This window comes from Balaenoptera musculus, chromosome 4 (genome assembly GCF_009873245.2).
Source record: "Balaenoptera musculus isolate JJ_BM4_2016_0621 chromosome 4, mBalMus1.pri.v3, whole genome shotgun sequence".
In the NCBI taxonomy this organism is placed as follows: Eukaryota; Metazoa; Chordata; class Mammalia; order Artiodactyla; family Balaenopteridae; genus Balaenoptera; species Balaenoptera musculus.
The window spans coordinates 66,565,057-66,853,414 of NC_045788.1; the positions used below are offsets into that span (position 1 = coordinate 66,565,057).

The 288,358-nt window shown below is 37.3% G+C and overlaps 1 protein-coding gene and 1 pseudogene across 6 annotated transcripts; both read left to right on the plus strand.

Moving 5' to 3' along the window:
- The first annotated feature begins 6,745 nt into the window (after positions 1-6,745).
- TP63 (tumor protein p63) lies at positions 6,746-230,385 on the plus strand. Of its 6 annotated transcripts, none has more exons than XM_036851102.1 (15): positions 6,746-6,965; positions 7,193-7,267; positions 91,969-92,097; positions 92,855-92,987; positions 150,831-151,085; positions 199,732-199,918; positions 201,914-202,029; positions 203,069-203,178; positions 203,824-203,960; positions 205,869-205,951; positions 208,867-209,003; positions 220,361-220,518; positions 222,722-222,866; positions 224,177-224,270; positions 227,226-230,385. In XM_036851102.1, exons 2-15 carry the CDS (start codon positions 7,206-7,208, stop codon positions 227,520-227,522), a joined length of 2,043 nt encoding a protein of 680 aa, XP_036706997.1. In that variant the 5' UTR covers positions 6,746-6,965; positions 7,193-7,205; the 3' UTR covers positions 227,523-230,385. The 6 variants fall into 6 exon arrangements, with proteins under 6 accessions (XP_036706997.1, XP_036706998.1, XP_036706999.1 ...); XM_036851103.1 differs by having other exon boundaries at positions 203,824-203,948; XM_036851104.1 differs by lacking the exon at positions 7,193-7,267.
- Positions 230,386-259,055: 28,670 nt separating this feature from the next.
- LOC118894751 lies at positions 259,056-259,336 on the plus strand (annotated as a pseudogene).
- The last annotated feature ends 29,022 nt before the right edge of the window (positions 259,337-288,358 follow it).

The window sequence follows — 288,358 nt, forward strand, 5'->3', positions numbered from 1 at the left end:
GTCTCCGCACAGCTCCAACTCTCCTCCACTAGTCACGCGTTTTCCATGGCAGTTATTGTTGGGGATATCCATATTGTGATGTGTCCTCCAGCCTGGGTCTTCAGTGACACCATGCCTAGTGTCATGGGCAGGAGGAGTATATACTTGGAACCCATTCCTCTACCAGGATGAGTAGCAATACTTTAACTCTACACAAACCCAGCTACAGACCACATTAATGTATTCCCCCAACCCAAACTAAAAGTATCCTCTATTCAACTTGCCCTTGCCTGGATCTTAGAAATCCTGCGGCCTCTCTATCACCACTCTATGTGAGATGAATGGTGATGAAGGGGAAATTGGAGTAGAAAGAGATGGTAATATTAGATGACTGTATTTAAAATATCTCACATTTGTATATTTTACAGAAACATAATGGCCATGTATACACATTGCTAAGATATTTCCTAGAACCTTAGAAGGGACTATCTATGTAAGTAAGAGGTCTTGACATTCAAACTTTCTTAGGTTCACAGTAAATCTGTGCCTGAGATGAGGCTTGGAGAAAACCCTTCGATGGGCTTTAAAAACTGAGCAATTCCTGATATGATGCACTGAGATGTACACAATATCACAGTATCACAGATGTTTCTGCCAAAAGTAGATAACTCAATCTAATCATGAGGAAACATCAGTCAAACCTAAACTAAGTTACATTCTACAAAATAACTGGCCTGCATGCTTCAAAAATATCTGTCATGCCGTAAAGACTTGTGTTTGCCAGGGAAGGGTGGGAGGAAAGAGAGGGTTGGATTGGGGGTTTGGGATTAGCAGATGCAAATTATTCTATATAGGATGGATAAAGAACAAGGTCCTGGGACTTCCCTGGTGGTGCAGTGGTTAAGAATCTACTTGCCAAAGCAGGGGACACGGTTTCAATCTCTGGTCCGGGAAGATCCTACATGCTGCGGAGCAACTAAGCCCGTGAGCCACAACTACTGAGCCCGTGTGCCACAACTACTGAAGCCCACGTGCCTAGAGCCCGTGCTCCCCAACAAGGGAAGCCACTGCAATGAGAAGCCCACACACCGCAACAAAGAGTAGCCCCCGCTCGCCACAACTAGAGAAAGTCCGTGCGCAGCAATGAAGACCCAATGCAGCCTAAAATAAATAAATAAATAAACAAATAAATGAAAAGATAAATACATTTATTAAAAAAAAAAAAAGAACAAGGTCCTACTGTGTAGCACAGGGAAGTATATTCAATCTCCTGTAATAAACCATAATGGAAAAGAATATGAAAATATATATATATATATTCTTCTTCATATATATGTGTGTATATATATATATATATATATATATATATATCTATATATAACTAAATCACTTTGCTATACACCAGAAACTAACGGAACATTGTAAATCAACTATACTTCAAATAAGAAAAAAAAAATCTGTTATGAAGCACAATGACTGAGGAACTGTTCCTGATTACTAAAGACTAAAGAAACAGAACAATGGAATGCAATGTAGGATCCAGAATTTTCTGTTGCTATAAAAAACGTCATTGGGACAATTGGCAAAATCTGAATAAGGTATGTAGAGAAAGTAATCGTATTTTATCAATGTAAATTTCCTCCTTTTTTAACTGAACTGTGATCATATAAGAGATTGTCTCATTTTAGAAAATATGCACCAAGACACTTAGAGTCAAGGTGCACCATATCTGCATCCGACAAATGGTTCAGGAAAAAAAAATGCAAAGTGCCAAATAAGGACTTCCTGTGTCTCCTTATTTATCTCTCTCTCACGTGGGCACTGAGCAAAGGAGGGGTGGGAGTGAGGAGCAGCCCCCATACAGCTGTTCAGGGATGTCTGGAAAAGAAGCCCACCCACATTGCTCTGGGACACTGGGTGTGACTTGGAGGGTATCGGGTTTGTCTGTTAGGGACACTGCCAACCTCCTCCCTCCCCAATTGGCCTCTGTGTTTCCTTGCATGCCCTCTGATTAGAAAAGTGTCCCTTTCCTCAGACACTTCTCTAAAGCATCTTCTTTCTTCTCAGTAGACTCTGAGACATTAGCTTTATGCACTTTTTTTCTATTTGATGAATTCCTGTGACCTGTAAGAAGGTGGAGGTCAAATTAGAAGAAGCACATGGCTAAGCTTGCAATGCACTTGCTTTTTCATTGATATAAAAAAGCATTTGACCCTAATACAGTACACTTAAATTCTTGGCCCAGCTTTACTCCTACTAGATGTCCTACTTCAGCAAATATTAGATTCATAGAGTATAAAGCTGGGAGGGTCGGTAGGATCCCTCCAAAAACAGAACCTGGTTTCTACTTCTATGAAACAGAGATTGTGGAGTTGAACTGAAGTTATGTCCAGAAAAGTGTTTTAAAACTAAAAATCATCAAACTCTTCAGTCCCTTTGATTTGGGTGACACTCGATGAATTTACTCCGCCACCTCTTACTCTAGAAAGTTCTCTCCTTGTCCCCATATTATAAAAGAGGCACAGGTCAGGATGACTTGGAGAAGAGAGGGCCTGAGGTCCAGTTACCCTGACGAGAAATTCAGCTTCTCCAGTCACACAGCCACAGACAGCCAGAGCTCTAAGGAATGTGAGACATCATCTACTTTAAGCCCCTCGTGGTGGCATCTGTTGTTTTCTGTTGCCCTGAACCTATTGCCCTTTCCTTGCTTAATAGAACCTCTATTTTCTTGCAGAAACTCTCTTTGCCCCAGTCTTGGTAGGGCTATCAATCAAGGCATTCAGATTTCTCCTGGCCTAACATGACATCTTCCTTCTGAGAATTCGAATCTTAAGGTAAGTGACTCAAGTTAAAAAAACCAAAAAACAAAAACCTGTTGGGGCTGACATTGCTATGGTGGCACTACGAAATGACTCTATTCATTCCTGTTACTTAGATCCCTGAAGCTATTCTGGTTCCAGCCTTTTCCCAAATCTTGCTTTTCAACTTTCTCTTCCAGTCTGTGAATTTTCATATTTTGATCTATTTTTATATTTTTAGTTTTACTTAGCAGGAGTTAGTTTCCATTGCTAATGACAAAAGAATCCTCACTGGTACATCCTTCCTCTTAAAGAGCAAGAATGTAAGGCCCAAAGACAGTAGTCAGGGAGGAAGTTGGGACCAGAGCCCAAACCAAACCCAGGTTAGTCAGTTTCTCTCTACACCTGCTGCCTTCTCTAGAGCTATAGCAGCCTTGGAAGGAATGAACTATTCCACATCATTAAGGAACTCAGTGGAATGAGTCATTATTGAGCTCTTAAAAAGTCTATTGGACTTCTGCTTTGGGCCATAATTGAGGATATGAGACCAGAATTTGTTCTTAATAATGAAAAAAAAGGAGCAATCCACATGTTCAACAACCATAAAAAAGAAACAGTTGCTGACATACATAACTATATGGATGTATCTCAAAAACAATATGTTGAATGAAAGAACCTACTAGACACAGAATACATGCCATGTGCCTCCATTTATGTGACATTCTAGCATTGTGAAGTCCAGCATGGTAGCCACTAGCCACATGTGGCTTTTTAAATACAAGTTGATTAAAATTAAATAAAAATTAAAATGCAGTTTCTCAGTCACATTAGCCATATGTGGCTAGTGGCTACCATGCCAGACAGTGCAAATGTAGACTATTTCCTTCATCACAGAAAGGTCTATTGGATAATGTTGTTCTAGAAAACATACATCTGATACATAATGACAAAAAAACCAAGAGAGTGATTGTTTAGGGTCAGTGGTGAAGAAGGATTGAGCACAAAGGGGAGCTTTTAAGGTAATGGAAATGAGGGGATTTGGGGGGTAATGAAATATTCTATGTCTTGTTTGTGGTAAAGACTACATGGTATATAATATGTCAAAATTCCTCAAATGGAATGGTAGAATTAGTGAATTTAGTGAATTTCATTGTATGTAAATTATACCTCAATAAAGTTGATTCTAAAAAGTCAAATGTTTCATGGAATTTCTTTTTTAACCACTTATAATAATTATTAGATGCATTTTTGCAAAGATATAAACATGTTATTTGTCCACTAGACCGTATTTTGCTAGTCCCTGGAGATACAGAGATGAATCAGATAGCAAACCCGCCCTCAAGTTGTTCACGGTCCAGTACAGGAGATGGGTCTTATGCAAAAATAGCTCAAATCCAGGAAGAAAGTAGCAGGTGCCCTTTCACAAGTGAAAATATCATGATTTAAGACATTAGAGGTAGGGTAGCTTCCTTTTACCTAGAGGGATGAGAAAGGCTTCCTGTTCTTTGAAGTATTTGTGAGATATATGCACATGGGGTTTAAAAACATTCTAGATGGAAGACAAAATATGATCCAAGGTGGGGGACAACACAGAAAAGTATGTCACCCAGTGGATAGAGTGCATAAAGGAGAGCAGTGAAGAAGTAATTCACATGGATATAAATGAGAAGGGTTTGTGTTTTGAATACCTGAGTTTGGCAAAGTGCACATTCTTGGCTGCTAGGTGCTGAAAGGAAAAAGTGTACTTTTATTTTACATTGTGTCCAGAGTTCCAGGCCCTCAATGTTACTGTTTCCCTAAGCTCTTTACTTTCTCCTCCTCTTCCTACAAATCAAAAATCTTCACAAACAACATCATTCAAAGATGTAGGTCATGCTCAGAAAGGCAATTACCTTCCCTCAGCCTAATGCGTAACTTATTCTATTACAATCTCTACCTAAAAGACTTAAGGTGTTGGAAAAGCATCTAACTTGCACAGCAAAGAAATAATTTATGCATTTGTATAGTAACCTGAGCCCCCCTGGGTGAAGAGGGATGTAATATAAATGTAAGTGGCAATTATGGTAATTATAGTATAATTGTCACTTATTTTCCCAGGTTCTGGATGGTTGTGTGCCATGGGTGTGCTGTTGAATCCTGGAGAGTTTGCCTTTTGCCCTTGGTCAGGGTAGCTCTCTGCATTTATTTTCACGATGCAATAGGAGCCAGTATGTTTCACAATTATTTACATAAATTTTTACCATTTAGTATCTGTCCCTCTTACCTAATAATTTTAGGATTTTTAAAAATAACAACTATCGATGTCAGGGCATACATTTTAAATGGTCTTTTTTATAAATTAGGCTATAAAACTTTTGAAATTAAAAGCATACTAAGAATGTTTGCAAATTAATCATTTCTTTGGGAGCCTAGAGCCTCTGCTGGTAAGTTAAAATATTTGGAAGAGCGCTGCTTATTTCCTAGAAGTATATAAAAAGCGGGCCTGAAAAGAGCACTAGGTCTTGCTACTCAAAGTGTGATGCAAGGCCCAGCAGCACCAGCAGCAGCTGGGAGCTTGTGAGAAATGCAGAGTCTCAGGCCTCACCCCAGACCCACTGAACTAGAATCTGCATTAACAAAGTTTCCAGGTGGCTCGCAGGTGCATCAACATTTGAGAGGCACTGCATTAGAGATCATTCTTTCACCTCTCATTTTACAAATGGGAAAGGCCGGGCACTTGATGGGACTTGGCCATGCTCAAAGGAAATTGAGTATTTTTAATTTAAGAACTCTATATACTCCGGTCATCTGTATTTGCTAATAGCAGGGAATAAAGCCAAACACTTTAACTCCAATTAACAAATCTATAATTAATTAGTAAAATGATCTTCCCTCAAATTTCCCATTTTGTAGAACAAGCTGTTTGAATTGGCTGGGGCTCAGGCCGGCATATTTGTGAATTTCACAATTCACAGATGTTAGACACCCTCAGGCTAAGTAAGGAAGAGAATGTCGAGTTTTAAATAGCTTCTCCCTTCTATCCTGGCTGAAGCAACAAATAAAATACTTTTATGAAACACATTTTGAACCAAAATTTCTCAAAAGGAGATGTCAAATTGCTCTGGAAATGACTTTAGATTATCTCACAACTTTGACAACTTCTGATGTCACCAATTTACGGGTCACCTATGGTTGGGGGTGAAAGGAGGTTATGAACTTGCCATGTTAGTGACACTTGGGCACGCTGTTGTTTTTTTTTTTTTTTCTGTTGGAGTCTATTTTAATTTAGCTTCTGAAACATATTTCATTCAATATCCAAATCCACAAAACCATGATAGGTTTACAGCCTGTATTCAGAAAGGAAGTGAATTATTCTGTATGTAGATTTTTTGATATTATATTAATTTTTGGATATATGAACAAGTTAACGGTTTTACTCCAAAGTAGCTCGAGCCAAAGCAAAACCAAAACCAGCAAAAACAATGACATAAATAAGAGAGTGGGAGAGACTGAGAGAGATGGAAAGAACTCGAATGTTTTCAGTAACAGGCAATTTGAAATAATTTTGTAAGCTTTAAAATAGTTGAAAATAGTGCATTTTTTTCCATTTTAATATTACTTTAAGAAAATTATGTGTGTGTGTTTGAGGTAGGATATTTGAAAAACTCAATCAAGGTTATTATTTTTTTTTAATTTAGGGAAAGCAAAGCTAAGGGGATATGAATGGGTATCTCTTTTAGTTGAGATGAAGAGTGAGTTCTAGGTTAAATATAATCAAGGAATTTCCCTGTCTTTGCTATTTGAGATTGTGACCACAACAGGCGGTTGGCTGAAAGGGAGAATGAAGGGTGGGGGGAAGGGGGGGTGGAGGTGGAGATGAAGAAAAAAAACAAAACAACTTCCTAAGCAGCTCTGTGAAATATTTAGTTCCAGAAGCAGTTACAGAAGCCCTCAGATCAAATCAGTATGCAGAGACAAGGAAACATTAATTAGCTGGAGCAGGGTGGACACTCATTAGCTCTTGTTCTGTTGTGAAAGTCCAGGCTGCTGAAATTAAACTCTGATGCCATTCATGCCAGCATCCAATCACCAGAGAGACCAGAAGTTCAGAGATGACTCCAAGTTGCCAACAAGTGTGGCCACTATACGACAAGGACTCTAAAGCCGTGGTAGAGGGGGAAGAACAACTTTAGAGAGGATGCCCAGCTGGTAAGATTCGACTGTTTCTGATGTTTTAGTCCCTTGATGAATCTCATTGGCTCAAATCAAGAAACGCTCCGCCTCTTTGCAAATGTGTGTGAAGGGGGGAAGTGTCTACCCTTCTATGTCTGATAGCATTTGACCCTATTGCTTTTAGCCCTCTGGCTTTATATCTATGTATACACAGGTATATGTGTATATGTTATAATACTGTTCTCCATTTGTTGATATCAAAGAGAGTTGAAGGAAATGAATTTTGAAACTTCACGGTGTGCCACCCTACAGTACTGTCCCGACCCTTACATCCAGCGGTGAGTTTAAACGTGACGTAACTTCTATCAAAACTTAACTGGAGTGCCTTGTGTATGATGAGTGTTTCTGCTGTGTACAAAGAGCAGCCTCTCTTTGTTTATGAGCACAGTGATATTATTTTGCACTTTCTGTGGACTTAAAGTGGTCTGTGAGCATCTCTTCTAGTTTTCTTTTTTTAGTTCTTATCTGGATGTACAAAGTAACGAAGTTTGTAGACCATCTTCCCATGGTTTCTTAAAAAATGGTCACACCATTTTAAGATGTTTAAAATCTGTTATTTGCCTAGATCAGCACTCACCAACCCAAGAAGAAGACATTTCATTGGACAGGAATAGAATAGTCTGTGGATGATCTTCAAGTCAAAAGAAACACAGAATAATTTTGATTTATACCTTAAAAATAGATAAATAGCCATTGTTATACCAAACAGACTGTGGCTTGTCATTTTGGCTCTGTGGCATATTTTATTCTTGATTTGTTTTGTAACAAACATCATCTTTTGACAAATCTGACTTTTAAAACTTAACAGTTATACTCAATTTTATTTCTGTTTATAGGAAGGAACGTTTGCCTAGCACTAAGAGGGAATACTAGTGAGCATGCACGATGTGTGTGTGTGTGTGTGTGTGTGTGTGTTTCAAATTAGAGTTTGCTATTTTTAAACTGGTAAATGAAATCTGAACAGTGTTTTTCCAGTCATAAAGTTATGGGAGATATTCAAGCCGTATGTAGCAGTGTGATGTTGTTAATTTAACAGCATGAGATTTGATGTTGGAATTTCATACTTTACTTTCTGAGACTAATGAGGGAGGTCCTCTGATTGCTGAAAACGGTGTGGTTCCACAGGAGTTAACTTGTCATTCACGATGGTGCCTATTAGAGCCTCATCCCAGCAGTCTAGTGGGCTCTCTGGCCAGGACTCACGGTCACATTGCTCAGGCAGTTAAGGAAACTGTGTGATCTTTTTTCATTAATAAGATTTGTCACCATGTAAACATTAATTTGGGCTATATAGACGTAGCTTCTTTTCCTGTGAGATGTTTGGTGGGCTGTGTGAGACAGCAGAAGAGCAAAAGTAAGAGGGAAATGTAAATGGAATGGTTGACAAAGTAAGAAAAGAAAGGAAGAAAAAGGAAAGAGGGAGAGGAAGCAAGTTTGTGGTCCTCCAGGTTGAAATGGGAAATGTGAATGGTGATTTGATTCCTGCCTTGCTGTGTGCCATGAACAATAGTAGCAAAAATGAATGGCTCTGGAGTTCACGTTCTTACATAAGATTTCGTTGGAGTTGGGGAGTGGGTGGGTAAAAAACAAAACACTAAAGATTTTCTATTTCTCAAAGTTTTATCCAGCCTCAAAATTTTCTACTTCAATAAAATCTTTGAAATAATATTTCTAAGAGGATAATTGTGATGAAACATTTGCTGTATAATGCTTCCCTTGATGGCGTCTTTTTTAAAGTAGGTGCATGGATCTCTCAGCTCTGGAAGAAATTTTTTTCTATTGACTAGCAACCCGCATGTCAATCATGTACACCTCTGTCCAGAGGTATTTCTAGTGATTGATGAGGGAAGCCTGTAAATACAAATACATGAGGAAATTGCTTTTCGGAGTGTCCCGGAAACCGGTTAATTCGTGGAGCAAATATCACCTCAGTTTTTGTCAGACTGTAAAATTTAAAATAATAATAGTACTTTAAAAATATTTTAAATTTTCCTGAATCCCTGAACTTTAATCTTGGTGAATGTCACTTTTGGGGAAAGGGGGACATGTTGGGGAGCTGTGAGATGGTGGTACAGGGTGGTCAGGGAATATTTATTTGCCAAATAAATTGTTTTAGGCAAGATTATGTACTTTCCATTTGTAATAGAAACTTAATCCCCAAGTAAACGAAAGAAAAATATTTGTTGCCGAGCATCTACTCTGTTCAAGGCACTGGAAATACAAAAATGAGTAAGATATAGCTGTAATGTTTATTTATTTTATTTTATAGTACTTATATATTTAATAACATATATTTGCCTCATGTATTTTAACTGCTTTGTCAGATATTTCAAGGACTGAATTACTACCATTTTTCTGTCTAGACTACTTAGTGAATAAATGAATGAATGAATAAGTGGGATATCACTATAAGAAATCTATAATACTATATATTGTCGAAGCAAGAATCAAACAATATTCTCTTTGATGCCTAAGGAGTGAATGAGTTTGAGCTGGTTTTTCTAAGCAGACAACCCTTGCAGTTCTCAGTTTACAAAATCTATTTTAAGTAAGACCAAATTTAATCATTCCATAATCATAGTCATCTACATAGTTAAATTTGTCTTTTTCCTGACCTTGTCTTTAGAAAGAAATTATAAAAGAGAATTTTCAAAAAAGGAAAGAACAGGATTTCTTGTTATTTTTAACTCTAAGCTACCTTAATGCATAAATGTCTTTTTATCAAAAAATAGAATAAATGAGAGCTGCTATTATCATTTACTACTGAATGTTAATGCCATTCTCCAAAACCCAATTTTAATATACATTTCAAAGTATGATGGTAATCATTCTCTCAGTCAAAATTGAGATTTCACCCTCTGTTATTTTTTCCTTTGCACCTGAACATATTGACACATTATGTATTTAGTTGTGCTCTGATGTGGATGCTAATTTACTCTAGTCTTTACAAAAACTTTTCTGAAAATCAAAACAGTACTTAAACTATAGAGCTTAGATTTCCCCTTTGATGCTATTGACCATTACAAGAAGAAGAGAAGGTGGACAAATCACAAGTTTTGTAATTTTATTGCTAACTTAATTTTAACAAAAATAGATGAAATTATGCAAAATCAATAAATAAGAGCCAAAGGGTAAGATACAGTTTCCTTATAAATTAAAACCATATACAATGAGTTCTGTTTACTTTTTGTTAGTAAATATTCAAAATGAATCCAAAATTTAGCATTTTACAAGTTAAACTTTTGTTAATTTATGGTTTGGGCTATAATTTTGGGTCTTCTTGCACCCTTTAGTTTTTAGAATTGCCACCTAGTTTTTAACATAAATCTCTTTAACCAAGTAATTCTAAAAGACAGATTAAATTCCTCCAAATATCATCTTGAAAATAAACCAGTTAAAATGATAAAAAGGAATCCAGATTAAATTTTGAAACACTGTGATAGCTGAGGACTAAAAATAAGAGAAAGTAAAACATATTACTATTTGAACCACTTGTAAAATGATTTTGAGTTATTTTTCTCAGTCACCCTCTACTCAAAAGAAGCTTGAACTGTTAAAGTACTGTATGGATGAGTAAGAAGTATTTCCTTTGTAAATTACATATTGATTGTGAATTTTATGCTTTACTAGCTTAAAGGTCAACTTTATTAACTGTATTTTCTAAATATATCCCAAAAAGAGTAGGAGGGGAGTGGGTGACAGTGAACTTACAATGGAGGATCATTTTATTTGTCAAATGCAATCACATAAAGACAGATGTAGTTCTGTGTTGAGTGTCTTCCACTTGCTTCTCCACATCCACCCTACATCCTTCTTGTTCTGAATCCCAGGAAGCTGACTTATGAAGATTGCATTGACAGTTCCTTTCTCCTCTGGTTTCCTCTTGGGTTCAACCAGTGGGCACCTCTAGCAGGAGATCGAAGGGCAGGAGGAGAGTGAATTTGGGGTATATGTTTCCCTGCTGTTCTGCTAGGTTTTCTACTAAAGGCTGCAGGTCCTGTAGGGGCTCTTACCACAGTTCCGGACATCTTGAGTTTGAGTAACTGCTCTCTCCTCTCCTTTTCCTTCGAGCATAGGAGTGGTAACCATTTGTAGACACTGCTAGCTCCAAAAAGCCATACCATATCTCTTCTCCCTTGATCAATAGTCCCTTTATTAAACTATCTCCATCTGCTCTTTTTTCAAATGCTCTTCTTCCTCCCAGGATCATACCCAGTAGAAAAAAACATGAAAAAGTTGCCCATAGTGTTGTTTACGTGCACATGGAAACTTCAAAAATTGATATAACATTTAATAATATAATTGCTGATGCCAATTAAGGATGTATCCATCCATTTCAATGAGCAGACCAGTTTTTAATAAGGCTAAACCATTAATTTTAGCTAGCTCCAGAATCACTAAGTTTCTCTGTCTGACTGAAAGGAATGAGCCGACATGCTGCAGTCTGTGTAGGTTGTTAAGTCAGTACTTGAAAAGAAGCAAGGCAGAGGACAGGAAGAGCTGGTTCATAAAGAAATACAAAGGTACAGTTTATCAGCAGGGACTAATGTAGCCACCAGTTGTAGTCAAGAAAAATCTGCCTCCAACCCTTATAATTTTCACAAGAATACATGTCAAAAGACCTTTATGACCCACTGTAGTTAGCCAAAAGTATGATGTATTATAATTCTGTATGCCGCTCCTGAACTGTGAGTGCATTTAGATGGCAGAGAGGCAGGGAAGTGTGTCAGCTGAGGGCACATAGGACTTGTCAAAAGACTATTATCCAATAGTCATAACTCCACCACTCATTGATTATGTGACCTTCATAAAATCACTTAAGCTATCTAAATCAAAGTTTCCTCATGAGGTAAGTAGGGATAACAACTTCTGGCCAACTGTTCACAACTAAGACATTGAGAATTAAATATTAACCCAATCAAAGTCTGAAATGCATCCCCTTAGGGTATTGCTTAGCTCTACTCTTGTGGGTATGGCACAACAGTGAACTGGAGATTCCTTCCCAGCAACAATTGTGTCCTCATGGAGGCATACCTTAAGTTCCATTTTGCTCTATATCATCTTTAAATTAAGCACAAAGATGATTATCAGTCTTGACATGATCTTGTCTTGTCTCAATTCTTCTGCTTTAGAATTGAGAAATCTAAAACCTTAGAGAGGTTAAGTGATTTGCCCAAAATCACACACACAAAAATAGTAGCAGAACCAAGTCTAGAATTCAAGTCTCTTCCCTGTTCAATGCTATTTCTACCACAGAACATAACATGTTATTAGGTGTGTATAGAACTTTATGATTAACAAAGTGTTATTCAACACATTACATAGCTGATCCACTGGGGCAGGTGTGGTAAGCAAAATAATGGCCTCCAGAGATAGCCACGTCCTAATGCCCAAAACCTGTGAATATGTTAACTTACACAGCAAAGGGGTATTAGGTTGCAGATGGAATGAAAGCTGCTAATCAGCCGACCTTAAAATAGGTAGATTATCTTGGACTATCCATGTGGAACCCAGTGTAATCGCAAGAGTCCTTAAGTGGAAGTGGGAGGTAGAGAAAGAATAAAAGTGATGTGAGGTGAGAAAAGACTCAACAGATTTTGAACATAGAAGAGGATCAGGAGCCAAGGAAGGCTGGCTGTCTCTCGAAGCTGGAAAAGGCAAGGAAGCACATTTTCCTTTACAGCCACCAGGAGGAACACAGTCCTGCCAACACCTTGATTTCAGCCCGGTGAGATCTGTATCAGGCTTCCAACCTACAGAACTGTGAGATAATACATCTGGGTTGGTTTAAGCCACAAGTTTGTGGTAACTTGTTACAGTAGCAATAGGAAACGAATTCACCACGTAACGGATTTTTATCCTCAAATTGTAGGTATGGAAACTAAAACTTTGTTTTGATTTGTTTGTTTAACTAAAGTATTCCATGAGCTTATTTATTTTCTTGGTGCTGAGTGGGGAAGATAGAAGGTATGAGTAAGATACCATCCTAGACCTCAGGGAATCCAAAGAAGAACTTCACACATAGAAATACTACAGTGAAATGTCTATTTAGGTCTTCTGCCCATTTTTTGATTGGGTTGTTTGTTTTTTTGATTTTGAGCTGCATGAGCTGTTTGTAAATTTTGGAGATTAATCCTTTGTCAGTTGCTTCATTTGCAAATATTTTCTCCCATTCTGAGGGTTGTCTTTTTGTCTTGTTTATGGTTTCCTTTGCTGTGCAAAAGTTTTTAAGTTTCATTAGGTCCCACTTGTTTATTTTTGTTTTTATTTCCATTTCTCTAGGAGGTGGGTCAAAAAGGATCTTGCTGTGATTTATGTCATAGAGTGTTCTGCCTTTGTTTACCTCTAAGGGTCTTATAGTGTCTGGCCTTACATTAAGGTCTTTAATCCATTTTGAGTTTATTTTGGTGTATGGTGTTAGAGAGTGTTCTAATTTCATTCTTTTACATGTAACTGTCCAGTTTTCCCAGCACCACTTATTGAAGAGGCTGTCTTTTCTCCATTGTACATTCTTGCCTCCTTTATCAAAGATAAGGTGACCATATGTGCGTGGGTTTATGTCTGGGCTTTCTATCCTGTTCCATTGATCTATATTTCTGTTTTTGTGCCAGCACCATACTGTCTTGATTACTGTAGCTTTGTAGTATAGTCTAAAGTCAGGGAGCCTGATTCCTCCAGCTCCGTTTTTCTTTCTCAAGATGGTTTTGGCTATTCGAGGTCTTTTGTGTTTCCATACACATTGTGAAATTTTTTGTTCTAGTTCTGTGAAAAATGCCATTGATAGTTTGATAGGGATTGCATTGAATCTGTAGATTGCTTTGGGTAGTATAGTCATTTTCACAATGTTGATTCTTCCAATCCAAGAACATGGTATATCTCTCCACCTATTTGTATCATCTTTAATTTCTCTCATCAGTGTCTTATAATTTTCTGCATACAGGTCTTTTGTCTCCTTAGCTAGGTTTATTCCTAGGTATAGATTGCCAACAAACACATGAAAGAATGCTCAACATCATTAATTATTAGAGAAATGCAAATCAAAACTACAATGAGGTATCACCTCACACCGGTCAGAATGGCCATCATCAAAAAGTCTACAAACAATAAATGCTGGAGAGGGTGTGGAGAAAAGGGAACCCTCTTGCACTGTTGGTGGGAATGTAAATTGATACAGCCACTATGGAGAACATTATGAAGGTTCCTTAAAAAACTAAAAATAGAACCACCATATGACCCAGTAATCCCACTACTGGGCATTTACCCAGAGAAAACCATAATTAAAAAAGAGTCATGTACCACAATGTTCATTGCAAGTCTATTTACAATAGCCAGGACATGGAAGCAACGTAAGTGTCCATCGACAGATGAATGGATAAAGAAGATGTGGCACATATATACAATGGAATATTACTTCGCCATAAAAAAGAAACGAAACTGAGTTACTTGTAGTGAGGTGGATGGAACTAGAGTCTGTCATACAGAGTGAAGTAAGTCAGAAAGAGAGAAACAAATATCATATGCTAACACATATATATAGAATCAAAAAAAAAAATGGTCATGAACCTAGGGGCAAGACAGGAATAAAGACACAGACCTACTAGAGAATGCACTTGAGGACACGGGGAGGGGGAAGGGTAAGCTGGGACAAAGTGAGAGAGTGGCATGGACATATATACACTACCAAATGTAAAATAGACAGCTAGTGGGAAGCAGCCGCATAGCACAGGGAGATCAGCTAGGTGCTTTGTGACCACCTAGAGGGGTGGGATAGGGAGTGTGGGAGGGAGGGAGACACAAGAGGGAAGAGATATGGGGATATATGTATATGTATAACTGATTCACTTTGTTATAAAGCAGAAACTAACACACCGTTGTAAAGCAATTATACTCCAATAAAGATGTTAAAAAAAAAAAAAAAGAAGAAACACTACAGTGAGGTGCAAGGAAGGGTAGAAGGCCCTGGATGTGCAGACCGCGGACTGCAAGTGCAAAGCACCCACTCTGAAGGCAGCAAGTTTGAAGGGTGACTTTGGTTAGTAGCATCTGTTAAGGTTTCTCAAAATGCTTCATAGGGAAATACATTTGACTCTTAGGAGGTAACTGAAACTGTGATGCTCAATTTCAGATTCAGGAAAATACAGTAATATACACATTCACTTCTGATGCTGTCAGGAATTCAGAGAGCTGTTACATGGATACCCTGAGACTATGACTTGATAAGTCCAGGTGGAGCCTCGGAATTGCATTGTAAACAAAAACAAACAATTTTGATTCATGTACGTCTCAGACCACTCTTGGGAAAAAACAGCTGTAGGCCTTCTGGTGGTATAAGTTTCCCAGTTAATTTTAGGTTTAAATTACACTGATGCCTCCCTCTGAGAAATTGAGGGTGAGGGGAAGGAATGCAAAAGCAGCATTTTTATCAAGCACACCAGATGATTTGTTTGTATGCACACCCAGTTTTGAGACAGTGAGACAACTTGGACCCAATGTCCCAGTTGAAGCTCGTAAAAAGGTACCCCCAGTGGTATGAACAGCAGAGACCACATGCCTTTCCAAAGACAGACTTCATGTTTTCACTTTACTTAAAAGCCAAATGGATTGTGAGATTAAAGTGGCAATTTTCAATCTGTTTCAAGTCAAGAGAGCCAAGTTTTTGATTAGCTGTTTTGTAGCTCAAATTTGTCCTGACAGGGTTTCTATCTCCTTTAAAGAACTCACCAAGGAATACTCCTCAAGCAACAAATGATGGATGGATAAAGCACTATAATTATGATCAAAGTCCAAAGACTCCAGCCTATGTAATTATGCACTTCCCAGACTCTGAAAGTCACTTTGTTCCATTTAAAATAGGATGAGACATGGACATGGGGTGGTGTGTACTTTTTGGTTTGTCAAGTTTTGGGAAATGACAGTTATTAACATTTCTGTTTTACCTTAAGCCATAATATTTGGGGGATAATTTAGAGGGAGAGAATTTTCACTCTATTCTTATCGTTTGCCTTCCATTCTCCACTTACATCTGACTCTTTTTATTATGAATTAGACTCTTTCAAGTTCAGAATGAAATAATTAAGTTTAGAAGAAGAATTACGAGGGCTGAAAATCTCCTTGCCACTTTAAAATTTCTCGCATCTTTTTTTGTTTCAAATGAACAAACTTAATTTGTCAAGTTGAACAGCACCCATTTGCACTTTCCATGAACTCGTGCAGCTCTCTCATAATTGAGGGCAATACCAGCATTATAATAATAAGACTGATAAAGCATTTTGAGCCAAGAAGTACAAAATTGGGGACTTCCTTGGTGGCGCAGTGATTGGGAGTCCGCCTGCCAATGCAGGGGACACGGGTTCAAGCCCTGGTCCGGGAGGATCCCACATGCCGTGGAGCAGCTAGGCCCGTGAGCCACAGCTGCTGAGGCTGCACTCTGGAGCCCGCGAGCCATGGCTGCTGAGCCCACAAGCCACAACTACTGGGGCCCGCACGCCTGGAGCCCATGCTCCACAACAGGAGAAGCCACCACAATGAGAAGCCTGCACACTGCAACAAAGAGTAGCCCCTGCTCGCCACAGCTAGAGAAAGCCCGCGCGCAGCAATGAAGACCCAACGCAGCCAAAAATAAATAAATAAATAAAATTTTAAAAAAAAAGAAGTACAAAATTGGAAGCTAGTGTGATAATTTAATCAGCCACATGGTTACCTAGAGTAGATTTTTTTTTTTTAATTTATTTACTTTCGGCTGCATTGGCTCTTCGCTGCTGCACACGGGCTTTCTCTAGTTGTGGTGAGTGGGGGCTACTCTTTGTTGCAGTTCACAGGCTTCTCATTGCGGTGGCTTCTCTTGCTGAAGAGCACAGGCCCTAGGCACGTGGGCTTCAGTAGTTGTGGCACGCGGGCTCAGTAGTTGTGGCTCACGGGCTCTAGAGAGCAGGCTCAGTAGTTGTGGTGCACGGGCTTAGTTGCTCAGCAGCATGTGGCATCTTCCCGGACCAGGGCTCGAACCCGTGTCCCCTGCATTGGCAGGCGGACTCTCAACCACTGCACCACCAGGGAAGCCCTAGAGTAGATTTTTAATGTAAGCTATTTTTACAGATGGTGATGTAGATTGAAATAAATAATAGAATGCATACAAATTTATGATAGGGGTAACACTGCAATAGAGACTTTTGTCTCTAAAGTTAAGTGTGTCATGTCTTAAGTTTGTTGATTGTATTTAACTTATCCCCCATGTTGATTGTATTTAACTTATCCCCCAGTCATATCCTGACATTTCATCAGGGTGGTCAATTTTTAGAGCTTCCTTAAAAATATCAAGCTTTAGATATTTTATTTGAAATTCAGCATTAGCTTTTCTTTTTCTTTTCTGACTCAGTGTTTCCAATTTTGTGCTTGAAGTTAATAGTGTCATTTACTTCTTAACTACCTAAATAATTTATTGAAGCTTTCCATGGGAAAACTCACTTTCTTCCAACTTTTTTCATTGCAACCTCCCTTAAGTAAAAAGTGCTAATAAGATGTATGTTTCCATTTTATTTTTCTTTTGAACACTTTTATCTCAGGCAATGAATGAAAAACTTTCTTCTTGACAGGATTTTCAAACTAAATTATGAGCAATCAAAAGTCAGCATCTCAATCTAATGCGATATATCTATGCACCTGCATAAGCTATTTTTTAGTATCCTGTAGAGGCTGATGTGGCTTTAATGACTATTTCAAGCTTAGTGAAGAGATCTCACTGGATGACTTCTCTTCACATTAGCACTGGTGTGAATGTGGCGCACTTTATAGAATCTTATGTTGAATCATGTCTTCACTGAGTGAAAGGCTTGTCTATGAAAGCACTACTTGCCCTTCTATCTGACATTTGAGGACCCACCTTATCTTCCTACATAAAATGTATATACAGTTTTACCTCTAAATCTTGAATATTTTCCCTCTCTACTTTTCTCCTCCCTTTCTTCTTTCTCTCTTTCATAGAAGCTCTGTATATCTTTGCTTCTTGGGAATATAGAATATTCCTGAAAAAGCTAAAAATATCACAAAACAGTTTGTTAAAAACTAGTTCAAGCTTTGCTCTGCAAAAGTAAAATTGGGACATTTTGTGAGAGAAAATATGACAGCCACGTATCAAAAATAAAAACACCAAAAAACTGACAAAATATATAACTTCTGGATTTTATTTAAAAATGTTTTTTAGTATTGATATCTAGTTTATCTGAGTGGCTAAGCAAATTTTAAAGGAGTTTTGTAAGTTAGCAAATATTTAAATAAACTGATAGATATTGTTTGTTGGGGTGACAAGGAGGAATAGAAAAAAGGAAATGATAAAGGCTTAAATAGTCCAAGCTTATTGGAAACTACAAAATTATTCAATAATGTTCAATAAATATTTATTAAATGAATATATGATAAGAAATTTAAAAATTCAAAGTTTTTAAGTACTGGTTTTTGCTATAGCAGATCTTCTAACAACATCTGAATTAAGTGCAAGTTAAAGAAAGATCTTTGAAGCTCAGGTCGAAACATAAATGTCAGAGCACTTTAGATATTCTCAGATGAAATATTCAGATAAAAGGATTTGTGACTTGATATTAATGATATCAAAAATTATTAGAGAAATGACATGTTCTCAACAATAGTAGAAGCCAAAAATCAAATCTAGTAAAACCGTTGTTTTCCATGTCGTCTTCTAGCTCCATAATTTTTATAAATTGTAATCATAAAATAATTTCAATATTCTATTAAATAAATTACATAAGACCTTTCCATTTGTCATATATTATGTATTTATGATAAGTAACCGCATAAGGATTTCATCATATCAATGCAACTTAATACATTTATTTCCCTTATTGAATATTTAGGTTGGTTATTATAAATTAAAAATAGTATATAGCCACCTTTTTTGAGTTATTTTCTTGGGTTCATTTCATGAACCAAATATTTAAGGAAAGCAACTAATACATGTTCAATCTATATAAATTGCTGTGTAATTTACCCTTGTTATTTCATGTAATCTGTTTTTTCTTAGCTACGTAATATGCCCAGTTTGCAGATGAGAAAATGATGCTCAGAGAAATGACTAGCTGAACCAAGATGACTTAACTAGTATGTGGAAGGAACTCTTTGTATTTTCATTTTTACCTGAGTCAGAATTTGAAACAAGGACAACCTGATCTAAAGTCTTTTCTGTTTCCTCCAGAATATGCTGCCAGCTAAGAAGTAGGAGGGTTAGCAAATAAAAGTGTATATACTTTTTCAAGTTTCTGGAAAACATTGTTCATTAAAAGGGTATGCCAATAAATTTTGCCTAAGAGTTCCAGTTTTAGATATTACTTTAAAATTTTGCTAATTTAGTAGATGACATATGGTTTTAATTAGCACTTTTTTTTATTATTAACCAGGATAACTACAGAAACCACGATTACTAATTTTCTAAGATCTCAACTTCTGATCCTGTATTTTTAGGAAATGAGGATGAGACATAAGCCACTAAATATCTAGCATTTATTGAATTCTTATTATGTTTCAGAAACTGTTCTATGCACTTTACATATTTAATTTTACACATTTAATTCTCAAATCACCTTAAGAGGTATTTACTAGTATTATCTATTACTAACCAAGAGACAGTAGTATAATGTTTAAGAGACTGGTTTTTGTGACCAGGGTGCCTTGGTTCAAATTCTCTGCCAGTTGTTAGATCTTCTAACTTAATCTCTGTGTTTGTTTTCTCATGCATGATGATAGTCCACCTACCTGTGTGAGTGGCTTTGAGAATTAAATGAGTTAATTATACAAAGGACTTAAAGACAGCAACTGGCACATAGTAAGTGCTGTATAGGCAGTAGCTCTTATCCTTATTCTACAGATGAAGACATTGAGGTACAGAGAGGCTGTGTAATCTGCCCAGGTTAAAATAGCTGGACACTGGTGGAGATGAGTAGGATCCTGATTTCTATAACATGATTTTTTATGGTCATACCTTAATTAACTCTCAGTAGATTCTATGTAGGGATGATTTTTGTCCTTAGTTTTTATTTCTTTGTTTTTGTTTTTATTTGTTTGTTTGTTTTAATGCTTAGAGACCCTAAAAATTAATTATTTAACATTCTAGAAAAATGGTTTGAATCTAAAGAGAAGAAATGTTATGAAGGATAATTTTTACCATTAAAACAACCCAGGAAAAATTTTGAAAACAATCTATTCTGTCTCTGGATATAAATGAGTTTCAGCCATCCTAACTAGGATGTTATACACAAGGATTCAACTTTGAAAACTTGGAATTGCCCACTTTGGAAGCTCGGGACCTCTTACTTCAAAAACTCACTTTTAATTGTTTTCTAACTGTTGTTGTTTATTTTGAATCACTACTTTTGCTCCCCCATTGCTGTTAATAATTCACAAATCCCTCATTCCCTAATTTCTGTTATGAAATTTGGTGACGTAAATAGAATCCTCTTCCACATTCTCTCAACTCTATCCAAATTAATTCAGCTTTTATCCCATTTCCACTACCCATGTGACATTTTTTCCAGTGTGGTATTTTGACTTGCCACCACCTTGACCTTTTGTTCCTTGTACTCCTCTGCTAGCTCGTCTTAACTGAAAGCTGTTCTTTCTCTGAAAATGCCCATATTACCCATTGTTCTTCAGTAGAAGCAAAGCCTTTTTATTCAGAGGGCCAAGAGATGGACCTAACATATTTCATGTTCAGCACTGCTGTTTTCAGATCATTGTTTACCCACCATCACTCATTAATTTCATGTCTTCTGAAACCTCTTCCGTCAAAGTGATTTACTGAACTTCATGACAATGCACTGACTGACTTTAGGAGCTTCTCCTCGGTAACTTGGCTCCATTTTCTTCTTTACTTCTGCCAGCTCTTTGGGAACTTCAGTATCCTTTTGATGTCCTTCCTATAATGTAGTCTCACATTTCCTTGGCTTCCTTAACTCAAGGAGCTCCCATTTCTGCTCTGTTCCAGTTACTTCCCATATAACCATGTCCTGGACTTCCTCATTACTGGAAGTTATTCCAGTCCCAAATCATACCACCTCACACTTCCATTTCTGATCAAAATCGATTGTCCCTTTCCCTCTCTCACACCCCCAGCCTGCCCTGAACCTGTTCTGTGTGCACACTCTCACAGGCTCCCTGCAAAAACCCCATCCCTTCTTCAAGGTTTGTCTTAATTACTGTTTATTTCATGAGTCTTTTGTGCATATTTCCTTACAAGTTTCTGTCCACCTACTAAACCCTCACTACTCAAAGCGAAGTACATGGAATATTACAGAATCTGGGGTCCTGCATCAGTCCTACTAAATGAGAATTTACATCTTAACAAGAACTCAAAGGGATTCATGGACACTAAATTTGAGAAGCACTGCTCTAGCCCAGTAGTCCTCCAGGTATAATCCTGAGATCACAGTAATAGCAGCACCCAAGAACAAGGTAGAAATGCTGATTCTCAGGCCCCATCTGAGCCCTACTGAATCAAAAAAAAACCTGGAGTTGTGGTCCAGCAATCTGTATTTTAACACACTCTTTAGGGGATTCTGATCACACTGAATTTTGAGAACCTACTTATACAACTTTCAAGTGGTGAGACTGTCTTGTTTATTTTGATATTCCTTGAGTGTATATAGCAGGTGCTTTACAAATGCATAATAAACGAAGAAGTGAATGGCTGAGTGAATAATGCTTTTGCTTATCATTGCAAATAATGTGTTATATTTCTTTTCTCATATGCCATAGAACTTTATTTATATTTCTGTAAAGGTATTTCTATGTATTTACTTAAAAAACTAAGCTCTTAACTATTTCTGAATAGATACCGTGTCTAATATTGAGTCCTGAACATAGTAGGTATTCAATAATTGTTTAATTCAGTTAGAATGTTTTTGTTCTACATTTTTATGTTTTTGTTCTCTCTCCCTCACTCTTTATCTACCTTTCCCTTACTTGATACATTGTTTCAGATCAAGTAAAGGACCAAATAGGAGATACAAGGCAGGCAGGGACCTGACCTATTGGAATTCATATCCATATAACAACAGAAATAAATCTTAGGGAAAAAAAAGTTGAAAAAAGTGAAGAAGGCAAATGAATTGGGTTTGAGACTAGAGGTGGTGGCTGGCCACACCTATAATCTATTCCCTGACAAAATGGCTTTGGTTGTCATGTCAAACCATATGAGAACGTGTGCAGTGCAAACACTACTAGAAACCAGAGGCAACTTGGGTCTGAAACAAGCTTCGCTAGTCATAAGGGAGGGCTATGGTTTTCATTGCCTAAAGAACTCTGTTCAGTCTCAACCAACGAGAACCCTGAAATGAAATTGTCAGGCTGGGTAACTAATGCTGCTCTTGGCAGCAGCAGCCCATGGATTCTTTTCATTGAACAGGGACAGACTATAAATAATAGCATTTGTGTCACACTTTGTCACTTCCAAGAACTCCAGAAGCACCAACAAATAGACACCAATGTTCTATGCCAGGTTGCAGGTGGATATACAGGTTTTTTATACTCAGGGAGGAGGGTCGCTGTAACCAGATAGGAACCCAAATCATGATGTGGTTCTTCAGTTTAAGATTTTAGGCTAAAAATGACTATTCTGTCATTTTGGACTTTTTCTTAATTAGTCATGCCCTAAAATTTAGGTCTTTATTGGGGCATTAAAAATTTCTAACATAGTGAATATCTGTGCTAAAACAATGACTGCTTCGTATGTCTCAGTTCTGTGATGAACAGTTCACCAAGGTCATTAAATATGACCCATAAACTAGTTCCAACTATCTCCCTCTTAGAGTGCCCAACTCAACAGGTCTTCCTCTGGTGGCTTTTCTAGTCACACACTACAATCCAGAGGGCTGATGGAGGGGATCAATTGTTTGTGTTTGCCTAGAAAGCCATTTCAAACTCTACATGGTTGTTCTCAGGAAGCCGACTATCCCTTTTGCCATTTTCCTGATCCTACGAGGTATGGCTGTCTGGTCATTGTGCACGCAGCCCTCCTAGGAAGGCAAAACCCAAAGGATGGGACATTGTCTTATATACATAAAAAAAGCCTCTGCCTTTCTACCTTTCCTCCACTCACCCCCTTGCTTTAGCAGTTTTCAAGAATAGAAAAGTTAGCACTAAAATTCATTAGTTTCAAAACAAGTGGACTAAAGAATATGCATGAGTTTTAAAGATATTACTATTTATTTCATTTGCAATGAAAATTTTGCTTCTTTTAAAGAAATCGTATTAAGAAACCCTATGAGATCAACTGCATTTTGTAAGAAGCTTACAGATTTCTGCATGAAAAGATTAACTAACTAATTTCAAACGTTTTTACAATAATATTTCTTCAAAGGTTTATTATGATAATCTGCTACTTCAGTGGGAGTACATATTTTCTATAATTTTAAGCAAAATATATTTATAGTATCAAATTTTTGAGCAAAAAAATAAAAGAGGAAGGAGGAGGAGGAGAGAAAGTCTTTCAATGGCAGTGCGTGCTCAGATGTCATGGCCTCTTATTTAACTGCAACCTCACCCCCTTCCCCTTCCACTTTTCCAATCCCCAGTTCCTTACTATGTTATTTTGTCCGTATAATACACATCACCTTCCAAAATACTACTTCATTTACTTATGTTTATTGTTTCTTACCTGTCTCTCCACAGTGGAAGGTAAGCTCCATGCAGATATTTGTCTGCTTTATACCCTGATTTATCCCAAACGCCTAGAAAAGAGCCTGGCACATATGGATGCTCAGTGAATAACTTGTTAGTTGAATAAATTATGGAGAAGCAGTTAATTAAAAAATCCTTAGTCACTGATGCTTTCCCTGATGACTAAGGTACAACTTCTTTAAAATGACTGAAAAAATCTGATTGAAAAAAAGAGTTTTTTCTTTCATCAGGGATATGAGGCTTAAAAGGGTGGTGACCCAAAGTCACAGAGCTGGTGAATGGGAGAGTTGGGACTTAGTCAGCACTTCACGTTCAGAATTCAGTGTGCTTCTCACTAAACTTTGCCGCTTATCCTGTTTGTAAGCCTGGATATCTTGTTTGTCCAAATCTCTCATAATTTTTCAGGGTTTTATTATGTAAAACCCTTTCACATATAGTATTTGAGCCACAGAGCTATTATTAGTTACATTTTATAGATAAAGAAGCTGAAGATAGGGAGCCAGTGACTTGTCAAATATCACACAGAAGTCTAATTGAGGGCAAAGGCAGGACTAGATTCCTGGAAGCTAATCTAATAGCCTTTGTTATTACACATTTCTCTTGCAACTGTTGACTTAAAAAATGTACTGGGTACCATCTATGCACCAAGCCCTATTCCAGGCACTAGTGAGCAAAAACTCATCCCCGCTGTCATGGAACTGATACTTTCAGTTCACAAATAAGCACATGATGTGCTGGGTAGTGCTAAGTCTCTGCATAAAAGTGAGGCAGGATAAGGGCTATGTAGAGAGAATGACAGGTTTGGAAGGAATCCTATATGAAATGGGATGTCATCTAATAAGTCCTCTCAGATGAGGTGAACTTTGAGTAGAGATCTGAAGAGAATAAGGAAGAAATCTGGGGAAGAGAGAATTCCAGGATGCGAGGAGATTGGAGTGGCTGAAACAGCGTGGGCAAGAATGGAGAGATGAGATGAGATCAGTTGTTAGGGAGCAGGGCTGCACATCTAGATGTAAAAAAGGGTTGACTTTTCTCTCATAAGAATTTTATTGTCTTACATTTTAAAGCATTACTTTGGCTGTGTGCTATGTGGGAAACAGACTGTAGAGACCAGATGTAGGGGCTATTGCTCTAGATGAGAATTGATGATTCTTTGTACTAAGGTGATAAAGAGTGGTAGTATCAAGGATACATTTCAAAAGATGACCAATAGAATTGTTGAAGATTATAGAGAAGGACCTTATTTGGGGCTTGGGTGTCATCCATAGAGAGCATCTGGTTTCCACAGCATGGTATTACCTTAGTGAATACATGTCAATTCAAAGCTAACTCTCAAACTTGAAAGCTTAGAGGCCTGATGCTTCAGCACAAGATCATTTCTTTGTTAACACTCAGACTGATATATGAAAATGAGAAAACCAATGTATTATCTCTTACAATGGGAATAAGCTTCCTTTGGCTGATAAGCATATTCTTTTTTTTTAATTTTTTATTTATTTATTTATTTTTTGGCTGTGTTGGGTCCTCGTTTCTGTGTGAGGGCTTCCCCCAGCTGCGGCAAGCGGGGGCCACTCCTCATCGCGGTGCGCGGGCCTCTCACCGTCGTGGCCTCTCTTGTTGCGGAGCACAGGCTCCAGACGCGCAGGCTCAGTAGCTGTGGCTCACGGGCCTAGCTGCTCCGCGGCACGTGGGATCTTCCCAGACCAGGGCACGAACCCGTGTCCCCTGCATTGGCAGGCAGACTCTCAACCACTGCGCCACCAGGGAAGCCCCATATTCTTTTCTTGTAGACATATTGTAGGGGATAGCAAATTGGATTCAGGATGTTGCTAGATGAATATGACATGGCAGAAAAATGGAGGTCAATGGATAATTTGATAGCCTGATAAATCCATCTCCATATAGCTAACTCCATAAAGATATACACACTGAGAGAACCATATAGATACTCATGTTCTTGAGCCAGAATATACATGTGTCAGGACAAAGCTGGAGACCCAATAAAATGTACCTCTCTTCTTGTTCCTCAACCCTGACAATAACCCACAAATTCTCTATCCCTGACTACACATTTTTCCTTTAGATATGTTAATATATTTGATCAGATTTCACTCTATTTTTGGCCTAAGATCATTTCTGTCTCTTGACTTTGCCAATGAGATCCAGTATGTTTCTGTTTTACTCACAAAAGGCAATTAATCTTATTTCTCAGTTTCTGAGTTGTCCCCATTATTTGTCACTATTATAAACTATCTTATATAATTCTCCTAAAACTCTGCTCAATAATTATCTGCTAAATTTAGACAAATTGAATCAAAACAAATACAGTTTTCTTTTCAAATCATGGTACCTGCTGGTTGTCGTGGTGGTGGTGTTCTTATTATAATAATAAAATAACCTAATTTCCAGATGTCTCAGTTCAGTCTACCTAAAACTAGACCTTTTTGGATATATGGTATGTTAGTTTTTATGAGCTGTAATTATTAAGCAAAAATTCCTTTAATTTTCTTAAAGATTTTGCCCTAAACCATGTTTTATTTATAATAAGATGCTTGTCTATAACCTTTATATATTTAATGATTAAATATAAAGAGATTCTTAGTCTTTGTTATTTTAAACCCAAAAGAGTATGTTAGAAAGAAACATCTCAAGTCTTTCATGTGGTTCTTTGTACTTGGGGGAGAAATGGTTAAATTTCAGCCCACCCTCCACTAGGGCTGAAGAGATTAAATAATCAAATGATGATTAGATTTTCTCTTTATGCGTGTTTGTTATTCATAGAACATTCTATATACCTAATCTCCCATTTATTTGTGAGACAACTTTGTGCTTATTACCTAAACCTGGGAAAGCATAAGACCCGTTTGCCAGCAGTGTGTCTTACAGTACAAAACCAGTTGAAGTATCCCACTAAACATATGAAATATTTACTTAAGTAAAAGAGTGTTAACATGAAGGTTTTGAATTTTTAAATTTATAACCATTCTAAAGAAGCAAATGACAAGGGATTATTCATGACAAAGTGAAAATATAGATTATTAAAATGGAAATGTATATTAAAGAAGATGAGTTAGTTATATTTTCTTTTACATGCTATAGGACAATAAAATCATTTTAATCTTAAAATCAAAACATGATTATTTTGTTTACTGGCTTTGATATTAGAACATAAAAGTATCTGAGGTTACTAGATACTCATATCCTTTAGGATATTTACTAAAGGGTAAAAAGTGTACAAATTGTTGGTATGTATATAATTATTTTTGAATAAAGTAATTTTAAGAAGTATTTTTCAGCTGAATCTTTGTGGGAGAGATATATTACTAATGTTTACCTTGAAAGAGACTAGAGTTCTCAGATATACCAATGTTGTAATGGCTTTTTTCCAAAAACATCTATCTAAAAAAAATCCTAAAGAAATGATCAATAGAATAAGTTGGAAAATAGAGAAATCATAAAGCCCTTTCATATTTGCATTAATGACCTACATATTTAGAAATCTCATGTACTGAGATACCTCACACCCAGGTTTCAACATAAAATTTCCTGGCCCAACTCTTTTGTGTCATGTCCTCTTATTTTCCATTGTCACATGCCCTCAACGTACTTTTTTGTTCAGCTTGATAAGCTAGAAGGGATCTTAATTGAGTTAGTGGAGAGAAGCCAAAGTTTTGCTTTTGCATTCCACTGAGAACACCTGAATGGGAAGGTCATGGGACAGTTCTTGAAATGTAGCACCCTGCAATGAATTTTATAGTAATATCAAGCCTTGATCATCAGTTAGCACGAAATGCCATAGCTAACCTTCTCATAGACTCACAGAATTTGTGGAAGTGAAAGGAACATTTGTCATAATTTTTAAAGCTATCTTTAGTTTACTGGAACACAATTAAATGGAAGTTGAGATATCTGCTTCTGTAAAATCTTTAAAAATTAGAGAGACTTATGGTTTAATTTAACTCCAATATGCAAGGATCTCAGAGACTGTAACTTCTCTTACAACAAGAAAAAGTTGGACTGAAAAATCAACAACTTTTCTTGTACCTATTAGAAAAGTGAGGTTGCAAGACAAATAGCCACCATAAAATCTGAAGAGATAGGTTCATCCAGAGAGAGACACAGTAGAGATCTGCCTAGCTGCAGCAGAAGCCGTAAAGTGGTGGGATCATTTAACTGATTAATTGCTGGAGGTTGTGTCCACTAGCTTAAAGCAAGAGACCCTTTGAACTGCAGTCTTGGAAGAGACCCACGCTTTCCTGGGCTTCTACTGGGAACCCCACCAGGTTCTTACTATGATTATCTGAGTAAGATCCCCCATGGAAGGGAAGGGAAAGAGAAACCAATGTGAAATAAAGTGTTCTCTATAACATCACAAAAGGACTATTATCTAGAGGGAAAGACTGCTGGAGGCTCATCAGTTGGTAATCTTCCCTCTCAGGTCCCATCCACCCTTAATATCTTAGTAAGGAGGAAAAATAACATCATTGAGAGGGGCCAGGGTTTCAAGAAAATAGATTGGGAATACTGGAGTCAGAAAAGGGAATAGAGGTCAGGAGGAATAAAGCTATTCTAGTGGAGAAACACTTGTGAAGATCACATCCCTATGTTACAGATCCACTAAAAGACTGAGGTTTAATTAGAATCAAATAGAACCTTTTTCCTCCCCAACACCTTATCACTATACCAAGTGCACTCCAGTATAACATCAGTAGATTACACCTGAAAGATCTGTGAGTAAGAGACTTTCACAAAGGAATGCCCAAAATCAAAGGAAGAGCTAAAAATAAGGACACTGGAGAAATTTGAAGCCTCTTACACCTATACCTACAGAAACTTTAATCACAGTCTGACTTCTAACAATATTAACATAAATCATTAAACTAAAGGAAAATTTACTTTTACATGTCCAGCTTTTGACAAAAATTTCAAAGCATGTAAAAGGTAGGAAAGTCACAGTTTGAAGAACAAAACAATCATAACCTCAGATATGACACAAGTGTTGAAGTTATCCAAGGGGAGATTAATGAGTTAAGGGCTCTAAGGGAAAAAGTCAAAAACATGCAAGAGCAGATGAATAATATAAGGGAAATGGAAAATTTAAGAATGAAAAGGAAATGATAGAAATCAAAACAATGTAACATTATGATTTATTTCAGGTATACAAGTCTGGTTCAACATTCAAAAATCAGTTTATGTAATCAATCACATTAACAGGCTAAACAAGAAAAATCACATGATTATATCAATAGATGCAGAAAAAGCATTTGACAAAATCCAACATGTATTCATGATTAAAAACTCTCAGCAAACGGTGAATTAATGGAACTTCCTCAAGTTGATAAAAAATATATTTTATATATATTTTTTGTATGTATCTATGCAAACAACCTACAGCTAACATCATACTCAATGGTGAGAAAATAAAAGCCTTCCTGCTAAGATCAGGAACAGGCAAGGATGTTCCCTTTCACCATTGCTTTCAACATAATATTTGAAGTCCTAACTAATACAGTAAGTGAAAAAAAAAAAAAAAAAAGGAAATAAAAGCGTACAATTTGGGAAGGAAGAAATAAAACACTTTGTGTGCAGATGATATGATTATCTATGTAGGAAATCCAAAAGAATCAACCAAAAAAAAAAAAAAAAAAAAAAACACCCTCCTGGAACTCATAAGCAATTATAAGGAAGGCTGCAGGATATAAGTTTAATATACAAAAGTAAATTGCTTTCCTGTATACCAGCAGTGAACAAGTGGAATTTGAAGTGAAAAACAATGCTATTGACATTAGCACATAAAAAAGGAAATACTTAAGTATAAATCTATCAAAATAAGTACAATATCTATACAAGAAAATCTATAAAACATTGATGAAAGAAATTTTAAAAAATGGAGAGATAACCCATGTTCACAGATAGAAAGATTTAATATTGTGTCCTTCCCAACCTGATCTATACATTTGATCCTTGAACAATGTGAGGGTTAGGGACTCCAACCCTCCACACAGTCAAAAATCCGTGTATAACTTTACAGTTGGTCCTCCATATCGGTGGTCCTGCATCTGTAGATTAATTAAACAAACTATGGATCATGTATTATACTACTTATTTATTTTAAAAAATCTGCATGTAAGTGGACTCAAGCAGTTCAAACCTTTGTTGTTCAAGAGCCAACTGTATATTCAATACAATCCATATCAAAATCCCAGGAAGTTACCTTGTTGATATTGACAAACTGATTCTAAATATTATATGGAGAGGCAAAAGACCCAGAATAGTAAACATATTATTGAAGAAAAACAAAGTTGGAGAACTTATATTACCCAAGCTTAAGACTTAAAGTAATCAAGACAGTGTGGTATTTGGTGAAACAATAGATAAATCAATGGAACAAAATAGCCCAGAAATAGACCCACCTAAATATAGTCAACTGATCTTTGACAAAGGAGCAAGGTAAGTACAATAGAGTAAAAATAGTCTTTCAACAAATGGTGCTAAAATAAGCAGACATCCACATGCACAAGAAAAAAAAATAATTCTAGACACAGACCTTATACCCTTCATAAAAATTAACTCAAAATGCATCATAGACCTAAATGTAAAACTTAAAACTGTAAAACTCCTAAAAAATAACAGGAGAAAATCTCGATGACCTTGGTATGGCAATGAATTCTTAGATATAACACCAAAGGTGTGATCCATGAAATAATTGATAAGCTGGACTTCATTAAAATTATAACTTCCACTCTGTGAAAGACAATGTCAAAACAATGAGAAGACATGCCACAGACTGGGAGAAAATATTTGCAGAAGACATATCTGATAAAGGACTATTACCTAATATATACAAATGACTCTTAAAGCTCAATAATAAAATGAATAACCTGATTAAAAAGTGGGCAAAAAACCTGAACAGACACCTCACCAAGGAAGATATACAGATGGCAAATAAACATATGAGAAGTTGCTCAACATTATATGTCATTATGGAGTTGCAAATTAAAACAATGTGATACCACTGCACATGTACTAGAATGGCCAAAAAACAAAACACAACACCAAATGCTGGCAAAAATGTGGAGCAGCATGAACTCTCATTCATTGCTGATGGAAATAAAAAATGGCACAGCCTCTTTGGAAGACAGTTTGGCAGTTTCTTACAAATCTAAACATACTCATAAAACACAATCCAGCAATTGTGCTCATTTGTATTTTCCCAAATGAGTTGAAAATGTATATGCACACAAAAACCTGCATATGGATGTTTATAGCAGTTTTATATCAGTCTTATTCATAATTGTCAAAGGCTGAAAACAACCAAGATGTCCTTCAGTAAGTGAATTGATAAACTGTGGTACATCCAGGCAATGGAATATTATTAAATGCTAAAGAGAAATGAGCTATCAAGACATGAAAAGACATGAAAGGACCTTAAATGTATATTACCAAGTGAAATTAGCCAATCTGAAAAGGTGGCATAATGTATGATTTCAACTATATGACATTATGGAAAAGGCAAACCTATGGAAATAGGAAAAGGATCAGTGGTGACCAGGATTTTTGAGGAGCGAGGGTTGAAGAGGCAGAACACAGAGGATTTTTAGAGGAATGAGAGTATTCTGTATGGTTCTATAATTGTGGATACTTATCATTATATATTTGTCCAAAGCTACAGGATGTACAATGCCAAAAGTGAACCCTAATATAAACTACGGACTTTGAGTGATAATTTGCCAAGTTAAGTTCATCATGTCACAAATGTTCTACTCTGGTTGATGATGGGGGAGACTATGAATATATAGGAATAGGTAATATATGGGAAACTTCTGTACTTTCTGCTTAATTTTGCTATGTACCCGAAACTGCTTTAAGAAATAAAGTCTTAAAAACAAACAAAAAATGAACATAGATGCAAAAATCCTCAACAAAATACTAGCAAACAGAATCCAACAGCACATTAAAAGGATCATACACCATGATCAAGTGGGGTTTATCCCAGGAATGCAAGGATTCTTCAATATACGCAAATCAATCAATGTGATACACCATATTAACAAATTGAAGGAGAAAAACCATATGATCATCTCAATAGATGCAGAGAAAGCTTTCGACAAAATTCAACACCCATTTATGATAAAAGCCCTGCAGAAAGTAGGCATAGAGGGAACTTTCCTCAACATAATAAAGGCCATATATGACAAACCCACAGCCAACATTGTCCTCAATGGTGAAAAACTGAAACCATTTCCACTAAGATCAGGAACAAGACAAGGTTGCCCACTCTCACCACTATTATTCAACATAGTTTTGGAAGTGTTAGCCACAGCAATCAGAGAAGACAAAGAAATAAAAGGAATCCAAATTGGAAAAGAAGAAGTAAAGCTGTCACTATTTGCAGATGACATGATACTATACATAGAGAATCCTAAAGATGCTACCAGAAAACTCCTAGAGCTAATCAATGAATTTGGTAAAGTAGCAGGATACAAAATTAATGCACAGAAATCGCTTGCATTTCTATACACTAATGACGAAAAATCTGAAAGTGAAATTAAGAAAACACTCCCGTTTACCATTGCAACAAAAAGAATAAGATATCTAGGAATAAACCTACCTAAGGAGACAAAAGACCTGTATGCAGAAAATTATAAGACACTGATGAAAGAAATTAAAGATGATACAAATAGATGGAGAGATATACCATGTTCCTGGATTGGAAGAATCAACATTGTGAAAATGACTCTACTACCCAAAGCAATCTACAGATTCAATGCAATCCCTATCAAACTACCACTGGCATTTTTCACAGAACTGGAACAAAAAATTTCACAATTTGTATGGAAACACAAAAGACCCCGAATAGCCAAAGCAATCTTGAGAACGAAAAATGGAGCTGGGGGAATCAGGCTCCCTGACTTCAGACTATACTACAAAGCTTCAGTAATCAAGACAGTTTGGTACTGGCACAAAAACAGAAATATAGATCAATGGAACAGGATAGAAAGCCCAGAGATAAACCCACACACATATGGTCACCTTATCTTTGATAAAGGAGGCAAGCATATACAGTGGAGAAAAGACAGCCTCTTCAATAAGTGGTGCTGGGAAAATTGGACAGGTACATGTAAAAGTATGAAATTAGAACACTCCCTGACACCATGCACAAAAATAAACTCCAAATGGATTAAAGACCTAAGTGTAAGGCCAGACACTATCAAACTCTTAGAGGAAAACATAGGCAGAACACTCTATGACATACATCACAGCAAGATTCTTTTTGACCCAGCTCCCAGAGAAATGGAAATAAGAACACAAATAAACAAATGGGACCTAATGAAACTTAAAAGCTTTTGCACAGCAAAGGAAACCATAAACAAGACCAAAAGACAGCCATCAGAATGGGAGAAAATATTTGCAAATGAAGCAACTGACAAAGGATTAATCTCCAAGATTTACAAGCAGCTCATGCAGCTCAATAACAAAAAAACGAACAACCCAATCCAAAAATGGGCAGAAGACCTAAATAGACATTTCTCCAAAGAAGATATACAGATGGCCTACAGACACATGAAAGAATGCTCAACATCATTAATCATTAGAGAAATGCAAATAAAAACTACAATGAGATATCATCTCACACCGGTCAGAATGGCCATCATCAAAAAATCTAGAAACAATAAATGCTGGAGAGGGTGTGGAGGAAAGGGAACACTCTTGCACTGTTGGTGGGAATGTAAATTGATACAGCCACTATGGAGAACAGTATGGAAGTTCCTTAAAAAACTACAAATAGAACTACCATACGACCCAGCAATCCCACTACTGGGCATATACCCTGAGAAAACCATAGGTCAAAAAGTGTCATGTACCACAATGTTCATTGCAGCTCTATTTACAATAGCCAGGACCTGGAAGCAACCTAAATGTCCATCGACAGATGAATGGATAAAGAAGATGTGGCACATATATACAATGGAATATTACTCAGCCATAAAAAGAAATGAAATGGAGGTATTTGTAATGAGGTGGATGGAGTTAGAGTCTGTCATACAGAGTGAAGTAAGTCAGAAAGAGAAAAACAAATACAGTATGCTAACACATATATACGGAATCTAAGGAAAAAAAAAAAAAAGGCCATGAAGAACCTAGTGGCAAGATGGGAATAAAGACACAGACCTACTAGAGAATGGACTTGAGGATATGGGGAGGGGGTGGGGTGAGATGTGACAGGGTAAGAGAGTGTCATGGACATATATACACTACCAAATGTAAAATAGATAGCTAGTGGGAAGCAGCCGCATAGCACAGGGAGATCAGCTCGGTGCTTTGTGACCACCTAGAGGGGTGGGATGGGGAGGGTGGGAGGGAGGGAGATTCAAGAGGGAAGAGAAATGGGAACATATTGTATATGTATAACTGATTCACTTTGTTATAAAGCAGAAGCTAACACACTATTGTAAGGCAATTATACTTCAATAAAGATGTTTAAAAAAAAAAAAAAAAAAAAAAAAAGAATGAAACTAGTGCATTTTTCTTATACCATATACAAAAATAAACCCAAAATGAATTAAAGACTTAAATGTAAGACCTGAAACCATAAAATTCCCAAAAGAAAACATAGGCAGTAAGATGTTTGACAAAGGTCTTAGCAATATATTTTTGGGTTTGTTTCCTTAGGCAAGGGAAATAAAACCAAAAATACACAAATAGGACTACACCATACACAGGGAAAGAAACCAAGAGCAAAATGAAAAGGCAATCTACTGAATGGGAGCAGATATTTGCAATTGATATGTCTGATAAGGGGTTAATATCCAAAAACAGTCCAATTAAAAAATGGGCAGAAGAACCTGAATTGACATTTTTCCAAAGAAGACATACAGATGGCCAATGGGCAATGAAAAGATGCTCATCAATAACCAGCAGGAAAATGCAAATCAAAAACAAAAAACAATATCACCTTATGACAGTCAGAATGACTGTTATCAAAAAGACAAGAAATAACAAGTGTTGGCGAGGATGTGGAGGGTACACTGTTGCTGGCAATGTAAATTGATACAACTACTACATAAAAAGAGTACAGAGTTTCCTAAAGAAATTAAAAGTAGAACTACCATATGATCCAGTAATCCCAATATTGGGTATTTATCTGAAGAAAATAAAAACACTTGTTTGAAAAGATATATGAACCCCAGTGTTCATTACAGCATTATTTACTATAGACAAAATATGAAAGCAAACTAAGTATACATCAAATGGATGAAGAAGTGAATGGATGAAGAAGATGTGGTGTGCTTAGACAATGTAATATTACCCAGCCATAAAAAAGAATGAAATGTTGCCATTTACAACAACATGGATGGATCTAGAGGGTATCATATTAAGATAAAGACAAATACTGTATGTTTTCACTTATATGTAGAATCTAAAAAACAAAACAAACTTGTTAGATAAGTTATTTATCTTATTCTGACACTGAAAGAAAAAGGAAAGAATTATTTTTAAGCAAATGTCTTACTTTCCATTTCAACTTATCTTTTTGGGGATGGGGGGTTAGGATGGTTCTTTACTTCAGTTTTTTAAACATATGTGGATTTAGGATATAGTTTAAAGAGAATAGTACTGAAAATGAGGAAATATAGTTGGAATCCAAATTTGACCTCCAAGGGATTTCTGGGGCTCATTTTTTTCCTGTGTAAAATTGAGTGATTTTACCTTAATCTGTGGCTTCTGTATGGCCTCTGAAATTGCAGATTGAGCTATTGTAAAATGGACATTTTTCTAGGGTGTAAATTTATGGTTTTGACCAAATCACTACGTGTCTGTTACTCATAAAATGGCTAAAGCTCTCTGACCCTGCTGATTTCTGTAGCTTGAACATTCATTCTGTGGAAACCTGGAAGATGGTATTCTTGACTATGTTTATAAATGTCAGTAGGTACCAAAATGATTTTTAAAATACAATTTGAGTTCTTTACAATAGTGATTATAGTTAAAAGTATAGAATAGAGTATGGAAGGACTTCAGAGTCGGCAAGCACCATAGAATCCAGGTCTTTTAAGCCCTGTTACATCAGTGGAGGAAATTTAGATTCAGAAGAATGGATTTACAGAAATACCAAAAGATCTCAACTTAAAGCTTCTACCCTATTCTTCACAGTCCACAGAGATGAGCGGCTACAGATCTAAAAGGATGTAAGGGCCAGTTCTAGGCAAGATGAATTAACTATCTAATTCATAGTTTGAATATTTCATTTCATTCATTCTTTCATTCACTTATGCATTTAGCAAACAGTAAGTTTCTAATATGGGCCAAGCACAATTTTACATGCTTTGGATACAGGGGAAAAAAAAAAAAATGTATATATATATATATATATATATATATATATATATATATATGTATATACATATATATATATATTATACCATTTGGTGTATATATATATACCATTTCTTGAATACCTACTAAAATGCTTTAGCTCACTTAATTCTCAAAACATTTTAAAGACCTAACAACATGGAGACTAAGAGACATTACTTGGACATTAGTTGTCCAAGGCTAAAGAGATAGTATGCTACAGATTTGGCCTTCAAACTCAGATCCGACTGCCCCTCTAAGAGTATATTCTTTCACCTTCCCTGTCTCTCTCTCTTAAAATCTGCCCTTAACAAACTTAAAGTCTTGGGGTGGGGGGAAATAGACACATAAAACAATAATATACATGTCAGCAACAACAGTAGCATAATATCTAGCAAAATTACTTAACATAAATTCAACAAATCATTTACTGAGGGTCTATCTCATTACTCACATCTTTTTTGTAAGCTGGAAATAGGAAGTTCAAAAGAGCTATACTCAAAGACATACAGAAAGATTTTTTTTTTAAATCACAGTGGCAAAGTTTAAAACTAGATGAGACCTTCCACTTTACCTGTTATTGCTTCCCTATTTTCTGAGAAAAACCTGTTCCTGCAGTGCAATATGTCTTGACCAGAACACACAAGAATCAGAGGTAGTTTGAGGAATGTTGACTCAGAATTCAAGATTTCTGGCTCTAAAGTTTATTCAAGATGTCATTTTTCAGTTTTCTTTTCTTTTTTTTTTTAATTAATTAATTTATTTTTGGTTGTGTTGGGTCTTCATTGCTGCACGCGGACTTTCTCTAGTTGCGGCAAGCGGGGGCTACTCTTCGTTGAGGTACGTGGGCTTCTCACTGCGGTGGCTTCTCTTGTTGTGGAGCACAGGCTCTAGGCGTGCAGGCTTCAGTAGTCATGGCATGCGGGCTCAGTAGTTGTGGCTCGTGGGCTCTAGAGCACAGGCTCAGTAGTTGTGGTGCATGGGCTTAGTTGCTCCATGGCATGTGGGATCTTCCTGCACCAGGGATCGAACTGGGGTTCCCTGCCAATGCAATTTTCTGCCTTGGATAATAAATATAATAAAGTTTCATCTACTTTCATAATGAATGAAATAATAATATTTCTTTTTGTATAATTTAAATAAAATCCTTACCCTTTTATGTGTGCATGTGGTAGAAGGTTATAATTTTAACAAAGGCAGAAAGGAGATGGCTGATGGGGAGAGAGTGGCATGCTGGAGCTAGCTCATACCTGTTCAGAAGAGCTGGTTATTAAATTTTCAGGAATTTTGTAAGTCAGTTGTTAAACACAGCCATTATTTAAAAGTAAAGCTTATTAACTTATAACTAAGTAAATAATATTAAAAATAAAGGCAAATTAAAGATGTTTAAAAAAAATAAAAAATAAATAAAGGCAATTAATAATCAAAACTCATTACTTTTTTTTTTTATAGTGAATACAGAGAGATGTCAGAGGAGCTAGTTAGAGTAGCAAGTATTAAATTTATTTATTTATTTATTTATGGCTGTATTGGGTCTTCGTTTCTGTGCGAGGGCTTTCTCTAGCTGCGGCAAGCGGGGGCCACTCTTCATCGCCGTGCGCGGGCCTCTCACTATTGCGGCCTCTCTTGTTGCGGAGCACAGGCTCCAGACGCGCAGGCTCAGTAATTGTGGCTCACGGGCCCAGTTGCTCCGCGGCATGTGGGATCTTCCCAGACCAGGGCTCGAACCCCTGTCCCCTGCATTGGCAGGCAGACTCTCAACCACTGCGCCACCAGGGAAGCCCCAAAACTCATTACTTTTTAATTATTTTACTACATTTTACTATTATCTATATTCTTTAGGTTTATATTAATTGCATTTGTGTGGTGAAACTACTCCCTTTTAAGAGTGTGTTACTACCCATCTCTTCTCAACTCTGCATTCAATGGCATCATTTTTATAGCTTAAAACTGGCCACAATGGGCGTATTTACACTATGGAAATTGGCATATGCTACAATTCAGGGATATTGTTCCTCAGAGATTCAGTTGATAGATATGTATCAGCATGCCACTGGGAATAGGGGAATATCACAAATACTGATCAACCACTGCTAGCCACAAAGTCAAGCCTAGTCTGGTATTATAATCTTGTGTTTATACCTATTAAACTGCTTTGGTACTGGATCAGGTCCCAGTTTGATATGTTCTGTGTAAAAAATCCCAAATAGGTTGGAGTCTAAGCAACTTGAGGATGAGGTAAATGTGATACTTGCTGCCATTGCATCTTCAAACTGTGAGGGGACATGTCTAAGGGCATAAGCCAATGTGTTGAGGGCAGCAAAGCAGGAAGAAGGGAAGAACTCCAATCCTTGATAATGTTATTGACTCACTGAATCAATTAATTCTAGAATCACACTTCAGACATCTTGTTATGTGAAAAATATATTATTTTAAAGCCACTGTTGATTGGGGTGTCTATTACTTGCAGCAGAGTGTAATCTAACTAATATACCAATTACCCTTTTTACAGATAAATGTCAGCTAATTTCTACAGCCGAGACAGTTAAGAAAGTTCACTTAAGGTCTTATTAGCACTTCTATTTTAAAGGCTTGTCTTTTTTATTTTTAATTTTAAGTACAACTTTGACTTAATTATAGCCTCCAGTATATGAAAATGTTATTTGAACCTAGGTTCTTTATGTGAAATGTAACCAGAAGGAAACCTTTAAAAGTATGAACACTCCAAATATATGTTTATATAATTATGACCACTAATGACTATGATGAATATCTGATATCCAACTTAAACTAATTTTCCTTAGCAAAGAAAGTGACAGCAGAAGCCAGTTATTCCAAGATTTACTAAGCCTTTCTCATTTTTGGAGGTTATTTATAGCTGTAACGTACTTATTGAAAAAATTATCAGTAAGCAAGAATCCAATTATAAACTGATCAGTAGCACTTAATTAAACATCATTTTTTCAGTTCCTTGGAAATTCTAATAGTTATAGAAACAACATCTAGTGATCCAATTTTATACTATGAAAAATGTGACCCTATAACAGATAAAGTCCATTTTGGCTGAATAAAGAAGAAGTAAGCACTTTACTGTAACCCAAAAACCCCCGAGGAGTGTTACACAAAAGTAAGACCAACTAGTATGAAAAGACTGATTACAGGAGATCATTATTTCTATGCAGTGGAGAGACAGAGTATAGAGAAATAAATTTCTATGATAAGCATTATGCTGCATATTCTACCAAAAACAATAAAATTGGAAATGTTCAAAGTAAACCTACAGTCTGAATTCCAATACTGCAGTGAAGGGAGAAAAAGAGGGAACTAGAGGAAGAGAGAGAGAGATGAATATTAATAAATGATTTGGAACAGGCAAACAGAGTAAAGTAATAATAGATGATACAATATAGGTTAATATACTATTTGATTTACCCTGTGGGATGTCAAGGATCTGGAGGGCAGCTGAAGAAATTCTTTGCAGCTTCTAAGGAGAAGAGTAGAATGATGTAATACCCTAAATTCAAGTTTATTCTATATGGGTAGTTCTCTAATAACATAGCTTGAATATAATCTTCTAACTGGCTCCAGGTCTATTAAAAGATAAAATGTTTTCATGTGTTTATTCAGTCATATGCATTTGCAAAAAAAAAAATGTATTTGGTATATTAAAGTGACAGTAGAGGAACTTATGCTTGTGACCATATATAACACTTTAACATTGGACAAAACATATGAGAAAACTCTTTTTAGATATTGGACAACAAATAGTGCAAGCCTGCAATTCTTGAAAGAAGGAAAACTTATGAAGTATGTTCCGTGACTGTTCTGGCTCTCTACCAGGGAACAATTTCCTTAACTGTGACAGAGGGAGCTGAAGCCTAAGCAGACTTCAGGTGTCCAACTGAAGTTAGAGCAGAAATCAGAATTAAGAGTTGCCGCAGCAGTTGGAATCTGTAGGACAGGGCACCAGGGAGGGAGGAGTTGAGCTGAGTGGGGATCCCAGAGATTACATGGGTGCTTCTATCAATTCTCTGGCTAAGAGCTGAGCTTACCAAGCTCAGGAAGACACTATGGGAAGCTTACAAGGAAGCAAGTACTAAAGAGATGACAGCAGAACAGAGAGACTGAAGTTTGCACACTTTTGGAAGACATTGATGCTCCAAAGCCAGTCAGAGTGGACAAATCTTATTCATATCCTAAGCATTCAGCTGAGACATCAGAAAGACCATGCCTTAAGAGTATGGATCATGTCTTAGGGCAGACATCATCGAAGATTTTCTGTAAAGAGCCAGAGAGCAAATATTTTAGGGTCTCTGGTCCATATGGTCTCTGTTGCAACTACAATACTTAACTCTTTTTGTGGTATGAAAGCTTCTATAGATAATACATAAATGAATGGGTGTGACTATGTTTCAATAAACCTTTATTTACAAAATAACTAAGTGTTGAGCCAGGTTTGACCCACAAGCCATAGTTTGCTGATTCCTGTCTAAGTAAGTCTACTCTATATTGACATTTTAAAGCCTAAAACTAAGCTTTGATAATATCCACAGAAGATATAGAACTTAAAGGTAAAGTCTCACCAAGTTAGCAGGGCTTGAGGGACACATTTAGGCATTATACAGATATTTTCTAACAAAGCATAAAACTAAGCTAATAAAGTTCAAGATAAATAGTCAGTAATTAAGCTGCTTGCTTGAACAAACACCCATAATCTTAAGAGAAAAATAACAAAATCCAGTATATCTAAATCCTATCATCCAAATTTCTGAATATAAAATAACACAATTACAAAACAAGAAAAAAAATGAAGTCAATATAAACAGACTTTGAGATAGCTTTGAGTTTTGATTTAGCAAATAAAAACTTTAAGGGAACTACTATGAATAATCTCAAGAGCTAAAAGCAAAATATAGTGTTACTGATAGACAGATGAAAAATCTAAGCAGAGAAGTGGAAAATATAAAAGAAAACAAAATAGAAAACTTACAATTAAAATGTACAATAACTGAACTTTTAAAAATCTAACGTATGAGCTTTACAGAAGACTGGAGATGGGAGAAGAAAGTTCAATGAGCTTGAAGCAAATAGGGATGATCTAATATAAAGAAAGAGAAAGACTGAAGAAATGTTAAGAGCACCGCAAGAGTATATGGGACAATATTAAGGGATATTGTAAATGTTTAATTAAAATCCTAGAAGGAAAAGAAAATGAGAATGAGTGAAAAAAAAAAATTCTAATAAGTAACAGCTGAAATTTCCTTAAATTTTATGAAAAACATTGACTTTCAAATTCTCAAGAAACTCAGAAAATGCCAAGCAGAAAACAATACAAAGAAAACCACACCTAAGCATATCATAAATACATTTATAAAAGCCAGAAATAAAAAACCCTGAAAGCCAACAAAGAAAATGGAAAAACTTTATTTAGTGAACAAACAATACAAATGATGACTGACTTCTCATTAGAAAAAATAGAAGCCAAAAGACAATGGAAACGCATCTTTTAGACAGCCAAAAAATAAACAAAACTAACTAAAAGCAAAACAAAACCCTGTTAAAGCAGGATTCTATATCCAATGAAAATATCTTTGAAAAACAATGGCGAAATGAAGATATCTTCAGCAAAACAAAAAGTGGACATATTTGTTGTTAGCAAGCCTGAACTACCAAAAATAAATAAATAACTAAAAGTTAAAGAAAATTCTTCAAGCCAAAGGAAATTATACCAGGTAGAAACTCAGATATATAGGAAATAATAAAGGGCACCAGCAATGACGAATAATTGGGATGTAGTCAAAGTAGTACAGAGGGAAATTTATAGCTTTAAATATCTATATTAGAAAAAAAGATAGGTTTAAAATAAATGACATATGTCTAATTAAGATGGTAGAAAAAGAAGAGCAAATTAAAGCCTAAACAGGTAAAAGGAAAGAATTAAGATATGAACAGAAATCTACATTAGAGAAATTTTAAAAAGTCAACAGTTGGTTCTTTATATACAATTAATAAAAATTGTTAAACCACTAGTAAGACTAATCAAGAAAAATCACAAAAGCTGATATCAAGGATAAAAGAAGGGATGTCACAACAGATCCTAAAGATAGCAAAAGGATAATATGGAAATATTATAAACACCTCTATCCCAATAAATTCAACATAGATGAAATTGACATATTCTTCAAAAAATATAGTTTACCAAAATTGATTCATAGAGAAATAAAAATTTTGAATAGCCCTGAATTAATAAATAACTTGAATTTGTTATCAAAGACCTTCCCACACAGAAGACTCGAGGTCAGATAGTGGTGACTCCAGTCAACAGTTAAGCAAGACATAATACCAATCTTACATAAATTCTTTCAGAGTATAGAGTAGGAAAGAACTCTCCTCAAATCATTGTAAGAAGCCAGCAATGTGGTACAAACATTACAAAAAAAAGAAAGAAAATTTCACACCTATCTTTCTCAGGAACATAGATGCAACATCCTAACAAAAATATTAGCATATCAAATCTCTCACTATATAAACTAACAACATACAATGACTAAGTTATTCTACCCCAGAAATTCAAGGTTTGTCCAAAATTTGAAAAATCAAGCAATTTAATTCACCACCTTAACAGAATAAAAGAAAAAAAATAACGTTCTCGTCTGCATAGATGTTGAAAAACTATGACAGAATTTAATAACGTTTTATGGTAATAATTCAAGGAACTAGGAAGGAAGAGATCTTTCCTAGTCTTATAAAAGGCATCTACAAAACAAATTTCAGCTAACATTCCACTTAAATGAAACTTGAATCATTTCCTCTTAAGTGAGAAAAAGGAAAGTTTGCTCTTGCCAATCGTGTTCAATATTATTCTAGAGGCTCCAATCAGGACAGTAAATCCAAACAAACAAATAAAAAAAATTATAAAGATTAGAAACATATAAATTAAAATAAAGAAATCCCTAAAGAATTTATAAAACCAAGTAACATATTAGAATGAGTAAGTAAATTTATCAAGGTCACACAATATAAATTCCAAAAAAATCCATTTTATTTCTGTACACCACTAATAAACCATTGGAAAACAATGTTATTTATAGTTGTATAAAAATAAAACCATAAAATATTGATACTTAGAAATAAATTTAATAAAAGATGGACAAGGCAACTGTATTGAAACATTGATGAAAGTTAATCATGTGTTTTAGAGTCTGACATTCCTAAGTTTAAAAAAAAATCACCACAGTTTTGTTATCTACAGCTAGCTCTTTCTTTCACTCCTGCAATTTACTTAACTTAGCTTAAATTCAGTTTTATTACTAAAATTCACTTTGCACATGGGTTGTTAAAAGAATTAGAAATATAATATATAAGGTAATTGGCATAGAACTTGTATTAGACAGAAGCTCAGCAAATGGAAATAATTTTATTGTTATTATTATGAGTAAGATACAAACTGAGATGCTTATGGTTATTACTTTAGTGATAAAGGAATTATAGGCAAAACTCTGAATAAAGTCAACGATATATAATTGATTTCATGAGTGAAGATTTATTTTTATAATGGTGAGAAAACCAGGCTTCTTTAGCTCTGTATTTACTAATAAATTCTGAAGACAAGAAAGACACCATAAAAGAATGAGGGATTCTTTTCCTAAGAAAATGAGAAAACATGTTCCAGGACTTCTAATTGTGACCCGCTGGATCCTGGACCACACCACATAAATCTGCACGTCTCAAAAAAATGCAATTGCCGTTGTTGTTTGGAAAGACGACCTCAAGTATCTTCATTCAAGTTCTGTCAAAAGCAGAGACTGAGACAAAGATTTGAGGGCTGGTAGTTTATTTAGGTAATGATCCCAGGAAGTAAGAACGAAGAAGCAGAGCACGGAAGAATCAATAGAAAGTGATTTATCAAGGTTACCGCTGTGGACAATGGGGGTTTGTTTCCACCATGATCTCCTGAGAAACATACAGAATGCCTCCCAGAATTTTCTACCAACAGAACAGAAAGCTAGAGTATTTATTTATTCACAGGCTCCATTAACTGAAGATTATTTGGGGGGCATCAACTCCCCTAATACTCTGCTTAGCCAGGCTGTGCTTGCTCTAGGCTGAGCATATTCTTGGAGCATCAGAGAAGGCCTTGAAGTAGAAAGCAGGCAAAGACATATAATGAGTTTGAGACTCCATTAATGTGTGGTGGATCTGAACTGGCATGGAACTGCCCTCTGTAGCTGGGGCTGAAATCAGAGATGAGATGAGGTGATAATGATGTTAAGTTGAAGAACCCATCTATGACACCAGTTTGAAAACCCTGGTTAGGTTTTGTTTACTAATACTGGGAAGTAGCATTAATAAATTTTCACCGGGAAAGATTTTCATCAAGGGACAGTTATCAAATTAGAATATTTGACTGTTATACTGTATAGAAAAGTTACTATGTCCATAGTTCATTATTCAAAAGTGTATAAAAACATAGGGAGCTTGAAAAAATGTAGAGATCAGGAATGTAATCTAACTTTATATTCTATTAAAGTCCAGATTGCCAGTGCTATTTGACCCAGGTTACATAACTCATTTAGAGATCAGAAACATTCCCCATATTCTCAACCCATAGATTTTTCCACAACTCTACACAGTCTGTATCCATATCATCTCCTAGTTGTCTGAATCAATCTTGACTTGCAAACAGGTTAAATGGAAGGATTCCATGGCACAGCTGTGTCCTTCCTCTCCCACCACGGGGTTGGGTGGGCTGCATCAGAGGAAATAAAACCAATTACAGCCTGAAGATGCAATGCCACTTCAGTCTGTCTTCTGATCCTGAGTGTTGCCCCATTTAAGAGAATGAATTCAGAGATTTAAGTTTTTGTGCAAAAAGCTCTTCTTGCTTGTTAATTAGTTCTTCTGAAGAACAGAATAGGTAAGTCTTCTCACAGCTCCCTTTCTCTAATGGAGTCAGAAACTTTTCTGTGGCTATCAGCACTCACCAAAAAGAACTTTGCATGACTTGAAAACCATTAATATAAATTTTAAAGTTTGTAATTAGGTAGGTTAAAAAATAATATTCAAATATTTAAATCTTAAAAGCTTTCCCATGTATCAACAAAATCATGTCAAAATTTTAATGGCAAATATCTTACTTAGAAAAATAGCAAAAATTAAAATACTTGGAGATGACTTAACAAAGAAAGTGCCAGATGTATATGAGGAAGACTACAAAACTTCAGTGAGAAATATTGAAGACCTGAATAAAAATAGAAAAAGCAGTATCTTGATGGAAATACACAATAAGGTAAAGATGTCAGTTCTCCTCCCCAAATAAAGGTATAAATGCATTGGAATTCCAATCACAATCCTAGCAACTTTATTTTTTCATTAGAATTTGACAAAATGATCTGGAGAAGTAAATGGCCAAGAAATAATTGGAAAAAGAAGTCAGATTTCCATTACCAGATATTAAAACATATTCCAGGATTATAATACTAAAATTGCATGATAAATAAGAGTACAAGAGTAGACAAACAATCAATCAAACAGAATAGAAATCCAAAGAGTAGATTCTGTTCCTTAGTGTTATAAATCAGATTATTAGTGCTCATGTGAGGGAGAGAAATAGAACGATTAAACAGTTATGCACCAAAACAACAAAAATGAGTGTTTATCAGAATTTGAAGACCTCTCTAAATGTAAAAACAAAGGTAGAAACCATAAAGGAAAAGAGCAATTGATTTCATTATATAAAATTCTAATTGTCTACATTGAAATAATACTACCATATATAAATTTAAAAGGAAAACTAGGGAAAATATTGCAGTACATGGCAAAGTGTTGATATTCTTAACATGTATATTTATACATTAATGCAAAATAGAAAATCCAAAAGAAAATTAGCAAAGGACATGAGTAAGCAATTCCTCAAAGAAAAACTGCAAATGGCCAATGTGTATGAGAAAAATACTCAACTTTACCAGAATCTAAAGAATGGCAAATTAAGGATGAGCTGCCATTTTTGCTGAATAAATTGACACTTTTCTTTTCTTTTCTAAATTTAATATTCAGTGTCATAGAGGTTCTTAGGAAGTAGGTACCTTCCTATATTGCTAAAGATGTTACAACATCATGGGGGAAAATAGGATAATATTTGCCAAAGCCTTAAGAACGTTCACCATTTGACCTACCAGTTTCATTTCTGGGAATTGCTCATAAGGGGAATAAAACAGATATAGACTGTGTACAAAGTTGTTCACTGAAGTATTATTTATAATAGCAGAAAACAACCCAAAGAAAATCAATACCGAAATGTCCTCTATGGCTTTAGCTAATTGATTTTGCCTGGGAAGCCTTTCACCCTTGTTCTTCTCTGAAAATTCCTACTCAGAAGTAACACAGGCATCAGTCCTGCCTCTGTGAACTTATGGTGTTCCCTACATACTGCGAGGGTTCCACTTACCCCGCTGCACCAAGACCATCCTTCCACTTCCCACACTAGACTGGGATTCTTAGAGACGATGGGTCTTTTTATCCATGGAGGCTCAGTTACTGAATGATACATAGAGAGTATTATAAATGTTACTAATGAGCACTGGGACTCATGCCAGGCACTTCCATATGCTATTTCGTTTAATTTTCATAAAAATCTTATCCTTTAGGTGCTTTTATCATTTCCATTGTACAGATGAGAACATTCAGGATTATCAATTAATTAATTTACCAAGTCCATGTAGCTATTAAGTGGTAAAGTTGAGATACAAGCCTAGGTTGATCTTAATCCACAGCTCTAATTCTTAATGATTATAAAGATATTACCTAAAAGAATAATAGTATCTAACTTATAATAGATAACCACGTTTCATGTATTAAGTGCTTTATATGTATCTATTTACTTCATGTATGTGCTTAACAACTTCACGGGATAGGTATTACCATTATGCCCATTTCACAGATGAGAAATGGGGCATAGAACAATTATATAAGTTGCCCAAGGCCCGAGCTAGTGAGTGACAGAGCTAGAATGAAGCGGCATCCATTACCCTTTGCTGTCTTGTAAAGTTCTTACCATTTGTGTGATGCTTTAATAACAATTTATAGCACATTGTCAACTCATTCGCTTCCTTTAGAGACAAATCTTTCTTTGAAGACCCAGTCACTGAAATATAAAATGTCAGGGCAGCAGACACAGTAGGAACCATGAGAAATGCCACTTCTGAAACGTGAAGGGCTATATTTCTTCCTTAGCATCTGGTGAATCAGTTCCATTCCCTATCATATTTAGCATATTGAATATCCCACCATATAGTGGGACAACTTCAGTTCCCAAACACAGCCAAAAATGATGACTTCATCTTCTGTTCCTTCACTGGGAACATGGTCTCCTCTTTATACTTGAACATGAAGTCATCGCAGTAGCCCGCCAGTCGTACCCCCATCTCACTACTTCTGAATTTGTAGAATCTCTGTTTTGCATGACCTGGAATAGCAACATCTCAGCACCTGCTCTCAAAGTGTTAAAGTGCCCAATGTTCTCATCAGAAGGAAATCTGCAGAATTCAGACATGTCACCTAGGATGAAAAATAGGTTCACTAAGGTTTTACATTCAAAGTTTTAGGGACTAACAAGATTTGATTACATCCTAGACATCTGCAGTTTCAACAACTGCAGGACAGCAGTTGGTGAAATATTCTGCCTGCAGTACGGGGTGTGAGTGGGTGAAAGAGAACCCATAGAATGACATGGTCTTCCTCTAGAAATGTGACAACCTCAAGACAATACAGCCATATTGCCCCCCAAAAATTCTTTCATCCTTTATCTTCCATTTAGGAATTCAACATTTATTTGGTGCCTATGATGTGCCAGGTACTTTGCTAGGCGCCAGGAATACAAAGCTGAGAAAGATACACTCTGTCTTCAAAAACCTAACATCCTGTAGGGAAGAGAGAGTGTTAATCAAACAATTGCCCTACACATTATAAATGTTGTGGTGGACAGCTAGACAGGGGGCTTTGAAGGTAATATGGACAGAGCGACCAATTCCCCTTTAGGAAGTCAGAATTGTAGAAAAGGGAATTTCAGAAAGCAGGAACTGCATGTAAGTCAGCATAAAAGTGAGAATATGGCTATATTTTGAAGATTGTGGGTAGTTTATTTTGTCCAAGGCTGATGGCAGGAAATGGGAATAGGGCAGAAAGGAAATATGCCATCTTGTGGGTAATGTTAAGGAGTTTAGACTTAATCTGTGTAGCCATAGGGCATTACATAATTATTTACTCTCAGGAAATGGAAGTATAAAGAAATGCAGAGTAGAAGTAAAAATGGAAAACTGTTAGTTAATAATGTTCTGTGAGGAGAGGAATGGTAGTGAGTTAATGGGAGTCTCTCATGTCTTATTCTGTAATCTATATTTTTTTAACTTCTGTGGTGAGAATGTACTAACGTATTATGTCTGTAATGAAGACAATAAAACAAATAAATACAGAGAAAAAAAGGAAGAGAACAAAGAAGACCATAAGTATGATAGGCCCTAAGAAACCTAGAAATGAGGAGAGCCGAACAGAATGTGGAGAAAATAAGACTTTCCTAAAAATCTATGAGATTATTTTCAACATAACCAAAGATAGGAACCAGTGAATAGGTTGCCATAGCACAGAAAAGACCTCAGAAAGGGCAGGAGATTGCATAGTGGGGGAGTGGGTAGTGGGGAAGGAGAAAAGGGCATGAAGAGGATGTTTAGAGACTTGCATAAGTATGTTTGTAAAGACCAAACACCAAATGGACTGGAGATGTTGTTTTTTTGTCTCTTCTTCCACTTACTTCCCTGCTTTTGTCCTCTGCATGTGTTCCTTCCTCTGGCTCACTTTGTTTTGACTACTTCCAGCAGTTTCTTTCTTGGTCTTCAGTGCTACTCCCTTTTCACTTCTCCTGCCTTTGTTCTTCTCACTTGGCTTCTTCTATACTCTAAGGCCCAACCAGATGAAGTTTTCTAGAGCCCACTTCTTTTAGGTCTTCTTCCTCTGAATAACTGTAGCACCTTTGTTGAACTTCTCTTGTAGTACATGGCTTCCTATATGCTTCATAAAAGCATAAAAGTCTTACATAACAACCAACATGGGGCTTATTTCTAGGACTGTTTCATAGTTCATCTTCTGTAAGTTTGTGTTCAGTGGAAGAAAGAGAGAAGGATAGGAAAGAGGAAAGAAGGAAAAGAAAGCTCTTCCTCTCTCAGCTGCTTTTTCTATAGAATTAGAATTGTGATAACAATGCTTATCAAATGCATTTTTCTCTTCCCAGTGGTCTTACCTTGAAAGGGTTGAGGGGTGAATGAGAAGTCATATATTTCTTCTTCAAAGAACAACCACCGTGAGACAATATGATCTCAAAAAAGATGAGAGCAGCTAAAAAACAAATGAACAGGGAGAAGGAGAAGGGAGCAGTGAGAAGAGCCTTGTTTTGGGAATTGGAAACTCCATATTCTAGCCTGACCTTGTACCAAATAGCTCTGCAGCCTAGAACATTGCACTTCACATTTCTGAGTCACAATTTTTCCCCTGTAAAATGAGTTTGACTATTGAGTCTCTAAACTGTTTGATCTTTGTGGTAGAAGGACAGGGAGGGAGGATGCAAAGCTGTGACTAGTCCTTCCAGGAGAGGAAAATAAGTCAAGTAGGTATGTGTGCTTGAGTGTCCAGGTCCAGATCCACTCCAGGCACTGATTTCTGATTTTTCCCCTTGAAGCAGTATTTGTAGCTTCTTCTCCTCAACATAGGCTGGGAATGGAAGAGAGTGAGTGAGTAAGAAGTAATCTAAACAAGACTGACTGGAAAGGGAACTCTCTTAGAGGCAGGGTGGTAATGCCTGGCAAAGAAACTGAGATGAGGTGTAGCAGAATGTTCTCGACTCTTTGGGACCATAAACCCTCACATCTCGGCTTTCAGAGAGTGATTGGCAGCTGGCTTTCACTGTGGCTCCCTCAGAAACAGATTCATGGACCACTAGAGCTAAGTAGGATTTTAGAGTCCACCTGATTGAAAATAAACAAATCAAAAAAACACTCAAGAACTGAAAAATAATTACAAATTTCACTAACTTTCCAGGTAAGGGAGCATACCGCTACTGAAAAATATCACTGAAAAGTTATTAAAGGGGAGTTCAGGATTTTTAAGTGCTAGAAAGAGAAGTTTCATGGTGATTGGGCTACTGAAAGAGTGGAAATTTGCTCTCTGGGTAAGGGAGAAGTAGCCTATAGGTCTGTACACAGTTGGGCAAAATAAGCCTCATCATTCATTGGTCAGGAAAGCGTCTTCAGTCAGGTTTAATAGAGTCTGGAGAAGCAAGATCACTCAAAGTCCATGGCCCCTTACTGGCTCACTGGGTTTGAATTAGTTGTGATGAAATAGAACTGTTTTGATACTTCCTAAACTAATGTTCATGTAAATGCAAAGCTTTCCGTTTACAAAAACCAACCCCTTCATTCTAGAGTGGGGAAAACCAAGACAAGAAATGGGAAAGCACTTGCCGGGTTTGAAGGGGCTTAGCTCTGTGTCAGGAGCCCCTTTGTCTTTTACCCTGGATGGCAGCCTGCTGCAGAATTTTGATGGCCCCTTCCCAGCTCTTTCTTCATTGACGTCTTTACTTCCTTTGAACACTGGGAACCTAGTTTGTGCTCTTCTTTTATAATTTCAAAGGAATTTGGAATTAGGCATGAAAATGAAGTGGGCTGCTACAAGAAATAGTGAGACTGTCAGTGATCTGAGTTGCCCACGGGATAACAAAACAATGGCAGGGCCACTGTAAAGAAATATTAACCTTCGAATGTGTGATTTACTAGATGCCCATTAAGGTGACTTCAAATTCTAAAACTCTGTATTAGAGGGTCTGTGAGCATTGTATTTCCATTATCCCATGAGTATGGGATACTTGGCTACCATGAGTATGTTGAAAGTAGAAATGGTGTCTTATTCACAATGCTCTGGAATGTAGCAGGTGTCCAAAAAAATGTCTGTTAAATAACTGAGTGAACATGTAAACTGTGGAGCAGATGACTGGAGAGCTCTTTGGAAGGACATCTATCAGTATTAGAGTATGTTATTGCTCTTTATTTTCTTTTCATTTCAGAGAAACTTTCAATGCTGTGTGGTCTCTGCAATTTTATTAGAGGCAAAGTGAAGCAATGATTATATCAAAAAGTCCAAAAATATGATCCAGTGTCTGGTTCCTTACAAGGAATTGGGGGTTGGGGGTATTAAGTTTAAAGAAATATTTTCATTTTGAGAGAAATACACTGTAAAATGCCTTAGAGGTAGTCTTGTCTATCCTCCCCATGTCCCCCACCCTCCTGCCCCCTGCCATTGTAGAGATGAGTAACTTGAGAACTAGGAAGAGATATAATTTAACTAAAGTCTTCAGATCTCCAGGTCTCAAATATTTAGAAATGTTACCAGTGAGTGTGAGTATAGGGTGTGATCTTTCCTAAGATAAGAAAGATTTATTCTGATGCTTTTGTGCCTGGGGAAGGCTCCTTGATTGCAAACACTTGGTTGCTTAAGAAGATGGAGTTTACATTCATTTCTGACACTGAAAGTATTGGCTATAACACTCCTACATCCAAGAAACAGCTGTTTGGTTTCCTCTTGTTCTGAAGTTATTTCCTGACCCATTCTCTCACTAAACCCAATTGAGTCCTTATCACTGTGTTCTTTAACAAATGAAGATATGACTGCTGATAGGGTTCAATCCTCTGGGGGTTTATGGCCCCAAAGCTTGGCAAGGGAGGTGATCAAAAAACTGATATCCACTACTAGCAACCCTACTCAACTGTCACACCCTAGGACCTAGCCAGGAGCAAACATGATGTCTTGTCTATATAAGTGGTGACTTGAGAGGTCCAGCAGGATTTCTGTTTAGAGCAGGTGAATCTAGCTCAAAATGCTTATTAGAGAGATAAAGCTGTTTCCAGCCCCACATTTCTCCTTCTCGAATTAAGAATCTCAAAACATTAGAGCTGAAAAGTACCTTCCAGGTCATCATGTATTAATTCCTCACTCTAAAATTGACAGAGACTAAGCCCCAGAGAGGGAAAATAAACCTCCTTGAATCACACATCTCCAATGGCAAATGGGGTTTCCTGACTCCTAGAATACCTTCCACTGTACCCTGCTGCATCCATCAGCGACATAGAATGATAGATTGGCCAACATGTATATCTTCCTTCTTATAGGTGGAGAAACTGAGACACTGAAGTACATTTAACTTGTTCAAGGTCATACATCTACCTAATGGCAGAACTTGTTCTTAAAAATTCTTTACCTAAAAATTTTAAGTCCATTGATGGGCTTCTGGGGATTCCATGGACTGTTCACATGTGAAAGTGTGTCAGAACTGTGTGCAAATGTATGCGTTTTTCTGAGAACACTGATAACTTTCATCAGATTTTCAAAAGGGTCATGACCCCAGAAAGGATAAATATGTCCTAGATTACCATACACTTTTTGTGGCAGTTAAGGTTTTTTAAAAATGTCTTACGGCCATACATAGGAAAGAGTTTCTGTCTTGAATTTTTGGAAAACTCTTGCCAGTAGTTTATCTCCTTGTTAAAGTGATATTTATACTGAATGGTCCACTTGAGATATTATCAGGTACTTTATGGGCCGAGGAATTGAAGGAGAATATGGTGGATATCGAAAACAGGTAAGGCTGGTTTCTTTTCTAAACTCATATATTGTGTCTTTATATTTTTGTCAGGGAAAGTCCTTGGTTTTTTCATCTGGTAATGGTAATCCTTGCCTTCTTTCCTCTACCTTGCAACTCCCCCTGACACAATGAGTCACCCAACCAGTTAAATATCTTGCACTTGGAATGAGACGGCATGGGTTTTAAATTCAGGCTCTGCCACTTGATAGTTCTGTGACCTTGGGAAACTTGTTTTTCTTTTCAGACTTCCAATCTCCTGGAAAACCTTTCAGTCAAATGAAGTCAAATGCTTTCTACTATGTGGGTAAAATCAAATACATATACAAAACCCAATGAAGACTGTGTAGAGTAGGTAGAGTACCTATTAACTTAATCTGCACATCTACCATCCATCTAATGAAGGTCAGGTTATCCATGAGAACAGGATTCTAGCTCTGCCATAACTTGTTGCTTGTCATTGGACCAGTCACTCTCTTCCATCCCCCATCTCAGGACATCTGTTTCCTTGTCTGAAAATTAGGGTCATTAAAACAAATAATCTCTCCTTTATTTCTAGCTCTAACATTCTGTGGTCTCCCCAGCTGTCAATGAAGTCTCGTTGGATCTGTGAAAATTATTGTCATTCCATGATTTCCCCAAGGCCACACCTCGCATAACTTCCTACAGACACCTTTCTTTGAATTGATCTTGGGTGATACCCTCAGAATCCAAGAACTAAGTTCTTCAAGAAGGAACCCAAACCTGGCTGGAATAAGGGGGGGTGAGGTGAGGAATGAGGCCTTAGGACTGTTACTGGCATCCTTAACTGTTCTATTATATTCTTCTTTGCGTAGGTCTAGACCAACTCGTTGTATTATCCATTTTTATAGAATCCCTCTATTAATGTAGTTTCCAATAATTAAAGAACTATTTTTAGAGGCATATTTAATTCTTCTGTATGATCTCTTGTGCTTTCAACTAGAGTTGAAACACATTTCCACGTGTTTGAAGTTTGTCCTGATAATGTTTGTTTGACCAGACTCTTGAACCCAGTGTGTTATATAATAGAAAGCTAACTGGAGTAGGCAGTGTCATGAATTTTCAGTCTCTGGTCCATCATGACAAGCAAAATACAAAGTGATTTAAATTATTCACAGTATATTTATTCCTATAACCTCTGACACATGAAAAGGCAACTAGCTGTGTGTTGGAACTCTGGGTCTCTCAACCTTCACACTATTGCCATTTGGGGCTGGATAGTTCTTTGCTGTGGGGAGCTCTTCTGTGAATTAAAGGATGTTTAGCAACATCCTTGGCCTCCTTCCACTAGATGCCAATAGTATGCCTATTCTCCAAGCTGTAACAGCCAAAAATGTCTCCAGACATTTCCAAACATTCCCTGGGGGACAAAATCACACCTGGTTAAGTACCATTGCTTTAAATGATCCCTTTCTCTGTTTAAGCTTCAGGGTTCCCATCTGTAAAAGGAAAGCAGCCTCCCATTCAAGGAGTCTAAGAGTCTATATCACTGTCCTCTGGAGTCTACAGCACCAAAATGTTCTCTTGTTCTCTTGCTATCATACCTTGGGTTTCTATTGTTATTTACTATATAAACAACACAGTTTTGTTTTAATTGGGTGGCTAACAGAAATGCAGAACTACAGAGCTAGAACCACTTAAGTAGATCATCTTGCCCAAGACACTCATGTTTGGGTGTGAAAATCAAGACCAGAGATAGAAAGTGAGCTGCTCAAGGTCAAGTTTGTTAATGCCAGGACTGGAACACAGATTTCTTACCCTTTCTTTCTGCCATAATTCAATTTTTTTTTTTTTTATGGTCTTGGGTTGTCATCTTCAGAAGCATCTTTAATCTTACCATAAGGGTGTTATTTTTACATCTCTATTATTTCATTGATAAACACCAGCTATAATTTGATACTGAGATGACTATTTAACAAACTTATTGAGTTCATCTCTACATACTAGTATTATCTTTTTTCCAGCTTTATTAAGATATAATTGGCATATAACATTGTATAAGTTCAAGGTGTACAATATAATGATTTAATATAAGTATATATTGTTAAATGATTACCACAATAAGTTAACATTCATCACCTCACATAATTAGAAAAAATTTTTTCCTTGTGGTGAGAAATTTTAAGATCTTCTCTCTTAGCAACTTTCAAATATGCAAAACTGTATTGTTAGCTATAGTCATCATGTTGTACATTACATCCCCAGAATTTATTTACTTTATAATCGGATGTTTGTTTCTTTTGACCACCTTCACCCAGTTCCTCACCCCTACCCTCCACCTCTGGCAACCACAAATCTGGTCTCTTTTTCTATGAGTTTTTTTTTTTTTTTTAATTTGTTTCCTTAGGGACTTGGCATTCGCTTCAACAAATATAAAATACTTTTGAAAGTTTGGACATATTCTTCCTATTTTGTGTTGGGGTGGGAAAGAAAGCTTGAGACTGCATTTCAGTGACTCTAAAACATTGAGTTTGAATGCAAGTACCATCAATTAATTATCCACTTGTCTGTTGTTTTTTCCAAGGCAATGATGTAAAAATTCCAGAATGACTAAATGTTGGCTAAGTAGAACACAGCTATACTTAATCAACATAGATTTGATCTTTGAGTTAAAAAAAGTATTATTAAATAAATGAAAAATTCTAGAGTTTGCAAAAACATAAATCTAGGTATTTTGATATAGCTTTATGCATAACACATTGATTTTGTTGAAAGTCGCCTCTGTTATTATAGAGAGAATTTAAATTTCTTTCCTTGGCCTGAAAGAAAAAGGGAAAAAGAAACTAGTCTTCACATTTAAAATTTTGGTGTTAAGTGGGTTAATTAAGCTTGAGTTATGATACCTTACACAAATGTTTACCAATTCGGATTCTAGCTACTAAAGGAATGTATTTTAAGTCATCCCAGTTTAGGCAGTATCTGATTTTAGATACAGAAGAGTTATGTGTGCTGATGCTGTTTGGTGACTAGGGAACACTTGTCTGACTGCAGTGCTGAGAAGATAAATCCCCTTGTACCTTTCAGAAGACTTAGTAGCTTAATCTGCATGGACATTTGAAGTGTCTGGAGTGAGACCTGATAAAAGGTGGATCAACAGGTTGTGCAATAACTTGAGGTTAAATGCCTGCCCAGAGGCTCCTAAAGATGATTCTTTTGGTTTTTCTAATTGAGGTTGTTAAACAGCAGCTGTAGGAGCAGCACTGTGGTGAGCGAAAACTAGCAGGATGGTTTTCTGATATGTCTCCATTTTAAGTAATATAGTCTTTATGAAAAAAATGGTGCCATCCTTCACAGATTCTGTTTCAATAAGTGCTTACTGAACACCTTACTCTGGGGTGGGCTCAGTGTTTGGCGCTCCCCTACACTGTTTCATTTGGTTCTCGCTACAGTGTGGCTGCTTAAGCATTATTATTATTTCCAAATTACAGATAAAAAAATGGAAGCCCCACATGGTGAAGACCAATAAATAACATGGCAATTTTCTACTTGCAAATGCAGAAACTCCAGTATGGGGTATAGAGTTAGATAGGTATCACCATTCGGGATCAGAGGTTCTTAGGAATTATTGACTGGGCAGCTACGACACAATAACATGTCTTATGCCCCTTGAGGTGGTCAGGGTAAGACCATTTTCATCTTTATGCTGATGCACGCTGATGAAAAGAGTTGACACACAGAGAACAGGACCATCTAGTAGCACTGACTTCTTCACTTCTTGAAGTTAAGATAGTGAGTTCTATTACACCCTCTAAATCTTTCAGGGATAACGATTATGGTGATGATAATAATCACATTATTCCATTCTAGGAACCTAAGAAGGCTTGGGTCATATTAACTCATTCCAAATATTTTTGACAGTTAATATATATAGTACAGAAGTGATGTTATAAATTGTGGTTAGGCAGATTACCAAGGTCCATCCAAATCAGAACATCTGTGATTTGTGATTTCACAAAGCGTAGTTAATCTCGGTTTCCAAGTGCCTAAAAAGAGCAATAGAGTTTGAAATTAGAGATTGGAATTAGGTTTACGAATAATGGGAAGATGATATATGGGGTTATTGTCTTTCCATGGCTTATGATAAAGTGGATTAAATAAGACTCTAGAGATAAGTCTAGTTTAAAACGACTTGTTACCTCCTGCTGTTAGCTTATTAGCTACTTAGAGTAAGTTATTACTCCAGGACTCAGTTTCTTTGATTGTAAAAAAGATAAAATAAATTGTACCTGTCTTAGATGGTTAGTGTGAAGATTAAATGAGCAAATGTATATAAAAGTGTTTAGAGTCTAGCACAGAATAAGTCTCAGTAAATATTATTTATAAGTAGTAGTATTAGTATTGTATTGTACTTCAAAAAAGCCCTTGTATTACAGGCAGATGACTCTAGTAATTGCTCCTAAAGGGTTATATGTGTCAAAACAGAATTAAGAATTTGTCTATTTCTATGAGGAGATGAAGCTATGAAAATTCCTCTCTTGACATTTCTAAAAATCACAATAAATGATAAAACAGAAATTTAAGTGAGGCAGACCCAACATGAATGAGAGATCAGGGAAGGCCAACTGATTACGGAAAACCATCTTTCAAGAAGTCAGAGGTAAGTGTGTATGGGAACAGACTTGCAGTAACATGAGGATATGTATAATTTTTAAGCTGAGCAGGGAGTGTGGGAGAAATACAAAACAGTAATTATTTGGATAATATTTACTCCTATGGAGAATAAAAATGAAAAAAAAAAAAAAAAAGATTCACAAGTTCACAAGGCTCAGTGGCAAAAAAGCCTGGACTTGAGCTTGCTGATAGGGAGCCCAATCCCTTTTCTGTCACTTACTAGATAATGAACTTGGTTGGGTTGCTCAGGGTGTCTACAATCATTTTCCTCTTTTGCAAAGCAGGGGTGAAAATGCCTGGCATAGAGTCATTTTCAGTAATATTAGTTGAACGCATTCTTTGAGTCTGAACTACCTCTCTTGATTTAGTACTAGGTTTTTTTCCTTTTCCTTCTTCTTTTCCCCAATCAACACCACATTCAGGATTTACCCTTAATAAACTGAGTAAGTGGGTAACTTCTCTGCAGGTTTGAAATTCCTGACTGTGATGCCTTATTTTATGGCGCATCCCTCCTAGTATAGGGTTGGCCAAAGAACTCTCCTTGAATTAGCCCTGGGGGACCTGTGCTTGAGAATTTGTCCTGCTGAATTGGCCTTTGGGGGTTCCTTGGATCTGAAGCTACATTAGTGGGTTAGTTACTAAGCTTCCAATGGACCGCTTGTTGTTTTAGTAGCTTCCCTGGAAGAATTAAAGGTTTTAACTGAATGTGAAACATCAGACAGAAACTGTAGGGAAGATTTATTGACAATGAATCTTAACTTTCCAAAAGTTCACTTGAAACCAACTTCCTTCTTATTCAAAATGATTCAGATTTGAAACCCTCCAGGGGCCTCTCCCGGACTTTAGAGCATTAGGGAGCTTTTTACCTGCTCTCATAGATTATCTCTCCATTGTTTCTTGACTTGTTGAGGGGGAGATTTGATTGGTAAGTCGCCTCTTCCCTAGGGCCTGAAATTCTTTACTCATTCAGAAGATAAGTAGGACTCCAACAATACATTCCACAAAGCTTTCTCCCCTGCATGGATCCCAAGGCAACCAGCCCGAGCCATGCCAAGGGTATAAGGAGCAGGGCAGATGCCACAGGGAACGAACAAAAGGAGAAAGATGAGGTTGAGTGATGCTGGGGGTTGCTACGCCTGCTACTCTGTTTTTAACTAAGTACAGAATCAGGATTGAGTAGAGCAAAAAGCACAGACTTGAATTTGAATCTTTGCTCTGTCATTGGAAATGTGATCTTGGGAAACTCAGTAAACTTCTTTCATGTTCCTTTTCCTCTTCTGTAAAGTGCAGTGAATAATTTCTATCTTGAAGTGTTACTGATATTATTAGAAATAACATATGTATAAAGAATAGTAGGAAATTAACAAATCACATCATTAACAACAGGTGTTGAGCACTGACTCAGGCAATGTGTGCCAGGCACCATCTATGTCCTCCATATGTATTTTCACATTTCAGCCCCTTGAAATCTACAAAGTAAGTGTCATTGTCATTTTTACTTTGCAGATGAGAAACACTAGAATTGGTGAGTTTCAGTAACTTTTTTCCAACCAGCTGGTGAGTGGTGTTGCCAGAACTGGAACCAGGACTGACTCAAAAGCCTATATCATATCCATAAGCCCCTTTCACTGCTTCTGTTTTCATGGGGCCCAATTCAAAGTTCTGTCTGTACGAAAAGGAAAAGAATAGGCACGTGGCTCCCTGTCTGAGTAGGGTTTGCATGTGATGGGATTGAAAGAAGTGGTAGAGAGCAGGGTTGTTTAGGGCTTTAAATAAAAGTAGTTTTCAAAATCCACTTCCTTAAATCCTAAGCAGAGAAGAAGCAGGAAGTGCGTCAACGCTCTATATTTTGGTCACACAGTCATCGGTGATCCATAGGAGAATTTAGAGCTCTGCTACTTGTATTTCTTTCTCAAAAGAAAAAGAAACAGAGGCTCAGAAAGTGATCATGACTTATCCAGAGTGAGGTAAGTCAGTTGGGAGAACAGTTTACCACACCTTGTGCACCCTCATTCAGGCCTCTAATGAAGGAACCACAATTAATGAGATAACCTCAAGATCCCCGACACTGATAGGAACCTGCTAGCTATCACTCACACTTTAGTGTGAATTAAAGGCACCTTGTTGTTACCTGTCCCAGAGAACATTTCTCTGGGTTCATATTTGGGCAACCAAGCCACATGTTCTCTTTCTACTTACCAACCAGATTTTACTTATAGGTTAGGCTAGTCCTGTGCAATAGGCTGGAAGAGAGAAGAGCTACAGTGGGGGCAGGAAAGTAGGAAGGATGCAGGAGTGTATGTGATGGGTGGATGCATGTGTGTGGGTTTCTGTCCTGCTCTGACTTAAAAGGTTAAGTGGTGAGGTCATGTGGACTCATGCTCTTTTTCTTTCCAGAATATTCATTTTCTGGTTCTCTATGTGGCAATATTGAATTAACTTTTTAAACCCCAGTTCCCATTACTTCCCACGTGAAGCTACCCACAGCTCGTAAAGTAGTTTTTTCGGCTTTCTTAGACAGCCCAACATTTATAACATCTCCCCAGTGTTCAGATCCCAGTTTAATTGTCCCCATCTCAGGGAAATGCCTTGATATTAGGCTCAGGCAGCCCTAATACATGCTTTTTCTGTGCCCTCTATTCCTTTCTTCATGCACTTGTCAGAGTTTTATGAGTGTTACTAGATTGATTGACGTCCATCTCCCTCACTAGACTCTAAGTTTAAGGAGGGACAGGTCTGTTGGGTCCAGTGCTCTAATTCCTCAGGACCTAGTATAGTGCTCAGCATGGAATCACTCAATAAATATTTCTTGACTGAATGAGTAGTTTGTGTCCCTTTGCGTTGTATATAACTTTCGCATTTCTGGCACTACCATTGAATTTTGTTTCCTTAGGGTTTAGCACAGTGTTGGCACTTAGAAAATGTTAAAAAAAACATTTTTTAAACATTTTTGAAAGAGTAAAATGGATAAAATAGGTTAAAATCCCTCCCCCATGGAAGTTTTGTAAATTTCGATAAATTCAGGCAGCTACAAAAATTCCTAGGAGTGACGTTTTCCTCTGAGAGGAAAAATATAAAAATCATAGAAATCTAGTGTCCCAAATATTTGTAAATTGTTATGATTTTTAGATTTACATTTATCCAGCTGTATGACTTCCCTCAAGTGTTGTCCATGCCGGTATAATGTTTTTATATATAACATGAGGTCATTAAAAATCTGATTTCGTGATTGACAGCCCAGGTTTTTCTATCCCCATGCTGTCTGGGAAGGTATATAGTAAAGGCTCAAGGGCTTGGACTTTGGTATAAAGAATGTGTTATGGTCTCAGCTCTGCCACTTTCTGGGTGTGCTCTTCAGGATAATTGTCTAAGCACGCTGAACCTCAGTTTCCTCATATGTAAAATAGGGATGGTAATAATAGCACCCATCTCATGGGTTTGGTATAAGGGTTAATTGGTAATAAGGGTTAATAATGCATAGTGTCTAACATATAGTAATAAGTTCAGCGAACAAGTTTAAATTTAAAAAAAAAGGTATCTAGCTATCTCAGTTTCTCAAAAACTGTTCTCCAAATAATAGAATTTTTATTTTTTAAAAGAATTTGAGTAACTATTGTTTTTAGGACTTTGTGGCCAGAAAAGAGGGGACCATGGAATCAAAAGGTGTAAGTTACATGTCTCAATAAGTGTACCATATATATGTCCTCAAATAATCAATATTACATCAAAAATGAGTCATCCATAAAATGATTCCATATGGTGACATCTTAATTTGTAATAGGAATACCAATACCACAAGAGTGGTATCATCATTTCTAGGTAATTGGATTTATGAATTTCTGCATATTTCCACTGAAGCAGAGGAGTTACAGCAAGGCACTGCTGGGGAGTAGAAAAAACCCTATGCCCTGGGAATAAAGAAACTGGATTTGCTCTTACCTAAATCGCTGCAAACTTGAGCAAGGAAATGTCCCTCTGTGGGGTCTCAGTTTCATTGTTGATGAAAAGAGAGGGTTAGTTGGTCTAGGTTTTTTTTAATCTTCCTTCCTCCTTACTTCTGAACTAATTTTTTTTCAAATGAAATTTTACTAGAAAACAAAGACAACTTAAACGAATGCAAGCTGAACTGCTGTTCTTGATAAAAGTGGAGAAAGAAACAGCTATTTATTTATATATATAATAAATACATAATATATAATATGTATAATATGTATTATAATAAATACATATTTTATATACATATATACATATATTTATATATTTATATAAACACATATGTATTTTTTCACTTCAGCATTCTGGTTCTGTTCTTCATTCTTAGTTTGTTGTTGGTGTTACCTAACGCATATCATTACTATAACTGGAGTTTCACCTTAGCACAGAACTGCTGTTCTCACCTGGAGGGATAATGCCTTCCACCCTCAAGTTAAATCAGAACCTCTAGTGGGCCTGGAGAGCATGTTGAGTTCATGAAACAGATTTAATATAATATAGAATTTCATATTTGGAAAATTGAAAAGGAACCTATTGCTTTCAAGACGTTGAGTAACGGAAAATCCTCTTGGGGGTACACTGGATTCTCCAGGTGTGTGAAAGATTTTTTGTATGTCAAGAGGTGCAAAGGAACACTGGTTTAGACCTGGAAGAAGATCATTTGCCACTTTAAGTTGCTCATATTCTGGAGAACGTATCAGTCTGCTATGGATTAACCATGCCAACAGCCCTTTCACGGTAGCTGTGACACTGCTGGGCCTGGGAGATCTGAAAAGAAGGCAAGATCGACTGACTTGCAGAGCTAAAGAAGTGATTAATTCCATATTGCCCATTCGGACACCATGTCTACCAGACATGGACTACTTGCACCTTGTTCTGAAACGTGCTTTTTAAATATGGAGAAAATCTCTCTATCACATTGTAATATGTCACAATTGCCCCCAAATATCATCTCCACCCTCCCCCTTCACACACAAGATGACAATTATGGCAAACATCTTGGCAAGAAAATAGGTCAGTTTGCCACTATGACCTTAATCCTTAATCCTAGTTTTTGCCCTAGAGACTCCTCCTATCTTCTGCCTGTGAGCCCTCAGCTTCTGTGACATCCAGCCATACACCTGATGCTGGTATACTTCTCATCCATCCAACACCTATAAATCAGATCCAGGATTACCTAGATCCTACATATCAGCCAGGTGAAGGGTAAAGCTCTCTAAAACCACGGAACATAGGTTATCACCAGCTTTGATTAATAAATAAGGTAGGGCCCGAGAGAGGGCTTGAAACATTGCCTAAAGCAGTAGCAGTTCTGACCCCAGAGCCCTGCTGCTAAAATGGAAAACCCAAATAGGCCACCCAAACCCAGAAGGAATAACCCTCCATATACTGCATAATCTCTTCTACACACAAAAAGATCTTCCAACTGTATGTAATAAGTCTCATTTCATTTTGTTTCCTTTTGGTTCCTTGAAAGCACTCTCTCGCTAGCTCGCTTTCATTAGATTTTAGCAGTATATATGTGGATGAAGCATTTCAGCTTTGTTGATAATTGTTGTCAACACTGATCGCATTTTAGAACCATACTATGATAATTTTTAATAGCACAGTTTTATAACATCAGCTAAAAACAGAATTTTAAAAAATGCCTCTGTGTTTTATCACTCCAGCAAATTAAACATTTTTATTTTCCTGTTCCCTTCCAATATCTAGCTAGATGCTTGCATAATATTTGAATAGCTGTAATCACAGCACAGACAAAATTGTATTACTTAAATGTATCATGTATGCATTTTTCTGAATTTGCCTCAGAGTGATCATTTTAAGGACTGCATATCATTGTGCTGTGTAGATTTGCCAGCATACACTAAAAACCAGTCTGTCATGTTGATTTTAGGTGAGTTGTATACTTTTTGCTATTATTAACAATTCTGTAGTCATCATCTATATACATTCATGTATTTTCTTTGTTTTGAAATTTTTTTTTTTTGGAAATAGCCTCAGGTGTAGGTTTGTTGTTTCAGAGGGTAAGGATATATTTATGGTTGTAGCATATACAAATTTTTGGTCTTTTACATATTTCATAGTAAAACCTTATTAGGCAGAATGCCACTAATTTGAAATTTAGATTACTACCCTGGAAGATGATTACTCTTTAAAAGACATAATAATATTATAAATATGAATATATCATAATATTATAATTTCTAATATTATAAATTCAAAATTCAAAATGTAAATCAAAACCATGAGATATTACCTCACACCTGTTAGGATGGCTATTATCAGAAAGTTACCAGGCAACAAGTATTAGTGAGCTTGTGGAGAAAAGGGAACCCTTGTGCACTGTTGGTGGAAATGTAAATTGGTGCAGCCATATGGAAAACAGTACAGACACTCCTCAAAAACTAAAAATAGAGCTAACCTATGATCCAACAATCCTACTTCTGTATATTATTCAAAGAAAATGAAGACAGTAACTTGAAAAGATGCTTCACTCCCATGTTCATTGCAGTATTATTTAAAATAGCCAAGATATGGAAACAATTGAAGTGTCCATTGGTGGATGGATGGATGGATGTATAAAGAACACATGCACAGGGGCTTCGCTGGTGGTGCAGTGGTTGAGAATCTGCCTGCCAATGCCGGGGACACGGGTTCGAGCACTGGTCTGGGAGGATCCCACATGCCGCGGAGCAACTGGGCCCGTGAGCCACAATTACTGAGCCTGCGCGTCTGGAGCCTGTGCTCCGCAACAAGAGAGGCCGTGATAGTGAGAGGCCCGCGCACCGTGATGAAGAGTGGCCCCTGCTTGACACAACTAGAGAAAGCCCTCGCACAGAAACGAAGACCCAACACAGCCATAAATAAAATAAATAAAAAAAAAAAAAAAAAAAAAAAAGAACACACGCACACAAAATGGAATGTTACTCAACCATAAAAAAGAGTGGAATCTTGCTATTTGTGACAATATGGATGGACCTTGAGCATATTATGCTAAGTGAAATAAGTCAGACAGAGAAGTACAAATACTGTATGATCTAAAACATGCAAACAAACAAAAACAAACTCTCAGATACATAGAACAGATTTGGGTGGAGACAGTCAAAATGTACAAACTTCCAGTTAAAAATAAAGAGTTATACAATAAATAAATAGGTCATGGGGTTGTAATGTATAGCTTGGCAACTATAGTTAATAATACTGTATCGTATATTTGAAAGTTGCTGACAGAGTACATCTTAAAAGTTCTCTTCACATGCAAAAAAAATTCCCTAACTATGTGTGGTGATAGATGATAACTAGAACTATTGTGGTGATCATTTTACAACATATACAAGTATCAAATCATTGTTTTACACCTGAAACTAATTCATCTTGTATGCCAATTATATCTCAATCAAAAATTAAATTGAAAAAAAATCAGTAAAGCAAATTTAAAGTCTGTAACTGGATAAAGTATATATGGGATCCTTTCTGTATTATTTCTTAAAACTGTATGGGAATCTATAATTAATTCAAAGAAAAAATATTTTTAATTTTAAAAAATAAATAAAAACTTTCAAAAATTATACTGTACTTATATAACCAGAAATTTATTGCTAATTAAAAATGGATCTTAACTATTCTTTAGAGTGGCTTTCCAATATTTTTGATCAGTAGCCATAATAAATACATGCTGTTTAGGTAGCATATGTGTACTGTGCACACACACACAAACACATAAATATCTATAAGGTGAACCACAAAATTTCATAAAACAATACTTACCCATACTACATGCAGTGGGATCTGATATATTCCATTTGTTCCATTGTGATTTATTTCATTCCAGAGTCATCTATTACATGATCTCATTCTCCCTCTCTCTCTTCCCCCGCCCCTTTCTTTCCTTAAGCTAGCTGTAGCCCACCAAATTGGTTTCATGATCTTGATCAGTAGATTAATAAATACTCTTTGGAAGCAGCTTTGCCAATATGCAATATGTAGAACTTAAAAATGATTTACTAACATTGAATTCAAATATCTATATGTACTATCTTTCAACTTCAAATTTGGAACCAGCAAATAATCCCTCGCCAGTGGTAGCAGTCATAAGAAATATATTCAGTAAAGGAAACCAACTTGTTCTGTGAACAAAAGTATAAAAGAAACCACAATCTATCTTTCTGTTTCCTCTTTCATTCATTAGCTAGAATCTGATTTTTATTTCTGTTGCTTGCACATTTTATACCAAAATCTAAACTCTGACTCATGGCATATAACAGCATTCAGTTTGGTTCCTTAATTTCTTCTCTGGCATGAATAAATCTGAGGAAAAACTCAAGTGACATATGCTTACTGAGATATGGTATGCCAAAGTAGCTAGTAATATCTGACATAAAGGAGACCTTTAAAACGTGTCTGCTGACCACAAATGGACAGATTATAAAAGGGAGTGTATGCAAGAATATTTAGAGTAGGCTGGCCAGGGGCTTAAATCTCCAAGACCACCTGGTACTCAGAGATTTAGTCATTGATTCTTTCATTATCCTCTACTTCACTAGCCTACAATGACATTGCTTAAACTGCTAGAAAGTAGCATAACATGCAAGGGATAACATTCACTTATTAGAATATTTAAAAATATAATTACTGCTAATAGACTTCTTTTTACCCACAAATTGCTCTATGGCTTAAAGATATGGACAGAAGAGTAGTTACAAACCTTTCCATTGTTCAAGAAATTGTAGAGTGCCAGCTAATTTTTTCCCATGTTCCTACAAAAGGCAATCATCTCATGTATGTAGAATGTAAGTTATTATAGTATGTCTTATTACATTCTTCCATGTAGTTACACGTACCCATGTAGTTATTTAGTGTTCAGCCCTGTTTTTTCTTTTTTCCTTTATGTCATTTTTAATCCATTATAATATAGTACATTATTTATCTTGTACATCATTTAAATTTAAAATTCAGCTACAATATAGATTTTTTTCCCCACATGATTAAGTTAGTAATTACTATCTGGCTTTATTGAAAACAAGGAAGATACAATATTAAATAAAATACTACTTGCCCCCTTTTGGTAGGATTTAAATTTGCTTTTATAACAAATTGTTATGATATTTTCCTACTTTAAAACTAAACAGCCTTTTTTTATTCCAAAATAATTGAATTCATGAATTAGTTATAGCTTTGCTTCAAAAGACATTAGCAAACATCAAGATTATATTTCTCTCTAAACCTTTCATCATTTTGTCTTAATTTTTTCTGTTCTTTTTCCATTATAGGGACAAAATCTAAAACTGAAGTATAATGTTAAAACTTTGTCTTTATGTTAAATTAGTCCTTACTTAATATAGCTTTATTTTATTAACTCTTAATGGAAAACGTAGTAAAGAGAACATTGATTTTTGTTGTTGGTGGTGCTTTATTTAAGAATTACAGTTGCAGATTTTTGTTGTTGTTGCTTCATTTAAGAATTACAGTTGCTTTTTTATTTACAATATCTTTACTAAATATTTCTGTAGATCATTGGCCTTGTCTTCGATTTATAACCCCAAAGAGGATACTTTGAGACAATGTAATAAGGGGAAAGCTATAGTAAGGAATTATAAAACAAAGGGATTGTGGTTCTTCTTTAAAGAGTTGGGCCATACAACTTAACCTTTGTTCCCATATTTTTTATCCACATAATAGATACCTGTGACCTTGCTTATACTTCATAGAAATATTTGGAAATGAATAAATATATATGTTAATAAGTGCTTCAAAATCTTGAAATAAAGACACCTCATTTATTTAGTAATAGCAAGAAGAATGTGTTGTGTAACACCCGGATATCAAATACTTATTTAAATCTATTATGTTTTTAAAAGTGTCTATTTTTCACTGGACTTACACTGTACTATTAAGTCATGGAGATCTGTGTATGTGTTGGGGGAAACTGATGAAGGAGGAAAGGAAAAGAGAAAATGCACTAACTTGTCTTTATGTGCCAGACCTTGTAAATATACTTTCTCAGGTAATTCTCCTAACAACCCCGCTGGGTATATACTATTACCCCCATGTTGTACAGGAGGAAAATATAGCTCAACGAGAGCAAATAACGTGCCCATGTCTCCCGATCAATGAGTTCCTAAGCTACAATTTGAACCCAACTATAAAACTCAGCTCTACAGGACACCACAAGGTTTCTCAACTTTCGAATTGCTGCTCTGGAAACTTCTGTTTACAGCTAAAATAGGAAAGGGCAGGGCTAATTTAATTAAAAGAAATAATTTATAATATTACCCAAAGCAATTTCTTTTTTAGCTTCTCTCAATGTTTCCATGACAGTTGTAGCTGAAGATTTGGATCATTTCTTATTTTATCTTGCTGGTTTGCCCAACTCTAGTTCCTGGACTTACAAAAATATACTTGCTAAACACGAGGGAAAGGACAGGACTTATACTGCAATTTCTCTGCTTGGTTATTTATGTAATTAACATGGTCATTTCAGAGAGGGACTGGAGATTGATGAAAGGAGGGGAGGCTTGACGGAGTTAGGGAAATTCCAGATGACAGGGATTGCCAGATTTCCTGCTGACCCATTATTACCAAACTCTACCTCCTACTCTTCTTGCACAGCTGTGTGCTTCATTAAATAGTGATTCCTACAAATCACAGCAGGGTTAAAGTGCAGAGCAGGGGGAATTCCTGTACACTGGCCGCTGCCAAGTTCCTAGAGTTTTAACAGCATACTCACCAAACTGCTTCCCTCCCCTCCAAAAACTAGAGATAGGTTCAATATCGAGTGTATTCATCAAGGATAGCACCTCTCTGTTCTCTTGGAGAGTTTGAAACATCTTGTAGATACATTGGTAAATGTGCCGCTGTCTAACGCAACATGGTATGGGTCTTGTGTTGTCAGATATAAGACTTTTGACCTCGATGTTGCCATTAGTCTTCCAGTTGAGTCAGGGACCATTACCTAATCATTTCAAACAGATTTTCCCATTCACAGTTTGGGTGTAGTGCTTGTCAGAAACCTGCCTTATGGGATTTAGGGCTAAGAACCCTGTTGCTACTGCTCAGGGGAGGGATAAAGGGATGTGACTTAATTCAACAATGTATATTGAAAGTGGATGTGTGCAAGGCACTGTGCTGACTGAAGTAGAGGATGACAACATAAATAGGAATGGGCTAATATACACTAATAGGGCTAGTGCAAGGGAAGCTCTGATGAGTGGTATGCTGGAGTTTTTAAAAAGGCACAATGGGCATATGGGGGGAAAATGCAAATTTCACTTGGATGGATTGGAAAGTTTCAAGGGAGAGGTAACACTGGCTCAAGACTTTGAAGGATAGATAAAGATGGAGGCACTTACAGTGGAGAAAAAAAAAAGTATAAACAAAGGTATGGAGAGTGGAGTTTAGTGGATTATTAGAATGGTCTGTTGCCTTGTGTTAAGTAGTAGCATTATATAACTGCATTATAATACAAACAGTATTGTTTGTCTGGCAATTAAAAAATAATGTAGTTGTCTTCATATGGGCATTTTTGTCTCCAATCAGGCCCATCTTCATCTTATCTTACACGAGGTGTATTCTTGTATTTATGCTATGTTCATTGCACATACAGGCATTTAAATTTGTGACACTTGGGACTTGAATAAAGAATATGAGAGAAATAGGCAGATTGATGGAGCTTCTGTAATGGGAGGCTATTTGTATGGTTGTTGATGGATGGACAGAGGATGAACAGGAATGTGAAGGATCAAAGTGAAGGGTCTGGAGGTCCCTGGAAGAAAATTAGTAGCTAGCTGGTAGGCAGAATTTAAGTCTACCTTCATCTGGAGAGTTTCAGTACCCAATCCAGACAAGGAAAACAGAGTAATTCAAGTTAATTGCATTTGTTGAGCACATACTTACACAAACACTACAATAGGCACAACGTGGATATTGACATACGGCAATATATTGTCCTGTCTCCAACTACAAGAAACAGAGACAGACATGTAAGCAACTGTTGCACAAGATAGAATTCAGTAAGTGCTAGTAGTTTGCCATGGAAGTATGGAGGAAGACATTTATTTTGACTGGGGAGGGATAAGAAACATTTAAGAAGAATTATATTTGAGGTGAGATGTAAAGATTAGCTGGGTTGTTGATTATTAAACAAATGTGGAAAGGTATTTATGATTGAAAGAAAGAGTAGGCCATAAAATGCAAGTGCTATTTCAGAATTTAGACTAGGATATCAATTATATTTTATCATGAGATGAGATTAGTGTCAGATCATCAAGTGTCTTCAAAGCCATTCCATTGAGTTTGGACTTAAAACTTGATCATTGAAGATATCTGAGAGGTGAAGTGAAGCAGTCAGGTCTATGTATAAACTCAGGGGTGCTGGGGGGCTCCATTATTGCCACAGCTTATAGCTCTAAGAAAGAGCTAGGCTTGTCTGAGAATTCCCCAGACAACCATAGCCTAGGGAGATAGGACTGGATTGTAATTATTGATTATTTGGCTTAAGGGTCAGACATATATTGAGATGCACAAACTTAGCTCTTAATATGAGTTTGATGGCCACTCCTTCTCCAACCCCACCTGCTTCTGTGGGCTCTTATAGCATTTTATTTATTCTCTCCTATTCCTATTACTTAACACACTGCCTGGTAAGTAATAAGACTCAATAAATGTTTGCTGAATGAACAAACTACTGATTTATTTTAACAAGTGAGGAAGAGCCTAGCGATCAGAGCCTGAGTAAACAATCTGTACATGAGCATCTGGTATTGAGCAGGACAGAAGACTAGCCTTTGATTCTTTTCATTTTGTCCTTGAGTACTTGGATAAATCACTCATTTCCTGAGGTGAGTCTCCTTTGTTTGAAATCATTAGGGAACACTCTTCACTGTGCTTTACCCCCAATGGACTGATCCAGTTGCAGCTTCAGAAAGTCAAGCTTCACATCTCCCCAATTTATTTCCTCTTTGAATTTTGAAAGGGTCAGAGTTTGAAGGCTGCCATAAAACAACTAAAAATTTTCCAAAAAAATACTATCTTATAAATACCAACGTTGAACAGATAAATTACAATTTCCTACCTAGAACAAATTGTCTGAGATAATTATTAAATTCTTAATACTATATTAGGTATATATTACCTGGAAAATTTTTATACTCCTTTTTATAATTGCAGTTTATGCTTTCATAACATTTATAATTGCATATTATATTAATAAACAAGTCTAATATTATAATAAGTGCAAATCAATTTCTAAGTCTTTTAAGAGACATTACAAATCACTAATTAGGAAATATTTGATCAGTGAAAAGTTTTTGTCCACTATGGAAAGAGTGGTTAAAGTCTAGTCTTTGTTCTCTACAAAGTATGTTTTTAATATTTCCCATTTTTGCTTGACACATCTGAAATCAAAAAGCAATTTGGGCAAAGTTTGGTTTCCAACTCTCCAGTTTATATGGGGCATTCACTGATACTCAGTGATATATTGTTATTATCTAGAGGCATATTAAAGACACCATGTAAATGAAATTGTCTCTGTGTGTGTGTGTGTGTGTGTGTGTGTGTGTGTGTGTGAGAGAGAGAGAGAGAGAGAGAGAAAGAGAGAGAAAAGGAGAGAGAGAAATGCATGACAACACAGGACCAGACCCTCATAAGTTGGAATGTGGAAGAGGCACTATTAAATTTCTAAGTGTTCTCCCTTCAAGTTCTGGGCTCATCTCTTCCCTGCCATGTCACTGTGAAAGATGGTCATGTTTCCAGCATTCTCTCCTAACCCTGGTGCTCTGCTTGTCCTGAAAGCTTGCAGAGACACATGCAAAGAGATTAGGACTCAGCTCTGGTCCCTTCAAATAGTGTAGGCTCATTGCTCAAGCCATAGAATATATCACAGAATAATGTAGATATATCAACAATCAAAGGATGAGTATAGAAAAAATCTTGCTTTGGCACAGGTTTGATAAAGTGTGCATTTGTAGTCAAGGGCCTGGAAATTCTATATACTTTAGTGCTGTTTAAGTGACTTCTTCTGTTTCTTAGAGACCTCTCTTTTAAGACTTTCTCTCTCCTGGGTGTACACCACAGTCTTTGGTAGATTCCCGTTGCTTGGGGATCATCCTTACACCTTTCCAAAGTACTCTCAAAAATGGGAGGTCACTGGTTTCTTAGGAGAGAGTATGAGAGAAAGGAGTAAATAGATGCCAAAGATTTCCTTCAGCATGATTCTTAGAATTAATGAGTCAATTTTACACACACACACACACACACACACACACACACACTCCTCCATTTATATAAAAGGCATTTTTTAAAGTGCTGTCTAGACTGACATATATACACTAATATGTATAAAATAGATAACTAATAAGAACCTGCTGTATAAAAATAAAATTCAAAAAACAAAAAATAAAGTGCTGTCTAAAAACCAAAACCAAAAAAATAAAATAAAATAAATCCAAGAGAGATTTTTTTGGTGTGTGTTCACCAAACCATTTTATTTTCCTTTGGGGCATAGTTAAATATATGTTCCAGCTTCCCTTAAACTTAGATGTGGCCATGTGACTTGTTTCTAACCAGTACAACATGAGCAGGAGTGCTGCATGCTACTTCCAGTCTTCCTAAGGTTACAATAAGATCCTTTGCTTGCTCCCTATCTTCTCCTCCCTTTCCCTGCCCTCCCTCCCTCCTCTCCCCTCCCCTTCATTTTTTTCCCTTCTCCTCCTCTCTTCACTTCCAGGTTGGATAGATAGGACCCAGAGGAAGTTTTTGAGCCCTAGAGGATAGCCTGGCTACTAGATGGAAGAATTCAAGATCTCTGTCTAGAACTTGTAGGAAAACTGCACAGGAGAGTAGCCTGAAAGGAAATATCCTCCTAAGACTGTGTAGTGAGAACTAAACTTTGATTGTATCATTTGTTTTGAGACTATGGCATTTAATTTTCACTGTAGTTAGCTTTTACTCTAAAACAAGGATCATGTAGAGTATGTTCCGCTCAGCCAAAAGATGAAGTTCTCAGGGAGAGTACATTTGATGTCTCTATGAATGTGCTACCTTTGTTCTTCTAGGGAATATGCCTTGATCAACATGAAGACCTGCTAGATATGTAAAGTCAGCAGGAGATTATTACAATTTCCTACTGCCATTGATGGTAAATGACTCTATACCTTTAATAAGGTCACAAGTACTGAGTCTGACACCATCCCTGTGGTGGTTTGGGGTCCAGCCACCATGGTATATAAATCTGGCACTAAAATTAGAGCAGTTAGCCATGTGAAGAATTTGGGTTCTGTACCTAAACCACAATGAACCTTAATGCAGAATAGTAAAGATTTATCACTGTATACATTTCTGTGCAGTGATTTGGTTTGTTTGTTTTTCTTTTGTTAAAAAAATCAAGAGACCATAAAATTGTCTGAGAAATAACTCTGTGTCTCCGTGAATACTGAGGCTCCTGGGAACTGAACCATGCCCCTCAGTATAACCCCTGTGACTCATCATTCTCAAGGGGATGAGGATTTAACTTTAGACCACAGTATAGAACAGGGATAACCATTACCTCCCTTTTATTGAGTACCTGCCAGGTACTGAACTAAACACTTTCCTCTTACAGCAACATAACACGTTAGGTGTTTGTATCTCTGTTCTCCAAATGAGGAAACTGAGGTTTAGGAAGCATAAGGAACTTGCTCAAGGTCAACCATCTGTAGTGTGGCAAACCCAGAATTCCAAAATTCCTGTTTCTACTAGTGCCCCAGGCTCCTGTTATGGACCTATGGACCTTTCGATTGTTTACCTTTAATTGTATTCAATACCTCCCTTTTATGTATAATGCTCCCTTTCATGAATATATTTTTTGTCACTTTTATTTTATTTTATTTTTGAAGTATAATTGATTTACAATGTTGTGTTAGTTTCAGATGTACAGCAAAGTGATTCAGTTATACATGTTTATATATCTATTCTTTTTCAGATTCTTTTCCCTTATAGGTTATTACAAAATATTGAGTATAGTTCACTGTGCTATACAGTAGGTCCTTGTTGGTTAACTATTTTATATATAGTAGTGTGTATGTTAATCCCAAACTCCTAATTTATCCTCCACCCACCTTTGGTAACCATAAGTTTCTTTTCTATGTCTGTAGATCTATTTCTGTTTTGTAAGTAAGTTCATTTGTATCATTTTTTTAGATTCCACATATAAGTGATATCATTAGATATTTATCTTTCTCTGTCTGACTTGCTTCGCTTAGTATGATAATCTCTAGGTCCATCCATGTTGCTGCAAATGGCGTTATTTCATTCTTTTTATGGCTGGGTAATATCCCATTGTATGTATATACCACATCTTATTGATCCATTCATCTGTTGATGGACATTTAGGTTGCTTCCATGTCTTGGCTATTGTAAATAGTGCTGCAATGAACATTTTGTTGTAATAAGTTCACACTGTAAAAGTTTTCTCAGATTCTCAGTCACTGGACTTTGGATACATCATGGAAACAGCGTGATCATTTGCACATTTTATGTTCTCCTTCAAATATTTTGAATTTGAATCTCGAAAGATCATGGAAATGTTACTCCTGATCACTTCCCTTTTAAAAAGATAGAATTTACTGCTCTTTTTTGTTTTTCACTCAATGCCAACATTGGAATGGTCCTATTAGAAAAGGAACGTTTCAGCTTTCACATCACTAAACACAGTGGAGATACAAGAAATCTATGGCTCTTATTGTGACTAGACTGAGTAATGTTATGATAACCTGAATTTTGCAGAGAAACCTTTGAAAATGACCCAAAATAAAATAACAATTATCTCATTCACATTCTTTTCCCATTGTGGCATTAATCTATTTTTTTGAAAATTTTTTACCTATCATTCCACTTGTCTCCTCCCGAAAACATTTGCCAGAATCTCCAAGTATCATTACATGTAATTCAAACCACGGATTGCAGTAACCTCTGAAACATGATCTCACACTTGTACAAACCAACAGATGTGGATACACACACACAATGTTTTCTGCCCTAAAGCTACTCCTATGTTTCAGCATCTCTAAAATTAAATAGTTGCTACTACTATTCGATAACCTTCCTAACACACAAATACCTACTATTATTTGGACCAATTATAGGTCATCTCATAATAAGCAGTGTACTAAATGTTATCTTTCACATGGATAAAATCATGTATTCATCTGAGACAGGGTGTCATGTAATACTTGTGACTAGGTAGTAACTTTGAAAAATAAATAAATGAATAAAGTTTTTTTGAAAACAAAGATGTGGAGAACATAACTACAGATAGCAGTTGACTGCTCCTAGAAGGATCTGGATGGAATGGGAATTGAAAAGAGATACACTGTTTTCATACAGCTGTAGTTGTAGTTTTTTAAATATAAATATGCTGAATTTAAATTTTCCTAAACTCAATACACTAATAACATGACCTCACAAGCCTACAGGTCATAGAGAATATCTGAAATTAGGGTGACAAATATCCTGTTTAAATGAGGCTGGTCTCATTAATCTAAAGTAATCATGCTTGTCCAATCCCTAAAGCTGTTTATTGCTTCCATAAAATCTGGGAATTAGGCCTGAGGATATATGTTCTGCACCGGATAAGCACCTTCCTTTAGAGGAGTTTTCTCTGTTTTTGTTCTTGTTTTCCTGTTAACTTGAAATTGGATCCAGCCTCCAAAAGTCAGTTTTGCCCTAAGCTTGGAAAGGGAAGACAGAATTAGTAGCAAAAGCCAACAGGTTATATGCAAGGGATAGAATTAAAGAATGTGTTAATGTGGAAAAGGAGAAAGCTCTTTGTCATCTGCTGTTTCCCTCAGGCTCCAGGAAGCTAAAATCAAAAATTGTTAAAGGCAGATAACAACACAAGGGGATCATCCGATGGACAGGGCATGCATGTTGGAAAAACAGTGCTAATCTGTAACGAATAAACTACAAGAATCTGTCATGAGCAGATCTAGAAATGGACTTCAAAAACATTGATTTCCAAGCATCTGGAGGGAATTCCCAGAGACAGCTTTGCAGTGACCAGAGAGCCAAGGTTGAAGAAGACACAAACTCCTGGAATAGGAGTGATTTTATGTTTATTTTTGAATAAAATGTTTACAGGGAAAAATAAACCTGAGAATACTGCATAAATGACATTAAACAGGCTAAGAATGAAGACCCTTGCTATATTATTTAGAAATCTAATGGTTACTAGAGAAGATAATCATATGGTTAAAGAAACACATAACATTTTGAAGTTAGCCAACTAACAGTGATTTGGTTTTCCATGGGGACAGAGAATCTATGAATGTGAGACTGAATGTGGAAATGCTTTTGTACCTTGAATCACTTACCTTAGGGGGGAAAAAAGCAGCTGTTGCAAACCCCTGGGAAAGGGGCATATTTAACATAAATAGGAATATAGGGAGGATTTAGATGAACAGATGTCTCTTGTTTAAATGTTCCATGTGAGGAACTTGGATGTCTCTCAGCCACAGACATGACTGAGTGAGAAAAGGAAGATTACTCAATTGCCACAATCGAAGAGGATGGTCAGGAGAAAACAGTGGCAAAGACAAAACCCGTAGATGCAAGAGGGAGAAAACAGTCCATAGAGAGCAGTGTTTCGATGATTAACATATACATATTACCATGTATAAAATAGATGAACAACCAGGACCTACTGTATAGCACAGGGAACTATATTCAATGTCTTGTAATAAGCTATAATGGAAAAGAATCAGAAAAAGAATATATATATATATATGTGTGTGTATATATATATATATAAAACTGAATCACTTTGCTTTACACTGGAAGCTAACATAACATTGTAATTTATATTTCAAAAAAATGGTCATTGAAAAAATTTTTAAAATAATAAATAAATATGTAAATAAAATAAAACAGTGTTCTGAATTGGTTTGGTGGCAGTGAAAGGACTTGTTCCTAGGGAAGCTGTGCTCCTCCTGGTAATCACAACTTTCTTTTATATGTGCTCATACATCTTCTAATTTAAAATGAATCTGTAGCTTTTGGGTCGGGGGGGACTTATCTTGTTCTGAGTCCTCAGCTTCCTAATCTGTTTGTGGAGCCCCCATCAGGCTCGTCTGTTCCCCCTTGATTGCACAGCCATACTTCACACATTCATATGTGCTCTTTCACATCTAATTTATCAGAAATCCTGTTATACCCTCATATCATTTTTATAAACATTCCACCTGACTGACTCACTTACCCAGTCTCTTCTTTATAACTTGAAGTATTGAGGATTATGCAGTTAAAATTTTATTTTGTAGGTCAGGGTCAGCAAATTTTTCTTGTAAAAGGTCAGATAGATAGTAAATATTTGCAGCCTTGCAGGCCTCATGGCCTCTGTCACCACTTCTCAACTCTGGCACTGTGGTGTGACATTGTCCATAGATGGCACTTAAGCAGAGCTGTGCTCCAAAAACCTTCATTTACAGAAACAGTCGATGGTAGTTTTTGTGGATAGTAGTTTATAGACCTCTCTTGTAGATGAGAATCTTCTATTTTTCTTGAGTAAAATTTCCTTTGAGAGTCTTTTTCTATGGAATTATGGCCTCTCCTTTTCTTACTGTTTTTGAAATATCCTTTCCTGAAATGTAGATAAATGTTTTTAATATGATCATTTTTCATATACCTTTGAATCTATGACCAACCTGGGTTTGTTCTCTAAGTGGGATGCCATTTAAGAAGCACAGAGCCATCAAATCGAACTTAAAAGAATTTTCTTTCATTTCATTTCATTTTTTAAAAATTCTCATTTATTCTTTTTCTCTGGAAGGATATTAAAAAAGACCCAGTCCATAACTTTGAGTGATAAGTTCCTTTCTTCTTTACTCTTACCCCATTTTCATACACATTACACTCTATTCATCTCTTCTCCAACAAACCCTATCCCAAATCCCCCCACCCCTGCAAGCTCAACCCACAAAATTTTCAGTTTTTACCCTGTCACCTCTTTGTTCTTCCCTTTTTCTCCTTCCTCCATTCAGAAGTCAAAGAACTAGGGCAAAGAGGGAGAATCTAGGCTACTGGAGGCCAGGTCAAAACCCATGAACATTCCTGATTTTAATTTTTTTTATCCTGTCAAATATTACCTTTTTGATTTTCATGATCATTATTAGCGTAAGTATCAATATATTTCAATTACTTGTAAAACACACACACTTATACACAGTACCCAGAAAGAGTATCATTGTAAGCAGCCTCAGAAGCCACTCTACCCTCAACCCCTTTAGAGAGTGCATCTCTTCATTAAAGACTGGAAGCTGGCAGGGAGGGGAAAGGGAGAGACTCCAGCTACCACTTCTCTACTACACATTCACCAGCCAGCACCTCCTGACAGACTTGGCCATCTCACACTAAGACAAAGCAGGCAAACAAACACAAAAGGCTCACAGGACCACACTGCCACCACTCTGTAGCCAATGTTGGCATTGTTATTTTTACTCCAACTTCCCAAATATTTCCTTCAATATGAGCATCATTGGACAGCTGGAGGGGGAAGAGCAAAGAGCCTGTCCATAGACAAGTTTGCTCTCTCCAAGCAATGTTCATAAAGGCAGGCTGCCTGCAGGAGGTGGGATACCCAGAAGCGAAGGAGACAATTGCCATCAGATGGGGTTGCTATAAGAGTGCATCGAGAGGGAAGATCTTTGTGGAGATTCAGAGGCCTGAACTGAAGTTGGGGCAGCGGTAGTTCTTTCTATAGTTAGGAAATTTTAAGAAAGAAGTCTTTGCAGTCGTGGTGTTGGCTTGCAATGGGCAGTCTTCCCTAGGGGTCAGGAATAGCTTTGTGTAGATGCATTGTCTTGTGTCAGCTGAATGTAGCAAAACTGGGGCCGATTGTGTAATAGTTGAGGGTCAATAGGTTTGGGGCCTTAAAATAGTAGAATAGCAAAATGGGAAGGAAGCTTAGTGATCATCTAGTATTCCAATAACCTTCTTTTACACATAGGGGGAAATCAAGCCTTGAGAGGAAAAGGGATTTCCCCCAAAGTTACCTACCCAGTTAGTCTGCACAGAGAAAAAGAATATGGACCTTACCATCAAGTGTGTTTTCCTCTGGATTGCTCTTCATGATTAGAAATATTAACATGGTGTGGAATGCAATAGGATCCTTGAGTTATTCTGTGAAGATGGGTAACCGGAAAAGGTAGTGAGCCATCTTGCTTTAGAAGTTCAGCTAGAACTTTGTTTCATAAAGGGGTTTCTCCAAACCTCCTGGAAGATGTCTCCATGTTTGCTTCACATGCCCAGACTTCCCTCCCTGGGAGTAAGGATCAGCCAGCAACCCAGGTGATTCTGATTTGCTTATTTTCCCCACTTGAGAATCACCAGAGCTAGACACCAATGGTTCTTAACCATGCCACACATTAGCAGCTCTTGTGGAACTTCTGAATTTTTAAATAATACTCCTGCCCAGATTCTACTCTTCAAAACTCTTATTTAATTGGTTTGCAGTCGTGCCCATCCATCTATATTTTAAGCATCTCATGTCTTCTAATGTGTAGCCAGGTTTGAGAAATAGGAGACTAAAGGAAGCCTGAACGTTTTGGCCTGGGTTGGGATAATAGCACACAAGTGGAGAGGTAAGAGGAGCAGTTTGGAGAGACGTTACTGAGGATGAATTAGACCAGAAGAGGGCCATTGCTCAAGAGGAGAGGAGGAAAGCAGGGCAAGAGGCTGGGAGACCTATTTGGGAGAGTAATGAGGTTCATATAGACTCAGGTGGAAGCACTCTGCAAGCCTGATTAAACAAAGACGTCAGGGCTTGGAAGGAAACTGTGAGGACAGAACTACCGGCTCTGAGCTGAAATATATTTGGTTTCCTCAGCAAGAAGGAACGGCAAAGGACAGATGACTCAGAAGGAAGTTTTCTGAATTGGCAGGTAAAGAAAAGATAATAATGGGGCAGTTCTAGAAGTGAGAGTGTGTTTTACTGTCACAAATTCTAAGGCCTTTGTCCATCAGATAACAAGTTCAAAAGTCTCCTGTAAAATGAATAATAGACTCTTGGGAACAAAGGGCCTTGGAGATCATCAGAGCCAGCCTCGTCACTTCACAGGGGAGGAACTTGAATCCCAGAGAAGGTCAGGGACTTGCCTAAGATCACCAGGAAGCCGGGGCTCTGACCTCTGTCTGTTCTGGTAGAGTCAGCACAGTGTAAATGGTTAATAGCACAGCCTGCTGGGTTTGCTGCCCTCACTAAGTGTGTATCTTTGGGGAAGTTACTTGTGCTCTGTGTACCTCAGTTCCCTCATCTATAAAATGAGGATTATGATAGTCTACTTTATCATGGGTTGTTGGGTAGATTATAAGAGTTGATATCCATAAAACATTTAGAACAATGCATAGCATGTAGTATGTGTTCTATGATAGTAATTATAATCATTACACTGTACTGTTTTACTCAAGTGATAAAAAGCCATCTTAGTGAACAAGACTGTGATAATACCTTGCCTATTTAAGGATACAGATTTGGAGAAAATGCAGATTTATCAAAGTATTCTATTTTTGATAACAACTCCAAAGGGATAGATTTCAGGTGAATTCCAAAGCTGTGTGTTCTCATGTGCGGTTTTGTTAAAGTGCAGATTCCTGGGCCTCATTCCAGGCCATCTGAAACAGAATCTCTTGGAGTCCGGGAAAGGAACTCTGTATTTTCCAAATGTGGACCAGGTGATTCTGTTGAATGTTAAAGTGTGACACCTACTGCCCCTTGCTGGGGAAGTGGAATAACCTCCTATGGTCAGGATCCAAGGCCTTCCCTCTCCATGAGAGATGGGTACTATTCTCTTTTCACTGTGACAGATATGGAAATTGAGGCTCAGGGAGGCTGAATAACTTGCCTAAATTGACTGACTTTGTAAATAACAGACTAGAGACTCTGAGGCCAGATCCTTAAGACCCCAGAGTTGCCATCCTCCCAGTTATCATGTGATCTTGAGGAAGTAAAAGTACCACTAGGCTTCAGTTTTCTTATCTATAAAATGGGGTAATGCTGGTATCTACATCATAGATGTTGTGAAAAATGAATGCACGCCAGGCATGTTGCAGAGTACCTTGCCCATAGAAGCAATCAAATATTAACTGTTATTTCTGCTATAGATGTTGGCATTGTTATTTTTACTCCAGCTTCCCAAATATTTCCTTCAATAAGCATTTGCTTGACACCCCCTTGGTACCAGATACTCTGCTAGACTGTGAAGCCACAAAAGCCAGAAACTGAAATAAATGAGGTTCCTATCTCATAGAACCAACCACTCAGTAGAAACTGTAAATAAGAAACTATACTGTAAGAGAAGATGTGATCCTGATCAGAAAAAAACTATGAAGTGCCTTAATGATTTAGCAAAAACAAAACTTATCTACCAGGCTCTCTTAGGAAATATGTCATTCTGGGTGGGTGAGTTTTTTAGATAAACCCTTTAAAGAGCATTTTCTTTTTCTTTTTATATTGGAATATAGATATTTCTGAAAATAAGACATACATACTTTGCTGTCCTTCTAAACCAAGAATAGTGTGTTCCATGAAAACTGTTGATGACTCAAGGGTACCACTGGAAACTTTATTCATTGGGTTGTATCATCACACCAAAGTCCTCAGGGGCTTCTGGGGTGTACCTGTCTCTTTGTTTCTGTTCTTGGTTTTAAATTTTTTCTCTTTTATTGTTACAAAACAGCCAATTCCTTCCTTACAGAGGTTATTGTGATCTATCAGAAAGAATAAAACTTCAGAGTTAATCCAACCTGTATTTGTATACTAACCATGCTAGTCTGCATGAACGAAGGCCATTCATTCATTCATCAAATGTTTCTAAATGCCCTATTATTATGTCAAGAATTGTTATTTATAGGGATACAAAGATATATTCGTGTAAGTTTTTGTTCTTGAGAGGCTATAATGTGGAAGTTTCTTAATCATTCATAATTATAATTTCCTCACATCTCTCAAGTAGAGCTAAGGCAATAGCCAACATTGAAATGTCAGGAATTTGGGGGTGTGGTAGGAGAGGGGTACAAAATACCTATATTAGTATGGTAATGGCTTTTTTCTTAAAAGCAAAAATCTTCAGATTTCTTTCAGTTCATGAAAACAGACACTAATGTAGTTCTTTAGTGAGAGCGAAGTGACATAACAAGAACTTTCAGAAAGCAGGGGATACTCTTTGCTTTATGCCAGTTCGACTTATGAAAGGTTTCATAGGAATGAGATACTTTCAGAAAGCAGGGGAAACCTGTATTTCCAGGTGCAGTTCTAGGTCCTGGGATGCAGCAGTGAACAAGGAAATCTGCTCCCACTGACTTTGCATTCTGATGGAGGACTGACAATAGCCAATAAATACATTATACAATTGCAGATAAGTGATCTAAAAAATATATAGAAGAAGTGTATAGAGAATGAAGCATTTTCTTGGGTTCATTTATTTGTCTAAATTCAATCCGGCACATTCCTCAATCCTAAGAAAACTCCTCTGATTTCCATTTCCCCATAGTCCTTCCAGAACTCTGTGCTCATATGTCTGAGCCATGGATGCTACATGAACTTCCCATCTGGACTTCACATTAGTGCAAAACCGTAACATATCCAAAACCTGATGTCATGGTTATTGCATCTATTCAAATATCTCCTAAATTCTAATTTGGGCGCAGTTTATAGGTAAATGCCTGTGTGTAAGCGTGCATGTGTCTATATTTGCATGCTATAATGTTAAAAATGATATTATAAGTAAGGTGGATCCAAGTCTCCCTTATCATGATCTTCTACCAGATGCCAGATTTCAGGTTGAATTGATCAGAGTATTAAGGGATAAATTTATTATAGGAGAGTGATGTATGACAATAATATTTTTTTAAGTTCATGGATTTAGAGAGACAGCTCAGCTGGTGAAAAATTTTAAATGTACACTTTCTTTCTGTGGAGCATTGCAGTGGGATCCAGGAAGGCTGGGCCTTAGCACTAAAGCCCTATGGACTTCCTATGGGACTATCAATAAAACCCCTGTGAGTCCTCATTTATAAAGTATACATGCTGAGAAGAAAAGTCCTTTCCTATTCTGTTGTTGTTGTTGTAAGAACCAGGAAATTAAAAATATCATTCTTGACTTCCACTTCCTCACTTGTTAGTTGGGGCAAAACCATTTCAACATGAGTAAATTACAATAGAATTGACTAAGGACAAAAAAAAGAGTGCCAAATTGAGGAAATGAACCCAAACAAAAAACAAAAAATTGTAGCTCTATGAATCCATTTGGGCTGCTAAAACAAAATACCACCAACTGAGTGGCTTATCAACAACAGAAATTTATTTCTCACAGTTCTGGAAGCTGGGAAGTCCAAGATCAAGGCACCAGCAGATTCAGTGTCTGATGAGGTCTCACTTCCTAGATCATAGATGGCTGTCATGTCTCTGAAAATTAACATGGTGAAAGGGGCAGGAGAAGTCTCTGGAGCCCCTTTTATAAGAATACTAATCCCATTCACGACGACTCTACCATCATTACCTAATCACCTCTCAATGACCCCACCTCCAAATACCATCACATTGGGGATTAAGTTTCAACATATGAATTTTGGGATGGGCACAGACATTCAGTCTATTGCAGTAGCCCTTCTGAGCTGAGTTTTGTACTGGGTGTTGGCAAATGTAAATAATAAAGCTTGGGGGGATATAGTGGAGTATAAGAGGTTGTAATTTGAAAAGGCTCCTGGCTGAAAACTAACATGTAGGATACCGCTGGATGAATGATTTGCAAAAGAGGGTCAGGCCAAAGGAATAAAGGAGATGAGGGGCAAAGTCTGATAAGGTTTTGTTCGGGGCACAAAGATGAGAGACTATAAATTCTGAGTTAGGGAAGCGTAACCTGATGAAAATGCTGTTTGTCTAGACAGATGATCATACATAGGTTAGGAGAGAATTCTGACAAAAGAAATGAAGGCAGGAAGAAGGTTCAGTAGGAATTGGGACTGTGAGAGAAGGGGGCTGTAAGTCAGAGAAATCTTACCTTTAAGGCAGCAAATGCTTAGGACAAAGAGTGGGGCACAAAATATGCATCTTAGAGGATGTGGTACTTAAGAGAGGAAAAAATCACCTCAGAATTAAAAACTGGTGATTGACACTAGATATACAGACTTTGATGAGAGAATTTGGGGCCTGGGGTGCTCAGTAAAGAATTATAAGGAAAACAAGCTGTAGGCAATCAGGTCTTCAGACAGGTAGCGATGAGAAGAGAAAAGTCTTCTGAAGATGAAAGGGTGGTTAATTAACTATGGTAGAAAGGAGAAAAAATGAATGTTGAAAAATACAAAAGAGAGTTTCTTAAGAATTAAGTTTATCAGTTCAGTAATATGATATAAAAAGGAATTCCTTGGTTATGTTACTTTGTTGTTCAAATTGTGACAAATCAAAAATGTTAAAGCATAAGATATGCTCTAAATGCAATTTACCCATTGAATTTTTTTTGTTAGGTTTTTTTTCTTTTTTTTTAATTGATCTACAATATTGTGTTTCAGGTGTACTGCAAAATGATTCAGATATATATATAGTATATTCTTTTTCAGAGTCTTTTCGCTTATAGAATAATACAAGATATTGAGTAGAGTTCTCTGTGCTATACAGGAGGTCCTTGTTGGTTATCTGTTTTATATTTAGTAGTGTGTATATGTTAATCCCAAACTCCTAAATTACCCCCCTCCCCACTTTCTCCTTACTCATTTAAATGTTGTTTGCCAAAAGTGAAGCTGGGATATAGGTTTGACTTTGGGGTGAATAGAGAAGGAAGGGACCAATCATTTTTCAACATGAATTTGAAAAGAAAAGATTTCCATGCAACAAAAAAAAAGTTCTTAATGGGCCTGATTTAGATTATGTGAGTGACTTCCTGAAGGTGGATTCATCTCAAGTATTTGAATAAATTTACTCCTCCAGGGCTCTTGGGCACTGCTGGGTACAATAAAGAGGCAGTTTACTAAAAGACATCTAGGTGCTCTTCAGCATCCTTAAAATTAAGCATGACAATTAATAATGATAATGATAATAATAGCAGAGTAAACTGAAAATATGGGAATGTTTCTGAACTAAAAATATAAAATAAATTGTGTGAATTTTAGAAGTTATACAATCCTAAATTTAGAATGCTGTTGAGGCCAACCAGAAGACTTGCTCTGGAAAAGATCCAGAGAGGCTGGTAATACAAACTTAAGACATAATTTGATGGGTTGATAGATTGGATGGATGGATAGAAATAAGGTTGGAAGAAAGAATGAGAAGCCATGTTCGGAGGTTTTTTTAAATTAATTTTTATTGTAGTATAGTTGATTTACAATGTTGTGTTAGTTTCTGCTGTACAGCAAAGTGAATCAGTTATACATATATATATATCCACTCTTTTTTAGATTCTTTTGCCATATAGGTCATTACAGAGTATTGAGTAGAGTTTCCTGTGCTATACAATAGGTTCTTATTAGTTATCTATTTTATGTATAGTAGTGTGTATATGTCAATCCCAATCTCCCAATTTATCCCTCCTCCCCCTTTCCCCCTGTTCAGAGTTTTTAACAACATTTATCTGAGAACTGGGGACATTCCCAGAGTATCCGAGTACTCTAGTCCCCATGACGGGCAACAGAGACCTCAGCTGTCTTTTCTTACACTACATTTGTCAGCTACTCCTGGCAAGATGGAAAATCTGCAGAAAGGCCAGATATTCTATAATATCACTCACAGATTAGTACTAATTTTCCCACACCATTTCTTGCTTATTTTGAGTGCCAAGGATAATTATTGTGATGAAACAAAATTAGTAGGCTATTTTGTTCTTTTATAGAAAAGAAAAATTCTAACTGTGGGAAAAAACTTCATATTGTGAATGAAAATTAGAAGTCATATATGTAATTTATTTAAAAATGAGCTTTGAAGTTATACAATCCTAAATTTAAATTCCAGCTCTATCACTAGCTGAGTGACCTTGAACAACTTCCTTATCCTCTCTGAGCCTAAAGATGGTCATATGTAAACTGGAAAAGCAGGGCCTATGAAGTGAAATCCTGGCACAACCAATGGTAGTTCTTTCCTGCCAATCACCAAGCAAGTAGAGCACAAGCCAAAATGAATGACCTATTCTGGCTTTCCTATCCTTAGGAAGGCTGTAGTCCAGTGGGAAATGAGGAGTTGGAGCACAAAAGGTAAAAATTAGACAAACATTGAAGGTGTTTTATTTCCAACACTAAACTATGAAAAACGTTCAAAAAAGTAACGTCTCATTCATTCCCTACATTAATAGATACTCAATATATATATTGTTGAATCATTTGCACATAAACCTTTACTTGAGATACAGTATTAAAGAAGAGCAGCAACACATTTTTACAGAAAATTTTATTATTTTTTAAAAATCTGAGCAATTTCACTACATTATTTTTTAAATGTATTCCAGGAACAGAGATAATGGTAAAATAATTAGGAAGTGATCAGTTTTGAGTAATTATTATCTTTGTTTTCCTAAATTATTTAAGTTTAATATTTTATAATAAATTATAATAATAATTGTGTTTAACAACTAGCTAGGAAAATTCCAGAAAATTTAGCAGTCTGCTTTCATTAGCCAATACTCCAGCACAACAGTGGATCCTAGGGTAAGTTCTTCAGGTCTAGACCTCAGTTTCCTTATGAAATAAGGGAGCAAGACTAGACAGACTCTAAGATCACAGCCAACATTGACATTCTATGAGGTCCTCGAAGATTTAAACTCATGTGTGACCCCATCTTCCCAACTGTGAGAGCAGTTGGTGAGGCGGCCCCTCCAGATCTGTTCTCATGGAGATTTCTGGTGCCAGATTCTCTCTCTAGCAGAACAACTGACACCCAGTCAAGGGGACCTTTGAGTCAGGAAATCTAGGAACAGCCCATGTTCTTCTCATCTGCATCACTACTAACTGCTGTTTTATTTTGTTAAGTGAATTAGGGGATGTTTGTCTAGAATCAAGTATATTTCCTAGTTTTATAACTTTAAGTTTGGATGATCTAAAGGGAACTAAGGAGGCTTTAAATATTCAGAAAATTAATGGGAACTGCTGCAAGAGGCTGAGTTGGGTAATTCATGATGAGAATTAACATCTGATGCATAAATTTATTCTTACTGGACTGTGAATAAAGACCGATGTTGAGTATAATATAGCAGAATGAACTGATTTCAGATGTCAGCTTTTCCATATATTATATAAATACATATATGATGTATTTATTATATATATATGTATTTTCATATATATATGAAAAACTGCGCTGGATGGTCTTTGAGATCTATTCATTCTAAAATCCATCTATAACACTAAGGTTGTTTTGAACTTTGAAATTTTAGAGATTTGGAGACTTTTCAGGAGAGCTGAAAGAACCTAAATGTTAGACAGACTCCAGTGATGACTTTTAGGGAAGAACAGGAAAAGTGAGAGGCAATACAGGCTGTTATCAGATACCCCTTGGTGTTTTCAGGTCATTTCTACAGAGTAGGACATTTCTTTCTTTCTTTTCTTTTCTTTTCTTTTCTTTTCTTTTCTTTTCTTTTCTTTTCTTTTCTTTTCTTTTCTTTTCTTTCTCCCTCCTCCCTCCCTCCCTCCCTCCCTCCCTCCCTCCCTTCCTTCCTTCCTTCCTCTTTCTTTTCCAGGAAAAACAAGCTTAAAAGAAAAAAAAAAAAAAAGACTTAATGCTTGCTGTCTTTGGGTGTGACTTTTTTTTTTTTTAACATCTTTATTGGAGTATAATTGCTTTACAATGGTGTGTTAATTTCTGCTTTATAACAAAGTGAATCAACTATACATATACATATATCCCCATATCTCCTTCCTCTTGTGTCTCCCTCCCACCCTCCCTATCCCACCCCTCTAGGTGGTCACAAAGCACCTAGCTGATTTCCCTGTGCTATGCAGCTGGTTTAATAAAACCACTTGAACAGAGTGATTGTTCTATGAGTGAATTGATACTGAGATTCACCCAAAGGCAAAATGTTGGAAGATAGGTAGGACTTAACCTCATTCTTCCTGTCCTATGACACCAACTGATCACTTTCCTTCCTTTCTCTCAAAAATGTTTTACATATTTATTCAGAAATGGAAATCAATAATGGGTTTGCAAAGAAGAGACCTTGAAGATCCTCAAGCCTACACCACTGATTTTTTCTTTTTAACAGAACGCTTTCTTCAAATGAAATCTTGCTCAGAGCCCTAATACATGTAAGACAGGCAAAAGACAAACTTCATGGTGTTAAGGAGAGAGGAGATCTACCAGTATGGCCATTTCTTTACGTCTGGTGAATACACCGAGGCACCTAGGGTTTCATGAAACACAATTTGATAACCACCAATCTATCCCACAGCCCACCCCTATCTTTTGTTATAAAGCCCTCTTGATTCTTGAGGCCCTGGGGGAGGAAGTTGCCCAGGTTAATGTAGCAAGCCTGAGACAAAGGTGATCTAGGAGAAACTGAGAGGTGATGAGGACATTGTTTTGGTCCAAGGACTCAGATACAGGATGAAAGGTTTGAACTGGATTGAAATGAGGGATAATTCTGGTTTAATGTAATTACTTCTGTGTGACACTTTTGCAAGTTTAGCAGACTTTTCAAATACACTATTTAATTAGCTCAATTCAGTAAGTATTACCTGGATACAAATTATATAGTATTTGACCTAATAGAACCAATGTATTGATTGTGTAAATGTGAAAATGTATAATACATTTTCTATAAGTAAACCTTTCAAGTAAGGCTTTCAACCACCCTATGAAGGAAGCATAGTTGAAAAAAGTAAGGTACAAATACGTTAAATAACTTGGGAATGGCCTCATAGAATGCCAACGGTTACCTGAGATTTGAATCCAAGTCTGTCTCCCTCCAAAACCCATGTTCCTTCCACTCTAACCTCAAGGAACTATCAAACTGCAAGAAATACAAAGATGGGAGATACAGGCTTAGCCTTGAATTACTTAAAATCCTCTATAGTAATTGTTACACAAGCAAAAAGCTAGCATTGACTAGATCCAACAAGAGGCCAAGAAAATTTAAAGAAAAAAGATTATATTTCAAATAAGCAACCAGGAAATACATTGTGGGCAGGAGAGCACTGAGGATTGGGTAGGCATTTGAAAGGCAGTGGAGCAGAGATGATGATCCTTATGTCACATTCAAGGAAACTGAAGCTCACGGAGCTGAGGGGCATTTCCAAGGTGTTGGAGCTGGTTAGTGGTGACATCAGAGATACAGGGAAGGTCTTTTAGAAGTCAAAGAGAAACTAGAGGGAAAATATGAAACAAAGGAATAGCAGAGTAAGCACAAAAAGAAACCAGAACTTCCATGTAGAAATAGTGAAAGACGTAGAAATACTAAGTGACTATGGAGCCCACAGTATTTTTCTCTCTTTTGCTTTAGAGGAAAGTGACAGTGTCTAACTTCCATCTAAGATCCTTCTTTCTTTTTGAATCAGCCCCATACTGTCTGTTACTTAAGATCTAGGTTATGTTAACTGTCAATCTCTTAGAAACTACACCTATGTTTCTGCCAACTTTAAGAAAAAATTCTCCTTTTTTGTATTGAATGTCACATACTGAACATCACTATTACTGAGAATCTACATCATGTTGCTGAGTTCACCTTCTAGTGCTCACCTGGCTGTCAGGCTACAGGTCATAGTGTTAAGGTCTTTGGATATTAGGGACATGCTTATGGGTCCATGTACATGACAATCCATGACAGTTTGTTTACTTTTTGGAGTTTGAATAATTCATATATTTGTTCATCTCCATTTTTGTCACTGGTTAGGAATTGTTTTTACTTTTATTCTCCCCACTTCCTTCTCCTATTTTATTTGAAGAAAAATTTTAATGTAAATCAAACATATTCAAAAGTGCCATCTATGGGAGAAATCTTCTTAACTGTCAGTCAGTATTAGATCTATTAAATTTTATTTCCTTTCTACTCACTAGTTGGGAGTGTATAAACCATGTCTGGGTTCCAACTCCAAAAAAGAAATGAAGAAAATTAATTTACCCTTTCAACTTAAAGATATTGGATTTTCAGATGCTCTTCTAATTATAGACAGATTTTCTAGATGTGCCCATCAGGGACTTCATAAACTCTGATAGCCCACTCTTGTTTCCAACTCCACAAGGTTAACTTTCTCACTCCTCATTGCACCTGCTCTGCAAAGGTCATTGTATTCACTCTCATGGATTTATTTTCACCCTATGATGAGGATTTCTGTTTCTAAATATCTAGCCCATTCCTCTCCCCAGAGTTTAAAGTTTATTCAACTGCCTGCTTCACTTCTTGTATATCCCATTGGTTCTTCAAACTTAACATGCTAAGATGGATCTCATTGTCTCTCCTTTCTTTCCAAGCTGGATCTTCCAACTGTGTTTACTGATTTAGTTAGTGGAATCATCAGCCACTCAGTCCAAGAAAGCTGGAAACTTGAAGTCATCCTTGACTCTACTCTTCCTTCTTCTTCTGTCAGTAACATAAACAATATCTGACTTAACCTTTTCACTAATAATTAAAATTTTCTCCATCTTTTCCATCCCCACTTCTATCATCCTATTGTCTTACCTGGACTTGTGCAACAATCTCCTAAATAACTTTGCCCATAAACCAATAAGCTATAAATCCTTCCTCTATACAACTTCTGGATTTATCAATGAAAGACATATTGTTTCAATCTAATGCTTCAAATCTTTTAATACTGTAAGGATGGATACGCTAACCTACATATGTGATAAAAAATTATATAGAAATCACTCACACATAGACACACACATAGTAAAGTACAGTAAACCTGGGAATTTCTGAAAAATATCAATAGGTTATATCAATGTTAATATTCTGGTTCTGATATTATATGATAGTTTTGCAAGATGTTACTTCCAATTGGGGAAAACTGAATAACTGGGGCATGGATAATCTCTACATTTTTTATTACAACTGCATGTGAAGCTACAATTATTTCAAAATAGAAAGTTCGTTTAAAATATCTTACAAAAAATTCTTCAATACTCACTAGGAGTATTGAAATATTTAAGCTTTTTAAAAAACATATCACATAAATTTCTACTTCCCTCTCCAGCTTTATCTCCTGGCATTCTCTGCCCCAAATTTTTACACTGTGCTAACAATGCCATAGACTGCTCACTCTGCACCATTAGTCCTTATCTGGCCTGACTGATTTCTTCTCATTATTTAGGGCTCTTTCCTTGATCCATCAGATGAGATGATATATTTCATCATTGTGCTTTTATAATATTATGCACACTTTTAATACATTTATTAGAGATTTGTTTTCCTGCTTTACCTTCTCTACCAGGACCTTCTAGAGGGTTACATAGTCTAATTCACTTTTTATCTCCAGTGCCCATTATCTTCCTGGCAAATAATAGATGTTCTCTATACATCTGACTTTAGTAAATGAATGTGCATCTCCATATAGCTTGAAAATCATCAACAATAAATCCAATGCTATTATCTTCTATTATGTAACTAGACCAGATCATTCATTTGCAAATTTAAGGTGATTGACTATCCTAGTACACTATTTATTTAACTCTTTATAATACTAGCAGTAACGGTTAAAAGCTTAGCTAATTTCATCCTGGAGTAAAATTAGTCTACTGATAATCACAATGATCACATACTAAGATGAGATATGCAGATAAAATGCAGATTTGGAGAAGACATCACCTGAGAAAGCTGATGTTTTCCTTCACATGTATAGGGAGCAAGGTTAATTTTTTATTTTAAATAAAGGCAAACTTGAGGACCCTACAACAAAATGAAACAAACAGAAATACCTTTCATTTGCAATCTATTCAGATGTTCGCTTATCCCTTGGTCTGACATGGAATTCTATACTCCGGTTAAAAACCACTCCCACACACATTAAGATGTGTAACAGGTGATTTTAAAAAAAAAATCTGGATCTAGAGGTTTGAGTTTATTGTCCCTGGGCCTGATGCTAAGATGGTAGTCATGAAGGGGGTGATTATGCTGAGGGTGAAATTTTTTTTATCTTGTTTTTTTGTTATTATTCACACTTTAACATTAATATTGTTAATAGTGATAACAACACCATTATCTACACAACCCTTTTACAGTTTACAAACTAAGTTTATATACATTATATCTCTTCTGTATCTGAGGGTGAAATTTAAATTTTCTGAACTCATTTTCATTTTCTGATTTTACTTTTTACCTGCTGGAGGCTGAATGGGCAGATAATCAGTTGAGACATTTATGAAATGGATTTAATAATAGGTCAGACTTGCTGTCAGACTTAATGAGGGAATGTTTATTTTCTTTTTGAAATCGGAAGAAAGTAGAGGTGCAGAGTGTAACAACATTATTATTTAAGAATGAAGAGCTTTGATAGAAGACTTGATTGCCTGATTTTATGGCAAAATGGGATCCTTGCCACTGCCTAAAGAAACACCATTTGTGTAACTTGTAAAATTTGCTGTGTATCCCTGAATGATTTTGAAGATTCACTTGATTTTTTTGATTGACTATGCTTTAATTTTAATATCCAGTATCATAAGTACAGAAACTATAATCCTAGTTTCATTTTTGTCCTTTTAAGGTTCGTAGAAACCCCAGCCCATTTCTCTTGGAAAGAAAGTTATTACCGATCCACTATGTCCCAGAGCACACAGACAAGCGAATTCCTCAGTCCAGAGGTTTTCCAGCACATCTGGGATTTTCTGGAACAGTAAGTATCAGATAAGCAAAACTGTTGAACTATTATAAACAAGTAATTGTGGATGGTCAAAGTATTGCTTACTAGGGCATGTTTCTAGAATCAATAAAAACCAGTTAATGTTGTTGGGAAAAAATTATTCTCTGCAATAGTATCTCTGTGTTCAAAATTCAGTGGAGATTTATTCAATTTCCAGCACCAAAAGATCATTATTTTTCTAAGGTGGTATAATTTTGGAGGATCAGAAGCCTCTCCTACCTAACCCAAAATAACTTCCCCAATGACTCTCTGATACTCAAATTTGTTCCTTTGGTTTAAAGACTCATTTACCGTTACATTGCAAATACCCTCTGAGAAAGTAAAACACTAAATTTTGTTGGTCTGTATGCCTTGCTAGGAAAAGATCTCCTTCTTAAGATCAGGTTTGGATATGTGAGTAAATTAAGGGAAAGATGAAACAATATCAGCACTGGGGACCCAGAAGTTTAGGGTATATCCCTGATACTTTCCTTCTATTCTGTGTTCCACCTAGCAGTTCTTTGATGAGGGCAAGGATCATGACTCCCATTTTACAAATAGGGCTTAGATTTGGAATGCCAGAGATTTCACATCTGGTAATTGGTTGAGCCAGGATTCAATCCTAGGCTTTTTGACTCCAATCAACAAGCCTTGCCAACTTTAAAGCAAATAGAGCTCGTTGTTACCGACTGAATGAGTGTGTTTTAGTCCCTTTCCACACTTAACACACTTTTGTTTTCCTTTACGGTAGGCCCATCTGTTCAGTTCAGCCCATTGACTTGAACTTTGTGGATGAACCATCAGAAAATGGTGCAACAAACAAGATCGAGATTAGCATGGACTGTATTCGCATGCAAGACTCAGACCTCAGTGACCCCATGTGGGTGAGTGGCATGGGCTTCCCCTTTAAATCTGTGGGCCATGCTATCCACATCTCTGTTATACCCGTCTCTTTCATGGCACATGAAAAGGCAGGTGGCTGTGAATGGGCAAGGCCATTGGAAAGCTAGTCAATGTGGTGAGCAGAAAAATAATTAGGATCTGTGGGATCTGGGTCTGCCTCAACTTTTCATGATGCATACGTTTCCACTGGTATGGGGAAGGGGGTTGGAGATAATTCCTTGCATTCTTTATCTAAATTGCTCCTCATGTCTATCCCAACTTAGAGCAGATGGTGCCAGCCCAATGTTTTACAGCTGGTGGAGACAGTCAGAACCAAAGCCAAGATCTGAATTGTATACAAAGTACTTTCCACTATGGCAAACTGCCTCTCTCATAGAATTATCCTTCTTTAATGACGGAGGATGAGGTAAATTCTACGCAAACACACAGATTCAAGTACTGGAGTAAGAGGAAAGAAGCTAACTAATATATAAAATAGGCTCTTTTTTTGGCTTTACCACTGAGTCCCTCATGACCTTAGACCTCAGTTTTTCCCCTATAAAGTGGCAAAATCTTACATGCACACACCTCCCAGGCAGCTAAGGAGTGTACGGGTTAAGGATAGTAAAACATTTTTCTGAGGTGTTTAGATGAAATTTCTTGTATTTGTGCAGTCCATCATGCTAACTGGTGGGTTTTCTTTTCTTTTTTTTTAATCATTCATGCACCACACAAGCCCTATTGCGTTTTCTATAAAAAACAAATAAAAATTTGTAGAAAAATGGAAACGAAAGGAGCTAGAAAAAGGGTGGGGTGTCATAGAGTGTCTGCTGATGTGATTAAAGAGAGCACTTTATAAAGTGCCATGACTTTCTTTTTTGGGGGGAGGGGGTGGTTACCAAATTACTTTATTTGAAAGATAGTACAGATGAAAGATGTTTTGGTATGCCTTGCCTCTCTGGTCTGATGTAAGATTTTCCTGGAATTCTCACTATATACCCTTTAATATAGATTGTACTTTTTAATACTGGGAGAAGGGGAAGTGGGGGAAGAGGACAGGAAACAACCAAAAATAGAAAATTGTAACTTTTCAAATACACTAATATTTTGTCACCAAATTGATAAGTGAAAATACATTTCTTCGTTGGCCCCTTCCATCTTAATATGGATACTAGTCTCAATTATCCTTGAGCTAGTAGAAGGAAGCTGACAGATAAATCCAAGGGACAGGTAATTCAAGGCCTTGGAATGTGTGATAATTAAATATAAATATTTATAAATATATAAATTCTGATTTGACAGTGACTTAGAAATTAGGATGTCCCCAATTCATTTAATACTATCACCTCTTAAGCTAACAGGTTTGCCTAGGCTGCTGCTACCTATCTTTTTATAGTCTCTCCAGGCAGGGATTTTCTGTTTCTCATAAAAGCAAACCAAGTTATTTAGTTTAAAATGCAGAATCAAGCCTTTTTATTTACAGTTCCTATTATTATTATCTTTTCACATACTGAAACATGTGGTTTCTTAATGTTCCATGTTGTTTCTTCTTTGTTTTATTAGACATTTTCTCCTTGAGAACATCCCTTTTTTTTTCTCCTGTCTAGCCAATCCCTATCCATCTCTCAACACCATGCTTGCCTTACCTTCTCTAGAAAAAGATTCCATATCATTGTTCTCTACCAGTCTAAATTAGAGACTATTCCTCTGAAGAAACCTAGGTATATTTTTAATCATATTACTTATGACACAATATTATAGTTGTTTCTTTCTCTATCTCTAAAGGGGACAGGAACCATATTTTGTCATGCCCAGTATTTGTTACCATGTTTGGCCCATAGTAGGACCTCAGGAATTTTTTAAAATTAATTAATTAATTTATTTATTTTGGCTGCACTGGGTCTTCGTTGCAGCTTGCGGGCTCTTCGTTGTGGCTCACAGGCTTTTCTAGTTGTGGCGCACGGGCTCTAGAACACGCGGGCTCAGTAGTTGTGGCACGCAGGCTTAGTTGTGGTATGCGGGATCTTAGCTCCCTGACCAGCGATTGAACCCGGACCCCCTGTATTGGGAGCGCAGAGTCTTAACCACTGCACCACCCGGGAAGTCCAGGAATTTGAAGTCATAAGAAATGAGACTTGGGAGTTATCTAAAAAGTCAAAATGTTCTCTTTAAAATAGTCCTATTCAAAATAATTTTTTTTTCAACAGTGGAAATGTCCTATATTCCTACGTTCAACACATTAGCCACTAGCCACATGGCTCCATTGGACATCTGAAATGTGGCTAGTGCAAATGAGGGACTTAACTGTAACTTTAGTTAATTTAAATTTAAATTGTTTCATGCAGCTAGTTGGTAGTGTATTGGGTAGCACAGCTCTAGAATATCACCAATCAGGGGACCATCCTCTGCTTCAACATTCACAGCAGCAAAACTTCCTGTCCTTTCCTCCTCGTGTATTCCTTCCCTTTTGATTATAGTGGGTCAGTATAAAAAGTGTTATGCTTTTTCTTTACCTCCATTGTTTCCCCAGTTCTGCTTGAAAGTACCCTGATTTGCCATTTGAGTTCTAAAACTTCAGTCATTTAAAGTTCATTTTGGTGCTTTTACAAAATAGCTAAAGGAATCTTTGGAGAAAACCTAGTGGAGTATCTGAGAAAGTGTCAGCTAAGTTAAACAATGATCTTAGAAGAGGGTAAGAATGAAAGAGAGAAAGCCAAGAAAGTTCACAGATATAATTGTTCTTGTGATAAGTATCTTGTTTAGCTAAGAATGCACTGCCTTGTGTTTTTTTAGGTTATTATTATTTAAGAAATATTTAAGATGATTATTCATAGGTGTTCAAATTTTTTTCCTGAGCATCAGCTATGAATATATACACTTGATGTTGATTCTTTTGGAATTGATTTTTACTTATGCTCATAAGAGCAGTGGCCTGATTGAAACTGAGAGTATTCAATTTGAAATTGATCTAAATTTTCCTCTTGGATGTCTGAATTACAAATTTTCGAAGCTACGGCTTTCTTAGGCTTCAATATCGGATGATGATTAACACATCTGATATTTTATTTAATCTTTCCCAGAACTTTGTGAGGTAACAATTATTATCCTTGTTTTATAAATTAATAAATAAAAAAAGGGGGTTAAAAAACTTTTCTAGGCTGACATATGTAGTCAGCAGCAGTGTCAGTATTTTGCCCACCTTACTGGGCACAATCTTTTTTCTTCTCAATCTTTCTCTAAGGTATTGTATTTGAGAGGAACTTGACCTCTATTTCTTCTTGAGTACCTCTTTTTCTATGAAATTGAGGTTCATCTGTGTGGGTAAACCTCCACTCCTCCATCATGAGGTAGTCATACCTTAGAGAGTCACCACACCTTTCCCTCCTCTGGAGAGGCACAGGACTCCACTGCTAACTAGGAATGATGGAACAGAGTTCTACCATCTCTTACTAGCAACTTAGAACTTGAAATTGTATGTCAGATTGAGGGTAACAAGAAATCAGGAAATAAGAGCAGGATAGAAATGTTTGCAAGGAGCAAGGGATTGAAGTGATTCAGGAAAAGCTGGAAAACAAAATGAAATGGGGTTTTGCCAGTAGGGGAAACAAAATACGTCACTTGGGAATAACTGCATTGAAAGGAGTGTACAAGTGGAGTGAGACTGCACTTAAAAAATAAACTTGCCTGTCTGTGGCTGGTCTGGAGTTTCATCTCCATAGAACTGAGACATTGCTGTTAAAGTATAATTCTATATGAATCCTGGGTTTTCCCTTGTCTTAGGACCATTCCAACATCCGCATAGATGTCCATGTGAGGAGGCCAAATGGGTGAGACTAGATAACAATGATAGTCCTCAGCAACAGGAATGGCAAAATAGTGGTCTAGCTCAGGGTGTAATAAGTGGTGTTCTGGTTTGGAAAATAAGAACTAGGAACCTCTGAGATTCCTAGTCCTTCTAAACTGAGATCTGCTGCAACTGGTATGAGGTTCTTTTCTTCCATTACTTGGTAGCATATTTTCACTTTTCTGTGTATAGGTTAATGGCTAAATAGTTCCAAATCTCTGCACATAAATTACCTTCCTCTTGCATATAATAAAAAAAATTTGGGATCCCTGCCAAGCATTCTTTCACTATGCAAGAAATATGAATCTGTGGACATGAAATGACTTGTCAGATTACTAAGGACAAAAATCTTAAAATTGAGAATGTCATCCCATTTTTATTGATTTTTGAAACAACTTTCACCTTAAGAACTAGTCATGAAGTGAAGTCCTAATGTTTTGCTCTGATTATGAACAAAGGGAATATGAATTGCAAAGAATGTGTGTGCCTCCATCATTAGGATGATTTTAGTGTCACTGAAGAATAAACTACATTGGATTAGCAAATGAAGGTGAACAAGATTTCTCAAAAAATGTTATAATTTAGGCTATGTTTCCAAGATCCTTACTGTTTCTTGATCCTGTTGTCTAATGTATTACTTTATATCTCAGCTTTGCCTTATTTATAAGCTGTCTAAGCATGCCTGTCATGTCCTTAAGAGGCGGATGATGGTATTAACACTTAAATGTTTTCCTGGAATGATGGATGGAAACTATATAACACTTACTTTTGTATTTCTTTATTCTTTGTACTTTGAAGGAAGCCCTATTTAGTTGAATTGGGTTTTTCCCTAGGGATTTTAGTGGTAATTATCTAAAACCATCCATTTTTGTAAATTATTATTGTAGCATCCAGTTATAAATGAAGGGTCTTCAGCTGTACATACCAAAAAACAGTGTTTTTGTATTTGGAAAGACTTAGGTCACAGCATCTAGCATGATACCCTGTATCTTCTATGACCCAAGATTATATAAGATTTCAAGTAGACTGTATAGACGAGATCTAGCCACAGGCATCTCTTTAGAATTTACTTTCCTGTATGCTATGTTCTTTGTGATACAGATGAACAAATCATGGTCTCTAGCCTTGAGAAGACCATAATATAGCAGAAAGTCAAGTGTGTATAATATTACTTTTGAAAAGTACTCAAATGTATGTATTTTTTTTAAGACACATAAAAAAGAAATGGTCTATTGTGCCTGAGTAAAACTGGCAATATGTTACAGAGAAGGTGCTTTTCATTTAGGCTTTGAAATATGAGTCAAATTGATCAAAAGGAGGAAAGCAAAGAGTAGTTTAAGTTTAGGTAACCATTATGAAAGTAATTTATTTAAAAAACTATAATGTGAAGCTCACAAGTTTTAAAAGATAACACTGAAAATTTTGGGTAAGGGGAAATTTATATAGAAAAGAAAGACAGAATATAAATTTAAAAAATTATAACACATGACAAAGGTTTAATTGCCCAAATAAACTAAGCACTTAAAAACTGGGAATTCCCTGGCAATCCAGTGGTTAGGACTCCATGTTTCCACTGCAGGGGGCGTGGTTTCAATCCCTTGTCAGGGAACTAAGATCCTGCAAGCTGCTCAGCCCAGCCAAAAAAAATAAAATAAAATAATAAGAGAAAGATGAATCTCCCCCTTTGGCAAAGAGTATAAGTAATTCACAGATGTTTAACATATATAAAATGTTCAGCTTCTCTAATAATAAAAAATTGTGAATTGAAACAATAAAATTATTTATCATCTATTTGATGAGCAAAGATTTAAATTATTGATAATATCCAGTACTGGTCAGAGTGTTGGGAAACAGTCAATCTTTTTACTTCTGCAGGAGTATAAATTGGTATATGTGGTGGGCAGTTTGCCCATTCTCATTTATTTAATGTTAAATGTACTTACCCTTTGGTTTATAAGTGCCCTTTTTAGAAATTTTTTCCACAAAACAAAAATATATAAATAAGTATACATACAAACACACACACACAAACATATACGGAAATGAAGCCTTCATTGCAGCATTGTTTATAATATCCATATATATTATAACATATAATATTTTTATAATATCCATATATATATATAATTATCCATATATAATATAATATAATATAATATATATATTATCCATATATATTATATTATATTTTATATTATATTATAATATCATATATATATGACATTATATCTGTCATATCAATGACCAGATAGACTTCTATAGACTTTAAAGTTTTTGGGGACTTCTCTGGTGGTCCAATAGTTAAGACTCCGCACTTCCACTGCTGGGGTCTTGGGTTTGATCCCTGGTCAGAGAACTAATATCCCACATGCTGTGTAGCATGGCCAAAAAAAAGTTTCTGGACTGTGATAGAGAGGAAACTACAGTTTAAAGCAAATGAAGGTTAAGCCCACCATTGAGAGATGGTATTAGTAATTATGATGTGTGGTCTTTCTCATCTTGGCAATCCTATTGTTCATGAACCTCAGTGTGATTTCTGTATTTGTGCTTTATGTGAGACATCCTTTATATTCTGATAAAGATTATGTAGAATTGATCTTATTTCTTGTTAAATGTTTGGTAGACTTGGCTAGTGAAACCATCTGGGCCTGAATATTTCTTTCTGGGGAGTTCTTTAATTATAAATTTAGTGTCTTTAATAGTTACAGGACTATTGAGATGATCTATTTAATCTTGGGTAAGTTTATATAAATTGTGGGTTTTGGGGAACTGGTTAAATTTATCAAAGTTTTTGAATTTATGTATGTCGAATTGTTTGGTGTAGTCCCTTATTACCCTTTTAATGTCTGTGGGATCTGTAATATCCTCTTGTTTCATTTCTAATATTAGTAACTTGTGTCCTCTCTTTCTCTGTCGGTCTTGCTAGAGATTTATCAGTTGCATCAATCTTTCAAAGAACCAGTTCAGCTTTTGAATTTTACAGTTATTTTGTATTGTCTTTCTGTTTTTATCTTCATTATTTCTGGTCTTACTTTATTTCCTTTCTTCTGCTTCTTTGGGTTTATTTTGCTCTTCTTTTTTAAGTTGTTTCAATTGAGTGTTTATATTACTGAGTTGAGATCTTTCTTCTCTTCTAATGTTAGTATTTACATTTATAAAATTTCCATTAAACACTGCTTTAGCTGCATCCCATAAATTTTGATATGTTGCATTTTCACTTTTGTTCACTTTAAAATATTTTCTAATTTCCCTTAAGATTTTTTCTTTGACCTATGTGTATTTACAAGCATGTTGCTTAGTATCCAAATGCTTAGATATTTTGTTATCTCTCCATTACTGACTTCTACTTTAATTTCATTATGATTAGAAAACATAATTTCAAATTTTTTCAATTTGTTATGCTTTGTTTCATGAGTCAAAATATCGTTTATTTTGGTGAATGTTCCATGGGGACTTGAGAAGACTGTGTATTCTGTTTTCACTGGGTGCAATGTTCTATAAATGTCGATTATATTCAGTTGGTTTATGATATTATGCAGTTCTTCTATATTCTTGCTTATTTTCTGTCTACTAATTCTATCGATTACTAGCACTCAATTACTTCTATTGAGAGAAGAGTGTTGAAGTCTTCAACTCTACTTATGGATCTGTCTCTCCTTTCAAATCTGTCAGTTATTGCTTCATGTTTTTGAAAGTTTTGTTTTTAGGTGCATCATATTTAAGTTTGTTACCTCTTCTTTCTATCATTGTATAATATTTGTCTTTATTCTCAGTAGTGTGCTCTGCTCTGAAGTCTACTTTGTATTTATTTATATTAATATAGCCATTTTAACTTTCTTTTGATTAATGTTTGCATGGTAAATTTTCTTCTCTATCCTTTTACTTTTAACCTGTATTTATCATTATATTTGAACTGAGTTTCTTCTAAACAGTAAATAGTTGTATCATTTTTTATCCATTCTGACAATCTCTTTCAATTGGTTTATTTACATCATTTACATTTAATGTAGTTATTGATATGGATTTTTTTGACCTAACACTTATTTTTTAACTTATTTTGTCCTTTGTTCTTCTGTTTCCCTTTTTTTGCTGCCATTTAGATTATTTGACCTATTTTTAGTATTTGATTTTAATTGTTCTATTTTGGTTCTGGCTATATGTCTTTGAATAGTTTTTAGTGATTGCTCTAGAGACTGAAATATTCATAATTTTTCACAGTCTATTGAGAATTAATATTTTACCACTTCAAACGGAATGCAGAAAACTTACCACAATATTGATATTATAACCCTTCCCATGATGTTGTAGTTGTCATATGTATTACATCTATGTACATTGAACGTTACCTCAGACAGTGGTAAAATTTTTACTTTCAACTGTCAAAAGCATTTTAAAGAACTTACGAGAATAGTCTATTTTATTGAACATGATATTTATCATTGATATTGTTCTTCCTTTGTAACAAAGTTACAGTTCTGACTGGATATTATCAGAAAAAAATAGGGAATTCCACGTACCCTTTTGTTCATCAGAATGAATTTTTTTCAAAGAAAAAGAGATGCTTTTATTTTCTAAGCAGGATCATAAACCACGTCAAAGCTTTAATTTGCTGAATTTTTATTGATCAAAAGGTTATAAACATTCCCTCCATGCCTCCCTCCTTGTTTCCTCTCTCCTTGTCTCTACACACACACACACATGCACACACACACACGTGCACGCACACACACGCACATACACGCACACACATGCACATACACGTGCACACACACACACATTGACTCACATATAACTCAATTTGAACACCTATAGATATTTTCTAACATTATAGAATTATGTATATATATGTATATATATGGCACATACTCTGTGAAAAAAGTGTGTTTAAGTAAGTCACTCCAGTCAAGTTGCAAGGGACTGGGTAAGAGCATTGCTACCTGAGTCACACAAACATTCTAAATCTTCCTTCCTGCATGTCTTCCCTTGGCTCAAAAAGTGGAAAGGCTATGTCATACAAGTAGCAATAATTTTCTAAGTGTCTTGGTCTCTTAGGCACCAGAAATGCACGATGTTACCCAACTCTAAGTCTGACACTAATTTCAAGAACTCACATCAAGCTCTCCATTTTCCTTCTATTCACTTCCTACTTTGATCTCCTTTAGGCTTCCAGAGCCATCCTCACCACCACTACTGTCCTCCTTTTGTTACTTCTATACATTCTCTTGCTCCTTTCCATGTTTCTTGCTTCTTCCCATCTCCACCTCCCCCTTTTTTGGTCTTCCAGAAAACCACTAGAGTTTAATGCAGGCAGATTTGATCAACAACTTTTTTTTTTTCACTTTGATGACTGACTACCTGCTATTTAATATAGGGCTTTACAATTTATTACTTACTTTAGAATTACAGCATGAGATTTATAGTCAGACATACTAGAGTTGGAATTCTGTCTTTACCAATTTTAGCTGTGTGAACTTGATAATCTCTATGAGTCTCTCCTTCCTCTTTTGTATGGATGGACATAATATCTATCATCAACCTCGAGGACTGTGATTTTTTTTTTCATTACCTGATTTGTTTTCATTCAAAGTTCCTGGCGTATAAATATACAGTCAATTAAAAATTAGTATCTTTGTTATTACTTGTCTATGCTGATTTTCATAACAACTCTTGTGAAATAGGTGAATACACATTACATTTTATAATAAAATACAAATTGCTCTGATTATTAAAGCAATGCACACTCATTAAAAAGAATTTTAGATGTAAGTATCAAAAGTGTATAGAATTCCTACCTAATGATAATAATTATGAAAATTTTAGGTTTTTTCCAGTTGTTTTCTTAGAAGAAATAGATTTTATAAGACATATTTGGACCATGTCATATATAAATTTTGTAACCTGCTTCTTTTTCTTTGCATTCTATGGTGAACATTTTTCTCTTATTCACTAATCTTCAAAACAACATTAATCACTGTATTATATATCACTACATAGGTATGTAATGATTTATTTATCTGTTTTTCTACTCATAGATTTTTTTTTTTTTTTTTTTTTTTTTTGGTGTATAATTGCTCTACAGTGTTGTGTTAGCCTCCGCTGCACAACAAAGGGAACCGGCCACATACATTCCCTGCCTCTTGGACACCCCGCCCAATCCCACCCATCTAGGTCATCACAGAGTACTGAGCTGAGCTCCCTGTGCTGTACAGCAGGTTCCCACTAGCTGTATATTTTATACATAATAGTGTATTTACGTCAAACCTAAAGAAGAATATGTACATACAAAACCCTTATTGTGCTAGCTGCTTAGAAGTATAATTATTAAGTAAAATGTATGAACACCAGTGTTATGGATACATATTATCAAATTTCTTTTCATGAGTTTTAATTTTTTTCCAATTTACACTCACACGAACTGTGCAAAAGTGTCTATAAAGTGGAAATCAATTTTGGTTATACAATCTCTTTTCTAAATAATGCAAATATGTCTAAGTGACTAAAGGAGTTTCCAGTCATTTGCCAATGAAGATGAAATAATCCCTCTGGATACATTTTTAAGTGCAAAAGGGATAGTAGTTTTTGCCTGGAGATGAGTAAGACATCTTAGAGAATAGAGCGTCTATGAGTAGGGTGTGTAGACCTAATTAGGATACAAAACATGTGAGGAAAGAGATGGTAAAAGAGGGATATACAAAGTATATTTCCAAGCTTTACCTTAGGATTAGCGCAGAACACGGGACTGGGCGTATTTTCTCCTTTGCCATCCAGCACTTCTTAACCCTTGCTTTTAGTATCCCTAGCATTCTTACCCCTTGGCTAGTACCATTAAAACAATCATCAACCATAATTTGTGCCATATAAGCTTTTATGTATTAGTTCTATGGACACAAATGAAACAAACAAGAACATATATTCTGTATAGCAAAAGCACTCTAATTTTTGGAAGATGGGTTTGCAGTTACTTATGTTGCTTATGAGGTGGCTCAAAATCCACTCCATTTAGATTAAGTTCAGGTGTCCCCAGAAGAGACTGTTTTTCTGTTCTCTTCTTTGTACAGTGTAACCAATCGGAAGGCACCACTTTGTTCAAGAGTGCCAAGCCAGGGACTTTACCTTAAACCCAAGTATGCATTTCAAACCTTGAACAAACAGTCTGCTTAATAAAATAAGGGAAAGGGTTTTCTTTTTCTCTCTTCTCTAGAAATTCACAAACATCACTTGACAGGTGACAACTCCTCCCTTACAAAAGGGGCTGTTTGCTTTTTGCTTTGGTGTTTGGGTAAACTGCAGCACGCACTGGCAGAGAATTTATTGCCTAGGGGAAGGTGTTTGCAGTCGCTGTGTTTAATCTGAAAAGAAACCCTTTTCCTGCTATCCCCTCCCTTGGTTTTGGAGGAGGGAGAGTTGGAAATGATAGCCGGGGGGGAAATAGTTCCCCTAACACCTGTCTTTGGTGTAACCTCAGCAATGTTACTTAAGACACTGTGTTCAGTGTGTATGCATTCAGAATGACAAAGTTGAAGAGGGCAGATAAACAAAAAGGGATTTCAGCAGAAACACTGGAGCTGATTCTGACCTTGCATCCTCTTAAAAACCAATCAGGTTGAAATCCTAGCATGCTGGCTTAAAGAGAATCTGATTTGTTTGAAATAATACTCATACTATTAGTCACCTGTCCTTCCTTTGGTCACCAGTTTATTTAATATAGTTTTAATCTATAAAGCCTGAAACAATCTAGAATATTAGACTTAGAAACTATAGACATGATCTACTCCTAGTCCAGCCTTCCTTTAATAGATGGGAAAACTAAGATCCAAGTTGATTACTGCTGGCTCCTCCAACATTTCCAGTAAAGTTTGTGGGAGAGAGTCAGGGCTGACTCAGTTTTCTGGTTTTTCTAAACCTGCCTCTACATCTACTATTAGAGATACGTGAAGAGCTCAAACTCTGGAGGTAGATGGCTGCCTGCATTTGAATCCAGTTCTGTCATTCACTATTTGGATGATCTTGGTATGTTTCTGATTCTGGTATGTTTCTGAGCCTCGATTTCCCCACCTGCAAAATGAAGATGATGCTGTTGGTGACAGACCATAGAAAAGCTGTTTAGAGAATTGAGAGAAGACATGTACAGCAGTCAGCACAATACATTGCATGTGGTCAGTTTTCAGTGGTGATGGTTGTTGCTGTTACTGTTTAGAACGTGATAATCTGGAAACCAGAAATTATTCATCTTAAGTAGAGCAATTCCTGATGCAGGAAAAAAATGAAATTTGCTTAGATTTGTATTTTTGTATTTCCATAAAAAGAAAGTAATATTTGAAGATATGCTAGCATGCTGTAAGAATCTGTCTAGCCCATCCTTTCCCATTTGAAACTAGATAGAGTTGAGTTTTCTTCAAGTTAGAGTAAAATTTTGAAGCATATTTCTTTTAAAAGCTGCAGGTCTCATAGAATTCAAAGAAAACATTTTCACTTTAATTATTAAATATTATTATTTTTTCAGTTATTTGGCTGTCATTCAGTAATCTTAAAATAGTAAAATATTACCTTTTCCCATCTACTAGTTAAGAGCACACACTTTGGGTATACCTGGGTTTAAATCTTAGTGGGATAATGAAGTCGGAGCTGCAGGGATTCCTAGACATGTTAGTTCAGTGGTTCTCAGTGTGGTCTCAGGCCAGCAGCATCAACATTACTTAAGAACTTGTTAAGAAATGCAAATTCTTGGGTTCCACTCCAGATGTGCTAAATCAGAAACTAGGAGAGAGAGGGCAACAATCTTTCAATAAGCCCTCCAGTTGATCCTGCTATTTGAGAAACACTGGTGCAATCCATTGTTTTAACATACGTATTTTAATAGGTGGGGAAACTTAGGCTCTGAGTGGAGAGTGACTTGCCCAAGGGGACACAGCCATAATGACAGAGAAAAAACTTCTATGTCAGTCTTTACTTTAAAATAGATATTTCTATCTGTGATTCATCTTAAAACATGTAGAAAGCTCTGCTGGGTTACGTCATTTCAAAAATAAAAAGGCAGACTGTAACACTTTAGAAGAAGTAATTAAACATATTTATTAACTGGTTGGCTACATGTCTTTATCAGTAAGATGTTGTTAAACAAGATCGCACACCTAGTCTGTTTTCTAATTGTGAAGATCGTTCATAAGAATATTTTCCCTGGCAAAATGACAAAAATTTCAAGTTTGTATTCTTGTCAATTCAACAAGATATTACTGATTATTTACTAAGTTCAGGATATTCTGCTATGGGCACAAGTTTAATAAAAGAGCTGAAAAAAAAAAAGAGCTGAGTATACCACTACCTATAATATAGAGTTGGTGGGGGAGACAGATATGAAATTAATGAACTAGATTATAAATGATCTAAATGATCATACCTACTGAGGGATAAATAGAAAAGACATTGAACACCAGACCAGAGTTTAGTCATCAGCAACGATTGCTGCACTGTATAAGTTCAGTGGCAATATTCACATCACGCTCTTTATGAAGGGTAGCTCTCAGGCATTAAGCAGCTCAGTGGTTCTGCCATCTAGTTAACATTTGATGCTTGCTATACTTGAGAAAATCTGGGGAATTAACAAATAAACAAAGAGCACATTCTTATCCCCCAAACTTACCAGTTTATTATGGGACAGGAGACACATACAAACAAATCTTATCAAGATAGAAAATAAGTACCAGAGGAGAGTATAGATAAACTTCAGCAGGAATTCTGATGATCATTTCTATTTGAAAGCTCAGGAAATATATTGGCCATGTGAAAAAGCAGGGAAAGAAATTATTCTAGGCAAAGAGAACCATTCAAGTTAGTTAGGTTAAAGGCTTAAGCATGTGAAACATTCAATGGAAGAAAATAGGAAATTCTAATGCTTAGAATACTTGTCTCATTTGGAGTAATGCAAATTATTATTTTTTAAAATTTCCTGGACCCACAGAACATATATATCCACTCTCAGTTTGAGACCCCTTGACTTAAGTGTAGACATGAATTTGGTAAATTGTAGCATGGGAGGAGGGTCAGTTTGGTTTGGCTAAAACCCAACAAGTAAGAGGAGTATGGGAATAGACAAAGAGTTGAGTTGGGTTCACTTCAAGGAAAACAGTAGTACATTCTAACCTGGTGACCTTGCTGAGCTGATTATAAGGTACAGAATGTGGGTGACGAGAGGATGGGTGGTTGGAGGCGTCGAGGCGCCCGCACGCTCATGTGACGTCAGACTCTGCCATGCCGTGTGCTGATTGTCAAGAGAAGTGAGGTGTTGGGACTATGATTAAGTCTCTCTGGATGACTGTTCTTTTCACATAAGGACTTGTTCACTGTCTAGTTTTTCCTCCCCAACATTTACTCAGAATATATCAAGGGCCAGTTCTTGGAGTAGGAATAGTGAGTCCCTTCACTTTACAGCCTAATGAGAGATAAAGGTGCATATCCCACTAATTAGAAAACAAGAACCATGTTGACAAAATGTTGGACTAGGGATATAAAGCAAGGCTGATAAAACCTTACCTGAATTAATTATTTCTAATTAGAAAGATTATCGGACTCTTCCTCTGGTAAAAGGTAAAATGTAAAAAGTGTGTGTGTGTGTGTGTGTGTATGTGTGTGTGTGTGTGAGAGAGAGAGAGACAGAGAGACTCTTATTTTGTGCAGTATGACCCTCTCACTTCCTTTGTGCATATAGGTTAGCTGAGTTGGGTGCCTATCAGAAGTATATTGTCTGCAGTGATATGAGCTTACTTTTGGTCCCTTTTGTCTATCCAAGTTATCCTTTGTGTTTAGGAAAGACATATAATTCACCTATAGATTAAAAAAACAGTTACTTCATTGTGTTTACTTATCCTCCCAAGAAGCTGAGAGCTCTTATGGATATTATTCAAGCCATTTCCCACCACACCCTCTTAAAGAGGTAGAAAAAGAGCAAGTATTTTTACCATCTCAATTTTGTACCTCCATAGCACAGGGTGTGAATCAGAAACTAATTTAGAAATAAAACCCATATGATTTGTCTTGGAATTAGGTATGGTTTGTTCTGATGGATATTACTACCTGCTTTCTTTCAAATGAGAGCTAGATGGTTCTATAAAATATGGCTTTTAAAAGTAGCCCTCTCTTCAGTGGTTAGGTAGAGTATCAAGATGATTTTTCTATAACCTCAACTTTAGTGGAGGCTTACGGATTTAGTGATGTCAGCTTCTCTAGATGAAGGGAATCAGCACAAACCATCTCTGCTATTGAATTAAATAGATGTGGCCCAGAGATATTTTATTTGACTTCCAGTAAGGGTCTGTTAGAAAAAGAGACAACTCAGCTGCAGGAAATTGATCAGATAGAAGGAAAACTAAGGAGGATGTAGAAGAAGAAAAACAAAATCTATTTTGTGAATAACTGATACTGGGAAACAAATGTATTCCAAAATGTTGTCTCTTTTTCTTGAGGTTTAAGAATTAACACATCACATGTAAAATTAAGCTCTCTGGAGGACCTTTGGCATAGGAAAGAAATTTAGGGTTTTAAATATGGGGCTTTAAAAATTTACTCTTCTTTGTATGTTGAAAGGCACTCAGACATATAGCAGTCATGAGTTTTAGTGACAAAACACTGGCCTGAGAGTCGAGAGCCTTGGCTGCTGCCTGGCACTGCCGTCCCTAACTGGCTTTCTGTTGATGGACAAATAACTTCCCCTTCTTGGGTCTTAGTTTTCTTATGCCTAAAAATCTGGAACCAGACTAGCTGCTTACTCAACCCTTTCATCCTCTGTAATAGATAAATCACCAATCCCTTGCTTCTGAATTCGGCTTTGCTAGGACTCCTCTTGTGTCTTAATGTGGGTACATAGCACAGGCAAGCACATTTTCCAGAGCCATTCCTGAAAGGACCTGTAAACCAGTGTGTTCTGTCTGAAATGTGGAACAAAACCTGTTCTACACAGTAGCTCTGCGGCATGGAATCTAAAGACTTTGTTACGATCTTTCTTTTCTTTTGGTTCTCTAAGGGCAAGGAGGTTGGGGGGATTTGGTAAAAAACAGAACACAAAAGCAACACTTTTATATCTGAGAAAATGAATACTTCCTAGTCATTGTTTTTTGTGGAGGCGAGGTGGGCGGTGAGGGATTGCACTCATAAGATTAGTCATAAATGTGAATACTGTCTGGAGCTGGTGAAAGGAGAAGTAACTCACTCCTTCTGTTATTCTCTCACTCCCTCTAATGTGCTACCTCTATCTTCCTCACAAGTCCCGGAGGCAGTGTTCCTTCCAAACAACTACCTGCCTAACCAGTTCATTGGAATGTCTTTCTGCAGACTGTCTGCTCATTCAGATTTCTTCTGAAAATGAACCTCTCTAAAAGCATAAATCACATTGAAAAAAAAAGTGGTAAATGTTGCACACAAAATCTCTCCTTTGGTTTTAAAAAATGCACAGATCCACCTACCTACCCCTCCTTGAAATAGCAAAAGCAAAAGCATTTAGGATGATAGTCACCTTACTCTTTTTAAAGAGAAGACTTTTTTCTTGGTTGCATTTGTTCTTTGGGGTGACAGGAATTAAGCTCTTTTGATGCAGTCTTTCCTCTTTATCACATGCACGCCTCGTGATCCCTCATCCTGCAGCCTAGGGGTGATTTTATGAAAATATTAACTCATGTTATCTTTGCTGGCATTTTAAAATTAACAAACACTAAAATTTGAAGCAAAAATTATAAACTACGGATGAACACAAATCTTGCCTTATAACAAGTTTTGCCTTTATATGCATATAAAAAGGTCTTAATCTATGAGAGAAATTTAATAATTACTGAGTACGTACTGCAAAACTTTTCTTCTTTGTATAATAGCATCTTAGGCAATAACCAAGGTGTCAGTGAATTTCTTTTTCCTTTTTCTTTCTTTTTTTTTCCTGATCCAACTGCCTATCTAGTTCTACCAAAAAACCCTGAGTGGGAAGGAGTCACATAACATTTTCTTATTCTGATTGTGTACAGTTCCTAACTAAATAGGGATCGTTTGTAACTTAAATTCATGAAAAAAAAAAAAGAGTAAAAGTGTGCCAATCTCTCAATTTGTGTAGTGAAAATAGGATGCTATTCATAGTGTCCTAGAAGTTGAATTACTTGCTGTATCTGATGAAAGTATGAAGGGTGAAGGATAAAATAGGCATTTTCTTTGCTGCTTTTGTTTTTGAAGGAATTCTCAGAATCATTTGAGGTTTGGCAAATTTGAAGTGTAGTTTTGATTTCTAGTTCCACTCCTGTAACAAAGTAATGAAACTATCCTATTCATCTATCAAGAAGTTCATCTAAAGAGTAGCTCGTGGTTGGAAAAACCACGAGTCTCAGTTTTTACCATGAAGAGTGTAGGGTGCTAAATTATCTGATAGGCAATAGAAACAAGCCACTATCTTATGACTGAATTATAAGAAGAAAGAGACTCTTGGTTCAAATATCCCTGTAGACTGTGCAGTCTATACAAAAAAAGACTATTGTACAGAGAAGAGGATGCTACCTTAGAAGTTTGGAAACCTAATTCTGGTCATGAATTCTATACTATTTAGCTGAGTGATCTGACACATGTCACTAACCCTCTCTAGTTTCAGTTTCTTCATGTATAAATAATCTAGATAACTGATATTCAAATCTAGATAAGTTGATATCTAGATTTAGATATCAAGGGTTTCTCAGAATAACCCATAAAACTGAACTCTCATGCTAGCACATACAACAAATCAAATAATATTTTATTATTAGAGATTTATTTCAAGGGCTAAATACTTTGGGCTCTGGGTTCAAATATCCTGGGCATATGAATAACTAACCTCTCTAAGCTTTAGGGTTTTTGCTGTTGTTATTTTTTGTTTTCTTTTGTAATATGGGATTAATATGACTACTGTGAAAACAATGAGATAGTAAATATAAAGAGATCATCACAACAGCATTGCTCAATAAATGTTGGCTTTTTTTAATATTTACTTTTTATTGGGTCAGTCATGGAACACAAAGGATTGTTTTAAATAAGCACAATTTAAGGGATAGTTTTGTACAGAAATTATAATGCTTTACCAGCCTCAAGATCCATTTTTTTATTTTGGTATAGGTGTTATTATTGTGTAATTCTTTTTAAAAAAAATATTGAATCTCAAAGATAATAAGTAGTTGCAAATTATTATTTTAAACTCTCTTTACAATTTCTGGATAATTGTTCATCAAATTGCTCCAAAATCCTGAAAGATCTATATATGTATGAATGTATGTATGTAGGTATGTATCTATCTGTCCATATCATTCTCTAAAATTTTGATCCTATGTAATGATCAAGTTAAATAGCAGAATAGAAGTTTATTCTGGGTGAAAAGAAAAGTAAAATTTTATTTTATTAAATGTTATCTATAGTCAGTCCCTTTGAGAATATTGGGCATAAAAAAAATTATGGATGTTTTTATATATGTGTGTATTTTTGTTGCAATTCATGTCTGAAAAACCAGCTCTTCTATCTATTTGGATTAGAGATTGTGTGCCCAGTGGATGCAAGAGCTATATTTGATCTTTCCTTGGTATTCTCCCACTTAGTTGGTATTCATTTGAAGCATAATCATTTGTTTAGTTTTAATCCAATAGATAGAATAATATGGTCTCTGAGTAAAAATGTGATTATAATAAATATATACTATAGATAGTTGATGTACTCTCTCTGAGATGCATCAAAAGAGAAATAAAACTTTTTTAAAAAGACTGTACCCATTTAGACCTTCAAACATGCTCCACTTCAAAGTGGCCACCTTGGGCAATTCTGTTCCTGGACCTTCTCCTTTGTTACTCATCTTCAATGAAAGCTTAGCAGGAGCATAAGAAAATGTGTCCTTATCTAATGCTAACTTTTTTCTGAATTAGAATCATCTTATCCAATTTGATCACTCATTTTATACACTAAATTTGGCAGTGCTGAATACATTTTTGGTTCATTTTTTTAAAGGCTGGAAATTTGTCACCACTGATTACGTTCCAATAATGAGTCACAAACTGATTCATAAATGACAACAGATTGTTCACCAGGCTCAAAGTTCCATAAAAGCAGGAACCATTACTTTCTTTTCTTTAAAAAACATTACAAAGCCTGGCACCATTTAGTTTTTGGCCAATTCTTTTTGAATGGTTTGGAGATACAGTGGGCTCACCTCTTTAAATTGTGAGCGCCTTAAGGAAGTTATATGACCTGAGTCTTCCGTATGCCACATAGAACCTGATGAAGACGCTATACGAAGTAGCCCTTAATCTGTTAATTTAAAATCAGGTCAGTCCTACTTTCTCATTGTCTTGATGTAGCTTTTGAAAACTAGATACAATCCCTCTAACAATTTCTTGTCTATCCTTTTTGGAAGTTTGCCATCCCCCTATGTTTTCTATGGCTTTTTTTTGTTCATCTGGAACGTGTACATATTAATTTAAAATGCTTCTTTGACATCTATTAAACGGCTTGCAATAGATTTAAGCAACAGAAGTTTGGGCATTTGGGCAATTGTCAAAAAGTTTTGTGCCTAGAAGGCTGTTCTTTTTTTCTTTGAACAACATTTTTCGCTGACTTTATGCAAATTTGAAGAGGCTAATCCAAGTCATCATTAAAGATTATTAGGCAGGACAAAACATTTAATGTTGCAAGTTTTCTCTTGAAATTAATCAGTCACTTCCACTGTATAAATTTTGTTCTATGCCAGAGGTTTTAGTTTGAATGAATCAAAACTAATTGCAGCAAGGATTTAGAAAATGGTACATATTCATCAAAAACAAACAAATAAATAAAATATCTTATGTTTGAATAACCTTCTGCAATTTAAAAAAGTTATTTCACGTCCATTATCACTCTTGATCTTTACAACTACATGAAATGTGTATCTCGTGCCATTCTAAGTACATTAACTCTTCGGATTTGGGTGTAATTAAGTGTTATTAAAAGCCATTTAACTTCATTAATGTACAGGTTAGTATGTATGACTAAATAAAAGGCATCCATAATATTTTATACTGTTAAACAAGTGAAACTATGGCTCTTGTTCTGGAGCTCCAAGTTAAAAAGAATAGGATCTCAAAGACACATTTTCTTTAACATTGTTTCATAGTCTACCTGCAGATGACATTTATAATATTATATGTTATAATATATATAATATAACCATGAAAGATATTTTCAGCACTGACCACCTAATTGGTCCTGAAGAAACCATCACTTTATTACTCATGATTGCCTTCTTTTCGATAATATTACAAACTCTTTCTTAGACCTCCTGAGTTAAATATTTGGGCATACTCAATTGTATCAGTACTACTTAAGAATGAATAAGGGTTTGCTTGGTTGATTGCTGGTTATCAGAGAGTGAGATCTTGGCTGTCATTCAACTAAATCAGAAAACGTCTGGGCAACATCTGTTAATGTTGATCAATAGGTCAGTTCTCATCAACGTTCAGCAAATTCATTGATTCACTTAAAATATGTTGAAAATTTTCTCTGTACAAGACCCAGTTTAGTATTTGTATGCCCAACCTAATGGTTTTAGTCGGGATATTTTCCTCAGTAGGATTTGATAGTGTATTGAAAACCTTGTTTGTAGAGCATAGTGAAGTGATAAATTGTGCTTTTGTTTACATGGCTAATTGTAAGGGTTTGGAAACACTCGTTTGATGTACTAAGAGCAGTTAATGAAGACAGTTAAATAAACAATCCTTTCTAATGAATCTAGGAGTTCATAGAGACACACACTCTGCTAATTTGCTTCTTGTACCTGGCCCAGACTTTTATGTATCTCTTCCCAGGAGGAACACCTATTTTGAATTTAATGGAAAACCAGATTGTTTAACATCATAACCTAACACTATACTCACTTACTTAGAATGTCAGTGCTAGAACTGGCTTTTGAGATCATCTATTAGTTAATGCTTTTTTTTTTTTTTTTTTTTATGAATAAGAAAACCGAAGCTCAGAAAAGTGAAGTGACAAGCCCTAGATTACACAGCCAGTTGGTGAAGGAGCCAGCCTAGAATCCAGGTTTTCTGATTGTTCCCACCACACTATGGTGCTTGCCTTTAATTTTTAAATTATATATAATATATCTTGAACCTAACTCTGTATTTCACCAATTAATATGTACCAACTTGAGACTATCAAACTTTTTTTGGATACTGTTAAACAGTTGCTCTCACATTGTCAATTTTGCCTAACTGCAACTCATATTTACTTGGAGAAAGTATTGAGACTTTTCCTCTAATGTGTTTGGTGTTCACTCAGTGTCAAGTTTAGTGCCTAGACCGTCATGTTTGATGGAAAGGTAGATTGAATTTCTGCCACATTGTCAGGAACTGTGCTCTAAGAGCATGCCACCCCCAGTCCCCAGATAATCCCATCCTGCAGCCTTGGTGGTGTAATGAATTCGTCTTGCACGAGTCTGCTGCTTCTGGAGGGCTAAGCAGGGGATCAAATCCTCCCTTTGTAGTGAGACAAGCTGCCGGAGAAGTGATTGATATTGCAGACAGAAGTAGGACTTCAAGGAAGGAATAAGCAGATAAGTGGGGGTAATAAGTAGATAATACTACTACTTTGCACTTAGTGTCTTTTATCTGAGCATCTGAAGGCAGCTGTATCTTCAAACATCAAGGCCCCTCAGTGTAAAGAGAGAGTAGGGTCTCTCCATTTACTCAGCGGGCGCCTCCATGATCAATAAATCAGTGAAAAGATTTCCAAGGGAAGACCAGTGGTAATTTTTTTTTTTCTTTCTCTGGGAAGCTAAGTCACCAGGATATGAAGCAATCTCTCTAAATGTTATCTTGATCTTGGTGCAGTGTTCTGTATGCACTTTCCCCTACAATGTTTGTATCTGAAAAAAGAAACTTCTACTGTATCAACTAAGACATTTACTGTATTTTTTAATCCCTTCTGATCATGTCAGACTATACTCCCTTTGAGTTTCATTCTTGCATTTATTTTACTCCTGAAAAATTTCCCTTGTGAATCTTATTTTAGGTCTAAGTCCTTATATCGTAAATCTTTCAGACAGCTTCAAGCCATTATGTCTCCAAGAAACCATTGTGAAGTGAAGCTGTGTTTAATAAGGTGGATGGACTCAGATCTCTTGGAGTATGCCTTCATTAATTTTGTACACATCTTGTTAATTCAGACAAAGAGGGTGAGCTGTCAACCAAAATTGTTTCCTTTTAGCAGACCATAACTCAAAATTCAGAAGCCAGTCCTTAGGAGAGCTGAAGAACAATACTGGCTGCCACATGTGTTTTGTAAGTTAGGTAACTTCGTTCCTTATTAAGTAGAGACTAGAATAATTTTCAAGATGTTAAACCACCATGCATATATACTAAGGGACATTGAAAATACTGTTGAATCATCTTCTCCATCTTATTTTTTTTTTGTTCTTTTTTTCTCTGTTTTGTTTGCTAGTTGACTGTGTTGTGTGAAAAGGAGATTTTTGTTGTTGTTTTTCTTTAATTATAGAAAACTCAGGGTTAGGGAAGGTCTCAAATGTTATCAGATCTAACCACGAAAGTAGTCTGGCCTTCAGCTCCATAATTACAGTATGAAAGTAACCGGCCTAATTTTAGGTGGAAAGGAGGACACAGATTCATCCAGTCTGTGTCCCCTGAAGATCAGAAAAATATCACTTGATATGGAAAACAAACAAACAAACAAACAAAACAAAAAAACAAACAAAAAAACCCAACCACTTAATTCATGGCTAGATGTTTCATGTTTTGTCTAAAGACAAATTTGTTTTCTTTTAGCAAACAACATTTCCTTTAAAATAAATTTCATACTTGGCAGAAGATAAAAAAGAACTATATATATTCAGCAGTGCCTCTGCAGACATCTTTCATTGTGGCCAAATTCTTTTGTGAGCTCATGGGTTGAGACAATGAAAGATAAAATGTGAAAGCAGTTGTATTCATCTGTGTGCTTGGGGGAAAGAGTGTGATGAGGAGAACCCACAGATGATCGTATGTATCACTTATTTGGCAATCTCAATCTACTGTTGGTTATTCTCATCTCTTTTCTTTTTCCCTTCCACTTTAAAGTTTATAAAACACATTGTCTCATTTGACAATTCTCACTGTTACCTTGTAACTGAGGTGATGTAAGTGGTGGTATCCCCATTAATAAATGTGAAAATGGAGTTTCAGGTCTCTGCCAAGCCCACAGACTTAGCAAGTATCAGGACCAGGACTTTAAGGCAGGCCTTTTGACTTAGAGCTGCTGCTCTTCCAGCCAGGGTTCAAAAATATTCAGGAAAAAAAATTCCAGAAAGTTCCAAAAAGCAGAACTTGAATTTGCCACAGCAGCAACTATGTACACAGTGGTTACATTCTATTAGCTATTATAAGTAACCTAGAGATGATTTAATGTATGTGGGAGGAAGTGCGTAGCTTATATGCAAATGCTATGCCATTTTGTATAAGGGACTTGAGCATCTGGGGTTTTGGTGTCCCTGAGTTTCCTGGAATCAATCCCCTGCAGATACCGAGGAACAACGACATAGCAAATCAGTCTGTTAATATGAAGGGCTGTACAAATGTTAGTAAATACTGTCTTCAAATATATCCTCAAGACCCATGTCCTCAATTGGCCTTTTTGGGAGCAAGTCTTTCTACAGAATGGAAATAAAGTTTAAAACTATGTATAAATAAGTCATTTGCCATGAGCTGAATTCACTTGCTTTAGCTTAATAGGTAGATAAGCTTTTCATAACCCCAAACTCTCTTCTCCCTCAAGTCAGTCTTACTTCCTTTTTTAGTTTTCAGCCCAAACCCAGGGAATGTTGCTCCTCTTGCTAGATGCCAGGTTTTGTCCTTTCAGTGTAAAGTGAAAGCTACCTTCTACACAACTACCTGATGTCACTTTTTCCTCTCCTTGTTTCCGCTTAGTTTTGTGTTTCTATTTGCTTGAGCGTGCTCTTTTCTTCCAAGCTTTCGTGAGGTAACTTTTCAATATACATGAGTACCCATTACACTTCTTGGAGTATCTGAAGCATCATGTCAGCAGTTTTTACAGATATCTAACTTGCCTTTTTTCACTTAATTCATATTTCTTTTACCTTTTAGGAGGCTCAAACTTAAAACTGAAAAACTTTTCACCAGAGAGAAACAGAGATTAACGGAGATTAACATTTACTAATACTTTCATGTGTTTATTAGAAAACCCATCATAGTGACCAAAAGTTAACAGATTTCAAAGCAGAACTTGAGGCAGCTGAATGGGGTCCATGAGATGCAATTCTGGTACCCTTAGAATGCAAGCCATAGCACATATGTAAACACATATTTCTCTTAGTTAAATGCAATGGGTAATGTAATCCTTTCAAATGATGCAATACTAAGAATGAGGAGTGCCATTTCATATTCACAAAGTAGTTGCAAAGCTTAGGAAGCTTATTTTCCATCTTTGGGTTTCATATCATCTGTCTCTAAAATGAAAACTTTTGGCTATATGATTTCTAAAGTTTCTTAATAATGTAATATTTTTCAGTTCTATTTTTACCAGTGCTTAGAATGACTGCTCCTGTTGCCATCACTAAAAGTAAGGCATTGTCTTTCATCCCTTATCTTTAGAATACCACATTTCTCTCCAGAGAAAGTGATGGGACCCTTTGTCCTTTCCCTGCTCTTCTTGCTGGGGCAAGAGAAGAGAAAGTGTGTCTACCTATAGTCCTAGGAAATAATGGGAAAAGGAATTATGAGCAAATTCTTAATTGCTTGCTAACTACTGAGACCCATAGTCTTATAGAAGAATAATGATGAAGAAATGGGTCCTTGTGTTTGAATCCCTAAACCATCTTGAGAACAAACTCGAATATCCCTTCTAGGCCAGCCCTGGCTGGGTTAGTTTCCTCCAAGCCTGTGGATCTGTTGGAGGACTGGTTTTGCTTTACCGTTCTAAATTTAAGTGTTAGCCCCAGATAGGCAGAGCACTGAACTCTCTAATTAGCCTTGCAGGTCAGTCTTTAAAGAAGTAAGGGTACAGCATCTAGTAGTTTAAAATGGCATTCTGTGCATTGTTTGCTGAAGGTCAGAGGGCAAATGCTGTTGTGACAGTTGGGTGAACTTGGCAGGCACACTTCTCTGGAGGGGATGAGAGAGGGAAGAATAGTTGATGTTGATCTTTGGTGATAGCAGTGGCAGAAGACTGTCCCTTAAACTCTAGAGTCTCTTTGATATCCTTTCAATTCATGTGGAGATTTTCCATTTTTAATCTAAGGAATTAGAGAGATAGAGTCACAGGAAATAAGCAATGATCTAGCCCAAACCTTTATCTTCAGGGAAGATTTTTGCTTCTTTGTTTTTGCTTTTTAAATGTAAAAGCCAAATTTATTGAACCATAATTTATGTACAAAAAGGCATCCAAGTATGTGAATGAATCTTGACAAATGTATACACCTCTGTAACCGTTCCTTTTTTTTTTTATTATTTAAAGCCAAATTGATTGAACTATAATTTCAGGGACATTTTAACTCATAAATCATAAAGGCCTAGTTCCCTTAAGTATGAGAAAGATAAAGATAACTGGAGTCCACCACGATCGTATTTCAACATATCTCTCCTATACCACCTTCCATCTCCCATGTCCCGCCAAGCTCACCTAAATCCATCTTATTCTTCTGAATACATAATTTCATGTTTTTGTCTTTTGGCCCATGCTTTTGTGTTCATTCAGAAATGTCTCCTTTCTCTTCCTCCCAAACCCTTCTCAACCTTAAAGACTCAACTCCTTATCTTCAAATGGGGAATTAATCAGTCCTCCTGTGTTTCCATAGAACTGCTACTTGTAACTTATCACTTAGTATTTATTTTAGTTACTAGTTTACATACATTTGTAAACATATTAATTTTTTTTACATATATCTCTTCCACTGGATCAGGAAGTCTGAGGACAGATAATCTTATTCTTTTTTGAGTCTTATTGCAAGACCATGCACAATAAAGGATTTTGTTAATGTTAGACATGAAAAGTATATGTGTGTATGTGTGAAAGAAATAATATGGTCTCTAAATTATGGTCTCAAATATCCCTTCTAGCATTAGTGTACTCCCAATGGATCTATTATTTCACCTTAAGATAATAACAAATCAACTAATTTTTAAGCAGCTACTATCTATGTTAGCCTTGACTTTTGTTTTTCTATCTAGATTGCCTATTTAGAAAGAGAGAGGAAGTAATACTCAAATCTGACCATTTTCCCAGTGAGGTGTACCAACATGCATGTTTGACCTATTCCTCTCTAGAGTAACAGTGGAGATAAAAGGGGAGGTGATCTGATATTTGAGGATCATGCATGAGTTTTAGTTTACCTAAATAGTCTTCTAGCTATTGACCATGACTAAAATGTATTATGGTTGCTGAATAAAAATTGTAAGAATATGAACCATTTGAGGAATGAGTTGGGAGAGAAGAAGATGAATGTTATCTTTTAAAGAGATGCTCAGACTGAAGTATGGGTATCCTGGTTCGGTCATAATCCTACTCACAGATTCAGGACACACCACATATACTGTCATTGACTCAGCCCTTTGACACTGTTACTTAAACTCCTCACCTCACAGAGAATCTATCTGAATTACAAAATCTAGTGCATAAAAAGGAATAATTTTAAAAGAGGAGCATAAGTAGTTGATTAAGGTGGGAGTAGTATATACGCATTTCATTCACTGAGCAACTGAGTTACAGGTAATGACTCAGTTTTATTTTCATTTTGTTGGGGCAGCTGCTCCTTCTACTCCATAGCATGTTTGTGTGTGTGTGTGTGTGTGTGTGTGTGTTTTCAGATTATGTATAATGACGTCTGACTTTGCACGTTTCTTTCTGTGATTTGAACACAACAACTGCACTGGGTTCCATTTGAAGAAATGATTTCTTTATTATTAGGAAGCTATTATACTGAGTTTCTCTTTACTTTTAAGCAACGTATAGTTGAATCCTAAAGTCAGTGTCAGTCTTTGTTGGAAATTACCTAGAGTTTTTAGATGCAGCTCTCCTCTTGAGTCTTTTTTTTCTTTTTTTTCTTTAATCTCTTTGAGACAGCTGTTGCAGAATTATCCAGTTAATGATCAATGCAGATAATGTTTTCTTACAAAATCAAACCAGTGGCCTCCTCAGGCCAGAAGATCTGGCTTAACCACTCAGGTCACAGAGGCACACCTACTTGGTTGCACCCCTTTTTAATCAAGCTGTGAATCAAGCTTGGGAAGCTGGAATTAAGTCAATTCATTGTGTCTGTAATAGTAGGAAGCTCAGGAGATCAACATGAAGGGGAAAAAGCTGCTAAAGGGGAGAGAATATCTTTGAGAGTCATTTGTGGCAACAGGACCACTCGTTTTTCCTGCCTAGCATGCAAACAAATTGATTTACTCTGAGGCTGAATTCATCCCCATTGTTAAGACCTGTGTGTGACAGGGTAATCTCTTCTGTGAAAGGCAACTTGTATGGCACAGGAGCACATGCAGCCTTAAGCATAGTTTATGTGTGAATTTGAATGTAACTTTTAACCCCTCTGTAACCTGATTTCTTTATCTGAGAAGTGGGAGTAATAATTCCAGGCCTGCTTCACAGATGTGTCTGATGGATCAAACTAGAATAGTCATCTGGTAAACAGAACTTGAGTGCCTATTCTGTACACTTCCCAAGCTTCAGAAGTGCAGAACTAAATCTGGCATCACCCTTGTCCTCATATTTTAGTGTGGGACTCATGAAAACAGAATTAAAAAGCAATGAGATGAGATCTATAATAATATAGGTATCCATAGAATTGGGTAAAAATTAAGAGGCCAAAGTAACTGGCTGCTTAGAGAAGACAAGAAATGATCCAAAGGTGCTAGCACCATGCTGGGTACATAACAGACACTCAAATGTTGAGTAAAATAGAGGAAACACGTTATATGGGAGTTGAAAAATGCATTTGAGTTTGCCTGTCTGAGAGGATGGAGGAGCCAGGGTGTACAAAGCTGCAGCATTGGGAAATATAAGATCTATTTGCTCTTAAACTGCAATGTATGATATACATCCTAAGTCTCTTATTATAAATCCCCTAAACTTCTGCATCCTTCTTTGTCCATTAATAGGACTTTTTAAATAGAGGCACTCCTAGACAGAAACATAGACTACTTTAAAGCTAGAATTGATCATGGGATCCATACCACCACATTGTCATGTATGTACTCTTGATGTTAGATTTGGTTTTCCTTTTTGATAAGCAATCCCCAGGGTTTACCTCCAAACCTTACCTATGAGACTTCTAACTCCATATATGCTTTACTTTCTTCTGTATTCAGAGTCTCTGGGACAAAAACAACACCAAGAAGCCAATTTTTTTTATGTTTTTATTATTTTTTTGGACCAAGGCTTATTGCACCCCACACTTAGAGTGAGCGGTACTTTTACTCTCATGGCCTGTTGTCACAGAGTGAAGATTACAGCAGCCTGGTGACATCTCTGTCTGAGAGAACAGCCAGTGCATGCTGCTTTCCCAGTTCTGAGAAAACACCACAGTTTGTCATTCCTAAATTACTTTTACCCCTCTGCTGAAGGTGGTTAGGGACATCAGTTATACTGGGTCCAGCTAGGGCTTCAGTCTTTCTTTTTTTCCTGATCATTTTGACTTCTTTTTAAAATGTAACTTTCCTTGTTTTATGTAGCATTTTTCTGCCCAAACAGACATTATCACAACAGTTGCATGGTAAGAGTATAGTTAGTGTCCCTTAGAAGTGTATGGAGACCATAAGTGTGTGGGTTTATTTCTGGGCTCTCTATCTTGTTGCATTGATCTATGAGTGTGTTTTGGTGCCAGTACCATACTGTTTTGATTACTATAGCTTTGTAGTATAGTCTGAAGTCAGGGTGTATGATCTTCTTCTTTGGCTATTTGGGGTCTTCTGTGTTTCCATACAAATTTTAAAATTATTTGTTCTAGTTCTGTGAAAAGTGCCATTGATATTTTGATAGGGATTGCATTGACAGAAGAATGGATAAAGATGTGAGATATATTTTATATATATATATATATATACAGACACACACACACATATATACATACAGTGGAATATTACTCGGACATAAAAAATAATAAAATTTTGCCATTTGCAGCAACATGGATGGACTTGGAGGGCATTATGCTAAGTGAAATAAGTTAGACAGAGAAAGACAAATAATGTATGATATCACTTGTATGTAGAATCTAAAAAATACAACAAAGTAGTGAATAAAACACAAAAGAAGCAGACTCATAGATATAGAAATACAAATTAGTGGTTACCAGTGGGGAGACAGAAGGGGAACAGGGCAATATAGGGGTAGGGAGAGAAAAAGGGTTATTATGGGATTTTATGGAATCATGTGTGTGAAACTTTTGAAAATTGTAAAGCACTATAGAATCTAAAGAATCTTTTATTCAATTAAAAAAAAAGTATGGAAAATCTGAGACTGTCAGGCTGACATAGGACTTTAGAAATCCCATAGGAATTGGCTATCCCTTTGCTGTACCTGTAGGGGGCTAAGAAACAGAGAGGCTAGATAACTACTTCAAGGTCAGATAGGGAGTCACAGGGTACATAAAGTGGAACTTGAAATATATATATATTTTATACACACACACCATGTTCATGTACACCACTTTTTCATACTTAGGATCTAGATGTAGTGCAAGTATGAATAGTGCAGCAGAGAGGATGAGTGAAAACAGGGCTCCAAGAATGGCTCAGTTCAACCCCCATGGTCCCTGATACAAAGCTAGTGTGCACACTGGGGAGATTCACAGATGAGATCATTGAAGTTTTCCCAAAGTTACAAACCAGTGACTTCTCCATTCTGTTGCCTGGTGCTATACCGTGTTTAACAGTGAGAGACATTTCCTATAACTGAAGATGAGTGCAGAAATAAGAGAAAGACTTTAGAACTCGCTTTCTCTGAGAGTCTGAATTAAAAGAGACAAAATGTGATATTTCCCTGGAGTTCATCCAGGACTCCAGAGTAAATGCACCTCCTTTTTATTTTGCCTTTGGATTTTTTTTTTTTTTTTCCTGGAAAGGGTGGAGAGGACTTATGTAAGAAAGAAAGCTGAGTTGCCTCAAAATACAGCCTCCAGGAAGAATGAGGCATCCCCTGACCAACCTATATTCCTGCTGAGGAGAGAAAAAATGAGGAACTAAAAGTGAAGCCTAAAATCTCCACCTTGATAGAAAGATTGAAAGCTTGATAGAAATCAACTGGTATAAATCAACTGATATAAAATCCACTGCTTTCACCAGCTCTTTAGAAAGGAAATACTGCAAGGAAAAGATGTGATGTATAAAGTTGATAGAGAAGTTGTCTGTCTTCATCAATAGTAAAATTTAGAACATGGTTAAACAGAAAAACGTGAACACCAAGGAGACTAGAATCACAGTAATACAGGATGCGAAATATGTAACAAACCTAAATCCAATTAACAGATTAGAAAACTGCAAGATAGATGGGGAAATGTCCTGCTTCAGGTAACATAATCAATTTACTGGCAGAGCCAGAACTTAACCCAAAGTCCATGACTCTTGGAACAATATCCTTTCATGCATGATCCTTAAAGACAAGATGGGTTGATTTCCCTGTAGTTATTAGGTAGGGTAAATTATTTCAAACCTAGTATCATATTGAAATATATCCCAGTATGGAAACAAGGAAAGGTGATGTGTTATGCAATTAGCTTGAGTGAATATTTGTTGATTATCCATCCACTTAATGAAAAGGACTAACTCGAAATGAGAGTTGAGACCTGGACCCCACGTTTCTGCTGTTGATTCCAGTGCTCTTTCCACTCCTCCAAGCTGGCAATTGACTATATTGTCTATGACCACTTACTGCAGCAGCAGCTGTTTGGAGGGTATGGCAGTAAGCAGAAAGGAAAGGAATGAAATATAGTTTTAATCAGATTATCTATTGAAATACTAGAAAATCTAGTGTTTAAAAAATAAGAAATTTTGGAGGTATTTAGTAGCATGTCCAGACTACAGATATGAATAAATAAAAGGATAAAAGGGTTCTGAAATCCATTTAGAACCTATTATAAACTAATCACTCCTATAGGTTGGTTAGGAAGTTAAATGTTATAAGGTGATATTTTGATTATATAGATGAAGGTTCAAAGAAGATAAGTAAACAGACCAATATTCAAATACAAGTTGGTGTAATTTAAAGATCTGCACTTTCCAAAGGTGACCAACTAATGGCGATGGAGATCAGTATGTTCATTTTAATAAATAATGTATAATAGCAGTAGGAGAAAGTTAATTTTGTTTGTGCATTTTTACTCTAAAATATTAAAAATATATAAAATAATTATAGTTGCTAATGATGTTGTGGCAGGGTGAGCTCTGTTTTATATTGACAGTCTAAAGAGAAACGGGTATAATATCCGGAAATCAATTTAGTAGTATCTATTGGCCTTTAAAATATTAAAATATCTCATAATCAAATAATGCAGCTTCTAATAATATATTTTAATTAATAGCATAGTACAGTTTTGCTTTAAGATTATAGTGTTAAAGAAAAATAGAAACAAATCAAATGCCCAATTAGTGGGAAATGGCTAAATTAATTCAATAGCCCTATATAGCAATTTAAAAACATAGGGTTTACTTAAAATACCTGAGTAATGACCTGAGTATGCAATCATATTAACAGGTTAATTTTTAAAATAACTATATGCATACATTTATACAGACACATATACACACTTTTCACAAAATATATCTTTAATATGTTCTATTATATGTTCACTTTGTAAAGCACACAGAATTATATGGAATATATATCTTTGGTAGAGAAAATACCAAAATTTTAACAGTGGTTACCTCTAGGTTCTGGGATAAATGGCTAAGAAGTCATTTTTATGTAATAAAGTAATAAGAATTTCTATTTCAATATATATAATACTAAACAGCAAAGAAACTTGGAAAATATATGACAAATATGTCAATGAGTTAATATCTTTATTAATAAAGAAAACACTACTACTCCAATGAGGTAGGGATTGGAGGGGAAAGCAAAGGACATTACTAGATCATCTAAAGAAGGAATGCAAAGGGCTAAGAAACATATTGAAATACATTTAACTTTGCTCACAATCAAGGGGATTCATATTAAAATAAGAAAATATTTTTTTTCATTTGTATAGTTGGAAAAGATCATTCTAATACTGTGGTTCTTAACCTCATACAAATGCAATTTGATTCAGCCCTTTGGAAAATAACTTGATTCTGTACCTATCAAGTGACTTAAGTTCATAAACTTTGACCCAGTACTTTTACATGTAGGAATATTTAACATGGGAAAATGCTCATAATACCATAATAACTAAAAAAAAAAAAAAAAAGTTGAATATAATCCAATTTTACTTACAGAATATATATATAAACATAGAGAAAAGACCAAGGAAACTTTTAGCAATAGTTCTCTATGAGTGTTATGCTTATAGATAGCATCTATTTTTTATTTTTATTTTTCAGTTTTGGGCTCTAAATATCACATTATTTTTATAATCTAAAAGTCTTAAGTGCAAATTAAAGACAGTATGAGAGATGATCTTATCTCTTTGCATATGGATACCTATTTACTTGGACTGTTTTGGATCCCTTCAAATCTTGATTTCACCATTTAGTATTTATTTGCATATCAGTATCTTCATTTTCATCTGTAAGGCAGGAATAATAACAGCACATACATCACAAATTTTTATGAGAATTAAATGAGTTTGATATATATAAAGTGCTCTGAAGAGTATCTGACCCACAAAATATACAAAGAAAGAGAGAAACTAAACCCTGTCCACTATGTTACCTTCTACTTGAAGGTTTACAGAAAAAACAACAAACAAACAACAATAACTATATATATATATATATATATATATATATATATATATATATAGCTTGAATACATCTATAAGATTTAAGACAGAACTTGTCTCCCCTTCTGTACCTATGAGGCTTACTCATCTTTCAGAGCCTCACTAGGGACCCTAAAATGGATGTGATTTTTTATCTTGCTTTGGAATTTAGCTTTAGACTTAAGAGAAAATTGATTTGATGAATTAATTTAGTGACCTTCAATGGTGTCTACAAATGCTAATTCTTCTTACCTGTCTGGAGCAGGAAAGGAAGGAAATCACTTAACTTGAGAAAGATTAGAGCTGTGAAAGTTACTCACTGTGTCTTGCTGGTCATCCTTTGACTTTATGGTGGCTGTTATTAAAATGATCTGATTGATTTTGTTCTGGAGCAGCTTGGAAAGTCCCAACATTTCTTAGCTTTCACACAAGCTCTATAAAACCCCAATCTTTTTGCCTGTTGCTGGTTTATCATGCTGACAATTTTCCTTCTTGACAAATAATTATTGAAGATTTGACGTACTATCCTTGGATTAAAAACATAATTTCTCTCTTCTATTGTAATTAGGTGCTGTTTATTGATTCATATAGGAAAGGCATCCATGTCATAATAAATACTTTGGGTAAAGAATCCATTTTCAACTTTCTGTTTTTTTCTTATAGAGTTAAATTGTTCAATTGGACTTATATTCATCAAGCTTTTAGACATGAAATGTGATATGATGACCAGTAGTGTACTCTGACCTCAAAAGTTCATAGCCTCATAGGGGAGACAAACAATTATACAATTTTTTTCATTGTAAGGTAACATTTTATTATTATTTTAATTAATTAATTAATTTATTTATTTTTGGCTGTGTTGGGTCTTCGTTTCTGTGTGAGGGCTTTCTCTAGTTGTGGCAAGCGGGGGCCACTCTTCATTGCAGTGTGCGGGTCTCTCACTATTGCGGCCTCTCTTGTTGCAGAGCACAGGCTCCAGACGCGCAGGCTCAGTAGTTGTGGCTCACGGGCCTAGTTGCTCCGCGGCATGTGGGATCTTCCCAGACCAGGGCTCGAACCCCTGTCCCCTGCATTGGCAGGAGGATTCTCAACCACTGCGCCACCAGGGAAGCCCTATTATTATTTTATACACATTCATATAAAATAAGAGAAGACTGAACTTCAACTAGGGAATTGGAGAACTCAGATTCATTTGAAGAATTTGGAAATGTTTCAATTTATCAGGTAAAGAGAATGAAGGCATTTCAAACTGAGGGACCAGATTGAGCAGAGGGACAGAAATGGTCAGCTGGGGCCAGCATGTAGCAAGCAGAGTGGAAAATAGGGGTGATGAGGCTGAGAGGGTAGCTTGGGACCAGCCTGTGAAGAAGGATCTTGAGTGCCTACAAAAATAATTGGTTCTGTCCCAATGGCATGGACTCATCCTGAGGAGTAACATGATCATAGTTGTTCTTTAGGAAAGATAAAGTGATGGTGAGGGGCCTCTAGAGGGAGGGGAGAATGTAGAGATATTGCTAGATATTCATTTTCCTACCTCATTCAGGTAAATTTTTGGTGAAAGCATAGAGGGTTGATAAATTTAGAACCAGGCACATATTCTTTCTTGGAATCTCAACTACTAATATAAAAACAAGTCACCAGTCTTTTTTTACTTTAATAAATGACTAACTAAGCCTCTTCTAACTTCTCTGTTCTCTCAATTCAATAGAACTAGAGTCTTCATGAGGAGAACCCACTAAAACACTTATCTCCATTTTTATGGCTTCATGAAACCTAAACATTTCCTTGTTCTCTATACTTACCCCAAGCCACAGGGGGCAAGCATAGATCTGAGAGACAAAATTGCTTCCATTTTTTACTTCCTAGAATTTTATAGGTACCCTGTTGTTCCCTACCCAAACTTACATAGCGTGGATTAAGAACTTCAGACAAGTATTTTCTGTGTGCTGAAGATTTATATACTTGCTTAACTTTCTAACATAGAGATATAAAATGGAGACATTGATATTTGGTATATTATAAAGATTGCATGTCAAATTGGAGAGAAAGAATTATTCAATAAAGTGATGAAGATAAGTTATATATTTTGAGTGGAAGTGTATCTTCATTTATTTCTCATACCAATACAAATTCTAGAGAGTGAAAAGATTTGCATATGAAACAATTCAAAAACCGATAATAATGTGAAATGATAATATGGCTGAAGGATTTTATAATGTTGGGCTGGCAAAGGCCTTTCAAACTATTTTTGAAAATTAATAAATCATAAGAGAAAAATGATATGATAAATTCAGTTATGGAAAAAATAAAATGCTTCTACACCAAAAAGCAAACCATAAATCCATATACGAGTTGAAACACCAGAAACACAGACACAGGAATACACACAGTGGAAAAATATTTGCAGCACTTATGATAAGGGTTAATATCTTTAATATACAAAGAGCTCTTACATGAGTATCTGTTAAGAAGGATATTCAACACAATTTTAACAGTATTATTTCAGGAAAACATACATGTTAATCTTACGTCTTGAATGACTTCTCCTTCTAATGCGCTAGATTTACAGCAGTGGCATTTTCATTCAAGGGATAGTGCTGACCCCTGATTCTGAGGCCATGAAGCTTTGAGGAATTTGAGGGGAATGTCTGGGAATGAAAAACTATGAGCTGTGAGTAAAGTTAAATAAAGTTGTTCTGACTCCTGAGGACTTGGGAAACCTACTTACAGTCTTTGAGTTTGTTTATTTACCTGTAAAATGGGGATAATAATACTTACCTACATCATTAGGTTATTAGGAAAATTAATGCATATTAATAAACCTTTGAGGTCCAAGATAAGCATTGTTGCATGGTGAATACAGAGAATGGTTGCTTCTCTGTAACCTTTTGCTTAAATAAATGCATGATGTTTACATCAGGTATTCACACTAATTCTGAAATCAAACATTATCAGATGTACTTTGATTCACTCTTTTATGAAAATGTTTGTGCTAAATTCAAATTTAAATGGATTAGTAGCTATTAGTGAATTTAATATGAGGATATCCTAGAGCAAAAAACATGGATTTTCCCCCTAGTACATTGTACCTTTTTCTTTATGTCATTTAAGCATCTTAGTATCTGTGCAACTCAACTGCTTCATTGTACAGTTCAAAGATGAGCAAACTGAGGTACAAATATCCCAGCAAAATAAGAAAAATGTAAATAATCCTCTAAATCACTTCCATGAATTCTGGACAGAGACTCTTATCTTTATAATGGTCTTTAGAAATCATTTAGTTCTGCCTCTCATTTCACAAATGAGGAACCTGAATCCAGAGTGGTTAAGTAACCTGCCCCAAGGGCACAGAATTGGTAATAGTTCCTGTATCTCCTAGTTACTCCTGTAACCCCCAGTCCAGTGCTCCTTCCCCTCATGTACCCAAAACACACAAGTAGCTCAGCAGATTTATCATATCTTACATGTAAGATACACACATTTTAGATCTTGGTAGTTATGTAGATAGAGATCATAGTCTGACTGGCATGTGCTGAAGGCTAAGGTGGTAGATAGAAGGAATTTGATCTTTTTCATCCATCAAATCTTGCTGGGAATCTTTTGACTTTGCGAAAGATGAAATTTGTTTACATTTGATAGAATATCATCAGCATCTGAAACTGTGGACCTTAGATTTAGGGGTTCAAGTGGTTGCACTACTCTATTCGTGTAAAAAAGAATCCAGTAATGACTTTCTGGGCAGTTGTGCTAATGGCATTTACTCCAGATTAATTTCCAAACCTGACTCATTCAGAACTTCCTACTGGGCTGAAGAAAATACAGATGTAGGGGTCGTATCCCTGGAGAGTCTTATTCAGTAGATACGGGGCCGGGTCAAGAAATCTGTTTTTAAAAAGCACCCTGGATGATTCTCAGGGTCATCCAAGTTTTTGAACCACTTAACTAAGCACAGCTTTAAGGAAACAGCTAACTGCTTTCTACTATTGACCCAGAAGCTGTCAGTGGGTATATAATTTAAAATCATGGTACAAATAATGAAATTGCATTTTTCAAGTCATTTCTTTTTTACTTTCTTTCTCTCTCTCTCTCTCTCTCTCTCTTTTTTTTTTTTTTTTTTTTTTGCCTTGTAGCTACAGCTTATTTGGTTAATTACATATAGTAAGAGGTCATCTTTCCAATATTTCAGTGAAGAAATGAACATTTTGCCTGATATAAATTTGTAGCATTAGTGTTGTCATATTCTTGGACACTTGAGATCAAATGATATTACTGAAAAATTTTTGCAGAAAAAGAAACATTCTTACCAGTAACTTAGGGGCTAAAAAGTAAATATCACCCCGTGATCATATTATCCTTTATGTGCATGCATTTTATGGATGCAAAAAGTGAAGTAAAGAGGAGGCAAATCCAAGGTCATGAATGTATTTGCACACTTTATTTTTAAAGTTTATATACTAACTTATTCTGGCTTCTAATTTTCGTCTAAATTTTAGAATAAATCTAAATATTAACTTACTGTACAGATATCTTGTCCAGTTATAACTTTCATGCAGGACAGGGAATTTGGCTTCCCAAGTGTGGGGAGAGGAGTGATGTTTAGATGTAAATCTAACTGAATTATGTAGAATACTCGACAGCAATGAGCATATTTTAGTGGATCGCACAATAACTGTCAGGGTGCATTTCATCTTCACTAAATCATGGTAAGCAAGGCCAGATTCTACATGAATGTTATCATGTATTTATGTAAATATATTTTTAAGGCAAAAGGTAATTGGTCTTTCAGACTTTAAGATTTATTCTTTTTATTAATAATTACCTGTTTAATCTTTGAGCATTAATAAAAACTAGATACGGTAGAGAAAATAAATATTCAAATAGATTAGCTATTGTATTGATTCCATGTTTCAAGAAATATGATAGAAAGAAGCAGGTTATTTTTTTAAAGGGCTTTAAAAAAATGGGCACTTTCCCCAGGATTTCTATTTCCTGTACATAATGTGGATGTTTGTTTGTTTTTACAAGTTAACGGGACCAATGGTTTAAATTGTTATTGAAACATGCTCTGGACGATCAAGTGGCTTATGTTAGCATAGCTTTGCATGAAACCACTGGCGTTTCTCTTGGGAGAAGAAGTTGAAAACCCTTTGCCTATCAGGCAGTGGATTTTAATTTTTATATTAAGGGCATATAAGCATGGTTTCCCCAAATTTCTAACTGTGTAATCATTCTTGAAACTCCACATCTAGGTTTAAAAAGCGAAAACAACAAAACAAAACTTTCAAAAGCTTTCCCTGAAGTTTTACTTTTCAGTTGCAAAGTGTAAAACAACTTTCTGAAGTGCCTTCTGTAAGTCCTGGTGGTGGTACGGTTTGTGGTTTGTTTGGGAAGATTTTGTTTTCAGGAAAGAGTGTACTTTCTTATGAAAGAGACAAGGGAAAGTTTTACCTGTCTCTCTCCTGTTTTTTTTTTTTTTCCCCTCTCTTTCTTTCTTTTTCTTTTAAAGATTGGTGATAAGGAATTCTAACTACTTAATGAGATGGGAGAGGCCTCACTCCATTGGAGTGGAGGAGTCCAGGTGGAAGTTGATGGATTGGACAGGTAAAGAGAAGAGTCCCGCCCCCTCATGCCTATAGTTGGGTATATATTAGGGAACCTAGAATTATGTACAGAGAGAGAAAGACAGAGAGGGACTTGAGGTCTGTTATCTTCTTAGTAGATTCCTACTGTAAGGGTCTCAGAGGGGGTGGGGGGTTGGCAAAATCCTGGAGCCAGAAGAGAGGACAGCGGCATTGATCAATCTTACAGCTAACATGTTGTACCTGGAAAACAATGCCCAGGCTCAATTTAGTGAGGTAAGGCTTTTAGATTTTAGCACTCCATTTAGAGATGCTATTTCATTTCTATTTTTTTAATAAAAGCTTACATATTGGTGGTTCTTGGTCACCCAATGTAATGTTTTTGCAAACTGTGTATAGGAATCTCTTTTCTTGGTTAATATTTTCTGTGGTGACTGTAAGATTCTTTCTTAAGTAAAAGATGAAACAGTAGGAGAAAAGGGAAAAGAAAAATTTCTGGGTGATGGTGTGTATTTGAGGAAGCCCAATATTCAGGAGTTTATAAAATCACTTTGTATAAGAACAGACTGAGAGAGCAGATCACATTCTGCCAGATACACTGAACTGACTCCTCTGTTGGGTATTCATGTATCAGTAAGACAAATTAGTTGATTGTGTCTCAACTCAGTTAAGTTCTCAGTTCTATCTTCAAACTTCATCCTAAAAGAAAATGATGCTTTTTTTTTTTTTTAAAGTAATCAGGTGAGATTTTTTTAAGCCATCTTCATTTTGAATTCTGTCAATCCAGAGACCCACCTAAATCCTGAGGGGACTTCATTCAAGTCCCTATTGTCTGGTGATTGACTTCGACTTTCACTGTATGATGACAAAGTTATTTTGGAGCGATGCATTATTAAATATTTATACATGCTTACATGTAAATGTATATTATAGCACATAGGATTTTATTTAAGGAATTGATGTTTGCCTCCCTGATCTCTCCTCAACACGTTTGTCTCAGGGATTTAAATCTCTGAAGGGATAAGAAAAAAATCCTAAAGAGACTGTAAGGCTTTGAGGAAGTTTCCTAAGGTTGAGGGAGGTCTAACAACAATATTAGTTTACATTCCTCAGAATAGGGCAGCTGTGTTGACACTAATCAGATGAGGGGGGGAATGCAGTGTGGAGAGAGCTAGTTCAGTGTTTCGGATGAAAATGCTTGCAGGTGAATGCTTGGAAAAGTAGACTGTAGTACTCAAATAGAGCTCCTTAAGAATCAAAACAAAGTGTATAGTACTCGGACAGACAGCACAAGGAAGCGTCCCCAACAGACAACAAAGCAAGGCCAGCGCTATCACATATTGACCACACTATTGTCTAGACACCTGAACTATGTAAATATAGCAGGGGAAATATCAAGTTATCTAAAGAAGGAAAAGGAAGTGCCTATTTTCCTTTAAAACATTCAAGTAGGCTTGCTTGTCCTCAGTGGAGAAACTTGAGTTTCTTGTTTTTGCTTTAATATTGAAAGTTAGCTTAAAATGTTACTAAGCAATATTTTTTTTTTTAAATGGAGGTAACTTCTGTGATTATCTTGTTTCTATTTGATCCAATGTTGTCCAGTTTTGAACATTAAAAAAAAAGATCTGTTGGTCATATCATATCTGACTTTGTGTTCATGAGATATATCACGCGCAGTCATTTACAAACAGGCTGGAATCTCTGTGTGTGTAAGTAAAAAAAGGTAGAAGCAAAAGTTGATTTAGAAGTAACTGTAAGAAAAGTATGAAGTTGATGTAAAGTGGAAAGAAATGATTATTTCTCATAAAAGAAAAAAAAATTGCATGAATACTGTGATGAGAAGGTATTTGTAGGAATGACTGCCTTTTATGGAGGTAAAAGAGTCATGCTGTATGTGAGAGTACAGCATACTCACAGTGAAAGAAAATACCTTTACATGAGTCCGTTTTTCAAAACTTTAAGGGATGTGTGATCAAGAGGCAGCAGCTGTCTGTTTTCTCTTGAAATTCTGCTAATGTACATAGAGGTTACTGATGAAGAAACATGGCGGCATTTCTCTATCCTCCTGTGTCGTTTCGTGTATTTCTGTCATGATTTTTATATCCATCTGCTAGTGTGTGTAATATGCGTTATCTTCATGGCTTCATTTCCGTTCTATTGCTTAGACCAGTTTTCTTTTCTGCATAGGGTTATCTTTTAATAACTAGCCCTTTGTAGAAATGCAGTTCTACATGTAGGTATATGAAATGCCTGGGACCACAGGGCCCTGAGAATCCAGAAATTTCATACACAAGTTATAATGCTTTAGCATTCACCTTCTGGTAACATTTATTAATAACTGTCAATATGGAATCAGCCATTTATGATTATCACATAAGAATTGTTAAAAGATGGTCAGATTAAGAATAAAAGGGCATGTCATTCCCCGTGAGAGTGAAAATTATTTGAAAACCATAGCCTGTTCTCTGACTTCAAATAATTTTTGAATTTAATTTGCTTGCAAAGTTCTTGGATTGGTAACTCAAAAACAATATAAGAACATTGTTCCTCCCCTTTCCCCTTTTCCACAATTTTCCAGTTCTTTCCCCCCAAGCAGAGCTGGATTTGGGGAAGCTGTTACTGAACAGGAAAAGGTCCAGAAGGGAGGGGAAGGTGAGCAGGATATAACAGGCAGGGCTTAAGTTTCCACCCTTGGGTTGCAATGAAGAGGCCTCAAGCAAGCACCTTTCCAATGCGCCAGGCTGGAATGATACAGCCTCTGGGATTGGTCTCATACTTGGAGAGCGAGGCACTAAAGAAAGGAAATTGTTCATAGATTAAGTTTTAGTTCCATTTTCTTGCCAGAAAACCTGGGTTCTCTGTGTGTGTGTGTGTGTGTGTGTGTGTGTGTGTGTGTGTGTATGTGTGTGACAGACAGACAAAGAGACACAGAGAGAGAGAGAGAGAGAGTGTTTGAGAGCCCTCAAACTCCTCCTTAGAAGAATGACATTTTATTAAAAAATCCCCATCTGGGTTTCTGTATGAAGATGGAAAGGTACTTTGGTGAATGGGTTACAACATTCAGGACTTCAAATCATATACTGAATCACCTCATTTTACAAATCAAGGTTAATGATTTCTCTTTTTGTACTTGAGAGATAGATATAGATATAAAAATGAGTCCCTGTTTACTTAACTTTTTCTCTTTAGACAGAAATACACTCTAAAAAGGGCCACTGTGATTCATGGTAAGTGCTCCAAAATAAAGTTTCCGTAAAGAACTGGTATGCAAATCTAGTTGAGAGTAAGAAGAAAAGTGCTGAGGCAGCAGTATAAGCTCTGAGTGTTCAGGTCATTGCCAATTAATTGACCTCTGGGCCTGCATTGGCAAGGAAAATAGTCTTTCATGTTCCAATACTGTTTCCAAAGGCTGACTCACATTTTTTCCCATGGGAGTGGTTTTTCTCTTTATAGTTAATAAATGTATTCTTTTTAGCTTTCCCAAGTTGCGCCACTGAGATATTTAGCACCATAGGTAAAATCACAGTAGGTAAGAAGCAGAAGCAGCAGACTTAATTCGGTGTCAGCCAGGCTAGTTCCTCACTCCATGCTGTGGTCTTAGATTGCACTACTTGTTTTACAATTGGTTGCCCTCAAGCCCAGAGGGGACTGGGAGAAAGAGATCTTAAATCACAGATCATAGATCATACTTTCCTTCACTGCTATTGGAAAAATGAGTGGTGATAATAAATCACTTATCCTTTACCTAGATAAGGAAAAAGCATGTTTGGTTTGTTTTGTTTTCTAGAAGAGCAGTGATCCTCAACGGGGGTGTGGAGAGTACAGTAGGAAGTATGAATGAATGGCTGGTTAACTATAGCAATCAAAAAAATATTGGTTGTTCTTTCATCATACCACATATATTTTCTGAATACAAAGTTTGCTAAAATTTTCTTAGACAATAAGCATATACAGAATTTGGTTTCTTTTTGCATTATCAATTGTTTCATGTATTTTATTTTTTTCCACTTTGAAAATTTTTTTTGAATTTTATTGTATTTTTTTTATACAGCAGGTTCTTATTAGTTATCTATTTTATACATATTAGTGTATATATGTCAGTCCCAATCTCCCAGTTCATCCCACCACCACCACCACCACCCCCCCCCCAATTACAGAATTTAGATTCTATATTCTTCCTATTAAGGGAGGGAGTATATATTTGAGGTCATGAGATTTTATGTTTATCAAGGAAAGATATGGGTCAAACAGTTGAGAACTGTTACCACAGTGTACCCAAGCTTTCTTTGAGGTGCATGTAATTGCGTTGGGAGGGACTTGTGCTTGTGAGATAGAGAGGAATGGGTAAAAATCCTCCCTTCACAGTAACAGTGTGAAATTAAACTTTTCCTCTGTTGAATACATTTTAAACTTCTAATTGTTTTATGTCAGTCAATAAGGAAGAGCGAACACAGATACCCAAAAGACACCTCAGTGAAAAATGACTTGGTTATTTCCATAAACGTCTTACTGTCTTGAAAATGAAAGATTTTCCAAGTCCAATGGACTCAGAATTTTCTTTTAAATATATGATGAGCAAAAAGTCAGACGACTGATACAGCGTTATTGTTCCGTGTCAGTTCAGGGAATGAGTTGCCTGTGAAGGATATCCAGTAGGGTGGTGGATTTTGGTTCTAGAAGAGAATGGATTGAAATGTCAAGGTAAAACAGTTGATATAAGAGTTAACCTATAAATCTTATCCCAGATCTTCTCATAAGAACACAATTTGGAGGCACAAGAAAATAGGGACCTGTGGCTTATTAATGTGTTATCTCTATAAACATTTTCTAATTTTCACTTATACCTTTTAATTAAGTTGAAATTTGTTAATATTCATGAGGAGTAGTATTGAGGAAGAGAAACTTAGGTTAGAAAAAGGACTATAGACTTACTCTTTGTAAATAAATGTTTACTGAGCATCAGTTACGTATAAGATGGTACATAGGATACAAAAATGAGTAAGAAACAGTTCCTACATTGATAAGTTACAGTTCATAGGGGGAATGAATACATACAGTTATAATTAATACAGGAGAGATCTTAAGTGTCATATGAGAAATGTGAGCAAGATAATATAAAGGATCAAAGAGAAAGAGAGTATTTCAAAGCAGGAGGATCACAGAAGTCTACATGTATATGTGTGATGCAGATTCACTTGGAAGAACAAGTAGAACTTTCTAAAGTTTTAGAAATAAAAGAGGGAAGGGGGATTTCAGGCGAAGAAACAAGCATCAGCAGAGGCACAGAAGTAGGGTGAATACTGGGGTACTCAGAAATGTCAGATAGTTCTGATGGAACTGAAAGTATGAAAGAATTAGAAAGTAAAGGTAGAATTGCAAGGTAGAGTGGCTCACGGAGCACCATAACACATTTAATATAGTGGCAATGATAAACCATGGAAGGGTTTTAAACAGAGGAATGGTGTAATTGGGGCTGTACTAAGGTGCACTTGGGGGGGATAAATGGCTTTGTTCAAGGCTGCCTAGAAGTATAAAAATGCATTTCTCTGAATTGCACATTGGGTGCTCGTTTTGTAAGAATATCCATCACTTCTCTGGAACCTTTTGAAAGGGTAGAAATGGATTGTTTCTAAAGTCTCATGAAACTTGTGTTTTCCCTGCCCATAGATCTCGTTAATAGCTATGGTTCCTGCCATAGAGAAGTTGGGAACTATTGGTCTTGGATTGTCCCTATTTACTACTGCTATTTAAGTGTAATTATTAATAGCACCCCTTTTATTTTCCAAAAGTGTTCCACTTAGAAGATAAAATGTATAGTCATCCTGTAAGTAAAGACCCACTGTTTATTTTATTATTTCTCTCCACTCCCCACCCCAAAATTAAAAAGTAGTATATATTTGGTTATAAACTAGATACAGTGTCTTTGATATCCCAGCCACAAATCATTTAGATTATTTCCCTTACAAAAAGGAGCATTTCCTTACAACTCAACACTTACTGAGAGCTAGTTACGTGCAGTCATGGTGCTTGTGCCAGGCACTGGAAGGAAAGCAGAAATAAGTAAGTTGCAAGCCACTGGCCTCTGAGAATTCACAATCCTAGTGTGTACATAAGGTATTCATAAGTGACTCCAGTTTAAAACAGAATGTGGTAAGAGACACCAAAGGCTCTCAAAGACAGTGAAATGGGTCAAACCTGCTCATGACGAAGGTAATATTTCACATAGTTTGAGAACTAGAATTTAGCCACAGGGGGAGGAAGGAAGGTCATTCTGGGTAGAAGGTAGAAAAATTAATAAAAATACAAAGAATAACTGCACAGGACCAAATGAAAGAGCATGCTATATTGACTTGAAAAGAGAATGTTGATTTAAACACTGATCTATATTTAATATGTATGTCAAAATGGAAAGCTTTTATAAGAAACAGCAAAAATAGATGGCAAGGGCTTTTATCTCACTAAGAGCTAGAACCCATGAATATTCTGAAAGCATGGGCAGTGTTCAGAATTAGAGATTCAAAACTTTTTCTACATGCTCTAGGAGTGACAAGTGTCATCCTGCAGGGAGGGAGAAAAATTAGTCCAAACGATTGCTTGGTCTGGGCAAAGTTAATTGTTTCCTGTTCCCATTCCTTTAGACCTCTATAGAGACAGATAAGGTGTCCCATTCTTACAGGGACTTGGTAATTACATTCTTAAAGTAATCAAAGCTAGGAACAAACTCTAGACTGATTTTCTATGTTAATTAGGATTAACTTTACTTATTAAATAGTCATCTTAGAATCAGGATGAGAAAACTATCTTCCCTGATCACTGCTCTAAAAGTAGATAGTGATCCTGGAGCTAAATGTGACACAATATGCCAAGTATGACTTTTGTTCAAGATGAGAATCCTAATTGGGAAATAATAGAGCAGACCTAAATATGAATGTATCATTTAAGAAACAACCCCCCAAATTTACCCCAAAACAATAACAATACAAAATCAAGATCTTGGTATCACAAATTTAAAAATCTTTGCCATAAATTTGTCAAATTTCACTTTGGACAAGGATATACATTTTCATTTAAGATTTGAACAGAAATATTGGGGGAAGGCATGTCTTTACTTCTCTTCATATCATCGCCTCTCACAATCTCCTTCATCACTTCCATTTCACCCAGGAAGAAAATGTAAGCAATTTAAAAGATAATGGTGGGGTAGGCAAGGGTAGGTTCTTGGGGAAGATAACTCAGTCACTTGATTTAAAGGCAAAGGGAGTGGGTAGGAGGGAGAATGATGCTCTATGATAAATGGGGGGATGTCCAAGCTTGTATCCCATTCCTTTCTCGTCCTTACCAAACTTAATCCTCTTCTAACGCAAAGTGAATTTTGTTGAAATGTGTTTTGTTCTGCCTTTAACTCTGCAAATATTAGGGGAAGCAGTGAAGTTCCACAGGTGACCGTGTTGCTATACAACCTCCTTTGCAGAAAAAATTAGTTAACTGAAATGTCTGTAAAGTCTTTTCAGAAACAGTACTTTATGCTTCCCCACACTTGATTTTTTTATTTGGTCTGATATTGTAGCACCCCTATCCTATCTCCAAAGCATTCCTTTCCATTTTCTGCCGAAAAAAATTCTTAGGAAGTTCTTCTTTCTAAATTTATTTCATGTTTGAAATAATGACTAACTTTATTCTGTTTCAGTCTCTTTTCCAAAGACACAGTAAAATTGAACTGTCCTGTAAATTCTGAGATAGCTCCCCCAGATAGTATTTACCTGTCAATGTAAAATTCAGTAATGAGGAGTGTTAAGATAAAGCACATGTTGATTCTAGCTAAGGGAATAACTGGCAACAATAAAATATTTTTGGAATGTCAGTGGATATGTGTAGAGTGTAAACTGATATCTTATGCAGAACTTGTGATCTGAATTGCATCTTGTCTGTGTTTCTTAAATGGGACAAAAAAAAAAAAAAAGAAAAAAAAGATTTCCTTATAAAAGCTGAAAGAGGGAATTTTGAGTCAAGCTGTGGTGTGCTGCCAGGGGCGGAAATTTATGATACACTCTCGTCAGCTCTTCTGGAAACACTACAAAAGAAATAGTTCTACTTTCTTATTGCTGCTAAAGCCACTAATAGGTGCAGTTTAGTATAATACCCCTATGAGCATTACCACCCCCATAGTGAGCTTGCCTTGGAAAGAACTCTGTACAGGCATTTTCTTTTTCCTTTTAAGCTTGCGCAAAACACCCAAAGGGGCCATTTCCAATCCAGGCAGTGATCTTTCTCAAGTTCATTCTTTCTCAGATCACAGAGACAATGGGGAATATGCCCTGTTTACTCAAATCAGTCTGGATTAGTGTCACTCTATTGATGGAATCAGAATTAAAAGGAAAACCATTACTCTCTCAAAGGGCAACATCAGATGTTTTGGGAATGGCTTGATTACTTTTAAATAGACCATTTGAGACTCTGTCACCAGACTAAAGTTGAGGACTGCACAAGATCTACACAGAGAGAAACGGTAACACTGGATAAAGTAGAAAGCCCATAATAAGCCTTAGGCCTGGGAAATTATTTCAGTAGATAATCCCAAAGTGCTTGAAAGCCTGAAAATCAGAATAGTGAGAATTCAGAGAAGTTACTTTTCCTGCCTTCTTTCTATACGCCAACTCTACCCCTCAAATATTTACCTTCAGGTCAGATCCTTTCCAGTTTTTAAAGCCTTGCTAGGGGCCTACTTCACTCTTAAAAATGTCTCAGATTCCACCGCCCCCCCCCATTCAGAATCACCCGACTTCCTCTGAACTCTTTGTACTTCTCTGTTCCTCCCTTATTGCTCTCCCAGTCTCTGGACTGGAAACTGTTGGAGGGTAGAGAATATGTGGTATTTATCTCTGTATCCTCCCTGGGGTCACCAAATAATGTTCCTGAATGTGACGGAAGCATGCGTCTGTTGCTGCTGCTTGGAGGGCTATCTTCAGATAAAAATATGGCATAAATACCTACAGAAATGGCTGTTTGTAACTGATCTGTGCAGAAAGCAAAGCAATTGCACACATTGTACAAGCCTGGTCTCCACCTGGATGTTCTGAATCATATGGTTTTCTCTGACATCTTGTAAGTCTTTTTTTTTTTTTTTTTTTAATGAGTCCAGATATTTCTTTCCATTATACTTCAAGTGGCAAGAAAGTTTTTGAAAGACAGGGCAGTTTCCTGAGTAAGGAATGACTTGTTCTCTAACAGAGGTAAACAGTGTAAAGTGTACTGCTTTCACTTAATTGATTACCCGGGAGGACAGAGAATGTGTTTGATTTTTCTACAAAACGGAACCGATTAGATTTTTATCTTGCTTTGCAGTCACTTTTTAAATGTGTTTACTTGCTTCCACACCATTCCCTTCATTCATTTTGTCTCCTGATGTCTCTCAATCATCACCAGGGATGTGGGTGGTTTGCTCTGGGTGAATAAGCTTGATGATTTGCAAACACTTTCACATTTTATTTTCTATGGTGTTATTACTAAAGGATGCCTGAGAAAACTTTAAGTCATTTTGTTCTTAAACGTGGTGCTCCAGGTTTTTTCTTTTTTCTGTCCAAATAAGACACTAATGAGCTGTTGTAATTATTAAACTGATTGATTGATTGTTACTTTCATAATGGGGTAAATAGAATGAAATGAATAGATGAGTGTCTTTTCAAAGTAAGGCATGTCTTTGGCATAGCTGGAAACTTTGGTTTTATTTTGCAGTTAAAAGTGAATCTTAAAGGAACACTTCAATGTTACATAAGTCACCATGTCTAATTACAAAGCATAGTAAGTCACTGAAAACTTTATCTCAAATAAAATGAAAAGTGTAGCAATCTGCAAAGAACTTGACAAGCAAAAGCAAATTAGAACTTAAAAAACAGTGTTCCTCATTTGAATATGTACAGAATAGTAAGATTGAGTAGTATAGTCCGTATTTTATGTTTTAGTTTTCCATTTGCAAATGAAGGCTAGTGTTTCAACCTGTGTGTGTGTGTGTGTGTGTGTGTTATACAGTCTGGGAAATGAAGTCATGAATTTAGACCATTTACAAGAAATGCTTTGTAAGTCTGATAAACTACAATCTCAGTTCCTCAAAACATACTTTTGCAAGCCCTTAATTATGGCATTATTCTAAACTGAATTCTAGCTAACTGGGCAGAAAATCATGGAAATTAGAGAAGGAGGGACCAATTTTGTGGCCTCTCTATCAGCAACTAACATCTTACTCGAGGCTTGTGTCTGGGTGGTTTCTCTATCTGCAGGAAGTAAATCATTATATGACCACAAAGATTTGGGTTCTTATTGCTGACCTAGATGCATGAGAAACAAAATCTAGACCATCAGGTAAGAAACACTGCCTTGGCACAAAAATGTGTATGTGTTTGTTTCAAGGAAGTAGAAGCTCATTAATAAACTTCCCAGCTAGGTGTGAACTACCAAGTATTACTCATGGCCTTGTGAGTGACAGGACTGGCTATTCTGCTACTAGTTCCCATAACAGCTGAAGCTAAAAGCACAATTCCCACCTACCAGAACAAATCAAAACACAAAGTAAAGGTCACTGAGATTATTTGGAGATGCACTGTAACATTCAAGGGCAGTAGTATGTAAAGAGGTGACTCTGATTTGGAGACAGACTTACTTCAGAGTAAAAAAGCAATACTTGTTTGGGTTATAGTTGAGTTAGAATAAAATATACTTTCCGAAGGTGATTATTATTTTGAAATGTTTTGCATTTATTCTTTAATATTTGCTGAACACCTACTATGTCCCAGCCATGGTTCCGGATATGATACTCAGCACTAAACAGATATCATGTCTCATAATTGTTTAGCAGTGAAGACCAACATTAAAAAGTACTTATACAGATCATTAATTTTCAATTATAATTATGTGATGCAAAGGGGAAAGTTACTGTGCCGTGACCATGTGAAACAAAGAATACCTATCTGGGCCCTCCAGGAAGGCTTTGACTTGGAAATGACATTGAAACTAAAACTGAAAGATGAGTTGGGAAACAGGCTGCAGGTGCAAAAGGCTTGAGGATTGAAGAAGTTTGCCTTTGTAAAACTGAAGGAATGCCATTCTTTAGTGAGCAAAGAGGAGGGTTTCAAATAGTGTGGTGTAGGGCAGTTTAGAGATTTGAGGCTTGTGTTCTAAGAGATTAGAAACTTGCTCAAAGTGTTCAAGCATGAGGGTGGCATGATCAGATCTTCAGGGAGTTTCTGGTGGTAGCTCCAAGGAGCTAGGTCTCCAAAAGAATGGCTAAAGTTTTATATCCTGTCTTTAATGAGTGGAAAATATTTTCTTTAGATATAAAATAAGTACGCTTTCGTTGAGTGTAACTCTTATTTATCTTTTTTTTGAATTTTATTTTATTTTTTTATACAGCAGGTTCTTATTAGTTATCCATTTTATACATATTAGTGTATACATGTCAGTCCCAATCTCCCAATTTATCACACCACCACCACCACACACCACCCCCCCCCGCTTTCCCCCCTTGGTGTCCATACGTTTGTTCTCTACATCTATGTCTCTATTTCTACCTTGCATATGGTTCATCTGTACCATTTTTCTAGATTCCACATATATGCATTAATACACGATATTTGTTTTTCTCTTTCTGAATTACTTCACTCTGTATGACAGTCTCTAGGTCCATCCATGTCTCTACAAATGACCCAATTTCATTCCTTTTTATGGCTGAGTAATATTCCATTGTATATATGTACCACATCTTCTTTATCCATTCGTCTGTCAATGGACACTTAGGTTGCTTCCATGTCCTGGCTATTGTAAATAGTGCCACAATGAACATTGGGGTGCATGTGTTTTTTGAATTATGGTTTTCTCTGGGTATATGCCCAGTAGTGGGATTTCTGGGTCATATGGTAATTCTAGTTTTCGTTTTTTAAGGAACCTCCATACTGTTCTAGTGGCTGTATCAATTTACATTCCCACCAACAGTGCAAGAGGGTTCCCTTTTCTCCACACCCTCTCCAGCATTTATTGTTTATAGACTTTTTGATGATGGCCATTCTGACAGGTGTGAGGTGATACCTCATTGTAGTTTTGATTTGCATTTCTCTAATAATTAGTGATGTTGAGCAGCTTTTCATGTGCCTCTTGGCCATCTGTATGTCTTCTTTGGAGAAATGTCTATTGAGGTCTTCTGTCCATTTTTTGATTTCGTTGTTTGTTTCCTTGCTGTTGAGCTGCATGAGCTGTTTATATATTTTGGATATTAATCCTTTGTCTGTTGATTCATTTGCAAATATTTTCTCCCATTCTGAGGGTTGTCTTTTCATCTTGTTTATAGTTTCCTTTGCTGTGCAAAAGCTTTTAAGTTTCATTAGGTCCCATTTGTTTATTTTTATTTCCATTACTCTAGGAGGTGGGTCAAAAAAGATCTTGCTGTGATTTATGTCAAAGAGAGTTCTTCCTGTGTTTTCCTGTAAGAATTTTATAGCGTCCCATCTTACATTTAGGTCTTTAATCCATTTTGAGTTTATTTTTGTGTATTATGTTAGGGAGTGTTCTAATTTCATTCTTTTATGTGTAGCTGTCCAGTTTTCCCAGCACCACTTATTGAAGAGACTGTCTTTTCTCCATTGTATATCCTTGACTCCTTTGTCATAGATTAGTTGACCATACGTACATGGGTTTATCTCTGGGAGTGTAACTCTTACATAAATAATCCAAGCAGAAATCTGAGTGACTCTGAGTGAAGGATACTTAAGAAAGTGGGTAAATCTCAAGACAGATTTACTGGTTTCACATCTGAGCTCTGTCACTTACTACCCTGAGCACTTAATCTTGTGGAGCTTCAGTTTCCTCATCTGTAAAATAAGTATAAAACATGGGATAATAATTCCACTTAACTCATGAGAATTAATTGAGTAAATATGTGCAAAGCACTTAAACACTATGAGGAACATAGTAAGACTCAGAGAGAACTTAGTGGTAGTAGCAGAGGAGGAGGAGTGATAGTAGTAGTAGTAATAACTAAGATTCTTCTCACAGAGGATTAAAATATGGATGCTAAATAGGGTTCAGACTTTTTTAATCTTGATGGTCACCATTATTTTATTGAAATTGATATGTCTTCAGTTTCATATCACAGTGAGCAAAACTACCTCCTGTGATAAAACGTTAATCACATTTAATCACCCCAGTGTTTTAAGTCGTAATTTCTGATATGGTTTAGACAGATACATTATCAAAGTTATTTTTAAATATTTTAAACTCACTTTAAAAACCAGCAAAGCATTATTGATGAGCTTCTAATGTTACCATGGTATGCTTTCCATATAGATGGTATAACCCATCACTAAAGATCTCCATTACTGTGTACTTTCTTCTCTTAGCATTACATGTCTGCTTAAAAAACTATTAAGACAGGGATTGTTATAGATTGAAACTTTCCTCAAACACATTTTTGACCCAACTTTAATAAATAACTCCTGGTTCACTTTAAAGAAACTGAAACTCTGTATACTTTTCCCTATTATTTTGATCAAGAATTACTGAATATTAAAATTATACCTTTCTGCTAAGTCCAGTGCTTCCTTGGTATGTAATGGTGATGTCAGGCTTTTTTAGAATTGAGATGCTCTTGATTATAATTTTATTTATTTGTCATTATTACTAAAAGGGAGTACTTAATGAAATCATAGACTTTAAAGATTATTTTTCCTTAATTGAGCTCTACACAGTGTAATTTAGCTAAATTTGGATTGAGTTCTAGTTTCACTATGTTTCACACTTCCTAGCTTTTCAAGTACTATGGCTAATATTTGTTGACACTGTTGTCTACCTGATTAGCCAACTTTGTATTTATTTGTCTCACCTGTCCTTGTCAGCCTTGGCTGGAGCTTTTAGGGAGCTCTCTCCTAAGTTATGGAATCTTGGACCTCAGAGGAATCTTGACACTTTGTGTCAGAACATAACACATTCTAGTAAACTTTTTGCAGGCTGTCTTTCTAGGTTTGTGGGTTTTAATGCTTTATTTTTACATTTTGTTCATTATAAGGTATGAGTATATTTTACCTCCACTCACTTTCTAGGATCATTTGGAAGACAAAAGAAGTGAAATATTTTATATCTAACAAAACCTGGTTTTGAGAAAAACGTGATGCTGAATACATTCTTAAGGTGAAAAGATGGTGTTTTAATTTAACATAGAATACAAATATCTTCTTGACCTCAAATAGAGCACATTCAATCAATTGTGTTTAATTCTAGCATAAAACAAACCATCATTCTTTGAGGTGAGGCAGGTGGTAGAAGACTAAAAAATGACAAGCATTTCTCCCTCAGGCCGTGCTTGTTTAAAAGCCACTATTCTGCCAATATTTGGGGATAAAAATGTAGTACTGTCTGCTAGAGCATAATCCAATGGATGCTTTGCAAAGCCAAGGTCATGAAGAAAGCTGTTTTCTTTTCCCAGGAGGGGCTTTAGAGTGTTCAGAAAGCTCCTCCATGAAGCCTGAGGTGAAAGGTTATATTAGCTGAGGAAACTATATATGCTGCCTGAAATAATTTGGATTTGTAGGTTTGGTCTGGCAAATCTGTATGAAGAAAAAAAAAAAAAACAGTTATCTCATTTTTTGAAAGCAATCTCATGGCATTATTTTTACATAGTATTGTAGATGAGAATGGTCATCCCTAGAAAAATGTTAGAACTGGTGTACCATTTATGTTTGATCATCAGATTCAGTCTCCTCAATTTTATACAGATTTTACTTTATAGCAAACTAAAGTCCAGGTTGTTTGCCCAGGGGTAGATGGCAAATTAGTGGCAGTGTTGGGCCTTAAACCCCATGTTACCCAAGTCTAAGTTCAGAGTTCTTCTGCATTACTAGAATCCATTCACGAATAAAAGGAGCACTGAAGAATGTTTAATTCCTTAGCCTCCTCTAACAGTCAGTCAAGGATTATAAATATAATTTTTTTCAAATGAAATTTGGGCAAGTTATTGTTTCCTGTGACAAGGATCCATTTGAATTTAGGTAAATAAATTGATTATATGTTTCCAAAGTAACCTCTCCTATGCCTGATATGGTCTGCATTCCCATTTTTTATTAATCTCTTGCCATATATTATTGACTATCGTTGCCATAAATTAGCTATTACAGATAGTAATATCTAGGAAAGGCGAGAAAAAGAACTTATAAAATTCTCTTACACAGATACATTGGACGAGAGATTTTCAGAAATGCAAATTATATCTATGTTCCTGTTTCATTGCACTGGTCATATGACTTGATTGGAATTCTTTTTTGATGTTAAATTATTTTACAGGAAAGTAATTACAGAGTCAACTTTAAGTAGGTATAAACCCAGGTATTCAATATTAAGTTTTGTTTACAGTGATATATACTGATATACATTATTGCTGAGCTGATGAGAAGAAAATTCAGGCCCACAATATATTTAGAATTTAAGATCATTAAACAATGTAATCCAGGAAGGAAAAATAAAATGAAACTAAAAGAACTGCATTTATATAGGACGCTTCTAAAACAATGACCAGTCAGGAGAAATCTCTATTCTTTACTGCCATTTTAATTCTAATCATCAAAACTGAAGAAATAAATCAGTCTGTAGATGACTATGGGAATGCGAAAGAACTTACGGGAGGAGATAAACAACAAGGAAACCCTCTTTCTATATTTGGGCATGGTAGTTATACTTGCTCTTTCCTAATGGTGAAAGCAGGCAGTTTGAGATTCAGCCCCTGGGTATCCCTACACTTACTATACCAGCTCCATGTTTTAAAACACCCCCAGGGTGTTCTGTGATTACCCGGAGTATATGAAGTTTCTGTGACCAAGGTGTGTTTTATCCTTTCTGTGGGCATATCAGCTAGTTTGTGGTGAAGCTGTAGCTTTCAGCTACAGATGTTGGTAATTTTCTAGGGTCCAGGCAGTGTCTTCTATTTCAAAGTTATTTTATAGGAAATGAAGCATCTGTTCAAATTCAAAGGAAATCCACTGTTTTACTTTATCAGGCTTATAATAGACATCAGGCAAATCGTGTCCATTTTCACCTTTTATACGTTGTGGAGAAAAGACTGTCTCCTCTTTCAGACATGATAGGGTACATATTCAACACTGTTCATTCATTCACTGAGTCCCTATAGAGTATGTTAAGGTTATTTGAACATCAAGATACCTTGTTAGAAAGGGACAATCTACTTCCTATTACATTTCAAATGTTCTAATAGCTTTTGTTGCATAAGAAACACATGGGTCACAGAGGACCCCACAGAGTTCTTCTCAGGGCACTTTTTGGTACTCATACGAGTGTCATGTTCTAACTTCGGAGACTATTTTACTTGTCATCATAAATAGGCATCTCATTAGCATCCCAGCATAACACAAATTTCTCCCTTCTGTGTTTATGGAATTACTGAAGTAAACAAAGGGTCCAGTTACTGCTTCCGTCATCCCGCCAGCTTCACTTTGGTGGAAAAGAAGAAATAAATATTATTCACATTAACCTGGCACAGAGCTAGCTTCATAGGCTGCAAAGTGTGCAGTCATGAAAGGGCCCCGTGCTTTGTTTAATGTTCTGCTGTCACCATTATGAAACTCTTAATAATTTATGAACAAGAGGCCCTGTGTTTTCATTTTGCGATGGGTGCTGTGAATTATTTTGCTGGTCCTACCTACCTAACACTTGTTCTTCTTGGCTATGCTGGTCTGCCCTCTGCCTCTAATTGTACTTTGTCAACACGTCCACTCTCTTCAAATCAAAGAAATAAGCAAAGAAGAAACTTTTTTGGTCGTTGTCAACTAAATCCTTTTAAAATTAGCTTCAAAAGTACTAATTCCTATGGCAGGTTTATGATATAAATTTTTAATAAGGCCATGGAAAGTCTCCAAGGAGATTTCTAATCATACAATTCTACTTTGGTGGGTTTGTTGCTGTGTGTTTCAGGCTAGTTAATTCAAAGTTAGTGTTGGTTTTATGCTTTTTTTTTTAAAGACAATTGAGTATACTACTTAGCTTTTGCTTCTTTAAAGTAAAATTTGAGGGAAGCTTAAATTGAAATATGTTTTCCCATTTTTATCTTGAATAGTAAGCAGCTCTTTGCCCAAACCTGAGAAATCTAGTTTTACATTATATAAATTGAGGCGTCAGTACTGGAAGCAAATCCTATTGTGAAGTAAAATATTTCACCCGAACTTTTTGGGATTAAAAATTATGGCATGTAAAAGCATAGCCATCAACACCTATTAATGGCTTGAAATACAGTTTCTGCTTCTTTGGTGCCACCCCATACGTTCAGTCTCACTGCTGTCCCAGGGACGTCGTCTTTGTACCCCTGAGGTAAATGGAGTTTCCATTTCTCTTATGTCCTTCAAGCAGCACTGAGTGTTTACTCACTGGCTTTTAAAGCTGGGTCTCCAAACTTTTCTCTTTACATTTATTGGAAAAAAAAAATTCAAAGGGCCATGTTTCTTTGTTCTCCTCCAAGCGCACAATTAGCTGAAGTTCCATTCTGTGTAGCTCGAAGGAGGAGGAAAGTGTTGGCCCAACAGGCTTTTTACCGCCTGTGAGAAAGTGCTTGGCGAATTTCTTTGTCCCCTTTGTCAGGGGCGGCTACCTCCCTAATTGTACTGCTCTAGGGAAGCACGTGCCTCTGGGAGCATTATCTGATTCCTACAGGACGCTCAGGAGTGCTTTGTATACTGACCCTTAACTTGAACACAAATAATAATTTCAATCCCCTTTCTAGGCTGTTGCCGCAGGCTTGGACGCCTAAGAGCTTTCATTCAGCCAGGGGTGTGGACGCCTTCGTCCGGGCCTCAGGTTTTAGTTCTGTCTCTCATAGCTGTCTCACCTGCAGTTTGCCTCACCTGTCAAGAGGGGAAGCTAAAGATGGAGGACAGGAGAACTAGGAGCTGTGGAAGTCAGAGGGGAGAGAAGGCGAGACTAACAGCTGCTCTTGTCAGCAGCGGGATAAGTGTAAAGAGATTAATAGTTATTTGAAGAGCAAATGGGGACATGGCATTCGGCAGTGGAATGTGAATGTATAAATGTAATGGAATGGGCATGCAACCGTTAACATTTAGACAGATGCTCTCTGGACTGAATGGAATGACAGAGTCCTTTCTCCTCCCCGTGTGAAATACTTAAAGTTTAGTAAAATAATTTTCGTATGCTTAAAGTTGAATTAAAATTGTTTTCAAGCATCCGTTTCTTTGTGAGTTTGTTCTTCTCTGTAGTTTGACTTAATCTGGGACTCTGTTATATTTCAGTTGAAGATCCAGACTCCTCATTTCCTTTATAAAATATGTACCCACAGGACTGCCTTCTTCTTTTTGCTTTTGATTTGTTTTCCTTTTGCTAACTTGAAGAAACAGTGAGGTTTCCACATGTCAGAAGATTTCACAAAGGGAAAATGGTACACAGGCTGGTGGCCCCTTCTGGAAATCTGTCCAATTTGACTCAGGAATGACTTGAATTATCTTATCAGGCTGACAGATGGAATGGTGTTGGCAGAGCCCTGGACTTGGAAGATTTGGTTTCAAAATCCCTACTCTTTGCTTATTAGCCGATGATTGAGCAAATCACTTCCCCTCTCTGATAGTAATACAGTAAGGATTTTTTGCCGATGAAATGAGAAGTTAAATCATTCTTCCCATAAACATCTTATTGAATACCTACTTGGTGCCGGTTTTCCTAGAAGAAATAAAACACCTGGCAGAGAAGCTATATGAATTAATGTACTTCTGAATTATTTCAAACATAGACTTTTAATCATAACTAGATGATATTTCTCTTACACATGTTCTACTTTAGAAAATAGTAAACTGCTACAAAGAAAATGAAAAAACAGATGAAAAATTAGGCTGTTTGGATGGTCTGCTAGCATGTAACCTGTTAAAATATATAGTTGCCTCTCCCTGTCCCTGCTACTCATTTCCCTCCAGTCTTCATGAACCCAGTCCCTGGGGGCAAGTCGGTACCCTGAGACAGAATTTAGAATGATGACTAAAAGGAAATTTGGAGGACAACTGATTTTTCTCAGTAAACAACAATTTGATGCTTAAGTGTCCTCTAGAACATATCTATCCAGTGGTCTTTTTCATTCTGAATACCAGGACAGAAGAAGAAAAAGAATAGCAGGCAGTATTTATTTATTTTAAAGAATTCATAAGCAGCTACGGAGCATGGGCACTTCTTGCCCAGTTTGCAAATGAGCACATAATCCACTTTCAAATGCTCTCGGGGAGACCACAGTCTCCAAAGGTTGCCCATGAAGCCGTGTGAACTGTGCAGGTCATTACAAAACATACACACGCCTGGGGTTCCTCTTGGTGTTTCGAACTATGCATGACACATTGGTCATTTTCCCTTGAGTGCGAAGTGTTGCAGACGTGAGGTGGAACTCTGTAGAAGGCACTCGCCAAATGATGCCTTTTTGGCAGCAAGGATCTGCAGCTTAAATGGCTAACATGGGGGGTTTCTGGGTGTCCCACAGCCACAGTACACGAACCTGGGGCTCCTGAACAGCATGGACCAGCAGATCCAGAACGGCTCCTCGTCCACCAGTCCCTACAACACAGACCACGCGCAGAACAGCGTCACGGCACCCTCGCCCTACGCACAGCCCAGCTCCACCTTCGACGCCCTCTCGCCTTCGCCCGCCATCCCCTCCAACACCGACTACCCGGGCCCACACAGCTTTGACGTGTCCTTCCAGCAGTCCAGCACCGCCAAGTCCGCCACCTGGACGGTAAGAGCACCGGGCGCCCATGTGTCCTTGAACCTGATCCCCAAGTACAAGGGTCTTCTCCATCACCTCTCCCCCCACCCCGCCCCCGGCTCTCTCTCCCATCAAAGCTTAGAGCTCCATATTGAATGGTGCAAAATTTCTCCCTGTCCTCTAAGGACATTTTGGTTTGAAATATTCGACACTGAACCAGAGAGAGAGATAAAGTGCCATTTAGTAGGAACAGCCCTGATCTGGTAACCAAACTCCTGCATTCTGGCTGGCTCCTAGCAATTTCAGTTGATGCGTTCTCGCCTGCCTCACGCTGTTGGGAGGTTCTTTGTGTGAAAGATTTTTTTTTGGAAAAACGTAAAGCATTACGCCAATGGAAAATACCGTAAACGTAGGATATGTGTTTGCAGTCTGCAGAATGTAGGCGTTACCAGTCTCATTATTTTGAAAAAATAAATGTCCCAGTAAGGTGCGATTTAAAAAAAAAAATGAATAAAATCACAAACACAGTGTAAAAAGAAATTAAGATCTCATCTATTAAGGAAGGGTTAAATTTGTGCATGTGGGTTCTATAGCATGAATCATAATTTATTGATACATATATATCTATTACATGTAGAAGCAAGTTTCCCTCCCAAAAATCCTCCTAAACTACACATTAGAGGCCTAAATTAGCTTCAAAGAGATTCTGATGAAAAATGTTGAAAAAAATCTTATATAGAACTTTTCTAAGAAAACATGGACATACTTTTAAAAGTTAAAAAAGCTACAAGAATGTTGATTCTGTTTCAGAGTTTATTTTATTATAACATGAATAAAGCTTAAATATAAGGGAGGAAACCTATAAGACTGGTTTTAACTGGTTGATCAAAGAATGCCCAAGACCAAAGTGACGCACATTTTGTCAAAGAATTTAATGTTTGCCGAGATTATAGAAATGCTTCCAAATGTCATCGTCTTGTTGAGAAGTAGCTTTCAAATTGTTTTAACAGATTTTTCCCTCTTTGGCAAATAGGTTTCTTTGGAAATCATTTCTCTTTGTATGTCACAGTATCCAGGCTTTTCTCCAGTTGTACAGAGTTTATAAAATAATCTGCATTAGTAACACTAAATTCCAACATAATTTCACACGTGTCCCCTCATTTTGACCTCACTTTTTTGTGAGCTAGGTAGGGCACATTTCACAACTCCCATTTTACTAGTGAGGAAAGCTGAAAAAACATCGGGATTCAGTGGCATCCCTAAAGTTACAGAGACTTTTGTGTAGCTGGTCCTATTTCTGATTCTGCCACCCTCCTCCCACTAGATTATGTCCTTTCTTTTTCTTTTCACCATTTCACATCAGGATGTCCCATAATTGTCTAAAAATTTATCTTAGCGCTTTTCTTTCATGGTTTGAGAAGCGGTTCTGTCATGGTTCGTATTTCAACCATAAAGTAGAAGTGTTAGCTTAAAACTTGATCTCTCTTCCATGTGCTTTTTTTAATCAATCGTGTCATACTGTTTAGTCTCTTTTATATGAATAATTGTGGAAGTGGACACTCCAGGTGAGTAAACTTAGAGTAAACTTAAAGATATATTGGTTGATTGATCTAAGTAATATCTTGCTGAAGAACCACTAAAATAACCATTTTATAAATGGAGCACTGATGTGTTTTTGAATAGGGGTCACACCAATTGGATGTTTACAGCCACTGAACTTCAAAGCTAACAGTTTTTCATCTGACATTTGCAGAGCTCTACTATATTAAGAGTAAGAACATCTGAGGGATAATGGGCATATTGGGGCCACTAAATGAAGAATCACCACCCTCCTAAAATGGCTTAAGAACCTTGGGGATGGAGCATGATGGAACATCAATCTTTCTTCCTCCTCCCTCCCTCCCCACCTCCTCATACAGAAGTCTTAATGCTTTTTTTCAGTTTTAGTGCAATTCTGAACCATCTTCCATCAAATCCCCTCTCTCAGAGAGGTACACTGTCTCAAAAAAAAAAAAGGTTGGGGATATATACATAAGTGGTAGGTTAAAAGTAAAGAAAATGGGGCTTCCCTGGTGGCACAGTGGTTAGGAAGCCGCCTGCCAGTGCAGGGAACACGGGTTCAAGCCCTGGTCCAGGAAGATCCCACATACCACAGGGCAACTAAGCCGTGTGCCACAACTACTGAGCCTGTGCTCTAGGGCCTGCGAGCCACAACTACTGAGCCTGCGAGCCACAACTACTGAGCCTGTATGCCACAACTACTGAAGCCCATGCCTAGAGCCCATTCTCCACAACAAGAGAAGCCACCAAAATGAGAAGCCCGTGCACCGCAACGAAGAGTAGCCCCCGCTCGCCACAATTAGAGAAAGCCAGCACGAAGCAACAAAGATCCAACACAGCCAAAAATAAATAAATAAATAAATAAATTAATTAATTAATTAATTATTTAAAAAAGTAAAGAAAATGTTTTGTAGAGTACCCTAGTAAAATTTCCTTACATGTGACAGCAGTGGTATCAGGACCCTGAAAGAGGGGTAAGCACTGTGGTGATGGGAAAGAGCATCTCTTGGGAGCCAGAAAACCTGGATTCTCACTGTGATCATCCTCGTGACCTTAGCCAAGTCACTTCATCTTTCTAGAATTCAGTCTGTGCCTCTGATGAGGATGAATGGGATGAAAACTACTTCTTTTCCTTAAGATGAGATAGTGTTATTAATCAAGATAGGTTTTAGAAGAACTTAGCTTCTAATCAGTTCATTTGCCTGCCATTAATAAGTGACCTTGGTTAAGCTGGTTTGCCTTTCTTGGGTTTCTGTTCAGTTGTCTACAGTGTATGCTATAGATATTACAGAATAAAATGATTGAATTAGATGCCCATTCCATCCTACTAGCATATCACATGGTATTTATATTTTTATTCATGATCTTTCTTGTTTGCAATTAGGCTTATTTTAGGCCCAGCTACATTTCATCTAAATCCAGCACATTTGAACCCTTGTTTGAGTAACTCCTGAGATCACCTAAAAATATGTAAATTCTTAACCATGGACACCAGTGTCTTATACATAGCAGCACCTAACTCTTTGAGCCAAATTATATACCCTCACACTTATACACAGATCTCACATTTTTAAGTGTTCTTTCATGCGACTTGGAGGCTCAGAACCGAGGCTGTTGTCCCATTTTAGAAATGAGGAAACTTTGAGAAGTAAAGGTTACATGGCTGATCACCAGCCAAAGAAATAGAGGAACCCAGGCCTCCCTCCCTCCCAGTTCAAGTCTCTCCACCATCTTATCTAGACTGTCTTTCTCTTGATTGACAGAAGGCAGGGAGATACAGGCACTCGCAGGCCCTGTGTAGCATGGAGTGAAGCCACCTGACAAAGGACATTTTTTATGCTACATTATACAACACCTATTTCTTAGGCATCTGTGCATTTTAAAGCAATTTTTCAAAATAAAAACACTATATTTTAAAAACTGCCCACAAACTGGAAGCAGCAAAAGCAGCTGTCATTAGGAAGGGTCACATGTACCTCATAGTCTTCTGGTAATTCTTTAGTAAAAATCTTGTTAGTACCATTTAATCACTTGTCATCCTTTCGTGTTGTTTTCTCTTTTAATTTCTGGTTTTACTAAGAGTCACTGCCAAAATATAATTAATGTATTTAAAGTATATACACATATTTCCTTTGCTTTCTCTGTTTCCAATAACGAATGTGTTCCCAGTTCCATAAAAATATGGTATCTATTTTAAAATTCTTCCAATGAAATAAAGTGAAGAGCAATGACATTCTTCCATATTCTCTCTTTCACACACACACACACACACACACACACAGAGTCACACCCAAACCAACACAGAATTTAGGACTTGGGTTTCAGACTTTCTTCTTATTTCCACAGTGTAATTGTTACTTACTGATAGAGGCCTACCATTTAATATAATATAGTGCTGGTCTAGCATTATAGCTGGAACTCATCAGCCACAGGCCAGTAGACAGTATGGTAATTTGGAAATGACAAGAAACTTAGGTGCAGATTTCAACCCTGAAATTTACTAGCAGCATCTGGGACCTGCTCAGAGAGTTCAATCTCTTTGAACTTGACTTTTTCCACCTACACTTAGGGATGTTCATACTTTCCTTATCATGAGGATTACATGCCACATGTAAGTGCACCTATCAGCACCTAACTAGTCATAGGCATACATGTGTTTACTGAGTCCGAATTTGAATCCCTTTGCTTCACGAGCTTATTATAGTTTTGTTGAGGGTTCCGTTGTGCCGCAAGTAATAATTTGAGAGAATGCAAAGCAAAATGTCTTCTACTTTTTTTTTTTTTAAATTATTTATTCATTCATTTATTTATTTATTTATGGCTGTGTTGGGTCTTCGTTTCTGTGCGAGGGCTTTCTCCAGTTGCGGCGAGCGGGGGCCACTCTTCATCGCGGTGCGCAGGCCCTCACTATTGTGGCCTCTCTTGTTGCAGAGCACAGGCTCCAGACGCGCAGGCTCAGTAGTTGTGGCTCACGGGCCTAGTTGCTCCGCGGCATGTGGGATCTTCCCAGTCCAGGGCTCGAACCCGTGTCCCCTGCATTGGCAGGCGGATTCTCAACCACTGCGCCACCAGGGAAGCCCTACTTTTTTTTTTTTTTTTCTTAGTGCTTTTGGGCTATTAGCATGCATACTCCAGCACCACAGGACTGTAATATTATCCACTACTCAAATATGTGAATAGATGGCATAGGATGATATCAGGCCCTCCCATATGCAGACTGGCCGAGCTGCTTTCCTAAGTCTGTCCAAGAAGATGTAGGCTCTCCTTGCCGGCACTAGGAAAGGTCTTTTCCAGCTTTAAGAACCTGTTGAATTCCAGCATTTATTTCTCATTTATGGGGATGTCCTTTTTTTTTTTTTTTTTTTTAATTTCTCCGTGTTAAATAAAAAATAGCAGTGCTTTTGTGGTGGCAAAAGTATTGGAGGCAACCTACACACTCACCAGTTGGGAACTGGTTCCATAAATTGTGGCATATCCACATGACAGAATACTCGATGGCCATTCAGAAGAATCATAGGTACCGATCTGGAATGCTTTTGGAGTTGCTGGTGAGGATGAGATAAGCCTTCTACGGCACCTACTTGAGCTTTGAGAGGACTGGTAAGGACACTACTTCTGGGGGCAGAGTACTTTCTTTTGCTGAACTCCAGGGACAAGGGTTTTTCTGTGTGTGAATATAGATCAATCTGTCTTGAGTATCAGCCTCACGCACCATTGACAGTTTGAGAGCTGTTTTCCCCACAACCCAGGACACACAGTATAATCTGTGTGCAGATACTGGGAAAATCCTCAGGTTAGTGTTTTTCTGTTGTGCTCTCCGTCTGAGATAATGACCCTGGACTTTGGACATACATCCCTTTTTGCTCTTGTGATTTTTTTTCCCTTCATAGATGTCAAGGTCTTGTAGGGCAGGCACCTGGACCTAGTGCTCAGAGCCATGTCCAGCATATAGTAGGCCCTTAGTAAATATGAAAAAACTTTGTTTTCTCCTCGTGACCAAAGGAAATAATTACAGTCCCAAGCAGTATCCCTCCATTCTGACCTTGACTGTTAACTGTCCATTAATTCGATGCCATTTGCCTCCACCCGTGATTTAGAGAGCCCTCTTCCTTTGCCTTTCCTAATCATGCCAGCCTCACGTCGTGTTCAGAGCTTTGAAGACTCTGATTTGAGCAAGTGGAGAGATTAGGGAGGTGGCATTTGAAAGGGGAACAGCTAGTTCCCCGGAGAGTTTCATTGATCCCAGCATATCGGGTCTTGCAAGCTCGCTCCCCTTGGCTCCTCCACAGGCGAGCTGAGATGCATGCCTGTGGCCCACCCTCCCTGTCATCAGGTTACCTGTAATGTAAGACTTCCAGAAGAAGGCTGCCAGCTCTGCAGAAATCTAATGCAAGCCGGCCCATTGCGTGGCCCTCTGGAATCTTGGGACTCTTAAGAATAGCCCATCAAAGGACATGATGTACAGACAAACTTTTCCATGGTGAATATGATTTATCAGCTTCCTTGCACAAAGGAAACGCTTCTCTCACCAACGCTTGAGCCTTTACTGGGGCTGGTCTTAACTGAGTGGCTGTTAGATTTCATTGCTGAGGGACAGAAGTCAATAGACTTGTCTTTTGCCAGTGGTACGTTTGTTAATCATAACAAAGTTATTTTCACTTCTTGCCAGAGCTATCCTATAAATCTCCAGAGATACATAACGAAGTGTCTTTGTGTGCTCCTCCCATGATAAAGAAAATAATAACATTGAGCATTGTCACCTGTTATCCAAGCTATTTCTTAGTTGATGAGAGTATTGAGGAAGAATGTCCTAAATAAAGGGTTTGGAGATTCTTGGGGATGGTTCATGTTACTTATTTAACTCTAGGTTTTGGACTTTAAAGTGAATTTCAATTGTAAGCCATGCTATAGGGGAGTTGTCCCCACATCCAGAGCAGAATAACTTAGCAAGTTTGCCCTAATTTGTTTAAATTAACTCTAGGTTAATGTATTCGTGATAAGCCAGTTTCACCTAATCTGATGTTTAGGGCCCTCCCAGACTGTGCTCAGTGATTTCCTGAATCCACGGTAGAGTTTCTACTTAAAGGAAAAAAATTTTATATTTATTTATTTATTGCATCTAATGTTACGAGAACTGACCACTGATTAAGAAGAAATAAATAGCAAATTTAAATAAACTTGCCTTTCTTTTTCTACTACAAAAAGAATAACAGCAACCCCCCTTTTTTTCCCTTCTTATTCTTTGTCCTGTTCCTCTTCCTCTTCCTCCTTCTCCTTCACTTATATTATTATTCATAGTAGTCAATTTGGTTTTGTAGATATTACCAGCCACTTGGTATTTTGTTTTTCCACTGTGGCTTTGGTTTCCCAGAAGTGTGGATTATTTTGAGGAGGATTGTGATATAAATAAATTACCATGGAAATTTCCATCAAGAGCAGGGATCCGATCCTCAGGCCCATTTCCCTAAAAAATCACTTCCACTAATAATGGACTACCTTGAAGGTGGCAAACCGAAATATCTGGCACTAGGGGGTAGTGGAAATGAGTCAAATGGTGGGGATGGGAACAGTGGCAAGATGAGCTTACACACCTTGTCTGCAAGGGAATCTGCTTTGCAACTCCACCCTGGTGTCATGGGGGAAGGTAGGGCTGGAGTTAAAAGATGAATTTTTCAAGAGCATCTGGAAACCTGGATTTGCATGTAATATCTCCAGATCTTTAAGTGATATATTCATTTAAAAAAAAAAGTTGTAAAAACCACAGACCAAACAAAACAATAGTCAGACTGAAGGCTGTCTTTGCAGTATATTTAACAGTGACAAGGGACAGTTACTTAAAATTTAAATAAAATAACTGGAAACTAGAGCAAGCATCTAAGGGGAAAGTTACAAATAAATATATTCCATTTGGAAATAATAATTCTCTGCTCCTTTCAAAAGTCCTATAGATTAACCGCCCCCTCCCACCCCCCTGCAATAAACTAAGCAATACATTATCAACGTAGATCTTTCTCAGTTTGTTTTCGTGCAGTTAATGACCTTCCTACCTTCATATTCCTATAAGATTTTATTTTATAAAATATAATGATCTGCAGCATTGGGTCCTTGGCATAAAGAAAGAATCTTCTTTGTTTTGTTTTATCTATTTATTTATTTTAAAATTTTTTATTTATTTATTTACTTACTTATTTATGGCTGTGTTGGGTCTTCGTTGCTGTGCGCGGGCTTTCTCTAGTTGGGGCGAACAGGGGCTACTCTTCATTGTGATGCGCGGGCTTCTCTTTGCGGTGGATTCTCTTGTTGCAGAGCACGGGGTCTAGGCACGCGGGCTTCAGTAGTTGTGGTGCACGGGCTCAGTAGTTGTGGCTCGTGGGCCCTAGAGCACAGGCTTAGTAGTTGTGGCGCATGGGCTTAGTTGCCCCACCACATGTGGGATCTTCCCGGACCAGGGCTCAAACCACATCCTCTGCATTGGCAGGCGGATTCTAACACTGCCACCAGGGAAGCCCTGTTTTGTTTTAATACTTAGAGAATTAATACTTAATACTTAGAGAATTTATGGGACTCCATAACTTAACTAAAATTGGCCAAAGCTGTACCCAGAAAAGGCAGTGCGATTGAAAGTGCTTCCAATCAGTTTTCTCAGCTCACTAAACAATGGCTCATTTGTAATTAGCACATGGAGGGTGTGGCAGAACAAAAATCACCAGAAAACTGAGGTGTAGACAGAGAATAATGTCATTGTATTTTTCTTGAGCCATTAAAAAAATTACTGTATATCATTCAGTTTGACAGAGATTTCTTCAAGTCAGCCCTGAATAATAATAATAATTAATTATTATTTCCAAATGGAATATATTTATTTGTAACTTTCCCCTTTATTGCTCTCAGTGTCTTCCCATATGTGAGCTTTACACCTTCTCCTGTTTGCGTTCCCTGATATTAACCATTTCCATAGTGTGATCAAGTCTTGTAACTGTCCCCACCCCCTCTTGGTGGAGAAGGGAATATGTATTTTTCTCATGAGAGGTATTTAGCAATCAGCTGTCATGTCATGGGTAAAAGCAGCTACATATGAAATAAATCCTCATGGTTTTATATCAGCAGCAATTAGTATGTCTATTGGGTCACTGGAGCCTGAAGGAGGCATGAGATAACATAGCTTTCTGCCCAACAGCTTCTAATTTTTTGAAATTAAAGAAAAGTTTATTGTAGAACAGAAAGGAAAATCTTAGACTCTTTGAAGCCCTGCAGATGTTTTGTAGACGTAGAATGGTTTTTAGAACAAGGGGTCCTGTAATTAGGCACACAGGGGCCTAAAGGTACTGATCTTAGCAGCCATCTCTCCTGTGGTTTTTAATAAAGATTACGACCCCATCATCAGGCTGCCCTCAGCTGAAATTTAAAGGAAATTGAGAGTAGCCAGAGACCCTAGGTCTAATTTACTGTGAGGTGAATTAGGGAGGGATTCTCACTTTACAAATAGAATCAGCCTTCTCATTTCACTTTGAATCTAATAATGAAGACTCATGATTTCTTAGTTAAAAAAGTAAAACAGTATAATTTGCCACCTTGTTATTTTATTAGAAGGGTCTGAAGAATTGGAATGTAATTTCTAATTGTTTTATGCAGAGTTAATTCTGTGTCTTCAAGTTCATCAAACAGGTGTTCTTTTGTGGGTTACTCATTTAGTTTGCATTTTTGTTTTCCTCTTCATGCTGTTTTACCAGTATCATCTGCACTAAATCTTGTGGAAAATATAACAAATAAGATGAGGACACTATTTCAAAAGACTTTTCTTTTACTTGGAGTGGTTTCCAAGTTGTATTAAGTCGAAAGAATAATGATTGCTTACTTAAGGATCCTCATTTGAATTTGAGAAGTCATCTGACAGGCTCCTGAAGAGTGTGGCTCATTAAGTAGAACACAGAACTCAGAAGGACAACTTGTGGGCACTAAAAAACTCTGTGATCTGGGGCAAGTGACTCTGTTTGTGCTCATCTGTTAAATGGGTATTGTAATATTTACTTGGTAGGATTGCTGTAAGACTTAATTAAAATTTACACAGTACTTTGGGAGCCTGAGAGGTGAAGCTCTAAAAACACAGTATGTTATTATCTTAGGATCCTGCATTTTTGTTTTTAGATTTACCTGCGTGAATAGTACATCATATCCATGCTTTCAATTCAGGCAGTTTTTCAAGGTTTTCCATTTATAAGCAGACATGAAATGAAACAATATAGATCTATAAGTCCCTAGAAATAAATGTAGGATAAATATATATGTTTGCATATGTGTATTTTTTTTCTAATGTAAAATAATTTCTTCTTAAAACATGTTTAATTAGATCCTGTAGTTGTTCATCAGATAATTTTTTTCTTAGAGTCTCAGTGTTTTATTGGTAATATTTCAGCAAACCAGTAACAGAATTTTAAATTGTGATCATTTTGACTAGGTCATTAGAAGAAAAATTTAGTTTTTATTAAAAATGCAAAAATAAATACACGTATTTATATAAATACAAATATCTGAAGCTTGTTGAGTAACAAAGGAGTTAATTTACGATAATTATAATTTGGGCTTCAAAGATACTCCTTCTTTCTCTCTCCCCCTTTGCTTACTTTTTTCCTTCTACTCTGTCTGTTAATCTGAGATTTTATGAATCTAGAGCCCTAACATTAAACGTTATAAATTGCCTCTCTCTCTCTCTTTTTTTTTTTTTTTTTTTTTTTTTTACTACTTTGTATTCTTGGAAAAGCAAATTTCATTTTCCCATAAGAACAATGTTATAATTATGGATTACGTTTCTGAACAAGAAATTGTCATCAAGTAAGTCATAGATATGATTAACTGTATGTCATAAAAGCAAAGTTCTATAAGCTACGGTAATTGTTTATAACAGCAAAATGATTCTCATAGTTCTATAAAATTTGCTTAAATATCTTGTATGCCTTGACATATGTGTGTTAAGTGTGTGTTAAGTTTACTTATAAAATCCTAACAGTTCTTTTTATAAACTTGACTTATCTGAAACTGATATGCTATTGTAATAAGCATTTAAATTAACATTTGACCGACAAGAATTTTGATGCATTTGATATGTAACGATTTGAGAAGCCTGTGTTTCTCAAAATAGGGGAGTTAGAATGAATAGTTACAAAATGTATTCCTTTTGCTAAGAATTATATTCAAAAAATTTCTGTAGTGTAGACCATTATTTATTTTAAGACAGTGAATCAATTTTAAAAGATATTATTACCGATTTTGCGTGTAAGAAAATAAAAGAAAAACTGGATCCTTTTGAATTTGAAAATAGAGTTTTGGTGTGTGTTTACTATCCCTGCCTGCCACCACACTCTCCAGAGTGGAATGGTCTTGAGAGGAAAAATTGTCCCCCAAAGCAGCTGGTTATGAGAAAGGCTAGGAGCGCTATTGGAGAGAGTTCCGTTCCCTTGCATTGGTGATTGATAGTGGAGGTGTTTGAGGACACAAATTGCGTATTAGACCCAGGGTTTGGTGTTTCCCTCTAAACACTATCTATTCAAGTTTATCACCTACCCTCACTCTTCCAACCTTTCTGTATGAAACAATGGAATTAGTGGGGAAGGCCTTTGGGAAATGGTGTTTAGTTGGTAATTAGATAAAGCAGATTGCCAAACATGTAAAATGCAAAGCATTTTCATAATAGAAATTTGGAATAACTTTTTTGTACTTCCACAGTTAGAATGGATTCATAGGAAATGTCTCCTGTTGTGATTATTAATAATTCCTTTTTTGAACTAATCCACATAGATAAGTAACCTCTTTTTCCTTTACTTATTCTCACACCTAGCATGTGTTGAAGTTATGCATGTATAAATAAATGCACACTCTTTTTAAATGCTTTAGTCTAACTTTATTCCCTTTGAGTTTAGGAAGACACTTGGCAAATAACTATTTTAATTAGTCTTTCAAGAGAAAATCATCAACCTCTAAAAGTTACCATGGATAACTCATTCTTTAGGCTTACATTGTCCTTTCATAATATTCACTGGTAATGGATTATGTTTTATGTTTATCTTCAAAGACTACAGCTTACACTTTTGTATATAATTGTAACAAAGGCATATCTTGCAGGTATTTATGTTTTATCTCTGAGAATCATCATATAATTTAACAAATAATAACTCATTCATGAACTTTTTGGTGTAAAAATTGGAATGACAAGAGATGAGGAACTTGAGATCTAGGGAAAAAAAGATGTCTCATTCAGCAGCAGAACCAGAAGGAAATATAGACTTCTTCCTGTCTAGTTTCCTACTCATGAAGCAATTAAATATATAGCTATTTGTATAAGTTTCTGTAATGTATTCATATTTCAGAATTGATTTCTTGCCTAGCACTCCACAGTTCTCAGCTATAATGCTTTTCTTTGCATAAAAATTTTAGACATAGGTGTTAAAAGGTGTAAGAATTGTGCTGGGAACAGTCTTTTTGTTAAGTTTTCATAGAATCTTCTCTCAGCCTCCACCCAAGTGTAATTATCCTCTTAGATACTTTGGGATTAAGAGTGGGAATAGAGAGAGGATACTCAAAAGAAAGAACAGGAGAGAGAGGAAGTGAAATGGTTTCTAAGAAAGTAGTGAGTGGATCCTTCTTTAAAGGAAAATGTGTACACTTTGAATTTGTAAGTTCAATGTTTTCTAAGACACTTTTGTAGTCCTGGTAGTGTATTTTCATGATATGGACTTCTACTTTGAGGAAAAGAGCCAAACCAATTCAAATGGAATGTTCAAATTCAGTCTAAAATCTTCACTTCATTGATTACTGCATTCGATAGTCTACTGGATGTTTTTCTTTGATGTATAAGAAAATACCTCTTATTTCCTTTAGTTGTCTTTTTAGGAGAGCTGACTAAGCTGTGTCAGAAAAGGAGAGGAAAGGGGACTTGTTACTTACTTTTACCTAGCAAGTCTTATTCCTTTTTGAGAACTGGGCACTTACTTTAAAATGTACACAATACTAGATGGTCTTAGTCAATAAATATATGGTAAGTAAGTATAATTCTATATACTTTTCTAAAATGCTTTGAAATTTCCTGGAAAGAAAATCTCTGTAATTATCTGCTTGTGTTTTAGTAAAATAAAATTAAGCAATAAAATTTTAAGGCCCTTTTCCCGTGATAGTAATGATGGTTTTATTTTGACAGATGTGAGGTTTAACTCGTTAGTTGGTACCATAATGTAATAATTGAAACCGTATCTTCATGTAGAAGCATTTTTAAATTTTATACATTATTTCTACCTATTAGAAGTATTCTTTTATTGCAGTTACTTTTGAATATAAGTTTTCCTTCTGACTAACTCAGAACACAACCTAACTTCAAAGAACTTAGGTTGGATTCTGACATTCATACTGTTTGCCTTTGAGGATCCTAGTAGATATCTACATATATATAGAAATGACCAGAGCTACTTGGATATCTTTTGTCGTTGGTCTCAATAAAAGCGTCAGCCATGCTCAGCACATGGAGAATGCTTCAAGACAAGTTAATCAGAAGCAAGGGAATTAGCATGGATATTTTACACCTGGGTACGGCCCACACTGTTACGTGAACAGTGAGAATGGTTATATCCTTCCGAGACTTGCTCACAAGCGTTCCCAAACTAACAGATTTTTCTTTTTTTAACTGGTTAGAAAATTTGTTTTGAAGCTGTCACTTGGGCATATGCTTGTAGGGCATAGATTTGTTCTTAATGTATTGCTTTCTTAATTTGTTTGGCATTAGAATTTAAGCTTCAGAAACCAAAAATAATAGTAATACTTTGAAACATTTAAGCAGAAGAGGGAATGATCTTTTCCCCATAAATTCCTGATTTAAAATGAAAATATTATTTCAACTGCTAAATTACAATGAGATGTGATATAAGATATATAACCCTGTAAAATATGAGAGATATTTACAAGTGTATCTGTTTTAGTTACCTTGCAAGACTGAAAGTTACAAATATTGTGACCTATCTTAGTGCTTACCCATCCAACAAAGCTTTGCGTTTTTCTGAAAGCGGGGACTGTGGTTCTTTTATTAAAGAACGAGCAAAAGTGCCTAAGGAGGCAGAGTGGTGAGTGGAAAGAATTCAGGATTGGTGGTCAGATAGACCTGGGGTTGAATTCCACCTCTTTCTATCTATGTTGCCTTGGGCAGGACACTGTCTCCAGGGCAGTTTCTTCAACCCTAAAATGGGGATAATACATCTTTAGGTAGCAGGGTTATTGATAGGATTAGACATAGTGAATGTAGAGTGCATAACACTGCCTGGTAAATGGTGATTTTTATTAGGATGAATCATGAATTTAGGATTAGAATTTGGACTAAACCTGCCCTTCTCACAGATGCATCAGGAACTGCAATAGGGAATCCAGTCTATGGAGTACCTCTAGCTTCTGATGCCTTCCACGATGTGGAAGAGATGATATATTAGAACAGTCCTTTAAAACTTTTACCCCAATTAGGAGCAGGGGAAAATGAATGTCTGCCTTGGGCATCCTGAGGCTATAATCTGAAGGGTTCCATAGAAAAAATATAATTTGTTTATTTTTTTGTAAAACTTGTTTCAATTTTGCATTTTAATACAAATATACATTTAAATATATTTATCTCCCTCTTTTAAAAAACATCTTTAAAATTAAAGTTCCAGGAAGATGAGTAATATTTATCTTGTGAGTTTGAGTTACACTCAGGCACACTGCCATTTATATTTCTGACGTACAAGTACCTTAACCATTTAAGCGGCACCATTTTGAGACACATTGATTTGCTCTGGGAGAGAGCCCTGGGGGTTAGTTATTTTTGCAGCTTCAACCTGGAAAGAACAAGGACCCATGCTCTGAAAGGGTGATATTGTTAATCAGTGAGCAGAGCTCCTTTTTTAGTGCTAGCTTTTCCGAAACCAGCCACATTCTAGACTTGTTGGGATGGCCCCAGAGGGCGCAATTAGCACAAAAGGGAGGAAGTTCCTGGGTGGCAGATTCCAGCTCAGAAGGAAGAATGGCCAGGGTTCTACAGGGCTGGAATGCACCACCTCCAGTGATAGTGAGTGCTCAGCCCCTGGAGCAAGTCAAGATAGAAATGAGACCCTTGGCTCAAGTTTTAGGTGAGAGAATGGATCAAGTGGCCTCTGAAGTTCCCTTTGAATGAAAAATTCTGTGCATCCAGATTAGAAGGCTTTTGTGGCTGGAAAGATAGAAGAGGACAGCAGTTGACCCAGCGGTTGGTTAAGTGGGGAAAAGAGTACACTTTCCAGGGAGGCAGTGGGAACAGCTGAAGTAAAAACACAGAGGCCAGCCTGCTTTGCTCACCTGGAGACAGGACTCTGCTATTCTGCCTGAAGCTGTGGTCACGGATAGGAAACAGCAGAAGTCAAGGCTCGAAAGGTAGGATGGGGCCAGCCTACGTAGGTTAAGGCATTTGGACTATATCCCACGGGCAGTGGGCTGACACTGAATACTTTTTGAGCACAGGAATTATCATGCTCGGGACTGTAGATAAAACCCATTAATCCGGCAATGTATGGAGGTTGGTTGGAGGGGGCCTGGAGGAAGGGAAGCAATTTGGAAAATGCCACTGTAGTGTAGATACAAGATGGTGGGCTCGCTCCCTCAGTGACACGGTGCACTGACGTGGGGAGGACAGAAATGAGAGAGGGCCAGAGGCAGCTGCTGAAGTCATTGCTTCCAGAGGCTACACAGGAAGGCAGGGAGGAGGAATGGAGAGCCAGGCAAGGAGCTGAAGTGATTAACTCTCTTACTAGCGGAGATCTGAAGGCTGCCATTTTCTAGCTGGGGCCTTTGAAAATCTCTTAACCTCCGTGGTGTCTCTTATCTCTAAAACAAGGCTAATGACACCTACGCTCCAGGGTTGTTGTGAGGATCCAGGGAGATAATAAAGTGAAAGTGGTTCGTAAACTCAGAAGTCTGTCCTCATGCAAACTGCTCCTGCTGCCTTGGGATAGAGGCGGCAGGAAAGGCTTGCAGCTTCCTGTCTTGCAAAATGAATGAACGTTCGGCGTTTTTTCACCCTGAGCTCTAAGCTAAAGGTATTGGCTGAATGAGATGATTCTTATCCAGTCGATTTCAAAACTTCCTAGATGTTCTCTCTCACCCCCAGTAATAAAAGCTGAAAGCCTGTTAGCTCCCGAACACTTGGCCTTTCTGCCTTTCTTCTCTCCCCGAGGAGAAACCCAAGTAGTCTGTAGACTAGAATTCACACTCTTCTCCTGGACTGATGGAAAGGGCTGGTTGCAGGAGATAAGGACCTTTTTGTAAGGCTCTTCTAACTGGGTGTACTGCAGAGGCCTCCCTATGGAGACGGTTCTTTTCTATTAAGTTGGCTGCTGTCACAGACAACACTGCCCGTTTCCCTCAGTGCTTGATAACAGACGCAGTAACATCCGTGCCTCGGTCATAAGCCATCCCTTCCAGGGACTGATTTCCCCCTTGAAGCATCAGTGAGGGGAGAGGCCCTTGTCTGTCAGAATTCTCATGACTTAATCATTGCCATGAGCTAATGTCTCCAGCTTTGTGAGTCAGCGCTGGCCCAGCCTCAGTGTTGTAGGCAAGAAAAATGAAGACACAGGTTAGACTTCCCTCCCGTCATTTAGCTTGCATAGGGGGAAAGCAAACTGAGCAGTCGTCAGAAAGTGGTACTTTGGAAATCAGGTGTTTGGTTCTTCTCCTCTGTAAGGATGTCAAATAAGTGTAAGAGTCTCTTTGAGCGTTAGCAATAATATTTTTACAAATCCTGTGATTTTGTGTGAGCACTTTGTTTTGCTTCAGGCAAAGTAGGTGAAATGATGTGCTTGGAAGATGAATGTTCTTGTAATAGGCAAGATGTAGCTTGCAGGAAAACATCTGTAACCAACCCATTCTGCATGCGATAGGGCCAAGACTTGTTTGTGTTTTATTGCCTGTTCAAACATGTCTAATTTTTAAAAGATGTATAAACTTTTTAGAGGATTCCTCTTAAAATGTTATTCCTTCATATAGCAAGTATATGTGTTAATAGCCTGGTGGTTAAAATACATACCCTCATGGTATGTGGGCAGTGCTAACATTGAGCTAAGTGTTATAAAAATAGTTGTCAATATGAAGTAGATGTAAAAAGTATTAAGACTGTCAGGAATAGTTCATAAAGCTACCTATTAATCCAGTAGGCAGAAAGAAATTATGGTTTCCAGTTTTTTTACTCTTCGTGATAGAGATTTTGTGCAAAGAAGCATGAGAGGAGCACCTGGATATTTGTTCCCAAATACTCAGAGATATTGCTCAACACTTGATCAAAAAGAAAATAACAGAAAGGGGGAAGAAATCAGTGATGGGGGGAATAAGCTTAAATACTATCAATATCAATCCAACAACAGTATTTTTAATTGTCTTGACCCCTCTCTGTCCTTTATCATATGTAGATCATATATATAATTATATATATATATAAAATTATGTGTAATAAAAAATATCCTGTGGGATAGGGAGAAGCCTACTTGTTTTGTTGTTTTAGTAGATGTTACATGTGTACCTTCTTAAATCTGTGTACTTTAAGAAGTAGTAGGGTTTTATGGCCGTGATCTCATTCTTGCCACCCTTTGGGGAAGAAGGTTGAGGGTATGTGCTGGAATTTATAACTTCAGAGTCCACAAGATGGATTGCTATTCCCCACTACTTCTGCAGCCCCTCCTGTTTTCCCTTCTCTTCCCCATTCTTCTTTTTTTCATTCTGTCAAAGACATGAGTTACAGTGGTGAAAAGGGCAAAGAAAGCAAAAAAAGGATAGGAAATGGTAAGAAAAATAGGAAGGAAACTTCCAAAACTTAAAGGTTAGTGGCTCTTTTTAGTAGAATGAATCCTTTGAGCTTCTAAAAGGGAAGTTAGTATAATAAAAGTTTTCTTCTCCATAAAACCAAATCTTTTCAAACTTTCTGAGGCTTCTGTGAGTATTGTGTGTGGCAAGGACAAGCGTTGTTCTCTATCTTAGAAAATTCAGAAATATTTTGTCACTTAAAGTGAATCTGCGTTGATTATATTTGATCGGTTTCTTAGAAAAGGCATTATTTCACATTCAGAAGCTTAATTTCCCTTTTGTTAAATTTTTTTCTTGGAATATTTAAAATTTTACCTTCTCTGAAGCTTCAGAATTACTACCGACCCAAACAGGTATGACCAAGTATACACTTATCATAGCTGTCATAGAATTTCCCCATTTGGTGCTTTATATGTTTTGTATCATATGCTTATGTACACATGTCCCCAGGTGCCTTTGTTGAAGCTAAGTTGATGACCCCGTTCATTAAGTCTCAGTTGTTACAATTCACTGAAACACACCTTTAGTTTCAAAGTGCATTTCTTGAGCACCAGAAGGTGCACTTTGGAGAAAAACACACGTAACTCCACAGTTTACGCGTAAGCAAGGGACCAGACCCCTCTGAGACTCAATTTCCTCCTCTTTAAGGAGTAAATAATCTCCCTTGCAGGTTGTTGAGAATGCAGTGTGGAAGCCTTCAGTCCAATGCTGGCCACTGAGCAGTCCCTTCCTAAATCATGCTAGTTACTATTAGAGCTCGAGGCTTTAGGGTAATCCTGTTCATAGGTAAGTTAGCCCAGCTTCAAAAAGCTCACAATCCATCAGGGCAAACTGATAAACCTCACCGTAATTCAGTGTGACAGGTGCTATAATCTGTCTGGAATGTCCCCCTACCCACCACCTTCCTTGTCTGCCAGGCAGACTCCTATTCAGCCTTTAAAACTCACTGAAAGCCTTAATTGTAGATGAAGCCTTCCCTTGCCACCACTCACTCAGGAGTTCCTTTTCTTATGTTCATGACACTTTGTACATATATTCAGAAGCACGGTGTACCGCCTGTCTGTCTCTCCATTACCGTGTGAACTCAGAGGCAGTAGCTTTGTCTTTTCATCTCTGTATCTTAGTGCTGGCACATATAATGGGTCTCAACAAATATTTGTCAGATGGTATCCTTGTCTGAACAAAGCGTGATACAGCACAGAAAACAAACTGATTTGTTCAGCTTCACAGAGGACTTCACATTTACAGTTGGCTCTCCAAAGATGAGCAGGGTCTTGCAATGGGGAAAAAGAGAAAGGACATTCCAAGTTGAGGACCCAGGTAAGTGAAGGCATGGAGACATAGCCATGTTGTGTAAGTCTAGGAGTAGGAAAGAGTCTGGCATACCCGGACTGTGCAATGTTTGGAGGAATTGGAGAGCAGCAGGAAATGAGGCTGGAGAGAAGTTCACAGAGCCAGATGGAGAGGGCCTCTGAATCCTCCTAAGGAGTTTGGCTTCAATCTTGAAGGCATTGAGGAGACACGGAAGGACTTTGAGTAGGGGGACGACATCATATTCTATCGGAGGAAAATAACTGGCAGCAGGGTGGAGGTGGGGAGACTAAAGGCAGGGAGGCTATTGCAATAATTCAGAAACTAGATTAGGCAAGGGGAAACGAAGGTGAGTGGGGGGTTGGGAGCGGATTTGCAGTGTGCATTTCAGAGACGGAAACCTACTTCCCATAACTGGGGTTGTTTTGACTCCTAACATTGTAGCATTTCCTGCACAGTTGTTTTAGAGCTACTTCTTATCAGGACTGCAGTAATAAACAAGTCAAAGAATATATTCCTCAAGTGTTGGGGGAGTTTCTGGTGTTATGCTTTTACTTTCTTCTTAGGATTCATCTTGGTTATTTATCCTACCGCTTTGTCTATGAGAGGACACACATGTCTGTAGCTGGCCAGATCAAGAAACACCTTCTGTTCTTTCTGGTTCTGCCTTGCATGGAAAGGATCTGGAAGGAAGTTTTATTGATTGAAGAAGGAAGAGCCCTGGCCAAGGAGCCAGTGACTGGTTTGATGGCTTTGGCCCAGGTCCTTTTGCTGCTTTGGGCTTCAGTTTCTTTATCTATGAAAAAAACATATTGAAGGAGAACATTAATCCTTCTTCTGATTTCTTATCCTAAATATAAGAATGAACACTTTTGGCCTTTTACTGGATTAAAAATAATGTATCTAACAGTAGCTCACAGAAAATGGAAATATCTTTCACTTCAGTTTTGGGTATAATGCAGAAGAAAAACAAGAATGCTATGAAAAAAAATAGCAATGCTATTTTACAAAAATCAGTAACTGCACAAATATGCTTTGACCCAGGGCTGGCCCTCAATTCAGTTCAGTAAATTGAATTATAAAATCTCTCCATTCCTTTTTGCTGAATGTTAGAGGTGAATTTGTTACAAAGGATATTAACTGGTAAAAAACAAACAAACAAACAAAAACTACTTTAATTTTTACCTGTACCCAAAGAAAGATTCAACATTTACTTGACAGATACCATATTTCTAAACCTAGTTGTAGGAATTGGACCAAGAGGGAAGACTTTGTAAATCACCTGCCTAGAGATCCAAGCATCTGAAAAGAGGAATCAGGAAATCAGTGTCTCTTCCTGCTTTAGTACCTGGAACATACTGTTCTGAGAAGTACAATACAGGGAGTGTGCTAATTGGTACTAAATATAATATGATTAAGAGCTTTAAGCATTCTGAAAGCTAGATCCATGCAAACAAGTTAGAAGCTGACTGTCAACTTTTAGAGAATCCAAGTCCCCTTCTCCTTTACCTAATTTTTTGACCCAGATATTAAGGGAGCGAATGGAAGAGCTAAAGAAGAGTGCATGTGTTATTTTAAAATTATAACTAGACAGTGTTTGGAACAACTTCCTTGAAAATTAGTTCATTGCCTTTCTTAACTAAATTCAGTGTCAACGATCTCTATACTTTTCTGACAGTTTTCTTCAAATATTTGCCCTTTTAATTCTTTCATTAGCAAACCAAAATGTAGCCTTAACTTTTTTCAACCAAGATAAACTATTTTTCGGGGGTAAATTTGTACTCACTACACAGGCACATCTCACCTGATATATAAAAATCTCTCTTTATACAATCTGGGAAGTATTAACACTGATTAAATATTAGCTACACTGTCAGTCTTCATTTTCTTGGACTTAGGAAAGAGTGGCCAGTGGCCATTTGCTGGGATTAGAATAGGATGGGGGAGGAGGGCTTTGGCAAGAGAGCATTAAACTGTTGACACAAAGACAGTTCAGCATATCTGGAGTTCAGATTTTAAATCTGACAAAGAGAATCTAATTGGTGAATAAAGCTAGACCTTTATAAATTGTAGTTAAGAGTTACCCTTTTATCAGTCTATCATAGTTCCTGATACAAAGGATAGATAATTCGTGGGTTTGAAAAACAAAACTAAATATTTTTTTTAAAATCTACCTTTCAATTTGATTTATTATAACTCCCATTTTCATGGCAAAGGTTAAGGATAAAGTTCATTTTATCAAATTAAAAAAAATTCTGAAACTATCTGGAAATTATATATGAACATTAATTTTATTGGAGTGAGAAACTTCTAGTTTAGTGACAGGAGTTGAACTCATTAGCATCTTTTCTTTCCTAATGGTGAGTTTGTATCACAGACTTCAATGATATATTTATTAATCTCAAATATATTTTTCATTTGCCTGCTTGTATCAGTGTCGTTTCCCTTTACAAAGCATGCAAGATTATTCTTGTTTTATTATGCTTACCACTTGAGTGAAAGATGGATAAGGTAAAGTCTCCATCTAGAATTCATAGCCTTTTGGCTCGGAAGACAATTGAAGATCTATAATTATAATAAAAGAACCAAATTAATATGTGTCACAAGAAAAAAATAAAGTTTTTCTGGGCATTGAAGGAGTAAGAGAGCACGTTCAGTAAATATTATTGGAATAAAGGAATGAATGTGTAAAAGTGGAGTGAACATCACTTATAAGGTCTGGAGCAATTGAAACACAGCATCATGTAAGACTCTGTAAGATTTAAACCATTGTGTAAAATTGTTGTAATACAGTACTAGGGAAATGCGAAAGACAAACCCCAAAGTTCCTGTACCAGCTTTTTCTGGATGAGATAGTCCCAAAGTGCTAACTCAGAGGAACGGCCTGGCCTTCTGTTGTCTGTGTGGTTTCTCTTTCCAGTGCCAATGCTGCCAGCTTCCCCTGAAAGGAAAACTGATAGGGGTTCAGAGTCTAGTGAGGTTTTCTATCTCTGACAACAACAACAGAAATCCTTGTAGTTTTGATGTGGAAGATAGTTATTTATCTACTTGAGGTTTCTTAGCCTATTCTTTCTGTGCCTATTAAATATTTCTACTCGAATTGATTAGTTATCTGCATTATTAGTTTTCCACCCAGTCGATTGGCTTAAATATCAATCTGTTGCAGAGCATAGTTTAAGTAGGCAGAAAATTGTGCAGTTCTCTTTGAGGGTATTTCCTACATTATTTTGTAAGCCATGATTGTATTTGTCCATTTATAACGTACAGATGATTTTCACTTCCACTATGTGAGCTTCACAGCAGCACTCCAAGTTCAGTGTGCTATCCTCATCTTCCAGTGTAGGAGGAGGGCACGGAAGCTCACAGCTGAAGTGAGGAGGCTGAGTTCTCTAGGCTGCTAGATGGTGGAGGTAGGACTCTGTTTTCTGGTCATGCGCTCATGTTACAGAAGTGGTGCAAGTCCGTTCCTCATCTGCCCTGATTGAGCCCCCTCCCCCTTCCTAATTTTATTCCTCTGTTACAGGAGCACTGTAATTAAAGAAGTGGGCATTCGGCTGATAAGTAGTAATTTTAAATTTACAATCCATAGTGCTTGCATTTTATTTGTTTTTATTACTTTTTTAAAATCCAACACGATCAAATGAGGTTTATTTTTTTCCTATTCTTTTTCAAATTCTTTTCCCATTTAGGTTATTACAGAATATTGAGCAGAGTTCCTCGTGCTGTACAGTAGGTCCTTGTCGGTTATTTATTTTAAATATAGCAGTGTGTACGTGTGTGTACAAGGGCTTGCATTTTAATTTTTGGCGTGGAACGTGGTGTGCCGTGAAATCTATCATGTCCTCATTAGAAGAAATGAATCTTCAGACCATGTGATCGTTCTAATTGCTTTTTCTCAGCGGGTTTTACTAAGTGACTGGCAAATGGAAAATATGAAAGTTAGCTTTGTATTCTCTGCACAGGGCTTGATGGGCTTTACCGTTCTTCTTATAGTGAGCCCCAGGGACTGGCAGATGGGCGGCTGTTAGAGCCAGTGTCCTGATTCCAAGGAGGTTGCTCAGGACCAACTGTCCTGAGTAGATAGCTCAGGTACAGTGGCTCAGATACAATAGCTGGAGCTAGAGACAGCTTACCAGCTAAAACCAAAAGTTACAGTAGTGACCTAGTAAGGGAGGGTAAAGCAAAAACCTGTTTGCTTCTTCTATCCTTTTCTAATAAAACATACTATTGGACTTAAAATTTTACCTCTAGCAGTATAGTGAGTTATGCTTGTTCTCCTGAATATGGTGTTATGGTGTCAGGAGTTGGAGACAGATGGCCAGCTCCAAAATGTAGGTGGTGGAGATGAAATTGCTAGTTACCATTTACTGAGCATCAGGCCAAGAGCTCCGTGAGGTACTTAACATTATGGTAACGGATTTATACAAGAATTCTGCAAGGTAAGTGAGTAATAGTCACATTTCACAGATGCAGAGTTACATACCCTTTCAGGTCTAAAGTCATCTAGCAAATATATAACAAAGCGATGGAGATCCTATCAATCCAGGAATGAATGACCCTTTTTTTTTTTTTTTGATGTGGACCATTTTTAAAGTCTCTGTTGAATTTGTTGCAACATTGCTTCTGTTTTATGTTTTGTTTTTTTGGCCGTGAGGCATGTGGGATCTTAGCTCCCCGACCAGGGATCGAACCCACACCCCCTGCATTGGAAAGCAAAGTCTTAACCACTGGACGGCCAGGGAAGTCCCAAGGAATGAATGACCCTTGAATGAAGTGTCCTTCCTGTTTTTATCTTGGCTTTCACTATTTTATGTCTGTTACTATCTTATAGCTGTCTTTTGCCTACCCAAATTTAAACACTCCTAATGAGATAAAGAGAGCAAGGGCAAAGGCAGGCTGGATCTTCCCTTATTCCCTATTGGTAAACAGTAAATGGGATTAGATTTGCTAAAGCCCTCCCTCCTCCATTCTTGGTTCCTTTACTTTGCTCCCATCTCCCTGCCCCTGGGGTAGGGAAATAATATGAACTTCCACTCAGTTTAAGCCCTGTATAGTTATTTAATTTCCTTTCCATTTCCCTGTTCTACCTAAAGCAAAGAAAGTATGGTGGGAGAAAGCAGGAGTGATGACAGTAATGACATCAAGAAGAAAACAGGGTGAATGAACAGGAGCGAATAAGAACTTCAGAGCAGTATGCAAATAAGTTCATCTCTAAGTATAAAAAAACATTGTGCCTTTGGCTTGAAAACTACCTTCCCAATTTGTGAGCATGTTTAGGATTATGTAAGTGCAGTGTCTTCATAACAAGTCCAACACCTCTCACCCAAAGAATGCAAAGTGCTTTGCAAACAGTAGAACTCACAATACCCCTGTGATCTAGAGAGATTTTTTTTTAATGATCTATTTTATAGACTGGGAAGTCAACTCAAGATCTACTGATCTGTCCACATCGACAAACTAGATCTAGGACTAAACTGTAACTCTAACTTCCTGTCTCAGATATAAACCAATCTAGAGTATTAACCTCACCTCAAAGACAGCAATTTTCTCCAACTTCTTTTTCTTTTTTTAAGAAGGAAAACACAAACTACATAGTAGATACATTTGCATAGAAGGTAGATCTTGAAAACATTTGTTTAAGATAATAGTACCTGTTTTCCTAAAAAAAAAAAAACAAAATCAAAAAGTTAGGTCTCTGCTCCACTGGATTTCAAAATCAGAGCAGTTTTAGCAGTCGGAAAAGAATTGTCCTTTTGCACTCTGCCATTTGTCTTCACATGAAGAACCCATGAATTCAAGTGGAAAATATTTTATTTTGCAAGATGCACGGGAAATAAAGAATCGTCCCGAAGAAGTTTTGTTCAGAATGTACAAATATATTAATGCAGGTAAAAGGAAGAAAACAAGTGGGATGTGTGTGCGCATGTGTATATGTGTGTTGCAGATAAAACAGATTTTGAAGGTTAGGAGACATGACGATACTTGTAAGGAATGAGGGAGACAAGACCGGAGGCGCCGGGAAGCTCGACTACTGTGGAGTGCTCAGTTGAGACTTGTTCTTGCCCATGGCCTGCGGCGTTTATGTAGAAACTGGGGACGCTTTTACTCGTTCCAAAGCCTTACCTGATCAGACCTGCCCAGGTTTGAGTTTGGGAAAAAAAGTGTTTGAAGTAAACAGGAAAATTACTCACCTTAATGATGTGTTTTACTGGCACTGACAATGCTTTGATAGTCTGACAGATTCCTTTTTTTTTTTTAAGTTTTGGAGAGTAGTGACTTGGGGGGACTTTATTCATATTCCATTTGGAAAACAGAGTCTTACGCTTACCCGCTTGGTCCTATGAAGGCCGGGGGAGTGGGCTTTGTGCCGTTCACATTTATGGGATTGCTTCTGTTCCTCTTAGTCTAAATCAGGAATTTTTCATTAGAGATTTCTACTGAAAAGCAACAAAAATAAAAGACCATTCATTCTGTGTACATTCCGTGCATGTGTCTCCCCGACTGTACCGTCGTTGTTGCCACAGAAGAGATTCTTCCTAGCACTTGGGCTGCGGGTTCCTGAACTTGTAGGTTGCTTTCATTTACGATAGTGATTAAGACCATAATCCAACTGGTCTGATGAGAGAGTTTGGTGCACCAAACAGAGCAAGCACACCCTTTCTTTCATCGGAAACATAATTCTCTGCTTAGGATGGGTCATTTTTTTTGGAAAAAAATATCATGTGTAGTTTGATATTTTGTTCAAACATGATAATTAGATGTTGATTTCTTACATTCGTTTTTCCTTTCTTTTTTTGCTAAACTTGTTAAAGGATACATGGCTTTCAACTTTGAGAACTGAATCATGCATTTTAAAATATTTTCATCTTGATTGGGATAGAGATGGGTGGTCTGGTCCCATGAAAGGAGTCCCGTGACAAAGAAAACCTGAGTTCTTAATCTGATATGTCCCTGATTCACTGTGATCTTGGTGGAGTACAGTCTTGTGCCCAGATTGGGATCCCACACACATAGAGTTATAGGGTTTACGAATTAAAATTCCTTTGAGCTCAGATTCTGCATAGTTTAGGAAGCTATGACTTGTATAGTTTGACAGAATACAGATGGATGGTTAAATTTGATAAACTTCAACTCCTAATACTAACAGACTAAAAGAGGGAAGAATAAATTGTAGGTTATGAAGGCCTTTAAAACAAGCAATCTTCGCCTGCTCTCTCCCCTTAGTCCTCGGATTGGGAATACCTTGAGCATTTTTTTTGTTTTTTTGGCTAAGTCCCAACTGGAAATGAATCAGGTGGCCAATAAGATAAAATGAGTGGAAATATTGACTGTAGTGTGTGTATACCAGCCACCTGGTGTCTCAGATATAATGAGTATAACGAAAGCATTGCAACACGTTCTTACTACATGCTTAGTCCCCATTCTGTTAGCAGCTATTTGCTTGTAAGATGTTTCATAGAAGTGGGTTAGGAAAGATTTGGCTTATTAGTCAGACGTTACTGTCAGCAGATCTATCTTTGAAGGAAGTACTCAGAATGCACACTTCTTTGATTGATTGTATAGTGATTTATTTCCATGAGTATTTGCTGTTTTCAACAGATTTCACTCTTGGTTCTATCCACATTCCACATTCAAGAAAATGTCAATTTTGGAAGAAGAGATTTTTTTTTTTTTAATTTGGTTCTTCTGAGGAGATAAATCAAATGTATGTGAGCAACTTAGAATGTCAGGAATCCCTCTTTGAAGAGTAGATTTTCTGATTTCAGTTGGCGTATAATATGAAACTGAATGTGTGCAAAGCGTTAGAGGTTTGCAAGAGTCATCAGCATTTATTAATGGCAATTTCACCTAGGGGAGATGGACTTGTTCAGAAAACACCTTTTAGCACTGGGGATAGTAGGCGATTGGAAAGTATTGGGTTGGACGAACCAAAATGTTTTGCACTGTGACCTGTAGAAATAATGACATCAAGCAGCCAATGTGTGCCACCATTTCTCATCTCACTTCCCCTAGAGTCTTAGAGTCAATGGCATCTTGCTGATAATGGTTTTGGCAGTATCTCTCATACCTATTCCCAATGTCTCTATCCCGCAGCAAGCCCGTAGGCCTCTGGTTCAGCTAGTACACTTGGCCCCAACTCTGCTCCTCCCAACTCTTCCTCTTCAGGGTCAGCAGAGGGATCTTTCCAACACACAGCTTAGATCAAAGACTGTGGATGGCCCATTGTTGGTGACTGCACACTGACCTCTAAGCATGTCGTGCTCTGATCAAAGTGTTCCTTTTTGGCCCAATCTACCACTAATAACAATAATCCCTTTCTGTTTGTAAAATGATTTATGTTTTTCAACACACACACGTATATATTATCACATTTAATCCTTCTAACAAACCTGTCAAGTTGGCAGGTATTATCCTCACTTCTCAACTGAAGAGTTATGTAACTTTTCTTGAGATTACACACTAATCTGTACACAGGAGAGCAAGCCTTCTGCCTCTGTGAAGATTGTGTTCCTCACAGTATGCTGTGATTCCAGATCTACACTCTGACCCACAGTCAGGCATCAGAAGATGATTTTTGTTTTGTTTTCTGACCCCCATGCCTGGTCTCCTGCTGTTCCCTCTGTCCAAGATATTCCTCTCTTTCTTCCCTCATTCCTGCCTGTCAAATTCCCTCCATCCTGAAATAAGATTGGCAAAATGTTAATAACTGTGGAAGATAGGTGATGGATAATGGGGTTCAATAAATTTGAAAATTTCAATAATAAAAACTTAAGAAAACTTCTATAGATTTCTGCCAGCTAGGGTTGCCAGATTTAATAAAACAAAACAAAACAAACAAACAAAATCCAAGATGTCCAGTTAAATATGAATTTCAGATAAAATTTTTTTGGGCATGAGTACACTCCATGCCATATTTGGGATGTACTTATGCTAAAAAAAATGATTTATTGGTTTTGAAATTAAATTGTAACTGGGTGTGCTGGATTGTATCTGGCAATCCTATTCCCAGTTCAAACGACAACTCTTTAAGCAGAAGTGAGGTTTTCATCCCTCTTACTCTACTGAGTTCAGCATTAGTGGGATGATAAAAGTTTGCACATCAGTTTAAATATAAACTAAGCTATCACACTGTCCTCCACAGCCTCTTGGGCCTCCTTTCCTCTCTCCATCCTCCCTCCATTTTTCCCTTCTTTCCTGCCTTCCTTTCTTCCTTATTTTCTCTTTGTAAGTGTCGTATCTGTTTCCTTCCTCTCTTTTCCTTCCTGGTAATGTTTCAAATTTGTTGGCGAGGGCAGCTGCTCTTAACAGGTTTGTTTTATTATTTTTCCTGCTATTTCTAAAACATTTTAATAGATACACTCTGTAAATCCAAGGCGTAACTGAGACAGTTAGGTTGCATTCTTTTCCCCATTGGAGCTAACGAGAATATTAAGTTTATGAAGAATGCAGAAAAAGTGAGCAAGATGAAGCATGTTTCCATCTTCAGCAAATGAACTCTAAAGAAATAGGAAGTAACATTATGATAAGCTTTTAAGAGGTGTTGCAAGTAGAGGTAAAGGTTTGTTTAAATCTCTCCCTACTCACCACCTCCTATCCCCACCCCGGGCAAACACACACACACGTACATATTCGTGGCTCCCACAGTCCCTAATTATCCAGCATGGAAATAGACATCTCAAAATTATTTTAGTTCTTATGGATTTATTTAAAAAGGGAGAGGAGAGCAAAAGTTCAAGACTTGAACTAAAGGTATTAAAGAGCAAATCTGATCTAATTTATTAAGTTTCACCTTTCCTTTTTGGCAGTGTCTTAACAATACTCCTAGGATCTCAGTATTTCAGCATGCTGACTTCCTGTATTTATGTGGAATAAAGAAACTCAGCAATTTGTCTATAAGATGGTGTAGCCTTGAATGAAATTCATCTTATTGTTGTTCACTTGGAACCTTAGGGACAGCTGTAGTTGAAGGAACCCTAAAGTCTCTTAAACTTTTCTCAAGTTCATTGTAGCACACTTAAAAGTTGTAATAAAAACACAGAAAGTCGAAGGAGATCAGCAAGCATGGCCTCTGTTTATGTTTTGAAATCCGTTTGCTACGCATTTCCCTCATTTTTAAATCCTATTATATTTACACCTGGGCATCCATTTCTCTGAGATGAAAGGAATGAAGGATATAAAATATCAGAGTAACAATGATTCTCAACATTTATTGTTGGTCCTGTTTTATGGAGTGATTTAAAACTCTTTGCTAATGTGACTTAGTTCCTGTCAGAAGGACAGGACAGTAGGATTGCAGTTTAAATATTGTAGATAGAAGCACAAGAAGAGACGCTGCTCCCACCACACAGAAGCAACAATAAAACATGGTGCATTATTAGGAACCTCAGAAATAGAATGAAGAATCCAGTTTCATTGATTTCAGTTACAGTGATAAAACTGCTTTCCAATTTTTTGTCTTTCCTTCTCTACTTTCTTTATTTCTTGATTCACCCCAGAAACATATCTTCCCATACATTAGCTAGGACTTGAGTCAAAGATTAGTCTTCAGAAGTATGTTTTGAAGTCTTTGTGTCACTAAAATAATTTTGCTGGTCGCTGATCTAGCAATAGAGCTGCACAGTGGCAATAACTGCTGAGAGCTGCTATTCGTCAAGCATTTGCCCGGCACCCAGCCCTGGGCTGTAGACGCTGCAGGGTTTCCCCCATTTAACCCTCACAACAAGCTTATGGTGGGTGGCGGCATCATCTCTGTTTTAGAGAGGAGGAGCCAGAGGCTCCGGCAGGTTGCACCACTCGGCTGACCACACAGGGGTTTGCAGGGGGTCAGACTCTTGCTTCCCTAGTACCCTGAGCTGTCGCTGTACAGGTTAGGAGCAAGGGTGCTGCCATCAGGGGGCCCTGGAATTGAACCTGGCCCTGCGACTTAGTAGATCTGAAAGATTGGGCAAATTATTTAACCGTTCTGAGTCTCGATTCACTTATCTGGCAAGTGAGAGCAATAATATCTACTTCACAGGTTACCGTGAAGATGATATCAGACATAAGAAACTTAGCGAAGTGCCTAGACTTAATGTCAATAAGTGTTAGCTTGTTTTTTAACAGACGTCAAACGTGGGTCCTATTCCTGCAGCTATATCACCAGTGCTCAGGACTCAGAACATTTTAGCATTAGGGATGGCGAATGTTGTGGTTCACTGAAAGATACAGATCTCAAAATTTTCTTTTCCATGTAGTAATCCTCAAAACTGTAGATGTCTAGTCATAATTCAGTCTACTAATTGAAACCTGAAATTGGAAGCTGTACCATCGTTTTAGGAATGGATTGAGTTGTTTATCTTTTCTTCTCAAAATAAAAAGCTGTTAAACTCTTGATGTTCTAAAAACAGTTTAGCTGTGTGTGTGTGTGTGTGTGTGTGAGAAAGAGAAGGAAGGGAGAAATGGGGGAGGGGAAGCACATACAGTAAGGGTTTAGAGGGTATTTGTTGCAATGTTCATCAGCCTACATCCCAATAACCTGGGATTTTGAAGCCAGAAAGCGCTTTGGTATTTTTGTTGTTTCATTATTTTTGTGTCTTAAGTTTATATTCTTTTTGTGCCAGCTATATATATATATATATATTTATAAAGATATAAATATATATATATATTGATAAAGATATAAAGATATATATTTATAAAGATATAAAGATATATATATATTTTTATAAAGATATAAAGATATATATATAAAGATATATATATCTTTCCCAAGTGGTAAGTTTCTGGAGGGTAGGGACTCGCCGCCCTCCTCCTGTCCTTGCATATAGTACAGTGACATGAACATAGCATGGGTTCTGTAAATGCACAGGGAGACATCATTCAATGCACCATATGATGTATGTACAAGTACAGTAGGTGCCCTGGATTTGACGTTAAAACCTAGACTAGAGGCTTCACTCTGTCTTCTACCCTTGTTTTGTTGTGAGCAAACTAGTTTACCTACTTGAGCCTCTTTCTTCATCGACAGAAAGGGGATAAAGGTGATTTTCTCAGAGTTAGCTGAGAATTAAATGAATAGCATTTATGAAAATGTTCTATAAACTCTGAAGGACTCCACGGATGGGTGAGCAATGGTGTCATTTATGGAGATCAGTAGATGCTATCACCCTCCATACTCTCTGGATATATTCTCCCATCTCTTCTCATAAGACTGGTCCCTCTAGCCTTCCAGTAAAAAGAGTCTCTCACAAATCCAAACACATTAAAATGATTGGAATAGAGGGCTCACTTTTAGGGTTAATTTGCAAGTGAGACTCCAAAATGAGCAATGAGTCTAACAAGAGACCAGATATGATGGGTATCATCTTGCAAAGGGTGCCTGGGCCATGATGTAGGGTAGGACTATAAGTGCCTCTAGCAGTCAGTGGGTTCTAAACGTGTTTCTGTTCACTGCAAAGACACAGTCTTCAGCAGGGAATAGAGGTTTAGGAACTCTGCACTGTGAGTCTTTTAAAAAGAGAACACCAGACCATGCGTGTGGACGTATAGACAATAACCTTCAACGCTAGTGTCCAGGGGTTGAAGAAGGACAGCCATTGAGGAGGAACTCCTGCTAGTTTGGGATCCACAGTGTGAGGCAGTGTCCTGGACCAGGGACTAGGACACATTCCTGTTGGCAGTGGCCTGAGCTCTGGGCAGGACTGGTGCCTTTACAACCCAGAGGCTGCCTTGTTGATAAGCGAAGGTGAGAGCTGAGGAAGGAGTGGGGGCATCAGGTTTGGGCCCCAAGGGGAGAGGAGTGACAGATGTAGAAGCGCAGGGCTTTGCAGGCTATTGGGAACAATGAGTCACCCTGAGGGGGAAGGAAGACACTTTCTCTCCCTTAAGGGTAAGTGATGGCTGAAACTCAGAGCTGTGCCCTGGAGGGTGGCGTGGTCAGCCAGGCATGCCACTGCGGCAGTGGAAAGGAAGCTGGTGGTTGGCATTATCGTCTCTCGCCTACAGGGTGTATGTGCCCAGAAAGCTCTCCGATGAGCCTGGATCACACCTTCTTAGAGAGAAGAGGTATAGGAATGAATGTTTTACAGTGAAAAGATCACAGGGTTGGAAGTTAGGAGTCACAGGCTCTAATTCTGTCCCATTGCTGACTTCTGGTGTGACCTTTCCTCTGAGTCTGTTCTCTCATCTGTCTGTTGGAGAATTAAACTAGGTTTGTCCAGTGGGGCGAGGGGTAAGAATTCTCTGCCCACCATGGTTGTTGCTAGAAGCATTTTCACTTCCCAGATAATTGTATCTTCCTGTATCACTGGGGGACGTCCAGGTTTGTTTTATTGAGGGACACGGAGTATGACAGGAAGTCAGGAGACTTGTTTGCAGGTGTTTAATCAGCACTGAGAAGAGGACGAAATCCCTGAAGTTCATCCTCAGTTCTGTCGTTTATTGGAGTGTCACTTTAAATATTTGAGCCCCAGTTTCTACACATGTGAAAAAGGAGAGCATTCTCACTACAGGAGTCTCCTCATGGTTGTTGTGACTTCAGGAAACACTAAAGGTCAGCTGACATTTATTGAGCACCTGCTGTATACCAGTCACTCTGACAAATGCCTTCCAGTGTCTGCTTTGTGAAGGTCACTGTGAATGGGATTACGAGTCAGGCAGGGTTGGCAGGGGGTGGCACTGACAAGAGACACTAAATGAAAGGTGAGTTTACCCTCCTGGGGAGATAAAGTTGCAAAATTACCAATCAGGACTGTCAAATCTTTTTCAACTGGCTGTCCAAAGTCATACCCTCAGGCAGCTAGGATGAGGCTGGCGGGCTCCAACCCCACCCCTTTCCAAGGTCGGTGCCAACATGCTGCCCTCCAGCAGGGAGGCTGCAGCTGCCTTTGGGCCAGGCTGGTGTCCAGGGCTGGCCACAGAGCTGCCTGTGGCGTCCTGGAGAGGTCCCAGGGCACGTTTCTCTCTGCCAAGATATAGCTGCTTTGTGGTGCAGTCTGAGTGTCCCCTCTCAGCCCCACCTGCCAGACCCTGTGGGCTCCCGGCTGGTCTTCACGGTAAGTGGGTAGTAGACAGCCCACCTGCTTGATGTCAACATCTGTGGGCGCGGCCCCAGGAAGAATGTGCCTCTCCCAGCCTCGGCTCAGGTAATTAATCCCCACAACTGACAGGTGGCAACAGGCGGCCCTTTGGCTGGGGCCATCAAGAAAAGTGCTTGGAGGAAGGATTCTTTTCTCTTAAACTATTAAGAGCACAATTCGTACATGTCTGGCAGCTAGACGACTGTGGCAGGAAGGGAGACGGGGAGAAGAAGTGAATACCATGCCAGACGACTCTGGGGCCAATTTGGGGATCTCCACCTGCCTGATCAGTAGGATAGATCCAATAGGATATGGTGGCCCGCGTCCTGTTTGCAAGCTCGCTTTGCAGAGTTCCCTTCCTTTGAAGTAGATGTAGCCCGAAGTGGAATACCGTAGTTGCTAATGAAGAAGTTGAAGCCCGAGAGGGGAGATGATTTGCCTCAGACGCTGCAGGAAATCGTGCAGGTGGAGGACCAGAGCCCTGTCCTCTTGACTTCCTGTCCGCAGTTCTCTAGGCAATATTTACTGCCCCACATGCAGTTCAGAAATGAGGGGATAAAATTGTGGTCTAGTCACAGGAGGGGAATTACTTGGCTCTTGAATGCTATTTTGGTTTTCCAGTGAACCTTTTAAAGTTGGCTTTTCAAGAGGACACCCCCAACCCAGCCCCAAACCATACACCCACATTCACTCCCTCTTTTCATTTTTGGTGTTTCCGTATGCCATCCATCATAGAACATTAGCCTGATATTTGTTTAGAGTGTATTTACTTCACTAAAACCTTTGAAGTGGCTACTTTTTAATTATTAATTTTTTTTAAAGCCTCTCTTCCTAGATGTGAAGTTTATGAAGTTTCTCAAGTGAGTTTATTTGTAGAGAACAAATCTGGAATATAGCGTATAATTAGCTCATACAGTTATATAAGGTTATTCAATATATATACAGTATATATGCAATTATATAAGGTTATTCGGTATATTTCAAGCAGTTCATACTGAAGCTGTGTCTAGCTCTTTCTAGCTAAGACTCTTTTTCCATTTTAGTGAATTGGTTATTTATCATTAATTTTCCAAAGCCTCTTGATCAAAAATCAGGTTTTGACCCTTATATTTTTATTTTCAAGTATCTCATCTCTCCCCCTTATTAATCTTTCCCCTGCCAAATCAATTGCCATAACTTAATTGTGTCCTCTCTGAATACCCCGTCTGCTTTGTATGATTTTCTTTCCTGACTATTCCAATTATTGATTTCATCACCCTCTTACCCTTATAAAAGGGCCTTTTAAATTTGGCATTTCCCAAGAATACAGTTTAGAAAAGAAAAAAAATTTAAGTCCCTGAATGTTTTAGGATTGCTCTGTCTAAATTAAGGCAGGCTTTGTACTTGATGATTGCTGAGCGTGGATGAACGTTGTTGTGACAGCTTTTGAGCTTGCCTTTTTCTTTTCCCCTGCCAAATATTTCACATTATTTAAGGTAGTACAGACCCACACCTTTCACCTCTTGTATTCTTTGAACTCTCTGAAAAAAAGAATTAAAAACTAGAAGTGCATCTAGCATTTCCTGTTAGTGAATGGTAGCTGTCTTTTAGATTATTTGTAAGTCTCATTATTTTTCAGTTAATTTTAATCAACCCAAATTCTTGCAGAAGGCCAGAAATGTCACTGATGTTTTTAAGCATTAGCTTAGGTTTTACTCTCTTTTTACGACCCAGCCATCTTCAGAGTAGGTAATTTGCCCTAAGTCTTAATGGACCTCAGCTGCATCTGGTTTTATATGCTAAGGTTAATTCTGTGGGCTAATGGCCAGTAGTAGGTCATAATGTGCATAGTATTACATTAGAAAAAATTTAAAACATTTTCTTTTAGCATGCCAGCATGCCAGATGTGGATGTATCTGGAAGCTGGCACTGTAGCATCAGGATGGCATTGATGCTACCCTACATAATTGCTTCCCTTGAGTAGTAAGGTGGATTATATAATTATTGACTTGTTTATACTATCCATATTCTTGGAAAATTGTGGGTCAAGGCAGCCTTGCAATTGGGATTTTCATATAGTATGGCATTTCTTCTGGAACAGGTTGAAAGAGTAAAGTTGTTTTTTGTTTTGTTTGATGGAGTGGGGAGGAAGGGTCTTTGTTCCACCTTTAGGAGAGAGAGCTGTTAAAAAATTATGCAGGTGTGTGCTGATATTAGCTGGCATCTCTATGCATTGTGATACTGAATTACCAGTCTGGCAGCCAAGAGCGTGTAATATAGTATGTCGATTGAGGCAGGTGGTGACGGTGGGTCATAGTTAGTGGAATGCTTTTTTCCCCCCTTCTCTTTACTCTTCCCCCCTTTACTCTTGTTTTCCAAAATCCCCAGAGTTATTTTATTTGAACATGATATTTGGCTTTGAGCAGCTCACTCACTCCTCAATACACCAAACCTCTTCTCTTCCCTTCCAAAACAAAACAAAACTTAGGCAAAGCTTGCTTTTGCATTTTGTCAGGGATATTGTAGAGCAACAAAGAGTTTAATTCATGTGTTAGTTTTGAGGCACCTCTGTTCCATACCACTGTAGAAATACTTTGCTCCTGTGGATGTTCAAGACTGTGTAAGAGGAAATTTGGTTGAGGCCCACCCCAAAATTTGACTCTTCATTCTTGCTTGTAGGCTAGTACTTCCTAGGAATAAACACACTCTCGAATGTTCATACATACACGTAAGTACATACATTGACTCCTACTCTTTTATATATCTCCTATCTGGAATCAGAAAGATTATCAATACTTTGTTTTCCACAGTCTTTATAAAGAGTTACCTTGCCAGTGTGAACCTGGTAACTGGTGTCTGTAACAGATTTGTACCAGATCATAAAATATTCAAAATAGAAGAAACATTATAGATCATCTGACAGAGCTTCCTCATTTTCACCCTGTGGATTATTGGCTCAGGGTTCAGGGAGATCCTATGCATTGCCTGAAATTCCTCAGTGAGTGAGTGTCAGAAGTCCATGACTCCTTTGGAGAGGTCAAATACTTCTATCTTTGGAAGAAAATTCTTTCACATGTGCTTTCTTTTCTCTTTTCTTCTCAGCACAGTATTTCATCTTCTAATTTCACATTAAGATTTGCATAATTTAAGCAGCCACAAGTTCACGTGCAGTCTTAACCTAACTAGGTACAAAGATTAGTACAGTCCACTGCTGACTTATCAAACCTAGGATCAGCTGGAGTAGAATTGGTTCTTAAAGAAACTGGTGGGCATTTCATGTTATTCTTTTGTTCAAGATCCCATTCTGAGAATATAGTTACAAAATAGGGAAGAAAAATCTCACTTTCTAGAGAAACATATTTACTAAACTAAAAAGAATGTGATACTGGGTCAAAAAAGCACTATGGAATATTGTAAGCCTGTAGGAAATTGGTGGTCATATTTTATTTTTTAGATGACCTCTGAGCTTTGTACCTGTTTTTCTAATCATATTGCATTTATGTAAATTCACTCTGCTACCAAATACACCAGTTCCCTTTTGGCCCCATACAATGAGCACCAACTGCATGGTGCATGGCGAGGAACATTGCTCTTTATGTCAAGATGGTCCTTTTTGCTGAATGGATTTAAGCAAGTCTCATTTCCTCTCTGGAATCAATTCCTCTTGGGCTCCTCCTCTGTAACTGTAGTGGCTGGACCAAATGATTTCTAAGCTTTTCCTGATCTAACCTTCTAAGAAAAGCTTAGCAAATGTATCTTACGCTAAAAATTCCTTGAAACAGGTGAGTCAATAAAAGAAGCATAGAACCAAGTCCTTGGTTTAAAATGTCAGTTTGGTTTTTTGTGGAAACTCAATCATTAGAGTATGTTAAAGCTGTAAAAATATACGCTTTCCAGAAGTAGGGAAATCTGAGTTTATTCCCATGTTGCCTAGATTTAGTTGAGCAACCAGTAGAAATCATTTTGTCAAGGATGCCCTCCTGACCCTCTGAACTAGGTAGAGCCCCATGTTTTGCCCTGTTTCCCTCTGCTTTTTCAGAACATATGTCACAATTTTAGACATAATTTATTTAATGTCTGTGCTTCCTTTAAACCAACTCCCTTAGGGTAAGGAATACTGCTAGTTCCCTGGAACCTAGGACAGAGCCTGGCATGAAGCAGGTGCTTAATAAATACTTGTTGAATTAATGAACTAACTTCACCTCTCTAAACCTAAGTTTTGTATCTGAAAATCAAGAGAAGGAGGTTTAGACAAGATGTGCTGTAATGTTTCTTCTGGGTTCTAATATCTTATCTCTATATTCTGTGTCTTCTAAAATCATAAGTCTGCAATGATTTTACAGGTTGGTGTTGCCCATGCTAAATTCATTTAAGAAAAATTTTAATTAGGAAATATTTCAAGCATATAAAAAACAATAAGCAAATTTAGACATCCGAGTATCTACCAAAATGTTAAAAATGTTTCCATATTGCTTCAAATCTTTTCTTTAAATAAAATATCACAGATAAAGCAAAAGATGTCCCTCCATTCCACTTCAATCCCTTCTTTCCTTCCAACTATTAAGATGAAAGAAATACATCTGTATGTAAGAACATGAATAAGTCTTAAAAACATGAGAAATAGAAATGCCAGACCACTGAGATTAAATTTTGAGCAGTGTAGTGTAAGTAAATATTAAGTTCACATAAAATTATATTACATGTACCTATGGATATATGCATGCATATTTTACAAATGTGTGGAAGCAGATCAACAAAAATCCATTAGTTTTTTAAACAAATGAATCTAGTAACTTGAATCCAGTTTAGAACCCAGTGATTACTAGCAGATAAATATGAACTGTGTGATTCATTGCAAATGGTTAATCTTCAAACTTTAGCAGACTTTTATTACCTGGCAACAACCAGTTCCTGAAAGGTTGAAATAATAATGTTTCCACAGTGTTCCCAAGATTACTTAAGCTACACTAAGCACTTTATGTGGGCGATCTTAGAAATAGGAGGCTTCAGTAATAATCATAATACATACATACCTTTTATGTTGGTCTTTGCAGTTGACTAAGGCTTCTCATATCTGTGATTTTTTTCCTCCACTCTAAGAGATGTATATTGCATATTATAAGTTTTTTCTATTTTATGTTTGTGAAAGGTGAAGTAACTGCATAAAGACTCAGGGAATAAATAGAAGAGACAGAGTTTAAATCTTGTCTTTTGACCCCTAGTCCAGTAAATGTTGCTTCCCATTATTGGTTTTGGATAAGAGTCCTTTTCCAAAGCTCTTGGCTTTAAGAATTAAGCCCTTTCCTCTTCTACAACAAAATTGGCCTGTTAATTCCAGTGTTACCTCATGGTATTTTATTTTCTTTGTCCAGAATTAGAACAAATTATTTTTTTCTTTTCTCTATCTGTTGATGAGTCCAATGACTAAGCCCTGTCTCATTTTGCTCCTGAATATTGGGAGCCCTGTGTTAAAACTAACTCTCATTCATTCTGCTTTGACTTTAGAAAAGAGATAAGAAAATGACATATTATTTTTGCAAGCATCTTTAGTTCTAATGAATAATAGTTCTTGGCCTGTTTTGGTACTTCCATGCGTATCTTTCATGATGAAAACTAGAAGACTGAGTTTTAGTAATTCCAAAACATTTTTTCCATTTCTTCACCTTTTCTTCATTTGTACTGCTCTAGTTTAGGCTCTCCTCATTACTTGTCTGAATGGGTCCTAATGAGTCTCCCTTCTCCCTACTTTGCCTCAGTCTTGATCCTATCAGCTTTGTTTTACTTACTACATAGAAACTGATTAGGTCTTTCCCCTGCTTTGCAATCATCAGTGACTCTACTTTGCCTGCTGGTAGAGTCCACCTCTTTCTTGTGACATCCAAGTCTCCTATGAATCTGGTAGCTGCCTTTTTCGCTTAGCCTCATTGCTTTCTGCTCTGCCTCTCCTCCTTCTTCCCCCAGCACATCTCTATTTCAACCATACTAACATCTCTTTGCTTGTACTCATGATGTTCTCTCTTCATAGAGAGCCTGCCCTCTGCCTCTTGACTCTTCCTTCCTCCTGTTTTTGGGTGCACCATCTAGTTGGTGAATAACTTGTCTTTTTTAAGGCCTAGTTTAAATATCACTACCTCTATAAAACCTTTCTTCTCTGCTTTAGTGGATTATATTTACTTTTCTCTTTCTCTCTTATTCCAACCAATCCATCAGCGAATCTGGTTAAAATATATCCGGAAACCAGCTGCTCTTCACCAGCTCCCCTGCTGGTCTAAGCCACTCTCATATATTTTTCACTTGGATTATTTGCAGTAGCTTCCTTGTTGGTCTCTCTGCTTCCATCTTTGGTCAACAGAGTTTATTCTTCACATAACAGCCAGAATCTTGTTAAAATGCAAATCAGATCATGTCATCTTCTCAAACCTCTCCAGTGGCTTCCTATCTCACATCAAGGAAAACTGAAATCCTTGCTCTGGCCAAAAAAACCTTGCATGATCTGGGCCCCAACGTCTCTCTAAATTCGGATCATATCCCCTATCACTGTATCCTTTGTTCACTGCTCTCCAGTGACACTGGCCTTCATGACAGACATACTCACCCCAGGACCTTAGCACTTGCTGTCTTCAGTAATTGGAACATAATTTCCCTAGGAGTATGAATGGCTCATTCCAATGCTTCCTTCAGATCTTTCTTTGAATATCAACTTACCAAAGTATTCTTCTCTGACAACTCTAGATAAAATAATATCCTCCTCATATAACGGTCTCTAACTCCTGGCTCTTGACTCTCTACTGCCTTTAAATTTACTCTGGTTTTCTTTATAACACTTACCACTATCTGACATAGTATTCACTTGTTTATTCTAGAATGTTAGCACCATTAGAGCCTTTGCTTTTGTTCACTTCTGAATTTCCAAACCTAAAACAGACTCTTGAATATAGTACTTTCTCAATAAATATCAAATTTATTAATTAGTAGTTAATTGCTCTCTCCTCTGTAATTCCATAACACTTTACATACCTATAGCATTGTTTGTATTTCACTCTACTTCTAAACTGTGAGCAACTTGAGGGTAAGGACTGAGTAATTTTTTCTTACAATTTATTTTACGTTTTAAAGACTATCCTACACAGTGAGGATACATAAGTTTCTCCATTTGAGGGATTTTAAGTCTTATTTCTGTCTGTTCCTAGTACAGAATAGAGTACCTGGCATCATATAGTATGTGCTCAAGTAAATGTTTGTTACATAATTATTGAATGATGAGCAAATGGGGAGATAAATAGATTTAATTTCTAATTTGCAATGGCAACTGCTTAGCAGATTCTAAGGTAGTCAACGTTTTATTTTCCACTAAAATATTATGAATTCCAGAAAAATGCCTAACTAAATTAGACACTCAAGCTATTGACAGTCTCCTGTAGCAAATTTATTACTTAAAAAGTATGGAACTGAATTGAAAAATGTCAAAGGATGCCAATACTAGCTCTGGCTATAGCTTGCTATATTCATGGAAAACTACAAAAACAAATTAAGGGCGTGTATTTAAAAAAAATAAGCATAAGGGAACTTGATTTTAATGAACCAAAGAAAGCAAAAGCATCCAAATAACTGAAAAAAAAAAAAGGTTTAAAATGTTGCTTCAGTACAAAGTAATAAAACATAAGCACTGCAAAGTTGGAGAAGAAAATAATAAACCTAGAATAGCAGGCTCTGATGAAAAGATGACTGGATAAGGTAAAAAGGGAGATAGATGAGATAAGCAAGTTCAATTGAAATGCAATAGAAGAATTTCAATTCTTTGTAGTAGAATGGAACAGAATTAACTCTAGAAAGCCATACTTATGGTAGAGAAAACAAATTTGAGAAGCTTTCCCAGAATGCAAACAAAAGAAAAAGATGTCAACAATTAGTGTTTGAGTATATAAAATGTATGGTAGATAGAGAGGGATATCCAGAGTAAGACTTATATGTTTCTAGAAATTAATAAGAGCAGAAGGAACAAAAACACAGGTAAAAAAAAAAAAGGAAAAAATAAGAAATTTACAGAGTTGAGTTCAAGCATGTAAGTTGAAAGAGCTCACCAATTTCCAAGTTATTTTGAGAAAAAAAAGGACATATTTAGAAACATTCTCACTTAAAACAAAAACAAAAACAGAATAAAGAAGGAAACAAAATCCTGAAAGTATCTAGGGAGAAATAAGCAGCTTGCTTAATTTAAAGGAAAAAAATTCAAATTGACCTCAGACTTCTACAATGCTAAAATATACATTGACTCAATTATCCAGTTTGAAGAGATTCAGTTAAAATTAATTTATGTACTAAAGATTTGTATACTAAAATGTGCTCTTCAGTGTTATGTTTAATATTTTTACAATGGAGTAAAATTTATACTATAAAAGAAAACATGCTTAAATAAATCATAATATATCCCTTTTTAATACTATAAAAATAACCACATAAAATTATATTTTAAAATTAGAATAGGCTCATGATATGTTAAATAAAAAAAGATACCAAACTTTTTATGATATGCCCCAGTTTGTGTATATGTGTGTGTGTGTGTGTGTGTGTGTGTGCACACGCATAGGAAAAAGTCTAAAATGTTAGAGGTATGTATCTCTGGGTAGGGGGAATATGTCATATATTTTCTTTTTTCCATAATTTTTTTTATGTATACATGTTGTTATAACTATGAAAACAGACAGATTTATTAAAAAAAAAAAAAAAGGAGAGAAGTTGGATAAGTTTTTAATCCCCATAACTGCTTCTAATAGTAACAGCACTACAGGGAGAGAAACTTCATAATTTCAAATGTAAAATTTGGAATGTTTAATATCCACCCAAAAAGCTGCTGGAAATTCAATGCAGTGGACTTGCATCACCAAAGAAATTCTTAAGTTATAGTAGATTCCTTTTTCAGGTATAAAATCAACTGGGTTCTTGATTTGATACCTGTCAGTAGGAAAAACCTAGCTAGAGATAAATATAACCTTGGAAGAACAATGAAAAAAAAAAAATCTGTTTAGAATGGTAAGAAAATGTGCAAAGGGGAAATAAGTTCAAACTAGAAGTGGAATCCATGAAACAAACCAAAAACCTAGAGAAAGAATTATTTTTCTCAAGAATGTTGTATAGTCCCTTATTGCATTGGATACAAAGTATAATAGAACCCAACCCCCCCCAAAAGAAATGCTTCATGTGTTCCTCAATGTTAAAAATTAGATACATCAGAATGTTGTAGATATAGCTAAAGGAGTGCTTAAAGTGAACTTTGTAGAATTAAATGCTTATATTAGGAAAATATGAAAATCTAAAATCAATGATCTAAGATACCAATTTAAAGAAGAAAAACAAAACAATAGCAAATTGAATGATAGTTCAATTAATGTAGTTAGACAAGAATAAAAAATTAAAAGTCATGCATGTTAAAAAAGAAGAAATGAAACTGGCTTTACTTGCAGTTGACATCATCATCTATGTAGAAAATTGTACCTACAAAAAAATACTAGAACTAATAAGTTTAGAAAGATTTTGTATATTGACAGGATATATGGTCAATATACAAAAATCAATTATCTTTTATGTACTAGAAAAATACAATTAGAAATGTAAAGTATTATTTACAATTAAAAATTATTAAAGACGTAATCTAACAAATTTGTGCAAGATTTGTACACTGAAGACTATAAAATATTCCTGAGAGAAATTAAAGATGTTCTAATTAAATGGAGATATATACCATGTTCATGGATTAGAAGATACAATATTGCTAAGATATTAATTCTCTTCAAGATGACCTATATATTCAACACAGTCTCATCCAAAATTCTACCAGGCATTTTTGTGGGAATTGACAAATTTCTTGTAAATATTATATGGACATTCAAAGGACCTAGAATAGCTAAAACAATTTTGAAAAAGAAGAACAAAATTGGAAGAATCAGATTACCTGATTTTAAGACTTGCTATAAAGTTAGAGTAATCCAGACAGTGTGATACTGATGTATGAATAGATCAATAGAAAAGAAGGCAGGTCCAGATAAAGACCTGAACACATACGGTCAATTAATTTTCACAAAAGTTGCCAAAGATATTCAATGGGAGGAAAATATAATCTTTTCAACAAACTGTGCTGCAACAATTGAATATCCATTAAAAAAAGAAGAGAAAGAGGAAGAAAAGGGAGAGAAAGAGGAGACTGAAATTAGATATAGGACTAAATGCAGGAGCTAAGATTATAAATCTTCTACAGGAAAACATAGAAAATCCTTCTAACTTTGGATTAGACCAAAACTTCTTAGGACACAAAATGCATGAGCCTTAAGGGCAAAATATTGATAATTTCTTAAAATTAACTGTTTTGGAAAAGCACACAAAGTGGGGTAAAAAAGGCAATCTATAGCCTGGGAGAAAATATATAAGTTTTTAACTTATATTACATAAAGGACTTGTATCCAGAATACATAAAGAACTCTTTATGTATTAAAACCCAATTAAAAACCCAATTAAAAAATGAAAACCCAAATTAAAAAATGAAAAATTAAAAGGTATAAAAGATTTGAACAGACACTTCAGAAAAGAATAGCAAATAAGTATATAAAAATAATATAAAGTAAATATAAATATATTTATATTTTAAACTTTTCATTATATAAAATATAAATATAAACGAAGTATATATGTATATGAAAAGATACTCAAGATCATTAAACATCAGGGAGATGCTAATTTAAACCACAATGAGAACCACTACATACCTGCTAGGATGGCATTGAAATTGACAATACTAAGTGCTGACAAGGATATGAAGCCCTCATACGCTGCTGGTGGTGATGTAAAATGGCACAACGTCTTTGTAAAACAGTTTGGAAGTTTCTTATGAAGTTAAGCATACACTTAATCAGCAATCACGCTTTCAGTACTTATCCAAAATAATGTAAACATATGTCCTAAGATTTGTATATAAATGTTCATAATGCAGTTGTCCCTCCATATCCATGGGAGATTGGTTCCAGGACCCCCAGTGAATACCAAAATCCACAGATGCTCAAGTCCCTTATATAAAATGGTGTAGCATTTACATTTAACACACATACGTCCTCTTTTATACTTTAAATCATCTCTAGATTTCTTATAATGCTTAATACAATGTGAATGCTATGTAAATAGTTGCTGGCATGGCAAATCCAAGTTTTGCTTTTTGGAACTTTCTGGAAAAATTTTCCTCCATATATTTTCAATCCATGCTTGGTTGAATCTGTGGATGTGGAACCCACAGATATGGAAACCAACTGTAGTTTTATTCATAGTAAATAAAAACTGGAGATAATTGGTGACTTGATAAATAATGGAATTCCATTCAATAATAAAATAGAACGCTGATACATGCAAAAACGTCAGTGAATCTCAGAAGCGTTATGCTAAGTGAGAGAATCCAGGCACATAATGTACAGTATTATTCCAGTTCTATAAAAATTTAGAAAGGCAAAAGTGTAACGAGAGAAAGCAGGTACAGATTGCCTGAGAATGGGTTGGGGCAAAGATTAACTGCAAAGGGGAAAAAGATAATTTTGATGAGGGGTGGGCACTCGGAGAAGGCTGGGGAGGGGATGGAAATAGTGTGTATCTTACTCATGATAGTGGTTACATAAGAGTGTACACGTGTCAAAAGTCACCAACACGTACTCTTAAAAATTGGTGTATTTTATAGTAAATTACACTTCAAAGCTGATTAAAGGAAAACAAAGCATACATACCCAAAAGAAATTGGTCTTTAGATTTACAGAATCTCAGGTCAATGTTTGGGAGCATTTTAGAGGTAAATTTTAGAAGTCCCAGAGAGGAAGAGAGACATTAAAAGAATCCAGATGTATTCCAATTTGTAGTCTCTGCTGACTTGAATCACCAGGGTATTTTAAAATCTTGGCATAAATTAGATTCCCGTTTTTAGTGATCTTGCAGAAGCATGGAAAATTGGTAAAGATGATAGTGGCTATTTGGTGGGGGAAGTGGGCAAGTCTAAGGAATTATGAATACACTGTAGGCCAGGGAGACTGAATTTAGTACTGGAAAAATATTAAATGTCATCACAGAACCAATTTGCAAATAATGAAGGAAATAGAGTAGCAGAAACTTGGCTTTGTCAAGAAGGACCCATGCCAGACCACTTCAGCCTCTCTGATTACTGAACAACAGTTCTGGAAGTTTAACTGGAAGCAACAATTGGAACGTATCCTGGTCCTGGTCAGACATTTAGATTTAGTCAATAGTAAACCCTCATCACTAAAATTGGAAAATATGGTTTACAGCCGCAGATGCAGCCCTAGCTGAAGAGTAATATCTAAATTTTCCTGGCACGGTGTGGAGAACAGAAGGAAAATATGTTTGAATTGTGGGTGATGAATGTATGGTGTGTTTGAGGCATGATGAGGTTTGCATGGGTAGAACATGGGAGTGGGAAGTGTGTGTGTTTGGGGGGTGAGGGGAGGGAATGAGAGAAAGATGAAGCCAGAACACAAAGGGCCTTCATACACCATGTGAAAGAGCAGGACCTCTTTCATGAATTCCCCAGAGCCGTAATAGAATTACTGACAGACAGCTGGTCCTAGACTCTAGGTCGGCTTCCCCCTAGTCCAGGATTATTTCACTTCTATCACTTGCTGCTTCTCCCTGCACTGAAATGAGCAAACATTATTATACTGAGAAATAAATAAAGAGGAATTATTGATGGTAAGTAGATCATTTTTGAGCTCCATTTTAATGTTAGAGAAGATTGTATACCTCTTAGGTTGATTTGGCAAATAGCCACACGTTTGAGAATTAGAAAAAAATAAAAGTACAGAAATATGCACTGCAGAGCCAAGAGAATGAGAGATGAGGAATTATTGTTCCAGGACTATGGATGATTCTTATATACTGGTTGTTAACCAGATCTTCTCTGTGACCTCAGGCAAGTCCTCTGCCTTCTTCTTATCTATAAAATGGGGATAATAATACTGATCCATTATCTGTTATCTGAAATTCTGAAATTCAAAGAACTCTGAAAAACAAAAGTTTCTTTGGTTTTGTTTTAATTTCATAAGTTCGTGGCAAACTCAGGTGGTGGTGAAACCTGGCCTGAACATTGAGGGTTTATGGTCATTTCCTACTTAGTGTGAATCTTCATGAATTCTGAAGAAATATTAAGATTTGATTATAGGGTGGCCCACTAAATCCTGCTGGAGGTGTTTATAACATATGCTATATGAACTCTACTCCCTTTCTAAAATCTAAACAATTCTGGATTCTGAAACATCTGGCCCCAAGGGTTTCAGATAAGAGATTGTAGATCCGTAATACCTTCCTATTAGGCTTCTGTGAAGATTAAATTTCTTACACCATAACTCAGAAAATGGTGAAGTTATTATTGCATATCATTACTGAAACGCAGAAATTAGATCCCCCCCTCCCACCTCTTAAGGATGAGTGAAGATTTAACCTGATGATGCCTAAGATTATTCTTAGTACTTTTACATTTTAGTCTGTCAAGTGTGATTTACAGTATATCAGCTATTGAAACAGAACGTTTCTCTTAACTGTCTTACTCTGAACACTTATCCTTCTTTTCTTGCAATCTTTACACACATGGATGGGTGCCTTATTTGCCTTTAGGTGTTAGCTGACAAACTTTTTTTGCAGTCATCTTTCCTAAGGTGCATTTTATGAAACTCATGTTTAGATTATACATCTCCTAGTTTAGTTAAAACACAAACAGATATGCTTATTTTCTGAGAGTTCTCAATAAAAATGAGTTCATAACATGCTTTAAGACGATGTCTTTATTTGTAAAGTCATTGGTTAAAAACACTAGAGGAAAAATATCCACCTAGATTCCATTCAGTGTTTCCCAAGTAGAATTTTATTTTTGTGGTTGATTTATGGCATGCTTCCTATTTCTTCACGCTATATAAAACCCTTTTGCTGTGTTTAATCCTTGACCTGTGGGCATGGAGAAACGATTATGTAATACACATCTAGTATTAGGAAATTTTTAACTGAAAATTTCATATAATGAAATGCTTGGGAGAAAAAGATTATTTAAATAAATATTATATTTCAAAAGGAAGAGATAAAGCAATTATTTTTAAATGTGCTTTTCCATGGGACATTTGCCTCTATTCAGAGGTGGGTTGGAACATAGCAACAATGAATCCCTTTGCCACTCTGGCTCCTGCTCCCCAGTGTCTTTTCCCTGGAAGGATGTTGCTGCCAATTTAGGATTGTAACCTGTGTGTGTCTGTTTACCTTTGTTTGGGTAAGTGTTACTAGGTACCCTGCTCTTGGCCATCAATTCCACTACCTGGGTGGTTTCACTCAACATCAGAATGAGGAGGAATGCAGTGATGAGGCATTGACCCAGATAACAGGGGTGATAAGGTTTAAGATAGTATAAGGATTAGAATGTAGACTTTCTATACTGTTTCAGAGGTGGGAAGAGGAAACAACAAGGATGGAACTTTTTCTTCAAGGTCTCATGCTTTCTCCACCCTATTTTCAAATTTTACAGTCAACCAACCACTGAACTTCCTCTCCCTACAGAAGGTAATGTGGGGAGGAAAAATTTCAGTCACTTGCAAGTGAAAAGATAATCTTTTTGCTGCCATGATTTGCTGTGTTGTAGTAGAGCAGTCCTTCTTTCATGAGAACGTATGACCAAGTGGCCCCTTCCAGATCCCTCATTCTTTTAGGCTATGACCTTAGAAGATAAGTGCAGTCATTTGCGGGAAATTTTGCTTTGCAGTTTTCTAGTTGGTTGACCTCAGGTAAAATCTCTTCACTATCTGCCAGATATTCTATCTTAAAACATTTTTTTCTATAAACCCTAATTCCTATGAGTATTATAAGGGGGGGGGGATTAATTATAGTCTGCTTAATATCACTCAGTACATGAGAACATTGTTTTTCCATTTAGTTTCTGGTACTCTGTAAAGCTGTTCATAGTGTTAATCATTGAAATATTTCTGAGACTCTCTTTCTTCATCCTAAAGAGAAGATAACAGGAAATAATGACATAAATGTGTTTTGATAAATGTGAAATAGTTTGTAGACATAGGATTTTATTTAAAGTGGAAAAAATGATTAATTTGATCAATGAATGTAATTCCCTCGAATAAGATTGCTAGATGTCATGCATATAGTAGCCAACGGTGAACGTGATGCCGAAAGCTCAGCCTCTGTACACCAGTGCCGAATCAAATCCCAGAGATAGAGTTTTGGGTGAAGTAGAAGAGAATAGCTTTATTGCTTTGCCAGGCAAAGGGGAGCAGAGCGGGCTCCTGCCCTCAATAACTGTGTGACCCCACCCTGGAGGATTTGGTGAGGAGTTTTATAGTGATGGTTCAAGGGCAGAGTTGATGATAAGATTAGGGTGTGTGCAGAGCCTGCACTCCTTTAATCTGGTCTCAGGTAGTCTGATGAGTTTTTCTGGTTGCTTTAATCTGGCCTCAGGTGGTCTTCTCTGGAATGAAGAATGCTAACTCCATTTGTTGGGGGTTTTGGTTCTGTAAGGAGCTCAAAGATATTGTTCTGTGTATCCCTTGAGGCAGAACCAGGACCCTGCCCCAAGGCTGCACTATTGTTTTCTGGCTGCTCCTCATTTGTCTCTGCATCCTCTCCCTTCCCTGATTAGCAAATGTTTGAAACTGCCCTTTGGGGCTCAGGGAAGGTCATGGAGGCTAGAGTCTGTTCCCTACAAACAAGGAATGGGGGACCTGGAAAGGCTTCTCTACCCAGGAGCCCCACAGGGTCCTGCTCGGTTTCATACAGGCAGCTATAAAGGTATGTGTTTACAGAAAGTAGATATATGTTCCTTGTTCTGATTTTGAACAGGTATTTTGAACAACAGTATCTCCTATTGTTTCTTTTCTTTCCTCCACCATTGGCCCATCTCTAAGCAGTATTCCACTGAACTGAAGAAACTGTACTGCCAGATTGCAAAGACATGCCCCATCCAGATCAAGGTGATGACCCCACCTCCTCAGGGCGCTGTCATCCGTGCCATGCCTGTCTACAAGAAGGCCGAGCATGTCACTGAAGTGGTGAAAAGGTGCCCCAACCATGAGCTGAGCCGTGAATTCAACGAGGGTAAGGAGAATGGGGATCTGTGTCCATTCAACTAAGTTCCTTGAAATAGAGCTCCTGTGGAGACTTTTGTTTGGTGCCCACTTACCTGGTTTCAACCTCTGCTGTCTGATGGCAGCTCAGGCTACCTTTCTGGCTGACAAGACTGTCTGAGAATAATGATGAGTAAATTTCAGGCTTTCACAATGATTGAACTGTTTATTTTAATATTGGTAATTGCTCAGTGACCTGGACTTGCCTCTCCACTCCCTACTGCTTCCTTCCTTCTTCTTCTTTTTTTTTTTTTTTTTTTAATGGGAGGGTTTAAGGAGAACATGTGGCCTCTGCTCTGTTGGGCCCTGGCTAGGGGCTTCAGTGCCTCTCCCAGGGTGATTGTCAAGGCCAGACCAATTAGGGTCTAGAAGGGGGAAGAGATAGGAGCATAAAAGATGAGAAATATTAAAAAAAAAAAAATAGAAGAAGAAAGTAGGAACTAAGAAAAAGAAATGAAGACAAATAATGGATAAGAAGAGTTAATAGAAGATCTAGAATGTAAGCTGGGGATGGGAAACAGTAAAGTGAAGGACTGGGAGTCAAAGAGCAGGTATCTTGGGGCTACCTTTAAGTGCTGTATCCATAGGTAAGTTAGGCCTCAGCCTCTGAGCCTCAGATCCAGTAATAGTTTTACAGAAGTGGTCATTATTTCCAAGGGTCCCCTTACATCTGCTGTTCTAAAGTTCTTTGAAGGCAGGCTAAGTCAAGAAGACAGAAAAATGGAAAGGAAGGACAGAAGAAAGCATAAAGATTCATCAAAGAGTGATGAGGGTGCAGGAGGGTTGGGAGTTAGGATACTTTTTATAGAAATTATATGAAAAATAGAAAGATTGGTAGGTAGCCAGAATGTGTATATGTAGAGAATATAATAGATGTTAGAGAAAAAAGAAAATGGAGAAAGAAAATAGATAGAAATTTAAAAAGAGAAAGTTAAAATCCTCCCAGCTTAATACAACTATTTTTTACACATTAATTTCTAGTCCTTGTTTATATGATCTCATTATCCATACCTTTGCATCTTGCTTTTCACTTAACAATATGCTATAAAGGTTATCCCCTATAGCTAGGCTTCATTATAGGTTTCCATAATTGCCCTCCATCCCTCAAGGTGACATAACCATTTCTTATTGTTTTTTTTTCTCACTGTTTGACATAATAGTTGTTTTTAGTTTTTGCCATAATAGATGATGCTTCAGAGAGCAGAGAGCATCTTGATACACATAGCTTTTTACTTTTATTGAATATCCGATTTGTAGAATGAGAATGTGCAGCCAAAGGTTAAAAAACACCTTCACGTCATTAACTCTTGGAGCAGCTTCTTTCTTTTCGAGTTCCACCAGGTATCACATTTTGTGAAACTTTGCCTATAGTCTTTTAAAACTTGCTTGCCTTTTCTTACCCTCTAACCTGGGGCTCTTGCAGCGCAATAAAAACAGTAAGTTTCCCATCTTTATGACCAAAGTAAGATGGAGACTTCATGATGAAAAAAAGAATAGGCAAAGTGAAAGTTATATCCTTGCCATCCATAGCTTCCTATTTAGTATTTTTAATGGTCAATTTGGGGTCAGTATTTTCTCTCAAGCTAATATTTTTTTTTTATTAACTTGCTCCTTTTTCTTCCATTTTCCAGAGAAGCTAGAAAAATCGCCTGTAGGGATCAGGTCAGAGATGTAGTCATAGAGTTCTCTACCACTTGAATTGTTTACCCTGAGCACCAGAAACATGGGACTGTTCCCTTAAATACAGATGAACATTCCTGTCCTTTCTGTGGCTGTATGGGTGGTGATACTTTCATGTGTTAGATCTCTGGCAACAGGATCTATTCCTCTTTTCAAGGATATATATTTCCTCTATTACACAAACCATTTCTTTGGCCACCAATGTTCTGTCCATACAGTTTCATTTTGTTTTCTTTGTTTTGAGAGTGAAGAACTAAGAATTTTTTTTTCTGTCTCTGTTCTGCAGGACAGATCGCCCCTCCTAGTCATTTGATTCGAGTAGAAGGGAACAGCCATGCCCAGTACGTAGAAGACCCCATCACAGGAAGACAGAGTGTGCTCGTACCTTATGAGCCACCTCAGGTAAGCAGATAAGGACTGGGAAAACTTGAGAGTATTAGTTTTGGTGATAGGGGGTGTTTCAAGCATCAATTTCTATTTTAGTCCTTGTTATAAAACAAGTAACCTTTGTTGTGTTTCTTCTCTCCCTCTTCTCCACAGGCCACTTCTCTATCCCCCTTCAAAACTCCTAAATTTGTGCTAAATTTGTACTTGGTAACGTGGCTCTGTGCCCATGTTCCCATCTTAACGGCAGACGATAATTGAATCTACAGTTGAGTTTATACGTGGCATTATTATCCAGAGATCTTAACTGGCAATTCAGCTAGTAGTGGATGTACATGAGTACTGGATACAAGTATTTTTCCACTGGCCTGAAAATAGGAGAACCTAAGATGGAACTCTTAGCTGAAGTTTGAATGTACAGGTTCGCAGGTTAGAAAAGCAGAGTGGTGTGGCAGAAAGAACACTGGGGTAGTGAGAACAGAGACTCTTCATTTGCTGACTCACTCTGAGAACCTTTAGCTTATAACTCTCCATCTCTGGGCTTCAGATTGCCTCACCCATAAATCCATTTTCTGGACTAGATGATTTAATTCTGAGGACCTTTTAAGCTCCAGAATGTTCTTTATAGAAGTGTACATTCACATATATGTTGTACTGTTTTATCCACCTCGGGAAAATATCCCTGGAGCATTACTGCTATAGTTAGTAATTTTTGCATCTCTCTCTTTTCGTATATGTGATGAACCCTATTTGAATTACGTGATATGATCAGCTTGCGAATCAATATGTAGGGTCAAAGATCGTTATTTTTTAAAAGCCTATCTCACCTTGGGTAGGGTCCAATGTTACAGATATTAGCTTTAAGCTTCCCAAGATCCAAGGCAAAGAAGAAGCTACTGTGGATTTTACAGTTTGCCTTTGTAGAAGAAAGCACATCGCTTCCTCGGAAGTGGAGTTGTTTAAATAAGTGAGAACTAAGAAGGAAGAACTGAGAAGAAAGGACATCAGTTCAAACCATGGTTAACACCGACTGTTTTTTCCCCCTCTCCGTGTTAAGGTTGGCACTGAATTCACGACAGTCTTGTACAATTTCATGTGTAACAGCAGTTGTGTTGGAGGGATGAACCGCCGTCCAATTTTAATCATCGTTACTCTGGAAACCAGAGAGTAAGTGGCATTTGCAGAACTGTCATTCTATAGAAACTCTGGGCAGAGGGCAAAGTGAAATTGTGTTTGCTTTATCATTACCTTTGCATGTGCAGCAGAGAGCTACCCTTGATTTTGTCCTTTGTGCTTTAAATCCTTGCTGCAAACACTTACATAAAAGATCTAAGAAAGTGGAGACAGAATGGGGTGGGTAAAGGTAGAAGAGAAAAAAAAAAGAATTGGGAAGGTGTTCAAGTCGCTTCATACCTGAATTCTTGACATTTGACTGGAATAGTTTCTGATTAGACAGTGTTTGTTTTCATGTGGCCCCCGAGGCATTTAACAGTTTCTTTGAATAAGTCTGAGCTGCCTATGGGGATTTTATCTGGAGACATCCACTGGCTTAACTCAAGTTTCCTTCAAAATATGTAGCTAAATACAGCTGTTCAGCTAATGGCTTGGAGGTTCTTTGCAGAACAAATGGATGCTATTTACTAATATTGCTCATGGCGTGTAAGCACTTTTGTGTTCTGCCAGATGCTTTGGGGCCCATCCTCAAACCAGCCATAACCGAGCTGGTAGTGGTGGTGCACTGGGGATGGCCAGCAGGGGACTTTTCAAATTCTTTTAATTTAACCCTTTCTTCTCCTCTTCTCTAATTCCTAGTGGGCAAGTCCTGGGCCGCCGCTGTTTTGAGGCCCGGATCTGTGCTTGCCCAGGGAGAGATAGGAAGGCAGACGAAGACAGCATCAGAAAGCAGCAAGTCTCGGACAGCACAAAGAACGGTGATGGTACGAAGCGCCGTAAGTAGCTGTAGTGGCCAAATGGGGTAGGGTTAAGTCTTCTCCAGAGAAGGGGGCTGGGGAGTGATCTTTGAGAAGCTGCAGAATAAGACCTAAGGGCTTTAGAGGCAAGTATGACCCGAGGCCCCAGAGCTGATGGGAGCAGCTCTCGCTGAAATGGACTCCAGGTGTACACACTAGCATTTCAAAAGCAAATCATCACGGTGAGGATTTCTTAGTCAGCAATGCTCCAGATATGACTGCCAAACCAGTAACGTCAGCATCATATGGAAACTGGGTAGAAATGCAAATTCTTAGTTCCCAGACTTGCTGAATCAGAAATTCTGGGTGTGAGGTCCAGGAACCTATGTTGTGTAAGACCTGCAGGTGATTCTGTTGCCAGCTAAAGTTTGAGAAGCAGTATCTCAGCCTATTGGTATCCATTTATTTTTCTATTATTGAGCATGAGGGTTGAAAATGCCACCTGCCCTCCTCTTGAATCTGGGGGAATAGCGAGACTTAAGAACACATTTTATAAAGCGCAGTCTGGGAAATATGCAGATCTGGGTTTCATTGAATCTTGATGTGTAGGACCCACTTGGGGCCTTAGTTACATCATTTATAGTGAGGCTAATGATTTAGGTCAGTTGTTTTCCAACTGGTCTTTTTAAGCAGTAAAAGCTTTTATTAAAGAAGTATTTCAAAGAATGCAAAATAGATGAAAGCAGAGCTGCTGTAGCTGAAGAAGCAGGAGTCGGGGTGAGCTGTGGTTTCACGCTCCACTCACACCACCCCTTGCCCGTGAGGTACACGTCCCCAGAGGCCTTCAGGTAACAGAGGTTCTTCAGGTAACAAGCGTTTGAAAACCATTGATCCACACGAGCTACTAAAGCGTGAGACATAATTCTAGAAGGTGGCTTGTGTAAGCCTGATACCACGACAGCAAGTATTGTAAAGAACATCACGCTATGAATTGTATCATGAAAAAGGTTTTAATCTTTTTACTGATTATTCTGCAAAAGAAATAAAAATTTTTGTTGCATTTTACAGAACAACAGTGTTATAACAACTGACCTCCATTAACTTCTGGCTGTTCAGTGTGATTTGCTTTTCCAGTTAGTCTCTTTTTCTCCCTGATTATTCCTCAAAAAATCATATACGTAGGATTTATATTATATATACAATATCAATAGTACATATAATATCCATAATTATATCTCTACCCTTATTTTCCTCTCGGGTCTGTCTGTTGGCCTAGCTCCGTACACTTCCCCGAGCACCTCAGTTACCAATAAATCAGTAACTTTCAGTAAGAACGATTATTTGAACTTTGGTAGGAGAATCCTCTCTATACCCTGGATCCTGGGTGTAGTTTCTACATTGTGGAAACCTTAGGGATTTATGAGATTAATTCACTCATTTTACCAAAGAGAAAACTGAGGTCCTGGAAAGAGAGACTGCTTATCAAAAGTTATGCGATGTACATACTGACATCGGAAGGGTAAACTCACAAGGCGGAATGCACTGGCAAGACAACCTCTATAGCATGCATTTACCTCCTTGGAAGATAAATGACCTGAAAAATAAAACACAAAACCAATGTATCTTCCTTTCCTGAACAGCTGTTCACAGACCCATGCCAGGAAGACACAAGGATTCCTGCAGCACTACTTAAGCCAGAGGCCATTTCCCAGCCTCCCCGACCTCCCCCAGGGTTTTCTTTCATTTGTTTTCCCTCACCTTCCCTCCTCCCCACCTCATTATTGCTAGGTTTACACCTAAGGTAAAAGCAATCATCACCAATTACTGGCTGCTTAGAACTAGAAATTCTAATCTCATAAGTGTTACTGGTGCTACTGTCTGTGTAATAAATGTATTTATTGCTTCAGAAATGTTCCCAGGATGAAACTTGCATTTTTCCTCCACCAGCTTTTCGTCAAAATACACACGGCATCCAGATGACATCCATCAAGAAACGAAGATCCCCAGATGATGAACTGCTATACTTACCAGTGAGTCTCCCTTGGGTATTCATGATCGCTTCATTTTCACCTTCTTTGAATGAGCTTTTACTCTGGGGTCATCTTTCGATTATCTGTGACAATGAGAAGAGGGTGATGGAGACTAGTGAGATAAAACAGAGAATTTATTTTTTGCAAAATTAGGAAATTACTCCTTCCCTCTACAGTTCTGGAACATATTAACAGTGTGGGCTCTTCTACTTACTGCTCACCCAGTCAAAGCTACCTTCCTAATAAAATTTTTCTTATGCAAATATTTAAAATTAATTTGTACTTCATTATTTAAGAGTGATAACATGATTTTAGACAGCATGGTCATACCAATTTAGGACTAAAATTTTGTCAGAAGGCATTCACAAAGTTGATAATACATAATGAATTGCCTGGGATTTCTTTTAGGGAGTGCTATAAAGAAAGCCAAGCCAGGCAGAATCCTCAATTATATGGGAATGGCCAGAGACTTGGCCTAGTTATTGTGTAGGAGCATTTTTCATTCCTACAAGGAATATAAGCCCTCTCAAGGTCACCAAGGTGCCCCTTTTTAGGCTATGGTTGTAGTTCATCGAATTCTTATTACCTTAGGTCTTTGCTATCTAGAGTGGCAGCAGAGTTTGGGTAGCCAGTATATCTCTTGATGCCATCTACACTGACTTGCGACACAGACAAGCTAGGCCAGGAGATCTGACTGGGATTAAAACTAAGCCACAGGTTTGGGTGTGCCGTGCTTGCTGCCCTTCCTTCCTCGGGCCCTGAAGGTCAGGTAAGGGAATTAGACTGCTTGCTGGCAGAATAATTAGACAGTGAGTTAGCTAAGATTCTCAGTGTCTTGTTTCTCAGGCTACATATGGAAACTGACGTGTGAACTCTTAAGTTAAACATTTTCCTGCTATACTAGATGTTCTGAAAGACCTAATATGTTTTCAGCTGATGAGATAGAAACCACTGGAAGAGCTGTTTTTTTTCATGAAATTTCAGTTTGTACTAATGGAGGAGATATCCTGTATTCTGTTACATCTTATTTTTAGTGACGAATTAGCCAAACTGAAATGTGTAAAGAAAAAAAATAACTCTTAACTTACCATGAATTTGGTTGGTATTTGTTGAGTGGCAGTAATGCAAGACCCTGAGCACTTAGAGATCAGTAGGATACAATTCTTACCTTCCAAGATCTTGCCTTCTAGTGAGGAGACAAATAGGCATAATGCAAAGAAATCAATGCTTCAGCAAAGCTAGGCATGACACTGTGGGAGCACATAGGAAGGATGGAAGAATCAGCCTAAAAGACAGGTCAGGAAAAACTTCTCAAAGAGCATGATCCCAGAGCTGGGATTAGTAGGAGTTAACCCAACAAAAGGTAGAGAAAATCTTTCCATTTCTGAATTCTGACAAACTCTGCCTCTCATGCTCAGGGAGGAGACAAGTGATGTGCTAGGGTGCACAGGGTAAACAGACACTCACTCTCGGGGTCAGGCAAGTGCCCTTTGTTCTCCACTTGCCTGTCTCTAGTCCTGGTCCTGCTCAGACTTTTTTTTTTTTAACATTTTTATTGGAGTATAATTGCTTTACAATGGTGTGTTAGTTTCTGCTCTATAACAAAGTGAATCAGTTATACATATACATATGTTCCCATATCTCTTCCCTGTTGCATCTCCCTCCCTCCCACCCCTGCATCCCACCCTTCTAGCTGGTCACAAAGCACTGAGCTGATCTCCCTGTGCTATGCAGCTGCTTCCCACTAGCTATCTATTTTACATTTGGTAGTGTATATATGTCCATGCCACTCTCTCACTTTGTCCCAGCTTACCCTTCCCCCTCCCCGTGTCCTCAAGTCCATTCTCTAGTAGGTCTGCGTCTTTATTCCCGTCTTGCCCCTAGGTTCTTCATGATCATCTTTTTTTTTTTTTTAGATTCCATATATATGTGTTAGCATACGATATTTGTTTTTCTCTTTCTGACTTACTTCACTCTGTATGACAGACTCTAGGTCCATCCACGTCACTACAAATAACTCAATTTTGTTTCTTTTTATGGCTGAGTAATATTCCATTGTATATATGTGCCACATCTTCTTTATCCATTCATCTGTCAATGGACACTTAGGTTGCTTCCATGTCCTGGCTATTGTAAATATCTGCTCAGACTTTTTAAAGCTTTTAAGAGACTCTCTTAAAGAAGGAAGCACATTTTACCTCTGCTGAAAACATGTGTCATTCTAGAGGTAATTACAGTTAATTCTAGTTATTTGTGGTACTTATGCTTTATAAAGTCACTGTGAACACTGTACTAGCAAATACTGAATCATTGCTCCTAGAGGAAATACAGGATTAGGTTCCTGTGAGCCTCTGGTCGTGTATTTAGTAACTGATCAATGCATTACCTTGTTTCATGTGTGTTTCTTATTTAATATATGCTGTTGATTCATTAACATTGAACTCACTGCCCATAGCACTATAACTCATGGCTGACCTAAGCTTATCTAGCACATATTATCTCCATAAGGCACGTCACAGCCTTCTTGCACTTAGGAACATGAGATAGCATGGCAGCTGCCCTTGGGAACTATTTTAAATGGAAAAATCACCCACAAAAAGTGAAAAATGTGGCCCTAACTAGACTAGAGAAGGACATCTGTTTCCAGCATGAGATCTGAAACAAAAAGGTGGAGCATCGCCTTCTTCCCCCTCAGCTGGGAACTTGCACAATGGTTGAATCAGCTTTTCATCACTCTGCGCATGTCTGTGAATGACTGCAAAGCCTGCCAGTGTTGTTTTTCCTGTTACAAATAAATGTTAACAAGTAGGCGAATTCGTCCATGCAGAATCCACAAATAATGAGCATTGACTGTACTTCTGATAGTTCTACAGCTCTTCATTTTTTCTTCACTTTTCTTCTGCTCTTTGACATAGGTGAGGGGTCGTGAGACTTACGAAATGCTGCTGAAGATCAAAGAATCCCTGGAACTCATGCAGTACCTTCCTCAGCACACGATTGAAACATACAGGCAGCAGCAACAACAGCAACACCAACATTTACTTCAGAAACAGTGAGTGTGTCCCTGTGTCCTTTTAGGAGACGTGAGTAAGATGACTGTTTATTCAGATCAGCAACAGGGTGATTGTCGGGTGATGTAAAAGATGAGGTTGTGAGCAGAATATGGTAGGTTCAGATGGGCTGGTGTGGGGCACCTTTTTTCACTTCAACAATCTTCTGGGTTTCTTATAACCTTCCCTTTGAGAAGTTCCACCTACATTTTGCAATTGAATACAAACCATTTCAAGTGAATTACAAAAAAGACTCACACTAACAGAATTAGTTCTCTTCTCTATGCCTCTGATCCAAACACGTCTATCAATAGTAGAACTTTGAGTACACACTCTATTCTAGTAATGATGTGTCTGTTTTAAAACATGTTGTCTTCCTTGTCTCGATAGATTATCTTGTCCCTCTCCTGGGACGCACACAATCCACTTTTGGGAAAACTGTTATAGAGACAGCACATAGGTTTTACTATAAGTGACTTGAGTGCTGTGTTGAGGATTCAGAGTCCCAGTGCGTGCTCATTTGGCAAACATCTAGATGCAGAAGGGCAAAGTGGCATCATATTGCCGTGTTTTAACATCCCCATTCTAGGTCTTCTTCCAGCGATACATGTTTACATCAATGAGGTCAGATTTTGCAACCATATTAGAATATACATACAACCTATTTACATGTTAAGTTTTACCTAGATTCTTGTATCTTTGATTATGTTAATTGTTTTATGACTAACCAGAATAAAATAGCTCTTGTAAAAGGAAGAGAAGTTGGTGAATCAGGACTCCACTTATACTTACCCTTCTGTGGTTAAGAATAATCACTTGTTAGCTTAAAAACTATTGTGTCTGTACTGGAAGTATTGCCAGAGTCTCTGTAGATAGATGTAAAATATAGACATTTGGGGGTCATTTTAGTAATTCAAGCATTTGACTTTATTCTTCAGGCAAAAATAAATAAATAAAACCAAAACCATCTTGCCTAAGTCAAAGATTGTCTTTTACAATAGAAATGTAAATGAGCAATAAATAGTGGATCTTTTCTCATATATTATTAGCTACTCTAGAGAGATACCTATGGAAAGTGTAATAAAAAGAGATTGTTTTTCTTTTTTAAATCAAAATAAATGTAGGTGAGAAGGTTGGACTGTATTTCTGATAGTCAGAAGGCATCCTCTGAGCCCATACCTACTGACTATGAGGTATGGGGTGGGCAGCAGGGGAATAGAAAATAAGTGTGCTCTCTCTTTAAAGGACTTCAGGCTCTTTGAGCATTTAAGACCTTTTTTGCCTGGAAGAGATCTCACCATTCACTTCTGGCACAAAAGTTTGCAAATCATAATTATAAGGTTTTAGAGTAAGGCTGACTGGAAATTTGAATCAGGCGGTTCCTTGGGGACACAGGGTACTCCAAAGGAGAATTAGAATTCAAGGTTACAGAATTCCCATTGCCAATCCTATGTAGTCTTTAGGATATCAGATAGAAATATATATTAAAACATTCAAGTGCAAAACTGATTTAGTTCTTATAAACTCATACAAGAGGAATCAAAGAAATAGACTTGTAACATCATTTACAAACCAAAAGGGGATAAATGCCTTCTCCAAGATATGCATGTCATGCTATTAAGACATACTCTCAGATCGTCACCAGTTCACTCTGGAAGTGTTTGGCTTAGCCAAAATGACCTCAGAAGAACTAATCCATAGCAGATCATGCTGAACTAGTTGCTCCGTGATTTCCTGCCTTTTTTTAACAGGAAAAGTTCTGTCAGTATTAAATGGTGTGGTTTGAAAGGTCTGACCCTCTAGCACAGGGGTTGGCAAACTTTATTTTCTGTAAAGCACCAGTAGTAAATATCTTAGGCTTTCTGGTCCATATATATGGTCTCTTGTAGCTCCCCAGTTCAGAAGCACAGCAGCAAACCACAGACAATATGTAAACAAATGAGAGCAGCTATTGCAATAAAGTTTTATTTTATGGACACTGAAGTTTGAATTTCATATAATTTTTACTTGTCATGAAACATTCTTCTTCTTTTGAATTTTTCCTACCTTGTAAAAATGTAAAAACTGTTCTTAGTTTATGGGCCAGGTTTGGCCCATTCACTATAGTTTGCCAATCCTTCTTCTAGATAAAAGAGTGGCTCCTTCATGGCTTCTTGAGGTTCATATTTTTTGATAGGAGTATCTGGAAGCTAATCTATATATTCTAAAGTAGAGAGGTATTAAAAGATTTTAGTAAGTCTTTTAAGGTGTCATTTCAGTATCTAACAAAACAACAGCAGCCTTTAACAGAGGCTTCTCTTGTCTTTCTTCTGGCTGAAAAAGACATGCCCATCTAGACACAAAATATGGTTCATCATCAGCTAAGACTGGAATAGTTGACGTGACTCGTGTAATAAGCTTTTTACCGAAGATCTGCTACGTGAAAGCAGTAAAAATAGAGATGAGATAGTTGAGGTTCCCGCCTTCCTATAGTTTACAGTTTGGTGGTGAATTCCTAACCAGAACACCTTTTGAATCTTAAGAAAGCTCTGGAAGTTTATTCTCAGTATCATGTAAGTTCATAGGACAATTTTAAACAACCTGTCTAGATTATACAGTAGAAGGAATAGTTTTGTCATAATTTTAGAGATTTTACAGGCCAAGATGATCTGTTTCAGTTGGGGGCAGGTGCATTTGTTTGTTTTACATGGAGTACACAAGGATATATAGTCCCATGTCCCTGGATGATGAGTTATCCAGGGCTTATAACTTATCTAGCCTAATTGGCTTGCATTGCTCTAAAGGGAAATTGTTTTATTTATAATTAATATTCCATAAAACAATCTATTTCATCAAAGAAGAAACTATATCTTAAAATTATTATTTTAAGAAGCTCAAAAGATTTTAGAGACATATTTTCACTTTTTTGCATGTGTGGTCACAGATAACTAGCGAGGAATTTGTAGCCCCATAGTTTCCTGTGGTGTCCATTTATATGTATCATTGCATGTTTTTGAGTGCTTGTCTCACAGTGTATAAGAGCTAACTTCAGCTGTGATAACTTGTGCATGGAAATATAACAGACTACAAAATGAAATCTTTGCAAAATATAGACATTTGGTCTAATTATGTCTTTGTTACATTATATATACATGGGTCTCCCTCCAATGATTGATATACATTTATATAAATTCTCCCGTTGCTGTATTCTTCAGCTCAGTTTTTTTCAGCTCTTTTATTTTTATACAAAGCTTCAAGAAAGAGCACGAATGATTAGACAAAGAAAACTGGAAATCTAATTCCTGGCAATCATTTGAAAAGAATACATCAGCTTGGAAAATGCCTATGATAGCCTGTGATTTCCTTTGCAAAAACTTAGTACCAATATGTTATGCTGGTAAGGAATCAATTTTATGCTTTTCTTTATAGTAGAGTGAAAATTAGTGGGAGGAGAATACACTCTGTATGAGGTAGCAATAAAATATTTTCAGTTTAATTGCTTCTATTAGTTCCTCACTATATGTTTTCTCGCTGCTTGCTTTTCATTTGTGCATGGTTTTCCTTTTTCAAAAATTCCTTCACAATTACCTTCATGATCATAGGCTTTCTGGAGGATAAATATTACACCGAGTTTTTGTGAATCGAGTTGTTATAGCTGTAAGTAGGCTTTATTCCATTTATAAGGAAATTTGATTTTAGTTGAATGGCTCACATTGGAATAAACATAGGGAGTTATGTTCATAGGAGCCAGAATCTAGTGAGAGGACAAATTGGACCCATTCTTGCCACCAGACTCCTTACCGTCATATTTTCAAGGGACATTAACTCTTAAGACAGTTTTGCAGAAGCCACTTGAGACCATTTTAGCAATCTTTATGACATGTGTACTTTTGACCAATACTATCTCTTGTTCATTTTTTTTCTTCTGTAATTTACCCTCCTTCTTGGGTAAGATCTGATCTGAGAGCAGCATTACTTTGTTAAAATTTTACTTAGCCCAACTCTGGAGAATTATTTTTAAGTTTCTACAGAATAGATGTACTTTGATTTTAATACAAATGTATGACATCCTGAGGAGCTCTTAGTGTTTCCTTCTCCTTTATGATCACTTGATGATCGCGGCTTATTAGTATCAATGATATAGGTCAGAGAATATTGGAGCAGAACAGGATCTTCAAGACTATAGTTCTAACCCCTTTGTGCTAGAGCTGGGGAAACTGAGGCCCAATGAACTACACCTGTGATTTCATAGCCAGTTCATAATAAATCTGAGACTAGAATCAGATCTGGAAGACATAGCTCTTTACAATATTCTGGACTGCTTCATTAGTTAAGAAAGTCATAATAAGAAAACACAAAGCAAGCATTCATTCCCATTTTTCTGTCCCTGTATCAGGTAGTTGGTATTTACCCTTGTGGTTTCAGTGTAAAGTCCTATTTCTTTAAGCTCATCTGGCTACGATTTTCTTCAAGAATGTTGATAATTCTTCCTCAGATTCATGTATCTGAGAAAGAAGCAAGTAATATTTTCAGAATTATCAATGTAGAAGAAAGCAGAAGACACAAATCTTTCTCTCTCTCACTGACAGATATGACTAATACCATATTTCTAAGTCTGACTTAGAAATTCTCCACACTTCCAGAATATTTGTTTGAAATTGCTAGTTTCATAGATAAAAAAAAGGTAAATATGGGCAGTTTCATGTGGTTCAACCTTATAGGTCATGGCACTGCACAAGCCTTTACAGTTTACACAGTTAGTTTAGAACTTCACGAAAATGTTAGGAAGTTGTCAGGACAGAGATTTATTAGCTCTGAAGTGGTAATGCAGAAAAACACCCTCAGATTAATTAAATTCAGATAGATTAAATCACTTTTCTAAGGTCTCACGTCTCATTGCAGAACTTGTCTCAGTTCTAGTCTCAGTGTGTAATTCTCTGGTCCAGACATTTTTTTCATAAGTGAAAGATGATTTCTGCATGTTGTCTTATTCAACCCTTGGTCCAAGAGAAGCCCCAAGATGTAATATCCACACAAGAAGTCGAAGCCATTGTTCTTTAGTTGGTAATAAATTGCTTCCCTACTAATTTGTATTCTGGCATCTTCTTTAAGATGATCTCAATTCTTGCTGGTGAGATGGCTTACTAAATCTCAGCACTGACCAAGTGAAAATTGCTTTGTTCCTTTGCAAGGAGTAACCAAATGTGATTCAAAAGCCATCTGGGCAGTAATTCCCAAACAGTTCATAGGGTTGCACAACCCTTAGGAAAATAAGAGGATTTGTTCCTGGCATCCTTGTGTCATAATTGATTTCTTCATTATGCAAAAGTTGTTTTGGTGAGTTTGATATGTGCATTTCTAGGCCAAGTTTGTGACTGAAAGGATTAGGATATTTATCCATCACAATCTGGGCACATGCAAAATGCTCATTAGTAGTTCTTTACAAAGGCATGATGACACAGCCCCCAGACTGATAAGATCATATTTCTTCATACTTCAGAGTTAGGCTAGACAGGAACAGTAATGAGGTATCATAATTGGGCAGATGACATTTTACAAAAGATTGAAGTTACTTCTTGACTCTGCATTCCTTTTTGCAATTAATTGAGTCCAATATGCCAAGCACCATACTAAGCATCTTGACCTACCTTGTATCAGTAGTCCTCAACTGAGTAACTTGTGGAATTTCTTAAAAGTATGTGTATGCCTGGGTCCCAGCCTGGTCTCAGAAAGGATCCGGGAAAATGCATTTTTTTAAAGTTCCACAAGTGATTCTAATAGTTCTAGATAGTTACCATTGCCTTCTCTCATTTCTTCTTCATAAAAATCTTGGGAAGTCATCTCTGAGTAATCTTAAAGGAAGGTAAAGAGGAAGGAACAAAAATAGCCGTGTGGCATTCTGTTCTGACTATACTATGATCATGAAGGTAGAAGGATGTGTTTCTGTATTCAGTTGATGTGAATATATGAAGTCCTAAGCCTTCATCTTTTCTTTTCTCTGGTTCCTCTCTGCAGTCTCCTTTCAGCCTGCTTCAGGAATGAGCTTGTGGAGCCCCGGAGAGAAAGCCCGAGGCAATCTGACGTCTTCTTTAGACATTCCAGCCCCCCAAACCGATCAGTGTACCCATAGAGCCCCATCTCTGTATTTTGAGCGTTACGTGTTTGTTGTGTTTCCGTGTGTGTGTGTGTGTGTGTGTGTGTGTGTGTGTGTGTATCAAGCCCTCGTAGCCAGGACTTGAAGACACTTTGGCTCAGAGACCCAACTGCTCAAAGGCACACAGCCACTAGTAAGAAAATCTTTGAAGGGACTCAAAACTGTACAAGAAAGGACATTTTCTGCAGATTCTGTATCCTTAGATCTAGCATTGGTCCATCAGGAACCCCTGTGTCTGTCTGTGAGCTTTTGTGTTGTTTCTTGGGAGGGAGGAGCTCAGGTTGGGAAGAGGGGCATTACGATGTTTATTGGAACCCTTTTCTGTTACCTTCTGTTGTGTTTCTAAAACTCATGAAGAAGCTTTTGAGCAGGTCTCAAACTTAAGATGTCTTTTTAAGAAAAGGAGAAAAAAAAGTTGTTATTGTCTGGGCAGAAGTAAACTGTAGGTGACTGAGAGACTCAGGCCCTTTTAATGCTGGTCATGCAATGATACTGCAAATAGTAACAAGCTAAGGTGTCAAATGTACTGCTGGGCAGAGAGGTAATAACTACCCTGAGTAGCCACTGCGGGGAATGATCTTTTCTTCTTTTTGAGAACTTGCATTGTCAGTATCCTCCCCTCATATGTAGTAGAAAGTTCATTAATTCTGTGTCAGGACCTGCCACTGCCACCCCATGTCAGCATCTGATGTGATAGTCTTCCTTGCTTTTGGAAACCCTCCAAAATTTGTGTTTGGACCCCAAGGCAGGTAAACCTCTTTTGTCATTTTAAGAGGAGGGTAAAACTACCCCAGTAATATTCTTTCAGGCAGTCATATATCATTCTTCCATGTCCACAATGGAATTCAAAGTCCTCTCACCAAATCTATAATTAACTCCTTTGATTGGAGCTCCGTAAAATCAGCCATATCACTGACACTGTTCAAATTGCCTTGTCCAGGACACTTATGCTTTATTTAAGTGATGTCCAAGCAGACACATTTTTAAATCAACACTCCTGGCCTAAAAATTAAAGACAGGAAGAATAGATAATTTTTCTTTTTTGGTTCAAAGACTTTAGAGAATCTATTTCCATTTTAAATCATATTTTTAAATAATAGTATAAAGACTAAAAAAATCTGCTCCCCACACCAGGTCACCAGCTCTTTATTCTTTGTCACCACAGCAATGATTTCTTGTTATTGAGGCTGTTGCTTTATGGATGTGTGATTTTAATTTTCAATAAACTTTTGCATCTTGGTTTATCTCGCAGTTTTTCTTTTCTGTCTCTTTTGCTTTTTTAAATTCCTTAAATGCTAGAATATTTTCATTTAAGTGCTTGAAGTACCATGTGTAAGTCTAAAGAACAAGAAGAATAGGTCACTTTGGTTCTGTCTACACTATTGTCATAGTTGGTGTTTTTATTTAAGATACTCTGTATCAAGGCCATCAGTCCTAAAAATAAATTTCAATGCCCATGTTAACTTGAAAATTTATTTTAGCCGTGTGCATGTTTAATTTCATCATAAAGAGCTAGGCACTATAGCATCATTTGTTCACATCTCTGAATAAACCTTGAGTTATATCTTCAGTTGCCAAGTTCACTAGAAGAAATTTAAATCAAATTCCAGTTTATTAAATAAATTGGCTTCCGTGACACTGGTGTTAGGAAATATCCAGAAATCTGTAGTAGAACCTGTTGTGCATAGGTTTAAGAAAAAAAATTACAATACGTTCTGATCTTTGAATAACAATTTTTAAAAACTTCAAAAACAACCGTTCTAAATAAAATTAATATAGTCACTTAGAAAAATACTTAAGAAAAACAAGAAAAATACTTGAGAATAAACATGTTTATGTTTTAGATAGAAGTATAATAGTAAAATCAGATGATCCTGTTACATTGGCACCGTTTTCAATTAATCTAAAAACTTTCTAATCCCTTTTAAGGAATTCACGAATTCCTTAAAGTGTTAGTGAGTATGTTTAATTTTTTAATGTTGGTTTTTTTCTTCCGGAAGTTTTTTTTTTCCCTTTCACCCTATTTTTATGGAAGTTTTTAATGTGTTTATAGTGATGTTTATATAAATGCATATATTTTATAATTACAGTTGATCTAGCTGGAGAATAAATGCTGCCTTTTGTCTTTAGAAGCAAGATTCCTCAGCTAGAGAGAAAAGTTACATGTGGGGAGGTACTGGGCAAAATTTCGAGGAGGAACAATTCCTTTTCTCATGTTCATGTCTTCCCTTTTTCTGACCTGCCCCATATCCACGGTGTTTTGCTCTACCCCCAATATCCCTTTCCCCTCTGGGATCCCACCATGCAAAAGTGGTTTGGTAAAATAGATTCACCCTGATGTATTGCCAAATTCCACTAGAGTTGCTTTTTCACTAGCAATGGAAGATTTAAGGCCAAAGAAGGAATCCTTTGGTGGAATTCTAGGACAAATTGTAGGACAATGTCCAGGGCACTTACATAATCTCCTTTAATCTTCATAACAAGTCTTCTGGAGTGAGTGTAATGCCTGTTCTACAGATTAAGTAAATGAGACTCCAGAGACCTGTATAATACCCAAAGTCACTTAATTGATTTGTGTCAGATCGAGAATGTGAACTCTGATATTTCGATTGGCTCCAAAATTTATGTTCCTTCTTTGTTTGTCTATGGTTTGTGACCTACCTTCCTCAACAATAATTTAAGTGGCTTAAAATAAATGAACTAATAAAATGGTCAAAAATAAAGACCACAAAAAACAGGAGAAAGGAATTGTAACAGGATTTGGAAGAAGGCATTCACTATAATTGAGGGTCCAGGGAAAATTCATAGCTCTTAAATACATTTTTACTTTCCTAGTGGTGGGCATTAATGATTCAAGCAATGCTTCCATTAGCTCTTGCTGTACATTTGACTGATTTGGGAGGATGGGAGAGATATGTAGACATTTATTTAGGTCACAGAGGACCAACCTGCCTCTGGAGTCTGGGCAACCTGGCATCTTTGTTACTTTGTGGTGGGCAAAGATAGAGGAAGAAGCACCTGGCAAAGCTTCTCTTGGTCACCTTGCCCTGAACGTTCCTGCACTTTGATATGGACTTACAGATGTTCCTAAGTGTATTCAAATGTGCTGACTCTTATTCAAGGCTTCTACACAGGGATGGAGTGGGTTTGAGGATAGCTGGGTCTCCCTTTACTATATCCCTTGCTCCCTGTACCTATTTCCTCTCACGACTTCAGCCACTTCTTGATGTAACCTATTGCACTCCACTGTCTTACTTCTGGGAAGGTGTCACAGAATGAAAGGAAAAACTCTTGGAATAGGAGCCAAGAGACCTCTCAGCCCATCAGTTAGCAATGTGTGACTTGGGCACATTTCTTCTTAGAGTCTTATATTTACCCATCTGTACAACAGGCATAATCATTTCTGCCCATCCCTACCCTGCCATCCCATGTCCTCCTCCACAGGGATGTGAGACTCATTTGGAAAATGGATAAAGGAGAACTTGGTAACCTGAAGAATCTAACAGTTGGGAGAGTTTATTATATAAACACCCATTTATACAACATGGATCTAAACCTGTCTTCTTGACAAGGGCTAAAGTGAGAAATCAATACCCTCCTACTTTAAGACAGTGATTCTAAAATGCAGCTGAATTGTCAATTGCACATTGTCATGTTCATTTATGCAAATATAGCATATTGTTTGAATTCCTCTAGCTGTGGCTCTTCAGTGATATGGAATGGAGCCTTCCCTGTTTTGTGTAATTATGGAGAATGCAGAGCGGCAGCTTTGAAGTCCAAGCCTAGCACGACTGTAGCACTCAGGTGTTAGAGCCACGTGTTATTTTTTCAAACATTATTATACCGTGTTTGTTTGGAACTTGTATTCATTTACAGAGCCTTCTAAATCTGATACACATACACACACACAAGCAAATAAAACTCAAAGAAACATTTTTCCTCTCTTCTCTAATAACAATATGGCTGCAGCAGGAAGGAGACAAATAGGAACAAAATAATACATTTTATTTGAGGAGTGTAAACAGGGAGGTTTTCCCCTTTTACATGCTCAGCCCAATCTTCATTCTCTGGTCACAATAATGACTCACTGTAAATGCCTGACGGTGTATACAGTTCTTCCTCACCTTATCTTTTTTGGTTCTCACCATAGCCCTACAAGGTAGGTTGGATTGTTATCCCCATGTATCCACTACTCTATGAGCTTCTCCGAGATGTGACCATTTCTTATTAGTTTTCCCACCTCTAGCATCTAACTCATGCAGTAAGTGTATATATTTTTAGTTTTTATATATTTTCATTTTCTGATGAGGGATATTTACTGGCTTGCACAGGAACCTATAGCTTTCTAACATATGCTGGAGGGAGACTTAAACGTTGTTTTTCTGACTCTATATCCTTCCCCGATTCTAGTAGATATCACTAGTTCTATATTCAAGAGAAAAGTCAGCAATGGCAGTTGAATAGGGAATGTCGTATATAACATAATACATAATATGACAAACCAATTCTAGTAAATTTCCAAATTGAAGTAACGCCGAATGGAAAACTGTTTTGTTTTGTTTTTTCTTTGTCTCTCAAGAGACTTGTGGAAACTTAACGGAACAGTTGTTTGGACTCCCAGGTTCCCCTTGTGTGGAGAGGCTGTTGACATTCCAATGGGTTCCCTCATGGCCCATGAACAGCTAAGCTGAGAAAGCATGCTTTCGTGTTGAGGCCTCTGCATGATGGCAGGTTGTGCTACCAGATGCCCTGTTTGACTGGCTTTGTGGTTATTTTCTGCATATGCCCAAATGGCCTAGGAAGCTATAGGTGAAATGCCTCAGCTGCCATTTAGCTTGGCGTCCCCATGTCTTTCATAAGCCTTTGGGTCTTCACTCAGTTCTTTTCCCTTATTGATTTTCACATTGAAAGGGATGCAGAAAACAATAGAGTGGAAAAGAGGATGCAATGATTTCCCCTCTCACAAAGGAGATGCTTTAGGAAGATATTCAGCTTTGTCCTCTACTCATGTAGGAAACACACGCTTTGATGATAGCCTTGTGATCCCTGCCAAGGTAGGAGAGATTCTCAGATAGAAACACAAATAAGTTCCTGTCATTGTTCTGGAGGAATATTTTTGCAAGTGTACAGTTAAGGCTGTGTTTTAATATGAGACCTGTTGGAAATGACCAGTCCCCACTCTTCAGTGTCCTGTGCTCACCATCCTTCCCGTGTTTGTGTTCCCAGGACCTCGATGCAGTCTCAGTCTTCCTATGGTAACAGCTCCCCACCTCTGAACAAAATGAACAGCATGAACAAGCTGCCTTCCGTGAGCCAGCTTATCAACCCTCAGCAGCGCAACGCCCTCACTCCCACCACCATTCCCGATGGCATGGGAGCCAACAGTAAGAGCATCTCCCTTTAGCTGCAGCTGGAGGACCAATAGGACTAGTGTAGGGGAAGACTTTGCTCTGGGATGGGGGGAAGGCTTGCTTTGAAGCTATGTGAGAGGCACAGTGGACAGGACAGATCAAAGTTGAGTAGCTTAAATGTCTCACGGTGAACTTTTTCTCACTTGTAAGATGTATGGTTCATTACAAAGCACACTGGTAGAGACAGAGAAGGCTGTTCCTTTAGTAGGGATAAGGATCTCTGTGAAAAAGAACAGTCCACTTCCTGCCAACCTGGATGGGGACCCACCTTCTACATTCTTTTAGATAGTCAAAAGGAAATATGTCCAATTTGTGGGAAGTAGCATAGTGTGGTGGACTTAAAATCTAGAGAAATAGATGGTAGTCTGGACTCTATTGCAGCGTTAGCTGCATAACTCTGGACAAGTCACCTCTCTGCTCTAAGGCTCAGTTTTCCATTCATAAAATTATCACTCTGCACAGTTAACAGTTTTTGCATCTGTGGCCCTACACTTTTGGGCTTCTCAACTCATCTTTTCCATCCTATACACAGTTATTAAAGAATTGACATAGGGAAAGGAGTCTCCCTTTTATTTATTCACACACAGATTCCTCATATCAACTAAGTATAACTATAAGAGACAATGTGAGAATCGGGCCTCGACATGGATGATGATTGGTGCATAGCTTTGCTGTAAATATAATTAGCTTGTCCACTGGAACTTAACCTAGCAGAGTGGATACCCAAACTTGAAAGGAAAAAAGGATGGTAAAAATGCAGAAGGGATGCAAAAGCCTAAATACTGTCCATGTATCCTATAATCAGCCTCATAAAACAGTGCCTCAGTCTTGTCCTAGAAATCGTTCATTATTTTGATCAAGCCTTTAAACTTGCATTTCACTGTTGCCTTGAAGAGACTGGGTTTTCTTAAAGAAGTTAAGGGAGGCTAAGATTATGACTCTTTCTGGTTCTGATAGCACATGTTTAGATTTTAATGAGATAAGAGATATATGAGGTTTGGTTTGGTTACCTGGTATGACAATGAAGGCATTAGAGCCAGACGGCTCTCTCACTAGTGACAAATACATCCTAAGACTCTAAACCTGACCCTTTGGCAGGTCTGCTGCTTTGACAGGAAAAGGAAAAGGAACCATTTATTTTTTGCTTTCTTTCTGGTGATGTCTTAGAGTCCCCAGGTTTTTCTTGAGATGACAAAATAGCGGCAGTGGTAATGATCCTTCACATTTGTGTAACAGTTTACTTACTTTTTCTTATTTATGCTTCATAATTTTCCTCTGATGGCATCAGGAAAGTCAGAGGGGAAACCGATAAGACATGCTAGGCCTATGCTCTTTAGCTGGCTAGTTGGTGGCAGAGGCCTTTACCCTTTGCCACACTACTGTTCACTGAAGTAGAAGCAAATTACATTCATCTTTTTGTAGATATGTTATTTTGCTCTTTTTTTTTTTTTTTTACCTGAAGACAAAATTTGTTTCATAAATATTATTGGTATTGAGCTTTTCTTCTCTATAGGTGAATGTTTACAGTTTATGGTTTAGTAAGAAACCAATCCAAGTTGGTGGTGTTCCCAAATATAATCCTGAAATGGACCAGAAAAAAGAGCTGGGGTCTTTCATTGCATCCTTCCTTATGAGGCATTTGGTTCCCTACAAATATTGCAATAAAGCCTCCCATTCCCAAACCAATATTCCAAAGGGCCCTCTCTCATTCACACGTTTGTTCACTTAAGTTTTCTGAGCATCTGCTCTGTGCCAGGCACTGTGCTCGGGTCTGTGGGGACCCAGACGTGTATAAGGTCTAATCTCCATGCTTAAGGAGACTAGCCTAGTGAGGGAGACAGAAATATAACCCATGAAGACAAATACAAGGGAGACTATATTAACATCAGGAGCAGCAAGCAATTGGGACAGAGCATTAGAAGTAGAGAACAAAGTGGGAAGAGATTGTCCTAAGAGAATGTACCAAGGTCAAGAAGTATGTAATTAGTTTGGAGTTTGGCGACTATTCTGTTCAAGGAGATGTAGGGTGCTTAAATGGGTGTAGTGAGAGATAAGACTGAAAAGGAAGGTTGGTAGATGAGGCCCTTGGTAACATTAAGCCAGGTGAGATGGACCACTGGGATGCTGGTATGTGATGACGGCAGTAACCCTCTCTGTTCCTCCTGCTTCTGTTCAGTTCCTATGATGGGCACCCACATGCCAATGGCTGGAGACATGAATGGACTCAGCCCCACCCAGGCCCTCCCTCCCCCTCTCTCCATGCCATCCACCTCCCACTGCACCCCCCCACCTCCGTACCCCACAGATTGCAGCCTTGTCAGGTGAGTCTACAGCATGCGCCCCTGGGGGCCTGTCCTAAGCATCTCTGGGTGGTGGAGGGTGGACACTGTCAAAGTTAATAGCACAGTTGGAAAGAAAGCAAAGCAGCCCAGTGGTTGACGTTCAGCCACTGTTATCTCTGATCTATGGAGTCATCAGCAGCGTTTAATCAAAGCAAACCACAACAATCAGCATGGGAAAAAGTGAACATGTGAGTTGATAGGCATATAATTTTTCATGCCTGTTTCCCACATCTTCACTTACTCCCCTCCTCCTCCAACACATTTTTACAGTAAGCTGTGGCCTTCAAATTGGTGCTCAGGGCTGGGGTTCCCAAATGGGCACTCAACTTGCTATCTCGCTCCCTTTCCTGCTCTCTAGGCCTCATAGCTCTCAGCCACCATGGGATCATTATTTTGGAGTTGGATGTCCATAAAAAAAGTTTGAATGTTAGTAAAACTGACAGGGACTTTCAAGAACCTGATGGCCTCTTTTGCTTTGTCGTATGGGAACTGGGGACATTCCAGGAAAGGGAGTTCAGATAGCCAGAAGAAAGAAAGGCATGAAGTCTGGAAAATTCTGTTTCCAACAGAGGCAAGCATCGGTGCCCAAATCTCATGCCTAGTGCCCTGCTTCATGTGCAGAATGATTTTTTTCATTTGGCTGCTGGAATAATATGTGTTGGTTCCCATGTGATGGATGCAACAGTACTAGCAGGGTCAGAGGGGTGGCAAAGGGCATGGCTCATCAGCCAGCATCTGGCTCTGTGACGGTGGTGGCATCACTGATCTGAGACCAGAGCCGTAAAGGAGGGGGTTTGTATTTTGATGAGGATGCCAATCAAAAAGCATGGATGACTTCACAGTATAGTGGCCTAGTTTTTTCTTAGCCACATAAACCATTCTCAGAAACCCCAGGTATAAACAATGGAAGGAAAGATGCTCTTTTTGAAGTGAAGAGCTAGGAGGCAAGAGGGCTGGAAACCTGAGCACTGGACTCCTTCCTTTCACCCCCTGCAATGGCTCCTAAGACACTGATATGGAACCCCTAGAATTCCACCAGTCACCATTTGAAAAACCTCTGCTCTGCAGGCATCTTTAAACAGTTGATTTTAATTTGATAGACCTAAAGTTCGTGTCCCTAATCATCCCCAGACCTCCAATCCAAGGCCCCACATATATTTTATCTGCCCCTAATCTCTTATGTAGGGCATCCCAGGGCAAAATGTTGGGTTTTCCTTTATCTTGCCAATGCAGTTGGGGTGAACTTTCTTTTTCTGTTTCCTCCTTCCTCTTCCCTCCTCCCTCTGCAGTTTCTTAGCGAGGTTGGGCTGTTCATCATGTCTGGACTATTTCACGACCCAGGGGCTGACCACCATCTATCAGATTGAGCATTACTCCATGGATGTAAGTAACCGTTAGACTTTTCTCTTGAGTTTTATTCCGTAAATTCCTCCCTCTGGTGACATTCACCTTGTAGTTGAATCCCCTCTGTTTTTTGTCCTACCCCCAGTCCTCAGTTTTACTGGGACACATAACCATATTAGAAAGATTCCCAGGCCTCCGCCTCTACATAGGAGAAGTTCAGGATCAGTGGTCCTCAGCTTCTCTGATCAGTCAGCAGTTGTCTATTGTGTGCATACTATATGCAGAGTGGGAGTGACATCTGATTCCCACCTTCAAGGAATGTATGATCTCTAAAGAATTCAGAGGACTTTTTGGTTGTTCTCATTAACTGGTGTAAGACCCCAGGGAGGATCGCAGGAATCAGGTGATGTTATTCTCACTTTAAAACATGGAGAGACGACAATATGGTCATTTGCCATGATGGGTTGATGACAGAACCAGGAATAGAACCCTGAGATGTAAGCTTCTGGTCTTTAACTCTATTGAGTGGCCTTTTCTGCCTTTCTTTAAAATAGGATGTCACAGAGGATTGAGCTGTGCCTCTCAATTAGAACCATACGTTCATTCATGGTCAATTCTACCAGAATAGGACCCAGCCATCCCTGATCACTGGGAAAGATCACTGGTCATGGGTTCAAGTCCCAACTATGCTTCTTAGTGGTAATGAGAACTTGCGGTTATCACTTAGCTTCTCTGGACCTCAGTTAATCAAATTAGGTTCAAAATCATTGCCTTCTGGCTCTGATAGTCTTGGAAGCAAGCTGGATAGGAGGGGACATTTTCTTGCTTCCTACAGCACTTCTTGAACTACTGTTCATGTGGGTGGGAGCTCATTTTGCTCTGGTTTACAACAATCTGGTTTTCCTCCCAGGCTGCTCTTCATGCTGCTCTCTTTGGGGTTCACTATCCTCCTTTCTAGCTTCCAGAGGGCCCTTTGGGCTGGTGGAAGAAGATACTCTCTGTCTCTGCTGCCGCTTCTGTAGTTGGGACCTCTTTTTGCCCCCCACCCCCCCTTGAGCACCGATGCTAGAGACGTCCCTGCAAGCGTGAGAGCACCTCTGCCCTCTGGTGACAAGTATATGCTATGCTGCCCCTATGCCCTCCCCTCTCCACTCCCTCAATCACCCCTGGCTGCTGCGCCCTGATGGAAGAAATTATAAGTAAAAGCTATAGAGAAAGCTTCAGGAGTACGTTCCGACAAGTTTCAGAGAACTTTACAATGATGTCCATCCACTGAAGGCAGTTTGACACAAGACGGTGTGTTGCCCTGTGTCTGAGAGCCTTACATGATGGAACAGGAAATGTGTCCCTTCCCTATATTTGCAAAGTTTTACCTTCAACTGTCTCACTGTCCCCACTGGGGAGTACGTCAGGATGCCCCTTTGGCTGCTAGGATCTGCTGATGCTCTCCACAAATCTATCTCTGCTGGTGTTGGCTAGGTCCTGGGCCAGGCTCTGGGCCACAGCTTTCTCACCTGTCAGTATAAGTTAAAATCTATCCAGAGAGTAATGCAGATTAATGGAGCCTAGTGTACAGAGAGTTTGGGACTTATTGGGAGTTTCAGAAGCATAAAGAACTATGCTCACTTATCTATTTGTGGAATAACTTCTTTATAATGTATGCTAGAATAGGAAATTGGAGTACCCACACTGCACATTTCCAAATTAGGAAATATTGGGAGGCTATCTGATTTCCGCATCCTCACTTCAGCTTCTTCCTGCTCATCACTGGAAATAGACACCTCCTTTTCCGCTTGTCTCTCAAGACCAGTCTCAGTTACTTCACATACCTCCCTGGAAAAGGAATATGGTTAAATTTTGGAGTTGTTATAAGTATTCCCTCTAAGATGCAAGGATGGGTTAATCATGGTATAACATAGTAATAATTCAGATGATTTAAGATTTACATAGTGTACTTTATAATTTGCAAAATACTTTCATATCCACATTTGCATATGAGTCCACAGTATGTGTTGACCTAAAAAGGAATTGTATCCCATTTTACCAATGAGGAAACTGAGGCCAGTAGAAAATAAGTGACTTAATGAAGGTCTAGAGCCAGTCAGTAACAGAATAAGAACTTCTGTCAAGGTCTTCTGACTCTAAGCACAACATTCTTTCTACCTACCATACTGCTCCATAAAAAATGCGCGCCAACACTAAAGCTAATGAGGAGCTAGTGCAGGTAAACAGAGATGCGACCACAGTTAGTTAAGATCAACCATCTTTGTAATGCCTTCTACCCCCAACCACAGAACATGGACACGTACTCTGTATTTTGATACCCTGATTTATCCAAACACCAAGAAACCTTTTGGCCATTAGGGCAGTTTTAGGCTCAGAGGAGGTCCTGAATCCACAGTTCATTCACTTAATTGTGTAACTTTAGAATTATCAACCTCTCTGACCTTCAGCTTTTCTGTCTATAAAATAGGTGGAATAATATCTACCACTAATCTTAGCATTAAATGAGATCATGAATAAAAAATAAGTAGTTCAACCCCTGGCATGTCGAAAGTGTTCAATATCTGTTAGTAATCTTTTGTTCCCATCTCCTCATTTGAGAAGTGGTGGCATTCCATTAATATCTTTCTTCCAGTGATTAGAGCGAGGTAGATCTGAGAGTTGGAAGTTTCCTTTACCTGATGTTTTAGTTTGGGGATTTGTGTTCTCTGATCTAAATATTACCTCTATTTTACCACTGAAGAAACTGAGACCAATAGAGAATAAGTAAAATGCTACCTACAAGAAGAGATGGCACCTCCAGCCTGTATATCTGTGCTTGGTTACATATATGCCAAAGATTAATAAAGAGCTAATTTTATTTTCCAATGTAGAGTTCAGTAAATGCAGGTCAGTTAAAGCCGAGCATTGGGGAATGACAGAATGGTGTGGACTAAATGTCAGTTTGTCTCCTTGTCTTAATTCTTCCTGATTTGCTTCCCTATTGCACAGGATTTGGCAAGTCTAAAAATCCCTGAGCAATTCCGACATGCCATCTGGAAAGGCATCCTGGACCACCGGCAGCTCCATGACTTCTCGTCCCCTCCCCACCTCCTGCGGACCCCAAGTGGTGCCTCCACAGTCAGTGTGGGCTCCAGTGAGACCCGGGGCGAGCGTGTAATTGACGCCGTGCGCTTCACGCTCCGCCAGACCATCTCCTTCCCACCCCGCGATGAGTGGAATGACTTCAACTTTGACATGGATGCTCGTCGCAACAAGCAACAGCGCATCAAAGAGGAGGGGGAGTGAGATGAGCGTTGCGGTTCGAGCTCTTTCCGTCTTCCCACCCCCTAACCCCACTACCAGGCGCCACTGTTTGACCAGCCAAGCATTCTTCCTAGCTCCCCTCCTTCCTCTTTTCAGTCAGGTTTCTTAAGGGAAGGAGAAGGAAGAGGCTACTTTTTACCTAATGTGCAACCTGGCATCTGATTGTGATTCTGGCTTTAAGCCTTCAGGTCTCTTGCTTGCAGGACTGTAATTGTCATGGCTAGGTAGAAGTGAGCAAAAAAGCAGTGTGTGTCTCCTTAAGCTGCAGAGGTCTCTCCTTGACTTTTATAAAGCATTTTCACCCTTATAGTCTAAGACTATATATATAAATATATAAATATACAGTATATATTTTTGGGTGGGGGGCATTGAGTATTGTTTAAAATGTAATTTAAAGGAAAAAAAATTGAGTTGCACTTATTGCCTTTTTTTTTTTTTTTTTTTTTTTTTTTTTACTTTTTGGATGGCTTATCTATACCCCATCTCTCAAGGCCAGCCATGTATGGTAATAGGTATCTAGATCTTGATAGGACATGTGAGTGACAGTGACATGTAGGTGCCTTCAGTTCTTTTGATGCTAAACACATGCCACATCAAACCTTTGGTTAGATCTGCTTGTTATTATGTGGGTGAGACTGTATACATATGTACACGATTCTCTATGTTGGTATATTTTATGTTACTGATATCCCTACTACTGATGATGGTTGCCTTTGGGGTGATTTAGTTCAAGTGCAAGAAAAAGTTCATGTTCACGCTATCACTCACCATAGGAAAGGAAATATTCTCTCTTGCTTTTGGTTGGGATTGGGGAATGTGAGTCATGGCTAAAATTCTTAAAAAGTCATGGAAGCCAGTTCAATAACACCTGGTATCACGTGTCTGGGTATTTCAGCAATCTCCTCAAATTTAATGCCAGACACCTTAACTCTCAGTATTTTTTGGCAAAGCATTAGCTGCCAGTACAAACACCTGTAAACCAAATTTTCCTACTAGATTGATTAACTCAATTACACATTTGCTACCCTTGTTAGAATTAAGGTTGATTTGATTGGGATGAATGCCATCGGCCTAGTTCTTGCAATAAAGCTTTAATGTCTATTAAGAATATCCAGGAAAAACAGGAATCATACAGAGCTATTGAATCTCCACTAAACAGTAAGAGATCTCAGTGAGCCATGAATTGAAATACTTGGAGGACTTTTTGAAACATAAATAGTATTATTTGGCAAATGTTTCTTCTAACGACCCTCACATTCTATAAAATTCTGCATATAGAGGCTTGTTGATCTTTCTCTCTTCAAGGTTTAAAATAGGAGCAGTGATTTGGAAAATATAAAATTATGAGATCAGTTTTCCTAAAGCATCAGTTGTATCACCATATCACTTTTCTTTTTGAACAATAATAGTTTCACTTTGTTGGAAAGTAACTGTGAGAACCCAGTTTCCCGTCCATCTGTCTTCTGGACTGTGCATACACATAAAAATGTCCTGACAGATCAGAGGATAAGCCTTCCATTGGAGATGTTGCCTGAACCACATAAGCAAAGAGTTGTCTTCAGACTCTGAAAAAACGTGTAAATGGAGATATTGCTGTACATCTTTTAGAAACATACTTTGTAGCAAATACTTTTTTTCAAACTATGAAACAAGTATTTTGTATATATGCTAATGAGCTCTAAAAGCCTGTCGTGCCTTCTGGTAAAGGGCTATCATTGCACATAAGCTTCCATTTTTATTTTAAAGTGCAAAAGGACTAATGTGGCTCAAAAATATATATGAGTTTCATCTGAAAAGTGTATATATGTTTTGCAAGTGAACGTGCATACTTTGTGTTTCACTATCTTTTTCTTCTTGGGATACCGGGTTTTCCAGAACCACAGTTGAAACTTTTTTTGTTATTATTATTGTTTTTATATTTTCCTGGAAACACCATTTAGTAAGACTACAATGTCAAATTTTAAAATGCCATTACTGTAAGATGGGGGGAAGGGAAAAATTGATTTTTATTTTTTATTTTTTAGTTTTGTATGTTAAAGAGAGTGAGTCCTTGATTTCAAAGTTTTATTTTGCATAAATGGTAATAAGCACTGTTAATATGTGGAACAAGCATGCAGGTTTGAAAACCTATTAACAGGAAGAATGAAAGCCATGCCTTGGCAATGCTAGGAGGGCAAATGGCTTCCTGGACTATCATGAGTGTTTGAATAAACCTAGGACATCTTCTGAGCTATTTCAGCACTCTTCAGGTGGCACTAAGGACTCAGAAATTCCTTCACTGTATATCATGGGTTTGGCATGAGCCAAAGTGAGGCACAACTACTGGCCTCACATCCTGGTGGCAACTTACGTTTTTTGAGTGTATGAGTAGCTAGCATGAGGGGCAAAAGAATATTAAGACAGACAGAGGGGGCATGGGCTTAATGGAGTTCTTGTGGCCTCAGTTCAGTACAGTTAGCTGAAGAATGGATAGATTTTTGTTTGGAGTTGATTAGAAATGGAAATGGAGACTAGAACTTACTTCATTAAATCCATTTACCTTCTGTTTTCTTGATATTCCCCTAAAGTATAGTATGCAGGATGTTGAATGTTAAAAGGTTGCATTTTTTTTATTATTTTTATAATTGTAAAAAATTAAGTCAATGCCAAATGTTTTATATGCTTTATTAATGTTTTTGAAAAGGTTTTCTTATAGATGTGATGTTTTTTTTTTTTTTTTTTTTAAGCTTCAGTTGCTTGTCTTTTGGTATTTTGGGTAATGGGCTTTTGGTGAGCCAGAGGCAAATCCACAAGCCACTTATGTTTGCCAGGACATGCAATAAAATTAAAAAATAAATAAAAATGCATTGAGAAATGGTGTTGGGTGTGTGTGTGTGTTTGTCTGTCTGTCTGCCTGCCTGTCTATCCTTTGGCCTTATTTTTATTGAGGTAGAGGAAAAAATACTGAAAGAAACATTAGAGAGATTCAAATATTGATACTTCTAATCCTGAAACAAAAAATCATTATTTTCTTATTTTAGCCAATCTAAAGACCAGGAATATACACCTCATTTGGTACACAAGATACTCGCAGATTTAATATGTTATTTGATTGAGGTGAGAATGAGTTTGCTTTGGAACAGGGACTAGACTGCAGATATTCCTAATGTCTAATTTAGTGACCTTCCCATGGTGCTCAGCAATGACCTCCTCAGGACTGCGGGCTGGCATGCAGATTACTCTGATTTTATGTGGGGACAGCATTGCAGATGGTGGGCTGTGGCATGTTCCCCTTTAAACTCAGTGTTAAATATCACCTTTCAATTATATATATTGATTCAGCAAATGAAATATCTTCTATCAAAACGGTTTAATGATTTTTTTTTTAAAGAAGTAAGTTTGTTCTTTTATGGACTGACATTAGATGGCATGAAAACAATTTAGTACCTTGGATTTATATATAACTTTACAGAATAACATATATATAGTATTACATACATTAATGTGTTTTCCTATTAATAGTTGTAATCACATGATGAAAAAATGCATTCCTACTGGCAAGGCAGTTTCAGCTTAAATTAGGGGTACCAAAAGGTTCCAGTTCTTATTCCTTAAAATTTAGGTGTTAGATCCCTCAAAATGACATGGTTGATACAATGGCTGCCAGAAAAAGAAAAAGCAGTGAAAATGGTTAATTCTTGATATACTGTTAAGGCACTTTGGACTGAATTGTCATTTATTTCTATGTTTTTTGAGCAGTTCTAACCATTTGTATGGATTGGTACTTCATGACTTTTATTCTTTCTTAGAGGTCTTCTGAAGTGCATAGAAGCAAAACTTTTTTAACTTTAAGGGTTTTTTTTAGAGAAGTTTTAGCTTCATAGCAAAATTGAGAGAAAAGTACAGAGACCACAGATGCTTAGCTTCCCTCATTATCAAACCTCCCCCTCCAGAGTGCTACATTTGTTACAACTGAGGAACCTATGTTGATACATCATTATCACCCAAAGTCCACAGTTTACATTAGGGTTCACTCTTGTGTTGTACATTTTATGAGTTTGGACAAATGTATAATGACATGTCCACCATTATGGTATCATAACGAGTAGTTTCAGTGCCCTAAAAATCCTGTGTTTCACCTATTTATCCCTCCCTCCCAAAAACTCCTGCCAGCAACTTTTACTGTCTGGCATTTTTTTAAAATTGTCTTCATAATTTTGCCTTTTTAAGAATGTCATATAGCTAGAATCATAGTATACAGTCTTTTCAGGTGGACTTCTTTCACTTAGTAGTACACATACATTTAAATTTCCTCCATGTCTTTATGGCTTAATATTTCTTTTTTTTTTTTTTAGCACTGAATAATACTCTATTGTCTGGACATACCAGTTTATTTGTTCATTTCCTGTTGAAAGACATCTTGGTTGCTTCCAAGTTTTGACAGTTATGAATGAAGGTGCTATAAACATCTGTGTGCAAGTTTTCACGTGGACATAAATTTTCTACTCCTTTGGGTAAATACCAAAGAGTGTGATTGCTGGATTGTATGATAAGAATATGTTTAAGTTTGTAGGAAACTGCCTAATTGTGTTCCAAAGCGGCTATGCCTTCCTATCAGCAGTGAATGAGAGGTCCTGTTGTTCCACATCCTCACCAGCATTTGGTGGTGTTAGTGTTCTGGATTTTGGCCATTCTAAAAGGTGTGTAGTGGTATCTCGATGTTTTAATTTGCACATCCCTAATGACCTAAGTTGAGTATCTTTTCATATGTTTATTCTTCATCTGTATATCCCTTTTGTGAGATGTCTGTTAAGGTCTTTGGCTGATTTTTTCATCAGTCTGTTCTCTCAACTTTGAACTCTTAAAAATTCTTAAGAATTCCAAAACTACTTTTTTTTTTTTTTTTTGGCTGCGTTGGGTTCCCGTTTCTGCGTGAGGGCCTCCTCCAGTCGTGGCAAGCGGGGGACACTCTTCATCGCGGTGCGTGGGCCTCTCACTATCGCGGCCTCTCCTATTGCAGAGCACAGGCTCCAGACGCGCAGGCTCAGTAGTTGTGGCTCAACGGGCCTAGTTGCTCCGCGGCACGTGGGATCCTCCCAGACCAGGGCTCGAACCCGTATTCCCTGCATTGGCAGGCAGACTCTCAACCACTGCGCCACCAGGGAAGCCCACTGCCTTTTTAAAAAAGAATAAAATGTATCTATTGTAATTATCAAAGGGCCTTTATAAATCTAAAGTTCAGTATGGAAAGTGATTTTGTTTTTCCATATCTTGAGACGTTGTCTCTTTTTATCATTCTAGGAATTACTTTATCCTAACTTATCAATTAATTCAATGATCAAAGAACCCAAAGACTAAAATTTTAAAAAAGGAAGAATGGTGGAATTGTCCAAAACTATGCTATCTAATATGGTAACTACTAGACATATATGACTACTAAGTACTTAAAATGTGGCTATTCAAAACTGAGAAGTGCTATAAGTACAGATTGAACATTAGATTTCAGAGATTTAGAATAAAAACAAAGAATATAAAATAGTTCACTGATAATTTTGATGCAGATATGTGTTCAAAGATGTTACAGGTTAAATAAAATCTATTACTAAAATTAATTTTACCTCTCTTTTTATATTGTATGTGCCTACTTAAATTTAGAAAACTTAAATTTATGTAAGTGGCTTTCATATAGTTTTATTGGACAACTGGCTTAGAAAGATGATGCAGTAAGAAGACTGGAGGGTGATTAAATGAATTTACTATTGTATAATTATCCAGTTTTCCTACTGTGTTGCTCAAAATTTTTGCATCATCTTTCAAGAACGTATAGAATAATATGAGAGACATTTATCTTTGTAGTCTGCTTTTAGTTTTTTTTATAAGAATTCAGATTTTAAAAAAAATTTTCTCCTCATAATGTCCAAGAGATTAAAATTGACAGAGGAGGATGTTTCAAAATTGTTAAATCAGAAGATGACTATAAAGAGACAGTGCCACCTGGGACTCTAGTGATGATGGTGAAATGAATTGTCTAAGTTAAATCTCAGACTGAGTCTTTGTGTGATGATATCTTAGATGAACTTTCTCAAACAAAAGGCTCAATGGTTGAGCAATAGAGTTCTAAGGATGAAAAAGGATATATGGTACTCTTATATAGTTAATTATTAAACAGGTGAATTTCATCATGTAAATTTGGAGGACAAGAGCCTGACCATTCTATTTTTCTAAAAGGACATGTGACAGTATTCTTTAGCTCTAATGATTCTTGTTACCAAAATTTACCCGATACGCTTCACGAGTGGACAAATACTGAAGGTGGGTATGTATTGAAGGTATTGATAAACTGGAAGAAACTAGATGATGTAGAAATTTAACTCACTGAATTGATCCTTCTAATTGGTGTTTATGAATTTAAAAATAAAAATATTTTGCAATTTTGGAGCAAAGGACATGGTCATCCTCTCTCAACAAAACCATAAGCCATCAAATGTTACAATTTTTTTAAAGTATTGCAAATAATGATGCAAATACAAGATGAACAATCAGAAGTAATGATAAGCTAGAACATATCAGAGATGTATTTGAAATCAGTATATAGAGGATGGTTATTTCCCAGGTTGCAGTGATAGTTCATGAGCAGTTAATTGCATTCAGAGGATATTTCTCATTTTGTGTATACGTACCTCTAATATCATGAAAACAAAGAACAAAATTTTAGGTTTACTATATTTAAATTCTTATTAAAATTTCTGATTATGTTGTTTTTCACTCTTCACTTCTGTATTTCATAAAGTTACTAAAATATTTTTAAAAGAAATTAGATGCAGATGATAATGGATAATGATTTTTTGCTGTTACACTGTTAGTTATTAGAATAACTTAACTAACAATACAGAACACCAAAGACTTACTGTTGATTAAACATGCTTGGATTATCTAAAATTTGCATAGGACTTCTGAGATCCAGGGACTATATTTCTGTGTTTTGGTGCACTGTCCAAAGTTTCTAGAAGGTAACCCAGGGATTCTAGTTGGTATACAAGACACTGCTGATAGCAAAATAAAAGTACGAAATGATTGTACGTGTGTGGCAGGGTACACATTGGAGCCTTCCTGACTCAGGAATCTTGAGTCAGGACACCTGTAGACTGGCAGGAGACAGTATTCACTCTCCCTTCAACAATTCTTTCTCTTTTCATATTCCACAGTCCTCTTACTAGGTAAACTGAACATAGGATATGTCCAGCCTTGAGTATAGATTTCCCAGCATCCTCTTTGTAACTATAAAGGCCTTAGTGTTTATTATTAGTTTATTATTATTTTTCTGAACTTGAGACTTTTTTTTTCCGGTGCTTCAGACTCATTCCAAAAATGGTTATGCAGATGTATAGATTTTCATGGAAATACAAAGAGAAAGAGTGGAAAGAACAATGGACCGAAGTCTGATGACTGGGGCCCGATGCTTAATTTTCTGCACCACGGTTTCAGCATCTGTAAAATGAGGAGTGTGAAACCCTAACTTGTTACTATTTCAGTAATTTCCTTTAGGAGAGAGCTGAAGGATGGCATAAAACAGCTCTGCCAATATAGATATGAGGTTGTAGTTTTAAGACAAATTACAGTGTGAAAACTCAACAAATGTGTGTATAGGTATATATACATATTATATATGTATAATACATATATTTTTTCAGATAATAGTGGTTCATTAAAGTTGTGCTCTTGTTTTTTATTTTTATTATTTTTTTTTAAATTTATTTATTTTTGGCTGCTTTAGAGTCAGTGTTGGGTGTGTGCTTGAAATTTATGAGATTTGTAACTCTCACACTAATCCTGAACCTACGTGCTGAGTGGCAAGTACTGGCAGGTAAATTTCTCTTTTGCGATTCTGCTCAGAATTCTAGGCTTTGGATCTTGAGGTACAGCATTTTGTAATTTGAGTAAAATTTAGATACAACGGGCCAAAAGATGAGAAGAAATTTCTAGCAAAGGGAGCTTGGCTTACAGAACAATATATAGTAAATGAAGAATTTTATGGCACTTTAATTCATCTGGCATTTGCTCTATAATTTGGGGAGTACCACAATTTTATCTGTAAAAGAAGTTATGATGATTTTGAATACTGGTTTTATACTCCTAAACTCTAGGTACTGTCTTTTACAAGTTGATCATTCTGCCCTACCATATTTTAGCTAAGTTTGCATTAGCTGTATTCAATTTTTTTTCAACTTACCAATACCTTCCTAATACTACTCTGCTCCATTAATGAGTAAAAAATAGAGAAAGCACTGAAAGCACTCACTATATCTAGGGTACAGAAAAGCTGGAATTTTAAATGAGAGTGTAAGGAGAAAGAACACAAAGATCAACCCATTGTCAGATTCTGGGCTGTGAAATGAATAGAAATTCTGCTGTATCACTCCACAGGGCCTCCTGCCAAATGCGTTTTGGATATGTTCAGAATGTTTGCTCTCAAGAGTTCTAGAATTACAGTGGCATCAAGGTATATTACATTTGGTATATTATAGCAAATTTTGGCATTCATAAATATCCAACAGGAAGGTTATAAAAGAATGTTCTAGGAAATTCATTTTTGTGAATCTCACCCAGGCAGGAGAAACCAAGCCCTAGGAAAAAGATTTCTAAGTTCAATACTATTTTCAGGCCACTGTGTGGGTGTGTGGATTTCAGTGCACGTGTTTTTTGTATTTTCTTTTACTACTTTTAAGATAGGGGGGCATCTCAATGTCCTTTTCCCTTCTTGCCTTTTGCTTCTTCAGAGACCTGGAGGTGTTTACTTGTAAGCAGCACAAACTTTCAGCAAAATGATGTGAAAGTTGTTTTTGGAACATTCCCATTTCCCTGCCTGTTCCCCTCTCTTCCTTTCTACTGGAGACACCCACATCGTATTCCATTCTCCACTCAAACCTGATGTTCCTAGGGGAGTGGTAATTCCCTCTACAATGGATAGGGCACCAGGGTTATTTGCACATGGCCAGGAGTTCCAAGCCATTCCTTGGAGGTAGTGGCCTGACACTTCATTCCTATTGACCCTCACCCTCAGACTTGCGATACCTTCAAGAGTCACATGCAGGGCAAGGAGTCACGTCTAAGAGTAGTCTCACCCAGGCCCAGCAGAAGGCATCATAGTGTCCCAGGGCTGGCTGGTATTCAATCAGGATTTGGCAATCAATGGGTGTTTTGTCTTCTTAGATACTGCCCTTCTTCTTCCTTCTTATAATATCCTATCCATGAGTACAGAACATAGCTTGGCTGCCTCTCCCCTCCATCTTTCGTCTCCTTAGCCTCATTACTTCTTGTCCTGGGGTACAATACCACAGTCTTTGCCCATCATCACAGCCTCTGTAACACTTTGACCTCCCTGGATGAGGGTAGCAGGAGTGTGAATGTCTGCCTCTCTCCCCTGATTGTAATGCATTCTTTCCTTCCCTGAGGAAAACACTCCCCTGTCTCTTGGCTGAAAGACTATTTTCTTATGAACCCCACTCCAATGACTTCCATGGTACTCTTATGCAATACCAGGCTCTCCTCCTTGTGTTGAATGGGTCGGTGCATTCCTGGTGAGAAAACAGAGGTAGTAAACTCTGTTAAGGTGTGAGAATCTGACAGGGTAGGCTGAGCTCAACAAAGATCTGCACAGAGATAGCATGTAGGCTTTGGTACTATGAAGACTTCCTTTGTGCTTTCTGTCCAAGGGGTTGCTCAACTTCCCTTGATACTTTCTGATCTGTGCAAGGCACTGTGGGAAATTCATGGTTGAGAAAGACACAGCACTATGATCTTGGAAGTGGAGTCCAAAAAGAACTTAGGAATCGTCTAGTCTAAGTTCCTCATTTTACGGAGTAGGAAACTGATGTCCAGGCAGGAAATAGGACTGTCCAGCATCTCACAGCCGGGCTGCATCCAACTAGCCAATAGCAAGGAAGAACCTTCCCTTCCCACTTTCAGTGCAACACAACCCAGTGTCTACTTCAAAAAAGGTCTCTTTTCCATACCACAGCAAGGCCCTTGCTCTTGTTCGTATTCTTTTCATTTTACTGTCTCTCAGTGGAACATGGCAATTAATAATTTTGGATGCTGCTTACAAGTGGATCTTTCTCTAGCTCTCTATTTGCTTTACTATTTTCCTACCCCCATGCTTTTGTCTAGCCATGAACACTCCTGACCTGAAGCACTCTCTGTAATTCATATAATAGGGGTACTAGAACCAGTTATGACTTTTATGTTCTCAGGGCTATGCAAATCAGGCCTTGATGCCTCTGCCACTTGGTTGGCGCTTTTGGGTTTTGTTTTTTTTTTTTAATTTGTTTTTGAATGCAAAGACACATTGTGGTGCTTGGATTAAGAATGAACATCTCTGTTTACACAAAATGTCTTTTTTAAGGAAAAAATATGTAGCCTGTTCCATTGCCTATCTAGCAATGGAAAGCCTAGGTTCTCCTTGACCAGTTTTGGATAACATCTCTCACACTATCAAGAAATCAGTGTTCTGGATTCACTTCATTATAAAGCAGAAACTAACAACAACAGCAACAACAAAAAATATATATATATATAAAAGAAATGTTAGGGGGATAAAGAATGAAGCAGATATATATGTATCCATGTGTAAAAATTTACAAGAATAACTGTTATGTGAAAAAAGCAAGGTGTAGAAGATTGTGTGTAATATTATATATGTATGTATGTTATACGTATATACACAGATATATACGTGTAGGCATGTATATGTATACACACACCCACGTTCACGGACAACCATTAAAGGAGTCCATAAAAAACTGGTAATGGAATTCTCTGGTGGTCCAGTGTTTAGGACTTGGCACTTTCTCTGCCAGGGCCCGGGGCCTGGGTTCAATCCCTAGTTGGGGAACTAAGATCCTGCAAGTCGAGCGGTGTGGCCAAAAAAAGAAACAAACTGGTCATGGTGTTTGCCTTTGAGAAGGAGCATGGAGTGGCTGGAGAAGAGCATGGGAGGAGAGAAATATACTTTTCATTGTATATAATTTTGTATTCTAGAATTTTGTACCATGTGCATATATTACCTGTTCAATAATAAATAAATAGATAGATTAAAAAGAAAATCAGTGTTCTGCACTGAAGAGTGTGTACAGGGAATATGTGTTGAACAGAAGGGTGAATGACAGCTAAGCTTTGCAGTCTGACCCCTATATTCTCATCTTGACTTCACTACTCATCACCTGGTGACCGTGAAAAAATTATTTAACTTCTCTGCCTGATTTGCCTTATGTGTAAAATGGGGTAGTTGTGATCCCTCATTACTCTGTTAATGCCTGCCAAGTATTTTTTAAAAGCCGAAGCATGGTGAATTGTCTCTACGTATCAGTTTCATTTTATTTTATATTTTCAATGAGAAAACGTCTCTAGCTCTGTCATAGGTGAGTCCTGAGCACCTGCCAGGTTAAGGCTCCTAGTCTGAATTTCTAAGTTTGGCAGAGGGTTTTCTCTGAGAAAGATCCTCCACATTTTGGAAGGAAAGCACTAGGCGTTTTTTCTCCATTCATGTTCAGAGACATCACATAAATCCCAGTCTGGGATGATGAAGAGATAATAGAAATAGAAATGGGAGGAGCTATACTACAGGGAGTAGGGGCAACACAGACAGGAGAGTCCAGAGCCTGGATTCTGATGGTCCCTCTGCTATGAACTCACAGGAATCCTTGGACAAGACACGGCAGTCTCAGTCATTCCCATCTCTAAGAAAGTAGAGAGCTCTAAGTTTTCTTCTATCATTAGTATTCTAGACACATATAGTTCTCCATGAGGTAACCCACCATTTGAAAAAGATAACGAGGACTTGACTACATCCTGACATTACATAGCTAAAATTAAGAGGCCATAAAAATTAACACTGTTTAGGGAAAATCCGTGGGAGGTGCTAATGGGAATCGCTGAGATAAAAGCAAAGATTTGTGCAATAGCTATAGGTATTTTCCATGACAATAACCCCTCATACCATGCTTTTCGCAGCTGAGACACCCTTTTCTAATCTCTCAGGAAATAGAAGAGACAAGGTCAACACAAGGGAAAAGAAGTGGTAATAGAAGTGTTCTAGATTATTCATACACATACAGAAATACTACCAAGAAAAACAAAGCTAAAGAAAATCTGGTAAAAGGCCTTATGATTTAGATTGATTGCAAAAATAAGTATTAAAGCTTTCTATTTTTCACATACATTAATACAAACTTTTCTAAGAAATTTCATATAAATGATCTCTTTTGACTTCCACAATCCTGCAAAATAGGCAGAGTGAATATTATCAGCTATAGTTTACTGTTGAGAAAGCTGAGCCTCTGAGAAGTTATACGCATGCCCAAGTTCACAAAGCTAGTTTGTGGTAGAATCAGAGGTCACACCAAGTCTTTCCATCCTAGTTCAGACCTTTTTTCCATGTCTCTAAATAAGCAAGTAATTTTTCAGTGGGTCACTCCCCTTGGGCTTAACTCCTACAGATCCAGGAAGCTGAAACCTGTGGTCTTATGCCAGGCAGTTTCAGAATCTATCATCCCCAGATTACATTCAATGCGCCCAGACCCCAGTTGGAGGGATAACCCTTCAATTGCTGGCCATTGCCAACAGGATAAAGTCCATCTACAGTCTGTCACTGGTTTATGCTTTAAGTCTAATGTCATCCAACCAAGTTTAAGTAGCCAACATTCTCTGCTAGAAAGTAATCTTCACTAGGCAGGGTTCTTTGCATTGTTCACTGATGAATCCTAATATAATAGTCACTCAATAACTTTGTAGAATGAACAAACAATCCTTGAATCTTCATACTTCTGTGCATTGCTATGCTATCCTCTCCAACAGAATGTCTTGAGCCTTCCCTCACCCATCTCAACCTACGTCTTCAGGGCTAACTATCTTTCAAGTATTAAATCAAGCATCACCTCCCAACAAGGTTTCCTTGATTGTCTGTCATGGAAATGACTCTATATCACTTAGTTGCATTCCTGTGTCCATGATACAGTATGGAGGACTTCTGCTATTCAGTTTGATTTTTCTTTTTTTTTTTGGCCGGGGGTTGTTTCTGAATGCTAAAACAGCCTTTTAATTGTTGTGATGTAGAACATAAGCAATACTTCCCTTACCCTCTGGGAGAAAAAATGGAAAAGAAAAAAGAAAACAAAGCAAATAGAGTATATTTCCAATTACACTACCTATCAAAAATGCCCTTTGAAAAATCCAGGTACTTTTTTTTTTTAATAGCCTTATATGTCTTTATTTTTTTTAACATCTTTATTGGAGTATAATTGCCTTACAATGGTGTGTTAGTTTCTGCTGTATAACAAAGTGAATCAGCTATACATATACATATAACCCCATATCTCCTCTTTCTTACATCTCCCTCCCACACTACCTATCCCACCCCTCTAGTTGGTCACAAAGAACCAAGCTGATCTCCCTGTGCTATGCGGCTCTTTCCCACTAGCTATCTATTCTACATTTGGTAGTGTATATATGTCAATGCTACTCTCTCACTTCATTCCATATTACCCTTCCCCCTCCCCATGTCCTCAAGTCCATTCTCTATGTCTGAGTCTTTATTCCTTTCCTGCCCTTAGGTTCAACAGAACCTTTTTTTTTTTAGATTCAATATATATGTGTTAGCATACAATATTTGTTTTTCTCTTTCTGACTTGCTTCAATCTGTATGACAGACTCTAGGTCCATCCACTTCACTCCAAATAACTCAGTTTCGTTTCTTTTTATGTCTGAGTAATATTCCATTGTATATATGTACCACATCTTCTTTATCCATTCACCTGTTGATGAACACTTAGGTTGCTTCCATGTCCTGGCTATTGTAAATAGTGCTGCAATGAACATTGTGGTACATGACTCTTTTTGAATTATGGTTTTCTCAGGGTATATGCCCTGTAGTGGGATTGCTGGGTCGTATGGTAGTTCTATTTTTAATTTTTTAAGGAACCTCCACTATTCTCCATAGTGGCTGTATCAATTTACATTCCTACCAAAAGTGCAAGAGGGTTCCCTTTTCTCCACACCCTCCCCAGCATTTATCATTTGTCCATTTTTTGATGATGGCCATTCTGACCGGTGTGAGGTGATACCTCATTGGAGTTTTGATTTGCATTTCTCTAATGATTAGTGATGTTCGGCATCCTTTCAAGTGTTTGTTGGCACTCTGTGATCTCCTGTGGAGAAATGTCTATTTAGGTCTTCTCCCCTTTTTTAGATAGGATTGTTTGTTTTTTTGATATTGAGCTGCATGAGCTACTTGTATATTTTGGAGATTAATCCTTCGTCAGTTGCTTCATTTGCAAATATTTTCTCCCATTCTGATGGTTGTGTTTTCATCTTGTTTATGGTTTCCTTTGTTGTGCAAAAGCTTTTAACTTTCATTAGGTCCAATTTTTTTATTTTTGTTTTTATTTCCATTTCTCTAGGACATGGGTCAAAAGGATCTTGCTGTAATGTAAGTCATAGAGTGTTCTGCCTATGTTTTCCTCTAAGAGTTTTATAGTGTCTGGCCTTACATTTAGGTCTTTAATCCATTTTGAGTTTATTATCATGTATGGTGTTAGGGAGTGTTCTAATTTCATTCTTTTACATGTAGCTGTCCAGTTTTCCCAGCACCACTTATTGAAGAGGCTGTCTTTTCTCCATTGTATATTCTTGCCTCCTTTATCAAAAATAAGGTGACCATATGTGCGTGGGTTTATCTCTGGGCTTTCTATCCTGTTCCATTGATCTATATTTCTGTTTTTGTGCCAGTACCATACTGTCTTGATTACTGTAGCTTTGTAGTATAGTCTGACATCAGGGAGCCTGATTCCTCCAGCTCTGTTTTTCTTTCTCAAGATTGCTTCTGCTCTTCAGGGTCTTTTGTGTTTCCATACAAATTGTGAAATTTTTTGTTCTAGTTCTGTGAAAAATGCCATTGGTTGTTTGATAGGGACTGCATTGAATCTGTAGATTGCTTTGGGTAGTATAGTCATTTTCACAATGTTGATTCTTCCAATCCAAGGATATGATATATCTCTCCATCTGTTGGTATCATCTTTAACTTCTTTCATCAGGGTCTTATAGTTTTCTGCATACAGGTCGTTGGTCTCCTAAGGTAGGTTTATTCCTAGGTATTTTATTCTTTTCATTGCATTGGTAAATGGGAGTTTTTCCTTAATTTTGCTTTCAGATTTTTCATCCGTAGTGTATAGGAATGCAAGAGATTTCTTTGCATTAATTTTGTATCCTGCTACTTTACCAAATTCATTGATTAGTTCTAGTAGTTTTCTGGTAGCATCTTTCGGATTCTCTATGTATAGTATCATGTCATCTGCAAACAGTCACAGTTTTACTTATTCTTTTCCATTTTGGATTCCTTTTATTTCTTTTTCTTCTCTGATTGCTGTGGCTAAAACTTCGAAAACTATGTTGAATAATAGTGGTGAGAGTGGGCAACCTTGTCTTGTTCCTGATCTTAGTGGAAATGGTTTCAGTTTTTCACCATTGAGAATGATGTTGGCTGTGAGTTTGTCATATATGGCCTTTATTATGTTGAGGTAAGTTCCCTCTATGCCTACTTTCTGGAGGCTTTTTATCATAAATGGGTGCTGAATTTTGTAGAAAGCTTTTTCTGCATCTATTGAGATGATCATATGGCTTTTCTCCTTCAGTTTGTTAATATGGCTTATCACATTGATTGATTTGCATATATTGAAGAATCCTTGCATTCCTGGGATAAACCCCACTTGATCATGGTGTATGATCCTTTTAATGTGCTGTTGGATTCTGTTTGCTAGTATTTTGTTGAGGATTTTTGCACCTATATTCATCAGTGGTATTGGCCTGTAGTTTTCTTTCTTTGTGATATCCTTGTCTGGTTTTGGTATCAGGGTGATGGTGGTCTTGTAGAATGAGTTTGGGATTGTTCCTCCCTCTGCTATATTTTGGAAGAGTTTGAGAAGGATGGGTGTTAGCTCTTCTCTAAATGTTTGATAGAATTGGCCTGTGAAGCCATCTAGTCCTGGGCCTTTGTTTTTTGGAATGTTTTTAATCACAGTCTCAATTTCATTACTTGTGATTGGTCTGTTTATATTTTCTATTTCTTCCTGGTTCAGTCTCGGAAGGTTGTGCTTTTCTAAGAATTTGTCCATTTCTTCCAGGTTGTCCATTTTATTGGCATAGAGTTGCTTGTAGTAATCTCTCATGATCCTTTGTATTTTTGCAGTGTCAGTTGTTACTTCTCCTTTTTCATTTCTAGTTCTGTTGGTTTGAGTCTTCTTCCTTTTCTTCTTGATGAGTCTGGCTAATGGTTTATCAATTTTGTTTATCTTCTCAAAGAACCAGCTGTTAGTTTTATTGATCTTTGCTATTGTTTCCTTCATTTTTTTAAAATTTTATTTCTGATCTGATCTTTATGATTTCTTTCCTTCTGCTAACTTTGGGGGTTTTTTTTGTTGTTGTTCTTTTTTCTCTAATTGCTTTAGGTTGGTTATTTGAGATTTTTCTTGTTTTTGAGGTAGGATTGTATTGCTATAAACTTCCCTCTTAGAACTGCTTTTGCTGCATCCCATAGGTTTTGGGTCATCGTGTTTTCATTGTCATTTGTTTTTAGGTCTTTTTTGATTTCCGCTTTGATTTCTTCAGTGATCTCTTGGTTATTTAGTTGTGTATTGTTTAGTCTCCATGTGTTTGTATTTTTTACAGTTTTTTTCCTGTCATTGATATCTAGTCTCATAGCATTGTGGTCAGAAAAGATACTTGATATGATTTCAATTTTCTTAAATTGACCAAGGCTTGATTTGTGACCCAAGATATGATCTATTCTGGCGAATGTTCCATGAGCACTTGAGAAGAAAATATATTCTGTGGTTTTTGGATGGAATGTCCTATAAATATCAATTAAGTCCATCTTGTTTAATGTGTCATTTAAAGCTTGTGTTTCCTTATTTATTTTCATTTTGGATGATCTGTCCATTGGTGAAAGTGGGGTGTTAAAGTTCCCTACTATTATTGTGTTACTGTTATTTCCCCTATGGCTGTTAGCATTTGCCTTATGTATTGAGGTGCTCCTATGTTGGGTGTGTAAATATTTGCAATTGTTATATCTTCTGCTTGGATTGATGCCTTGATCATTATGTAGTGTCCTTCTTTCTCTCTTGTAATAGTCTTTATTTTAGTCTATTTTGTCTGGTATGAATATTGCTACTGTAGCTTTCTTCTGATTTCCATTTGCATGGAATATCTTTTTCCATCCCCTCACTCTCAGTCTGTATGTGTCCCAGCTCTGAAGTGGGTCTCTTGTAGACAGCATATATACGGGTCTTGTTTTTGTATTCATTCAGCCAGTCTATGTCTTTTGGTTGAAGCATTTAATCCATTTACATTTAAGGTAATTATCGATATGTATGTTCCTATTACAATTTTCTTAATTGTTTTGGGTTTGTTATTGTAGGTCTTTTCCTTCTCTTGTGTTTCCTGCCTAGAGAAGTTCCTTCAGGATTTGTTGTAAAGCTGGTTTGGTGGTGCTGAATCCTCTGAGCTTTTGCTTGTCTGTGCAGGTTTTAATTTCTCCGTTGAATCTGAATGAGATCCTTGCTGGGTAGAGTAATCTTGGTGGTAGGTTCTCCCCTTCCATCACTTTAAATATGTCCTGCCACTCTCTTCTGGCCTGCAGAGTTACTGCTGAAAGATCAGCTGTTAACCTTATGGGGATTCCCTTGTATGTTATTTGTTGCTTTTCTCTTGCTGCTTTTAATATTTTTTCTTTGTATTTAATTTTTGATAGTTTGATTAATATGTTTCTTGACATGTTTCTCCTTGGATTTATCCTGTATGGGACTCTCTGTGCTTCCTGGACTTATTGACTATTTCCTTTCCCATGTTAGGGAAGTTTTCACCTATAATCTCTTCAAATATTTTCTCAGACCCTTTCTTTTTCTTTTCTTCTTCTGGGACCCATATAATTAGAATGTTGGTGCATTTAATGTTGTTCCAGAGGTCTTTGAGACTGTCCTCAATTCTTTTCAATCTTTATTCTGCTCTGTGGTAGTTATTTCCACTATTTTATCTTCCAGGTCACTTATCCGTTCTTCTGCCTCAGTTATTCTGCTATTGATTCCTTCTACAGAATTTTAAACATTTATTGTGTTGTTCATCATTGTTTGTTTGCTCTTTAGTTCTTCTAGGTCCTTGTTAAACATTTCTTGTATTTTCTCCATTCTACTTCCATGATTTTGGATCATCTTTACTATCATTACTCTGAATTCTTTTCAGGTAGACTGCCTACTTCCTCTTCATTTGCTTGGTCTGGTGGGTTTTTACCTTGCTCCTTCATCTGCTGCGTACTTCTCTGTCTTCTCATTTTGCTTAACTTACTGTGTTTGGAGTCTCCTTTTCGCAGGCTGCAGGTTCATAGTTCCTATTGTTTTTGGTGTCTGCCCCCAGTCGGTAAAGTTGGTTCAGTGGCTTGTGTAGGCTTCCTGGTGGAGGGAACTGGTGCCTGTGTTCTGGTGGGTGGGGCTGGATCTTGTCTTTCTGGTAGGCTGGGCCACATCCGGTGTGTTTCGGGGTGTCTGTGAACTTAGTATGATTTTAGTCAGCCTCTCTGCTAATGGATGGGGTTATGTTCCTGTCTTGCTAGATGTTTAGCATGGGGCATCCAGTACTGGAGCTTGCTGTTCGTTGAGTGGAGCTGGGTCTTAGTATTGAGATAGAGATCTCTGAGAGAGCTCTTGCCAACTGATATTATGTAGGGCTGGGATGTCTCTGGTGGTCCAATGTCCAGAACTCAGGCCTCCCATCTCAGAGGTTCAGTCCTGACACCAGGCCGGAGCACCAAGACACTGTCAGCCACATGGCTCAGAAGAAAAGGGAGAGAAAAAGAAAGAAAAATAAATACATAAATAATAAAAAGAATAAAATTATTAAAATAAAAAAAAATTTTTTAAGTAATTTAAAAAAAAAAGAAGAGAGCAACCAAACCAATAAACAGATCTACCAATGATAAAAAGAGCTAAAAACTATACTAAGATAAACTTAAAAATCAGAAACAAGTCAGTCACATACAGCAAACCCCAAGTCTGCAGTTGCTCCCAAAGTCCACTTCCTCAATTCTGGGATGATTCATTGTCTATTCAGGTATTCCACAGATTCAGGGTACATCAAGTTGGTTGTGGGGATTTAATCCACTGCTTCTGAGGCTGCTGGGAGAGATTTCCCTTTCTCTTCTTTGTTCGCACAGCTCCCGGGGTTCAGCTTTGGTTCTGGCCCCGCCTCTGCATGTAGGTTGCCCTCAGGCAACCCTTAGCCCTCAGCCACCCAGACAGGAAGGGGTTAAAGCAGCAGCTGATTAGGGGGCTCTGGCTCACTCAGGCCAGGGGGGGAGGGGTATGGAATGCGAGGGGAGCCTGCTGCAGCAGAGGCCAACATGACGTTGCAACAGCCTGAGGCATGCCGTGTGTTCTCCTTGGGAAGTTGTCCCTGGATCACGGGACCCTGGCAGTGGTGGGCTGCACAGGCTCCCAGGAGGGGAGGTGTGGATAGTGACCTGTGCTTGCACACAAGCTTCTTGGTGGCTGCAGTAGCAGCCTTAGCATCTCATGCCCGTCTCTGGGGTCCGCACTGATAGCTGCAGCTCGTGCCTGTCTCTGGAGCTCGTTTAGGCGGTGCTCTGAATCCCGTCTCCTCATGCACTCCGAAAAAATGTTCTCTTGACTCTTAGGCAGGTCAAGCTGTGGTGCACTAGCCCCCTTCAGGCTATGTTCACGCAGCCAACCCCAGTCCTCTCCCCAGGATCTGACCTCCGAAGCCTGAACCTCAGCTCCCAGCCCCCACCCGCCCCAGCAGGTGAGCAGACAAGCCTCTCTGGCTGGTGAGTGCTGGTCGGCACCAATCCTCTGTGTGGGAATCTCTCCGCTTTGCCCTCCGCACCCCTGTTGCTGCGCTCTCCTCTGTGTCTCCAAAGCTTCCCCCTCTGCCCACCTCCCATCTCTACCAGTGAAGGGGCTTCCTAGTGTGTGGAAACTATTCCTCCTTCACAGCTCCCTCCCAGAGATGCAGGTCCTGTCCCTATTCTTTTGTCTCTGTTTTTTTCTTTTTTCTTTTGCCCTACCCAGGTACGTGGAGAGTTTCTGGCCTCTTGGGAAGTCTGAGGTCTTCTGCCAGCATTCAGTATGTGTTCTGTAGGAGTTGTTCCACATGTAGATGTATTTCTGATGTATTTGTGGGGAGGAAGGTGATCTCCACATCTTATTCCTCCGCCATCTTTAAGGTCCCCCCTCTGCAGGTACTTCTTGACACAAGAAAGATAGAAAGATCATTCTTGCCTTAGAATTCTAAATATTAATTTTTAGGTTAGGCATCCACTCTGGTCAGTGTGTACCTTCTGAGTGGTCTGTGCTCATTCTGTATGGGTGGTTAAATTGTTTGTATATATCCTCTTCTTTTATTGATGTTACCACAGTGTGCTATGTGTTTTCCGTTTGATGACCATATATCTCTTGAAAGTTCCTCCTGCACAGTGGCCATTTAATATTCAATTTTCTATCCCAACTCCTAAACAAAGTGCTTAAAACATAGGAAGTGTTTAATAAAAGTTTGATAGATTATTTTTTAAGTTATAAACACTGTGCAAGAAAGAAAAACAGGTAATATGTTTTGCTTTCTCTGAATGGCTTTCTGTGTAAGGAAGTAGAATGGTAAGGAGATATTAGATAGGATATTTAAAATTTATCTTCATATGCATATATAACTTTTTCCTTAAAGGTTTCCTTTTCAATCACACTATATGGGCATCAACTGTGGTTCAGTTTCTATTATAGAAGGAAAAGAGCTGTGACAATGGGGTGACTCAATTTCTAGCTGGGAAACAACTTCTTGGATTAGAAATCTAACCTGCTCTTTTCATCTTCACCTGGATTTCCTCCTGGAGTCTGAAGCTCCACTAACATCTACTCCAGCTTCTCCTTGATTGGCCATTGGCTTGCTAGACATGCTTCCTATTAAGGAAAAAAAGATTTAGTGTCAACAAAGAATACTTTAAGCCCTTTAATGTATACAGAGGTTTTTTAGTATACACATAATTTGTACTTTAAAAAATACAGATGGTCCCTGATTTAATGATGGCTTGACTTAACGGTTTTTTGACTTTTTGATGGTTTGAAAGTGATATGCATTCAGTAGAAACCATACTTCGAAATTTGAATAGTGACCTTTTCCCCAAGCTAGGGATATGTGGTTCAATACTCTCTCTTGAGTCTGGACAACAGCAATGAGCCACAGCTCTCAATCAGCCATGATCAACAGGGTAAACAGCCCATACACTGACAACCATTCTGTACCCACACAACCATTCTTTTTTTCACTTTCAGTTCAGTATTCAACAAATTACGAGGTATTCAACACTTTATTATAAAGTAGGCTATGTGTTAGATGAGTTTGCCCAAATCAGGCTAAGTGTTCTGAGCATGTTTAAGGCAGGTGAAGCTAAACTATGATGTTTGGTCGGTTAGTTGTATTGAATGCATTTTCAGCTTATGCTATTTTCAACTTATGATGGGTTTATTAGGACATAACCCTTTTGTGAGTCAAGGAAGATCTATATAGCCAGGTGTAAAAAATAATGTGATACATATTCATGTACTTACACCCCAGAAAGTATGATTGTTAACATTTTTTCAAATTTACTACAAACCTATATGTATGTATATGTGTGTATGCATGTCAACCATTCCAACAAAGTTAAAGTCCCCTTTATCTTCCATCTGCAGGCCTATATATCTTTCTCTGTTACTTCCCCGGTTACCTTGGGCTAAAAAAATTCTGTATCACAAATTTAGATCCAATTAATTTTTATGTCACTTTCCATAGTACAGATATGTATATTTCATAGATGCATAATAATCATAAACATGGTCATATCAGCTGCTACCACTTATTGAGGTCTATTTTTACATCCAGATTCTCTACCCTCATACAGTCCTGTAAGGTCAGTGATGGTATTGCCATGTTACAGATGAGAAAACAGAGCTTTGAATATTTGAAACAACTTGACCAAGACCATGCAGAGAGTAAGTAGAAAGACCATGATTGAAACTTTGCTTTTTGTACTCTAAAATCTCTGTTCTTTCCTCTGCACCTTGCTGCCTCTTCTAAAATGATTGAATAAAATATGTGGCAATGCTACGGAACTGGGAAGTACATATATTTTAAATGTGTTCCAGACTCTATGAGGTGTCTTTAAGAGCAGGACAGATGTGAATAAGACCTGACCCTTGCGCTTTAGGTGCATATAGTCTAGAGTTTGGAGAGAAAGTAGTGGAAGATACAGAAGCATAAACAAATATCTATAAGGATTTTCAGAGTGAGATTGTGGTATGAACTACTTGGGAGAATCTAGCAAAAGAAGAAACACTTTTGATTGGAGAGATCTGAGGCAATGTCAGAAAAGAAGCAGCATTTGGACTATCTTTTAAACATCTCAAGCAAAACGATCAAGGCATGACAATATAGGGACCCAGTTAACAGGTGGCTTCATTAGCCTGGGGACCTGAACGGGAACCTGCAGACCTGCAGTGTCACATTTGTATATGACCAGGAAAAAGAGGCCACTGAATCTTCTTTAGGGCTTTTTTTTTTTTTTTTTTTTTTTTTTTCCTGAAAGGATTACAGAATTTTAGAAAAAGTCTATTCTCTGGTGCTTTACAGCTTAACCATTTAATAATTGCTAGTGGGGTTAGCCACCCTTTGGGACATTCAGAAAATTTCTCAGTTGCCTCGGGAGTAACTTGCAGTTGTAACACTTTCCAGGATATGGGGTGATGAGCAGGAACGCTCTAGTGCCTTGGGGTCAGTGCCTTCTGGGGAGTTGCCCAGTCTTGTGTGCTGAGGATGGTTGATACAGGAATCATCTGATGTCCATAGAAACACCAGATACTACTGAGAAAATGACAAAATCATAGAGTACTGGCAATGGTGAGCTTATGAGGATACTGTTGCCCAGGTAATTCAAGTCAGTCTCCTAAGGTCACACAACCAGCCAGTGATCATCTGGAGTGACTTCCCAGGTGCTTCTCCATAGCCACAGCAATACTCTTTCCATCACTCCACGGTAAAAACATTCCTAATTGCTTCTCTGATTTTCCTGTGCAAAGCATGCTCCAGTTTGACTTGAGCTAAGCAATAGTACACTAGCAAGATCCTGAGAGTGAAAATTACTTCCTAGGTTATTCGGTGAGGGCAACCTGCCCTCACTGCTCAGGTCTTATGTGGTAAAGAGACAAGTCTGTTCTTCCCCAAACCTCCCTAGTGTTGGTAACCCCACCTGGGCCTCAGGGGATAGGGCCTCTCCCAGTTATCTGATGAAGTTAGCTTGTTCCACCGCACCCATATACTGCTGTTCCTAGAAGATTTTTATTGCAGAGAAGATGACACACAAGAAGGTGACCACTGTGGGCCCAATTGGAAAGACAGTCCCATCAGAGCTAGATAATACCTGCATTCTTCAAAGGCCTTTAAGTATTCATGCTACTTCAGTGCAGCCAAAGTCTGCCTTGAAAGGAGACCCAGAAAGCTTTTTTGCAGCAAAGTTAATCCCAGTGAAAGCTTCTTCAACTAAAGCAAGCTCTAGGGGTCGAGAAATAAAGTGAATTAAGCCTTAATGACTCAGCTCCTCTTTCCTCCCTGCCCTTGTCTACCAGCCAGAAATGTGGGGAGGAAATGAGTTAGGTCAAATTTATGCTTGAGCTCTACGAAGCAAAGATCTATCCACGCCCAAGGTGATTTTGCTAAAAAATGTTATTTCTTTACAGAAAGTCTTCCCTAGCCCTTGGCTCCAGTAAGTAGGAATTTCACATGTATGAGTCTGGGAAGAATGTGAATGGAGAGGAAGGCGTGGATGCCTATCAAAAGGCAATTGAGGTGTGGCTACAGTAGCGGCTTTCACACTAAAAGAAACTGGGTGATTCACTATCTTAGGTTAGACTCTCTACCATCAGACCCAGAAACAAAAATTCATAATGTACAAGTGATTTATTGACAAAGTGCTCCAACAGAAAATAGTAAGAGAGTTCAGGAAACAGGACAAGGATGAAGAGAATGCCAACCAGGCAAGGGTATCGTGTCAAGCAAAGTCCTGGGCTGAGCAACTTCAGCTTGAACTTGAAGGTGAACTCTCGAATATCAAGTTGCCTCAAAGAGGTCCCAACCTGAGGCCAGAGAGCTTGAGTTTCATAATCCTGTACCTATCATCATTGGTAAAGGGCTCTCCAAGGAGTATATAAACTCCAGGCCTCCAGCTATCTGTGTTTTCCAATAAAGGGCTCTTGTAATGCAGAAGCAGTCCTCCAAACACAGCTACAATTTCAAGCTGTTGGAACTGAAATATACCAAAGGCCAGGGCATATATTTAAGAAAAAAAAAATTTTTTTAAATCTGCAAACAAAGAAAAAAAAACAAACAACATTATCCTGAAGGTATTTATGCCTTAGCGCAATAGTATCCTACCAGCTACATTTCCCCAAAGTTTTGTTTTGACTTGGAGATCTGTGTTCAAGAGAGTTACCTTCATTTACTAATTTGTAGGCACTGTGCTAATGCATTTTATGGTACCATGTTGGTTACCACATATATTATATAATATAGCAAGACCATTGGAGCTTAGCAGTCCCAGGTTTAAATCTTGATTTGTTCATTTACTAGCTGAGTAAATTTATGAAAGTTACTTTACCTCTGTGTGACTCAGGGAAGTGGTTGTGAAGAATAAATGAAATAACCAAGTATGACTTTTAATAACCTAGTCATGGCACATGGGTAAAGTCTCAATGAATATTGGTTATTAACAATAATGATAATAGCAATAATAATATTGTTATTTATTTATTCATCTACACAACAAATATTTATCAAGCAGCTACGAGGTATCAGAGCCACCTCTAGGCCAAGAATTACAAAGGTGTTTGTTAGACAAAGATCATGCCCTCACAGAGCTTACATTCTGGTAAGAAAAACAAATAATAAGCACACAGATAAGTAACTAATGCAATATCAGTTACTGATAAATGTAATAAAGAAAACTGAAGCAGGGCACAAAGTAAAGAAGAGTAGTGGAGTGGGAGATGGAGATGATCACTACATGTGATGGTCAAGGAACACCCTCTGGGAAGAACAGCTGAGCAGAGACCTGAATGTGTTGAAGGGGTGAGCCACGGAAAGAGCCAAGGAGCAGTGTTCTGGGAAGAGAGCATAGTAAGAGCACAGGAGGAGAATATACTTAGCATGTTAAAGAAATAAGAAGAATCCAATGTGGCCACAGTAGAATGAAGCAGGCCAAGAGTACTAGGAAATAAAGCCAGAGACAGTGGCAAGGACCAGACCAGATCACGTAGAGCCAAGTAACCCATGGTAAGGAGGGTGACTTTCATTTAATCTGACTGTGATAGGAAATCACAGGGTCACAGTGACATAGATGGTGACAAACCTGAATTATGTTTTTAAAAGACTACTCTTTTCCCCATATGCCCCTGAAGGGCACAAGAGCATCTATGCAAATCACTTCATAACAACAACCTTGGATCTCACACAATCCCCAAGCTCAATGGGCAAACTAATCTCTAATAGCAAGCACGAGCTACCCATTTATTCATGTCCCTATGTTGTCTTTTGGAAAATAATAGTAATGCTGTCCAACATTTACAAAGAAATTCTCCATAAGTAATCTCTAATATAAAGATATGGTTGCCGATGCACCATCAGAGTATATTTAACCTTTAGTTCCTCCTATTTTGCTTGTTTCCAGTTTGTATCTTTGGCTTTTCTGCCTTTTTGGAGTATAGTCTCTCACATCAAAATAACTCCTTTAGGTTGATCTTATGGAACAAGCCTGCCTGACTTGCTAGAAGCAAAATTATACACCGTTAGAAATTAATTTTTTGACATATTCCGTTTCACAGGACGTTCTTCCATTCACATACCTCTGATGGCTCCTCACTGACTACAGATTGAAGTTCAGTTCTTAGCTGCGTGTTCCACTCTTTCTCTTCCTGAACTGGGCAGAACTCTCCAACGTGCCTCAGCTAACCATGTTCTTACACAAGGAATCACCTGCCATAATACAATTCTTCTCCACTGTCTCTCAAAGACAACATGCACAGTTTTACTGCCTCATCATTGTTTATTTCTTTTATTTGTCTAAGTATAAAGCTTCTCTCAAGGCCAAGTTTTAGTCCCACCTCTGTGAGAGTCTTCCCTGACAATCCTTCACTGATCATTCCTTCATTCTGAACTACTTCTACAGTAGTTAAACTTTGCATATGATCCCTTGGATTATTACTGATCTTTTGAAGAACACATTTATCTCTACAGGCCATCTGTGAACTTATTCAAGGTTGGGATCACATCTCACACATCTCTGTACTCCAGGCACTCTGCCTATTACACTTGACTTTCCCATCAGGCTCATCATTGTTAAATCCTGCTGAGTTCACATGTCTGTCTACCCCCAGCACACCTACTTTTGTACTTGTTTTTGTTTTTACTGAATTGTGCAAGAAATTGATCTATCTTTATTTTTATGAAACCTTAACTTAATCTCTATTCCAAGCTCCCCTTTTGCATTATGGAAGAAGTCTCAGTCTATTCAGGCTTTTTCCTTTCTTTGCCTGATGTTTAGTTTAAGTTGTGTTTGGGGAACCTCAAGTATATCCAGTCATCTGTCCCCCCAGATATCCACTAAGAATTACATGACATGACCCTATTTGATCCTTAGATGTGGTGTCATTTCTGAAAGGTTGCTTTCTCCTATGCCAATGCCCATCCCAGGCCTGAGCTCTCTCCTTGCTAGTTTCAGAAACATGGTAATTTCTCTGATGCTATTCAGGGCTCCACCCGCCTAGACTCACATGTAATGTCCATTCTGAAGTCTTGCTACTTTCTCAGGGACCCGTTCTTACAGCAGGAAACACAGCTCTTCTCTGCAGTGTCCACCAGCGCCTATCTTCTCATCATTAGATATGATGGTCAAGGAAAACCTCTCAGGGAAGAACAATTGAACAGAGATTTGAATGAGTTGAAAGAGTGAACCATGAAAAGATCTGAGAAGTAATGTTCTGGGAAGAGGCCATAGTAAGAGCAAAGGCCCTGGATGAGAATACACTCTTCCTCTCTTAGTGAGGAAATCTTTGGTCTGGAGGAAGCCAAGTCACATCTTCTTTCCAATATTTTGTCTCTTCCCCAATTCTCTAAGTTACCTTTAGAGATGTATAACCAAAATCCTGGAAAACATTAGCAAATCACTTTCTAATTCTGCCTTGAAACTTCTCTATCTTAAGGCAATAAGGCTAGAACAGTTTTGTTTTGATTAGGCAGTTGTGTGGACATATAGATAAATTGCCAGGAAAAATAATGATCATGGGTATAAAATAATATCCTATCGTAATTATTTTAGTAACTAGCATAAACTTCTTCTTTTCCACCTGATTCATCAACTTGGGAGACAATTTAGACTCTTTCCTCTTACCCATCTCCATTGGTCTTATTGTACATGAAACCAAAGCCAAAGATAACTCTTTGGTCTAAAATTAGGTCCAGTAATAACCAGACCCAGAAGATTCTGCTTGAAAAAATTGAATGGATAAACAAATGAAAAAATTCAAAGTAGATGGGGATAAACTGTACACAAGGAAGAGATAATGTGTTCTTGATGTTCAGATAAAGAAGAAATCAATTCCACCTTATGGCCTCTTGTCTTCCCTAAGCTTCACCCAACTGACTACATATACTAGATATCATGATAATGGCAATGATCATAGTGTCCATTTGAAGACCAACTATAATTTTCTTTGTTTTCTTAAAACAGGAATTTGATGTTGTTTGGAATAAACAGAATTTCATCTTTCCCAAAGCCCACTGCATGTAGTTATGCAGTGAACGTGGGCACAACTTCCAAAGTTGTGACCTTTACTCTAGATATCATATACTTGTATATTTGTGACAACAACTGTAGCGAGCTGGGGAAAAAAAGTGTTCTGTTGTAACAAAACCAGCATATGATGACAATTTCCCAACAGAAAGAAGTAAAGGGTCTTGGGTAAAGGACAACATTTTATAATTTACACAGTTGCCATAAAGGCTAGGGGCTCTCTAATTTGCTCCTCAAAGTTTTGCTTTTAAAAACCACCTGAGCTCTTGATTTCATTCATACCAGTAGGCTTTAGGAATACACCAAGAGCCATCATTTAGTTTAAAGAAAAAAAAGGCAACAGACAGCCAAGACCCCTAGACCTTTTCTCTCCTTCCACAATCATATATTAATGTATGCAAAACACGATAGTAGGGACCCACCTAGAAGGAGCCAAAGTATGATTACAGAAGTGCTTTAGACTTAGCCATCACCCTCAGAAAGTTCACAATCGAATTTATGAAATAACACAAAGACCAATAGAGTACGATGTGATGAGAGGCGTAACTAGTACAAAGTGTTGAGGAAGCGCCAAGAAGGAAATAACTAACTCCGCCTTAGGGGATAGGAGAGAGCTTCAGTGAAGAAGTCACATTTGACCTGAATACTATAGAATTAGTGGGGACTTCCCAGGCAGAAAAGGGAGGGAATACTTCCCAGAAAAAAAGAAATTGCACATACTTATTTCAGGAAAGTGAATGACTCTGTTACAAAATATTAACTGAGGCTGGACCTTGGGGTGCAAGGGGTGTGGAGGAGAGTGACGAAAGACAAATCAGGCAAGGCTGGTTGAGGACTGGGAAGATCATGGAGAGCCCTGTCTGCTAGGACTTTGAATTTTATATGAACATGGAGCAGAGAATTGCAACCACGTAAAGGAGAAACTTCAGAAGTTGCTGAGAAGAGTGAGGCACTTTAGAAGCTGAGTTTTAGAAATTTCTGACAGCACTGTGGAAATGGACTGGAGGAAATCAAAGGGCTAGTGGAATTGCTAGCCCAGGTAGGAGAAAGACAAACCTAATTTCAGGAACCACTTAGGAACCTCTGGCCATGCAGGACATGATGGAAAATCCCTAACTGTCTTAAGAACAAGAATCTGACTCTGACTCTTGTTCTGTCCATGGCACCAAACAGCTCATGCTACTAGTTCCCAGTATGTCATCTACTCCTAAAGCCCACCAAGAGCACAGGTATTCATTTACAATCCCTTTATGATTGGCTCTCATAGAATTTTGCTTCTTTTTTTCAGGGCATTTTTCTCATGTTTGTAATTATTCTTTCATATGTGTGATTATTTGATAACTGTTGGATGATCCTCACTAGACTCTAATCTCTGAATGATCAAGAATTGTGTCTGCATTTTGTTCATCACTATCTCTGGAGGCTAGTGGAGAAACTGACATATAGTAGATGCTCAGTAAATGTTTGTTGAAAGAATGTTGACTGAAATATTGAGAAGCAGTTGAGGTGATGGCATTCTGCTTGGGAAATATTTAGCTTTTCTTGCTTTTCAAAATGACAAACAAAATATTCAATATGCTATTTAATTACTATATAATTAAATTTTTGACACTTTATATAAAATTTCCTCTCCAACACTACATGTGAACACTAATTCTGTAAGTTAAGTTCCAGATCTGATATTCACTTGAAATGGGAGCCAAATTTGATCAAATTTTTTTATTTTATGGACTTTAAATTCCCAAAATAAAATAATACCGACTGCTTAGCCTGGATTTAATGATGAGTATTTCTCTCTCTTTCTCTCTCTTTCTCTCTTTCTTTCTTTCTTTCCTTCCTTCCTTTCTCTCTTTTTTAAAAAATTTTCTTCTATAACTAAAGAGGACTTTTTTAACCTAAGGCAAACCAATTTTTCCGTCATGACTTTAAATTTGATGAGGTTCCATTAAGAAACTCCATTCATGTCCTACTTCTTACAGGCATACACATAAAGAGACAGTCAAAGCACTTCATCAAAAGCAGAAAGATTAAGGCAAAAGATTACACAACAAAACCACCCACATTCAGTTTTGCAAGTCTAACAGTCAGCCTGAATCATCACCCTAGAGCGCCTGCATTCCGTTCCAACCCAAGTCTTTAGCTTACCATTCAAGACCAGAGAAAACAAAATATTAGTATGGGTGACCAAAAAGGCAGGTGTGTTTCTCTTTCCTTGGTTACTCTTAGCCCTGGAGGCAGCAACTCTTTCTTGTTTTTTACTTGGTAAACACATCTCTTGGGAGATAATTAAGAACCAGCAGAAATCTTAAGATCACCAAAGAATAACAACTGGTCCTAGTTCTAGCAACAGAATCTCTGGCTTAAGAATCTCAGAAAATAGTTTTTGAATCAGTCTTACCCATCTGTGGCTCACTCCCATAGCAATATCCCTCATGTTATTCATCCCATCCTTTATCCCATTTTTCTCTTCTTACATTTTTATTTATTACTTAGCCTGAAGTAATGACCCTCTCCTGTTAATCCTAGTCCCTCTTCAAGTGTCACCCTCACTCTTGAAGTGACCCTTCAAGTGTCAAGTGTCACTCAAATGTCACCCTCATGTTCTCCCTCATCATTTTGGGAAAACTATATTATTCTTCTGTCTGCATTCCTGCAGTACGTGGCTTATACACCTTTGCATACTATTTCTACTCTCTACTATACCAATCATCTGGTTGTCTTTTATTTTCCTGTTATTAGATTGCAAGCCCCTTTAAGTCAGTAAATGTGGAATTCATACACATAGGCCTACTTAGAGCCCAATTTGTGCCCTAAGCAGTGTAGACAGGTGATAATAAATCATGAGTGAATGGATTATAAAAAGTATTTGAGAATCTTTGCAATAATAGATATGGATACAATAAGACAATTAAGTTACAAATAAAAGAAATATTTTTATGGGAACAAGAAATGAAAATATAAAGCAAGGTCAATAGAATTATTGTAGTGGAGCATTAAAAGTAACATTAACTTCCTGGCAGCTGATGAAAAAAGAGAGCTAAAGAACAAGATTACTCATATGAATTGGATAGGAGTAAGTGGAAACTGAAACTGGACCAGTTTTCACAAAGACTGAAACTGAGTCTTAAATGATCACAATCCTTTATAGAATTGAGATGATCAACCTTTTTTCTGTGAGCTAAAAGAAAATAAAATACCCTTTAGAGGAAGAAAAAAATACAGAGATGCAATAATTTTTATATACAAGGCCAAGCATTCAATCAAAAATTACCAGTTAGGCCAAGAATAAGATAAAATGGTGAAGACAAAAACAAACAAAGAAAAAATAGCCCAACAGGTGAAAAAACACACAGAAAAAAAAAAAAAAAAAAGTTTTTTTCCAAACTGACAAAAAGAATTAATCCACAGATTCAAAAACTTCTATATAAAACCACCCTTAGACACATCAGGGAAAAAATACTAAAAAGGAAACAAAAGCAGAAAGAAAATTTTAAAAGCATCCAGAAAAACAGACACGTTTCTTTCAAGGAAGTAAAAGATGATAAGATAACTCTTCAAAGGAAATTATGGGACATCTGAGAGCCGCCACCAGCGCCGTAGACACAGATGCCATGAACAGCGTAGGGGAGGCTTGCACCAACATGAAGCATGAGTACGACTAGTTCTTCAATCACTTGTTTGCACAGGTTCCTCAAGGGGGATGGCTCTGGGGACCCAGGCACCTACCTCTTGAAGCACTACCAGCAGTGTGTTCAGAAAGCAATAAAGGAGAAGGAGATTCCTACTGAAGGACTGGAGTTCATGGGCCATGGCAAAGAAAAGCCTGAAAGCTCTTCTTGACCTTGACAGTCACCTTGAAAATGGACTCCTCAAATCAGGAAATTGAGAACTCTGGATCGTGTCAATTAAAGCTGTGAAGATAACATCGATTTGATGCATTTGAGCGGGTGGGGGGTGGGGGGGTTACCTTTCCTCCTTGATATTTTTGTCTCACTTGTAGAAGATGATGAACCATCACTCTTTGCTTTGAGATTTCTGGCTTTGGCATCTCAGCAGGAACTTAGTGTGCTAAATAATGGGATTATTTGGGATTATGGTTGCAATAGTTGGTCTAGGATCAATTTTAAATATATTTTGTGTGTAAATGCTGATAAGCTTGTCAGGATGACCACGGTTGCCTGAGTTATGCTTTGAAGGACATTATGTACACTGTACTGGGGTTATTATTCATGGAAGCAACTGGTTAGGATCTCTGTTTTCTCTCAGGGAGCTAATGCTCTGGAAAGGGTTCCCAGCACAACAGTTTCGATCAGTGCTTGAGAGCACAGTTTCATTTTTATATAGTAACTTAACTGTTAAGATTGCTGGTGGACTGGGTTAGCTAAGAGGAAGACAGCTTTTAACTGTTCCCTACCTTAACTAGAGGTGTCAGATCTCATATTAAGATGTGAAAGCTTCAAGAACACTGCAGTGAACACCATTTCAGAACTCATGGTGTAGTTTAGGAGTTAAGATCCTTGGAGTGGTATGGAAGAAGATCCTAAATTAAAAAGATTTGCTGTTGCTAGCTTTCAACTTAAGTCAATGAAATAAGTCAACCTGTATATCATAGAAGTGCCAAAATGCTGCATCTGGTTAAGGGGGGGTGGGTAGGAAGAGTTTGCTTCATTTGCCTTGTTTACCCACCCTGCCTGTAGTCATGAAGACTGAAAAAAATTGTAACATTTAGTTTCCATTATATGCCCCTGGAACTCAGTGCACTTTATGTAACAACTATCGCCCTGTAACCCCATACATCCCATATATACACTGGGGGGAGTTTTATATGTTTTATAATTTTAAAATGAAGATTTATCTAAGCTAGGTAGTATGGTATAGCAAATGGAAACCTCACTGATTTCTAAAATTTCTACAGTAAGCTACACAAATATCTTCTTAAATTGTTTATATAATGGCACCGCAAAAATGTCAGGGTCAGGTGGACCCTTACACACTTTAGAACGTCATGTAGTCTCCACAATTGCATATCTTGAGTAATGTGGTTCAATTTTTTATGCGTCCATATAGTATGAAACTTGATTTACAGAAGGCCTAGATTCTATTCAAATTAATAACTTCATATTTAACATGACCAGTCCTTACTGTCATTGCAATACATTTTGCATTTATATTTTGACAGGTTAAGGTCCATGATATGAAAGTTATTTGGAACCCAGCTGAGGGAGGCCAGGCAGCAAGCTGGAGTTAATTATATCTGTCCTGAAATAAGCCTGGCCACAAGCTGGTCAAAACCTTGCACCGTTTTGAATCTTAGCACAAAACTGTCTGGTTGAGCTTTGAGAATAAAACAAATTTTATTGTAATTGCTACTGAGGGAATAATTTTTTCTGATTGTTCCTCATGATATTTTGACTTTATCCTGCCCATAAAATGATTCCAACTATCTCAGCTATTTTAAAGGCTTTAAATTTTGAAGAGGAAATCTTACTGCTCTTTAAGGGTGATTTTGTAAGTATTGCTGTTGTTTCTCCTAATTGTTATGGCTTCAGGAAGGTTTTAATTCCAGAAACAAATAAAGCCAGCACTATATGCAAAAAAAATAAAATAAAATAAAATAAGGAAGGGAAATTATGAAAGCCATAAGAAAAGAAAATGATACTGAAAAACAATGAAGAATAAAGCTTACAATCTAAAATTATATACCAAGGGAAAATATCTTTCAAAAGTAAACATAAAATAGAGACATTTTCATATAAATAGTGAGAAGATTCACTGGCATCAGACAGGAACTAAATGATATACTAAAAGGTATCCTTTGAGTAGAAGGAAAATGATCCTAAACAGAAATGCAAGAAGGAAATTATCTTACAGAAATGTAAATAGGAAAAAGTAATCACTGGAAAGTAGGTAAATAGAAATGAATATTGATGATATTAGCAATACTGGTAATATAATGTGGGGTTTAAAATATATGTATAATTAAAACACTCGACAATAATAACAAAAAGGGCTGAATGGGGAAAATAGAATTTAATTGTCCCTAATTCCTCACATTTTTCTGAGAGATGGACAAAGTGCTAGTATAGAGTAGGTGCTAATAATTCCAGGATTTATGCTGTAACCCTTAAAAGAAGAGAAAAATAATTTATAACTAATAAGCTAATAGGCGGGAAAATGGAATAATAATTTTAAAAATGATTAATAAAAAGAAGACGACAAAAGAGGAAAAAAGAGGAACAGATTGGGCAAACAAAAAACAAATAGAAAGATATGTTTAAACTTAAAAATATCAGTGATAAATTATCTGTAAACAGACTACATATTTCAGATTTGATAAAAATAAAAATGCACATTCAATTTATGGGTCACACCATAAACATAAATCTGTAGAGAAGTTAAAAATAAAGGAGTTGAAAAAGATATTATCAAATATTAACCGAAATTTACCAAGTGTTATTCTATTAACCTCAGGCAAAGTAGGCATTAAGGCAAAAAGCATTATTAGAAATAATAAGAAATAAAAATTGTAACAATTATAATTCTGCCTGTGCCTAATAACACAGCCTCAATATATAGAGTAAAATGTGATATAACTACAGTCAAGGTGAGATATTTAAAACTTTCTCTAAATAAGTGACAGGAAAAGCAGACAAAAGTCAGTACACACAGAGAACATTTGAACTATATGATTAACAAACTTGATCTTAATGTTTCAAAGTATTAAAATAATAGAGTATGTTTACTAGAAAAATATAACATAGCATACTTACAAAAATAATGTAAAAATCTCAAATGTTTGCATATTAACCAATATACTTCTAAAATAATCCATGGGTCAATGAATAAATTACAATGTAAATTACAAAATATTTTCAATGGCATACAGAAAAATGTGGCATATGAAAACTTGTATTATTCAGCTAAAACTGAGGTAAAAGAAAAACTTTTGACTCTACAGGCATGTATTGATACTAGAAAAGAAAAGTTGTATATTATTTTCATTTGTATAATATACAAATGAAAACTTAAATCATAATATGAAAATAACATTATTGAATAAAACATTAAAGTAAACCTGTGAAAATAACATTAAAGTAAACAGAAAGAGAACAGAAAGAAGATAAGTTCAGAGTACAAATTAACAAATAAAACCCAAAAGTACAATAGAGAATATTAAAAAGCTGAAAAAAATTAATGAAATGATAAAAATTATAGCAAGATTGATCAAGAAAACAAAAAAGGACAAATGACCAGAATTAGGGAGAAAAATGAGACATCATTATTGATACAGATATTAGATAATAAGAGAGTGTTAAGAAAAAATTTTGACCAATAAATTTGCAAATTAAATAAAATGAACAAACTCATGAGATCATAATTTACCAAAACAGACACAAAAAGAAAGAGAAAATCTAAATAGTCCAATATCTGATTTTTAAAAAAGAGTTTGTAATTTTAAAACAACTCACAAAAAAAACTTGCCAGGCACAGATGGCTTCAGAAGTAAAAGTTCTCAAACATTTGTAAAAAGAGAAACATCACAGAAGGAACAAACGAAGGCAAAATAAAGCATTTTTCTTTTTAATTGATCTAAAATATAACCATTTGGTGAACATATAAGAAAAACAATGTATGGGGTAGTTATAGCATATAGATAAGTGAAAAGGATGACAACAATGCCATCAGAAATAGAAGGGAGGAACTAAGAATCTTCTGTTATAAAATACCTGCTTTATATGTAAGTGGTATAGTGTTGTTTAGACAGTGGACTTTGATTAACTTGAAATGGATATTGCAAACAATAGGGTGATCATTAAATAATTTAGAATAAGTATAATAGATTTGCTATGAGAGAAGATAAATGCCATCATATAAAATAATTAACCAGGAAAAGTTTTAATTAAACTAAGTCAGAAAAGAGGGAAAAAAGAAACAAAGATCAATCCAACTATGTCAATAATCACTTCAAATGTGAATGGTCTAAACACATTGAAGAGAATAAAATGACAGAGTGAATAAAAACAAAGAGAACGCAAGAGTACATTGTTTTTACAAGAAACTCATTTTAAATATAAAGACTCAAATAGGTTATTAAGTAAAGATATACCATGCTAACTATAATCAAAAGAAAGCTAGAGTAATTTTATTAATTTCAGACAAAGCAGACTTCAGAACAAGGAAGAAGAACAGAGTAGGAGGACTAAGATCAATAGGAGAGAATAGAGGCCAGAAATAGACTCATACAAATATAATCAACTGACAAATGTACAAAGCCAATTCCATAGTGAAAGGATAACTTTTCAATAAATGGTACTGGATGTCCATATGCAAAAAAAAAAAGTAAGGAAAATAAAAATTAACCTAGATAGAACTTACACCTTTCACAAAAATTAAGTCAAAATGAATCATAGACCAAAATGTAAAATGCAAAACTATAAAACATTTAGAAAAAGAACAGGAGAAAATCCACGTGATGGATTTTTAGATACAATACCACATGTACAATCCATGAAATAAAATTTTAAAAATCATCAATTGGTCAATTCCAATCTCCCAATTCATCCCATCCCCCCATCCCCCTTGGTATCCATACATTTGTTCTCTATGTCTTTGTCTCTATTTCTGCTTTGTAAATAAGATCAACTATACCAATTTTTTCAGATTCCACATATATGCGTTAATATACGATATTTGTTTTTCTCTTTCTGACTTACTTCACTCTGTATGACAGTCTCTAAATCCATCCATGTCTCTACAAATGACCCAATTTCATTCCTTGTTATGGCTGAGTAATATTCCGTTGTATATATGTACCACACCTTCTTTATCCATTCCTCTGTTGTTGGACATTTAGGTTGCTTCCATGTCCTGGCTATTGTAAATAGTACTTCAATGAACATTGGGGGTGCATGTGTCTTTTTGAATTATGGTTTTCTCTGGGTATATGCTGGATTGCTGGGTCATGTTGGGGTTGATATATATACACTATTGATACTACGTATAAAACACACAACTAATGAGAACCTGCTGTATAGCACAGGGGACTCTACTCAGTGCTCTGTGGTGACCTAAATGAGAAGGAAATCCAAAAAATGGGGGATATACATATAAGTATAGCTAATTCACTTTGCAGTGCAGTATAAACTAACACAATATTGTAAAGCAACTATACTTCAATAAAAAAATCAATTGGGCTTTATTAAAATTAAAAGCTTCTCTTTTGAAGATGATGTTAAGAGAATGAAATACAAGCCACAGATTTGGATAAAATTCTTGTACAACACATAACTGATAAAGGGCTTATATCCAAAATGTACAGAGATCTCTTAAAAATCAACAATAAGAAAACAAACAAGCCAATAGAAATGAGCAAAGGATCTGAACAGACACCTCCTCAAAGAAGATATATAAATGGCAAGTAATCATGAAAAGATGCTCAACATAATTTGTCATTAGAGACTTCCAAATTAAAACAATGAGATACTACTATGCATCTACTAGAATGGCTGAAAATTTAAAAATTGAAAACAAAACCTGACAATACTGATCACTGCTGCAAATGCAAAGAAATAGGGACTTTCATTTAGTGCTGGTGGAAATGCAAAATAGTATTTAAAGGTTGGAAGACAGTTTGTTAGGTTCTTACAAGGCTAAACTTATTCTTATAATATGATCCAGCAATTGCACTCTTAGGTTAATACTCAATTGATATGAAGAGTTATACCTACTCCAAAATCTGCACAGAAATATTTACAGCAGCTTTATTCATTTTCACCCATCCTGGAAGCAGCCAAGATGTTCTTCAGTAGGTGAGGGGATAAACAATTGTGATACATCCATGCAATTGATACTATGCAATGATAAAAATAAGTAGCCTATTGAGTCATGAAAACACATCTAAGAACCTTAAATGTTGGTTGCTATGTGAAAGAAGGCGGTCTGAAAAGACTACATAGTGTATCATTCCAATTATATGATATTCTGAAAAAGGCAAACTATAGAAAGAATTAAAATATCAGTGGTTGTCAGGGGCTTGGGGAGAGGAGGAGATGGTTGAATAGTTTATACATGGATGATTTTTAGGTCAGTGAAACTATCCTGCATGATATTGTGTAGATACATAACATCATGTGTTCATCAAAACCCATAGAACTTTACAGTACATAACATAACCCTTAATGTATGTCAATTTTAAAAACTCACTTAGGAAGTTGGAGGATCCCAGGAAGGAGGGCAGACCCTGATGAGGAAATTTAACTGTATTACAAATATATAAAGTAACCTCCTTGAAGGGCTTAGGGGAAAAGGTATTGGATGAACTTTGGAAATTAGTTGAGTGCGTAAAACTAAAAGCAAAAGGAATTGCACATAAGCATTGTACTCTAGTTAATAACGTTTCCAATGGGAGTAACGGTATTAATTCCTATACTGCTATATGTATACTGGAACTGAACAATTAAGTAAGTGAATGGTGGATGGTAGGAGCTGGATTTCTCACTGTTGACATGAGAGTTTACAGATAAGCAGGTTAAGGAGACTAGAGTTATCAACGTTTTTGTTTTTTTCTTTAATTGTTTAATTTAATTTTATTTATTTTTTTATACAGCAGGTTCTTATTAGTCATCAATTTTATACACATCAGTGTATACATGTCAATCTCAATCACCCAATTCATCACACCACCACCCCCACCCACTTGCTGCTTTCCCCCCTTGGTGTCCATACATTTGTTCTCTACATCTGTGTCTCAATTTCTGCCCTGCAAACCAGTTCATCTTTACCATTTTCCTAGGTTCCATATCTATGCATTAATATACAATATTTGTTTTTCTCTTTCTGACTTACTTCACTCTGTATGACAGTCTCTAGATCCATCCATGTCTCAACAAATGACCCACTTTCGTTCTTTTTTATGGGTGAGTAACATTCCATTGTATATATGTACCACTTATTCTTTATCCATTCATCTCTCAATGGGCATTTAGGTTGCTCCCATGACCTGGCTATTGTAAATAGTGCTGCAATGAAATTGGGGTGCCTGTGTCTTTTTGAATTATGGTTCTCTCTGGGTATATGCCCTGTAGTGGGATTGCTGGATCATATGGTAGGTCTATTTTTAGTTTTTTAAGTAACCTCCATACTGTTCTCCATAGTGACTGTATCAATTTACATTCCCACCAACAGTGCAAGAGGGTTCCTTTTTCTCCACACCCTCTCCAGCATTTGTTGTTTGTAGATTTTCTGATGATGCCCATTCTAACTGGTGTGAGGTGATACCTCATTGTAGTTTTGATTTGCATTTCTCTAATAATTAGTGATGTTGAGCAGCTTTTCATGTGCTTCTTGGCCATCTGTATGTCTGCTTTGGAGAAATGTCTATTTAGGTCTTCTGCCCATTTTTGGATTGGGTTGCTTGCTTTTTTAATATTGAGCTGCTTGAGCTATTTATAATTTTGGAGACTAATCCTTTGTCCATTGATTCATTTGCAAATATTTTCTCCCATTCTGAGGATTGTCTTTTCATCTTGTTTATGGTTTCCTTTGCTGTGCAAAAGCTTTTAAGTTTCATTAGGACCCATTTGTTTATTTTTGTTTTTATTTCCATTATTCTAGGAGGCAGATCAAAAAAAGATCTTGCTGTGATTTATGTCAAAGAGTGTTCTTCCTATGTTTTCCTCTAAGAGTTTTATAGTGGCTGGTCTTTCATTTGGTCTCAAATCTATTTTGAGTTTATTTTTCTGTATGGTGTTAGGGAGTGTTCTAATTTCATTATTTTACATGTAGCTGCCCAGTTTTCCCAGCACCACTTATTGAAGAGACTGTCTTTTCTCCATTGTATATCCTTGCCTCCTTTGTCATAGATTAGTTGACTATAGGTGCATGGGTTTATCTCTGGGCTTTCTATCTTGTTCCATTGATCTATGTTTCTGTTTTCATGCCAGTACCAGACTGTCTTGATTACTGTAGCTTTGTAGTATAGTCTGAAGCAGGGAGTCTGATTCCTCCAGCTCCTTTTTTTTCTCTCAAGACTGCTTTGGTTATTCGGGGTCTTTTGTGTCTCCATACAAATTTTAAGATTTTTTGTTCTAGTTCTGTAAAAAATGCCATTGGTCATTTGATAGGGATTACATTGAATCTGTAGATTGCTTTGGGTAGTATAGTCATTTTCACAATATTGATTCTTCCAATCCAAAAACATGGTATATCTCTCCATTTGTTGGCATCATCTTTAATTTCTTTCATCAGTGTCTTATAGTTTTCTGCATAAGGGTCTTTTGTCTCCCTAGGTAGGTTTATTCCTAGGTATTTTATTCTTTTTGGTGCAATGGTAAGTGGAAGTGTTTCCTTAATTTCTCTTTCAGATTTTTCATCACTAGCGAATAAGAATGCAAGAGATTTCTGTGCATTAATTTTGTATCCTGCAACTTTACCAAATTCACTGATGAGCTCTAGGAGTTTTCTGGTGGCATATTAATATTCTATATGTATAGTATCATGTCATCTGCAAGGAGTGACAGTTTTACTTCTTCTTTTACAATTTGTATTCTTTTTATTTCTTTTTCTTCTCTGATTGCTGTGGCTAGGACTTCCAAAACTATGTTGAATAATAGTGGTGAGAGTGGACATCCTTGTCTCATTCTTGATCTTAGAGGAAATGCTTTCAGTTTTTCACCATTGAGAATGATGTTTGCTGTGGGTTTGTCATATATGGCCTTTATTATATTGAGGTAGGTTCCCTCTATGCCCATTTTCTGGAGAGGTTTTATCATAAATCAGTGTTGAATTTTGTCAAATGCTTTTTCTGCTTCTATTAAGATGATCATATGGTTTTTACTCTTCAATTTGTTAATATAGTGTATCACATTGATTGATTTGCGTATATTGAAGAATCTTTGCATCCTTGGGATAAATCCCACTTGATCATGGTGTAGCATCCTTTTAATATGTTGTTGGATTCTGTTTGCTAGTATTTTGTTGAGGATTTTTGCATCTATATTCATGAGTGATATCAGTCTGTAATTTTTTTGTGTGTAGTATCTTTGTCTGGTTTTGGTATCAGGGTGATGGTGGCCTCATAGAATGAGTTTGGGAGTGTTCCTTCCTCTGCAATTTTTTGGAAGAGTTTGAGAAGGATGGGTGTTAGCTCTTCTCTAAATATTTGATAGAATTCACCTGTGAAGCAATCTGGTCCTGGACTTTTGTTTGTTGGAAGATTTTTGATCACAGTTTCAATTTCATTACTCGTGATTGGTCTGGTCATATTTTCTGTTTCTTCCTGGTTCAGTCTTGGAAGGTTATGCTTTTCTAAGAATTTGTCCTTTTCTTCCACGTTGTCCATTTTAATGGCATAGAGTTGCTTGTAGTAGTCTTTTAGGATGCTTTGTATTTCTGCGGTGTCTGTTGTAACTTCTCCTTTTTCATTTCTAATTTTATTGATTTGAGTCCTCTCCCTCTTTTTCTTGATGAGTCTGGCTAATAGTTTATCAATTTTGTTTATCTTCTCAAAGAACCAGCTTTTAGTTTTATTGATCTTTGCTATTGTTTTTTGTTTGTTTGTTTGTTTCTATTTCATTTAATTCTGCTCTGATCTTTATGATTTCTTTCCTTCTGCTAACTTTAGGTTTTGTTTGTTCTTCTTTCTCTAGTTCCTTTAGGTGTAAGGTTAGATTGTTTATTTGAGATTTTTGTTTCTTGAGGTAGGCTTGTATAGCTATAAACTTCCCTCTTAGAACTGCTTTTGCTGCATCCCATAGGTTTTGGATCGTCATGTTTTCATTGTCATTTGTCTCTACATATTTTTTGATTTCCTCTTTGATATCTTCAGTGATCTTTGGTTATTTAGTAACATACTGTTTAACCTCCATGTGTTTGTGTTTTTTACGTTTTTTTCCCTGTAATTAATTTCTAATGTCATAACGTTGTGGTGAGAAAAGATGCTTGATATGATTTCAATTTTCTTAAATTTACCAAGGCTTGATTTGTGACCCAAGATGTGATCTATCCTGGAGAATGCTCCATGCGCACTTGACAATAAACTGTAATCTGCTGTTTTTGGATGGAATGTCCTATAAATATCAATTAAATCTATCTGGTCTATTGTGTCATTTAAAGCTTCTGTTTCCTTATTTATTTTCATTTTGGATGATCTGTCCATTGGTGTAAGTGAGATGTTAAAGTCCCCCACTATTATTGTGTTACTGTCGATTTCCTCTTTTATAGCTGTTAGCAGTTGCCTTATGTATTGGGGCGCTCCTATGTTGGGTGCATATATATTTATAATTGTTATATCTTCTTCTTGGATTGATCCCTTGATCATTATGTAGTGTCCTTCCTTGTCTCTTGTAACATTTTTTATTTAAAAGTCTATTTTATCTGATATGAGTACTGCTACACCAGCTTTCTTTTGATTTCCATTTGCATGGAATATCTTTTTCCTTTCCCTCACTTTCAGTCTATATGTGTCCCTGTTTCGAAGTGGGACTCTGGTAGACAGCATATATATGGGTCTTGTTTTTGTATCCATTCAGCATGCCTGTGTCTTTTGGTTGGAGCATTTAATCCATTCACGTTTAAGGTAATTATCGATATGTATGTTCCTATGACCATTTTCTTAATTGTTTTGGGTTTGTTTTTGTAGGTCCTTTTCTTCTCTTGTGTTTCCCACTTAGAGAAGTTCCTTTAGCATTTGTTGTAGAGCTGGTTTGGTGGTGCTGAATTCTCTTAGCTTTTGCTTGTCTGTAAAGCTTTTGATTTCTCCATCAAATCTGAATGAGATCCTTGCCAGGTAGAGTAATCTTGGTTGTAGGTTCTTCCCTTTCATCACTTTAAGTATATCATGCCACTCCCTTCTGGCTTGTAGAGTTTCTGCTGAGAAATCATCTGTTAACTTCATGGGAGTTCCCTTGCATGTTATTTGTTGTTTTTCCCTTGCTGCTTTCAATAATTTTTCTTTGTCTTTAATTTTTGCCAATTTCATTACTATGTGTCTCGGCATGTTTCTCCTTGGGCTTATCCTGTATGGAACTTGCTGCACTTCCTGGACTTGGGTGGCTATTTCCTTTCCCATGTTAGGGAATTTTTCAACTATAATCTCTTCAAATATTTTCTCAGTCCTTTCTCTCTCTCTTCTCTTTCTGGGACCCCTATAATGCTAATGTTGTTGCCTTTAATGTTGTTCCAGAGGCCTCTTAGGCTGTCTTCATTTCTTTTCATTCTTTTTTCTTTATTCTGTTCTGCCGCAGTGAATTCCACCATTCTGTCTTCCAGGTCACTTATCCGTTCTTCTGCCTCAGTTTTTCTGCTATTGATTCCTTCTAGTGTAGTTTTCATTTTAGCTTTTGTATTGTTCATCTTTGTTTGTTTGTTCTTTAGTTCTTCTAGGTCTTTGTTAAACATTTCTTGCATCTTCTCAATCTTTGCCTCCATTCTTTTTCCGAGGTCCTGGATCATCTTCACTATCATTATTCTGAATTGTTTTTCTGGAAGGTTGCCTATCTCCACTTCATTTAGTTGTTTTTCTGGGGTTTTATCTTGTTCCTTCATCTGGTACATAGCCCTCTGTCTTTTCATCTTGTCTATCTTTCTGTGAATGTGGTTTTTCTTCCACAGGCTGCAGGATTGTAGTTCTTGCTTCTGCTGTCTGCCCTCTGGTGGATGAGGCTATCTAAGAGGCTTGTGCAATTTTCCTGATGGGAGGGACTGGTGGTGGGTAGAGCTGACTGTTGCTCTGGTGGGCAGAGCTCAGTAAAACTTTAATCGGCTTGACTGCTGATGGGTGGGGCTGGGTTCCCTCCCTGTTGGTTGTTTGGCCTGAGGCAATCCAACACTGGAGGCTACCTGGGCTCTTTGTAGGGGCTAATGTCAGACTCTGGGGGGGCTCATGCCAAGGAGTACTTCCCAGAACTTCTGCTGCCAGTGTCCTTGTCCCCACGGTGAGCCACAGCCACCTCCCACCTCTACAGGAGACCCTCCAACACTACCAGGTAGGTCTGGTTCAGTCTCCCCTGGTGTCACTGCTCCTTCCCCTGGGTCCCGATGCACACACTACTTTGTGTGTGCCCTCCAAGAGAGGAGTCTCTGTTTCCCCCAGTCCTGTCAGAGTCCTGCAATCAAATCCCACAAGCCTTCAAAGTCTGATTCTCTAGGAATTCCTCCTCCCATTGCCAGACCCCCAGGTTGGGAAGCCTGACGTGGGGCTCAGAACTTTTACTCCAGTGGGTGGACTTCTGTGGTATAAGTGTTCTCCAGTCTGTGAGTCACCCACCCAGCAGTTATGGGATTTTATTTTACTGTGATTGCACCCTTCCTACCATCTCATTGTGGCTTCTCCTTTGTCTTTGGATGTGGGGTATTTTTTTGGTGAGTTCCAGTGTCTTCCTGTTGATGATTGTCCAGCAGCTAGTTGTAATTCTGGTGTTCTCACGAGAGGGAGTGGGAGCACGTCCTTCTACTCCACCATCTTGGTTCAGGATTCCTCATATACTTTCTGTTATCTACGTTTTAACGGATTATATTTGGAGACATCAGTATGAACTCAAGTTTTGCTTAAATTATAGATATAGTTGTTTACAAATAGAAATATTTATACATATTATATATTCACTGGTTAGTATATTCCCTTGTTCTGTCAGCTGATGACATGTACAACTTTTTAGAATGATAAAAATTATTGAAACCAACACAAAAGGAAGAGAAAATATGAATAACCTTATATCTATTAGAGAAATTGAAATAGTAATTTGAAAGTTTCATCCATGTAAAACCCTAGTCCTTATGGCTTCACTATTTTTAAAAGTCCTACACAATTTTTTTCATAAAAAGGAAGAAATATTTGCCTACTCATTTTATGAAGTCAGCATTACACTAATACCAAAACCAGACTAAAACACTACCAAAAAAAGGGAAAAAAAAAAAGAAGAATGTGGAAGACCAGTCTTCTTCAGAAATACAGATGCAAAAATTCTTAGCAAAATATTAGCAACTTGAACCAAGAAATATATAAAAACTACATCAAATGGGGTTTTTCCCAGGAATGCAAGATTGAAGATTAGACATTTAATCAATCAATTTCATAATATAAAGAGAAAAAATGAGAAAAGATTATCATTAAATAGATACAGAGATAACATTGACAATACCCATTCATGATAAAAACTCTCCTCAAATTAGGAATAGAAGACACTTTCTTTAACTTGATGAAGGGCAATTTCCAATGGAAATAGAAAGTAAATTCATACTTAATGGTAAAAAGAGAAACTGACAAAACTGCGCTGGTTGTAAAAGAGGGTTTGAAGAAAACAAGAAAACTTTCTTTTTCTTTTTTTGATTCCTGCCTACGAATTGACACAGTTAACTTCTGTTACAGGTAAGGTCAAATGAGCACTTTATTCACTTCGATGAGAATATAAATTGGTGTAATCTTTCAGGAAAACAACTCCACAACATGTTCAAGGAGCTTTAAAATGATCATACCCTATGACCTAGAATTTTCAATTCCTAGAATCTTCTAGAGAATCTTATCAAATATACAGGTAAATATCTAACTATAAGAAAGTTCACTGAATAATTTTTTTTCATGGAACCATATATCAAACTTGAATTGAAAATGATGGTAATTAAGATTCCTTCACTTTCCTTTTAGTGCACACACTTTACCTCCAAATCTATTTAGGAACTCAGTTGTTCCCTCCTCCTCCCACAAAGGGAGGACAAAAGAAAGGAAAGACATTCAACTATTCTGCGACCTGTCTTTAAACTGACAAAGAAAGGAGTTCCCTGTGGGTGACAAGACTGGTCTAGGGAGGCTCACAGCTCATAGGCGGCTGAACAGAAACAAACAAACAAACAAACAAACAAAAGCTATGCTCCCCAAAGAGTTTCAAGGAGGATAATCTTCTATGAAACTGCTACATTTTGGAGTAGTTTGGTCAAAGTTTTTATTCATTCAGTTCAGTAGAGCATTGATGTGACAAGTGCTAACAAGACACTAAGCTCTAGGTTTTACCAGGTGGACTTTCTCTGTTAGAGATTAGGGTTCTATTCTCTCTGTAGGTTCTTGAGATCATTCCACCCCTCTTCACATTTCACCCTTCTAGGCACAATCTTGAGTGGCTTATGTTTTAAACTAATGCTTTTCTTTCCATCATCTCATGCTGTTTATAGAGATGCTTACTCCATTAACTAAAAATAACTTTATAATTTTAGAATACCAAGCAATATATCACATTTTTTTTACACATACACTCATTTTGCAGCATTACTTATTGCTCATTGTGAGGTATAGGCTCAGAGGACCCAGAGAAGATCCTCTGAGGAGTGAGGATTTTTGTTGAGATCTCACCCTAAAGTAACAACAATAAATGCTAGCAATCAAAATAGCTGTTAAGGAGAGATTGGTCAAGCAAATTGTGGTATGACTATATAATATTTTTCATCCAAAAGTTATATTTATGAGCCAAGACTGAGAAAATTTCACCACTGTTTATAGTAAGTGCTCAAAAATACTTGTTGAATTAATTTGTATTTTGTGTATCTTATAGTATGGACATAATATTATATATACAATTTACATGCTGCCTTTCTCCCATTTATCACCATGAACATGCCTATAAACATTCTTTGAAAACATGACTTTTAAGTGACTGTATAATATTTCATTATACATTAGTAAACAAATTGTGACTAACTATAATAAAATATATCAGGCTGGTCCCAGGATAAAAATATAAATGTTATTTTCCTCAGATTTATTTCATTGTACCATTGTATCCTATGATAAATGTTATCAAAACAATTTTCTCTCAAGATTTACACATGTATCTCTATCAAAAAAAGAAAGAAAAGAGAAAGTGGCCCACTCAGAAGCAACTCTATAACTCTCCAAGGTCACCGAAGGAAACTCCATTGAGTCTACTATGAAATGATTATATGCACATAGAATTAATTAGTTACAATAACCTTTCATACTGAGTATATCATTTGAAATTTATAATAACCTTGTTATGTTGACATGACATGCATTAATGCCATTTTAGACATGAAAATACTGAGATCAGAGAAGTGACTTACCCAAAGTCACATGGATAATTAATGATGGAACAATGGCTCAGTTTCTCTGATAATGTAAATTCAATCAGTGCTCTTTTCACTACATCTTGTAGTCTTCTATAATATTGCTCTGTAAAAAGTAGAAAGCACCAAGAGTGGTTTTACGTAAGAAGTATAGGGTATCTCTTGACTATATATAACCAGTACCTGTATATAAATATAAAGTCTTATGTTGTTTTTTACCCTCCATTTTAGTTTTTACCAGGCTTGCCTCTCTGATGCTCAGACATACTGAAATTCTAGGAGGAATGTTTCTTCTAATGCTTCAACTACCAGATTTTGAGCAATGTTCTAAGTTCTTGCTTTGCAACAGAATTTGTAGAAAGTTTATATTCTAAATCCCAGTGCAAGGAGATTGACAATGGGGCAATGGGCAGCACTGTTTGAAATTTACACTGTTTAATGGTTCTCTAATTTCAGTGGACATATGAATCACCTTAGAGAGGTTTAAAACATAGGATTCATATGATCTCTGACTGACCATATCAGATTCTCTTAGATTTGGGTTTAGAATCTGCATTTTAATAAGATATCTAGGTAGATTTAATGCAGATACTCATTAGAAACAATTCTCTGTGTCTCTATAGGTTTTTTTTTTTTTTTGGAAGGAACGTTTGACAAAACAGTGAAAGGTCTTCAGAGTCCATGTGTTCCTCCACAAGGATTAACTTTCATATAATCATGTCTTTTTAAGTATGAACACCTCTGCTTAACTTTTGTTCCTCATTTACCCTGAAGAGAGTATTAGCTATCAAATAGAAGAAGGTGTCAACTTAGAATCAGGTCATTGGTTGTTGACTAGCTGTGTGACCCTGGAGCCTTCAATAAAGTAAAGAGAATAATCCACCTGAACAAGTGCATACAGTGGTATGGCAATGAAATTGGGTGATAGAAGTGAGAAAACTTTGACAACCAATTCCCACAATAAAAGAGTATTTATTAGATTAGTTCTCCTACTCTGCTTCATAATAGAACCTGAGGAATCTCTTAAAATTTCTGATGACCAGGCATTAGTAATTTTTTTAAAACTTCCCAGGGAATTTCAAAGTGCAACCAAGTTCAAGAACGGTGGGATTAGACCAATCTTTGCATTTTTACCTTCTGGAACGGTTCAATCTCATTAGAAATTAATAAGCATTGATAAATCACTGCTGTAAAGTCCATTCATTGGATTCTCTGGGATCAACTCCACTCTCACCATAAATCAGCAATGTTTTATGATGGACAAGAGTACAGCTGCCAAGCCGGCCATTTTCATATTGTCCTTCAGTGTAGCTTTAGGTACTGATTGGCTTGGATTAAGGAAATTGGCAACCAAGTCAGAAGAGTCTCAGGAAAACAGCTGCCATGCTGTACATTGCCACAGGCAAAAGATCAGCCCTTCATTTTTGGGAATGCTAGTCATGAGCCACATGTCATCAGTCTTACCAACAGCTGAGTTCCATTTTCCTTCAGTTGAGGCCGAGTCACTTTTCTAGAATGATAACAGCAATAGAAGAGGGTAGAAATAAGAGATGTGTTACCAACACAAGGATAAAGATAGCTTATCTCACTTATTTATTCAGCGTACATGCCTCTGGGTACAATCAGTTCAGAAAATCATTAAATTATTCAGGCATCAGTCTAGATAAGGTCCTTTATCTCATGAAAGATTCATTTAGGCCTAAAGGAGGTAATGGTTTGTTTCCGATAGAGATCAACAAATAATCCCCAACTCTGTCTTGGAATTAAGAAGAAACACCATGTGACTGAAGAAGCGTGACCTGACAGGAGAATTTATTTATCACTCTCAGCCTTCTGATAGTTTCAAAGACACTTGGACTTATAGCATTGTTCCAAGTTCCTTCGTATATACCTGCACCAGAGCACCAATCTTACAATTCACTCCCTTCACCATGGGGGCAGCATGGAATTACCTCCAACACCCCTCTACCACTTACATTAATCCTCATTGTGGCATCACAAAATGGCAGCTTTCTTTTCCTACTCTCTTAAAATTTGATTCCATATCAGGAATGTGAAGAGCTGTATTTGAGTGTAGCCTTAATTTAACTAAATAACTGTTAGTAGTTCACATATTGTTTCTGAGTCTTAATTTTCTCATCTGTGAAATAGAGTTAATAATTCTGATTCAGTACGTTTTGGGGAGTTTTTTATTTTTTATTTTTTTAATTTTTTTAACATCTTTATTGGAGTATAATTGCTTCACAATGGTGTGTTAGCTTCTGCTTTATAACAAAGTGAATCAGCTATACATATACATACATCCCCATATCTCCTCCCTCTTGCATCTCCCTCCCACCCTCCCTATCCCACCCCTCTAGGTGGTCACAAAGCACTGAGCTGATCTCCCTGTGCTATGTGGCTGCTTCCCACTAGCTATCTATTTTACATTTGGTAGTGTATATATGTCCATGCCACTCTCTCACTTCATCCGAGCTTACCCATCCCCTTCCCCGTGTCCTCAAGTCCATTTGAAGACACTTTCTGAACTATAAATCTTTTATAAGTAAAATCATTATTACCATTATCCAGAAACCCAGGATGCCTAAGGAGTTTCTCTCTTCATTTAGAATATTATCCTCCAAACTTGCTATAATTTCCCATTAGTTCCAGGAGAGCTTTTGTTGTGTTATTGTTGATTCTTTGGGGTTTTCTACGTAGACAATCATGTCATCATGAAAAAAGATAGTTTATTTCTTCCTTCCCAACATGTATACCTTTTATTTCCTTCTCCTGTTTTATTAGCTAGCATTAGCTAGAACTTACAGTACAATGTTGAATAAGAGTAGTACAAGCAGACATCCTTGTCTTATTCCCGATCTTAGTAGGAAAACACCTATTTTCTCACCATTAAGTGCAATGTTATTTCCAGGTTTCTTGTAGATGTTCTTTACAAAGTTGAGGGAGTTCCCTTCTATCCTTAGTTTGCTGAGAGTTTTCATTATGAATGATATTGGATTTTGTCAAATGTTTTTACTATATCTATTGATATAATCGTAAAATTTTTCTTCTTTAGCCTGTTGAGGTGATGGATTACACTAATTAATGCTTTGAATGTTGAACCAGACTTGCATACCTAGAATAAATCCCACTTCATCATGGTGTATACTTTTCATTAAACATTGTTGGATTTGATTTGTTAATATTTTCTTGAGGATTTTGCATCTTTGTTCTTGAATGGTAACTATCTTTTGATACATGAGTTGGAAAGTGCAGTTGTAACAATAGCGTGAAATTGTTTCAAGTAATTTGCAACTCACTGTGGATATATTTATCCACTAGCCTGTGAACAACTCAGGAGCACTATTTGTCACATTTATTTTTGTAAATACTACTAGAATGCAGCAAAGAGTATTGCATAAAGTAATACATTAATAAATATTCATTCATTCAACTGATCAAGTGAATGATTAATAATGTTAAAATTAAGTAGGAACATTTAGACCTCACTCTGTGCCTGGGACTGGGTTACGGGGACACAGAGGTGAATAAATCTGGACTCTGTCCTTATGAATATCACCGATGAGTCACAAAACTTAGAATTGTTATAAATATGATAACTACTCTAAATTTGGAGCACCATTCCATGTAAAATGGACCAAAAGCAATATCCTGTATTTGAAAGCAAATTCTCTATAGCGAAAAGCAAATTTTCCAGTAGATTTTCAGGGTATTGAAATAGCACAAATTATAAGTGAAATACTTATCTACTATGCGGACAAAGGGGTTAGAAAATATAGTTTGTAGGGGCAGTGGATGTGGGATTTTCCCTTTTTCTTTATTACTTTAATCACTCGATTTAATTTAATTTTTTCCTTCCCAGTCAACCCACCACCACCACTAACACTTATCTGAACTCCAGAGTAAACAATGAAATGGATACTTAGAGTACACGTAAAGTACTGGTAAAAGTGTTTGCAGTAACAAAGGTAGGACACATGTCTGCTATTGGCTTTTCTATTCAAGGGCAACACTGAACTTTGTCACAGGAATCTGAAGCATAGAGGCAGAAAGAAAGTAGTTATTTAAGAATTAAATAGAATACTGTGTGGAGTTAGTTGTCTATAAAGATATTCTTTCATTCATGATGTAATTTACTGAACAAATATTTACCAAATTCTCATTACATGCTGGGCCCTATGCTAAGTACATCAGAGATGAATAAACTATGGTTTTCATGATTTCAAAGGAACACACAGTCAATAGAGAAAGATAAGGGATACACGTGGATAATTCTAGCTCAGTGTCTAACATAATGCAGGTGCTCTTTCAACAATTATTGAGATCCATCACTTCCCAGACACCTTTCTAGGCCCTTGGGATACAGCGCTGAACCAAACAGACAAAAGTCCCTGCCTCCAAGTTACTTATAACAGGGTAAGAATTTAATGGTATTGAGAGAGAGAGAAGCTCCAAGTACCCTAACAAGAAATACAGGTAAAAAGTTAGTAGCGTCCTGTGGTATTAGAGCGTGGTTACATTGGACTGGGAAGAGTCAAGGAAGGTGAGCCATAAGTTATAGTCTCATTTTGTTTCATTTTCTTTTCTTTTTTTGAGATTCAAAAGAAATGCAACTAAAGCAGAAAAGAACAGGTGAGTCACAGTCTCCAGTGAGGCAGGCAGGTGTGTGTGTACTGGATCCTCAAGCACTTTATTGTGGCTGTGTGGGTAGGATGTGTGGTTGGGATGCTAAGACATAAAGTTGGAGAGTTAGATGAGAGTCTAGGAACTTTAAGTGCATGGCTGTGTAGCTTGGATTTTGTCTTTAAGGCAGAAGAGAGCTAATGACAATTTTAAAATAGAAGGATGATATTAGAGTGATGTTTTCAGAAAGATGGATGTGTGAATATCACTGAGGTCTAGAGAAAGGAATTGGAAGCAAAGGCATATCTATGTTAATTTAAAACAGTGAATAAATGTGCATGTGAACCAGTTCTAGTCTAAGAACAGAAGCTGAAGTTTGTCTCCATGAACTATGCATCGAAGTGTATGACCTTGGACAAGGGCATCAAGATACTGGAGAAGAATATTCTAGAAAGGCATAGCTGGTCTCTCATGTCTACCCTGAGATTTATAAAGCTTTTGAGGAGATTCTACTTCATCTATGAGAAAAATAGCAGAGTCATTAAGGAGTATGATCTCAGTGTCCCCACCACCTACTGAGTCGTGGGTCGCAATGATGACTCTACCTCTTTTTGCCCATATCCACGTCCAGGAAAAGGAAGGGCATTCTGATCTCCCTAATATCTAGTGCCTTTTTTGCCACAGCAGTGTTCCTGTGCCTTACTTCTTATCACTTTAAGCTGAAAAAAATAAAAAAGAAGCAGGGGGAACGAGAAGATACCACAGCTTTGCTCATGACAGTTATTCAAAGGAAAGGGAGAGAAGTGAGGAACATCAGTGGAATGGAGATGATACAGACAAGGCAGTGACAGGCACATAACTGTCTCCTAAAGATGCCAAACAGGAAAGTTTACATCTCCTTATACATGCAAGGCCATGGTATGTTGGGAAATAAGAAGACAAAACAAGATAAAAGATAAAACATGAGGAAAGACAACATTAAAAAATACATATACACACTGATGGCTGGTGGGTGGTTCCCAGCCATTGTAGTATAAAACTATATCAAATAATTAGTTAGCAAGTAGAATGTAAGATCACCCAGAGCCAGCCTTGCCTGGGCCTCTGGCTGCTTCTAAGACAAAGTGTCATGGAGCCTTGAGTGAAAGGACATGGGCTATTTTTTGAGTCTTAAATTACTAAGCTCCTACTTTTCCCCTCTTCTCTCTCTCCCTCATTCACTGAACTGTGGATTTTAGGTACACGGTGCAACTTTCATGGCAACTTTAGAGAATGACATGGCTATGGTGAGCTATGGAATATTTAGGAAATGAAATTAACTTTCAAAAGCTGGATCATTTACTTTGTCTTAATTGTTCCTATTTACTTACTTAAGTCCATTTGTCCTTCTAACTGGCACGCTTCTCACTGTGTGGCAAACTCCTAGTCAGTTTTCAAGACCCAACTCAGGTTTAACTCCCATGTGAAGCTTTCACTTTCCCTCTCAGCCTAAAGCTACTCTGGACTTTTAACTCCATGTTTTTCTTTTTTCTTTTTTTTTTTTGTAGACATTTCATTTACAGAAATTATAAGGCATTTAATATTTTATGATCTATCTTTCACTCCAACTAGACCTAGGCCAGGGCTATCTGATTCATCTGTTTTCCCCATAGCAAATAACACAGCCCTTGCTACATTAGGAGCAGACAATATACACTAATAAAATAAACAAATGAGTAAATGAGTCGGTTGGCCACTTCCTGTCTCTTCCTGACACTATAGGTGTAACTAGTACTTTTTCAAGTACTTTGAGGACCTGCCACTCCCATGCACTATCCTCGTGGCTGGCCCGGTGGGAATTTGCCTGGTCTTTGCCATGTAGTTCATCCCTTTTTGGGCTGGAGAGTGATCAGACTGGGTGTTAGAAATCAGCTCTACTACCACTGAGTCACGGTGCCTCTGGGCGCTGTGGTTCTACCCCACGTGAAAGGTCTCTCTGCAGCATTCTTGCAAGATGAGTTTTCTAATTAGTGTGCCCTTATAAGGTGCCAGGGGGATGGCTGGTCAGCATGGGGGCCCATGGATGGGGAAATAGTGGCCAAGAGACTTTGCCTAAGGCTTTTGGGTGGCTGAAACCTTCCAGTGAACATCTGGTGAGAACAGAATGACTCAGTGCTCTACTCCCCTCCGCAGGTTCCCTCACCCATCAGCTATCTTCATTCTGCCAGACCTGGACCTCAAGTGCATGAAATGGTGATGTGATTCTGTGACTGAGCTCTTGACTACATTCTGCACTGAAGCCAGAAAGCACAGGCTTAAAAGGACATGATGCTTCACTGAGTACCCTTTGAATCTAGGGCCTTCGATTGGGGCTACTCCCCAGGAAAAGGGTGTTACAAGGCCTAAGAATTTACAGAATGTCGAGAGACTGATAATACCTGAATAGCAATAACACTCACATGCATTATGCCTTATGACTGCTTAAAAGATTTGTATACTGCTGTATACAGTCTTATGAAGTATGGTTTTTTTTTAATATATCTTTTTAAGATAAATTAATAAACTGTTCTGTGTTAAAAATTGGAAAATATTGAAAAAACAAAAGTTTTCTTATAATCCCACTATTGTTTGTTTTAGGTATTTCTCCTCTCTCTCTCTCTCTCTCTCTCTCTCTATATATATATATATATCTTTTTTAACATGGTTCCTGACACTGTAAGAAAGGGATGATACGATCTTCATTTAATGGGTTAGGAACTGAGATTGTAAGTTAGCTGGAAGAGTTTTAGCAATGGAAAGATTGTCTACTCTGATCATTTACTAAGCAATCTTGGCTACACCTTAAAATTTCTCCTGATCCCTACTTTTCTCTCCAAAGAAAGTAAAGGAATTCAGAGCCAGTGTCAGTACAAGCTCAGAGCCCTGAGATGAAAGATGATCTTTAAATTCCAAGTATTAATGTAATGACAAGTTCATGTATATGTAATGGGCAAAGACACCAGCTAAATTAACCTTTAACTTCAGACTTGCTGCCAGGATTCCCATGAATTAAAAGACTGTCTTATGAGTTAATTATTTACCTGACCTATATTCTTTTTCACTCTGTCCATTTTTTTGGGTTGCCGAAGTCTAAAAAGGAAGGGGACAAGGTAGCCCAAAAGATAATGAGACTAGGGGATCAGGTATTATTTTGATCCAGGAAATCACCAGCGAATGAACCATAACATCAGTCAGCCCTATGCTAGTAATTAGCTGAAGTCTGAAAGGCTGATTTCTGCATTCAAATGATCTCATGTCTTATGAGTTAAATATATCTTTTTTGTGGGGTTCATACCCTCTCCTCTGATGCCCGGACATCATGACAAGGGAACTCTACCTAAAATAGGCAAAGATTAAAGGAAATGGGGAAGTGCCCACCCTTGGTCAGAAGAACGGCACCCAGCTTCAATACGTATATCTCCTGACTGGGAAAGCTGCTGGGGCAGGAAAAGAAAAGGATTCTGGGTTTTCATATTTGCATTGCTGGTCTGTGATCTCTTGAGAATTTTTTTTTTTACTATGTCTTTATTTTGATTAGAAATTGCCTTCTATTTAGGAGAAAACTTTGATTCTAGGAGCAGAGAGACCAGGGTAGGATGTAGAAGAAAACGGCCAGAGCTGGAAACATTGGCTTGGTCCTGGGCTCTGGGATCTGGGTTCAGGGAGAGAGAGGATCCTTCTATCTACTACTTGCTGTAACACCAAATTTGGGGTGGAAAACAAGAGGCTCTCAGAGCAGTAGTTCCTTTTAAGAATAAAGACTAGGCATTAGCTGGAGCTTTCCTCGTATTGTATCATATAGTGGATTGGCAGCAAAAGGCAGAGAACATCTCAGGTATATAATTTACAGAAATACCCAAACATTGTTATTTAAACTAAAGTGAGTAATGGTGATGACGATGATGGGGTTGATCATAATTACTGCTGTCGGGTATGTTCTGTGCACCACTTGACGTGCATTATTCTCTCTACAACCATGTAAGTTAGGTATTTTTTATTCCATTGCACAGATGAGGAAGATAATGTTCATATAGAAAGTACACAACTCTTTCAAGATCACCCAGCTAATTAGGAACCAGGCCAGAAAGTGGGGCTTTCACAGCCAGTGACTTACTTTCACTACCTGCCAGCCCCAGTTTTGTGCCAGAGCCTTGGGTTTGGCCCACTATCACTGCTGCAGCCCCTCAGCAGAGAATGCAGGAAGCCGAGGCTGGGTTCTCTGGAGACTCCTGCACCTAAAGTGTCAGGGCTACCGATCTAAAGAGCCCTCACCGGAAGATCCAACTTCATTGGGTGGTAGGGCATGATGACATTTTGCAGCCAAGACTGCAGCCTGAAGGGGAGGATCAGCCCTCATGAATTTCAAATTATTTCCTAAGGTAAGAAAAGAATTATTTCCTAAAGGACGGAAGGCAGAGGGCTGGGGCCTGAAAATGATGGGGAGAAGAACTGCAGGAGGCCTGGGGTGATTTCCTGTATCTGTCAGGGCAGATCACACATTCGCATCTTCCTTCAGCCCCAAACAAGTACTTATTATTATTATTTTTTAATTTAGAGAAGAGATTATCTTCAGACAAAAGTGGTACCAATATCCTGCCACCCTGATTAAAAGCAGGAAGAAGATAAAATGATTTCTCTATCCTTCGTGGCCTGGGAAGACAACACCTCCCAGGGAAATGGCCCTTTCCCAGCGGCAGGCCCGTTCTTCACTTTTGAAGCTGCCCTTAAACCTGTTTGTTTGGGAGCTCCGGTAAGAACTGTGCTCCCTGCCCGCAGGCTGGGCCCGCACAGCTGCTCCTGCAGAGACCGTGGCTGGCTTCCCAGATGAACAGCCATGACAGTCAATTACATCAAGCCAATTAGCAGCAGCGCCCACTTTGTGCCAGGAAGGCTCTCCTGTAGTCTTACCCATGTCTGGAAAAGGGCCCCGGGGCCTTGGGGGAAAGCTGGTGAATTGAGAGGCTAAATGTTTAGCAGTGATCTCCTCTCAGAACCTCTTGTCTTAGAGATAAGTGAGGTAACTGGAAAAAGACCAATCTCTTACACCATTGTCTGCTAAACAGCCTGCAAAGAATATGGTTTTCAGAATCTTCCACTGGGTAGGAACACAAGCTTCCCTCAACACCTAGTGAATGATCAGAGACGGAGCTTTATCAGATCTGGCCTTTGGTAATGAGGCTGTGCTTGCCCTGCCTCTCACAGAACCCGGACTAAGGACGGGCCCTTTCTGTGGAAGGAGGGAGGGAGGCAAGGGAATTGGACAAGCATTTTCCTTGGCTCCATGCTCTCGGTTCCCACCTTTATAGAGAATCAGAAGTCTGGGTTCAATGGCAAAGTCTAATCACCTATTAGGCCCTTACCTTGAGCAAGTTGCTTAAATTCTCTGAGTTTTGGTTTTTTATTTACTAAAATATGACTGTACAGAATATAGGGATGGAGAAGAAACCAGGGATTGACAGGGAGCTAGGGTGGGGAGGGAAGGACTACAAAGGGTAGCATGAGGGTGATGGAACAGTTCTGTGTCATGATTGTCATGACTTTACACATTGGTCAAAACTCATAGCCTGAAAAGGGTGTCTCAATCTAAAAGTAAATAAAATTTTTAAGTGTGATTAAAATAACTTTTCAAAGGTCAGTTATAAGGATAAAGATGATGAAAGGTTTGAAAGGACCTAGCACAATGAATGGCCCATACAGGTCTTAAACATATACCAGGGTTCTTTTGTTTTTCTTTTCTTTTTGAGCTTGCTGTTTTCATCCATAAAATGGGCATGAAAATATTACTTCTTATAAAAAGTTTTATCTTCTTCCTAAGCATGGTGCAATGATAATATGAGATTGTGAATGTAAATACTTCATTGGCAGTCAAGATGTAGCAATTCACGCATCCATTCACATTTTTGAATGTTTTTCTTGTGTCTGGTCCTGTGTAGGCCCTGCTGGATACGTACAACAGAGTTGTGCCTCCCCTACTGTAGCTCATAGCCTAGCGAGGGAGACAGAGATGGAAACACCAGAGTAGCAAATGTTGCACGTGTGAAGTTCCGGTGGCCAGAAGACATTTCTACAGGACATCTCAGGCAGCCTCTTATCTAAGTATTTTCTGAAATGAGACCTGGAAGGCAAGTAGGAGATGGGCCCAAGATGCAGCAAGGAAAGAGGAAGGGTACTGCAGGCTGAGGAAGCTATACGTAGAAAGATCTGGAAGTGGGGAAGACCGAGGCTTGTTTACGAGCAGAGGATCTTTCTGTCTGGTCGCTGTCAGGGATGGTCCGTTTTGAAGATTCAAGCCTTTGACAGGGGGCTGGACCAAGTGAGCATTATGGAGTCTTGTAATCTCTTGAGTATATGATTCTACAGCTATCCTTGGCTCCCTCTTTGTATGCAATTGAAGGCAACTTTGACCTTGGTCCTTTTCTTCTCATTGAGCATCTGGATCGGAACCTAGGAAAAAGTCTTTCCCTTAGGAATGTGACCTCTAGGTGTCCTTGCATTTGGTTTTGAATAATCACTCAGCTCCCAACCTGAGGTTTTCACCACCAGATGGGAGGAGGCAGGAGTTGTGGAAAGGTTTCAGATCCTCTAAGGCTGTTCAGTGATGTCAACCCAATTACCAGAAAGAGTGCTGTCTGCCCGGCAATGCCCCTCAGGTATCTGCACTTGTGTGGCTCTGGGTGGAATTCTTTGATGTGACATTTGGCTGACAGATATTCTGCCCCTCCCTGCCTCTTTTTTCCCCTCCTGAAAAGGAAGCAGAATCAGCAATGAGGCAAAGCCCCAGTTGCCTTAAAAGAGCTTCAGCAGTTACAAGGAAACCCTGCAACTTTGGGTATTCTGAGAAATAAATATTTAAAGGCCAGGCCTGATATTGCACTATTATGGGCCAGGATGGCTCTACCAGTTATTAAATAATTCCAGACTTTTATAAATAGCCACTTCCCCCAGCCCAGCCCCTGGACCAGTCCAACCCCTGCTGCCGCCTCCTCTAACACCCCTGGGACATCCTCATGATCCAGCAACTGACAGGGTAAACCCTGCATGGAGGTGCTCCCCTGGGCTCTCCCCCGCCCCCCAGTGCTGTATTTGTTCTGATTGGTTAGAATATATTGGTTGTTATATATTGTAAATATCACCTCTCTGGAAGAAAGACAACTGACCAACTGACTTCCCTGAGCAAATCATTTCTTCTTCCTGGGCTTCTATCAGTCAATAAAAACTAAAATTATTATCATTTTATTAGATATGTGGAGTTTTGGGATTTGTTGATTTCTCAGGTCTCTTCCACCTTTAACATTCTATGATTCTATAAACTGTGAAGTTCAAACTCCTGTATCTGAGGTCTGGTTAGTTTGAGTACTTGTCCAGAGGAAGGAGTTGATAGTATGCGTCTGATAGGAGTAGGAACTTCCCAAAATCATGGATTTAAATTACTTTAGAGCTGGGAGTGGCTTAGAGTTCAGTTCACCCAGGAGGCTCTTTGGAATGTGTTCCACTGAGCTCTAGGGAGAGCACAGAGGCCAACGAAGAGTGGACACTGCACAGGGCTCCAAAGTCCTGGCTCCTGCTTCAGCCCAAGCAGCCACAACTTTTCCTGTTTTATACAGTGGTATTCTTCCCTAGATTTTATGTGTCTGGGTGGCAAGATGCTAAAATCCTTCAATCCTAGCTTGCTTGGCAACTTGCTCTCACTAAGGCCATGAGTAAGTTACTTAATTCCTTTGAGCCTTGGTTTCCTTATCTGTAAAAACCGATGGCACTATTTCACAAGGTTTAGAGCACAACAAAGCATTCAATACAACGTCTGGCAAGAACTAGGGGTTTGATATCTATTAGTTGGATCTAAATTCAATCCATGGTTACTTCCTTGAAGTGGAATCTAAGTTCCCAGAGCCACTTTGAAAAGATGGTAAACACACACGCACACACACACAAACACACACACACACCAGGAACTGCCAAGAGGACATTTCAACAGCAACAATTACACTTGCAACACTTGCTATTGCTGTGTTACCAAACAAGGTGACAACAGCAAAATCCTATTCAACCACAACTGCAGAGGGAGATCGCCCTGATAATCCCCGAAACACCACGGATTTGGTTACTGCTGAGTAACTCACTGACCTTACTGCGCTTAAGTTTGTATCCATACAGTAGCTATACAGGAGAAGTTGAATAACCGGTCTGGTCCCTCACAATCAGGGTGTGGCAGCTATAGCACTTGAAGCACTTTAAATTGACTAATCCATCCCCTTCCACCCTCTCTCTAAGGACCTTCTCTAAGATGGTGGCCAATAGGTTTCTTCCCCTGAGACAGGTGGGCAATAGACAGAAAGCTGTGTGCATCTTGAATTACTTCCCTTTGCTGAAAGGAGGATACTTTTCCAAATGGAACAATCTAGAACAGCCTCTCTTCTGTTAAACTGTCTGTTCTCATATGACTAATTTGAGAATCCACCCACTCTGGGGGCCATTAGGCAGGTGTGCAGAAGGATTTCCAAGCAGTGTTCTAATCACAAATTGTATCAGTGCAGGGCTTTGTAATCAAATGGGGATTGGCTCACCTTTGGTGTCATTTTCCAGACTGCTAGGATAACTTATCCCTGGGCTGAGACTCAATCTTAGCCCGATAATGAATTGTATGTGTTATCTTGGCTCAGCCGTCTGCCTCCTTTGCATCTCCTCACATATGGAATTCTCAGGTCTCTTATACATATATTTTTTTGTCTCAGTTGGAACTTCCACAGTGCTTCTCTTTCCCTTGTTAAAGTTTTCTTCCTTCTGAGCCCGGTTTAATAACAAATTTGGATTCTGGTTCTTACATATCATTGACTGGTAGACTTTGAGAATACCACTGCTTGGAGCGTCCTTAAAGAGCCCTGAGTCCAAGACCTTCATTTTAAAGATGGAGAAAATAAGAACTAGAGGAAGAAAGTAATTTTCTCAATCTCACCAAAATCCTGTGTGGCTGAACTGAAACTCGTGACTCTCAGTTAATTGTCCTTTGATTGTGTGTCCACTCCTTCATGTAATCATGTATACATGAATTCAATCAATATTTCTGAATTTCTACTCTGTGCCATGTACTACTTTAAACCCTGGAAATGTAGTAATGAATAAAATTCCTGCCCTAGAAACTATATTCTGCGTGGCAGGAGACAGGCAGCAAACAGAATTTATTAGGTAAAATGTTAGATGGTGA

Coding starts and splice junctions, on each gene's coding strand:
- TP63 (XM_036851102.1), top strand. CDS start 7,206: ATGAATTTTGAAACTTCACGGTGTGCCACCCTACAGTACTGTCCCGAC. Junction 202,030..203,068: donor TACCTTATGAGCCACCTCAG/GTAAGCAGATAA, acceptor CTCCGTGTTAAG/GTTGGCACTGAATTCACGAC. Junction 220,519..222,721: donor CGATGGCATGGGAGCCAACA/GTAAGAGCATCT, acceptor GCTTCTGTTCAG/TTCCTATGATGGGCACCCAC.